The following is a 274829-nucleotide window of genomic DNA, read 5'->3' as shown; positions in this document are numbered from 1 at the left end:
ATTAGCCTCCAAGCTCCTCACAATCTTTACTACTCATCTCTACACTCTTCCCAATTCCTAAGCATCTTTCTTGTACTCTAGACAATTTTACAGCTGCTCAATAGGAATATTATACCCCATGACCTTCAAGTTATACCACTATAAATCAAGTTTGCATTGGCTCTTTGACAGTTGCAGCACAATGCCAGGTCACACTTAATCTGAAGATCCCAGGTCTTCATACTTCCAGACAGGCAATATCTGGCTTGGCAGTAGTACTATCTATGCATCTGTTTTTTCCTGTTTAAATGAAGAATCTTACTTTTCTCACCAATGAAGAGCCATTTTATTGGATGGGACCCACTATTCAAATCCATTAATATCTTTTCAAACTTTGAGTTTGTGTTCCAAGATGTTAGCAATCCTCCCAGCCATGTATCCTCTGCATATTTCATGAGCATATGTTCTATCGTCTTCTTTAAGAATTTATAATAAATGTTGAGGACTGTGGGCAGGATAGACCCTTTAGATGTCCCTGCACATAGATACATTAAGGAACACAATCTTTGTATAGTTCAACAACTATAAATCAATCTTGCAATGGGGCCATCCCTTGTATTTTATCAAGAAGGAGAGTATATAGTCTACTTTATAAAATATATTACTAATGTAGACTATATTCCCAGCAGTCCTTTGGATCAATAAAATTTTTCTGGCATGGCCCATTTTTAACAATTAATGATGGCTTCTACCAATACCTTGTTCTTTGCAAGCTGACTGTTTGATCATCTTTGCTAGGATTTTTCCTAGATACTTATTGGTCTATGGTTTCCTAGATCTACTATTTTTAAAGATGAAAAGCCTGGTTCTCCAAATTAAGGCATCACCATCATTCTCACTATACTTGAACACATTATGAACACAAGAGGTTTCATTCTGAAATTTTCACTTTTAAAATCCCATTTAGGTAGCACTAAAAATACTGAAGAAAATATCCTGTTTCATCATTGATGAATAATTCAGAAGTATATCACGGTCAATGAAAGTGAAAACTGTTGAAAAATTCAGAAGCATTGAGAAGATATTTCCTATCTTCTCTATGAAAAAAGGAAAACACAAACAAAAAATTCAAACATAAATCAGCAGAAACCAAGCCAATAAAAGGCATCATTTAACTAACATTTAATTGCCAGTAATCTATTTAACCCCTTCATGGATTACTGCCTTGTCGTGGCGAAGGGGCTTGCGTAATTCAATGAAGCTATGAGCTATGCCGTGCAGGGCCACCCAAGACGGACAGGTCATAGCAGAGAGTTCTGACAAAACGTGATCCACTGGAGAAGGAAATGGCAAACCACTCCAGTATCTTTGCCATGAAAACCCTATGGACAGTACCAAAAGGCAAAACGATATGACGCTGGAAGATGAGCCCCTCAGGTCGGAAGGTGTCCAATATGCTACTGGGGAAGAGCAGAGGGCTAGTACTAGTAGCGCCAGAAAGAATGAAGCGACTGGGCCAAAGCCGAAAGGACGCTCAGCTGTGGATATGTCTGGTGGTGAAAGGAAAGTCCGATGCTGTAAAGATTTTTTCTCCATAGGAACCTGGAATGTAAGATCCATGAATCAAGGAAAACTGGACGTGGTCAAACAAGAGATGACAAGACTGAACATTGACATCTTAGGTATCAGCGAACTAAAATGGACAGGAATGGGTGAATTTAATTCAGATGACCATCAGGTATACTACTGTGGGCAAGAATCCTTCAGAAGAAATGGAGTAGCCTTCATAGTCAATAAAAGAGTAGGAAAAGCAATACTGGGATACAATCCTCAAAATGACAGAATGATCTCAGTTCGAATCCAAGGCAAACCATTCAATATCACAGTAGTCCAGGTCTATGCCCCAACCACCAGTGCTGAAGAGGATGAAATTGACCAGTTCTATGAAGCACTACAGCACCTTATAGAACTAACACCAAAAAATGATGTTCTTATCATCATGGGGGATTGGAATGCTAAAGTAGGAAGCCAAAAGATAACTGGAATAACAGGCAAGTTTGGCCTTGGAGTGCAAAATGAAGCAGGGCACAGGCTGATAGAATTCTGTCAAGAGAATACAATGGTCATAGCAAACACTCTTTTCCAACAACCCAAGAGACGGCTCTACACATGGACATCACCAGATGGTCAACACAGAAATCAGATTGACTATATGCTCTGCAGCCAAAGATGGAGAAGCTCTATACAGTCAGTAAAAACAAGACCAGGAGCTGACTGTGGCTCAGACCATGAGCTTCTCCTTGCAAAGTTTAGGCTTAAACTGAAGAAAGTAGGGAAAAGCACTAGGCCACTCAGGTATGAATTAAATCATATCCCTGTTGAATATACAGTAGAGGTGACAAATAGATTTAAGGAATTAGATCTGATAGACAGAGTGCCTGAAGAACTATGGACAGAGGTTCGCGACATTGTACAACAGGTAGCAACCAAAACCATCCCAAAGAAAAAGAAATGCAAGAAAGCAAAATGGCTGTCTGAGGAAGCTTTGCAAATAGCTGAGGAAAGGAGGGAAGCGAAAGGCAAGGGAGAAAAAGAAAGATACACCCAATTGAATGCAGAATTCCAGAGAATAGCTAGAAGAGATAAGAATGCCTTCTTAAATGAACAGTGCAAAGAAATAGAAGAAAATAATAGAATAGGGAGGACCAGAGATCTTTTCAAGAAAATTGGAGAAATGAAGGGAACGTTTAATGCAAAAATGGGCATGATAAAGGACCAAAATGGCAGGGACCTAACAGAGGCAGAAGAGATTAAGAAGAGGTGGCAAAATTACACAGAAGAACTATACAAGAATGAGCTTAACGTCCCTGATAATCACAATGAGGTGGTCACTGACCTCGAGCCAGACATCCTAGAATGTGAAGTGAAGTGGGCCTTAGAAAAGCTGAGCAACAACAAAGCTAGTGGAAGTGACAGTATTCCAGCTGAGCTATTCAAAATCTTAAAAGACAATGCAGTAAAAGTGCTACACTCAATTTGCCAGCAAATTTGGAAAACTCAACAATGGCCACAGGATTGGAAAAGATCAGTTTACATTCCAATTCCAAAGAAAGGCAGTGCCAAAGAATGTTCAAACTATCGCACCATTGCACTCATTTCTCATGCTAGTAAAGTCATGCTTAAAATCCTACAAGCTAGACTTCAGCAGTATGTGGATCGAGAACTACCAGAAGTGCAGGCAGGATTTCGAAGAGGCAGAGGAACTAGAGATCAAATTGCCAACATACGCTGGATCATGGAGAAAGCTAGGGAGTTCCAGAAAAACATCTACTTCTGCTTCATTGACTATGCTAAAGCCTTTGATTGTGTGGATCATAACAAACTGTGGCAAGTTCTTAAAGAGATGGGAGTACCAGACCATCTTATTTGTCTCTTGAGAAACCTATATGCGGGTCAAGAAGCAACAGTGAGAACTGGACACGGAACCACTGATTGGTTCAAAATTGGGAAAGGAGTCCGGCAAGGCTGTATACTGTCGCCCTGCCTATTTAACTTATATGCAGAGCACATCATGAGAAAGGCAGGGCTAGATGAATCAAAAGTTGGAATTAAGATTGCCAGAAGAAATATCAACAACCTAAGATACGCAGATGATACCACTCTAATGGCAGAAAGTGAAGAAGAACTAAAGAGCCTCTTGTTGCAGGTGAAGAAGGAGAGTGCAAAACTTGGGTTGAAACTTAACATTAAGAAAACCAAGATCATGGCATCTGGCCCTCTCAATTCCTGGCAAATAGATGGGGAAGAAATGGAGGTAGTGACAGATTTTATTTTCCTGGGCTCCAAGATCACTGCAGATGGGGACTGTAGCCAAGAAATTAAAAGACGCTTGCTCCTGGGGAGGAAAGCCATGGCAAATCTAGACAGCACACTAAAAAGCAGAGACATCACCCTGTCAACAAAAGTGCGTATAGTCAAGGCTATGGTCTTCCCAGTTGCAACGTATGGCAGTGAAAGTTGGACCATAAGAAAGGCTGAGCGCCAAAGAATTGAGGCCTTTGAACTGTGGTGCTGGAGAAGACTCCTGCGAGTCCCTTGGACCGCAAGGCGATCAAACCGGTCAGTCCTAGAGGAGATCAATCCTGACTGCTCTTTAGAAGGCCAGATCCTGAAGCTAAAACTCAAGTACTTTGGCCACCTAATGAGAAGGAAGGACTCACTGGAGAAGAGCCTAATGCTGGGAAAGATCGAGGGCAATAGAAGAAGGGGACGACAGAGAATGAGGTGGCTGGATGGAGTCACTGAAGCAGTAGGCGTGAGCTTAAATGGACTCCAGAAGATGGTAGAGGACAGGAAGGCCTGGAGGAATGTTGTCCATAGGGTCGCGATGGGTCGGACACGACTTCGCAGCTAACAACAACAACAACAACAAATCTATTTAAGCTAGTGAACAGGATGTAAACATATCCTGCCAATTCAGTGACAGTGTCTTCTATTCAATTCTCTGAAAGCAAATCAAGAACTATGAATACAGAATTACCCTGCTAAATTCCAGAAAACCTAGAACAGATTGACATAAATTGCCAAATCATATCACTTACTCATTTGTACCAGAAAGTCTGAATAATTAAAAAAAAAAACAGCAGAGGGGAATTGGGTCACTGCTCTATTTATAGAAGCCTATCTATGTTTGAAAGAGTGGTCTTATCATTAAACTATTTGGCCAAAGAATTACCTTCTAAGAACTGAAATCTCCAACACCGAAGACTGATATATATACCAGACTTCTTTAGTATAGTGCTCTCCATGTATTACAATTGATGCTATTGCAGTATTGATTGGATATTGTGAGAATTGAAATTCAACACATCCAGAAAGAGTAAAACCAATAAAATAGCCTTGCTGGTTGAGGCCAAGCATGCATTACTTATGTTAGTAGTTTGTTTTTCAGTGTGGCCAGCCAGATATTTCTGGAGTCAATATTTGAAATATATTTCAAATATTTGAGAGCCAGTATTATATACCAGTCAAGATGTCAGGCTAGGAGCAAACCAGATTTTAATTACTTTTGGCTATGAAAAGTTCAGTGGTTCAATCTCTCTGCTATGCTAACCATTGCTAACCATCAGAGCATTGTTGTTGTGGGAAAAAATAGGAAGCAAGAGAACTTATATGTTGAGTTTTTCTCCTGACTGAAAGGCAAAATATATATCTTATAAATAAATGACATTTGGAGGATGCTGCCCAATCTGGAAGAACACTGAATCTTTACAAGAAATAGTTCACTGGACAGACAGGAAATTCCTGGAAATTCCTCTTTACCAGGAGTTAGTACCAGCATTCCTTGGGAGGGACTTCCTGTTAAAAAGATCCTGCTTCCTCCCCCCCCCCTGAAGATGCCCCAAATCTTACGCTTTTCCTGAAGCTATTAAAAGCTTGTTTTTTTTTCCAGAAAACTTTTTGGTATTAATTGTGAAGGCATCAGTGCATATATTACGTAATGTATTAATGAAATGTGTAACATATGATCATCATTAAAATTTATTTCTATTATTGTCATTATTATGCTTTGATCAAGTGTCCCTTTGAATTAAAGTGGGGATAGATGAAATGACTAGCCCTCATTCCATATGAATTTATCTAACCCTCCCCTCCCCTTTAAAAGCCATTTAAGTTAGTGATCATCAACTTGTATTTTATACCACAGGTGAATTATATACTGTGTAAAGATGTGCTTTCTTTATAAATCTCCATTCAATCAGTTAGTTTCACTGGATGACTTTGTTACAGTATTTTAACCTTTTCCCTGCTGGCTTTTTCCATGCCATGGATAAATCTATGTATTTTAATCATGTCTCTCACAAATCCAAGTTACTTTTTTCTAGCCTAAAACACTCCAATGTTATAGTTTTTTCTTGTAAGGCAAGTCTTTGAACCTACTATATATTTTATCAAATGTGGCATTTAGGATAGTGCAAAGTATTCTAGATGCATCTGTACCAAACAATTGCAATGTCCTTCTACTGTACCAGAACAGTAGAAGAACATTGCAATGTTGGCTATTTTATTTTCAGTCCCTTTTCAAATGATCCATAAATGAGTTCTGTCTTTTTTTCCCCAGCTGCCACATGCTTCAGTTGACAATTGATTAAGTTATGCAATATAATCCTAATACAATATCTTTTTCCTGGGTAGCTACAGATACATCTATTCCCAATAGTACGTATATGTGTGAATTTTGTACCAGTATATTTCACTTTGCATTTACTTACATTGAATCATTCAGTTTGTTTCAAATGAACCAATTTACAGTTTGATTGACTATTCACTTAGCTTAAAGAGAGCATTCTGGACCATTTCATATTTCGATTTTTATCACCCAAGTTATTTGCAAAGTTGATCATTTCACTGCTTCCTTTTAAGTCAAAATAATTTATGGACAAGTTTAAGAGTGCCAATTTCCAGCAGAATCTATATTTATACAATCAATGATGGTATCTAATCACCGTCTAGTCACCTTATCTTCTGACAGCCTCTTTTTTGGTTGCCTATGCAGCCAATTTGCTGGGGCCAATTGTTCTGTAGTGAGCTGCAGCCAGCTCACTACAGGACAACTCACCATGGCCAATTTGCTGCGAGACAACTCATTGCAGGACAAGAGTTTCACTAATATCAAAGAAATAGAGGAAAAGAATCATTTTAAAAAGGATACCAAAGGAGAGGCAAAAGGAAATGTGAATGTAAAAATTAAAATATTTTTAAAATTATTTTAAATAGTTAAATTGAATTGTTGAATTTTCCTGCAAGTTGTCCTGTGGCAAGTTGACATGGCAAATTGTTCTGTAGCTAGTTGGCAGTGGAAAGCTGGCCATGGTGAGTTGGCTGTGATGAGTTCTCTGTGGTGAGTTGTTCCATTCCGTCAGAGGGAATCTTAGACAGAATTGGACCTATTTGACCTTTTTGGCCCATCACTTTTGTTACTCCCTGTGGTTTATGGAGGAGTTATGAAACTGAAAAGGGTCAAGAGATGCCTAGAGCGCCACTGGAGGAAAATGAGGAATGAACTTAATCAAATATGAGTTAAGGCTACTATTGAGGTTTTGCTTGGGGTGGTAAGAGTGGTGAAGCATCAGTTCTTCACTGCTCTTACTGCATCCATAGAATGCCACTCAGTGGCCCAATTTAATATATCTGAATTTCTTTCTGGAAACAAATATCAGAATTAAATAGAACTTTTGATTATCATACTTCCAGAATATTATTGGTAGCCTAATCAAAGCAATCTTAAATTTTGTCATCCCCAATATGCATTGGTTAATTGGACAATTAACTCAGATAAAATTGAGTTCGTTCTACTTTGTATCTATTTTTATATTAAGAACACTCATGATACAGTTGCATGGCGCAAACTAAAATTTGTAAAATGCTATTGATGTGGTCTTAATTTATAATTCATAAGCTTAACTCCCTTAATGATAATGATTTGAACTCTTGAAAACTGCATTAATTAGTAGTACTTGTTTAAACATTATTTAAAGCATTATTTTTTTGAACTTAAACTATTTGAAAATTATTTTTCTTTGGAAATAAACCTTTGGACATAATATAAAGATATTAAAACTGTAACCATGCTTAGTATAGTCTCTTTGAAACCGCAAGTAACTTTTATGGATTTCAATAGATCTTTTAGAAGAAAAATTATGTGTGAATCAACCCACCAAATATGATTTTTTTGAGAGAAGAAACTTCCCAATTACGGAAGCACTAATTCACATGGCTAACCAGAGCTGATACTGCATTTTATTCCAAGCAGATAGAGTTCCACTTCACATGGTATTAGAGCATATTATTTGTCATTTAATATATAACAAATTAAAATTGTGTTTGTCAAGAACCCTGCATGAATATCTACATCAGTATGGGATTTATCCTACTAAAAATAGGATTGGAGTGTTTTGTTATTATAGAGAAATTACCACTTTCCAGACATAAAATCCCAAACTGAAGAAATGTATTCATTCAACTTTCTCTACTGATAGAATGAAAAGACTGCTCAGTATGAGTCCATATAGGCACTTCTATCTATGTAGGATAATATTAGTTGTAACTTACTTTACTTGAGATGAACAGAAAAGCAGATTGTCAGCTTGCTCATTGTGCAAAGCAAAGCACCATGTTTATAACACTACTAACGTATCTGTGGCAGGAGATTCTGATCTCCTAATTCCAGAATTAATGACTCATCTACAGTATTAAGCAAAAGGAACTCTTGCGTCATGAGACCAACATTCCTCTTAAGCAAAATTATGAAAACTAGAAAAACTCAGCGAACTATTTTTAATACTCGTATTTCAGAAGGCTTGAAAGATCATTTGTAGCTTGAATGATTGTATAGAAAAGGTACTTTTAGTTACTATTTAAAAATATATGTTTCTTTTTTTCAGATTTACCACTATTAAACACTTCCTAAAAATATGAATATTTTTTTATTACATTTATATCCCACCCTTCTCCGAAGACTCAGGGCGGCTTACAAGCTTAGCAGTAGCCTTCATTCTATGTATATGCTTGCTTATTGGGGCTTTCACACACACCCCAAGCGGCATTATTACAAAGTCAGCTTATTGCCCCCAACAATCTGTGTCCTCATTTTACCTACCTCGGAAGGATGGAAGGCTGAGTCAACCTTGAGCCTGGTGGGATGCGAACCTGCACTAATTGCAGGCAGCTGGTGTTACTTAAGGAGGCATCAGCCCACTGCTCCACCAAGGCTTTGAACATATGAATATATGATTATGTGACTTTTTTACTTTAGAAAGATCTTCAAAGATATTTGAGATGGAGATTGACTTAAAGCAATATCACTGAATAAATCTTTGTAATTAGATGTAAACAATTTATTCCACTGACTTATATATATTTTTTGAAGCTACAAGCAGTAATACATTTTTTGCACCTCTTAAAGGATTAATTGCATTTGACCCTGGGAAGCTGCAGCAAAACCACAAAGACTCTTATAGTGCCTTAAAGATTAACTAGATTAACCAAACCATTACAGAAGAAATGTGTGTAGGAGAGTCTGCCTTGCTATGAATGGAATGTCATGTTGACCAATATATTTATCTGGTTGAAGAGAGGGGAAATTCTTAGCAACTGATGATATAAATATTAAATACAAGACAGGAAATTCATGATAATTGCCTTAAAGGCCCAAATACAGCACTTGTAAAATAATAACAGTGGTCATGCATGAAACAATGTGATAATTTAAACATCCTGGCTTAGTGTGCTACAGGTATTAATTAGCTTCCACACACCAAGATATTTATGTTATTTTCAACAATGCTTCTGAATTATTATTATTATATTTAGTTTTTTAGTTAAGTCTTTCATGTGCCACAATATTTTTTGTCTTTTTTTGCTATTTCAAATTACTATGTAACATACAAATAAACTCTTCAACTTTGGGATTCCTTTATTATGTGAAAACTGAACAGGGATGTCAAAAAAATAAACAAAAATAATAGACCATAAACAAGTAATGTCCTAAGTACTGTGTAAATACTTCCACATGCCAAATAGCATGTACTTTTGGAGATAATGTTTGAAAAAAGAGAAGTTCCAAAAGCATTTTGTAAGCTGGTACAGAAGTCAGTTCAGAAGGAACAGGGGGAAAAATTCCCACAGGGTTGCATAACTCTTGGGTGTGCCCCAACTATTTCTATCCATGACAGTACTTCATTCTATTTATATATTATTTTTCTAGATGTATACTTAGGTATATTTTAAGTAATGGAACTCAGGTATGGTATGTTTAGTGTCATAGCTTCTATTTTCTAATCATGTCTTAAAACTGAGTGGGTTCAGTGAACTACAAACTACTGTAGCTAATTATATTTTAGCCTGTTTTAATTTCTTCATTATCCTTATTTTATGGCTTTGCAATCCATCAAATCAGTTGCTTTTCCCATAACTTCAGTGTCTTTGATGTACACAATACACTCTGCTACTGTCAACAGTATTTGTAGCTGTAATTGCTACAACTGTGCTTTAAAAGGTATTCTATTATTCTAACAACAATAAAAAACACTGTCAGCTATACTACTGTGGATTAAAAGGTAAATGAGCTAGGATTTTTAATTCTAAAAATACTAAAAGTAATGTGAGAAAGAAAGTATAAGAGGTCCCAAAGAGAAACCTGTCAGAGTTTTTTTGTTACATGATTCATATGTATTGATAGAACAAACCTCTGAAGTGTTTTATATCCATGACACAGCACACTGTCCCACAATCTAGGTGATTGCATTTTAGCCTAGGTTATTGTGCCAATCCAGCCCACATGTCTAGTTTCTGACCCTATTGTCTGAGCCCAGAAAACTGATTGCATTAGATAAAACATAATGATTAATAATTATGGTATTAATCATAACTAGGTATCTAAAGCAAAAATAGCCATAAAATATTATATTGGTTGCCCACAGATGACATCTGGGCATAACTAGGGAATGAAATCATCTTAAATGTTTGCAGACATCATATGTTGCTCAATTATCTATGCAATCTAAATACATATGTTTAGTTACTAAATTTCATATCAGAGAAATCTGGCAAAAATAGATTTATGAGTTTTTGTTTTAGAGTATATAAAAATGCATTTTTGTATACAACAGTATCCAAAAATGCAAACAAAAAAACAAATATAAGTTTATTAGTTTATTAGTTTGATAGATATATTTGCATTGATGGGCCTCATGTAATTGCTAATGAATAAACTTATACCAACTGAAAACAGATGGATATGAATTGTATAAGGATTACTGAGGGTATATATAAATGAAATGAATATTTTAACTTACCATTTTACAAGAACCACTTCTGAAAATATGCTTCCAGCAATACAAATACATGGTTTCTCTACAGCTATGTTTATCTTGTTCTCTTTCCTCCGTTGTTAAAGAATTTGATTTTGTTTATACAACACACCTACCTAGTTTACTCATAGTGTACTCAGTTCAATTTTTTCAGTTCGTAATATATTAATTAGAGCCACCAAGTCAAGATTGCAAAAATCCAGCAACCACTAGATGGCAATAAAGTGTTCACTTTTTAAAGTTTGCAGTTGGGATTTAATAATTCTACAAGCATCAGTGTATCTGAAACAAAGCACCTGTGCTGAATTTGTACACTGTGTTTTGCTAAAGTGTTATGTGGGTTGTTTCAAAATGTTGTGCAAACACACCTCTCCCCTCCTCCAACACCCTTTTCTTTTTCTTGTTGGACTCTGTACCATAATTGCTTCCACCTCTGCTTCCAAGAAATTGCTAAGATAAATGAACAGGTAAGTAAGCAAGCTTTGTTTTCATGAGGAATGTGAAGCAATAAAAGTTTTTAAAGAAGTATGTTCCATTTAATTCCCTAAGATTTACTACTATATCTGCAAACTAAGATCACTGAAATCTGGTTCATTCATTATGCTAACCCTGATTTGTTTATCATTTACTGAATATACCACATTTGATCAGATTCACAAAACTTGCTAAGCAGGAAATAAGCAGTAGTTAACCAATCACAAGTACTGGGTTCATCCATCCCACTGAACCAAATCAAAGAAACTACATTATGGTGTAGTGCGGTGATTCTCAAAGCATAGTTCGAGGATTCCAGAGCATCTCCCAAAACTCTCTTAGGAATGAATATTGAAAATAATACAATATTAAAATTTCATCAAACAATCATGGGAACTGGTAGTGGCAATTTTTTGATATGGTATATATTGATAAATATAAACCATGGAAACAGGTTTATAAACAAGCAGGAGCCTTGGTGGAGCAGTGGGCTAATGCCTCCTTAAGTAACACCAGCTGCCTGCAATTACTGCAGGTTCGAGTCCCACCAGGCTCAAGGTTGACTCAGCCTTCCATCCTTCCGAGGTAGGTAAAATGAGGACCCAGATTGTTGGGGGCAATAAGCTGACTTTGTAATAATGCCGCTTGGGGGGGGCGAAAGCCCTAATAAGCAGGCATATACATAGAATGAAGGCTATTGCTAAGCACATTGATTTGTGCTTTAAATTGTAAGCCGCCCTGAGTCTTCGGAGAAGGGCGGGATATAAATGGGATTTTTTTAAAAAGCTCTTTTGTAGTGAAAAAAGAGTCCTGAGAGGGGGGAAAAACATCGAGAAACACTGTTGTAATGCAATGTATGATCACAGCCTAAATAAATTACTAACCCTAGAGTAGTATAAATTATCAGGTAAACTGCTTCAGAAAGCCTGCATGACTTCTTGATGTTACCTGTAATACACCTAGATGTTATCCTGTTTACCATCAATAAAGCCACTGAGGAATTCATGGGGGAAATCAAGAATGAAACTGTCTCAGGAGGCAAGCTTACTTCTCTCAACCATGAAGTTCTTGGTTCTGCTGCTGTCCCATGTAACAGGTTTCTGCTTGCCACCTTCATTAGCTGCTTTTCTGCTCCCACAGAGCAGAGCCTGTTCTACATTCATTTTAATCAGATTCCCTGAAGGAAGGGTGGTGATTTCTTTTACTTACTTCTTCTAAGTAAGGTTATGGGGTAGGATGTTATTAGAATATCTGCATTTGAAGTGATTCCTGCATGGCTTCCCTGTTGCGCAAAATGGGAGGAAATAACTCCCAGAGCAAATCATCTGGTTTTGTTTGTTTGTAATATAGGTTGTTCGGGCAAAATCAAAAACATGTGGATATTTGGAAACAACAGGCATTTTGTGATGATGGAAAAAATGGACAGTAGACTCTTCCTAATTCAATTAGAATTTATTTTTATCAAATGAAATATTTACTAATATGAAACTGTTCATTATTATAGGTATTATTACAAATAGTTACAACTAGATACTTTGCCACAAGATGGGGAAAAAGTAGCAATGAATTTACCTATTTAAACTGGTAATCTACTAGTGCAACCAAGACTAGAACTATCTGCTATTCAGTAAGCAGGAAAGAGAGAGGAAAAGAAAAAGAAAAAAAGACTTGCCGCCCCCTCCCCAGTTAGAAACTAATTGGCAGCAAATTCTGCTTTCTATTGCAAAGATTTAAGCTGCAGTAAAAGGTTATGTTTTTGGTTCAACAAAAGATTGTGTACATAAAATTCATCCAATTGTTTTTTGAAAAAAAATGATTAAAGGCGTTGTTTTGTAAGCCTCAGTAGTAAATACTGTGTAAAAATACGTACAAGTGATTAATCTATTCCATCTATTCCAAAAGCAGACCTTTTATGGCTGAGAGAGTCTTCTTAAATCTGCCCCTGAGAATTGCTGAGGATAAATATATAATTAGTGTCCTGGATGTCCTTTGGACTTTTTCAGAAATCTTCTTAAGAATATTAACAAAATGTAGCTAGATTCTCACACAGCTACCTGAAAATCAAATAAATCTTATTGGTTGGGTTCATACAATATCTACACTAAAAAGTACTTGGTTAACTTATACCTCAATATTCTATGCAAATCAACCATTTATGGTTCAATATATTGCATGAAATCAGGCAGATTAGTTCAGTAAAACATAATAAACTTAACTATGAGAACACAGATCCTTGATTTATGACCAGAATTGAGCCTGAATTTTTTGTTGCTAAGCAAAACAGTTAAGTGAATTTTGCTTCATTTGATGACCTTTCTAACTAGAGTTGTTAAGTGAATCACTACAGTTGTTAATAACACGATTGTTAAGTGAATCTGCTTCCTCATTGACTTTGCTTGTTGGTCACAAAAGGTGATTACATGACCCCATGACGCTGCCACCATCATAAATACATGCCAGTTGCCAAGCATCCAAATTCTGATCACATGACTGTGGGAGTGTTGCAAAGGTTGTTTTGGCAATATCACTTTTCTCTTAGATATGACAAATTCTTTTGATGCATCTTCTTTAAGATCCATGGAAACCACATTAAATCAAATTAGATTCCAGTTCAGCCTGCTCAGCATTATCTACACTAGCAACAGATGGAGCTTTCACAACTGAAGAATGTAAGAACTCAGTCTAGGATTTTTTGCAGGCAAAACAGAGGCTTGGCCAATGATTTATGTTCTTGTTTCCTTTTGGAAATACTGGAGAGCGTTCTACAAAAGCCTCAGTGGAGTCTGTGGAAAGCATCTTTTTCAGTGAGGGTGGGGAGAAATGGATATACAGATAGTCCTCAACTTACAACCACATTTGGGACTGGAACTTCTGTTACTATGTGATGTAGTTGTTAAGTGAGTTGCATCCAATTTTACAACCTTTTTGCCACAATTGTTAACTGAATCGCTCTGGTTGTTTACCAAATCTACCTTTCTCCATTATCTTTGCTTGCCAGAATTCCCCCTTGAACAGTCACAAATGGTGAATTTGTGAACCAAGAATGCTGCAATGCTGTCATAAATATATACCAGTTGTAAAGTGCCTGAAGTTTTAGCACATGACAATGGACATACTACAATTGTTGCAAGTATGAGCAACCAGTTGTAAGTCACCTTTTTAGTGCCATCATTTTGAACAATTTTTAAAAGAACAATCATAAGTTGAGGACTACTTGTATTTGGCTAGAGCAGTGATGGCAAACCTTTTAGAGACTGAGTGCCCAAACTGCAACCCAAAACCCACTTATGTATCATCAGTGATGGGTTGGCGTGGCCCATTGGGTGGGCGTGGCTGCGGTGGTAATGGCAGATAGGGTGGGACTAAAAAGTTCAATCAATCAATTCCAACTTTGCGAGATCCTTTTTTCCCCCACATGAAGTTGAAATTGATTGATTGAACCTTTTTTTTTGCACACGGTGGCAGAGGCCTAAAGCAAAAAGGTTTTATAAAACCCAGCTGAAGGCCTAGGATTGGGGCGATGGTGCATGTGCCCACAGAGAAGGCTCTGCGTGCCACCTGTGGTACCCATGCCATAGGTTCGCCACCACGGGGCTAGAGTCTGGGTATTTTTAGAGTCTGCTTTATTTTTTTGCTAATTTTCCATTATAAAGAATATCTGCCATATCTAGTGTATAGTACTGTATCACATCAAACATTGTCTAGACAGGTCAGACTTTAATAAATTGTTATTAAGGTTGATTCTTGTATCTCAGTCAATTAATCTGGAGTTCAAAATATTTCTTTGTACTGATGACTCCAATCCAGACAAGACCTTTCTATAGGTGGCTAAAATCCTCTGGTCTGGAATCCAAGAAGATTCATATTCTGAAATGGTGCTTGATGATTCTTTCAGGCTGACTGTTGTACACAGACTGATCCCTAATACAGATTAGACAGTGGTGTTTTGGTAGGAAATAAATGTAATATGTGCTTATTACAAGCTTTCTTAACTATGTAATACAGTCTGGCATCCTCTGTCTTGGTAACACACAAAAACACTTGAGCACATTAATCAGGAAAAAAAGGTCTGTAGTGTTTCATTTGTTGGTTGGTGTGATAATGGGCTCTTCATAAAGTACTATTTGTTACTCTGAAACTACTTGAGTTGAAGGCTGAAATAAAATTGGAAAGTCAGCAATAATTTCCTCAAGGGACTCTATTCCTGGAACAGCTGAACACAAGGCAAATATCACCAGGCATAGCTATTTGTTAATCAAAAGAGTCGGTTTATCTAAAGTAGACACTTACCAGGAGCATGTTTAAGTTCCAATATTATTTATGAATGTATTGAAGCTAAAGAATGAGAAGGATTTTCCTCCTATTGCATGCCCAATACACAATCTTCTGAAAGTTTGCTTCCTACCCACCATGGTTATCTTTTCAGCACCAAACCAGAATATTTCTTTATTTCTTTTAATCAGTTTAGACTTTAATTGTTTAAAGTATAATTTGGTGGAAATCTAAACTGCTTTCGCTGTATTGTGATGGATGCTCTGGGGTTCAGTTTTTATATATTGTTTTATTTTCTTATGCCAAATGTTGTATTTTATTGTTTTATATTTTATATCCATTTTTATTCTTTTAGACAACTTTTGTAATGGGATATTTATTAATATAAGAAACCTATCATGATACTTACCACCTTTCAAGTTCCATCCTGCCATAGTCTGGCCTTAACTGTAGATTTATGTTTTACTCCAGATCAATTAACTCAGCTCTATTGGGAGTAGGAGAAGGAAACAAGGACAAATAAAAGAAAATTTGAAAACAGCCTGCAGAGCCTGCAGAGATAGAAGATCCCGACTAATCGACTAACTAGCCTAATCTCAAGTTAACTCTCTGTTCCAAATCCAAATGACATAGGTAAATGAAGTCAGTGTTTCTCAACATTGGTAACTTTAAGATGTGATGATTTCAGTTCCTAGAATTCCCTAATTAGCATTCTAGGGATGTCAAGTAGTGGTTGTTTTCTTATTATCTTGGAATCATTGTCTATCCACTTTTTCTTTTTCTTTAGCCTAACAAAACAAATTACCCAGTTAGTACACCGCATTTAGTGCCTATCCTAAAATTGCTATTGTATGCTGTGTGACTACTGTTTCATGGCAAATGACAGGGTTTCTTTGCCCTCACTTGTTATTATTGTTTTCCATATTTTCAAACTAGCATTGGCCATTTGAACTGCCAGTCCCAGAAAGAAGCAAAATGAAAGGTTCCATTTGAACATTGTTTTCATTTCCTGGCAACAAGGCTGACAATAATGGTCTGTCATTTTTTTGATAAAAGTACTAGTTCCAGTATTTATAAAAAACACACAAACCAGAAAGTTCAGTCAGAGAGGGATTTCATAGGCTGAATTTTTCAGAATGTCCATCTATAACACAGTGATAGAGCAGGTACTTGAAATAATGAATTTTATTTTAGTTCCTGCTGTCTGGGGTTTAAACTTTTTTTTTTAAGATTACAATATAAATTTGTAAAGAGGCTGCCTTCCACATTGCCACTCCAAAAATAAAACCATACAAGTCAATAAAGGTAAAGGTAAAGGTTCCCCCGCACATGCATGCTAGACATTTCTGACTCTAGGGGCCGGTGCTCATCTCCGTTTCAAAGCCAAAGAGCCAGCACTTGTCCGAGGACGTCTCCGTGGTCATGTGGCCGGCATGACAAGACACCAAAGGTGCACAGAACACGGTTACCTTCCCACCATGGAGGTCCCTATTTTTCTACTTGCATTTTTACGTGCTTTTGAACTGCTAGGTTGGCAGAAGCTGGGACGAGTAACAGGCGCTCACTCTGTTACACGGCACTCGGGATTCGACCCGCCAAACTGCCGACCTTCTGATCGACAAGCTCAGCGTCCTAACCCACTGAGCCACGGCGTCCCTTAGACAAGTCAATAAAGGTACTTAAAAAAATCCTTTTAAAATTAACTTTCTACATTTCTGAAATTATATTGAAACAAAGTTCTATAAAATGCATTGTTTTGTAACCTGTTGAACAATTCCAATTAATATATTATCCTAGCAGGGTTCTAATTATAAAAAAAACACCAATGGTGCCACAAAAGTATATATAGAAACCCAGTTAATAGAAAACTTCCAGTCCATTTCATTAAAACATAATAATTTCTTAATTTTGGTCTTAATATAGATTAAATCAATAGGCAAAATCTGTAATTTTGTTTTTCTAAAGGTCCTTTTAAAAATATCCTGATTATTTACAGCCAAAGATGACAACAACATTCACTTCTGTGTCCAGTCTAGATGTCTGCTAGGGCTGTGCAAATGCCTCAAAAAGATTTCAATCTTTAAGGACATTAGAGCCAGACTGGTCTACCAGTTAAGGCACCAGGCTAAAAACCAGGGCTTTTTTTCTCATAGAACGCTCAGAACGGAGTTCCGGCACCTTTTTTTGGATGGAACCTTGTAGGGTAGGCAAGGCGGGTTGTATGACATGTGTGAGTTCCGGCACCTTTTTCTTTTACAAAAAAAGCACTGCTAAAAACTAAGAGACTCTGAGTTTTAGTCCAGCCTTAGCCATGAAAGCTAGTTGGGTGAACTTGGGCCAGTCATTTTCTCTCAGACAAACTCTCTTCACAGGGCTGTGGGGAAAATAGGAGACGGAAAGTGTGTTGCCTATGTCTGCCATCTTGAGTTGTTTGTAAAAAATAATCAAGGCAGGAAAACAAGTAAAACAAACAAATAAAGCCCCTTCTTCTTTTCATAGGCAACTTTGACTCTACATGCATGTACATGTCCAGTGCCTGTGCAGACAGCCAGGAGCAGTTACAAAGCAGACGTATGAACAGATGCAACCAGTCTAATGGTTCAGAGTGGGGTTCTTTATGCACTTGCCAATGCATTGTAAAAGGACTTGTATAGTCCAAATACCTATTTTGAGCTCATCCACATACAGTAGCTTCTTTGGCTGAAAGCCCATCCCACTGCCTCAGCTGCTCTCTTGGTGGTACTATGTATAGAGTGCTTTGGTTGTGTTTGGGCTCTTCTGTGTAAGAGAGAAAGATGTTCCCTTCTACCTAGATTTTCAGAGAATGAGACTTTGCTCAGGAGACAGCAATTCTCTTCACATTGTTAATTTCGCCCTTTTCAGTTCTTCCTGAGAGAAAGGTACTCCCTGTTGCCTCGTCAAATTTCATTTTTCCCCTCTCACCAATTTGAGCTTCTGTCCATTCCAAAGAGCTATGGGAGGAAGAGGAAAGGCAAGAGGGAACAGAGGCACCCTCTGCCTTCCAGCTGAGCTAGTGGGGTGTTTTTTAAGCCAAGGCAAGGAAGACGAGCTCTTTGATGGCTTTCTGCAGTGTGGTAGAGATAAAAAAGGATCTCTATAGTTTTCCAGAATATAAAACGCCTTTCAGAATTAAAAACAAAAAGAAAAGAATGGAAAGCTACCAGAAGACTTGCATTGCCAGCCTTCCCTTTCATATTCTGGGGAGTAATTGATGGTGATGCAGGGAGAAGTAGAAAGGACGGCAAAGAATGTACCTAGTGCTGACCTTAAATTATCTCAGTTACCCCAAGGCATCATTGACTGGCCTTATAACTGAAGTTTGGTAAGTATAGGTTGTAGAGACAGCACTTTTAAAATAACTGCTTGTTTTCCCATCTCAAAGGAGGAAGCACTTTGGCTTTGCTATGCAGACGAGTCTCAGAGAAGAGTACTGGTTCCCACTAGTGCTGGGATAAAGTTATCAGGATGCTCTGTACCTCCTGTTAGCTGACCTTCTGCTTTAAATAGTACATTTATGCTATTGTCCATAAGATCTCCATATTTATAGAATGGATGATTCTGCGGAACATGATGATAAGATGCAAGTTTTTGCTTCCATATGTTATTTTCAGAATGCGTTTCCCTGCTATATCTGGATAGTGGTGATTTATAATTCCAAATACTTTGGAAAAACAAAAGTTTTAATTTGGAGAAGTGGGTTTATTGATACTGCTAATTTATCATATGGCTTAGATTTTGCTGCTGTTGAAAAATCTAATTTGTATTTTATATGGAGCCTCTTTATTTAGGTACATAATTCTATATTATCTGATCCACATCTTCCAGTACGGTGCTTAACCAATGTGTCATAGACGGAAATCAATTTAAACTTCTTCCAGACAGCTGGCACAAAGCTGCAGAATAAGTCTCTCCTCCCTCCACTTTTTTTTTGGCTCTCATCATACTTATCATGCTAGCAATGCAGAGAAAGAGAGAAAGGGAGGATGTGGCATAAGAGCTATTTTAGACTTGCAATTCATTCCATGGGAACTGTGGTGGTTTGACATGAATTACAACAGTTGGAAAACTGTGTACTTGGAGCCAAAGAAATGTAATGCCTGTAAGGATTGTACAGGAATAGGGTAAACTACATGATATGATTGGAAAATTATGCTGGTAATCTTGAAAGGATATTGTTCTAAACATTTCCACCATCAAGGAAGTTATGACTTTGAAAATAAATTACTTTCTTATTTGGAAAATCTCATTATAGGGAGAAAAATATATCTCTTCCCATCTGACTTTCTCATGGCTACTCTGGTTCTGTTTTCATATAAATAAATGCATTTATTAACTGCTTTCATGCAGTTAACTGCACATCCAATTCAGCTCTGGTTTTTGCTGTCTTGACTGTTCAGAGTGTGTGTGTATTTTAAGCAAGAACTACCATAATAGTATTTCTCCACCTCCATTCCCTGCTGCATGTTTTTAATTGCTGCTGCAAAGAGAGGGTTTTCATGGTCAGGGAGGAGGGAAAGAATAGCATGAAAATCACTTGAAAATGAATTTGGACATGATTACTAATGTATACTTGCACAGATTACTAATATTATTGTGTCTCTGTGTGTGCCTTCTAGCTAGTATGGATTCCTGGTGACTTCCTGGACATGTCCCTGCAGTTTTCTTGGCAGGTTTTTGGAAGTGGGTTTGCTTTTGCCTTCCTTTTCCTAGAACTGAGAGTGACTGGCCCAAGGTCACCCAGCTGGCTCAGTTGACAGTGGGACTAGAGCTTACTGCTATATAAAATTCAGCCTCTAAAGTTCTTCTCTGGGTTAAATTTCTGGAATGGTTGCTTTATAAATACTGGAAATAAAAAGCTTATAATGGAAAAAGCACCATTATTGTCAGTTCTACTGCTAGGAAATGAAAGCAATGTTCAAATGGAACATTTCAGTTTCTTTCTATCTGAGGCTGGCAGTTCAAATTGCCAATGCTACTTTTAAGTGGTACTAAACAGTGGGAGTAAAGAAAACCTGTCATGCTAGCATCCAATGTAGAGATAGTAGGCTAGTATGATCTCTCAGAAATTGGATTCCTCTGTATGCTGTTTTCAATCTTTTGTTTATTCTTGTTTTAATTCCCCTACTCCCAATATAACTGAGTTTAATATAACCTTGGAGTCCTAGTGGATGATCACTTAAATATGAGTTAGCAGTGTGTGGCATCAGCCAAAAAAGCTAATACAATCTTTGGTTGTATAGACAGAGGCATAGAATCAAAATCACGTGAAGTATTAGTACCACTTTATAAAGGCTTACTAAGGCCACACCTGGAATACTGCATCCAGTTTTGGTCACCACATTAAAAAAAGATGTTGAGACTTTGGAAAAAGTGCAAAGAAGAGCAACTAAGATGATCAAGGGCCTGGAGACTAAAACATATGAAGAACTAAAACATATGCAGGATTTGGGTATGGCCAGTCTAGAGAAAAGAAGGTCTAGGGGTGACATGATAGCAGTATTCCAATATTTGACAGGATGACACGAGGAGGGGGTCAATTTATTTTCCAAAGCACCAGAAGGCAAGACAAGAAACAATGGATGGAAACTAATCAAGGAGAGAAGCAAACTGGAATTAAGAAGAAACTTCCTAAGAGTGAGGACAATTAACCAGTGGAACAGTTTGCCTTTAGACATTGTGACTGCTTCATCACTGGAGATTTTTAAGAAGAGACTGGACAGCCATTTGTCTGAACTGGTATAGGGTCTCCAGCTTGAGCAGAAGGCTGGACAAGAAGACCTCCAAGGTCCCTTCCAACTCTATTCTGATTCTAATTCTTGATTCTCTTGTGCACCAGGTTTGGAGTAAGACATGAACCTATAATTAAAGCCAGAAGAGGGCTAGGCTAAGCTTGGAAGGGATATCTACCATGACAGATTTTCTATAACTATAAATAATACATATATATATATTATAACAACTATTACAACAACTTTATATATTAAGTTGTCTCATAATTTCTACACCAGCTTTAACCACTATCTTGTTTAATAAATGAAGACAACCAAATTGCTTGCTGCCCTGGACTTCTTAGGTTTTCCCCAACTCATAATAGATTACATCCAAGGATCCTTTCACCTCTTCTATGAACTTAAATACACTTTTCTTGTTTTCTAAGTCTGGTGCCTTAACCACTATACCAAAACTAGCTCTCTTACTAATGTTTTAGCATTTTAAATATCCTGTATTTTTCCTGATAGACAAAAGGAAAATACTACAGCTCACACATTTCGTAACTAGTTTTAGAATACTTTGTTCTGGCTCAGTTTAATGGATTGAATGGAGAGAAATGAGAAAGAACACACTCCAGAATTAGTAGTTTAGTTTAGTTTTTAGTTTAGTTTTATTAAATTTTTATACCGCCCTTCTCCCGAAGGACTCAGGGCGGTGAACAGGGCATATAATAAAAATACAAAAATACAAAAGTTAAAATAGAATTAAATTAATGCCCAAAATAAAACAATAAAATATACAAATATTTAAAACCCTAAATTAACTCCCCATCAGGCCAGGCCAGCTTGTTCGAATAAGTGGGTCTTTAACCTGCGCCGGAAGGAGCGGAGATCCGGTGCCATCCGGAGCTCAACCGGCAGTTGATTCCACAGAGCCGGGGCGCCCACAGAGAAGGCCCTCCCCCTGGGGGCCACCAGCCGGCATTCTCTGACCGGAGGCACCCTGAGGAGGCCCTCTCTGTGGGAACGCACAGGGCGGAGGGGAGTTGACGCCGGCAGCAGGTGGTCCCCGAGGTATTCCGGACCCATGCCATGTAAGGACTTAAAAACCATCACTAAGACCTTGAACCTCACCCGGAAGACAACTGGTAACCAATGCAGCTCGCGGAGCAAAGGTGTAACATGGGAGTACCGGGAAACTCCCAAGACAACTCTCGCGGCCGCATTCTGTACCAGTTGAAGCCTCCGAGTGGTCTTCAAGGGAAGCCCCATGTAGAGAGCATTGCAGTAGTCAAGACGAGAGGCCACGAGCGCATGAGTGACCGTACACAAGGCCTCCCGGTCTAGATAGGGCCGCAACTGACGCACCAGGCGAACCCGAGCGAAAGCCCCCCTAGTCACGGCTACTATATGATCTTCTAAGGTAAGCCGCGAATCTAGGAGGACTCCCAAGTTGCGCGCCCTATCCACGGGGGGTAAAGACTCACCCCCCATAAAAAGAGATGGAACATTTTGAATGTCCCGGGATGCCGGAATGTACAGCCACTCAGTCTTGTCAGGGTTGAGTTGAAGTCTGTTCCTCCCCATCCAGACCCGAACCGCCTCCAGGCAACGGGACATCACAGCGAGGGCATCACTGGGGTGGTTTGGGGTCGAAATAAAAAGTTGGGTATCATCAGCATATTGATGATACCCAACTCCAAAACCACGAATGATCTCACCCAGCGGTTTCATGTAGATGTTGAACAGGAGAGGCGAGAGAACCGACCCCTGAGGAACTCCACAAACGAGAGACCTAGGGGCCGATCTCTGCCCCCCTGCCACCACCGACTGCGAACGTCCCAGGAGATAGGAGGAGAACCACCGAAGAACCGTGCCTCCCACTCCCAATCCCCTGAGACGCCGCAGCAGGATACCATGGTCGATGGTATCGAAAGCCGCTGAGAGGTCTAATAGGACTAGGACAGAGGAACATCCCCTATCCCGAGCCCTCCAGAGATCATTCACCAGAGCGACCAATGCCGTCTCCGTGCTGTACCCGGGCCTGAAACCCGATTGGTACGGATCCAGATAATCCGCTTCATCCAGGACCAGAGGGAGCTGATGCGCCACCACACTCTCAACAACCTTCGCAAGAAAGCGAAGGTTGGAGACTGGACGAAAGTTGTTCAACACAGCTGGGTCCAAGGCTGGCTTCTTGAGGAGGGGTCTCACCACCGCCTCTGTTGTGACTCAGGGCCAGCCGGTGGGTCCGACAGCCGGGTCCGATGTATCGGAGGACTCAGATGTGGGGGAGGAGGGAAACGAACCGGCTGATGATGATTTGGAGGCTTTGCAGAGTCCTCAGCCGGGGACCTCTTCTCAGCTGTGTGAGCCCGAGAGTGCGGAGGATGATGACCCACAGCTGGCCCTGTTCAAGGACGCCCGACGTAGGAGGCAGACGAGCAGGGACAAACAAAGAAAGACTATGGGACTCCTCGGGAGGAGGCACAGGGAGACCACGCCCTGAGCTCTCTATAAAAGAAGTGTTTGGGGAGGGGCTAGTTGCTGAAAGCAACTTTTTCGTTTGAGAAGACAAGCTCTTGTGTTTTGTTATCTGCGTAATTAAACCTTGGCAGAAGCCTTTTAGCCTTGGACGCTTTCCAGACTCGTCTCTTAATTAGGGGTTGGGAGAAGAGGGCTGGTTCAGAACAGCCTCCTTCAAGACGGTGGGGAAATTACCCTCACTCAAAGAAGCAGATATCACCGCCTGGAACCAGCCTCGTGTCCTCTCCCTAGCTGCATAAACCAGCCAGGAAGGGCACGGGTCCAATAAACATGTGGTGGAGCTCAGCCTCCCCATAATCCTGTCCACTTCATCAGGGGTCACAGAATCAAACTCCTCCCAGATAACATTGACAAGACCGCCCGTGTCCTGATCGTCAGACTCTGCCCAGCTGGAGTCCAGACCGGTCCGAATCCGAGCGATTTTATCCAACAGATGCTGACCAAACTCCTCGGCACGACCCTGCAAGGGATCCCCCCTCACCTCCTGATTAAGAAGTGAGCGAGTCACCCTAAACAGGGCGGCCGGGCGATTATCTGCGGACGCGATGAGGGCGGAGAAGTAATTACACCTCGCCGCCCTCATCGCTGCGAGATAAGACCTAATATAGGTTCTTAACCGCAACCGGTCGGATTCGGGTCGGCTGGACCTCCAGCAGCTCTCTAGGCCCCGTTTCCGACGCTTCATCTCCCGGAGCTCCGCGGAAAACCATGGAGCTCGTTGGGATCTGCACCGGATAAGGGGCCGCAAGGGTACAACTCGGTCCAGTGCCTCAGTGGCTGCCCTTTCCCAGGCTTCCACTAAGGCATCCGCCGAGTTGTGAGCGACGGAGGCAGGTGGGGATCCCAGCGCTGCCTGGAACCCGTCAGGGTCCATTAAGCGCCTGGGGCGGTACCATCTAATTGGTTCCGCATCCCCACGGCGGGGGGTGGTAAAACGGAAGACCAGCCGCAGGAGGTGATGATCGGTCCATGACAGGGGCATAATAAATGGAGAGCCCCCACCAAGATCATCCAACCATCGTCCAGATAAAAAAACTAGGTCCAGGGTGTGGCCTCCCTCATGAGTTGGTTCAGAAATTACCTGCGTCAGGTCCATGGCCGTCATGGAAGCCATGAACTCCCGAGCTAACTCAGATGACCCTCCCAGGGATGGTAGATTGAAGTCACCCAAAACTAAAAGTTTGGGGAACTCAATCACCAAACCGGAGAGGACATCGAGTAGCTCAGGCAGGGCTGCCGCTGTGTGACTAGGCGAAACGTACACCAGCAGCAAGCCCAACTGCGCCCCCGAACCAAACCTCAAAAAGAGAGACTCACACCCGACTATCTGAGGGACGGTGGTCTCCCGTGGACATAAGGTCTCCCTGATAACTACCGCCACTCCCCCGCCCCTACCTTGAGCCCGAGGCCGGTGTAACGCTCGGAAACCTGGTGGGCAAAGATCAACCAAAGGGACCCCACCCTCTGGGCCCAACCAGGTTTCGGTGATAGTAAATTGCACTTGCTTCATGCAGGGTTTGCTAAACATTTGCTGAAGGCACTTGGGCAATGAGGTTCTAAAGGATTACCTCACTTGTATTCTCAGAGAAGTTTATTCTTGAAAGAGTGCAAGACAAAACAGGTTGTTAGTAAAACCCCACCTAGTATGTTTCTGCTCTATATCTGTCTCTTCAGTGGAAAGAGAGAAGCAGCCTAGAGCTGTGACTCACCCCAAAAGAGAAGTTCTACCTTTTGTCTTGCATTAGAAACTGTTGAATCACTAGTTGCATTTTTTTTATCCCATTTATATCCCGCCCTTCTCCGAAGACTCAGGGCGGCTTACAATCTAAGAAGCACAAATCAATGTGCTTAGCAATAGCATTTATCATCAAAAGTTTATAAAACCTGCACAGATATCTCCGTGGGTGGTTTGAGCAGCAGTTATGTCTGAAATACAAGCAGTATATGCTTTTTGATAATTTCAATATTACAGACTATAGCATTATCCTATCTAATAAAGCCTGTTTTCACAGTTGATACTATCACCAGAAGGGATGGATGACAGATCACTAATGTGGAAATTAACTTGATAAATAGCTTTGAGCTCTGAGCTGACTCAGTTTCTGCCCCACCCCCACCCCTCCAAATTTAGCTGTTGAGTTATTCTAGACAAGAAGTAGAGTAAGATTACATTCTCACCATAGGTAAAATTACGTTTAGGGGTTAATGTGCAGATTTACAGCCTCATCACTTAAAACTTACTAATCGCAAATAGAGGGTTTCCAGGGTTTTGGTTGTTTTCCAGGTTCTGAAAAAGCTTTACTGTTAGGTTATAGAAACTAATAATATCAACCATGTGTCCACTATTATTAGCATCAGTGAAGAATCTTTAGTGACCTGCACAGGAGGAAGGATATAAGTGTTGTGTGCATGCATGTTCATTAACCAAGTGTGAAGTAATGGTTAGAGTGATGGACTGGAGTTGTATTCCAAAGAATTTACTTAAAGAAGATGTCATTATATGGAGGCTAACCACCCAAACTCTGCTGCTGTGGCAAAATACAGGCTTCTTGCTTATATAGGTAGAAGACAGTATAGAGGGAATTTATTTATTTAGAAATGTAACAACCCTGAAGGAATTTTGCATAGCTTTGTGTGATGCACCATTTCAGTCCCTACCTGAAACAGGATGTACTGAAGACAGTCATGCCCTTGTCAGCTGTTACAGTAACTTCTTGAACAATAACTTCTGCCCTTGGAGACCATGCAGAAATTTCAGTGAGTCCAGAGCACAGCAGCTGAGTATACCACATGCTGAGTATGTGGTATAATACCACTATATCTCTGTTACTGGTTACTAATAAATTTACAAGTGCAATTCAACATGCTGGTTACTACCGAAAAAGCCCTAATGAGTCAGGGCCTGAATATAAATTTCTGCCTATCCCATGAGACTCCCAAAAAGTTAGGTGGGAGGGGCCCCAATCATGAGTGTTCTCTGTGGCAGCTCCCTTCCTTGGGAATAGTCTGCTGTTGAACCTCCAGGGTACACCAGACCAAGAAGCCAACTTCACAGGAAAGTTAAAATGACTTTTATTGAGATTGGCTACAGTAACAGAATCTGGCAAATCTGGTTGCACTGTACCTTTTTCTCCTTATTGTTCAGTAAATTAGGGAGGCACCTGCCTGAGCTACCTCTGAAAGTGGTCTGTTGATTGTGCTTTACAAAATGTTTCATTTCCTTTTGTGCATGTAAAATTTCTGCATATTTCCATCAAAGTTCTTTCCTTTAATCTCTACACCTGTCCTCTGAAGTATGGATGATTTTCCAAAGAGAGGTGGAAGCATGGCTTCCTTCCTTCCTTCCTTCCTTCCTTCCTTCCTTCCTTCCCTCCCTCCCTCCCTCCCTCCCTCCCTCCCTCCCTCCCTTCCTTCCTTCCTTCCTTCCTTCCTTCCTTGGATTTTTTTTTATAATATTGATGCTACATTCAATTTGTTTAACTTATTGCTTTTAGGATTAATTTAAATAAAAATAATTGGTTTAATATATTAAATATTATACTGACTTGTTTTGATTTTAAGTATAAGGATTATAAGCTATCTAGATTCCTTCTTTTAGGCAGTGCACAAACCCCATAAATAAGTAACATGCAATTGATGTAATTTTTTCACATTCACTTAGTAACATTTTGAAAAGTTTGCAAAAACCCACATATAGGAAATATAGGAAACATTGTTCAGAAAACCATGGAAAACTGAAATAAAAATTTGGTTTTAATTAATTGTACTTCTCTATAATTATTTCTGTATATAGCTATTGTGTTGCTGATATGCCTTTAGTTACATTTCTTTGGTGGTTCTTTTAAGTGTGGAATATTGTAATTGTGCCAATATGTTGTAAATGATTTAAATATCTACAGTGCTTATGCCATTAGCAAAACCTGATGATTAAAAGATGTGTAATGCAACCTCCCTATTTCTCCATGATCGGCTATCCTTTTTCCCACAGCAAAGTATAGGGTCAGCCTGACATCTCTCATATATCAAAGATACTAAATTACATTTCAAAGAACAACTTTACATTTTGAAAAACATCTGTCTCTTCCTTTCTGCTATTTTACAAAATTATGAGTTGTGAAGACATTTTCTTTTAATTTAAATTTGCAAATTATAATTAGTCTACATCAGACATGTCAAACACAAGGCCCGGGGGCCGGATCCGGCCCGCAAAGTGGTTTCATGCGGCCCGCAAAGCCATCCTGGAAACAGTGAGGGAACGGCCCCCACTGCCTTGGCCCTGGCCCAGAGACCCTCCTTCCGCCAGAGACCCTCAGATCTGTCCCACTCCTGCCCAGGCCCCCATAGGCACCCTTGATGCGAACAATGTAGAGCTGGCCACGCCCACCCAGTAGGCCACGCCCACCCAGGCCACGCCCACCCAGGCCCCCCTGAGGGCAACCGCAATGCTGATGCGGCCCTCAATGAAATTGAGTTTGACACCCCTGGTCTACATGCATGCCAAATTATATTTAATCAATACAGAAGGCCTTAATGCTCTCGCCCTTGGCTTATTTGGGTGCAGGAGACAATCTGCTAATCTTCAGAAAATAACACGATTGTTAGATCTTTCCAGTTATTATACTTTGGGTGAATTTTCTATCGTACAAATTAAAATGAGCAGTCTGATAAAATAATACTCTAAAATCTTAAACATCAAGGAGCAGTAGAGTCCATCTGTAGCAGCAGAACAAATAACAAAGCAAAGTCAATGATTCCTGTTATCCAATGAAAGGTTAGGTAAAATTAAAACAAATCTTTCAAAATGTTTTTAGTTAGGATGACAAAGATTACATATTCTTATATTGCATGTAAAGTGCAAAATTATTATATAAAATCATTGGGGGAAGCCATCTGAAAAAATGGAGAGCCAAGCTGAGCCAAAAAGGAAGTGGTATGCTGAAAGATAAAGTGAAGAATTGTCCTGCAAGCTTGCTTGAAACTTTATCACTGAATTATTTTCCCCTGAAGTACAGCTTGTTATATTCCAGTTAGCAAGACAGTAGTGACTAATGAAAACTAAAATTAGAAGGACGCCTGAGGCATGTACAAACTCAATATTTTCCATTATGCTATACTACCAGGATGAATCATCTTGACTGTGGATAGGTCATGGGCAGTTTCTGAAACTCAGCCTTGCCCCCAAGGAGTTTCCTTCTGACCTTCATATCAAAGAATCTGTGCCCTACTATTATTGGATGCCTTCCTCAACTATTTTGAGTCAATATTCCTTGACTCCTTCACACTCACATGGAGTTTTGCCATTTCTTTATGAATTAATTTAATTTATTTTAATTAATAAATCCAAATTATTTTATAATTTATAAAATTATAAATTTTATAAAATATAAATATAAAAGCTGACTTTTGGGGGTATTCCATGGAGCTTGATCACATAGCAGTAAGTCATGTGGAAAAAGAGCATCTAAGATTTGCAGCACTGTAGAACACTGATGGTATGGCAATTGTTTAGAAATAAATCACTGATGTAAGTAAGAGCAATACTGAATAAGGGCTCTACATTAGTGATAGTAAGCCTTTTTGTGTCAAAGGCCTGTGAGCTCAAAATGCCTGGAATCTGATACCCCACTCCCTGTTTTCTTCAAAATATCCTTAAAAAAATATTAACAGTTGTGAATGTTGCAAACTGTAAACTTAACACTTCCAGACCATTCAGTATAGAAAAACAAATGCCTGAATGCATAGTACTACATTTCAGTGAAAGAATTTGGGTGAATATGAGGTCATCATGATGTAATTTGAAAGCCATCATATGTCCTGTCCTGTTATATATTACACTCAAAAGTATCTGAGATTTATTCCCAGGTAAGTGAATAGGTTTGCAACAATGTGACAGTAATATACTTTGAGATCCAATGTAGCCAGGGTTAGGTCATGGTGCCCTGATGTGTTCATTGTTCAATAATATTCTTAATAAAATGATTCTGTGTGATATATTTTCTTCCCTTATAATGGCTCACTTTTGCAAGCCACAAGAGGGAAAATAGGATGGCCACCTATATTGTTTCTTGTCCCTTTAATTACCAAAGATAGCTCAGTATGCCATATGAACCAGGTCATAGATATCCTGTCTTTGTTGAAATAATATATACCAGGGGTGTCAAACTCAATTTCATTGAGGGCCGCATCAGCATTGCGGTTGCCCTCAAGGGGCCAGGTGGGTATGGACAGGGTGGGTGTGGCCTACTGGGTGGGCGTGGCTAGAGTGCGTATGGCCTACTGGGTGGGCGTGGCCAGCTCTACATCGTTCGCATCAAGGGTGCCTATGGGGGCCTGGGCAGGAGTGGGACAGATCTGAGGGTCTCTGGCAGAAGGAGGGTCTCTGGGCCAGCGCCAAGGCAGTGGGGGCCGTTCCCTCACTTTTTCCAGGATGGCTTCGCGGGCCACATGAAACCACTTTGCGGGCCGGATCCGGCCCCCGGGCCTTGTGTTTGACATGTCTGATATATACTATATGATTTTCTTCACTCCTATAATACTCTACATAATCTGGGGGGTAGAGACAGAAAAATGCAGAAGTTTTGAAATCTAAAACCTAAAAGTTTCAGTCCTGAAATTTCCTACTCTAATTATTCATCTCTGCTGTACTTTAGCATCAGATCCAGATGTTCCAACCTTCCTGGAGGTGGTCCAGATTTGGAACACACTGCTCTGACTGTGTGAGATAGTTTGGAATTTTGGCCAGACAATCAATATACCACGCAATAGGAAACTCTAAATTTTACAGAGCTCACTTACTCATCTGAAATTTTTACCCCATACTGTAAAACAAATAAGTCTAGAGTCTAAAATTACCTAAGTTGTTTAAAGTGTTTACAGTACAATTTTGAAATCCAACCTTGTTACAACTCACTAACGTTCTAAATCAGTAACACATTTTGTTTTAATAGTGTTTCTTCTCATTCTTTTATGATTTAATTTAATATCATTTGCATCCTTTATACTCCTTCCCCTGTATTAGAACTATCTCATTACAACATTATTATAATATATAATATAATAATATATTAAGTATAATATTAGATGGTTAAAATGTGTTAATTTGAACCTCTGTTATTTTTATCAAAATTTACTTAATTGTATTGTAACTGGCCTTGATTCTCAGGAGAGTTTTCAGCAGGTAGTGTGAATTCAAAACTTTAAAAAAGGCATACAAAGTACATTGATGGCTTTGGTGGTTCATTTGATAGAATAGGCAGTTGAAACCAAGTATTTTGCTAGCAGTTATCTATGATTCCTATTAGTCCCTGGTCCTTGTCTGAGGATGGAAGTGTCATCTGTTCTTCAGGCCCTATCTATCTATCTATCTATCTATCTATCTATCTATCTATCTATCTATCTATGTCTATATATCTATTCATTCATTTATTTATTTATTTAAGTTTTTTAGTTAGTTAGTTAACTAACCATGCTACTAATTTAACAACTGCAGTGACTCACTTAACAATTGTGGCAAGAAAGTCATAAAATGGGACAAAACTCACTTGACATCAGTCACACCTAGCAACAGAAATTTTGGGCTCAATTGCAGTTGTACATTGATCCATTCAACATCTACATTTACAGGCAATCTATTTATAAATAGCAAGTAAAAGCAAGTCTTCAATCTATTGAGTAAATGGGGCCTTACGTTTGACTTTCCCTTGTTGCAACTATAACCTGCAGTATAGGCATGAAGAATCATTTACATTGGTCAGTTGTCAACTTCCATGTCCTAGATATGTAATTGAAGAGAATATTCTCTGAAAATTCTAGCTTCTTGTTGCACAATCATATTTATATAGTCCACTACTTTCTTCCAAAACTATATAGGATATTGTAAAAACATTTATTTTAAAGAAACACTGTCCTTCTTACATCTTCAACAAAATGATATCCTAAACAATCATTTTTGATACAGGTATCACACAATAAATTCTAAATATTTTTGTTATATGGATCATAATATGAGGCCCTTTAACATTCTTGCTATAGAGGTTTTCTTGGATGAGTTAATTATCTGGATTTCCCTCAATTTGATTCAAGCCCAGAAAAGTGGGAACATTGCTGGATTTCTCAGAATTACATTATGCCCTTAACTATACATCATAGTACTCTTTGGAACTATCTGGCTGGAATGAGATTTGAAGCATCATCTTATGATGACACTTTTAGGCAAGTACATGATTTCTTATGTAATCTATTTAATGTCTATGTGCTTTAAAGTATTTATTACGTAGACTGCTGAGGGAGAACTTTCAGAGTTTTAGAATTGGGTGCATTAATAATGCTAATTACATTAAGTTCTGTCTCACCTTTTCAATAAATGAAAGAGAGTTCAGGGAGTCCTAAACTTGCTGCCAGGATGCAGTGTGAGATGGGTATGAATGTATCATATCTCATTAAGATTTACGGTATTCTGACACGATGTAATTCCTGGGGATGAGCCAGCAATCTAAGTAGGGCTAGATATACAACTCATTCTGGATTAGATTGCACTTCCTTTGAAATATCTGATATAGGTGCTCTTGGATATATCATTGCTGCATTGCTGGCAGCAGTCGCTAAGAATACTTTTGTCCCATGCCAGTTGTTCATATTCTGGGAAGAGAAGATTGGGCTGTGTTGATTCATACCTTAATAATCTCGTTTAGATCAGTGCATCTTGATCACTGCATTTTGAGTATATTTGGTAAGAAGTGACATATTTTTTCTAGATTTCTTTAGGGGATAAATGTTCGCTAAAATATGACTACCACTGTAAAATGATAACCTCAACTATCTCCTCTTTGATTATTTTTGCCCTTTTGTCTTAGGTGTGTTATTAATATTTTGTGATTGAATATGAAAAAAACAAGACTCTATTAATGCAGTGTTAATACAGGATATAAATAATTTTATACATCAAGATAACTCCTTTTTCTTCTGTGCAGAATTCTAGTCTACTTTGCCACAAGGCCACCAGTATTACCCTTTTCTTTTTCTTTTCTTCCTTCAGTTCTGTCTGATTCTCTGCTACTATTCTTCTCTTTTAATCTTCTCCTATTTTCTTCTATCTGCCTGCTGCTTGAAAAGGAATTGTCCAGTGACCTTTTTGTTATTTAGTAGAACGGAAATAAACTACAGTTGATTGCACATTGTTCACACAATATTGTAGATTATATTTCACTGGATTGGTTGGTTGGTTGATTCACTGATTGATTTTGTTTACTGTCCATTTTGCCATGAGGACCGCCATGAATCTGCAAAGACAAAGTCAGGAAAGCAAAGAATGAATAAAGACTTGCAGCAAAAGTCAAAGATAATAAAAAAAGTTTCTTTCAATGTATAAATAACAGGAAAAAAATCAAGGAAAGAGTCGGTCCACCAAAGAAAGAAGATGGAAGTAAGAGGCAGCAGAGAGAAAAGCAGAGCTACTTAAGTCATTCTTTGCATCGGTCTTCATGCAAAAAGAATTTAAACCAACCTACCAAAAATATGATTGAAAAAGACAAACTAGAAATAAAAGTTAAAATAAACAAAAAAATGGTAAGAGAACACCTGTCTGATCTTGATGAATATACGTAAATCATCAGAGCCTGACAGATTACACCCCAGAATTCTGAAGAAGGTGGCAGATGTCATCTCAGAGCCACTGTACCATACCTTTCAAAAATCCTGAAACACTGAGGAACTATCAGAGGATTGGAAAAGAGCTGATGTGGTTCCCGTCTTCAAAAAAAACAAACAAAAAACCAACCAAAAAAACCAGACACCAATACCTTGGAAGATACTGGAAAAGATTATCAAAAAACAGATCTGCAAACATGCAGAAACACATAAAGTTATAACTAGAAGCCAGCATGGGTTTGTTAAAAACAGATTATGCCAAACCAATCTTATTTCATTCTTTGACCAAGTGACTAAAATAGTAGACCAGTGAAATGCTGTGGACAAAGTAAGGCATTCGACAAAGTAGACCACAACCTACTTCTTGGAAAGCTAGAAAAAAGTGGAATAGAGAGCATCACCATCAGATGGATTTGTAACTTGCTGACAAACCATACTCAACGTGTAGTCCTTAATAGTACTACATTTACAGGGTGGGAAGTAAGCAGAGGGGTACCACAAGGTTCTGTCTTAGGCCCAGTACTCTTCAATATCTTCATAAATGACTTAGATGAGGAAATAGAAGGGGAACTTATCAAATTTGCAGGCGATACTAGGCTGGCAGGAATAGCCAACACCCTAGATGATAGGCTCAAGATCCACATGGATCTTGACAGACTTGAATACTAACAAAATAAAATTCAGTGTAGAGAAAAGTAGTCTTTCACTTAGACAATAAAAACCAAAAGTACAGAAATAGATTGGGTGAAACCAGGCTTAATAGCAGTAACTGTGAGAGGGATCTTGGAGTCTTAGTGGACAATCAATTAAATACAATATGAGTGCAGGGTGTGGTATGCTGGTGCAGTAAAAACTTGGCCAAGCATTGTTTCCAGTCCCCTTGGATGATGCGCTTCAATGCGTCCTTTGTGGTGCTCACCATGCATTCAGCCAAGCCATTAGTCAAAGGATGGAAAGGAGCAGAGGTGATGTGTCTAATCCCATTGGTCTTCAGAAACGCCTGGAATTCCGAGGAGGTAAATTGTGGGCCGTTATCAGAGACCAATACATCAGGAAGGCCATGAGTGGCAAAGCGTCCCATGAGCACTTGGACAGTCCCTGTTGTGGTCATGCTACTCACAGGTACCACCTCCAACCATTTGGAGTGGCTGTCCACCACTACCAAGAATGATTGGTTGTGCAAAGCCCCTGCATAGTCAATGTGTATCCGGGACTGGGGTGTGTGTGTTTCCTCCCACTTGTGGACTGGGGCGTGCAGCTGTGGTGGCCGAGATCTTTGGCAGGTGTAGCAACCAGCTACTTGTTCCTCAATGTCCTTGTCAAGGCCTGGCCACCACAGATAACCTCTTGCCAATGCCTTCATCCGTACCACCCCGGGGTGACCCTCATGTAGTGAGTGAATGACCCTGTCTCTCAATGTTTGTGGTATGATGACCCGGCATCCCCACAATAGGCAGCCCTTGTGTGAGGACAACTTGTGCCTCCTGGTGAAGAATGCCGTGAATTCAGGCCCTGGGGATTTGTCTTGCCACCCCGTGTTCACCCACATCTGTACCCTACTCAAAATCTTGTCTGTAGGTGTTTCAGCTGCAATGTCCCTGGCACTGAGAGGACATTCTGGCAGATCTTGAATGGCCAATATTTGGGCTGCAGGTGCTGGATCTGGTTCAGCATTGTTTAAAGGAAGTCTGCTTAGGCCATCAGCATGGCCCATTTCCTTGCCTGGCTTGTGCACTAATTTACATGAGTAAGCCAAAAGGAAAATGGACCACCGGAGCATTCTGGGTGACATAATCTGTGGGGTCTGCTTGTCTGTGGTAAACAGACCTAGTAAGGGTTTATGATCTGTAAAAATAGTGAAATCCCTACCATACAAATAGTCATGGAATTTCTTTACTCCAGCAACTATTGCCAGGGGTTCCTTATCTATCTGTGCATAGTTCCGCTCAGCTGCTGACAATGTCCTGGAATAATATGCAATAGGGACTTGTCTGCCATCATCCTCTAGGTGGCTCAACACAGCCCCCACTCCATAAGGGGATGCATCACAAGCAATGCAAATTGGTTTGTTTTCTATAAAATGGGTGGCCCCCAGGGGGAGGGCCTTCTCTGTGCGCGCTCCGGCGCTATGGAACCAACTGCCGGTTGAGCTCCGGATGGCACCGGACCTTCGCTCCTTCCGGCACGGTCTGAAGACCCACTTATTTGAATTATCTGGTCTGGCCTGATGGGGAACGTTAGGGTTTTTTAATGGGTCTTTTATTGCTATTGTAATTTTTAATTGGGCATTTGTTTAATTCCTTTTTAATTTTTGTATTGTTATTTATATATGCCCTGTTAACCGCCCTGAGTCCTTCGGGAGAAGGGCGGTATACAAATTTAATAAAAGTAAAAGTAAAGAAAAGTAATTGTGGCATTGCTTGCCAAAAGATTTTTTAGAGACTGGAAATTGGTGTCATGTGTCTTGGTCCAGTTCCATGTGGAGTGCTTGTCCAATAATCTGTGCAAGGGTTCAGCAATAGATGCCTTGTGGGGTAAAAAAGCGTGATAAAAGTTAAGTAACCCCAGGAAAGCTTGCAGCTCCGCCTTGTTTTTGGGTGTGGGAGCCTCTTTGATTGCTTGCACCTTGAATGCTGTAGGATGAACCCCCTGAGCATCAATTCTAAACCACAAAAATTCTGTTTCTGGCACCCCAATGCTGCACTTATCTCTTTTAAGCTTAAGGCCAGCAGCACGAAATCTTCCCAAAACAGCCTGCAGTTGTTCTGCCAAAATCTCCTGTGTCCCCTGCGATGAGAACATCATCAAAGTATGGGCAGACTCCCGGTATACCCTTTAGCGTTCGCTCCATTACCTCCTGGAAGATGCCTGGAGCTACGCTAACTCCGAACTGCATCCGGTCTACCCAGAACGCCCCCTTGTGGGTGACTATTGTTTGTGCAGTGGCGGTCTCTGGGTTGATTGGGAGTTGCAGATAAGCCTGAGCAAGATTCAGTTTGGCGAAGATCGCGCCTCCCTGGAGTGATGCAAGGATGCTGCTGACTGTGGGCACTGGGTACGCGTGTGAGTTTAACGCTTTATTGATTGTGTATTTATAATCAGCGCAGATTCTTACATCACCATTTGACTTGAGTGGGGTAACGATGGGGGTTTCCCACTCAGCTCCCTTGACCAGGTGCAGCACCCCCTGCGCAACTAGCTTGTCGAGTTCCCGCTCGATTTTGTGTTTTAATGCGAACGGTACCCTCCGGGGCTTGATTTTGATGGGCTGTATGTTGGGGTTCAATTTGAACGCAATTGGTGGTCCTGTGTATTTCCCCAGCATTTCATCAAACACGTCTGCAAACGCCTTGCACACGAATTCGATGCTGAGCGTCTGAGTCTGGTGAATTCCAGTAATGCAAATTCCCAGCGCTTGGAACCTGTTTAACCCTAACAGGCTAGTCCTCTGTCCCTTGACCACTAGGATGTCCAAGGGCCCCTGGAACTGTCTGTACCACACAGAGAAAGTAGCTTCCCCCTGGACTTGTATTGGGGTATTCTGAAAATCGGTAAAGGTGATGCTAGATGGCCTCAAGGGAACCCGCTGGCCGCTCCTGTTGCAGATTAACTTATAGGTCTCATGTGAAATGACAGAGACGGCGGAGCTGGAGTCCAGCTCCATTTTACAGGGAACCCCTTCGAGCTGCACACCTAGCTTGATTTTGGGGGTGAGCAATTGATGAGCCCCTGTGTTACAAACGGCCCATCTGCTCTCGGTGTAGCTGATAGACACAATGCGTTTCGGAGCCCCAGTACCTGATGGCAGGTGAACTTCAGCATCCACCTCATGCAGAGTGTTTCGGCTCCGGCTCCGGCAAACGGACGCAATGTGTCCCGTCTTGCCACAGGCTTGGCATTTGGCTGTTCTGAATTTGCAGGTGGATCGGTGATGACTCCCACCGAAACCCAGCGCATTTCTGTTTAGCCACGCAGCACTTGTATCCGGAGCATTTCTTGTCCTGGCTGTTGGCTGCGGTTGTTGGCCATTGACCCCTCGGGCTATCACGCTGCCCCGACGGATGGGTTGCTCTGCGATGTAGCGCATCCACCTCTGCCGCAAGTCCGTCCTTGCTGCTTTCTCCGGCCCTGCGCATCTGATGAACGGTGCTTCCCTGGCTGCTATGGCTGGATTCACTCAGCTCTGGTTTCTCCGCTAACTCCCAGGCCAGTACCTCCTCCTGTACTTCCTTGAGGGTCAGTCCTGGTTTGGCAAACAATTTCTGCCTCAATTTTCGGTCCCTGAGACTGAAGATGATTCTGTCTCGCAGCCTATTTTCTAAGTTCTCGAAATTACGAAGGTGAGCCGCCTGCCGAACTGTGGCCATGAACGCCGATACCGATTCACCTGGCAGCTGGTCTCTCTTTACAGACTGGTACCTCCACGCCAGTTCAGACATGTGTGGGTTGAAGTGCTGATTCAGCTTGTCGATGAGATCGTCGTACTTCACCTCGCCAATGGCCGTGGGTGAACACAGACCCACAGCCAGCTTGTAAATGTCCTTTCCGCATGTACTGAGCAGGGCAGCAACTTTCATTCTGTCTTTCATAATGCGGTTCACCTTTAAATAAAATTCCAGCTGCCCCATGAATGCTTACCATTCCTCTGGTTGGGCGCTATTGAAAACGGGAGTCTGACCAACCTGAGCCATTGCATCTCATCCAACCGTTCCTGCTCCGACTTCAGACGGGTTCAGATGGGTTCCCGGCAGATGCTACCTCTGTGGGGTGTCCTACAGCCCCTCGAAGCAGAATCCCATCCTCGTCACCAATTGTTAAGTCGGGTTCACGGATCGATGAAATACAGACGTCAGGTGTGCAAGAGCCTTTATTAGGAGATAGCGTGGTCCGAACTGGGGAACAAAGGTTACCTGCCTTATTTTATACCTGACCAGGTGAATGCCTGGCCAATAGGTTTAAACTCAGGTTTCCCGCCAGCTGGGCAGCCAATCACTTTAATCCGGCTTTCCTGCCGAATGCTGTTCCTGCATGGAGCTGTCCAGCTCCGCGCCTCCTATTCAGCTTTCACAAGTGCATGCTATGCAAGCATACACTCCAAATAGGCAGTGCTTTTTTTGTAAAAGAAAAAGGTGCTGGAACTCACACATGTCATACAACCTGCCTTGCCTACCCTACAAGGTTCCATCCAAAAAAGGTGCCGGAACTCCATTCTGAGTGTTCTATGACAAAAAAAACCTGCTAATAGGAAAACTGATTCTCTCTGCTTGTAACTAACTGCCTGTATATCACTGTCAGGTTGGTAGATGGCAAGAAAATATTGGCTTTCTTTTGGCAGCAGCAGCCCAATTCAGAAATTCTTTCCATGAAGAAACAAGAATAGTTATTATTTTACTCTGTTTTTGGCGGGTAAGCAAGGCTATCCTACACTACAATATCAGGATTCTAATACTACATATTTTTTTCTTTTCTTCCTCATATTTTATTGCATCTTAAATTATCTTAAATTCTACATTTTGATAAAATCACCCAGGTATTTTTGTTGTTGTTACCTGCGAAGTCATGTCTGACCCATTGCGACCCTATGGACAATGTTCCTCCAGGCCTTCCTGTCCTCTACCATCTTCTGGAGTCCATTTAAGCTCACGCCTACTGCCTCAGTGACTCCATCCAGCCACCTCATTCTCTGTCATCCCCTTCTTTTATTGCCCTCAATCTTTCCCAGCATTAGACTCTTCTCCAGTGAATCTTTCCTTCTCATTAGGTGGCCAAAGTATTTGAGTTTTAGCTTCAGGATCTGGCCTTCTAAAGAGCAGTCAGGGTTGATCTCCTCTAGGACTGACCGGTTTGATCGCCTTGCAGTCCAAGGGACTTGCAGGAGTCTTCTCCAGCACCATAGTTCATAGGCCTCAATTCTTTGGTACTCAGCCTTTTTTATGGTCCAGCCTTCACTGCCATATATTGCAACTAGGAAGATCATAGCCTTGACTATACGCACTTTTGTTGACAGGGTGATGTCTCTGCTTTTTAGTGTGCTGTCTAGATTTGCCATGGCTTTCCTCCCCAGGAGCAAGCGTCTTTTAATTTCTTGGCTACAATCCCCATCTGCAGTGATCTTGGAGCCCAGGAAAATAAAATCTGTCACTACCTCCATTTCTTGCCGATCTAATTGCCAGGAATTGAGAGGGCCGGATGCCATGATCTTGGTTTTCTTAATGTTAAGTTTCAACCCAGGTTTTGCACTCTCCTTCTTCACTTGCAACAAGAGGCTCTTTAGTTCTTCTTCACTTTCTGCCATTAGAGTGGTATCATCTGCATAGCTTAGGTTATTGATATTTCTTCCGGCAATCTTAATTCCAACTTTTGATTCATCTGCCTTTCTCATGATGTGCTCTGCATATAAGTTAAAGGCCAAGGCCAAACTTGCCTGTTATTCCGGTTATCTTTTGGCTTCCTACTTTAGCATTCCAGTCCCCCATGATGATAAGGACATCATTTTTTGGTGTTAGTTCTATAAGGTGCTGTAGGGCTTCATAGAACCAGTCAATTTCATCCTCTTCAGCCCTGGTGGTTGGGGCATAGACTTGGACTACTGTGATATTGAATGGTTTGCCTTGGATTCAAACTGAGATCATTCTGTCATTTTGAGGATTGTATCCCAGTATTGCTTTTCCTACTCTTTTATTGACTATGAAGGCTACTCCATTTCTTCTGAGGGATTCTTGCCCGCAGTAGTATACCTGATGGTCATCTGAATTAAATTCACCTATTCCTGTCCATTTTAGTTCGCTGATACCTAAGATGTCGATGTTCAGTCTTGTCATCTCTTGTTTGACCATGTCCAGCTTTCCTTGATTCATGGATCTTACATTCCAGGTTCCTATGGAGAAATTTTTTTTACAGCATTGGACTTTCCTTTCACCACCAGACACATCCACAGCTGAGCGTCCTTTCGGCTTTGGCCCAGTCACTTCATTCTTTCTGGTGCTACTAGTACTAGCCCTCTGCTCTTCCCCAGTAGCATATTGGACGCCTTCCGACCTGAGGGGCTCATCTTCCAGCATCATATCGTTTTGCCTTTTGGTACTGTCCATAGGGTTTTCATGGCAAAAATACTGGAGTGGGTTGCCATTTCCTTCTCCAGTGGATCACGTTTTGTCAGAACTCTCGGCTATGACCTGTCCGTCTTGGGTGGCCCTGCACGGCATAGCTCATAGCTTCATTGAATTACGCAAGCCCCTTCGCCATGACAAGGCAGTAATCCATGAAGGGGACCAGGTATTTAGTAAGCTGAAAATGCTGTTGATTAAAATGATAAAATACTATATATATTTATATTTATATATTTATTAAACTTATATACCGCCCTTCTCCCGTAGGACCCAGGGCGGTTCACAAGGCAATTAAAACAACATTACAATACAAAAATTAATAGCAATTAAAATAAATTAAATTTTCCTTAATTAAAATCTAAAACCCCTATAACTCTGATTAAAAACCAAATTACAATAAGTTAAAAAATTAAAAAATCCTCAGTCCTGGCTGGAAAGCTCAAAGAGCCAGGTCTTCAGGTCCCGGCGGAACGAACGAAAATCAGGGGCAATCCTAAGCTCTATGGGTTACTGGTTCCAGAGGGCAGGCGCGCCCACAGAGAAGGCCCTCCCCCTGGGTGCTGCCCACCAGCAATCCTTTGCCGGCGGCACCCTGACAAGGCCCTCCCTGTGGGAGCACACAGGACGAAGGGAACTTGATGCCGGCAGCAGGTGTTCCCTCAGATATCCCGGACCCAAGCCATTTAGGGCTTTATAGGTCATCACCAGCACCTTGAATCTCACCCGGAGGGCAACCGGAAGCCAATGCAGCTCGCGGAGCAGAGGTGTTATATGCCATTAAGGGAATTGTTTCAGACAATTCAAAGGGGAGGAAGGGTGCCTCCGTCTTGGAGAACTGCTTTTATTTCCCTGATTCCGAAGGAAGACCAGGATGTTACTCAAGTAAGAAATTACAGACCAATATCACTTTTGAATACGGACTACAAGATATTTGCTAAGGTTTTAGCTAACAGATTGATGAGGGTTTTGCAACAGATGATTCATGGGGACCAAACTGGGTTCATTAGTGGCAGACAAATGAAAAATAATGTGAGGCATATAGTAGACTTGGTGGAATTTTTGGAAAGGAACAACCAGATCCCTGCGGCATTGATCTTTTTATATGCTGAAAAAGCTTTTGATCAACTGGATTGGCAATTTTTGATGAAAGTTTTAGATAAAATGAATTTTGGGGATAAATTTTTACAACCAATTAGGGCATTATATCAAAAACAAACTGCCCGAATAATAGTAAATAATAGCTTGACTGAAGTATGCAATATTGAGAAGGGCACAAGACAAGGGTGTCCGTTATCACCTTTACTATTTGTTTTAACATTGGAGATATTATTGATAAAAATACGGAACTCGGAAAAAATTAAGGGTATTCAAATTAGAGATCAGGATTATAGACTGAGGGCGTTTGCAGATGATCTGGTTGTTACGGTGACTCAGCCAGAAAACTCTGTTGTGGACCTGATGGAGATAATAATGCAATATGGGAAGGTTTCTGGATTTAAGGTTAATGTACAAAAAACTAAAATATTAGCCAAAAATATGACAGTATCGCAAAAGGCCCTTTTAGAAGGGTTAACTGGATTTGAGATTGTTAAGAGGGTTAAATACTTGGGGGTGTATTTGTCACCCTCAAATGCAAAGTTATATAAAAATAATTATGAAAAGCTATGGGGTAAAATTCAAAAAGAATTGGAGAGTTGGGAAAAATTGCAATTGTCTTTACTGGGAAGAATTGCAGCAGTGAAAATGAATGTTTTGCCTAAATTTCTATTTTTATTTCAAATGATACCTATTCTTAAAAAAGATTCAAATTTGGAGGAATGGCAACGGGGTATCAATAAATTCGTATGGGCAGGGAAAAGGCCACGAGTTAAACTTAAGATTATGCAGGATACGCGTGAAAGAGGTGGTCTTAAAATGCCCAACTTTAAATTATATTATGAAGCTGCTGCGTTGTCAGTGATAAGTGATTGGATTAATTTGACACAAGGGAGATTATTAAATCTTGAGGGCCACGACTTGTTATTTGGCTGGCATGCATATTTATTGTATGATAAGAAGGTAGATAATGTGTTTAAAGTGCATATTTTAAGACAGGCATTGCTGAGAGTTTGGAAAAAGTATAGACATAAGCTCAACTACAAGATACCTTTGTGGGCAATTCCGAAACATGCAATAGAAAACATAAATGTTGGCTTCAAACATGATGTGACTACGTACAAGGAGATCTTAAGTTTGGAGAGGAACGTATGGTGTTTGAAGCCGTATAATCTTTTACGAGATGAGAAGATTGTTCAAACTTGGTTTCAATATGGTCAATTACGGGCCAGGTGGAAAGAAGACCAGAAAATTGGTTTCTCAATGACTGATGAAAATTTGGTAAAGCAAATTAGAAATCAGGGTCCAGCACATATCAAACGGATATATCTTGCATTGATAGAAATTGACTCAGAAACAGAACTTGTTAAAGATTGTATGATAAAGTGGGCTCAGAATATTCAAGAAGTTATCACAATGGACACTTGGGAAAAGATCTGGGTGAGGAACGTAAAATTTACACAAGCTCAAAACTTAAGAGAGAACTTTTATAAAATGTTTTATAGGTGGCATTTAGATCCTAAAAAGCTTGCAAGTATGTATCCGAACTACCAACCTAAATGTTTGAGATGTGGTGGCGAAGATGCAACGTATTTTCATATATGGTGGACCTGTAAAAAGGTTAAAGCTTTTTGGATTAAAATCTGGTGGAATATGCAGAAGATATTTAAGCAAAGGATAAAGTTTTGTCCGCAATTGTTCTTATTGGGCATAATTACAGATACTACTGTTGTGGACACCAAGTTGATGTTGAACTTAATTACAGCAGCAAGACTTTTAGTAGGTCAATATTGGAAGAAGGAGGAACTGCCGACTATAGAAGAATGGACTCTAAAAGTTTCTGACCTGGCGGAAATGGCAAAGATTTCGGCTTACTTGAAAGATCATCCGCAACAACGTTATATTATGGAGTGGAAAAAGTGGATTGATTATATCCAGAACAAATATGGGACCAAAAAGTTTCACTTAGCATTTGAATAAGTTTTTTTTCTTTTTTTTATGTCATATTAGTATTGCTTGTAGTCATTTCATATGAGCTAGAGTGTGATAGACTTAATAGTTTATTGTTGTTAACATATGGTTGTTTATTATTTTTTTTTGCTTTTATACCTTGTATTTAGCTCTGGGAACTCGGGGAGGGGGGAGGGGGGAAGGGGGGAGGGTTAGGGAGGGTTAGGAAGGGTTGGGCGGAGGGAGGGGGGAGGGATTGTTAAAGATAAAATGTATTGTAAAACTTTTCAATAAAAAAAAACTGGCGCACCAGGCGAACCTAACAATATAACATAACATAACATAACATAACATAACATAACATAACATAACATAACATAACATAACATAACATAACATAACATAACATAACATAACATAACATAACATAACATAACATAACATAACATAACATAACAATGTTATAACATAACATTGGCAATAGCAATTATGGAATTCCTTCCCAGGAAAAAATAGGATTGGATATTATACAAGCAAATTTAGAAATTATTGTTATAAATTAAATTTCCCTGGTAGCAAGCTACCGGTAATTAATTAATCCAGTCTCTTATCCAATTATCCTAAATAGGTAATTTCTGTTCCACATCAAATCAACTTACAATGTCTTATCACTTTCATCTTAAGCAAATAAAAACCACTTAGGCTTAATCAGGGGAAAAAAGGGGATGTATTTTAAGTGTGGCTTTGGGGTGCATCAATGTGATCAGAGATACATCCTTTGGCATCTGTAAACTCCTTGCCTCAACTTATTTTTTTACAAGTCAAACAATTATTTTAATTAAAAAGGAAATGGGAAAGTGGCATGAAGAGCAGCAAAGCAGCAGCCTTTGGCATCTTTATTTCCAAGAAGGGCTCTAGAACTTAAACAGGCCCTATGATTATTTTTTTAATGAAATACAAATAATGAATTACTATACCTTAGTATGATACTATGTCTATCTGCCCAGAAAGTGAAAGAAGATAATGACTGATTTACAGAAGTGGGAAATGGAATAGGTGGCAAGTAGAGAAAGAATAAATTACTTTGCAGGTGTTTCTAAGATAAATGGTTTTTCTAAAATTTCATTCATATCAAATGTATCAACAAATTTATTTATCAGGTTGACTGATTATTCAGCTAGAGGCTCCATCATCATGAAAAATATATAATTTTTGATAGATCGCTCCTCAATGAATGGATCTAATATTCTGCCAAGTCATGGTGGCTTATTAAAAAAAACATGATTGTTTGGATTTGCATAACATCATGCTTTTTTTTGTCATAGAACGCACCAGAACGATGTTCCGGCACCTTTTTTTAATAGATGGCATAACATGTTACATGTTACATTCCCCAGGTGGTTCCTTATAGATGCTTCCCATGATGGGACACTAAAGTAGCAGTCTCCAGCAGGTTGTAGAACTCCAGCGGGAGTCGGAAGAGACAGCTTTACCCAATCTGCAGCCAGAGCTTTCATAAAGACGTTGAATTTACCCACCTCCCTCTTTAATCACTTTTATTAGAAATGGCTTATGAACTGCTTTATGGGCAGTTGTTGCATTGTTTGCAGCAAACAATGTTTAATGCAAGTTTTTAAAAAAACTCTTTTATTTGGAAATAACAGCAAAAAGGTGAATAGAATGTTGATTTTGGAAAGATTTTAAATGGAATAAAGGGCCAGATTGACTGGAAATGAGACTTTGAAAAAGTTATTAGAATGCTCTTATTTTTTGTTTAAAATCTTATTAAAATATATGAAGAGTTTAAGTGTAAGAAATCTCTTCCTGGGAAATGTTTTGTACGTATGAGAGAAAAACATGATAAGGGAAGACTGAAGACTGAGGTAACTAGAAAGAATTAAAGATTATAATTAAAAAGTTAATACAGAATGAAAAAATGTATTTTAATTCTGGAATAATTTAGGAATATTTAGCAACAATGTGACCAGAACTTTTTGTTTAGACTGTCTGATATTATAAAAGTGGGATTAAAAAACAAAAGAAGATAGAAGAGGCTAGCGCTCAAAGTCAGGCTGTTCTGGATATGGATTTAAAACTAATAAGCTATTAAAATTTGACAAAAATGTTATATAAATCCAATAAATGAAACTGGCTGAGGTTTCAATAGCTAGTTAAAAGGGACACATTAAGAATAAACCAGAAGAATACTTAAATCTTAACTAAAAAGTGACTTAGACAGTTTTGATATTTTACATTTATAAAGAGAGATGTGTTATACCTATGAGGGAATTCTTCAGAAAAGCAAAACAGATAGGAAATCAATTTGGGGGGCAATAATTAAAAGGAAAATCAAGAGCCTTAAAATTAAAAGTATGGTTTATAAAGTAGACCTGTTTTTATCAAGGTTAAATTGTATATGATTCTCTTTTCTAACAGCTTTTAATGAGTTTTATCTGACTAAGACTGAATGATGAGACTTTAAATATTTATTTATTTATTTTTATCCCACCTTTATTATTTTTACAAATCACCCATGTTATTTTTTTAAAAAAATTGTCAAGATGGAAAGAAGAGAGAAAGTAGGGAGAAATAAAAGTTTGCATTAAGAGAAGCAAAATCCTTTTTATTCTAGAGCCCTAGCCCTGACTAATGTTTGAGTAGAGTCATGTGTATAACAAAAATTGCTCTCTCATCTAGTCACATCTCTTCGTCACTCACTCACATGAAAAAAGAGATTAGCAGAATTTTGTATTATAGAAATTAATTTTGTTTATAGACCTGATATAATACATATTGCAATGTTTAAAAGTTCATTTCCTATTTCCCCATTCCCTTAACACCATTTCCATTTTATATTATGTATTGTTTAAAATATATCTCTATGGAAATTAAGCACATGAGTCTTTGCTTTGACAGGTCTTTTCTAAACCAATGAAACATTGGGGAATGATACTGTTTATATCAAAAAGATATTGATTGGTAAAATCATAATACAGGGCATTGTAAATACATATATTCCTATACTCTGCCATCTAGTGGTTACTTCTGCATTGGTTATGTAAGGGTAAAGTGTTAATACCACTTTACAATGCCTTGGTAAGGCCACACTTGGAATACTTCATCCAGTTTTGGTCACCACAATGTAAAAAAGATGTTGAGACTTTAGAAAGAGCACAGAGGAGAACAACAAAGATGATCAGGGGACTGGAGGCTAAAACATACAAGGAACAGTTGCTGGAATTGGGTATGTCTAGTTTAGTGAAGAGAAGGATGAGGGGTGACATGATAGCAATGTTCCAATATCTCAGGAGTTGCCACAAAGAAGAGAGAGTCAAGCTATTCTCCAAAGGGCCTGAAGGCAGGACAAGAAGCAACAGATGGAAACTAATCAAGGAGAGAAGCAACCTAGAACTAAGTTCCTGACAGTTAGAACAATTAACCGGTGGAACAACCCGCCTCCAGAAGCTGTGAATGCTCCAACACTGGAAGTTTTAAAGAAGAGACTGGGCAATCATTTGTTTGAAATGGTATAGGGTTTCCTGCCTGAGCAGGGGGTTTGACTAGATGATCTCCAAGGTCCCTTACAACTATTGTTGTTGTTGTTGATCATCACACAGTCAGCCAGATGTTCAGCTTGGATTTGGCATTTTTGTCTATCTATCGAGTCCTTACCAAGGATCTGGATAGGCAGATATCGTTGCAGGATGGAAGCAGTTCCTAGTAAGGCCACCTTTGCAATTGACTAATGGCAAATTTGTCGATGCCAATGGTGTTCAAGTGGTGCTCCACTTTAATAATAATAATAATAATAATAATAATAATAATAATAATAATAATAATAATAATAATAAGAAGAAGAAGAAGAAGAAGAAGAAGAAGAAGTTGGAAGGGACCCTTGGAGGTCATCTAGTCCAACCCTCTGCTCAGGCAGGAAACCCTATACCATTTCAGACAAATGGCTGTCCAGTCTCTTCTTAAAAACTTCCAGTGTTGGAGCATTCACAGCTTCTATTTATTATTTATTTATTTTATTAATTTAATTTGTATACCGCCCTTCTCCCGAAGGACTCAGGGCGGTGAACAGGGCAATACATAAAAACAAGATACAAAAATTAAAAATTATTAAAAAGTAATTAAACAGTGCCCATAATAAATTAATACAGATTAATAGTTAAAATCATTTATAAAATCCAACCCCGTCCCATCAGGCCAGGCCAGCTTGTTCAAAGAGATGGGTTTTAAGATCGCGCCGGAAGGAGCGGAGATCGGGCGCCATCCGGAGCTCGACTGGAAGATGGTTCCAAAGATCCGGTGCACCCACAGAGAACGCCCTCCCCCTGGGGGCCACCAGTCGGCATTCTTTGACCGGTGGCACCCTGAGGAGGCCCTCTCTGTGGGAGCGTACTGGGTGGAGGGATGTTGACGCCGGACGCAGGTGCTCCCCAAGGTATTCCGGACCCATGCCATGTAGGGCTTTGTAGGTCATTACTAACACCTTGAACCTCACCCGGAAGACAACTGGTAGCCAATGCAGCTCGCGGAGCAAAGGTGTGACATGGGAGTGTCGGGAAAATCCCAACACAACTCTCGCGGCTGCATTCTGTACCAGTTGGAGGCTCCGAGTGGTCTTCAAGGGTAGCCCCATGTAGAGAGCGTTGCAGTAGTCAAGACGAGAGGTCACGAGCGCATGAGTGACCGTACGTAAGGCACCCCGGTCTAGATAGGGCCGCAACTGGCGCACCAGGCGAACCTAGGCGAAGGCCCCCCTAGTCACAGCTACTATATGGTCTTCTAAGGAAATCTGTGAATCTAGGAGGACTCCCAAGTTGCGAGCCCTATCTACAGGGGGTAATAACTCACCCCCCATAGTGAGGGGTGGGATATCCTGAATATCCCGAGATGCCGGTACGCACAGCCACTCCGTCTTGTCAGGGTTGACTCGAAGCCTGTTCCTCCCCATCCAGAGCCGGACCACCTCCAGGCACCGGGACATCTCGTCGAGGGCATCACTGGGGTGGTTTGGGGTCGAAATGAAAAGCTGGGTATCATCAGCATACTGATGATACCCAACTCCAAAACCACGAATGATCTCACCCAGCGGTTTCATGTAGATGTTGAACAGAAGAGGCGAGAGGACCGACCCCTGAGGAACTCCACAAACGAGAGGCCTCGCGGTCGACCTCTGCCCCCCTGCCAACACCGACTGCGAGCGTCCCAGGAGATAGGAGGAGAACCACTGAAGAACCGTGCCTCCCACTCCCAATCCCCTGAGGCGCCACAGCAGGATACCATGGTTGATGGTATCGAAAGCCGCTGAGAGGTCTAATAGGACTAGGACAGAGGAATATCCCCTGTCCCGAGCCCTCCAGAGATCATTCACCAGCGCGACCAATGCCGTCTCCGTGCTGTACCCGGGCCTGAAGCCCAATTGGTACAGGTCTAGATAATCCGCTTCATCCAGGGCCAGAGGGAGCTGATGCGCCACCACACTCTCAACAACCTTCGCAAGGAAGCGAAGGTTGGAGACCGGACGAAAGTTATTTAGCACAGCCGGGTCCAAGGCAGGCTTCTTGAGGAGAGGTCTTACCACCGCCTCTTTCAAGGCGGCGGGAAAACTACCCTCACTCAAAAAGGCAGATATAACCGCCTGGAACCAGCCTCGTGTCCCCTCCCGGGCTGCATAAACCAGCCAGGAAGGGCACGGGTCCAATAAACATGTGGTGGAGCTCAGCCTCCCCATAATCCTGTCCACTTCCTCCGGAGTTACAGGATCGAACTCCTCCCAGATAACATTGACAAGACCGCTCGTGTCCTGATCGTCCGACGCTGCCCAGTCGGAGTCCAAACCGGTCCGAATCCGAGTGATTTTGTCCGACAGATGTTGACTAAACTCCTCGGCACGCCCCTGCAAGGGTTCCTCACTCACCTCCTGATTAAGGAGGGAGCGGGTCACCCTAAACAGGGCAGCCGGGCGATTATCTGCGGACGCGATGAGGGCAGCGAAGTAGTTAGACCTCTCCACCCTCATCGCTGCAAGATAAGACCTAATATGGGTTCTTAGTCGCAATCGGTCGGATTCAGATCGGCTGGACCTCCAACCGCTCTCTAGGCCCCGTCTCCGAAGCTTCATCTCCCGGAGCTCCGCGGAGAACCATGGAGCCCATTGGGATCTGCGCCGGGTCAGGGGCCGCAAGGGTACAACTCGGTCAAGTGCCTCCGTGGCCGTCCTTTCCCAGGCTTCCACTAAGGCATCTGCCGAGCTGTGAGCAGAGGAGGCAGGTGGGGACCCCAGTGCTGCCTGGAACCTCTCAGGTTCCATTAAGCGCCTGGGGCAGAACCATCTAGTTGGCTCAACACCCCCACGGTGGGGAGTGGCAAAACGGAAGACCAGCCGCAGGAGATGATGATCGGTCCATGACAGGGGCATAACAATTGGGGAGCCCCCACCAAGATCATCTAACCACCATCCAGATAAGAAAACCAAGTCAAGGGTGTGGCATCCCTCATGAGTCGGTCCATGAATTACTTGCGTCAGGTCCATGGCTGTCATGGAAGCCATGAACTCCCGAGCTAACTCAGATGCTCCTCCCAGGGATGGTAGATTGAAGTCTCCCAAAACCATAAGTTTGGGGAACTCAATCACCAGCCCTGAGAGGATATCGAGAAGCTCAGGCAGGGCTGCTACTGCGCGACTAGGCGAAAGGTACACCAGCAGCAAGCCCAACTGCGCCCTAGGACCAAACCTCAATAAGAGAGATTCGCACCCGACTATCTGAAGAATGGTGGCCTCCTGCGGACATAAGGTCTCCCTCATAACCACAGCCACTCCCCCACCCCTACCCTGAGTCCGAGGCCGGTGTAGCACCCGGAAGCCTGGTGGGCAAAGATCAACCAGGGGGATACCGCCCTCTGGGCCCAACCAGGTCTCCGTGATGCAGGCCAGGTCCGCATGCTCACCCTCAACCAGATCCCGGACGAGAGGAGCCTTATTAACGACGGACCTGGCATTCAGGTACACCAGCCGGAGCTCAGGTGGCTGCACGTCCCCGCTCCCGGGACCTTGAGTCGAAGACAGAGGGTCGGAGCGCCTCACCGCTTGTAAATAGCGGAGATGCCCTCCCGGAGGTCGGTACGGCCCTCTGATCTTACACCTGCTGCCATTCCCTATCATCGTGGGAATAGGCAATCCCACGACCCGCTCCGGAGCTCCGGAGGTGGCCGACCCCGGCTCCCTCTCTACGCGATCTGGCCTGAACAACAGTTGGTGGATTACCCCCCATCTCCAACCAACCACAACCCTCCCCCCTCCCTAACCCTACAAAAAAATTGGCTAAAAAAGTAACCAGGGGCCTCTTGTTAAATTTATATCTGAGGCCCCTGTTCCTGCCCAGCCATCTCTCAGGGTCCCGACAGTCGGGCCCGTCATCAAGAGGCAGAGTAGAAGGTAAGGCGGGTCGCACCCAGGATGGGGGGGCACCCCTGAGGGCGAACAAAACCGTGCTGGGGTAACTCAGGCCCATGATAATAATTAGAAATCCAGCAAAAAACAGACCCAGATCAGAATGGGAGGATCTTAAAGTGGAAGGAAAATATCCAGACTGCAAACCCAGCTCCGCTGTCACTAGAGCTGGGTAACCCCGGAACAATCCCCGTCCTCTCACAACGGTCAGGACCGGGGAGCAGCCTGGAATATACAGCCGGGGAAAGAGATACCGCCTAGAGCTCTCACCTCTAGGATGGTAACAGGTGAAAAATCTAACTCTTAACCACTCTCCCACAGTGGTTATACACCCGGAACCTTCCAGAACCCAAGGGGAAAGGAAAAAAGGGGGACAATAGGGCAAACAAGTCAGCGAGATAAATTAGGGCTAAAAACCCATAAAGCCACAGAGTGGTAAGAGAAGCTCCGGTTTCAAGTTCCTTTTCGCATCATGGAAGGGACCAGATGATAGTCGACCGATAGGGAGGAAACCAGGGCCCCATAGTACTTCAGTAGGGCCCGAAAGACATGGTCCAGTCGATTAAAGTAGTTTATGCCTCCAGATGTCCAGGCATAGACGTCGACACTCCACCACCCGGCCATAGTCACCATACCAAAGCGGCCGCGGCGCTCCAACTCCCACACCGCCAACCGTCCCAGACGCCAACCAGAACCATCTCCACCACTCCACCACTTCAAATGCTGACGCTGCTCCAAGCCATGGTTCATAGTAACAGTCATAAATTGACCAGCATCCGGCTCCTCAAGCAGCTGGAAAGTTCTCCCCAGAGCCGCCAAGCTCCGTCGAGTTATCCCGGGCTCCGCGAGACTCCACCAGACTCCCGCAACAGCATAACAGCAACCACAGTCAGCCAGTTGGTGGGGCGCAGGGCGCAGGGCACGGGGCGCGGGTCTCCCAAGATCTTCCAAGACCTCCACCAAACTCCTCCAGACTTCACTGGGTTCCCGCAGCTCCGACAGCCAGCCGGTTGGTGCTGCACAAAGCAAGGCTCTGCCGGGTTCTTCCGGGTTCTTCCAGAGCCTCCGGAGGACTCCATCAGGCTTCGCTGTGCTCCCGCGGCCCGACAATCAGCTGGTTGGCGCGGCAGAGCACAGCACGGGGCTCAGCCAATTCGTCCTGGCCTGCACGACCCTCCCAAACTCCTCCGAACAGCCGAGGGTCTTACAGAGCCAACGACAGGCAGCACAGCCGCTCCATCAGGCTTCGCTGAGCTCCCGCGGCCCCGACAGTCAGCTGGTCGGTGCGGCAGAGCACAGCACGGGGCTCAGCCAATTCTTCCGGGCCTGCACGGCCCTCCCAAACTCCTCGAACAGCCGAGGGTCCTCAGAAGATCCGGGCTTACAGAGCCAACGACAGGCAGCACAGCCGCTCCAGAAATAACTGCCAGAAGCTTTTCCTCGACCCTAATCCGAACCCCCGGTATAGAGAGAATGATATTCCTGTGGGGCTCCCAGGGTCGCTAAAATTGCCAGAGCTCCTCGCGGAGCTCAACCAAGCACGTCCGCCATCTTGGGCATGCGCATATCGAAATTCATATTCTAGAAGCAGGTTGTTCTACTGGTTAATTGTTCTAACTGTCAGGAAGTTTCTCCTTAGTTCTAGGTTGCTTCTCTCCTTGACTAGTTTCCATCCGTTGCTTCTTGTCCTGCTTTCAGGTGCTTTGGAGAATAGCTTGACTCCCTCTTCTTTGTGGCAGCCCCTGAGATATTGGAACACTTGTTTTGGGATTGCATCCAAGGTGCCTATTACTATTAGTACTACCCTTGCTTGCTTTTGCCACAGTCTTTCTATTTCTATTTGTAGGTCTTTGTATTTTGTTATCTTCTCCAGTTCTTTCTCATCTATTCTGCTGTCTCCAGACACTACCGTGTCCTCTTTCCAGACTTTTTTGTCTTTCTTATATTGACAATTGTTAAATCTGGGGTGTTATATTGCAGGTGCTTGTCTGTTTGATTTCTGAAGTCCCAGAGCAGTTTAATTTTATCATTTTATCATTTTCTATGACTTTCTCTATTTTATGATCCCACCAGTTCTTGCTTACAGGCAAATGATATTTCTTGCAGATCTTCCAATGCACCATTCTTGCTACTTTGTCATGCCACTGCTTGTAGTCAGTCTGTGCGATCTTCTTGCAGCAGCTTACCAGATGGTCCACTGTTTCTTCAGCTGCTTTGCATAGGCGGCACTTACTGTCTGTTGCTGTCTTCTCAATGTTGACTTTGTCCTTAAGGCTTGGTCTTGTGCAGCTGGAATTAGTCCCTCGGTTTCTTTCTTTAATTTTCCTGCTCTTAACTATTGCCAGGTCTTGTTATTATCTGCTTTCCCAGCTATTTTTTTTAATGTACTGGCCATGTAGTGCTTTGTCTTCCCATGCCTCTATTCAGTTCTTCATTTGGTCTTTCTTGTAGGACACTTTAGTCTCTCCACTAGCCAGTAATATACTAATTTCAGTGCATCTTCATCATTGTCCTTCAGATATTCTTCCAAAGCCATTTTTTCTTCTTCAACCATCTCATATACTTGCAGCATTCCATGCCCACCTATTTGACTTGGTAGATAGAGTCTGTCAATGTCACTGTGTGGATGAAGGGCATGATTCATTGTCATTATTTTTCTGGTCTTCCTATTCATTGCTTTTAGTTCTACTTGAGGCCAGTCCACAATTCCACCTGGAATTACCCAGGTGTTGATTGCCATCATGGTATTTCCTCCATTGAGTTTGTACTTTAAGATCTTCTTCGCTCTCTTGATGTATTCACCTCTAATCTTTTTCTTGACTTCAGTGTGTTTGATGTTGTCAGCTTGAAGGATACCCGAGTATTTGTAGTAATTTTCCTCATCCTCATCTTAATGTTATTTTCGTGGGGCATCTTGATTCCTTCAGTTTTCACTATTTTTCCTTGTTTGATGGTAATTGTGGCACATTTGTCCAAGCCAAACTCCATTGCAATATCTTGGCTATATATACGTACAGCGTTGAGCAGCGATTCTATTTCAGATGATGTTTTCTCATGCAGCTTTGGATCATCCATGTAAAGGAGGTGGGATAGTCTGGCAGATGTTTTTCATGTTTGATAGCCATGTCCTGAATTACTCAATATTGTTGACAGTGCAATAACAATAGTAGTGGTGATAATGAATCGCCTTGAAATATTCCTCTCTTGATATCAACCTCTCCCAGTGTCTCACCATTTACCTGCAACTGTGTCTTCCATTGTGCCATCAATCTTTGCACAAATTTTCTGATGTTTCTACTGATTCCTGTTATTTCCAGGCACTTGATTATCCAGTCATGTGGCAGAGAGTCAAATGCCTTTTTGTAGTCAATCCATACCACATTCAGGTTGGTCTTCCTTTTCTTGCAGTTTTCCAAGTTCACTTTGTCTATTAGGAGTTGATCTTTTGTTCCTCTGCTATTGGGGTAGTTTTCTTTCTCCTCAGGTGGAAAGAGATTATTTTCAACTAGATGCTGTTACACTGCATCAGCTACCACATCAGTTAGCAATAAGAAAGTTCTTGTTACGTAGGTAATTGGTCTGTAGTTGCCTGCAGGCTAAATAATAATAATAATAATAATAATAATAATAATAATAATAATAATAATAATAATAATAATAATAATAATAATAAACAACTTTTATTCTGCGCTTTTGTTCCAGTTGCTTTACAGTTGTACACTCTGGTTTCGCAGCAGTAGCAACTGAGCCATGTGGCCCATTTTTCGACTGATGTCCAGGAGCCATAGCATCTGACGCTATCCTTGTTGACCCAGACGATGACCGATCTGGTATGGATTTTTTTTTATTTCTTCTCATCATTGGTGATGGGAGGTGCCTGGGTTGGTTCATGGTGGCTAAGCCACTACCAATCAGAAGACCGGTAATCCCATAACCATAGGGACTACACCCAATAGCTGTCGAGGCCCAGCCACAGGTTGTTGTTGTTGTTATTGTTGTTGTATTATTATTATTATTATTATTATTATTATTATTATTATTATTATTATTATTATATTTGTTGTTGTTGTTAAAAAACTGAGAATGTATAGGCTGCAGTTTTATTACCTTGCAAGCCAGAACAAGCATGTCAAGTTCTGGGGAGGTGCAAAACTCACTATTCTAGAAATAGTAATTTCAGGAAAACAGTGCTAGGCTGTTTGTTTTGGAAGATATTGTTGAAGGAAAAGTCTTCATCATGGTTCAGTCCAAGCCGGGAATAAACAACATGACAACTGCTTTAGAAAGAAGATTGCAGTTCATTGAAGAGGAGAGCCAGACAGAAAGATGGCTGTGGAAGAAAAAAAAGAGCACATGTAGGGAGTGGGTTTTTATACCCTCTGGAGCAGGGGTGTCAAACTTAATTTCATTGAGGGCCACATCAGCATTGCGGTTGCCCTCGGGGGGCTGGCTGGGTGTGGCTAGGGTGGGTGTGGCCTACTGGGTGGGTGTGGCTGGAGTGCGTATGGCCAGCTCTACATCATTTGTGTCAGGGGTGCCTACGGGGGCCTGGGCAGGAGTGGGACAGATCTGAGGGTCTCTGGCAGAAGGAGATGGGACCAGGGAAGTGCCAAGGCATGGTCCACCAGAAGAGCCTCACTGTTCCTCTCGGGACATGGGGAGGGGGGACTGGATGGTGGCACGGAGGTAGAATGCCTAGCCCAGCCCTCAAGCACCCACGGCACTAAGCCCAGCCTCACTTCCCCAAGGGGGTGCCCAGCTGTATTTACCTCCTCCTCAAGGCTGCTGCTGCTATGCTTGGTCTCCTCAGCCAGGTTGCTCATGATGGGTATGAGGGCAAAATCAAGAGGGAGGCCCATTCCCTCTCCACGTGAGGAGACCTGGCTTTGTATCCAAAGCTTCCTTAGCAATAGGGAGACCCCCCCAGCATAGGCCAGGAGGAGGGGGCAAGGGGATGGTGAAAGGGCAGCAGGGCAGGACTAAAGTAGGACTTCCCTCAGACCTTCCCTCTCCTTCCTTCCTTCCTTCCAAAGAACAGACTGGTGGGAAAATATTTGAGGTGAGGAAGGGAGAAAAACAGGCAAGAAACACAGCTGGGGAAGTGTCATCCTTCGTGAGGAATGAAGAAATGCACCATTGCCTGGAAATGGCCACCACATGCCCCTCGCCTACTTCACATATCCGGCATGGTGGGCTCTATGGGAGGGGATGCCATGAGCAGCATGAGAGTTGATGTTACCTGTGCAGTGCTGCCCAGCCCCTAGCCTGCCCGGTTTTGGCAGGTAGCGGGGTGCTCTACTCACAGTGCCAAGAGGCTGAGCTGGGCGGCATGAATCTGAAGAGAAGCACAACGCTGCCCAACCCCTAGCCTGGCCGAACTAGGCAGGGCCATGTGCTGGACACTTCCAAGCGATGGTGCATTTCTTCATTCCTCACAAAGGGTGATACCTCCCCAGCATGTGCCGAGGGGGCAGTGCCGACATGGCACGGGCTGGTCCCTCACTGTTTCCAGACGGCCTTGTGGAGCTAAGACTGGATGTATTTCAGCATAGATGACCACCACGAAATTGTACAGTGGCTCCTGGCCAGCCTGGGCTGGGGCCAAGACAGCGGAGGCCGTTCCCTTACTGTTTCCAGAATGGCTTCGCGGGCCGCATGAAACCACTTCGTGGGCCACATCCGGCCCCTGGGCCTTGTGTTTGACACGTCTGCTCTGGAGCCTTTGGTTTGGAGTTGTTCCTGTGGCAGGAACTTTGATCTGAGTCAGTGTGTGGCCTTTCACATCTGTGAGTTAATCCTATTATGTCTTGTTTGGGTGGGGTATGTAGATTTAGGTGTCTTTGTCTTCCTAAGCTTCTAGCTGGGGCCCTCCAACCTTCCTAGATTATTTATATCTCCATTTCTACAGAGCTGGTTTCTGCTTGGGTGGGGGAGACTTGGAGCTATTAAGAAAAGCTGGGCATGCTTTTCTGCCTTTTAAAGATCCTCTGTAAACATACTATATACAACATATGTAGACCCACACCCCTACATATACATAACAGATAAATGTTAAATACTGTTCATCTTGAATATATAACGGAAGGAGGAAGCTTGAGAGTTCACAAACTGGCCCAAGGTCACCCAGCTGGCTATGTTTCTAAGACAGGATTAAAATTCATTTTCTCCCTTTCTCTAGCCCGTTGGGGGCTCTGGGCAAGTACAATGGGGTGAGGGCTGGTGTAATAGAATGGGGGCAAGTGGGCCAGCCGAGCAGTGTGAATCATTGTGGAGTGAGGGCAGATGGGGGTGGAATGCTGGGATCTCTGTGATCTTGTACTCCATAATGGGACTCATCAGGAAAATAACCGGCAGAATCAACTTGTGAGTTTTTCTGCTAACTTCCTCGTTGACTTTGTTTGTGGGAAGCCGGCAGGGAAAGTCACAAATGACTGCAACTTGCTGCACTATCATATTCTTTTCTCATAAGAGAAAAGAGGAACTAGCAGAGACAGAGTTAGTGAAAATAGGAGGGATGAAAAGAAAAGGGCCAGGAAGATGCTAGCAAGCAACTAAAGGTACTACCAGTATATTAGCTTGAATAAAGAGAGAAAAAGAAGGAAGCGATCTTCAAAGCAGATTGGGTAATTATTGTGCTGCTGAAGGTTCCTCTATGTGGGGAAAATTTCCCGAAATGTTCAAGAATAAAACCTAGAGTAAGAGAGACCAAGGAAGAAAAGACCTAACACATTAATACAGAAAGCATAGGGGCTATGCCAGAAAATAAACGGAAGAAGGAAAATTTGAGTGATTTACTATGAAAAATTCATCAGCTAATTCATCAGATTGAGAAGAACATGGCGAACTACACCTATAAACACTTTTTTAAAAAAATGTAGAATTCTCTAGTATTTAGCATCATAGAAAATGCACATATCTTAAGTTCTTATTATAATTTGGTAAGCAATTTGTGTTTAGAATGGCTTTTGACCCAAAACAGTGCAGGAAAAGTATCACTTTGATTTTTTAAAAGGCTTTTTAAGACTAAGCAGCATGAAGTTAAAGTACTTGAACTTGAACAACTATATTGTCCTGTCTCTTTTAGACAGGTTCCTTGTGTTCATGTAGGTACAGACTCATTCCTATAAGACAGTTTAAAACTTCCTTTACTGAGTTATTAAAATTCAGACATAAGTTATTAACATTCATTTAATCATTTTAGCAAGCCTATTAGATCTGGGCTGCAGAAATATGAATGACCATTAGACAGCAACAGAGTTAGAAATTCTTGTGGTTGCCTGAATTTCTGCAACCCAAATCTAACATAGTAAATCTAACTTTGACATGTGTTGGTTAAGCTATCCTACTTTTAAGTAAAGTGCAATGGGTAACAATCTATTTGACAATAGTTAAGGTTTGTTGTTGTTTCTCTACTGTTTTATTGTCAATGGGAGATGCTTACGTGATCGTTTTTACTTCAACTGACAAATATCTTGTTTGGCTTTGCATCTTGATGAGCCAGGTGTCAGGGTACGTTATTTAGGGGAAAGCGCACTGTCAGGTCGAGGAATGAGTTTGTTTTTAGTAGGATTTGCTTCAGAGTTAAACATCTAGAGTTAGGTGAAGTCATAAAGCTATTATCAGAATAACTGTTTGTGGACCAATCCGATATCAGCATGGTGATTCGCTGGAATCTGGAACAGCGACATGGGTGGTGAAACAGACGAACTTAAATCTGGCTAATTCTGGAGGAAGTTTGGCCTTCGTCCTTTGCCGTAGCAGCTACGGCGTAGCTGCTCCGTCTTGAAGGCTTGTTAAAAAAAAACCTGGTCCACGTTGCGCACGCATGCGTTGTAATCATTGTTTGATCACCTGAAGCTTATAAAAGGGGTAAAGAGGTAACGCGGATGTGGGGGGAATAGGGAGAGAAGGAGATTGTGGTAGCCCGCTTTTCGCAGCGCTTCCGTGAATCTTCGAAGAAGATTCGGGACCGTTTGATGATCTGAGGCTTGCAAACGAGAAGGATTTCCTCTGGCCGTACCTTCCTTTCGTTTGCTTCAGCCGGCCGCCGTCATGTTCAAAAAGCTGAAGCAGAAGATCAGCGAGGAACAAACTTCGGGCCGCGGAAGTCCAGCCCGTGGCACTTCGGCGTTTACTCAGGTAGGCGGTAGAAAATCCGGACCTGGCGCTCCTGCTTGGCATAGTAGACGGAGACTGGTTCTCTTTCTCGGGAAATGCCCGGTGGTTTAAAACGGAGTAATTATACGCTTCAGAGGGGCAGACTCCAGAATGTGTGCGAATCCTGACGCAGTTTCCTTCCTCTCGACCTCCCTCTGCGGGATGGGAGGGACCGCTGAAAGGGCTCAGGTGCCGGCCTCCTCCGAGCCACTTGTGTAAAAAGCGCCATTCTTTCAGTTTATCGCTTTAGGACACTTGGCGCTAGCCACCTAGGCAGCCTTCTACTCACGTTAAGTTAATTTTGGTTGTCTAGTTTAGTAGGACTTGTTCAAGCCTGTTCCAATAATTGAACAAGACAAGCTGAACCCACCAAAGTTCATTGCATTTTAGCCTAGTGTTGTGAGAACCAGACTTTGCATGGTTCAGTGTGCTTGTTAACAGAAATTGTGTTAACTGAGTCTTTAAGAACTTGGGCAAGCTAAAAATATAAAACTGATATTGCAGTTCTAGTGGACAATCACTTAAATATGAGCCAGCAGTGTGCTGCAGCTGCCAAAAAAGCCAACACAGTGCTAGGCTGCATTAACAGAGGGATAGAATCAAGATCACGTGAAGTATTAATACCACTTTACAATGCCTTGGTAAGGCCACACTTGGAATACTGCATCCAGTTTTGGTCACCACGAAGTAAAAAAGATGTTCAGACTAGAAAGCGTACAGAAAAGAGCAACAAAGATGATTAGGGGACTGGAGGCTAAAACATATAAGGAACGGTTGCTGGAATTGGGTATGTCTAGTCTAATGAAGAGAAGGGTGAGGGGTGACATGATAGCAGTGTTCCAATATCTCAGGGGCTGCCACAAAGAAGAGGGAGTCAAGCTATTCTCCAAAGTGCCTGAAGGCAGGACAAGAAGCAACAGATGGAAACTAATCAAGGAGAGAAGCAACCTAGAACTAAGGAGAAACTTCCTGACAGTTAGAACAATTAGCCAGTAGAACAACCTGCTTCCAGAAGCTGTGAATGCTCCAACACTGGAAGTTTTTAAGAAGAGACTGGACAGCCATTTGTCTGAAATGCTATAGGACAGTGGTAGGCAACCTTGGCTCTTTTATGCCTCATAGACTTCAACTCCCAGAATTCCTGACCCAACATGGCTGGGTCAGGAATTCTGGGAGTTGAAGTCCATGAGTCATAAAAGAGCCAAGGTTGCCTACCCCTGGTATAGGGTTTCCTGCCTGAGCAGGGGGTTGCACTAGATCAGGTGTGTCAAACTCAATTTCATTGAGGGCCTCATCAGTATTGCGGTTACCCTCAGGGGGCCGGGTGGGTATGGCCCGGGTGGGCATGGCCTACTGGGTGGGCGTGGCTAGAGTACATATGGCCTACTGGGTGGGCATGGCCAGCTCTACATCATTCGCATCAAGGGTGCCTATGGGGGCCTGGGCAGGAGTGGGACAGATCTGAGGGTCTCTGGGCCAAGGCAGTGGGGGCCGTTCCCTCACTGTTTCCAGGATGTCTTCGCGGGCCACATGAAACCACTTCGCGGGCCGGATCCGGCCCCCGGGTCTTGTGTTTGACATGTCTGCACTAGATGACCTCCAAGGTTCCTTCCAACATCATCATCATCATCATCATCATCATCATCATTATCATCATCATCATCATCATCATCATCATCATCAAATTACATATTTTGATATGTATTTTCTATCATGTCTTCTAAAATGGATCTTGATGTAAACAAATGACTACACACTTATCTTGAGATAACATATTTTTCATTATTCTTAGTGGTGACAGGATTGAAAAGTAAGAGCTAATTTCAAACCTTTGCTACCAAAACTGCAAATTTTAGTCAAATTATAGGAGTTTCAAGAGAGTGTCCAAGCACTTGTAAGAAAATACAATGATCAGTTCTTCCCCACTTAAAATCTGAAATGTTTTATTTCATGCAGCTACACAAGTCATGTTGTTATAAGGATTTTTTGCACTCTGAAGTGGCATATGATCAGGTTCCAAAAAAAATGTTATGAAAACACAATGTATTTTTAAAAAATTATCTTTAAGAAATGGAAACACCAAGCATCAGATATTCAAAATCCCTTCAGTTCAGAATATAGAATGTTGTATTTGAGAATCAGCTATAAATTAAAAATGTTAAAAGGAGCCTGAACACAAATGTCATATTTTGTATGTATTTGTGACTCAACCATAGCAAGACAGAATGACTGTAGGTATTTGGCCCCTTCCTCCGACAAAGTTCTTCCATCTCTGGTTCTGGATGGGGTTGCAATGCTCCAAACAGACCTGGTGCGCAGGGTGAGGGTCCTCCTGGACTCATGTTTTCCTGTTTGAAGAGCAGATGATAGCCAAGGCTATGAGGGATTTTGCATATCTTCAGATGGTGCATCAGTTGCAGCCATACTTAAACTACGAGGTCCTTCTCATGTAACTCTGTTGTAACCTCCAGGATAGACTACTGTAATACACTCCACATGGGCATGCCCTTGAAGATCATTTGAAAACTGGAGCAGAATGTGGCTGTGTGGGTAGTAAATGGTGTGAGATATACATCACATGTAACACCACTCTTGTTTGATTACGGGTGCATTTCTGGGTGCAGTTCAAAGTGCTGGTGATTACCTATATGGTTTGGAAGTGGGGTACCTGAAGGATTGCTTTTTTTCAACAGTGTCTACCCATCCACGTAGGTCAATCAGAATGGGCATGTTGCAGATCTTGCCAGCCAAAGAGTGTCGGCTGGCAGGGACAAGAAGGTGAACTCTTTCTGCAGTAGCCCTTGTTCTATAGGGATCATTCTCACTTTGGAGATCAGAATGGCCCCAAACCCATTAGCCCTTTGTAAGGGTTTAAAAACCTGACTACGTTCCTGGGCCTGGGGTGCTGAATGTACCAATGTCTCCATTTCCTGCCTATATTATTAACTGGCCAAAATTGTTAACTGCTCTTGTGTATGCTAAATTAGCTGTTTTAATGTTTTTGCTGGTTTTACTGTTTTTATTGTTTTAAAATAGGATAATGCATGACGCATCTTACAATTTCATAACTTCGTAAGTTCCAATATTTAGTGAATGTATAACGTAGTACACTTAAAAGAGACACAGGGTTTGGTGAGCTGAATGTGGACCTGTTTAGTCCATTTAGTCTTTCTAAACTAGTACTGACCTGCCAACTATACCTGGGAGCTCTGGTTTTATGGCTCCTTTACCATGACGGGGCATGCTGGACTCGAAGCTGTTGGTGCTCAGCCAGCCGATTTTGGTTCCACTTATCGCCTAACCCTCTCCTGATATGGAAAAGAATATGTGCAGCCGCAGACCTTTCCATTTTATTATTCAGCTGGCTGTTATGTCTTTGACCAATAGCTGCTTAATTCCTCTGTCTGACATACCCCTAAAGGACTCAGAAAGACCCGGGTATAAAGTCACTGTGAGAGAGTGGCTTAGACTTTCCATCTGCTACCCCCCTAGAGGTGAGAGACCTATGGGGGTATGCCTTACCCTGGGCGTATATTCCAAGCCGCTTCCCGGATCAGGCCTATGACCGTCGTGAGAGGACGGTGGCTGACCTGCTCCAGAGATTTAACCAGCTTGAGTGGCAGTGGAGCTGGTTTGACGGTCTGGATATCTGCCCACTTTCTGACTTTAAATCCTCAATGTTAGGCATATGGTGTTAGCCTACAATGTTGGGTTGAAAATATATTAACCATAATGCTATGTCTTTAAGAAGTTAATTGGCCAATGGGTGTGTAAGTGTTCTCATGGCCATAAGAGGAAGCTAGGAACGTAGCTTCTTTCTCTCTCCGAATTCACTGATCTCTACTATTACTGTTTTTGCTCTGCTGTTGGTTTACTACTGTTGTAAACCTGAACTGTGTATTGACCTCTGGACCGGTAAGAAGACTTTGTAGTTTGGATTACTCCTTGGACTGTTGCTATTGTGTATGACTTGGACTGTTTATTTTTGACTGTGCATTTTTGTTCTTACACCACCTCAAAGTAAAATACTTTTTGCTTTTAGAACTCAGTGTATTTCTGTGTGTGACTTTTACTGCTCTCAGTGCCCTTCCTTGTCTGTGCAACTCTTTGGTAGCACAAGGAGACCTCTGCACAATAAATTCCATAACACTGGTTATGGGCCCAGGCCTGTACTGAGAGTAAGTACACACAGTTTTCCTAGCTGAGTTTGTGTTAGCTTTTTGGTGTAAAATGGCACAAGAACAGTTGTCAGGCATCTCCTGGATAACCCGGTTGGATGGGACAAACTATGTTTCCTGGTCCACGAAATGCTGCTTGCTTTTGCGCAAGGAAGGACTATGGACTGTTGTAAATAACCCACCAGATACTACTGCTTGGGATCCAGATGACGAAGAGGATGCAAAGAAGTTAGACAACTTTAAACGAAGCAATGAGAAAGCTCTTTGCATTATTGGACTAACACTGAATGACCAGCAGCTTGTCCATATTCGTGGTGAGGAGTCTGCTGCTAGGTGTTGGGATGTTTTGCGAAGGCTTTATGTTCGTGACAGTGTGGGTGCACATATACACCTTACGCGTAAGCTGTTTAGGGCTCGTCTGCAGAAGAATGGAGATATGCTGACCCATTTAAATTACATGAAGGCAACTTTTCAAGAGCTTCATGAAAAGGAGCTGATTTTTTCAGAGTTGCATCAGGTCTACATTATTCTGTCATCTTTGGATGAGAGTTATGATGAGTATGTTTCTTCTTTGGAAGTCCTGACCAGAGAGGAACTGACATTGACCAACATTACTGGGAGACTGCTGGAAGAGTCCAGAAGGAGGCGTGACAGAGACCAGCTGAGAGAAACACAGCCACGAGAGAAGCAGCAATTCACCACTGCTTACAACGTCAAGAAATGTTATTCTTGTGGGGCTAGAGGGCATATAGCCAAATTCTGTAGAAAGGGTAAAAAACAGAATGTGAATAGCAGTGGGAAGGCTAAGAAGTGCATTGGTTTGGCTATTTCTGGTGAACCAACATCCAGAAATAATGAATTGTGGGTTGTTGATAGTGGGGCTTCACAATGCATTACTAAAGTGAAAAAGAGGTTTGTTAATATGAAAAACAGCAACCAATATGTTTCACTAGCAAACGGTTGGAGGATGAAGGCCTCTGGTGAAGGTAATTCCTATTGTCCATGCATTGATGAACAGTTACCTATGTTATATATACCTAAACTAAGATTCAACCTGTTATCTGTAAGGGAATTGGTTAAAGTTGGGTTTGTGGTAATATTCAGAGGGGAGCAATGCACTATTAGGAGGAATGGAACCTGTGTAACTGCTAATTTGAAAAATGGTTTATTCGTTCTCACAAGTAACCAGGTTAGTACAGTTAGAGCTAACTCAATATGTGAGAACAAGAAGCCACATGATGAGTGTATACATTTATTGCATAGGCGGTTAGGGCATGTGAACTTTAACTCACTACGTAAAACAGTTGAGTTAGTAGAGGGAATTACACTGAAGCCATGTAGTAAGTATTTGAATTGCAATGCCTGTAATCAGGAAAAGAGCAAGGCAACTCCTGCAAACAGGATAAACGGCTTCAAAACAACTGTACCTTTGGAAGTTGTGTTTGCTGATTTAATTGGACCCATGAAACCAAGTTTAGGAGGGTCATGTTATGTTTTAAGTATATTGGACCACTACTCTAGATATGGTTTTTGTTATCTGCTTAAGTCAAAGGCAGACACTTTCCAACAATTTGCAAACTGGCTGAAGTTCGTGGAGAGAAAAACAAAGAGAAAGGTTCAGTGCATAATTACTGATAATGGTACTGAATTTACAAATAAGCGTTTTGTTGATATGCTAGAATCAGCTGGCATTGAGCATAAATGTTCAGTGCCTTATAGGCCTCAACATAATGCTTTTGTTGAGAGACGTGGGCAAACGTTACAAGCCATGATGAGAACTATGTTAAGAGATTCTGGCTTAACAGATAGACTGTGGGGGGAGGCAGCAAAATGTGCAAACCATGTTCTGAATATAGTTGCTAATACTTCTACTGGTAAAATACCATATACTATATGGCATGGTAGAAGACCAAACCTTGATTACCTGCACACGTTTGGCACCCCAGCTTGGGTCCACATTCCTGCACAACTCAGGAGTAAAGGCCAACATAGGGCTAGGCAATTATACTTCGTAGGTTATGAAGCTAACCATAGATCCTATCGTTTCTGGGAACGAGGCACAACTAATGTATATAACAGTGCTATTGAAAAATTCCTTGAGCACGTTGGTTGGGATAGGTTAGAGCAAGTAACTGTTAATACTGATCCTCTAGTGTTTGAGGACTCCTCTGATAACGTAACTAGTAATGATAATACATCTCCTGTAAATATAAAAGATGAAGAGGAGATAGGGGAGATAATAGATGAATCAGAGGAAGGAAAGGAGACAGAAATTCAAAGCCCTGTAATTCCTTGGCGTTCAATGCGTATCAGACATCCACCTGATCGCTATGAAGCTAGTATAGTATGTCAAGTTAGTGTAGAGCCATCTAACTATGATGAGATCAGGATGTATCCTGAAAAGGAACAGGCATCATGGAAAGCTGCAATGAACAGGGAGTTGAAGTCTTTGCAGAATCTTAAGGTTTATCAGAAAACAAAACTGCCACCTGGTGAGCAAGCTATAGGTTGTAAATGGATATATAAGATAAAGAAAGGAGTAGATGGAACTATAACCCATAAGGCACGTTTGGTTGCACAAGGTTTTGCCCAAACTACTGAGGATTATGACGAAGTGTTTGCACCCAGTCTAAGGGCAACTACTTTAAGAGCAGCTTTAGTATGGGCGGCTAAAAACCAATATATGGTTAATCATGTAGATGTTGAAACTGCATATCTACATGCTCCATTGCAACATACTATTTATTTAAGAATACCACCAGGATTGACCAGTGATAGAGACCATGATTGTTGGGAATTAAAGAAAAGCCTCTATGGATTGAAACAATCAGGCTATGAGTGTAATACATGTTTAGTTAATGAGTTAAGTGCAATAGGTTTTGTAGCCAGTAATGCTGATCCTTGTTTGTTTAGAAGAGAACACAACGGAGCATTATCTTTTATTTTATTATTCACAGATGATATTGCAATAATAACAAAAACTGAGTTAGAAGCACAAACTATCATTTCAAGATTGCAAAATAAATTCACAATTAGAAATCTTGGAGAAATTAGCCACTATTTGGGGTTAGATATTGTGAAAACAAATAGGGGTTTTAAGGTGTCGCAAGCCAGTAAAATATCTCAGTTATTAAAGAGATACAACATGGAAATGTGTAAACCAGCAAAAACTCCGATGGCTATGGATTTTAAGGACACTAATGTTGAGAGTCCTGTATTTGATAAGACTATGTACCAATCTTTGATAGGAAGTCTTATGTATCTGAGTAATTGGTCTAGACCTGATATTTCTTACTGTGTAAATCAATTAGCTAGGTACAACAATAATCCAACTGTTAGACACTGGCAATCAGCTAAACGAGTATTAAGGTATTTGAAACAGACTATTCACTACTCGTTATATCTAGAGCCAAATCGTGAGTTAATCCTTACTGCATATGCAGATGCGAGTTTTGCCTCTGATTCAAACAGTCGTAAATCTACCTCAGGGTTGGCTGTAATGTTGGGTGATTCTTTGATTGGATGGAAGTCTATTAGACAAAAACACATAAGCTTATCTACAATGGAGGCTGAATTTTCATGTCTATCAGTGTTATGTACAGAACTGCTAGTGTACAAACAATTATTGTTAGATATGGGTTTAAATGTAAATGATCCATTCATTGTGTATGAGGACAATCAAGCTGCAATAAAGATGGCTAATAATGCTGCAGTAAGAACAAGATCTAAACATACTGATCTTCGTTATTTAAATGTCAGACAATGTGTCAAAGATAAATTAATACAGTTAGAGTATTGTCCATCTGATGTAAATATTGCAGACCATTTTACGAAGGTACAAAGTGCTGTGAAACACAATGCTAATTGTGAAAGAATGTGCATAAGATTGTAAGAGTTATATATTATTCTACCCAAAGGGGAGAATGTTAGGCATATGGTGTTAGCCTACAATGTTGGGTTGAAAATATATTAACCATAATGCTATGTCTTTAAGAAGTTAATTGGCCAATGGGTGTGTAAGTGTTCTCATGGCCATAAGAGGAAGCTAGGAACGTAGCTTCTTTCTCTCTCCGAATTCACTGATCTCTACTATTACTGTTTTTGCTCTGCTGTTGGTTTACTACTGTTGTAAACCTGAACTGTGTATTGACCTCTGGACCGGTAAGAAGACTTTGTAGTTTGGATTACTCCTTGGACTGTTGCTATTGTGTATGACTTGGACTGTTTATTTTTGACTGTGCATTTTTGTTCTTACACCACCTCAAAGTAAAATACTTTTTGCTTTTAGAACTCAGTGTATTTCTGTGTGTGACTTTTACTGCTCTCAGTGCCCTTCCTTGTCTGTGCAACTCTTTGGTAGCACAAGGAGACCTCTGCACAATAAATTCCATAACACTCCTGATCAATCATGGAATCGCCTATTGCTGGACCTTATGAACAATTATGGCTCGCCTTTGTTACGCTAGCACAGACTTATTCGCTCTCAGGGGTGCCCCCTCTTCCTGGGTGTGACCCGCCTCTTCCTCTACTTCTCCTCTTGATGACGGACCCAATTATTGGGACCCCGAGAGATGGTTGGGCAGGGACAGGGACCTCCGATATAAATCCAATAAGAGATCCCTGGTTTATTATTTAGCTAAATTTTTTGTGGGGTTAGGGAGAGGGGAGGGATTACAGGTTCGGCTGGATACTGAGGGGTGTCCACCAACCGCTATTCAGGCCAGGCCTGAGATTGATCATGCTGAGATGGAGCTTGGACTGGCTACCCCCGGGGCCCCGAAGCGGGGTGTGGGATTACCTATTCCCACGACGTTAGGGAATGGCAGTAGGGGTACGAACAGAGGGCCGCATCAACATCCGGGAGTGCGTCCCCGCTATCTTCAAGCGGTGATGTGCTCCGACCCTCTGGTTTCGGCCCGTGGTTCCGGGAGCGAAGATAAGCAACCACCTGAGCTCAGGCTTGTATATCTTAACGCCAGGTCCATAGTTAATAAAGCTCCTCTCATCCGGGATTTGGTTGAGGGAGAATATGCGGATCTGGCTTGCATTACGGAGACCTGGTTAGGACCAGAGGGTGGTGTCCCTTTGGTGGATCTTTGCCCACCAGGTTTCCGGGTGCTACACAGGCCTCGGGCTCAGGGAAGAGGCGGGGGAGTGGCGGTAGCAGTGAGGGAGAACCTATATCCGCGGGAGGCCACTGTTGTCCAAATAGCCGGGTGTGAGTCTCTCCTCCTAAGATGTGGCCCTAAGGCTCAGTTGGGCTTGCTGCTGGTGTACCTTTCACCTAGTCACGTAGCGGCAGCCCTGCCTGAGTTTCTTCTCATCCTCTCGGGACTGTGGTTGAGTTCCCCAAATTTATGATCTTGGGTGACTTCAACCTACCATCCCTGGGGGGATCATCTGAGTTAGCTCGGGAGTTCATGGCTTCCATGACGTCCATGGACCTGACGCAGGTAATCCAGGGCCCAACTCATGTGGGGGGGTCACATGCTCGATTTGATTTTCCTATCTGGACAGTGGTTAGATGATCTGGGTGGGGGTTCCCCAATTGTTACGCCCCTGTCATGGACTGATCATCATCTCCTGCGGCTGACCTTCCGTTTTGCCACTCCCCGTCGTGGGGTTACTGAACCAACGAGATGGTACCGCCCCAGACACCTAATGGACCCTGAGCGGTTCCAAACAGCGCTTGGGTCCCCACCTGCCTCCTTTGCTCATAGCTCGGCCGATGCCATGGTGGAAGCCTGGGAAAAGGCAGCCACGGGAGCACTCGACCGAGTTGTACCCATGTGGCCCCTGACCCGGTGCAGATCCCAGTGGGCTCCATGGTTTTCTACGGAGCTCCGGGAGATGAAACGTTGGAGACGGGGCCTAGAGAGCTGTTGGAGATCCAGCCGATCCGAATCCGACCGATCGCGACTAAGGTCCTTTACGAGGTCTTATCTCGCGGTGTTGAGGAGGGCAAGGTCTAATTACTTTGCTACCCTTATCGCGTCCGCAGATAATCGCCCGACCGCCCTGTTTAGGGTGACCTGCTTGTCACTGCACGTTTTTTTTTTGTTCGTCAGAAAGTTCATTTCTAACTGTACATTTCCCCTGCTCTCTGCACCTGTTGTGATAACTTATCTGGTAACCATAGTGAATCCCATATGACTAGTTATGTTATGGTTTCAGTCTGTTTAGTGCGCATGTCTAGAAAAGGTTCCCACAGTTATTCCTTTATTAAATAAATAAATAAAATAAAACCTTTATTGTCAAAGTACAACATGTGTACATTGAGATTAGCTGAGCCTCCCCCCGTGCTCTCTCCCCCCAACACACAGTGACAACAAACCCTTCATCCCACCACACTATGTGAACCAACTATACCACACACCGGCCTCCCAAGTCAATTCTGCATAAGATTATGTCCCATTTAAAAGCCTAACAGCCCATGGATAAAAGCTATTTTTCAGCCTGTTGGTACGGCTGGCTATATTCCTATATCTCCTACCGGATGGTAGGAGAGTAAAGAGATACCGTCCAGGGTGTGAGTCATCCCTGAGAATCTTCCTCACTCTTCCAAGGCACTTTGCTGTTACTGTCTGTTACGTTAGGATGTAGTTAGCTAGCTCTCTTTATAATATATATTTAGTTTTTATATATATTTAGTTTTTATATTTTTGTAAGTAAAATGGTATTTAGTAAGATTATGCGTCGTGTTTTTATTGCCTTCCTGCATGCACATCATGCATTCTCTGAAGCACGGTCCTTCGCCCTCTACAAAGGTGATTCTTACCTTGACACTGCTCCCTCCTTAATCAAGAGGTGAGAGAGGATCCCTTACAGGGTCGTGCCGAGGAATTTAGCCAACATCTGCTGGACAAAATCGCTCGGATCTCGACCGGTTTGGATTCCGACTGGGCAGAATCTGACGATGAGAACATGGACAGTCTTGTTGATGTTATCTGGGAAGAGTTCGATCCTGTGACTCTGGACGAGGTAGACAAGATCATGGGGAAACTGAGCTCCACTACGTCCTTATTGGACCCGTGCCCCTCCTGGCTGGTTTATGCGGCTCGGGATGGGACACGAGGCTGGATCCATGCAGTGATAACTGCTTCATTGAAAGAGGGCAGTTTTCCCGCCGCCTTGAAAGAAGCGGTGGTGAGACCCCTCCTTAAAAAGCCTGTCCTGGACCCAGCTGTTTTAAACAACTTTCGCCCGGTCTCCAACCTTCGCTTTCTTGCGAAGGTTGTTGAGAGCGTAGTGGCGCATCAACGTCCTCTGTTCCTGGAAGATGCTGATTATCTAGACCCGTACCAATCGGGTTTCAGGCCCGGACACAGCACGGAGAAGGCATTGGTCGCTCTGATGAATGATCTCTGTCGAGCTCGGGACGGGTTGTTCCTCTGTCCTAGTCCTATTAGACCTCTCAGCGGCTTTTGATACCATCGACCATGGTATCTTACTGCGGCGTCTCAGGAGGTTGGGAGTGGGAGGCACTGTTTTTCAGTGGTTTTCCTCCTACCTTCTGGAACGTTCACAGTCGGTGTTGGCGGGTGGGCAAAGATCGACCCCGAGACCTCTCGTTTATGGAGTTCCACAGGGGTCGGTCCTCTCACCTCTCCTGTTTAACATCTATATGAAGCCGCTAGGTGAGATCATCCGTGGTTTTGGAGTGGGGTATCATCAGTATGCTGATGATACCCAGCTTTTCATCTTGACCCCAAACCACCCCAGTGATGCCCTCGATGTGATGTCCCGTTGCCTGGAAACGGTCTGGATCTGGATGGGGAGGAACAGGCTTCAACTCAACCCTGACAAGACTGAGTGGCTGTACATACCGGCATCTCAGGAAATTCAGATTATTCCATCTCTTACTATTGGGGGTGAGTTACTACCCCCCGTAGATAAGGCTCGCAATTTGGGTGTCCTCTTAGATTCACAGCTCTCCTTAGAAGATCATATAGGAGCTGTGACTAGAGGGGCCTTCGCCCAGGTTCGTCTGGTGCGCCAGTTGCGACCCTATCTGGACCTGGATGCCTTGCGTACAGTCACTCATGCACTTGTGACCTCTCGTTTAGACTACTGCAATGCTCTCTACATGGGGCTGCCCTTGAGGACCACTCAGAAGCTTCAGCTGGTACAGAATGCAGCCGCACGAGTTCTTTTGGGGGTCTTCCGATACTCCCATGTTACACCTCTGTTCCGTGAGCTGCATTGGCTTCCAGTTGCCTTCCGGGTGAGATTCAAGGTGCTGGTGATGACATATAAAGCCCTACATGGCATGGGTCCAGATTACCTACGGGAGCACCTACTGCCGGCGTCAACTTCCCTCCGTCCTGTACGCTCCCACAGAGAGGGCCTCCTCAGGGTACCACCGGTCAAAGAATGTCGACTGGTGACCCCCAGGGGGAGAGCATTCTCGGTGGGCGCACCAGTCCTTTGGAACCACTTACCGGCTGAACTACGGATGGCCCCCAACCTTCGCTCCTTCCGGCGTGATCTAAAAACTTATCTATTCGAACAAGCCAGCCTGGTCTGATGGGTTTGGGGTTTTAACATTATTTTTAACTAACTTACTACATTGGGCACAATTGTTTAACTTTAAATCTTGTATCCTGTATTCTTATTTTTATTGCCCTGTACACCGCCCTGAGTCCTTCGGGAGAAGGGCGGTATATAAATCAAATAAATAAATAAATAAATAAATAAATAAAATGTAAGATTAGGAGCAATCAGGATAAATTGATCAACTTTATGATTGAAATGTATTAATGGAAGAGAAAAACTTTCTTAACCAAAGTTAATGCAAGTAGCGTTCAAACAACTTTGTTTGTTAAATTTATTTGCTATCTTTCTTTCCATGGAGCTACTCTAGGCAGTTAATTTATTTCTGAGCTGGTGGAATACTATCAGATTCAGAAAAAAGGCCAGCTACAAAGCTTTCAACACACAATCAGATGTACATTATATATTTCATTAGTGGTCAGTTGCAGATTAGAACAAATCAGTCATTTAGATTTGCAACTTTTTTCTGTCTCTAGGTAAACAAATTAGCATAGTGTGAAGATTAGATAGTAAAAAACCATATGCATTCTTATCAAATATATAAAAATAGGGCTGCATGGTTGGAAGAACCAATATTGGCTTTGCTTAATGGTATTGATATTATTTTTAACTCAGTTTAAAATAATTTTAGTACAATGTGCATTTTTGTACAGCTAGCTGTGCTCTGTATTGCATATAATGAAATTATCTATTGGGAGGAAGACATTCATTCTTGATATTTCTTTACAGAGATCTTCTGAATCTTCTGCACTGTCACCATCAATACACAGGAACAGAACATCGTCTCTTACAGAGCAAAATGATGACAGTACTTCAACTCCTAATAGAGAGGTGGGTTAAGATCTATATCATAATGGGGGGAGAGCATCAACAAAGTTAAGAGTTTTATGATTTTTGTTACACTTGATTAAATTAATTTTAATCTGTTGTCTATTGTTTAAAGTATAAATTAATTGCTGTATACATGAATAGCACAAAAGTAACTTCCCTGAAAGACAGAATTCAGTACAGACATTTGAGTTCTATGATCTACAGTACCAACAGATATTTCTGAGTTTTTAAAATCTATAGATATATTTGTCCATGATTCATCCTGTTTTATTGTCATTTATTGTTAATGTGATGTAATGATTAAAGTTATGGACTAGGATTTTGATAGTAGAAACCTATTTCAGTCTATTCTCAGCCACAGAAGTTTGTCATTGCTTTTTCTCTCTCAGCCCAATTCAACAGTTGTCTTACAACTGTTCATGTAAAAAAGATCTGGAATTATGACAACCTTTGAAAAGTTTTATAGCCTGTAAAGCCCTTCCAACTGTTGCAAAATGTTGCACTATCATTTCTGCAATCATGTGATTATGATCAGGGTACTTGGTAACCTATTCACACAGTTGCAAACTACCCGACAATCGTGATCACTATTTACAACTTTCTTTGCTAGCTCCCCAGAAAATTAAAGGGAAAGCCAGCAGGACAGTTGTAAGCTGCCTTGGGGGCTGCCTTTGGCAGTGCAGAAACAAAGCCAAAATCATGAAAATTTGAACTTCATCCCTGCAACCTTCCAGAGGAGATCCTTTGTACGCACAGAACTGAATTCTCTTAGCAAGGCAGTTCTTTCAGTCAAGCCAAAGGTGAATGTCTCTCTGCTCAGAGGCTGAAAATCCTACATGGACTTTGGCAGGGTAGACTTTCAGCTCCCCAAAAGATCCTCTCATGATTTCCCCTATTTGTTCCCTTTGCATTGTATGATGTAGGATTCTGTCTGCTTAATGCCCTGTAATCTTACCCAGGAATCCAGTTGTATGAAGCAATAATTAATGTCTTGTTTGATGGCCACTTTGCTCAATGGCTGTGATTTCACTCCGATTGTGGTTTTAAACAAGAACTTCCTGTAGTAGAGAAACATTGGAGGAACATATTAAGTACATTTCCTTGAGTTCCTGGAGGAAAGGTGGGATATAAATTAATCATTAAATGAACCATCATTCTAGTCATTGTCTATCTACTGCAGGAAGAAGGCCTTTCCTCATGTTCCCAACCAATACAGTCTTGAGCTTTCTTCTGCCAATTGAGCTTGCAATACTTGCTGATGTCATCAATCCATCTTGTTTTAGGTCTCTTTTGTGGACACTTCTTTTCAAAAGGAATCCATTCTATAAATGCCTTAGTCCACTGCCATTAGTTCTTCTTATGTGACCAGCCCATTTCCATTTCAATTCTTTTACACTCTTGATATTATATACTTTCGTTTGTTCTCTGATCCAACTGCAGGTCTTTCTATCTTGTCTTGTGATGCCAAGCACGTATCTTTCTATGGCTCCTTTTACTACTTGTAGCTTTTGTATTGATTGTCAGGTTAGTGTCCATGTTTTGCTGGCATATGTTAGAACAGGTAGCACATACTGATTGAAAACTTTTCTCTTTATTTTTATTTATTTATTTTTAAATCCCATTTATATCCCGCCCTTCTCCGAAGACTCAGGGCGGCTTGCAATCTAAGAAGCACAAATCAGTGTGCTTAGCAATAGCCTTCATTTAGGCATAGAGAGAGATTATTCTTGAAAATTACACTTAATTTGCCCAATGCCCGCCAACAACATTTAACACACAGTTCAATTTACTTTATTGTATCACCTTCCACTGAGATCAGTTGGTCAAGTTATATATAATGGTCTACTTAGTTCTTCACCAGATATACAGTTGCAAGAAAAAGTATGTGAACCCTTTGGGATTACGTGGAGTTTTGCATGAATTGGCCATAAAATGCGCTCTAAACGTCATGTAAGTCACAATAGAAAAACACAGTCTGCTTAAAATAATACTACACAAACATTAGCTGTTGTCATGTTTTAATTGAATATAAGATGGAAACATTCACAGTGCAGGGTGGAAAAAGTATGTGAACCCCTAGCCTAATGACTTCTCCAAGAGCTAATTGGAGCCAGGAGTGAGCCAACCTTGACTCCAATCAGTGTGATGATATTGGATGTGTTGCTGACAGCTGTCCTGCCCTTTAAAAACACACACCTGTTTTGGGTTTACTGGTCTCAAGAAGCACTGTCTGATGTGAACCATGCCTCGCAGAAAAGAGCTCTCAGAAGACCTACGATCAAGAATTGTTGACTTGCATGAAGCAGGAAAGGGTTACAAAAGTATCTCCAAAAGCCTTGATGTTCATGTGTCCACGGTAAGACAGACTGTCTACAAATGGAGAAAGTTTAGCACTGTTGCTACTCTCCCTAGGCGTGGTCGTCGTGTAAAAATGACTGCAAGAGCACAGCGCATAATGCTTAATGAGGTAAAGAAGAATCCTAGAGTGTCAGCTAAAGACCTACAGAAATCTCTGGCACATGCTAACATTTGTGTTGACACATCTACAATAAGGAAAACATTAAACAAGAATGGAGTACATGGGAGGACACCACGGAGGAAGCCATTGCTGTCCAAAAAAAAATATTGCAGCACATTTGAAGTTTGCAAAAGAGCACCTGGATGTTCCACAGCACTGCTGGCAAAATATACTGTGGACAGATGAAACCAAAATTGAGTTGTTTGGGAAAAACACACAACACTGTGTGGAGAAAAAAAGGCACAGCACACCAACATCAAAACCTCATCCCCACTGTAAAACATGGCGGAGGGAGCATCATGGTTTGGGGCTGCTTTGCTGCCTCAGGGCCTGGACGGATTGTTGTCATTGATGGGAAAATGAATTCCAGAGTTTATCAGGACATTTTGCAGGAAAACGTACGACCATCTGTCCGCCAACTGAAGCTCCGCAGAGGATGGGTGATGCAACAGGACAATGACCCAAAGCATACAAGTAATTTAACAAAACAATGGCTTCAACAGAACAGAATACGCCTTCTGGAGTGGCCCAGTCAGAGTCCTGACCTCAACCCGATTGAAATGCTGTGGCATGACCTTAAGAGAGCAATTCACACCAGACATCCCAAGAATATTGCTACACTGAAACAGTTTTGTGAAGAGGAGTGGTCCAAAATTACTCCAGATCGTTGTGCAGGTCTGAACTGCAACTACAGGAAACGTTTGGTTGAGGTTATTGCTGCCAAAGGAGGGTCAACCAGTTATTAAGTCCAAAGGTTCACATACTTTTTCCACCCTGCACTGTGAATGTTTCCATCTTATGTTCAATTAAAACATGACAACAGCTAATGTTTGTGTAGTATTATTTTAAGCAGACTGTGTTTTTCTATTGTTGTGACTTACATGACGTTTAGAGCGCATTTTATGGCCAATTCATGCAAAACTCCACATAATCCCAAAGGGTTCACATACTTTTTCTTGCAACTGTAAAAAAATTGCTTTTGTGAAGTTATTAAATAAAACCTAGCTATTTTTCAGATTTATTTTTAAGTCCAGTCTAGTTTGCTAAATAGTTCTTCAAGGCAGGTTGAGAAAAGGATAGGTAATATTGTCTTGTCTTGTACACCTCGTTCTATGATGATTTCCACTTTAAGATCATTAGGACAAATGGTTGCCATTGTTTTTTCCTATATTGATTGTAGTAAGTTTATGTAAGCAGTATCTATGCCTTGGTTCAGCAGTGCATTGATTATTGCTTGCTGGAATACTGAGTCAAACGCTTTTTCATAGTCAATGAAAGCCATGCACAGAGACATGGTGTATTTATTGTGCCTTTCAATGACTTGCTAGATATCTGGGTGTGTGATCCATTGTGCTGTAACTAGTTCTGGACCCAGCATGTTCTTTTGGCTGTGCATCATTTAATGTTCTTAATATTTTTTTTGCTATTATCTTGGTGAAAACCTTGTAAATGCCTGAAGGAAGGTTTATTGGGCAATAGTTCTTTTAAATCATCTTGGGCCCCTTTCTTGTGTATAAAAATCACTTCAGCATTTTTCTATGAACCTGGTATTTTTTCTTCTCTGAAGTATCTCAAGGATAGTTTTGTTAGTATCTTGTGTTAACTATTTTTTCATTAATAGTTTCATCAGAGATTTTTGACTGTGCAAAGTGTTTTTCCAGTGGTGCTATAAATATAACAGATTCAAGGCCGTTTTTTACTATTTGTTCGTTTTGGTCTGTAATGTTCATCTCTTTCAAATGGAAGACTGGATGAAAGTTGCAGAAGAGAACAAATCAAGGCTTCCTTAAAAGGTCCTTGTAATGTACCACCTTGCAATGAGGGATTTATCACTGCATGAATCCAAAATACTAATTGGGTGACTTTAGTGCAAGAATATGAAGAACAATAACTGGAAATCTTGTAATAGAGCAAAGCAATTTGATAAATTAATCTCAAAATCACTGCTCTTCTCTAACAACTTATTGCTCTTTATTTTCCTTTTTTTGTCACGTCTTTATCATTTTCATAGGCTCTTTTCAACAATCATCACTTTAGCTCATACCATTCTATGGTTACATCCAACGTTAAAGTGATTGATGACAGTACAATTGCAAAATAAGGTTTTATGATTTTATCACTTGACATGATATGGTCAATTTCACTTGTATATCCAGATGGACTCTTCCAGGTCCCTTTTCTGCTAACCCTTTTCTCAAAAAATGAGTTCATAATATAAAATTCCTGTCCTTCAGCAAATCTACTAGTCTGCTGCCTCTATTATCTCATTCACCACGTCCATCAGGGCCAGCTGCTTTTTTCCAGTTATTGTTCTTCATATTCTTGCACTAAAGTCACCCATTAGTATTTTGGATTCATGCAGTGATAAATCCCTCAATGCAAGGTGGTACATTACAAGGGCCTTTTAAGGAAGCCTTGATTTGTCCTCTTCTACAACTTTCATCCAGTCTTCCATCTTCCCTTTTTTGGAGAAGGTGATAGAAAAGGTGGTTGCTCTGCAGCTACTAGGTGAAATGGATTTCCTGGACCGATCTTGGTCAGAATTCAGGCCCGGCTCTTGGATAGAGACAGCCTTACTTGCATGATCTTTGGTGGGAAGTGGAATGGGGATAATACAATCATTCCTGCTTTCCTTGACCTTTCAGTGACCTTCAATACCATTGACTAGGGTATCCTTTTGGGCTGGCTATGCAAGTTAGGATTGGGCAATACAGTTTTGCACTGGTTCAGCTCCTTTCTCCAAGGTTGGTCCCTTTCGGTGTTGATAGGAAATGAAAGATACAACCCCTGACTGCTCACTTGCAATGTCCCACATGGCTCAATATTCTCCCTCCTGTTTAACATCTACATGAAACCATTGAATAAGATTATCTGCCACCATGGGTTGAGATGTCATCAATATATTGATGATACTCAGCTCTACCTCTCTATGCCTGGTGACACAAGTGATACTGTCTCTGCCCTGTCACAATGCATGGAGACTGTAAGGACCTGGATGGGGAGGACAACACACTTCGACTGAACCCTTGCAAAACTGAGTGGCATTGGATACACGGAGCCTCAGAATCCGAATTTTTGTCATCCTTCATTTTGGATGGAGTTGTATTACCCTGTTCAAACCTAGTCAACTTAAGGGGGTCTCAACCTTTTGTTCTCTCCATCTCTTGCTTGAAGAGCAGGTGGTGGTCATGATTAGGAGAGTTTTTGCCTAATTCCAATATATGTGCTGAGTTACTCAAGTTCCAATCATTTTTCATCTAGACCACTGCACTACATGGCACTATCCTTGAAATCCTTTCAGAAGCTTGATGCAAAAGCATCAGTGAGAGCAGTCTTTGGTGCCTCTAGAATCACCCACGTTACACATCTGTTATGCAAATTTTATTGGCTACCAGTCTGCTTCTGAATGAGTTCAAGCTGTTGGTTATGATTTTTAAGGCTTTCAATGGCATAGGTCCAGGCTACCTGTCTCATCCCACATCCTATCATGCCAGCATAAAAGGCCTTCTATGGATCCCATTGTTTAAAGAACTCTGACTATTGGAATCCAGAAGAGGAGCTTTCTTGCACCTGTCCTTCAGAACATCCTGTCCTCTAGGATAGGATCTGCCCTACCCCCTTATCCTTCTACAGGAGCCTGAAACCTGGCTCTGCCAGTTGACCTGGGGACTAAATAAGGAGTTCCACAATGGAAGTGGCTACTGGATTGATGACAGATTCCATCTTCCCCCTTGCTTTCTGCTTTTTACCTGTCCATCTTTTTGTTATCATATTGATATATTTCATTTTCTTTTTTATTATTTATTTTATTCTGTTATTTTATTTTTATTGTTCTATTGTTTTACCTCTGTTTTTCTTCCTTTCTATTGTAGTAAGCTGACTAGAGTAGCTTCATAGCGATAGGCAGCAAATAAATTTAACCAATAAAATAAAATGTTGGGGGATACTAAGCATGTTCAGATCTATCTTCATTTGAGCTTCAATATTGTGACAGATGCAATTCAGTACTGTATTGGTAACTGTTGTTTTAGATTCATTTCAGCTGCAAATGTAAGATGTGAATAGTATATTTGAAGTTATGAGGTTTGCTCCTTACTTGATCCTTGACCTTATAGGCTGAATGATTAAATTAGTCTTGCTGAGAGGTGGCTGATGATTAAGTAGTCATTTGATTTAAAGAAGCCATTATGTGACATGTATTGAAAATACTTCGTGACTCAGTAGATGTGAATAAATACAAATTTGTCTTGGATACATTGCTTCTATTCAAGACTAATCTGTGGCTTCAGATTAGTTACCTAGACCCATTTCAGTTGGGTTGAGTTAAGCAACTAAAATTTGCTTAGTTGACAATCTTGCTGGGTGACCTTATGGGCTCAATTGTATGAACCGTACTTAGTATATTTTAACCTTTTGGCAGCTTTATTCTCATTGATTGGAGTATTCTTTTGGGCCACTAGGTGAACGTTGGCCACAACAGAACTGTTGTGCAGTGGTTCATTATCAGGCTGTATCCAGAAGCTGTGAGCAGTTGCCTACTATTGATGTGTCAGTGATCTTTATTGTTCTGTAAGGTTCTCTTTTGTCTAATTCAGGGATCCCCAACCCCCAGGCCCGGCACTGGGGGTTGGACTGGCACTGGGTCGCAGCATGCCAGAAACAGGTTCGTGGAAACAAACGAAACCGATCTTTGGGATGCAGGAAGCACACAAAACCACGTCCCCTCCGATCCATGGAAAAACCTCTCTCCATGGAACTGGTCCCTGGTGCCCCAAAGGGTGGGGACTACTGACATAGGAAATTTTTTTACTAAATTGTAAAATGATCTTCCTTGGATATGGTATTTGTGTACCATTCTCTGCTTTTTTAGAAAAGCAGTGAAAGCTCTCCAAATGACTGGTTTTATTTTATTTTTTGTGTGAAAGTTTTTATTGGTTTTTTTGTACACATTTAGTAATAATTTTTCAACAAACGTGCTGTCTGAGTTTACATTTGCTAATACATATTTAATTCCTAATCCTTTATTCTTTCCTCTAGCCATCAATAAAATAAGTCCCAAGTTTGATAATATTCCGTTTCTTCTTTTTCTTTCAGTCTCATAGTCAGTCTATCCATCTCTGTGCATTCATTTTAAATTATTTCTTCATCTGATGTATTCCTTCATTTTTCCAGTATTGCACAAATATAATTCTTGCCGCTGTTGTGACATGCAAAATCAAATATATGCTTTGTTAGTCTTTTCTGGCATGATACCTAATAAAAAAAGTTCAGGTTTAAAATCTAAATGTTCTCCCAATATCTTTTCTAGCCAGGCATGTATCTTTTTCCAATAACTCTTAACTTTTTCACAAGTCCACCAAATATGATAATAAGTGCCTGACTTATGTCTACATTTCCAACATCTATCTGACATGACTGATTTTAATATTTGCACATGCTTAGATGTTCAATTACTCTTTTAAAACTTTTCCCCACATTCTGATGTTCAGGGAGCTTTTTTAATATTAAGTATTTAGAATACTCTGGTTATAAAACTGGGCTATACATTAAATGTAGTGTTTGATTTATAACTGTTCATTTAATGGTTCAAAGTTATGATGGCCTCAGAAAAAAGTCACAACCTATTCTCAAACTTAAGAACCATCACATGACCTCTATAGTCACATGATCTCAATTCAACGACATAAAGGGCTCACATTTATGATTGTTGCTGCCTCTTGTGATCATGTGATGATGTTTTGCAACCTTCCTAGCCAGCTTCCAACAAGCATAGCCAATTGGGGAAGCCAGATTTGTTTAACAACCATATGATTCTCTTAATGACTACAGTAAAAATGGTTCTAAACTTGGATCTGGAATATGATGACTTGCTTAACTTGTTGCTTAGTGAGCAAAATTCTGGTCTCAATTGCAGTTATAAGTTGAAGACTACTTGTAAATAGATCCTAGAAACTGTTATAGTTTCAGGAATTCTTATAGTGTTTACAGTTACAATTTTTTTCTGCTGTTTTATGCATTTATGCTCATATATAAATCTTGGTTGATTTGAACATCTGTTAAAAAATCTGAGTGTTGTAGTTATGTATGAATTCTTATACATATTTGCAGTTTTATGACCTGAAAGTGAAAATCTATTGTGATAAAAAGTAAAATGTGCTTTACTGTTATCTCCTTTTACTTCTTTATTATTATTTTTTGACTTTATTGCTTTATTCATTGAATGTCACAGCTGCTAGCTGAGATGATATCTGAGCCTGCTTTTCTTTCTGAATATACTGTTTTTGCTTTGGATCCTACCAAACGACCTAAGCCAAAGAGTGAGTGTGTGGTGAGTCCCCACTGCTCTATTTTTCACAGTGATGGCTTGGCAGATTCAAGAGGATACTATAATACTAGAAGCCAAAAATAATTCTGCTTTTTGTTTACATTTTTAAAGCATACTAAATACTATGTTGCTAACCTGTACTACAGAATGCTTACACTCAGTTAACTCACCTTAATTAGCAATGGGCAACTTTTGAGAAACTGGGGTTTGTAACTCAATATCTCAACTTTCTGAAAGATCCAAGGAGGCCATTTGATGATATGATTTCTTTGAAAAGGGTGTAGTTTAAATTTGTCAGCCTCTTTTGTTATAGTGGTTACTGCCTTTGGAAGGGTGTATAAGAATAAATATGAGCAAAGAATCAGATGAACTGTTTCAATTTCTACTCTTAAAATCATATCTAACCTAAAATAAATGATTTGAAAAGTTGATGCCCAAATCTAGCTATTTCATTTTTAAATATTACATGGTGTGAATTCAGGATGTTGAGAGACTGTGGATAGGGTGTTGGGAGCCACATGCTGGCCATTAGTTCCTCTCCCCCTTTTTACTTTAACATTGCAATGAAAATTAACATCACTAAGCTAGACATATTATAAACATTCATGCAAAATATTTTTGTAATATAGTTGACTATATATGATAGTTTAGATTTTTAAAAATCAAATATTCTTTTTTTCTACTACTATTTCCTGTAAAAAGTAAGTTCTTGAAAGAGAGCTATTTGACATAGTTGAGGTTATTGAAGAATAAGAATTGGTCTTCATTGTAGACCAATTTTATAGAAAGTAATGTTTTGTGGATCTTATTAGATGGAGATTTAAGAATTAAGACAAGGAATGAGGGGAAAAATAAAAGGAATTTATTTGGAATTAGAAGATGTACTTTCTTGTGTTTCTTTGTATAGTGTATATTTATAATGTATAGATTATACATTTTTGCAATTAAAAGATGTTTATATTTAATTATGGATTATTTCTAAAAGTCTTTCTAAAATTCATTTGGATCTGAGAATACTAATACTTGATTAATATACATTTTAAGCCTTGAATATAAGTACTGCAAACGTGGGTATTATGACAGTAATAGAAGTATTGAATATTGCAAGCAATTGGTTCAGTTTAGATTTTTCCTGAAACCATGGATAGAGAATTTACATGTCTGGTTTTTCTTCTGGGGTAAAATACTTACCGGTATTCAGGAAATATATCCTCTTAGTAGAGAATTAGACCTGTATTTTTTAATCTTTCTTTTTATGGAGTGCAGTTTTGATAATAAATGATACATAATATACATATTATATATGTTTAGTTGTATTCATTAGCATTTTCAATTTAATTGTATTTAATCATGTTGCATATAATCTGTTCCATATTTTTGCATATTATAGGAGGTTGATTAACCTTTCCACTAAATATCATCCTTTCAGTTTGCTTCATTAGTAGCTACATAGTACAGATACTAATAATTAATAACTGCAATCAAACGAAATTGCAATGTTATTTTCTTATAATTGTTTCGTATTATATTTTCTATAAAATATTTCTATTTTAGAAATAAAATAAAAGAACACCTTATTATATTTTAGGGGAATATGATCTCTGATATATATTTTCCCTTTTTTCTAGATAATACATAAACAAAATTCTAGCAATAATGAAAACGAACCATCTTCTCCAGTGGTATGTAGTATAAAGCTTTATATTTAGTTATAATGTCCTAGGACAGGGGTGTCAAACTCAAATTTCATTGAGGGTTGCATCAGCATTGCGGTTGCCCTCAGGGGGCTGGGTGGGTATGGCCAGGGTGGGCATGGCTTACTGGGTGGGCGTGGCTAGAGTGCGTATGGCCTACTGGGTGGGCATGGCCAGCTCTACATCGTTCGCATCAAGGGTGCCTATGAGGGCCTGGGCAGGAGTGGGACAGATCTGAGGGTCTCTGGCAGAAGGAGGGTCTCTGGGCCAAGGCAGTGGGGGCCGTTCCCTCACTGTTTCCAGGATAGCTTCGCGGGCCGGCTCCGGCTCCCGGGCCTTGTGTTTGACATGTCTGTCCTAGGATATGTAATTTTTATAGTTAAAAATTCCAGAATTTACATTAGTCTAAATATACATCCCTCCCTCCATCCAGCCATGTGAACATATTTTTTGTTGTTAGCTGCGAAGTCGTGTCCGACCCATCACGACCCTATGGACAGTGTTCCTCCAGGCCTTCCTGTCCTCTACCATCTTCTGGAGTCCATTTAAGCTCACGCCTACTGGTTCAGTGACTCCATCCACCCACCTCATTCTCTGTTGTCCCCTTCTTCTCTTGCCCTCAATCTTTCCCAGCATTAGGCTTTTCTCCAGTGAGTCCTTCCTTCTCATTAGGTGGCCAAAGTATTTGAGTTTTAGCTTCAGGATCTGGCCTTCTAAAGAGCAGTCAGGGTTGATCTCCTCTAGGACTGACATGTGAACATATATGTAGTTCTTAATCATTATAATATTTAATTTCAGAAGTAAATTGATGTTGATAATTAAATATTTAGTATGTATTAAAATACATTAATTCTATGATATTCAGAGAAAAACAGCATAAATTTCAGTTATTATTTGCAGCTTAGTAATGATCTTTTACTCAGAAGCTTCAATTTTGGGTTTCTTCAATGGAATCATTTCTTCAAAATCCCTTAAAAGAATCTCTATTTTGGTTCCCTTCTAAAGAATACTTAGTTCAGACATCTTCAAAATACTCCCTGAATAAACAGGATTTTTATTTTCCTTACCTGACAATTGGCCCACATTCTGATGTTGAAATTGAAGCATAAGAGTTACCTTGAAAAGTGGACAGACTTCGCAAGGAATGGTTATTGCATCTGTTATGTGGAATGGAACAAAGTTTAGGGTGCTGGAGAGGGAAATGCTGACAGTTAAGAATGTGTACTAAAATAACTTGGTGAATTAGGTACTTAAGGTTTCCTGGATTACACCTAACAAAAGGATAAATATTGATTTTGAGGAAAGCATTTTAAATAGTTTAATAATTAATTATTGTTCTGGTTGTTGTGCCACTTTTATCAAAAATTTGTTAGATAAGAAATACAAATTAAAAATTAGGGTTCAGCAGATATGGTATCAGTGCCTCATACATAATTTTATACAGAAAAACAGGTACTTATCAACATGATCAATTTGATTAAAGATGGTTTGAAGTTAGAACAGTGCTGAAAAAGTGATTTATGACCTGTCCTCAAAGTTCCAACTTTGCATCACTCATATGGTTATGTAATTGTGATTTGGGCACTTAGCAACTGGCTCACTTCACAGTAGTGCAACATTCTGTGATCATGTGATTGTGATTTGCAACCTTCAAGTTGACAAGCAAAGTCAATGAGGAATGCTGGTGAATCACTTAACGAACTGGTAAAAATGATCATATGATGTGGTCATGATGAGTTGATTAATGACTATATTGTTTGATGACTGGAATTCCAATTCCAACTGTGATAAAAATTTGAGGACTGCTTGTAAGGATTCTTCAATCTGAGATCCTATAAAGAAAAGAAAATTTTCTCCTTTATTCTAGAGCAGAATTTGTGCAGTTATAGACCACTAAATAGATGGTTAAAAAATACAGTTCTGCTGTTTAACAATGCTCTCTGTTTTCACCCTTAAGACCATGAGAATTAGTCTCTTTTTTCGGAAAGGAGGAAAATTGGATAATGATTACAGTAGTCCTTGACTTACAGTAGTTCATTTAGTGACCATTTGAAGTTACAATGGCACTGTAAAAGTAACTTATGACTGTTTTTACACTTATGACCTGTTGCTGCATCCCTGTGGTCATGTGATCAAAATTCAGATGCTTGGCATTTGATTCATATTTATGACGGTTGCAGTGTCCTGGAGTCACGTGATCATGTTTTGTGATTTTCTGACAAGCAAAGTCAGTGGGGATACCAGATTCACTTAAAAAGTGTGTTATTAACAACTACAGTTATTCACTTAAAAATTCTAGCAAGAAAGGTTGTAAAATGGGACAAAATTCACTTAACTGTTTCACTTAATAACAGAAATTTTGGGCTCAGTTGTGGTCATATGTCTTACATTGTGCCTTCTATATGGGACACATGAGTTTGCACATGTCTGGGTTTTGCTAGGGTGGTACCTTGGCTTCCTCAAGTAGGAATCCCTAAGCCCATTTCCATGACCCCTTTCACACTCATAATACCCAGTCATTTTATTTTGGGAGAAAAATCCTTCTTTAGTTAGCTTATTCAGTAAAATGGCAAACCTCCTGCCTTCACATTTGATAGTTAGCATGTGATAAAGGCTAAATTTCCTGTCTGATTCTCTTACAAAGTGTATATATATAAAATGTATAAAAGTATGATATAAATAAATTCAAATATAAAGTATAAATAAATAATAATAAATAAGGAATTATTATGTATTATCTCTAAAGAGCAATGAAAAAGGAGATAAAGATGTAAGAAAGGCAAAACAACATTAAAAAAGGTACCACAATTCAAATTACTTTCTATAAAAAAAAATCAAAATCTAATTCTGAAATAGTTTTTATGTTAGATGTGCAGCTATAATAAATTCAAATAAATAAATTCTGTTTATCCAGTTCTGTATTTATTAATGCTTCAATTTTGGTCTGGGTTGGGACATACTTAGTTTGGCTTTGAGATAGCTGAGGAAAAGATGCTCTTGTCTATAGAGATTCTCAGTCATCCAGTTCATGGTTGTCCCAAAGGTGCTTTTTCAAGAGGCAACTGGGCTTTCTTGTTTTTCTTTGAAGAAGCTTCTTGGATGAGAAGCAAAATGTTTTCAAAGAAAAATAAGAAAGTCCAGTTGCCTCTTGAAAAGGCACTTTGGGGACCACCATGACCTGGATGATTTAAGAATCTCCATAGACATTTAGCTATGCAAAAGATGCTCTTCTTTCTCTCTTGAAAAAGGATAAGAAAATGGAGCCTCTTCTACTTATCTTTTAAAAGCGCAAATAAAAGAAACTTTCCATTTCTATTTCATTGCTCATGTTTTGATTTTCCCAGGCTTTGGTGATTTCTATCTATCATCTAGATTGATAAGTTAGATTTTATTGATAGATCAAGTTTAGGTTTTCCTTCACATTTTATTCTCTTGGGACGGATTTTCTCACATTTCCCACCCCTATATTTATTTTAAAAAATAAACTCTGCCAAAAATAATTCAGAATATATTTACCAATTGACTTATTTTATATATCTCTTGCATAATTAGAACTCTTAGCATAAAGTTGTTGGTCAGGAATATTCTTCAGTAGAAATCTCTGAGTAATAAGGGCAAGTAGAATTCTGTTTTATAAGTCATAATTCTATTTTTTGTTTGCACTTTCTTGGAGAGGTTTCTTATGCAAGATTGACTAAGCTAAATAAAGCTCAATAATGATTTTACTAGGATCAAAGGAAATAATGCATATTCAGTTTATTGGTTTTACTTTTGTATTGCTGGATGGTTATAGTCATTCATCATGAGAAGTAATGGGCTAATCTTTACCATGATAGCATGCTGAACTGAAAACTGTTTATTTTAAAAATTATTGTTAAGCACCTATTTGACATGTTACAGTACTGTGAAAAATGTGCTGTATATTTTTATGCAAAAATTGATAAGAGAAACATCATAACAAAAACAAACGACCCAATAATATTTAGTATTGTTTCCATATTAATTTCATAATCAATTACCGTATATACTTGAGTATAAGCCGACTCGAGTATAAGCCGAGACCCCCAATTTCACCCCCAAAAACTGGGAAAAGTTGTTGACTCGAGTATAAGCCGATCCGCCGTTCTGCAAGCCTCCGCCACCGGCGGAGGCTGGATCCGCGCTCTGCAAGCCTCTGCCGCCAGCAGAGGCTCGATCCGCCATTTTGCAAGCCTGAATACACAGGAATACCCTGTGTGGCCGGGGCTCTCGGGGAAGCCCTGGCTGTCCGCTTCCTCGCTCCACGCTGCCATTCGGGGCCCGCGCGTTCCCCGGGCAAATCGCGGCGCCCAGCAGGCGAGGAAACACGCCCGCTCCAGTCGCCCCCCCTTCCCTCAGGAGACGCGAAGCAAGTGACCGCCCGGAGCTTACCGAGGACTTGTGCGCGGCCGAGGCTTCGGTGCTTCCAGGATCGCGCGCACCTCTCCCAAGCCACCGCCGTCCGGAGACCTGCCGACGTTTGGGGAGGTTTGGGGAGGTGCGCGCGCACCTCCCCAAACCTCCCCAAACGTCGGCAGGTCTCCGTTCCTCCGCGCAGACCTGCCGACGTTTGGGGAGGTTTGGGCGCCTCCCCAAACCTCCCCAAACGTCGGCAGGTCTCCGTTCCTCCTGCCGACGTTTGGGGAGGTTTGGGCACCTCCCCAAACCTCCCCAGGTCTCCGTTCCTCCGCGCAGACCTGCCGACGTTTGGGGAGGTTTGGGCGCCTCCCCAAACCTCCCCAGGTCTCCGTTCCTCCTGCCGACGTTTGGGGAGGTTTGGGCGCCTCCCCAAACCTCCCCAGGTCTCCGTTCCTCCGCGCAGACCTGCCGACGTTTGGGGAGGTTTGGGCGCCTCCCCAAACCTCCCCAGGTCTCCGTTCCTCCGCGCAGACCTGCCGACGTTTGGGGAGGTTTGGGCGCCTCCCCAAACCTCCCCAGGTCTCCGTTCCTCCTGCCGACATTTGGGGAGGTTTGGGCGCCTCCCTAAACCTCCCCAAACGTGGGCAGGTCTGCGCGGAGGAACGGAGACCTGGGGAGGTTTGGGGAGGCGTCCAAACCTCCCCAAATGTCGGCAGGAGGAACGGAGACCTGGGGAGGTTTGGGGAGGCGCCCAAACCTCCCCAAACGTTGGCAGGTCTGCGCGGAGGAACGGAGACCTGCCGAGGTTTGGGGAGGCGCCCAAACCTCCCCAAACGTCGGCAGGTCTGCGCGGAGGAACGGAGACCTGGGGAGGTGCCCAAACCTCCCCAAACGTCGGCAGGAGGAACGGAGACCTGCCGACGTTTGGGGAGGTTTGGGGAGGCGCCCAAACCTCCCCAAACGTCAGCAGGTCTGCGCGGAGGAACGGAGACCTGGGGAGGTTTGGGGAGGCGCCCAAACCTCCCCAAACGTCGGCAGGAGGAACGGAGACCTGGGGAGGTTTGGGGAGGCGCCCAAACCTCCCCAAACGTCGGCAGGTCTGCGCGGAGGAACGGAGACCTGGGGAGGTTTGGGGAGGCGCCCAAACCTCCCCAAATGTCGGCAGGTCTGCGCGGAGGAACGGAGACCTGAGGAGGTTTGGGGAGGTGCCCAAACCTCCCCAAACGTCGGCAGGAGGAACGGAGACCTGCCGACGTTTGGGGAGGCGCCCAAACCTCCCCAAACGTCGGCAGGTCTGCGCGGAGGAACGGAGACCTGGGGAGGTTTGGGGAGACGCCCAAACCTCCCCAAACGTCGGCAGGAGGAACGGAGACCTGCCGACGTTTGGGGAGGTTTGGGGAGGCGCCCAAACCTCCCCAAACGTCGGCAGGTCTCCGTTCCTTCGCGCCCTGCCTGCCTGCTTCTTTCCGCTGCGGAAAGAAGCAGGCAGGCAGGGCGCGGAGGAACGGAGACCTGCCGACGTTTGGGGAGGTTTGGGGAGGTGCGCGCGCACCTCCCCAAACCTCCCCAAACTTCGGCAGGTCTCGGACGGCGGTGGCTTGGGAGAGGTGCGCGCGATCCCGGAAGCACCAAAGCCTCGGCCGCGCACAAGTCCTCGGTAAGTTTTTTTGTTGACTGGAATATAAGCCGAAGTGGAATTTTTCAGCCCAAAAAGTGGGCTGAAAAATTCGGCTTATACACAAGTATATACGGTAGTTAGTAAAAAAAATAAAAACTGGTATCTAGATGAGGTTATTTTGCTATTTGAATCACTATTGTTAAACAATTCATTAAATCTGCTATAAGTCAGAATGAGATTATAAAAAAAAGTCACATGAAAGCTGTGCTTTTAGAAAGCAAGTGAATATTCTTTTTTTTATTTTACAAGATTTAAATACTGGAATATCTAATGATACAAAGAAGATTGATCAAAGTGTTTGTGTTGTAAAAAGCAGAACCATGGGTTTGATTATATAATTCCTTTCAAAAATATCCAAGCATAGACAACTGGATAATGTATTAACCAATGAAACAAAAATAATTTTTCATCCTGTTGCTGTTTGCTGGAGGTAGGAAGGGTTATGAAGGGAATGAGAGAGAGTCAGTTAAATACATGTTGAGAAACTAATAGTATTTTAAATAGCTTAGTTTGAAATTAATCCTTTATTACAGGTAGTCCTTAACTTACATCTGTCTGTTTAGCATCTGTTCAAAGTTACATCAGCAGTGGAAAAAGTTACAATCAGACTCACACTTACAACTCACATGGTTAAAAATTGGGTGTTTGGCAGCCAACATGTATTTACAAAGATTGCAACATTCAGGGGTCATATGATTATTATTTGAGACCTTCCAGCCAGCTTTCAACAATCTGAGTCAATGAGGGAACCTGGATTTGCTTAAGGACTTCCTGATTTACTCAACAATTGCTGTGTTAAGTGCTTAACAGCTGTGTCAAAAAAAATTGTAAAATTGAGCGGTTTATCTAGACCCGTACCAATCGGGTTTCAGGCCGGGCTACAGCACGGAGACGGCATTGGTCGCTCTGATGAATGATCTCTGGAGAGCCCGGGACAGGGGCCATTCCTCTGTCCTAGTCTTATTAGACCTCTCGGCGGCTTTCGATACCATCGACCATGGTATCTTGCTGCGACGCCTCAGGGGACTGGGAGTGGGAGGCACGGTTCTGCGTTGGTTCTCCTCCTTTCTCCAGGGTCGCTCGCAGTCGGTGCTGACAGGGGGACAGAGGTCGACCCCGAGGCCTCTCGCTTGCGGAGTCCCTCAGGGGTCGGTCCTCTCGCCTCTCCTGTTCAACATCTACATGAAACCGCTGGGTGAGATCATTCGCAGTTTTGGAGTAGGGTACCATCAGTATGCTGATGACACCCAGCTTTTTATCTCAACTCCAAACAATATCAGTGATGCCCTAGACGTGATGTCCCGCTGCCTGAAAGCGGTCCGGGAATGGATGGGGAGAAACAGGCTTCAACTGAACCCGGACAAGACTGAATGGCTGTACGTACCGGGAAACCAGGAGATTCAGAACGTCCCACTGCTTAACATTGGGGACAAGTTACTTCCCCCTGTTGATAGGGCCCGCAACCTGGGTGTCCTCCTAGACTCGCAGCTCTCCCTGGAAGACCACATTGGAGCTGTGACCAAGGGGGCCTTCTCCCGGGTTCGACTAATTCGCCAACTACGGCCTTATCTGGACCTGGATTCCTTACGTACAGTCACCCATGCCCTTGTGACATCTCGCCTAGACTATTGTAACGCTCTCTACATGGGGCTGCCCTTGAGATCCACTCGGAAGCTTCAACTGGTGCAAAGTGCGGCGGCACGGACACTCTTGGGAGCCTCCCGATACTCCCATATCACACCTCTCCTCCGTGCGCTGCACTGGCTTCCGGCTGCCTTCCGTGTGAAGTTCAAGGTGCTAACGATGACTTACAAAGCCCTACATGGCATGGGTCCGGACTACCTTCGGGAGCACCTTCTGCCGATGTCAGCACCCCACCGTCCTGTGCGCTCCCACAGAGAGGGCCTCCTCAGGGTGCCACCGCTCAAGGAATGTCGGCTGGTGGCCCCCAGGGGGAGGGCATTCTCAGTGGGTGCGCCAGCCCTCTGGAACACCTTACCAACAGAAATCCGGATGGCCCCTGACCTCCGTACCTTCCGTCGCGACTTAAAAACTTTCCTGTTTCAGCAGGCTGGCCTGGCATGATAGCGTTAATTGGGGTCCCAGTTTGTGTTCATTAGTGTTTCTTATTATTTTTATTGTTCGATCTGTATACCTTCCTTCCTCTGTACACCGCCCCGAGTCCCTCGGGAGAAGGGCGGTTTATAAAAACTAATAAATAAATAAATAAATAAATAAATGACTTAATCACCACCTTGCTCAACAATGGGAATTCTTATCCCAGTTGTGGTTATAAACTGAGGACTACCTATATTGCTTCTTTGCTGGGCCCAGGTTTTTCAGTCAAGCTGCAAAATATTACTAACTTTTTGCTTCCACTGATTTATATCAAAATGTTTAAAATATTTTTTAAAAAATATCCTAATAAGTACAGACTAACAAGTAACATTTTTTTACACTTCGGGTAAAAAATGATAGAAAAATAAACTTGTTTTAAAGTCCCAATTTTTATTCTGTGAGACAGATCATTAGGGTCTAGTTTTAAGGATGCAGAATATTCTAATAGAATATTCCAAATGGTCTTGTGTTTGTCCTCTCTGTCTCCCGCCCTCTCCCTCCTTCTCTCTCTGTTGGGGTGGAGGGTGCCTGGGTGAGAAAATATATAATTTCACTCATTGATTTGAATTTTACAATGAACTAAGTTGTTCTCTAGTAAAAATATCTGAAGTTAGAGTGTGATCTGCAAATCATTGTTCTTTTTAATTTTCCTAAATCGAGTGAAAGATTTTCACAGGAAATTCTGTTTCATATGTTGTGGGATGTGGGGCTTCAGTAAACAGCAGAAATAAGTGTTAGGTTTTTAAAATATCAATTTACTTTGTTTCAGAGAGTATTGCACCAGTCAGGATAGGGCATTTTGCAGAATTGTTGAGCTGTGGGAGGTAACTCTTAATTCTAGTTATGCATGTAGATTTTTCCAGAAAATAACCGAGAATTAATAGGCTCTATTCACATTCTTTTTAAAGCCATTATATGGCCTAATCCTAACCCCACAATTTTCTTGGCAAGGATTTTCAGAAGCGGGTTGCCTTTGCCTCTGTAAGTCTAAGGCAGGATTAAAATTCATATTCTTACATTCTCTAGCTCAGAGGTCTCCAACCTTTTGGGCACCAGGGACTGATTACATGGAGAGAAGCTTTTCCACAGACTGGAGGGGCATGGTTTTATATGCTGTCTACAACTGCAGATGGGGCTTTGCTTGTTTGTATGGCCCAGTTGCTGGCATGCTGCGGCCTGGTACTGGTCCCTGGACTGGGGGTTGGGGATCCTTGCTCTAGCTTGTTGGGGGCTCTGGGCAAGTACAATGGGGTGAGATCTGGAGTAATAGAATGGGGGCAAGTGGGCCAGCAGAGTAGTGTGGATCATTATGGAGTGTGGGCAGATGGGGAGAGTGCTGGGATCTCTATGATCTTGTACTTCATAATGGGACTCATCAGGAAAATAAGCAGCAGAATGAACTTGCGAGTTTTTCTGTTGACTTCCTCGTTGACTTTGTTTGTGGAAAGTCACAAATGACTGCAACTTGCTGCAGTATTATATTCCCAATCCAGGCACCTGACTACCTGTATTATAATCATATAACTGTGGGGATGCTGCAATGACCACATGTTTATGTCCGATTATAAGTCCCCCTTATTTAGTGCTGTCATAACTTTGAACAGTTGCAGAATGAGTGTCCTAATACAATGCTTATCCCGTATTTATATATTTATTTATTATGAAATTTGCTGCCCAACTCATGTCCAGTGTAAAACATTAAAAACATTAACATCATCAATTATAAAATAACAAAGCAAATAAAAGCAAATAAAATTAAGAATTATTACAAAAGACATTTTAGATACATAGTTTTAGATAATATCCTCATAGGATGACTGTGTAATTAAGTTGCTTCTAAAGATCTAAGGTAGATTAAGAGAATAATACTGAAAACACAATAAAATGTAACACATTTTTACCCTTGGTATTTTCAGAATTGGATCAAAAGATTTGATTGAAGTTTACAATATGAATGTGGGATAATATATGGCCAGGATTTTATAATGATGAGACTAGATTTAAAATAGTTTGTACAAAGGAAGATGATTGGATAATGGAAGGCTGATTGCTGTTCCTTAACTAAGCCTACTTTCTAGTTCCTCAATTCTATATTTGCTAACATTTTTATTTTTAAGCCAATTTTCTTTAATATGTCATCATTGTTTAAGAAATTGCTGCATGTTTCAGATATTGTGATATCTATTTACTTACCTACCCTCCTGTGACATAGATGAGAGATTATTTCAGGTTTCTTGAAATGAAATGCTTTATTCTCTCCTTAACTTTGGTATTACAAGTTTTTCATAATTTGACACAAACCCTGGAAATCAGGCAGCGTATATATTTCATACATCATAATTCCTGACAGTCAGCCAAATATTTAGACTGGATTTGGCATTTTCTTCACCTATCAAGGACCTGAGATGGACAGATGTTATTTAATAACATTAAAGGTATTGTTGCTGGATGTAAGCTGTTTCAAGTAAGCCTGCCTTTTGCAATTGACAGATGATTTTTATCAATGCTGATGATATTCAAGTTGTGCTGCAAATATTTTGGAACTGCACCCAAGGTGCCTATTACTATTTGCTTTTTTTGCCACAGTCATTCTACTTCTATCTGCATATTTTGTAATTTCTCTCCAAGTCTTTCTCTTCTGTTCTGCTGTCTCAAGATCCTGCAATGTCCACTATTCAGACTTTTTTGTCTGTCTTATTTACAACGATTAAGTATGGGATGTTGTATGGTAGATGGTTGTGTTTGAATTCTAAAGTCCCAGAGCATGTTAGATTACTTTGTCTATGACTCTGTGTTGTGGTCCCACTAGTTCTTGCTTGCAGACAATTGTTTTTTCTTGAAATATTCCAATGCACCATTATTATGTCATTGTTTGTAGTCAGTTTGTGCAAACTTTTACAGCAGCTAAGTAGGTGGTCTACTGCTTCTTCAGCTTCTTTGTAGATATGGCATTACTGTCTATTGCTCTCTTCCCAATTATTATTATTAAACTGTTATATTTTATTTGAAGCAATGTTTTTGTTGGTATGGTTAACTATAAGTTTTGGTGGTTATGAAAATTGAGGTAGATGAGGGCACTAATACTTTTATGTGAATTTTCAATTTGTACTCTGAAACATGCACTACACAATTTGTCTATTGTTATTAGTCTTCTAATTAGGATACTTCTGATAAGCTTCTGAAGAAGCTAGGATTATAGACACTACATGCAGGGGTGTCAAACTGCTGGCCCGTGGGCCGGATGCGTCATCCAGAAGCCGCACCCACCCCATTGCCGGCATTAGCAAAACCATCCGGATACGTTGCATGACATCGCGAGTTTTACATGTCTGCACTACAGATTCATTGTGTATTTTTTCCTGTTTTTCTAACTATATTTTCTTTATGTTTCCATTAAAAAACTTTGGGTGATTGCCTTTTTTAAACTTGTACCCTTCTGTAAGCTTTTCATCTTGATAAATCTCTGATTGGCTTTGCTCTTTGAAATGTAATAATATACTGAGAAAGACTGAAAGTGTAGTCTCTTACTTCCTTAATATCGTAAGGTTGTTAAGATGGTGTGATGTAAAATAGAATAAGATCCACGCAGGAAAGGGGAAAAATTAAAAGAATAGTACTATACCTTAACTGTTGTAGAAAAGGATTTAAAGATATAAGAGTAAGAAAAGGAATATTGGTAGCATGAAAATTAGCTAATTTTAGCTTAATAGCTAAATTTGGATTTCTATAGAATATGCACACAAACACATGCTTTAAAGCTAATTCAGTTGTTTTATATTTCTGACAAAATATTATGATAGGAAGTTAAAATGGATAAGAAAACAAAGAGGCATCTTGAAGAAGAATTTGCTGCATCCTTAGAGGAAAAGGACCAAATTATCAGCGTCCTGCAGACACAGGTAACTGTTTGATTTAAAAGAGAAGTTTCCAAAACATCTTTGAAGAATATCAACTATTTTTTCTACTAAATGCTGTGCTTATCATTAAGATATTTATAGAGAATCCTTGTTTAATGAGCATTCAATTGCAATATTGCAGAACAAGAAGAATTATTGACAATCCTTGAATTTACAACTGTTGCAGCATCCCCATGGTGATTTGTTCCCAATTTCGGCAACTGGCTTGCTTTTATGATGGTTGCAACATCCTATGGTCACATGGTCATTATTTGCAAACTTCATTGAGAATTTCTGACAAGAAACATTAATGAAGTAATTATGTAATATCTTCCCTAACAATTTCGTATGATTTGTTTACCACAGTGACCAGAACTGTTATACTTGCTGTTTTAAATTAAACTTAAGTTTTAAGTTAAAGCTGTCATGTGACATCACATATCTCTATCTCTATCTCTATCTCTATCTCTCTATATATCTATGTGTATATGTATGTGTGTTTATGTACACACACACACATATACAGTCTCCCTTTAATTCTTTGTTAGCAATCCAAATTTAATATATGTATATATGTATATGTATACATACACATATACATACATATACACATACACATATACTTCTTCCATTAAATTATGTCTTGATTTTTAAGACTGTGTGGACAAATCTGTTGAATGGATCATCATTTGACTCATCTAGGTATCATTACTGAAGCAACGATTACATAGTAATGAGACAAACATTGAACTACCGAATCCAAATGTTCAAACTCAGTCACAAGTTCAGAGTCCGGTAAAAGATCAGAATACGGAAAATACTTTGCAGTCAGTGGGTCCTGGTAAGTTCTTACCTTAAAAAAGAAAACAAACTAAATGTTAAAGAAATAGTGGGAAATTTTCAGAGTTCTGATACATAGGGCTGCCTGATTACAATTTTCAAATTATTTTAGCAGTATTAGTTAAGTTTTTTTAAAAGTATTTCATAGTATATCAGCAAGAATTTTCACTTCCCAGTTCCCATGGATGCTGTTGGCTTGAGAAAAATTCTACTTGGGGAGGGTGAATTTGTTGCGCACAAACTAGAGAACTGATTATTGGAAGAAATTAATAATATAAGTTTGAAATTATAGTAGAGTATATTACCACATTTTCTTTTTTCATTTTTTTGCTTTTGTTACTCCTTTGTTTGCCTTTTGAACTTTCTTGGGTTTTTTTACTCCTGCTTTTATATTTTGTTTGCTAGAAAAGGAAAAAAATAGAAGGCAAGAAGCAATAAAATGGGGAAAGAAATTGGAAAATGTGGTAAAATGTTACATTTATTTAGAAATCCTAAGAAATTAACTTGGTGATTCTTTTTGGAATATCTGGGCTAAGATAAATATAAAAATGAAAACAATGATGTCAACTGCTTTTCACTCAGGCTGTCCCCCTTCTATGATAAATTTAATTAAGGTTCTTAGAAGTTATGCATCATTTAAAAGTAAAATACTTAAAAATCCTTTTTAATCCTCAGGTCAATATATAAAGAGTAGAATATGTCCAATTCTGATAATGCTGGGGGACAATTAAATAATATTTTCATTCAAAAATTATAAGTTTTTAAGATGCTTGTCTCAAAGAAATTTAACAGGCCCAATTATAATTATTTTCTTGTTGAATAATATAATCATGAAAACTGTTTCAGGCACTGCCATAGTTTTAAACAATGATTTTGTGGATGCTCCTAACTTTTATTAACTGCTTTTAATTGTTTTATATTGTGTTACGTAATGAGACACAAAATGAGTTTTCAAGATTACAGATTGGCATAGATAATAAGGTAAATGTAAAGGAGTCCTTGTGGATTTTATTCCATTAAGCATTATTGCCAGTAGGGGGCAATGCTCATATCCATTTCAAGGCCATTGAGCCAGCGCTGTCCAAAAACATTTCCGCAGTCATGTAGCCAGCATCCTTCCCAATGAATTGTACCTCTTTACGCACATTTCCATGCTTTCAAATTGGTAGGTGGGCAGGAGCTGTGGCAAGAATGGGAGCTCACCCTGTTGCATGGAGCTTAGGTCTCGAACCTAGGCTGCCAATTTTACAGCTGACAAACCCAGCGTTTTAACCACTGAGTCACCATGCCATCCTTGGCATAAATAATACAGTAAATAAATAAATTAATGATAATGAGACTGATAAATATTAATCCAGAATTTCATGCTATGAATTTAATTTACTGATTTACAAAAACCCAGAAGTGAAGCAAAGCAACAGTAATTTTAAAAATAGTAATAATAAAAATAGTAATACAAATAAAACCAAAATGTAACGGACATTAAATAATAATGAAGGAACATTGGATAAAAGTTCTAACATAGTTAATATTATGCGTAAGACTCTAAAACAGACCTGGGCATTTTATGGCCCCTGGGCCATATTTGGCCTTTTGGATATATCTAACTTTGTGAGCACCTGTTACTCGTCCCAGCTTCTGCCCACCTAGCAGTTCGAAAGCATGTAAAAATGCAAGTAGAAAAATAGGGACCACTACGTTGGGAAGGTAACAGTGTTCCGTGCGCCTTTGGCGTCTAGTCATGCCAGCCACATGACCACGGAGACGTCCTCGGACAACCGCTGGCTCTTCGGCTTTGAAACAGAGATGAGCACCGGCCCCTAGAGTCGGAAACGACTAGCACGCATGTGCGGGGGAACCTTTACCTTTACCTTTTTAACTTTGTGAGGTAAATTGGAAATTAGAAATCCACTATAAATAAGCATGCTGCAGGGGGCAAGAGAAGAAGCAGAGTTAGGTATGGCTCTAGGCAGTCACCATGCTTCCTTCAGTCAGCTGATGACTGGGAGGGTGAGGAAAGAGAGCATTTTTCTGTTCTTATGCAGTACTTGCTCCTTGCCTGGAGCAGCCTGAGTTGAGGTGATGGAATTTGAGGATATTGGTTCAGTCCAGCTTCTCATATAGCCCCTTGAGAGAATTAATTGCCTACCCTTGCACTAAAGTAAAAGCTAAACTCCAAATGTCAGTAGTGATTGAGCAGAGCTTGGAAACGTTATTGGAAATTTTCAATAGAAAATATGAAAGTAAGATATGAATAATTTCAATTTCTGTTCAGCCAGTGCTGTCAATAAGAAGCATTTATCATAAAGCAGAGAATAAAGTGGCTGACTCTAGTGAATCCTGATTAGATGCAAGATTGTCCTGAGTATAGGATATTGTTAAACCTTCCCTCTTGTCGGGTTAATGGTAATGAATTAAAACTTCGTAGGATCAGTGTTCTTCTGTATATAATAGAAGTGATGTTTGGAAGTATGTGGGATTCCAACAGGGCTGTGAAAGAGTTCCTGGAAATGAGATTTGCCCTATCATTCTGAAGATCTAAATCAAAAATGATTTAACTAATTGAGCAACTGTATTGGAGCCAAGTAACTTTAAATATGGAACAGATGTTGAATAGAAGGACAACCTTAAATCCATAAGTAGCAGGAACTATGGGAAGAGTTCCCATATAGAGTAGCAGTGGCAGCTCTGTGCAGACTTCCAGATTACGGTACCTGTGAAATGTCAAATGAAAACCGAGCATAATTTTTTTGCTGTTCATAGTTGGTAATGAGAATGCTGATAAAACAATAGAAACACTAACTCAGCGAGTAAAACATCAAGAAAACTTGCTTCATCAATGTAAAGAAAGAATTAATACTCAGAAGGAGCGCTTAGCACAGCTGACCAATGAGAAAGAAGTGCTGCAGGAACAACTATATGAGAGGCTTCAGGAGCTAGAGAAAATAAAGGTACTGGTAAAATAAAGGCTTCTCATGATATTAATTTTTACCACTAATTACATAGTTTATATAGCAAAAGATGTTAGACATTATAGTCCATTTTGATTAAACATCAAGACAAAACAAATTCTAAATAATAAAAATGCAATATGCTAAAAGATATAAATTCTATTATACTTGATAATGCTTACAGTTGCAAGAAAAAGTATGTGAACCCTTTGGGATTACGTGGAGTTTTGCATGAATTGGCCATAAAATGCGCTCTAAACGTCATGTAAGTCACAACAATAGAAAAACACAGTCTGCTTAAAATAATACTACACAAACATTGGCTGTTGTCATGTTTTAATTGAACATAAGATGGAAACATTCACAGTGCAGGGTGGAAAAAGTATGTCAACCCCTAGCCTAATGACTTCTCCAAGAGCTAATTGGAGCCAGGAGTGAGCCAACCTTGACTCCAATCAGTGTGATGATATTGGATGTGTTGCTGACAGCTGTCCTGCCCTTTAAAAACACACAACTGTTTTGGGTTTATTGGTCTCAAGAAGCAATGTCTGATGTGAACCATGCCTCGCAGAAAAGAGCTCTCAGAAGACCTACGATCAAGAATTGTTGACTTGCATGAAGCTGGAAAGGGTTACAAAAGTATCTCCAAAAAGCCTTGATGTTCATGTGTCCACGGTAAGACAGACTGTCTACAAATGGAGAAAGTTTAGCACTGTTGCTACTCTCCCTAGGCGTGGTCGTCCTGTAAAATTGACTGCAAGAGCACAGCGCATAATGCTTAATGAGGTAAAGAAGAATCCTAGAGTGTCAGCTAAAGACCTACAGAAATCTGTAACTAACATTTTTGTTGACACATCTACAACATTTTTGCTAACATTTTTGTTGACACATCTACAACAAGGAAAACATTAAACAAGAATGGAGTACATGGGAAGACACCACGGAGGAAGCCATTGCTGTCCAAAAAAAATATTGCAGCACGTTTGAAGTTTGCAAAAGAGCACCTGGATGTTCCACAGCACTACTGGCAAAATATACAGATGAAACCAAAATTGAGTTGTTTGGGAAAAACACACAACACTATGTGTGGAGAAAAAAAGGCACAGCACACCAACATCAAAACCTCATCCCCACTGTAAAACATGGCGGAGGGAGCATCATGGTTTGGGGCTGCTTTGCTGCCTCAGGGCCTGGACGGATTGTTGTCATTGATGGGAAAATGAATTCCAGAGTTTAGTAGGACATTTTGCAGGAAAACGTACGACCATCTGTCCGCCAACTGAAGCTCCGCAGCGGATGGGTGATGCAACAGGACAATGACCCAAAGCATACAAGTAATTTAACAAAACAGTGGCTTCAACAGAACAGAATACGCCTTCTGGAGTGGCCCAGTCAGAGTTCTGACCTCAATCTGATTGAAATGCTGTGGCATGACCTTAAGAGAGCGATTCACACCAGACATCCCAAGAATATTGCTACACTGAAACAGTTTTGTGAAGAGGAGTGGTCCAAAATTACTCCAGATCGTTGTGCAGGTCTGATCTGCAACTACAGGAAACGTTTGGTTGAGGTTATTGCTGCCAAAGGAGGGTCAACCAGTTATTAAGTCCAAAGGTTCACATACTTTTTCCACCCTGCACTGTGAATGTTTCCATCTTATGTTCAATTAAAACATGACAACAGCTAATGTTTGTGTAGTATTATTTTAAGCAGACTGTGTTTTTCTATTGTTTTGACTTACATGACGTTTAGAGCGCATTTTATGGCCAATTCATGCAAAGCCACGTAATCCCAAAGGGTTCACATATTTTTTCTGGCAACTGTATAAGGAAACTAGATGTTAATATCAGAGTAAGCTTACAAGTAGATTTTAGTAATGCTGTTTTTTAAAAAATTAGGATAAACAAATCCTACCAAGTCATTTACAGAGTCTATTTTAATTGGTTTATTATTTATGTTATATGCATATGTATGTATAAAGGGGAAAAGAACACAAAAAGTTTGGACATATTTCATTTATTATTTCAGTTTCAAGACTGATTCCCTAAGGACTCTATTTAGCTTGCAGATAAAATTAAACAAAAATAGAACATCCAGTAGAAGAGAATATTTGTAGGTCAGGGTTTTGCTGTGGAGTTCTTAGGTGTTTTCTGAGTGTGGTATTTTCCTTGCAGATATTTCAACTAGGCAACAGCATTAGTGCTAGTGAGTGTAGGGTTTGTTTGCATTCAGTTCCTACTTCCATTGTTGCTCTGTTTTAAATTATCAATATATATTTCAAAGGAACATCAGTATTTGAAAAAATGTCTTTCAGTACAAAGTTAAAATACTGAAAAAACCTCTGTACAAGAGAGCCTATAATATATAATGATATTACTATATCGTATGAATCAGTGTTGCCATATGTCTTGGGTTTAGCCGAAGTTACAAATTTATTTTTTCATCCATCATATGCTAAAAGATATATAGGTATGCAGTTCATGTTAAATGATATTTTTCTTGGGTTAATTATAATTTTAAATCCATTAAATTATAAAATATAGTATTTTTTTTCACAACAACTTTATTGATTAGCCCTTGGGCCATATCAAAGTGCAAAGTTCCAGCAACAACCCATCACCAAAACTTGATAAAAGCAATCCAAAATGGAATTTGATAAAATACAATTTAAAATGGAATTAAATAAGATACAATTTAAGATGAAATAGTAATAAAATACAAATTTAAGATATAGATAAAATATAACATTATATTTCGGAGTCGCCCTTACAATCTACCCCAATCAGTCCCACATATGCAGATCTTAACTGGATCATTTTGTTTAAATACTGTGCTACGTTAAATGTTATTTTCAAGTTCTGACCGGACATAAGATAAGTTATTTTGATATGGGGATCCCAATGGGTCATTCGTTTGGTATATAGACCAAGATACCTGTCTCTCACCCTCTTATACAGACAACAGTCAAATAGGATGTGAGCCAGGTCCTCTACCTCTGCCGCTCCGCAAATGCAGAGACGCTCATTGTACGGTATAGCATGAAATCTCCCATATCTGACCATTGTGTCAAGCTGTTCGAATCTCACTCTCGTAAATATCTCCCTAAGATGTTTTGGGAGTTGTAACTTCAAATAACTGTCCACTTGAAAAGTACATTTGTATTTACTCAGCCATTTCAAGTTACCCACCTTACTAAGGATAGCTATATCAGTTTGTGCTTCTATATCCTTAATTCTTTGGGCAACTCTTTTTTTAGATTGTTCTCCTGTTACGCAAGAAACAGGAAGGCCACAGCTTCTTACAAAATTTGTTAGTTTAGTGATCCAAGAGATTTGTGATTGTAGTTTTATTTGCTCTAGTAGGCATAATTTGGGGAGTCTATCAGTCTCCATTTTTTTTTCACCAATAACATGCCAAACACTTTTATTCCATGCATCAACTTTTTAACTGAACATTTAATGTGGTATATTTCAATGACTGTTAATCAATATTTATTATGTAAGTTGGAAAGTTCATCCTAATCTTCTAATGCTAGAGGAAATTTGAAGCACTTAGAAGATAAATTTTAAGGAAGAAGTGGACTCTACATTTTAAAAAAATAGTCAAATAGAAGAATGCAAGAAAATTACTTGTTTTGAGTTTTCTAAAGCTTATTTTGTTTCTGTGTCTTAGGATTGTCACATGGCTGAAAAGACCAAGTTCATTACTCAGCTACGTGAAAGCAAAAACTTGATAGAACAGTTAGAGCAAGATAAAGTAAGCAATATAAAATTTTTGAAGTGCCATGATTTCTTAGTGATGCCAATTCTAGTAATAAAAATGAAAATTTATATAATTATCATAACTATTATTGAAACAATATTTCTCTTTTTCATTCTCTCTGACCTCTTTTGGGTTAGCATAGACTTAGCAATGTTTGTTCATATTTCTTTCAGTAACTTCAGTTTCCTTTCCTTGGCTTTTTGTTTCTTTAGATTTTATTTGTGTAATAAATGCTAATTTTTTTCTCAGCACTTCATTTTGATGCAACCATAAAAGTTGGTGATTTAAGCAGCAAAGTAGTACCGTATATACTTGAGTATAAGCCGACTCGAGTATAAGCCGAGACCCCCATTTTCACCCCCAAAAACTGGAAAAAGTTCGTGACTCGAATATAAGCCGATCCGCCGTTCTGCAAGCCTCCGCCGCCAGCAGAGGCTCGATCCGCCATTTTGCAAGCCTGAATACACAGGAATACCCTGTGTGGCCGCGGCTCTCGGGGAAGCCCTGGCTGTCCGCTTCCTCGCTCCACGCTGCCATTCGGGGCCCGCGCGTTCCCCGGGCAAATCGCGGCGCCCAGCAGGCGAGGAAACACGCCCGCTCCAGTCGCCCCCCCTTCCCTCAGGAGACGGAAGCAAGTGACCGCCCGGAGCTTACCGAGGACTTGCGCGCGGCCGAGGCTTCGGTGCTTCCAGGATCGCGCGCACCTCTCCCAAGCCGCCGCCGTCCGGAGACCTGCCGAAGTTTGGGGAGATTTGGGGAGGTGCGCGCGCACCTCCCCAAACCTCCCCAAACGTCAGCACGTCTCCGGATCTCCGTGCCTTGCCTGCCTGCTAATTTCCGCTGCAGAAAGAAGCAGGCAGGCAAGGCACGGAGATCCGGAGACCTGCTGATGATTGGGGAGGTTTGGGCACCTCTCCAAACCTCCCCAAACGTCGGCAGGTCTCCGGATCTCCGTGCCTTGCCTGCCTGCTTCTTTCCGCTGCAGAAAGAAGCAGGCAGGCAAGGCACGGAGATCCGGAGACCTGCTGATGATTGGGGAGGTTTGGGCACCTCCCCAAACCTCCCCAAACGTCGGCAGGTCTCCGGATCTCCGTGCCTTGCCTGCCTGCTAATTTCCGCTGCAGAAAGAAGCAGGCAGGCAAGGCACGGAGATCCGGAGACCTGCTGATGATTGGGGAGGTTTGGGCACCTCCCCAAACCTCCCCAAACGTCGGCAGGTCTCCGGATCTCCGTGCCTTGCCTGCCTGCTAATTTCCGCTGCAAAAAGAAGCAGGCAGGCAAGGCACGGAGATCCGGAGACCTGCTGATGATTGGGGAGGTTTGGGCACCTCCCCAAACCTCCCCAAACGTCGGCAGGTCTCCGGATCTCCGTGCCTTGCCTGCCTGCTAATTTCCGCTGCAGAAAGAAGCAGGCAGGCAAGGCACGGAGATCCGGAGACCTGCTGATGATTGGGGAGGTTTGGGCACCTCCCCAAACCTCCCCAAACGTCGGCAGGTCTCCGGATCTCCGTGCCTTGCCTGCCTGCTTCTTTCCGCTGCAGAAAGGAGCGCGGATCCAGTGGGGGGGGGAAAGCCCTTTAGCAGGATTTGCCTGCATGCCGGCGGAGGCTGGATCCGTGCTCCACAAGCCTCTGCCGCCGGCTGGATCCGCGCCCTGCCGCTGCGGAGCGCGGATCCAGCCTCCGCCGGCGGCGGAGGTCTAGGGGTAGTGGGGGGGGGGCCCGCGGACATAGATGGGCTCAAGTGGAAGCCAAGCAGCCCTCCCGAATCTGGGCTTCTGGACGGAGCAGCCGGTGGTGCGTTTCAAAAAGCCAGATAAGGCAGACAGGGAGATGAAGAGTTCAACCGAGTTTCCTCTTTTGTTCAGGCTCCCCCGATCAGACAAAGAACTAGCCAGCGGCAGGTTTCTCCCCTTTTCCCTCCCATCTCTCTTCCCCCAACCCTTGGGTCCCACAGCAACTCACGAACTCCAGCCGCCACTTCTCCTTCGAAAGGTCTAGATCCCGAGATAAGATATATACAGAAATATACATAAAGAGAGACGGACGCAGGCTGTTGGTTTCTCGCCTCATCCCACGCACGCACGAGGGGGAGAAACAACGCTCTGGGCGGCAGAGTCTTGGAGAAAGAAAAATCGGCTGCAGCCTCGGGGTAGGCTTCTCCGGGGGCGCCGCCGCGATTCTGCAGGGGCCAGGTAGGGAAAACTCGCCGGGGAAAACGGGTGCCGTTGCAGCGCCCGGCGAGTTTAAAAGCAGCGGGTGCAGATGCCTGAACAAAAGAGGAAACTCGGTTGAACTCTTCATCTCCCTGTCTGCCTTATCTGGTCTTTCAAGAGGAGGGTATTCCTTTCACTTCTTGAACTTTCCCAAAGACTTGCAAACTTTTCCAACCATTACTTCCAAGGATCTTTGATGGGGAGAGAAAGCACGGGTGAGCGATGGGGAGAGAAAGCACGGGTGAGCAATGGGGAGAGAAAGCACGGGTGAGCGATGGGGAGAGAAAGCACGGGTGAGCGATGGGGAGAGAAAGCACGGGTGAGCGATGGGGGGGGAAAGCACGGGTGAGCGACTCCGCTCCCTCACCTCACCTCCGGGCCGGGCTTCTCGCCGGCGGGCTGGCTGGCTGGTGCTGGTCCCCGGGCGAGGAAGTGAGCAAGCGGGCGAGCGGCAGCGGCATTTTCGGGGCGGCACGGGTGAGCGATGGGGAGAGAAAGCACGGGTGAGCGATGGGGAGAGAAAGCACGGGTGAGCGATGGGGGGGGAAAGCACGGGTGAGCGATGGGGAGAGAAAGCACGGGTGAGCGATGGGGGGGGAAAGCACGGGTGAGCGATGGGGAGAGAAAGCACGGGTGAGCGATGGGGGGGGAAAGCACGGGTGAGCGATGGGGAGAGAAAGCACGGGTGAGCGATGGGGAGAGAAAGCACGGGTGAGCGATGGGGGGGGGAAGCACGGGTGAGCGATGGGGAGAGAAAGCACGGGTGAGCGATTGGGGGGAAAGCACGGGTGAGCAATGGGGAGAGAAAGCACGGGTGAGCGATGGGGGGGGAAAGCACGGGTGAGCGATGGGGAGAGAAAGCACGGGTGAGCGATGGGGGGGGAAAGCACGGGTGAGCGATGGGGAGAGAAAGCACGGGTGAGCGATGGGGGGGAAAGCACGGGTGAGCGATGGGGAGAGAAAGCACGGGTGAGCGATGGGGGGGGAAAGCACGGGTGAGCGATGGGGAGAGAAAGCACGGGTGAGCGATGGGGAGAGAAAGCACGGGTGAGCGATGGGGGGGGAAAGCACGGGTGAGCGATGGGGAGAGAAAGCACGGGTGAGCGATGGGGGGGGAAAGCACGGGTGAGCGATGGGGAGAGAAAGCACGGGTGAGCGATGGGGGGGGAAAGCACGGGTGAGCGATGGGGAGAGAAAGCACGGGTGAGCGATGGGGAGAGAAAGCACGGGTGAGCGATGGGGGGGGAAAGCACGGGTGAGCGACTCCGCTCCCTCACCTCACCTCCGGGCCGGGCTTCTCGCCGGCGGGCTGGCTGGCTGGTGCTGGTCCCCGGGCGAGGAAGCGAGCAAGCGGGCGAGCGGCAGCGGCATTTTCGGGGCGGCACGGGTGAGCGATGGGGAGAGAAAGCACGGGTGAGCGATTGGGGGGGAAAGCACGGGTGAGCGATGGGGGGGAAAGCACGGGTGAGCGATGGGGAGAGAAAGCACGGGTGAGCGATGGGGGGGAAAGCACGGGTGAGCGATGGGGAGAGAAAGCACGGGTGAGCGATGGGGAGAGAAAGCACGGGTGAGCAATGGGGGGGGAAAGCACGGGTGAGCGATGGGGAGAGAAAGCACGGGTGAGCGATTGGGGGGGAAAGCACGGGTGAGCGATGGGGAGGGAAAGCACGGGTGAGCGATGGGGGGGAAAGCACGGGTGAGCGATGGGGAGAGAAAGCACGGGTGAGCGATGGGGGGGGAAAGCACGGGTGAGCGATGGGGAGAGAAAGCACGGGTGAGCGATGGGGGGGGAAAGCACGGGTGAGCGATGGGGAGAGAAAGCACGGGTGAGCGATGGGGGGGAAAGCACGGGTGAGCGATGGGGAGAGAAAGCACGGGTGAGCGATGGGGAGAGAAAGCACGGGTGAGCGATGGGGGGGGAAAGCACGGGTGAGCGATGGGGAGAGAAAGCACGGGTGAGCGATGGGGGGGGAAAGCACGGGTGAGCGATGGGGAGAGAAAGCACGGGTGAGCGATGGGGAGAGAAAGCACGGGTGAGCGATGGGGGGGGAAAGCACGGGTGAGCGATGGGGAGAGAAAGCACGGGTGAGCGATGGGGAGAGAAAGCACGGGTGAGCGATGGGGGGGGAAAGCACGGGTGAGCGATGGGGGGGAAAGCACGGGTGAGCGATGGGGGGGGAAAGCACGGGTGAGCGATGGGGAGAGAAAGCACGGGTGAGCGATGGGGGGGAAAGCACGGGTGAGCGATGGGGGGGAAAGCACGGGTGAGCGATGGGGGGGGAAAAGCGGCAGCGGCATTTTCGGGAGCAGCGGGTGAGCGATGGGGGGGAAAAGCGGCAGCGGCATTTTCGGGAGCAGCGGGTGAGCGATGGGGGGGGAAAAGCGGCAGCAGCATTTTTGGGGGCAGCGGGTGAGCGATGGGGGGGGAAAGCGGCAGCAGCATTTTCGGGGGCAGCGGGTGAGCGATGGGGGGGGGAAAGCGGCAGCGGCATTTTCGGGGGCAGCGGGTGAGCGATGGGGGGGGAAAGCGGCAGCGGCGGTTGTTGGGGGCGCAGCAGGCGAGGCAGCTTCTCTCAGCAGCCTGTTCCGAACGAAGGGACAGTTCTTTTTTTTTTTGTTGACTGGAGTATAAGCCGAAGTGGAGTTTTTCAGCCCAAAAAGTGGGCTGAAAAATTCGGCTTATACTCAAGTATATACGGTAATTGTATTCTGCTTTTGAGCTTAAGTTTTATATTTATATGTTCTCACAGACTACATCTTTTGCCTGCGTTCACCTTTTTTTATAGGGTATGGTTATAGCAGAAACAAAACGGCAAATGCATGAAACTCTGGAATTGAAGGAGGAAGAAATTGCCCAGTTGCATATTCATATCAAGCAGGTGGTTTTGCAGAGTGAAGAACTAAAAAAACAGAAAGAAAAATCTGAAAAATCTGGTAAGAATTTTGATTGCTTAGCTGAGCAAGTGAATCTTTTTTGCATCACTTATTTACATTTATGCTGATAGTCATGACTTTCATTTTCCTAATCATTTAACCTAACACCACTATTTAAAAAGTTGTAAGGTATTTGTCTTTCAGAACATTGTAGAGATAGTTCTTTGTGATATGTACTCAAAAATGCAAAAACAACATGTGAAGTTTTTAGGTGAAAGAACTAGTTTTCCTCATTTTATACATTTCTACTAAGCATTTTTAAGAAGACCCAAATACTTTATACATTTACATTTAAATCAACTAATTTTTATCTGATCTTCAAGGAGATCAGATTATGAACTGTCAAGTCTTTGGCAGAGGTCATCTTCTAAATTCCATCAACTAATTAATAGTTAGTTTGTAGTGACATCAGTCACTTGCCAAGAGGGGGTGTCTCCTTCTGGTTCCTGGAACACTTCCCTTGCTCCTCGGCCAGCCAAGTGCCTCTCAGCTGCATGAGGTCATTTATCTTGACTAGTTTGATGTCGATAATTATCAAATCTAATTCCACATTGGTAGCCAACTGGTACCAATCTGAGAAGATTGGGCACCCCTCTGGGTAGACGATTGCAATACAGTTCTTTGTTTAATCTGTCTTGGAAGTGGTAACATATGTTCAGACCACCCTTTTACACAAGCCAACAAGCCAATCAAGCATGTCAAACTGCCGGCCCACAGGCCAGATGCATCACAATGAAACCGCGCCCTCACCATTGCCGGCAAAAAGTTGCGATAAGTCACCTGACGTCACGAGTTTGACATGCCTGGTATACATCATCGGTTTAGAAAACAGCCCCTGGGATTCTCTTTATAGCACAGTCCATTGGTTGATGAGGTAGGAGTACATCACATTCTGAAAAAAGTTATTTCACATCAGCTGTCTATTTTTCCTTAAATAAAAAGATGAGATCATCTGTATTTGTATTAGAAAATCTACATAATAAAACTCTGGTACAGACTTTCTTCAAATTTGGAGCAAGATTCATCAATGTGCATTATAACTTAAGTCCTCCGCTTTGTTTCTATCCTTTTTCATTCTCTCTCACTGTTAACACTTGTTTTGTATCATAACTTTAACTTGTAAGCTGTGTTTTGTTTGCTGTGTTTTGTTTACATAAGGACTATTCCCTTTAAATACTATTTGATTGAAAGATACACAATGAGAAATAGAAAATACTGAATGAGAAATTGTTTGAGGAAGGAGTATTTAATAATTTGCAAAGGAACTTTGTAATAACTGCATAGGGTCTGTTTTGAGCCTGATCAGTCCTTCCACTAATTGCCTCTTTTCAGTTATGTGCAAAAAATGCAATTCTTGACACATTTGAAAGCCAAATGAAATGCCAAACAATAAAAGCATATAATTACTTTTTAAGAACATGATAATTACTTTTTAAAAAGACTTAATTTTTTATCTATATTGTTCTAATTATACAGTTTATTAAGGATGTGCAAAATGTTTCATATTCAAATGTTTTTGAATTTTTGAATTTAAATTGTCCCTTTTTGAGTATAGCTGCTTGGATCATTTTTGAAAATTTTTTAAACTCAAACAGCAAATGTTTTCAATGTGAGATGGGACATTTTGTATTTGACACAGGACATCTTAAAATGAAAACTTCAAATTAAAAAACTACATGCAGATCCATACAGTGCACTTGTGGGACTTTGTATGAATATAATGGACAAATCCATACAATAAAGCAGTTATAAGGCAATCCATAAAAATGCACATGTAAGATAGTTACTACATTTGGTTCTGTTCCAATGAGTATATTGCATTAAAATCTCACTAAGCATTTATTTAATCTTTTGCATCCACACATGCCAATAAGTGAATCATGGTGCCTTTCCCAAGCCTTGTATGAACAGGATTGGGGTAAGGGATTTCTTTATTCTCATAATTAAACTGTTGCTTGCATAACTTTATAAAGTAAATTATATGTTTCTCAGGCAAAATCCAAAGTGGGGTCCTTTAATTCATTGCAATTAAACCTATCAATACATTGAAATATTTGGCTTTTTGTTATAGAAATTGCTTGGAGGTAATGTATTGCATATTAATTTTGTGCTATATTTTAATTTCAACATCAACTATTTTTATTAAGAAAAACTGAATACTCTGAATAAAAAAAGATGCAATTGGTATTCAGTTATTTTCTTTGCATTTGAAATGTATATTTCCTAAAACAGCACAAAATAGTGATCAATTTTCTTTTCTTTTCTATATCTAGACAGGGTAAGTTCCCTGAAGGTAGAACATTATTTATTTTTATCATTTATTAATTGATATGTTTGCCCATATTATTATCAAAACAACTCTGGGTGGGTTTTAGCAGAATAAAAGCTTGATTATAAAAGCATGAACCATTAAGAACAATAAAATTATATTAAAATTAACAAGACTGGATAAAACTAGGAAGTAGAATGTAAGCAGAATGGAGTTGGGTCTTTTTGCTTAGCTCACTTGTCACCTCCAATGTGGTGCACTTCTTTTGGGGCCCAAGCCAAATGGCAGATCCACTTTTGAGGCCCTTTCAAGGCTAAGAGGGTGGGCAAGGATCACCTCCAGTGGCTTGATGTTCTACAGGTGAGAGCCATGGCCACAAAAGCTCTTCTCTGGACCCCGCCAGCCCAAATTCCTTGACCAACAGGGTCTGCAGGTGGCCCCTTCTGCCAGAGTGTGCGGGATGGGCCAATCTCTTTGGGGTGAGAGGTTCCCCAGCTAGGCTGGTGCCATGGCATGGCTTTAACCAACATCCCCAGTGGCTTAACAGAAAGAAAAACTTTGGAAGGACTTGCCATAAGGTATCAAGCAGTTAAATATGGTGTTGAGAAGTTTGTGCTTTAAGACTTGTGAGATTCAATTAATGTAGCCTTACCATGAAGTAGCATTAGTTCATGCAGTCATATTTCCTGTCCGTCTGATTTACGCGGGAGGGCCGACATCCATCTTGCAAGTCTGAAATCATACATTTCCCGCCTCTGTTCTCAACTTCTTGATCCACTAGGGCAAGTTTTTCCTAAGTTCCTTTCTCTGACTGCCAAGCCACTGGGGATTTCTGCCTCGTAAATGATTTGTTTTCCTAGGCAGCATCTCTTCCCCTATTCCCAAAGGCCATCGAGGCATTCTGTTACAATAACTTAAGCACTGAAGTGAACATATTTCATGTATGATGTGGCAGTTACATAGACATAATATTATTTGTATACACTAGACCTAATGTTTGGCTGAATTGCAATTTAAATTTTGGGAGTTAAAAAAAATGCCTGGAGAGTACTAGCTTGAAGAAAAAGATTTAGATAAAAACAATGGCCATGTCTTGTCAAAATAATGAAAATGTAAAAATTTAAAACCTTTTCTGCAAAACACACCCTCCACTTAAAACCCTCCACATACATCAGAACTACTTTTATAGTTTTGTATTCAGATAAACATTAAATGAATAAAAATTAATTTGGTTACTGTAAATTTGTGTATGTGAATTTATGAGATGCTTTTTTGTTTGGAATTGAATAGAAAATATAATGTAACCTCCTAATAACATAATGTTAGAATGCCTGAGATGCATATGATTATACTTTTTCAGACAAATATGTTTCTTTGATGTGTTATGTCTTTTTTCATGTTTTCCTAATTCAGCTATTTGTCTTTTTGCGTGCCTAGCTTTTTTTTCTTGGTGTTGTGTGCTTGCAATTGTATTAAACCAGAATTGCATGTTGCTGGATTATTGCATTTCAATAGTAAATCCTAATTTGTATTGGAAATGTTTTGGCTATTCTATCTATAGATTTAAAAATGTATTTCCTTTTAATTGGGTCCTCACATATTTATTTAAAACTGCTTAATAGCTAAAGTTCTTTGGTCAGTGTATAGTAAAACACATAGACATGAGGAATAACAAAATGCAAAAATAAAAACACCGTAGAAATCAGGGAGCAGCCAAGAGAACATTTCAAAAACTAAATGAACAAAAATTAACATATAATTAAAAAGAAATTAACAATCATAGGATAATAGCAAGGTTTCACCTGGCATTTAAATGAAGCTAATTTGCACATCACTTGAACATCTCGGAAGAAAAAATTCCATAAATAGAGTATACTACAAAAAAAAAACCCTGAAAGAAAGCCACTTCCCATCCTTTGACAAGGAATCTGGAGGAGGACCTCATTAGACAATTACTTCTTCAGGTAATTTGGTCATAAACCATTTAAATTGTAAATAATTGAAACAAGCAATTTAATGGGGGCCAGACCTAGACAGGAACTCAGTGTAAATAGAAAATTATTGATGTAATATGACCACATTGACCAGTCCCAGTGAGCAGTCTAGCTTCTCTGTTTTGAACTTAGAGAAGTTTCTGGACCATTTTCAAAGGCATATAATACTGCACATTGTACACTAAACTGTAAATCTATTTTGTTAGGTTGAGTGTTGACCCCCTGCAAAACGGGCTCACAAAATTTCTCTATTTTATCTGAACTGAATCTCATTTTATTGGCCTGCATCCAATCTACTACCCTGCCTAGACATTGGTTCACAAATGCCTGCCCTATATTACTATGGGCCTTAATGAAATTAATTAATAACCACCACCTCAGCTATCATTAGGCTGTGTTATCTCAACATGTTTCTTTTTTCCTTTCTAAGATGTGACAAATGTTAGTGTATGACATTGTTGGTATATAGAAAGTACAATATTATGCAGTAAGAGTACAGATTTAAATTAGAAGAGTAGATTTATTTGTGTACTAATTTTGGCTATGCCATACTTAAAATGCAATTACTGATTTTCCTTTATAAAATACAAGTTATATATGATAGTACTTTAGTGAACAAAGAAGTGGACAAAAGCCTAGGGTATACAGTAATAGTAAACTGCAACTATACTAGCATTAAATATAAAAAGCTAGCATTAAATTAAATCAAATTAAATCTAGCATATATGCCAGTTGTGCCCTTTCGTGGTTGAGGGATGCTTTTCAAACAGGTATTGTCTAATCACTTCATGGCTTGACTTCTGCAATTTGCTGTATATCGGGCTGCCTATTAACCCCTGTATGTAGAGCAGAACAGGTAATCAACTCAAAAACAAAATTTAACACTACTTTATTTAAGATTGTCTATAGTGGTGATCCCAACCTTTTTGGCACCAGGGAATGGTTTCATGGAAAAAAATTTCGGGGTAGGGGGATGGGTTTCCTCTGGAACCTAGAACTTGCAAATGCGTAAATGAAGCTTCACTCCCTCGCCCATTACTTATGTAGCCTGATTCCTAACAGGGTGTGGCCTGGTACCAGTCCACAGCCCGGAATTTGGGGACCTCTGGTCTCTAGTAACAGAATCTTTTACATCTGATTGTGCTCCACACCATTCTACTTTGCCTCCTTCTTACGCTTCAGTAATTCAGGGAAGTATCTTCTTGAGCTGCTTCCAAATATTATTCATTTGTCTGGATTCAAAATATATTTCAGACCCTTTTTCCAAGTAATGGTTTATTCATATTTCCATCAGGATCATCTTCCTGGCTTCTTTCACTTCATAATTATACCCAACATTTTTTCATACTACTTACTAGCATAACACCATACTTTCATTGCAATTTATCATTTTAAAAAAAAAAAAATGTCCTGTACCAGAAAAAGCTTTGTAGGTTTATATTTATGCTTAAAACACATGCTGCATTCAAAACAAAATACATTTTAAGGAGATAACAGTAATCATATTCTTATTAATTTTGATGTACAAATGGCCCAGTCACCTGTCTCATTCCCATCCATTCATTTCATGTCTGTTAGCAGAATAATTTTTCCTATTCTAACTTATTCAGTTGGAATGTTGCAATTTATCCCCAAACTCAGTGGATTCCTCCATTAAATTTATTGGGGTGTAACCTATATCAATTTATAAGTTCCTATTCTATACCTGTGATGATAAATGATACTAATGTGTACTAGATTTGAGTCTTTTGTTCATCATTTGTTCATAATTCAATTTATTCCTTTACTCAGTCCATAAGATTAGTCTACCTTCATTTAGATGTAGTATCTTTCTCTTTTCTCTTAGTTTCAGATACACACAATTTGTTTCTTTTTCTTTTATTCATTTCATTTATTAATTTTTGTTGTTTGCCATTTTCTTCTCTTATGTTCCAAATCACAATCAGCCACATGTTGTCCTCCACTTCTCTTTTTGACTTTAGTAAAATGGATATCTACATTCTAAAGACTAGTATTGTTTTAACAAGATGGAGAAGGCATAGATTAACTTATCAGATTGATATGTGTGCCACTTATAGAATTCCTTCCTAATGATATAAGATTGTTTTTGTGCACAGTTTGGCTAGTATACTACAAGCATAACCAAAGCCCAATTATGTCCAAGCATGCTTACTTGGTTTCTAATATAGAGACCATCGTATAAACTAACATACTGTTCCCATAACATTGAATGTTATTGTCTTTCATTTCAAAGACTAAAAAAATGGATACTAAGTATAATGGAGAAACTGGAGCTTTTTTTAAAAAAATCAGTAATTATGAAAACATAATCTATGTGAGAATTTTAATTTTAGCCTGAATTTTCATAATTACTTTTATATTTGTTGTATGCTTTTTATAGCATTTGAACAGCTTGAGAAGGCTTTAAGTGCAGCTCAGATGGCTGAAGAAGCCCACAGGAAATTGCAAGCAGAAATGGATGAAAAAATCAAAGCTATTGAAAAGGCAAATAAAGAAGAATGTGTGATCCTTCAACAGGAATTAACAAGGATGAAGCAGGAAGTGGTTAGTATTAATAAAATATGAAAATAATATAGATTCAGAGTTAATCATGATAATATTACATAATCTTTGACTTATCATAGCAATTGGGAACCAATTATGACCTACAAAGCCCTACATGGCATGGGTCCGGATTACCTACGGCAGCACCTGCTGCTGGCATCAACTTCCCTCCGTCCAGTGCGCTCCCACAGAGAGGGCCTCCTCAGGGTGCCTCCGATCAAAGAATGTCGATTGGTGGCCCCCAAGGGGAGGGCGTTCTCTGTGGGCGCGCCAGACCTGTGGAATCGCCTTCCGGTTGAGCTCCGGATGGCCCCCGACCTGCGCTCCTTCCGGCGTGATTTAAAAACTTATCTATTTGAACAATCTGGCCTGGTCTGATGGGTTTGGGGTTGGTTTTAAATACGTTTTAACACATTTTTAGTATTGTATTCTTAGCCATAATTATTTAATTCTTTTTAATCTCTTTTTTAACTTTTGTATTTACATTTTGATATTTATTGCCCTGTACACCGCCCTGAGTCCTTCGCGAGAAGGGCGGTATAAAAATTAAATAAATAAATAAATAAATAAATAAATAAATAAATAAATAAATAAATAAATAAATAAATAAATAAATTTCTGTTTCTAAGTGATGTGATGATAAAGTGTGATCACATTGCTCCCTGTAGTTTCAGTTGCTATTGTAGGGCTGAATTCTCTGATTGTTAGGTGAGGTAGCTTCCTACACCAAAATCAATTGAGAAGCCATCAGGAAGTTGTAAGTCCCAAATCCTCAGAGAGGTAAGTAACTGCTAGTGGACGGGGGAGGATGTGAGTGAGTGGGTGAGGGTCATTGTGCAGGTTGGGGGTGATGTGTGAGAGGCATCTCTTGGGCTAGGGAAGACATTTGGATGCAAGGGATGTGAGGGGTATTCCACAGGTTGTGGAGTGGATTGCGGGCATGAGTGGGTTTGTGAAGGGATACTCAGATAAGTAAGCATATGTAGAAAGCTCTATGCAGATCAAAGAAAGGGCATGAGGTACTCAATAAGGATAAGTGCATGGGGGTGCATGAGTGGTTGGTATGCATGAGTGCAGGAGGGCTAAGGGAAGGTGTGCAGGTGGTGGAGACTTGTGACCGGCTTTCTAGGGAAGCTCAGCAGGGAAGGTTGTGTCAGCCTTTTCAGGTATACCAGGTATACCAGAGAGAAAACAGACAAGATGAACTACAGGTAGTCCTCGACTTTACAATCATTCATTCAATGACTGTTTAATATTACAGTGGTGCTGAATAAAGGGACTTATGACCCTGCCCAAACATATGGCAGTTGCAGCATCCCCGTAGTCATGTGATTATGATCTTGGTGTTTGGCAACCCATTTACACTTAACAATGGGTTGCCAAGTGTCCCACAATCATGTGATTGTCATTTGCAATTTTCTCTGCTGCTCCTCCAGAAAGTTAACAGTGAAACCAGCAGGAAGGTTGAAGTTGCTGCCACCTGTTTAGTTCCTGGGAGCTTGCAGAAAAAGCTCCTTCATGAAATCAGATGAGATTCTGAAACAGAATCAGCTAGCCTAAAGTTTGGTTTTCTTTTTCTGGCACGTCTCTGGGAAGTAGTCATAATGATTGTAGCCAGCCTCTCCATCTGCTTTGGTGTGATGCTGTTCTAACTGTTCCTTGATGTTTATCATGCTATGCTGATATTTGTTGATAGCAGTCAGAAGATATGATTAAAACTCTTTAATTTTACAACATATGGACAGATTTAACCTTAGTTTCAACTGGGAACCCGTGACCATCCTAGACCAGGGCTTTTCAGCCTTTTCACCCATTGTACCAGTTTTAGGATATGGCAACATCCGAGTACCACCAGTCGCCTAGCAAAAACTTGATGACCAAAAAAAGTAATAAAGTACAGGTAGTCCTTGACTTAGAACAGTTTGCTTAGTGACTGAATGGCACTGAAAAAATGCCCCCCAAGCCATAGCCGAGCAAGACACCCGCCTGCCTGCCCAGCAGCACTCTTCCTCCTTTCTGAAGTTTTCATTGTTGTGAGCATTTCCGCTGAGGATTGGCAGCAGGGGTGGGGTGGGGGTGTTTGATTTTTATTCGTCCCTCTGTCTGCTGGGTGGTTGCAGCAGGTTTTGCTCACTTCACATGACCCTGGGACACTGTGGCTGTCATAAATATAAATCAGTTGCCAAGCACCTGAATGTAAATCACAAGACCCTGGAGATAAATAAAAAAATGAATAAATAAACCTTTATTGTCAAAGTACAACATGTGTACATTGAGATTAACTGAGCCTCCCCCCGTGCTCTCTCCCCCCAACACACAGTGACAACAAACCCTCCATCCTACCACACCATGTGAACCAACTACACCACACACCGGTCTCCCAAGTCAATTCTGCATAAGATTATGTCCCATTTAAAAGCCTAACAGCCCACGGATAAAAGCTATTTTTCAGCCTGTTGGTACGGCTGGCTATATTCCTGTATCTCCTGGTAGTAGAGTAAAGAGATACCGTCCAGGGTGTGAGTCATCCCTGAGAATCTTCCTCACTCTTCCAAGGCAACGAGCCCTGGCGATGTCATCCAGTGGTGTCAGGGAACAGCCCACAATGTCTTGTGCTGTGCTCACTACCCTCTGTAATACTTTCCTGTCCGCGGCTGTCAGACTAGGTATACCAGGCTGCAACATTCCAGCTGATCAGCGCTTCTTCTGGGCTCAGAAGCACCAGGATCAGCGCCGAGCTGCAGCTGGATCCTGGCGCTGATCCTGGCGCATCCACTGAGCCCTGACAGCCCTGCAGCTCCAGCCATCTATCGCTCAGGCTTGTGTGGTGCTGCCACCAGTTCAGCTCATTCCTCTCCCCTGCTACTACTTTTCTAGGATGGTCACGTACCACCTGCCAGGTGGTACCTGTACCACTGGTTGAAAAGCCCTGTCCTAGACCAATCCAAGTCTAAAAATGCTAGGGATTTCCTGAAAGTGTGGCTTTCTGACAAATTGGCTATCAATAGACATATAGACATAAACAACATCTACATACTGTGCAGAAAAGTCAATGAAGAATCCAAAAAGGAAGGGGGGGAAAAGGAAACAAAAAAAACCCAAAGTATCTTCCCACCAGCAATCAACACCCAGATGACCATTAACATCAAACCATCAATCAAGAAACTGCCAAACAAGGGAACAGCCAAACCAAAGAACCTGTAAGACCACTCCCACTGACACTGATAGGGCAAGTCATAAGAATATAAAGTGAAAGCAAACCTCAGTCTTTATTAGCACTGATGAAGTTACCTGTTTAGATAATGAAACATCTACAAGAAACCAAGCAAGGTCAGAGGGCAACAAGGAGCCCGTAATTTAACCCTAAATATTCTTCTTTATGTTTACACAACATACTAAGCTAAAAAGTATGAAAATTTCCCCATCTCTAGTTGCTTGCACTACATTTTGTGAATTACTCTAAGCAGTGCTTTTTTTGTAAAAGAAAAAGGTGCCGGAACTCACACATGTCATACAACCCGCCTTGCCTACTCTACAAGGGTCCATCCAAAAAAGGTGCTGGAACTCCGTTCTGAGCGTTCTAGGAGAAAAAAAGCCCTGACTCTAAGCTTCTATAGATTGGGATGTGTGATTTGTGATAAACCTTGAAAAGAAATCTAGTTCTTAGAAACCAAAATAGCAGTTTTGGATTTGGATTATTTAATAATTTACAGTGCTCAGTTGTTGTTTTTTTAAAAAAAAGGTTTTGTTGACCTTGTATGTTCATCTGCATGTAATAAAATTGAATATATTCTTGAACTAAGTGTTTTAGTTTAGCACATTCTACAAGCAATCTTTTTATTAATACTGTTCTTACCTTACATGCTTTTGAATAGTTTGGGGAAGAGCATCTAACTGCCAGGATTACAGGTAGTCTTCAGTTTACAACCATTTGATCAGCCATTCAAAATTATGATAACGCTGAACAAAATGACTTGACCTGTACCTAAATTATGGCTGCTGCAGTGTCCCTATGGTCACATTCCCAAAATTCGGATATTTTCCAATCTGTCCACCCTTACAACTGACCCCAGGGATCTTTCAGCTGTCCCCATCCACCTATCTCCCCCCCCAACACACACACACACACACATCCTGCTTCACTGTGTCCCTTGGGCCAATCTCACACCATAGGCCTGGAGTTTGCTTCCTATTCCACTGGGTCTGATACTTCTTCCCCTTCCCCATCACACCTCAGTTCATTTATCTTTTCTGAAGATCAGTTTTGGGAAGGAGTACCAGCCTTTCCTATACAGAGACTGCATGGTGCTGCCCAGAAGTGGGCATCATTTTGGGAGTGGTCACAGTTGTCACTATCCCAGAATTGTATTTGCTTCCAAAATGGTGCCCACTTCTGGGATAACACTGTGCAGCCACTGTATAGGAAGGCGATCTTCAGAAAAAGTTACTAGGCCAATGTTTGATGGGTTGAGGAGGCCCAATAGTTTGGGTCCCAGCTGGGCAGGAAGAAGAGCACTGTGTGTCTAAGGGAGTGGGGGAGGCCCTGAGAGTTACCGTATGCATCTTCCCCCCCCCCCAAAGGCCTACCCGATCCCCTGAGGCACCCTATCTGACTCGTTCCTTTAACAATTGTCACAATGTACAACCATAATTCTGGGTTGAATTGAAGTCTTAGGTTGAGGACTACCTGTACTGCCAAGTAACTTGGTTTCGAGCTGAATAGCATTGTAAAGATAAGCATAATAAACTGAGCTTGTATTTAAACTAATGGCTTTGAGTACTAGTTATGTATATGATTCCATTGTCATATTAAGTAATCTTGTTGTGAAAGTTTCTGGACCATCTGGAAAGATAGCATCATTGTGACATACTATAATCAGTCTTAGAAGTATGTGATACAGTTTCCATGTAAATTGGAATTCAACATCATGTGCTACATATTACAGAATTCTGAAAATTCTATTTTGCTTTAAATTTTAGTTTTTATTTAGCTAATAAATTATTTTTTAAAAAAACTTGATGTTTGTGGGGGGGAGGTAATCTATGGCTTCCAGTATGAAGCTATTCATCTTTTGTTTTGTGAAGTGGAATAGCCAGTCCTTTTTATGAGGGCAAATTGTAATTAATATGGTTAAAATTAAACATTTTAAAGAAAAAAGGTCAAAGAAAAAAGAGGCCCATCCAAAAGAAAAATAATATAAAATACATGACAAATAAACAAGAAATTTACAAATTTCATAAAATTGAATATGTTAAGAAGTTACAGAATTTATATAGCTAAGTCTCATTTATCATTTTGTTTTTAAAATCAGTATATAAACATCAACAATAATCAAAATAGTATAGTAAAAATAGTAATCCGGACCCACGCCATGTAGGGCTTTGTATGTCATCACTAGCACCTTGAATTTCACCCGGAAGGAAACTGGAAGCCAGTGCAGCTCACGGAGCAGAGGTGTAATATGGGAGTATCGGGAGACCCCCAAAAGCATTCGTGCAGCTGCACTCTGCACCAGCTGAAGCTTCCGAGTGGTTCTCAAGGGCAGCCCCATGTAAAGAGCGTTGCAGTAGTCAAGACGAGAGGTCACAAGTGCATGGGTGACTGTACGCAAGGCATCCAGATCCAGATAGGGTCGCAGCTGGCGCACCAGACGAACCTGAGCGAAGGTCCCTCTAGTCACAGCTCCTATATGATCTTCTAAGGAGAGCTGTGAATCCAAGAGGACACCCAGATTGCGAGCCTTATCTACGGGGGGTAATAACTCGCCCCCGATATTAAGAGATGGAATACTCTGAATATCCTGACATGCCGGTATGTACAGCCATTCAGTCTTGTCCGGGTTGAGTTGAAGCCTGTTCCTCCCCATCCACTCCCGGACCGCTTCCAGGCAACGGGACATCACGTCGAGGGCATCACTGATGTGGTTTGGGGTCGAGATGAAAAGCTGGGTGTCATCAGCATACTGATGATAACCCACTCCAAAACCACGAATGATCTCGCCCAGCGGTTTCATGTAGATGTTGAACAGGAGAGGCGAGAGGACCGACCCCTGAGGAACTCCACAAACGAGAGACCTCGGGGTCGACCTCTGCCCCCCCGCCAACACCGACTGTGAACGTCCCAGGAGATAGGAGGAGAACCACCGAAGGACTGTGCCTCCCACTCCCAATCCCCTGAGACGCCGCAGCAGGATGCCATGGTCGATGGTATCGAAAGCCGCCGAGAGGTCTAATAGGACTAGGACAGAGGAATATCCCCTGTCCCGGGCCCTCCAGAGATCATTCACCAGAGCGACCAATGCCGTCTCCGTGCTGTGCCCGGGCCTGAAACCCGATTGGCACGGGTCTAGATAATCTGCTTCATCCAGGACCAGCGGGAGCTGATGCGCCATCACACTCTCAACAACCTTCGCAAGAAAGCGAAGGTTGGAGACCGGACGAAAGTTATTTAACACAGCTGGGTCCAAGGCGGGCTTCTTGAGGAGAGGTCTCACCACCGCCTCCTTCAAGGCGGCAGGGAAATTACCCTCACTCAAAGAAGCAGATATAACCGCCTGGAACCAGCCTCGTGTCCCCTCCCGAGCTGCATAAACCAGCCAGGAAGGGCATGGGTCCAATAAACATGTGGTGGAGCTCAATCTCCCCATAATCCTGTCCACTTCCTTCAGAGTCACAGGATCAAACTCCTCCCAGATAACATCGACAAGACCGTCTGTGTCCTGTTTGTCAGACTCTGCCCAGTTGGAGTCCAGGCCGGTCCGAATCCGAGCGATTTTATCCAACAGATATTGACCAAATTCCTCGGCACGACCCTGCAAGGGCTCCTCCCTCACCTCCTGATTGAGGAGGGAGCGGGTCACCCTAAACAGGGCGGCCGGGCGATTATCTGCGGACGCGATGAGGGTAGCAAAGTAATTAGACCTTGCCGCTCTTATCGGTGCGAGATAAGACCTAATATGGGTTCTTAGTCGCAACCGGTCGGATTCGGATTGGGTGGACCTCCAACGGCTCTCTAGGCCCCGTCTCCGACGCTTCATCTATCGGAGCTCCGCAGAGAACCATGGAGCTCGCTGGGTTCTGTACCGGGTCAGGGGCCGCAAGGGTACAACTCGGTCAAGTGCCTCCGTGGCCGCCCTTGCCCAGGCTTCCACTAAGGCATCCGCCGAGTTGTGAGCAGAGGAGGCAGGTGGGGCCTTAAACGCTGCCTGGAACTTGTCAGGATCCATTAAGCGCCTGGGGCGGTACCATCTAGTTGGCTCCGTACACCCACGGCGGGGGGTGGCAAAACGGAAAACCAGCCGCAGGAGGTGATGATCGGTCCATGACAGGGGCATAACAGTTGGAGAGCCCCCACCAAGATCATCAAACCACCGTCCAGATAAGACAACCAAGTCAAGGGTGTGGCCTCCCTCATGAGTCAGTCCAAGAATTACTTGTGTCAGGTCCATGGCCGTCATGGAAGCCATGAACTCCCGAGCCAACTCAGATGATCCTCCTAGGGATGGTAGATTGAAGTCACCCAAAACTATGAGTTTGGGGAATTCAATCACCAACCCTGAGAGGACATCGAGTAGCTCAGGCAGGGCTGCCGCTGCGCGACTAGGCGAAAGGTACACCAGCAGCAAGCCCAACTGCGCCCCAGGACCACATCTCAAAAAGAGAGACTCACACCCGACTATCTGAGGAACGGTGGTCTCCCGCGGACATAGGGTCTCCCTAATAACTACCGCCACTCCCCCGCCCCTACCATGAGCCCGGGGCTGGTGTAGCACCCGGAAACCTGGTGGGCAAAGATCAACCAAAGGAACACCGCCCTCTGGGCCCAACCAAGTCTCCGTGATGCAAGCCAGGTCCGCATGCTCACCCTCAACTAGATCCCGAACAAGGGGAGCCTTATTAGCAACGGACCTGGCATTCAGGTAGACCAGCCGGAGCTCAGGAGGCTGTACATCCTCGCTCCCGGGGCCTCGGGGAAGAGACAGAGGGTCGGAGAGCCTCACCGTTTGTAGATAGCGGAGATGACCCTCCCGGTATCGATACGGCCCTCTGTTCATACACCTGCTGCCGTTCCCCAGCTTTCTGGGAATCGCTAGTCCCACGACCCGCTCGTGAGCCCCGTAGGCAACCGCACCCCGCTCTCCCCCTTCGCGATCAATCCCAGGCCTCGCCTGAGCAACGGTTGTTGGACCACCCCCCTTAGCCATACAACCACCGCCCGCTCCCACCCCCCTCCCTAACCCCACAAAAAAATTTACTAAAAAATTAACCAGGGGCCTCTTATTAAATTTATGCTGGAGGCCCCTGCCCCTGCCCGGCCATCTCTCAGGGTCCCAATAGTCAGGCCCTTCATCAAGATTGGGGGTAGTAAAAAAGGCGGGTCGCACCCAGGAGAGGGGGGCACCCCTGAGGGCGAACAGGTCTGTGCTAGAGTAACGTAGGTGCATAAAAGTCCAGGAAGATCCAGGAAAGGCAGTCCCATAGATGGTAGTTCGGTAGGAGGGTCGAGTCAGAGGGTAGGTGAGTATCTGGACCATCACCCAGCTTCACTGCCACTCAGCCGGGTGAACCCCAGGAACAGGCCACCCCCCATCCTCTCACGACGGGTTGCGACTGTGTTCCCGGGGATGGTCCAGAAAACGCACTCTGGGCGAAGCACACCCCATAGAGCTCCCACCTCTATGGGGCTGCAGATGTAAGACCAAGCCACTCTCCCACCGTGGCTTGCACCCAGGCCCATCTGGTCCTATGGGGAAAGGAGGGCAGGCAAGAGAGATTATGTGCAGGTAGAAATATGTGCGGGCAGGAAGTCTAGCTAGGCCGCAAGATGGTGAGTTCCCGTCTGGTACCGGCTGGTCAGTCCAGTCACTCCCATAGTTCCCTCGCCGCACCATCATTCTGGGCATCGTTCCCGGCCGCAACTCCATAGGCCCCCAGTCCACTAGTTGGGGGTGTCCAGAGCGCGGCCTCCCAGAGGTACGGGAGTCCCAGGTCTTCAAAGGGGGGGATGAGGAGTTGGGAAGCGAAGGGCCACATCGTCGCAGGAACGAGGAGTTGGGAAGCGGAGGGCCTCGCTGTCTGCTGCAACGTCGCTGCCACCGTCGCTGAAGATGCCGCCGCCGCCACTCGGTCCAAAAACGGGTCAGAGGAACGCTGTCGGCGAAACGGGCCAAAGGCCCGGAAAACACCGACGCCGACCACCGAAGCGGGCCGAGCAGGGCCCGAAGACGCTGCCATCGCCGCCACTACAAGCGGTCCGAAAACGGCCTGAGAGCGGCCCGAAGACATCGCCGCTGCCGCCGCCGTCTCCTCCTCCGCCCAGATGATCCGCGGACGTCTCCTCCGCCAAAAACAGCTCGAAGACGACGACGACGCCAGGAGCGGCCCGAGACGGCCCAAAGCAGCGAGAGAATGTCGGCATCGGCTGCAAACGGTCGAAAACGGCCCGAGAACGGCCCGGAGACGCCACGGCGATGCCACGGACGGCCCGGAGACGCCACGGACGGCACATTGCCTGCTTCATTGCCTGTCCACCCTGAACCCCAACACAGAGGGCTCAAAGGCACCCCTGAGGGGCTCCTGGGGGACGCCTAACCATTGGAGTTCACAGAGCTCACCTCGGCACATCCGCCATCTTGGGAGCAGGGAAAAAACAGGCTTATAGATATTAATATTCCATAGATATTATGTAAGATTACTTAATGAGATCTGTGAAATATATGGGATATGCTGCCCTTTCTTCACTCTAAATACTGTGCTTGGCATGTTCACATGGTTATATGAAAATCTTAAAATTAAAGGCTTTAATTATACCTCCGTTTAAAAAATCAGATTTTTTTTTCTAATACCGCTTATGTGCTAATGATGAGATGGTACTGAGTTGTTGTTTTTTTAAAAAAAATATTTTTGCATACAGAAAAAATGCCAGAAGAATCACCTATGGGCAATGAAAGAGAAAGAACAACAAGATTTATTAGCTTTAGAAGAAATAGAATTGCAGAAAAAAGCTTTACAGTCAGAATGCAACAAAAAACTTGAAGATATGCAACTGGAAGTAGAAACTTTCCAAACAGTAAGTAAAAAACATGAAATGTTTTTGAACATTTTCAACATTTTGCTTGAAAGTAAAATAAAAATTATCAGTTCTCTTAAGGGAATTAAGTCACATAGAAATGTTAAAACTTATTCTGTGGCTATTTGGATATTTATCTGGAAATATAATGCAAGAAACTTAGAGAAATCATTGGAGGTAGATAATGGTTAGGGAATTTCTTTGATTCAGTTATATATCTGTATAACTATGTTTATTTTATATAACACCAATGCTTTTTGAGTTACTGTTAAGGAATTTGTTGTGCAGAGGTCTCCTTGTGCTACCAAAGAGTTGCACAGACAAGGAAGGGTACTGAGAGCAGCAAGAGTCACACAAGAGTACACTGAGTTGTAAAAGCAAAAAGTAGTTTACTTATGAGGTGGTGTAAAAACAAAAATGCACAGTCAAAAATAAACAGTCCAGGTCATAAACAATAGCAACAGTCCAAGGAGTAATCCAAACTACAAAGTCTTCTTACCGGTCCAGAGGTCAATACACAGTTCAGGTTTACAACAGTAGTAAACCAACAGCAGAGCAAAAACAGTAATAGTAGAGATCAGTGAATTCAGAGAGAGAAAGAAGCTACATTCCTAGCTCCCTCTTATGGCCATGAGAACACTTACACACCCATTGGCCAATTAACAACTTAAAGACATAGCATTATGGTTAATATATTTTCAACCCAACATTGTAGGCTAACACCATATGCCTAACAGTTACTTTTGTTTCATTTTTACTTCATTGTATTCTGCTCTGAGGGATGTGGCTCAGTGGGTTAGGACGCTGAGCCTGTCGATCAGAAGGTCGGCAGTTTGGCGGGTCGAATCCCGAGTGCCACGTAACAGAGTGAGCGCCTGTTACTCGTCCCAGCTTCTGCCAACCTAGCAGTTTGAAAGCATGTAAAAATGCAAGTAGAAAAATAGGGACCACTATGGTGGGAAGGTAACAGCGTTCCGTGCGCCTTTGGCGTCTAGTCATGTCAGCCACATGACCACGGAGACATCCTTGGACAAGCGCCGGCTTTTCAGCTTTGAAACGGAGATGAGCAGTGGCCCCTAGAGTCGGAAACAACTAGCACACATGTGCGGGGGAACCTTTACCTTTATTCTGCTCTGAATGTTTTAATTAGGGAGTTAATCAATATAGTATATGAATATAACATTTGATCTGTCTACAGCACCTAAAACAGTGAAAGAGAACAAGTGAATACAATGCACAGAGAACAATCTCATGTGAAATTCCTGTTGTAATTATAGTGACTGTATTTTCTTGGAGAAAATAAAGGACAAATCTGAGAAAAGGGGCAACTCTGAAAGAGATGCATGGTAAACAAATAATAATTGTTTATAGCTTTGCTTGACAGAAAAATTCACAAACATCACAAAAACTTTACAATATATATATTTTAATAAAAATATCTAAAATCAGGTAGTGTATGTAAATTTATTTTTAAAAGATAATTTGATTTTCCATAAATGTGAAAAACTGCATTAAATGGTACCATTTTTACAATAAATGTTACATACCAAAATAAATGACAAAGGTGTTTTTGAAAAATAAATCAATCTAAAGACACCTTTCTGGAAAAAACTCCTTTATAAAAAAAGGACATGTGGTCACTGTAGTTATCTTTTTTATCTTACTCTTTCCTTTCTTTAATTAGCTTGGCAGCATGCTACAGAAAGTTTTGTGACTTTTCTCCTTGAATTAACTATCAGTATCACTGTTAAAAGTTTTTCTATTTTTGACAAATATTTTGTTTCTTATGATTCTTCTTCTTTCAGTAATTCAGTGGGTGAAAATGATTTTAGTGAATGTGAAATTTTTAACCAGATACAGGAAATTGTATGCCAAAGAGCTAGACATTTCTGAGCCAGTTCACAATGAAGTTATGGTACACATGGAGAAAAACAATGTGTGCATTTGTTGAGAGAGTTCTAATCTGAGAGGCTTCCTAGTAACATATAGTAACACTCTGAATATGCCTGTTAGGTCCTGGTGATAAACAGTAGCTTGAAGGTGCATTAAGCTAGGAAAGATAACCTTTCTTGTACATGTTTGGAGTTCTGTTGAGAAGTGGGGAGAGAATCAACTACAGTTGCAAGAAAAAGTATGTGAACCCTTTGGGATTACGTGGAGTTTTGCATGAATTGGCCATAAAATGCGCTCTAAACGTCATGTAAGTCACAACAAGAGAAAAACACAGTCTGCTTAAAATAATACTACACAAACATTAGCTGTTGTCATGTTTTAATTGAACATAAGATGGAAACATTCACAGTGCAAGGTGGAAAAAGTATGTGAACCTTTGGACTTAATAACTGGTTGACCCTCCTTTGGCAGCAATAACCTCAACCAAACGTTTCCTGTAGTTGCAGTTCAGACCTGCACAACGATCTGGAGTAATTTTGGACCACTCCTCTTCACAAAACTGTTTCAGTGTAGTAATATTCTTGGGATGTCTGGTGTGAATCGCTCTCTTAAGGTCATGCCACAGCATTTCAATCAGGTTGAGGTCAGGACTCTGACTGGGCCACTCCAGAAGGCGTATTCTGTTCTGTTGAAGCCACTGTTTTGTTGAATTACTTGTATGCTTTGGGTCATTGTCCTGTTGCATCACCCATCCTCTGCGGAGCTTCAGTTGGCGGACAGATGGTCGTACGTTTTCCTGCAAAATGTCCTGATAAACTCTGGAATTCATTTTCCCATCAATGACAACAATCCATCCAGGCCCTGAAGCAGCAAAGCAGCCCCAAACCATGATGCTCCCTCCGCCATGTTTTACAGTGGGGATGAGGTTTTGATGTTGGTGTGCTGTGCCTTTTTTTCTCCACACATAGTGTTGTGTGTTTTTCCCAAACAACTCAATTTTGGTTTCATCTGTCCACAGTATATTTTGCCAGTAGTGCTGTGGAACATCCAGGTGCTCTTTTGCAAACTTCAGACGTGCTGCAATATTTTTTTTTGGACAGCAATGGCTTCCTCCGTGGTGTCTTCCCATGTACTCCATTCTTGTTTAATGTTTTCCTTGTTGTAGATGTGTCAACAAAAATGTTAGCAAAAATGTTGTAGATGTGTCAACAAAAATGTTAGTTACAGATTTCTGTAGGTCTTTAGCTGACACTCTAGGATTCTTCTTTACCTCATTAAGCATTATGCGCTGTGCTCTTGCAGTCAATTTTACAGGACGACCACGCCTAGGGAGAGTAGCAACAGTGCTAAACATTCTCCATTTGTAGACTGTCTTACCGTGGACACATGAACATCAAGGCTTTTTGGAGATACTTTTGTAACCCTTTCCAGCTTCATGCAAGTCAACAATTCTTGATCGTAGGTCTTCTGAGAGCTCTTTTCTGCGAGGCATGGTTCACATCAGACATTGCTTCTTGAGACCAATAAACCCAAAACAGGTGTGTGTTTTTAAAGGGCAGGACAGCTGTCAGCAACACATCCAATATCATCACACTGATTGGAGTCAAGGTTGGCTCACTCCTGGCTCCAATTAGCTCTTGGAGAAGTCATTAGGCTAGGGATTCACATACTTTTTCCACCCTGCACTGTGAATGTTTCCATCTTATGTTCAATTAAAACATGACAACAGCCAATGTTTGTGTAGTATTATTTTAAGCAGACTGTGTTTTTCTCTTGTTGTGACTTACATGACGTTTAGAGCGCATTTTATGGCCAATTCATGCAAAACTCCACGTAATCCCAAAGGGTTCACATACTTTTTCTTGCAACTGTATATGAAAAGAGCTGGTGCACACATGTGGATGATTTCATCTCTCATATGGAAAATTCTTTTGGCTTTTTTCCTTCATATTTCTGAGTTTTCCTTGCAGTCATTACTATGATAGAGTTTGTGAATTTTACAGTAATCTTCTGCAGAAAATAATTAGTTCATAATAACTTTATACAAAGTGCAATAATTCTAGGTACTTTCCTAGGTTTTGAGTCCAGAAATATTAATTTTATAAAGATCAAACCTACGTAGAACTATCATTTTAACAAGCTAAATGATTTTAGATTTAATTCCATTTCTCAGAATAAACAACATAGTTTATATTTAATTTTTTCATTTAAATTGTTAGAATCTTGTTATGCATAACAGTTAAGTAGATAATATTTTAAACATTTTTTAAAAGTCTATTTTATTCATTATATTTTCCACTGATCTTCTTAACAGAGAATTCTTGAGCTGGAAAGTTCCCTTATGAAGTGTCCTCAAAATGATAAAAGCCGGTTGGAAGAACTGGCTGCTCAAATAGATTCAGACAAAAATGAGCACAGTAAAAAAATAGCTACTATGACTGAAAAACATAAAAAAGAAATTGAATACGTGAAGCAGCAAGAACAGCAACATTGGGAAGAACAATTTAACCTATTAACCCAGCAGCAGCAATCAGAAATGGAGAAACTGAGGAAACATTGCGAAGAAGAAACGGCTAAGCTGTTAAAAGAAAAAGAGGCTATATTTCATGCTCATATAGAAGAAATGAATGAAAAAACTTTAGAAAAGCTTGATGTGAAACAAACAGAGCTAGAAGCACTTTCATCTGAGTTATCAGATGCTCTGAATAGCCGTCAAAATCTTGAACAATATATTTCTAAGTTAAAAGAGGATGCAAATAAAGCAAAGGTGGAGTTTGAAGCCAAACTTGATCAGCAAAGGAATAATCATAAGGAACAAGTTGAAGCTATTTTTAAAGACCAGGAAATAATTGAGAAATCACTTAAAGAAGAAATTATTCAACTCAAACAATTCTTGGAAGCAAAAGAGAAGGGTGAAGAAGAATCAGAGCAGAAAAAAATGAAAGAAACTTTAGGAAAAGCTGACTCACAATGTAAAAGCATGTTTACAGAATTAGATGTTTTATGTCAGTCCAGGGAAGATAATGCAAGTATTTATGACAACAAGTTTAAAAATTTGCAAGAGAAATTGGAAGTTATAAAGGATAAAAAGTCAAAACGTGAAGAACAGGTTGTAAAAACTGAAACCCAGCTACAGGAAGTCAAAACTGAGTTAGATTTTCAGACATCCCAGGTAAATGATCTTAAATGTGAATTAGAAGACGAAAAGAGAAAAAATATAGAAAACATCTTATCTCTGACAGAAAAGTATGAATCACAGTTAAGAAACCTTGGAGGAGAGATCAGTCAGTTAAAAAGTCGTTGTACTGGCAAGGAAAGTGAAATTGGACAAATAAAGCATCTCCTGAATCAACAAACTGAAAAGTATAACCAGCAGTTATCAATCACAGATGAAGCAATTAGTGCTTTAAGGGATGCATATGAGCTCAAGTTAAAGCAGCAAGAGACAGAAACAGAGGAAGCTATAGAAAAAGTAAAAAATGTGCAGGAAGCATTTAAGCAAAAACTTTCAGAACGAGAAACAAAACTAAAAAGTGAGATTGAGAGCAACCAGTTGGAGTTTAGTCAGAAAGAGAAGCAGCTCACTTCAAAAATGCTGGAAATGGCTCACGCCAGTTCACTTGGAATAAATGATGCTGTTTCAAAACTGGAGATGAATCAGGAGGAACGACTGAAAAGCATGGCTGAAGCTCACAAACAAGAAGTGGATGAAGTTGTACTTCTTTGGGGAAAGAAACTAAAACAACAGGTTGAAGAACTTCAGGAAAAACATGAAATGGAATTGCAAGAAAAAGAACAGAAAATAAGAGACCTGAAAGAAAGATTGGCCACCTTTGATGCTGAAAGAGAAGGGAATAATGCAGAGATTACCTGTATAAAGGACGAACATATAAAGAAAGACAAAATTATACATGAACTTCAAGAACAACTGCAACAGACATTAGCACAAGTGAATCTTTTGACACAAAAAGAAAGTGATTTAAAGAAACAACTTGTAAAATTAGAGGATGATCTTAGTTTTTCTTTGAAAGAGAAAATAACAGTACAGGAACAGCTCAATGAGATAAAGATAATAGAAGAAAAAAAGAAATATGACATTGTGGAACTGGCAGATAAATTGAAACTGTCTGATGCTGAATACCAAGCCTTGAAGCTGTCACATCTTAAAGAACAGGAGAATTATGAGACAAATTTAGAAGGGTGGCAAAATGAGTTTCGACAAAAACATGCTGAATTTGAAAATTTCAGGAGAGATACAATTACACAACTGGCTGATTACCAGCAAAAAGCAGAAGCTTTATTGAAAATAAAAATTGGTGAACTGATTAAACAATGCAATGAAAAAATTTCTTCAATAACAGTTAAAATTGCTCACTGTCAGCAACAGACAATAAAAATTAAAGAAGGCATATTAATTAAAATTGATCAAGTTCCAGACCTAAAAGTTCAACTTGAACAATTAACAGAGAATAATGTAACTTTAAACAGTAGTTTACAGGAGTCAAAAAAGCATTTGGAGGAAAAGGAACACTTAATAATGTCTATGAAAGCAGATATAGATAAACTTCTAACAGAAAAAGAACTATTGGAAAAAGAAAGTTATCTCCAGCAGCAAACGGCAAAAGAGAAGGAATCTTGTATCACAGAGCTGAAGAAAGAATTATCTGAGTATAGTAATATTGTTACTTCAATGAGGGAGGAGCTAAATGAGAAAAAAGCAGAAATCACAGATCTCAGCAAGCTTATTAGTGAATTGAACCTCAGACTTGAAAAGAGCATATCAGAAAAAGAAGCTGCTACAATGATGTTAAACAAGCAACACAGAGAAAACCAACTGCAGTTACTGAATGAGATGGAAGTACTATCTTCCAAAGTTGAATCATTGAGTGAAGAAAAAGCTACTGCCCTGAAACAGGCAGACCACTGGATGAACAAAATGTCAGAATGGAAGAAGAAAGCTCAGTTGAGATTTACACAAAATTACAATATTATTAAGGAATTACAAAGCAAGATTGAACTGAGTAATAACCAAGCTAGTGAAAAAGAAGAAGAACTGAATAGAATAAAGGAAGAGCATGATAAACAAACCAAACAGGTAGAACATTTAAAAAGTTTAATGGAACAAAAGCAGGTCAGAAAAGAAAAACAGGAATCTGATTTGGTTGCTGAGATAAAAATTCATACAGCGAGAATTGCTGAATTAGAAGAGTATATTGCTCGGAAAACAAAGGAAAATGATTATTTAATGGAAGAATGTAAAGCGTACCATGAACAAGACAGTGAGCAAAAAGAAATGGCACAACAACTTCAACAGGCTCAGGAGGCACTAGTAGACAAGGATGACAAGCTGAAGGAGATGGAACAAAATGTCCTCACTTTTGAGGAGAAAATGCAGGCTATGGAAATTGTCCTGGAAGAAAAATCAAAAGAATTTGAAGGAATAAAACTGGCTCTATTGAAAACCAAAGAAGAAGAATTAAAGGCTTTAGAAGAAAGACTTGCTTCAGAAGCAACTTCTAAAATAGCAGATCTGAAAAAAAAGGCTGAACACAAAATTGCTTCTATTAAAAGGCAGTTGACTACTCAGATGGAAGAGAAAGAGCAGCAAAATAAGCTACAGAAAAAATTGCAAGAAAAAGAAAAGAAAATTATGTCTTTAGAAGAAAAGATTAAATCAATAGACTCAGATTTAGAAAAAGAATTGATACAGAAAGTAGAAACAATAAAGGTTTCTGCAGAGCAAGATAAAGTCATTGCTTTAGAGAATATGCAACAGATGTATGATTTAAAAATTGATATTTTAAAAAAGGATTTATTGGATAAGGAAATATTACTTGAGAAGTATAGTGAGGAAGCAAATATGTGTAATATTTCAAAGATGAAGGCTCAGGAGCAACAAGAGGAACTTCTTAAAAGTGCTCAAGAAGATAAAAATAGAATTAAAAATCTTCAACAAGAACTTGAGGAACAAATCAAGAAACAGGCTTTATTACATGAACAACATACCAAGTATGAGAGTGAATTAAGAAATATCAAAGTCGAATTGAAAAACAAGGAAGAAAAAGAACAAAATATGGAGATTGCAATTAAAGACTTAGAAAAAAAGCTTCAAAAAAGGGAGGAAGAAGGACAGTCTTTACAACAAAAGACAGACCATTTTGGTGAGGATTTTATGAAAGAGAGAGAACAACAGAGGATTGAGATGGAAAATAGGATTACAGAATATAATGAGAAATTAAACAGTCTGCAAGAGCAGTTAGATGAACGAAGTGGCCTTATAAAAACTCTGGAAGAAAATATAGAAGAAAAGACTAAATCAGTGTTTGAACTTCAGAAGATGGTTAATGAGATGCAGATGCAACAGAAAGATTTGCAAGCTACACTGAAACAGACAGAGCAAGAGAAACAGGAACAGCACAGAGATTTGATTAAGCTTCAGAAGGATTTGCGAACCCTGCGAAAAGAACATCAGCAAGAGCTGGAAATTATGAAGAAAGAATCTAGAGAAGAAATGGAACAAAAAATAAAGTAAGTTATCATTAAGTAACTGCTAACTAATGAAATGTATGTAGAGTAAAACTGAATGAAATAAAGTTTATGATCAACATTATTTTCAATATATATATTCCCATTTCCTGCAAATTAGAACTGTCTATTTGCTTTAGATCAAGTCAAAAATTTGAACTTCACAAGTTCAGATAAAAACCAGAAATTATGGTTACTTAAAAACTTATATTTCTAATTCATATTATATAAAGAAGCACATAAGGAAGTAAAAGACTAATTCAACCTTCAGCTTATGAGGTAAGATATAATAGTAGGAATGTAATGAGTGCATATATAGTCTGTTTTCAGTAATTAATCATTTAAGATGTATGTATAAGATGCTATATTTAAGATTGTTGGATATCAATTTATAGTTCACACCTAAATATATTTACCTACAAGTTATAATCTAATTACATTGTTCCTAGATTGTTCCTACATACATATGAATATAATACGTTTTTACATTCATTATTCAAATATTTTCCTAAATTTTCATTGTGGTAAAAATCTAAAGGATCAGATGTCATTTTTATAAGTACTGTATGGAAAAATAATAAAATTAATTACTTTAACTACTTTGTTACCCAATATAATCCAGTTTGTTACCCAATATAATCCAGGTTACTTGAGCTAAAAAATCTTATTTTCTTATATCTTAATAGATATGAACAGGAAGACATTGAACTAAAGCACAATTCCACATTAAAGCAGCTAATGAGGGAATTCAATACCCAACTGGCACAAAAGGACCAGGAATTAGAAGTGGCTGTAAAAGAAACTATCAGTAAGTTACAATGATATACTTTGTACATCTGAAATGCCACAAATATCAGATACCGTATATACTTGAGTATAAGCCGAATTTTTCAGCCCACTTTTTGGGCTGAAAAACTCCACTTCGGCTTATACTCCAGTCAACAAAAAAAAGAACTGTCCCTTCGTTCGGAACAGGCTGCTGAGAGAAGGGAGCGGCAGAGCCTTGCAGAGCTGGCGGCAGTCCAGCGTTGTTTCTCCCCCTCGTGCGTGCATGTGTGTGTCAGACCCACGGGAATGGCTGGTAGGGAAGCGGCATTCCGGCATTCCCCCCCTTCCTGTGTGTCGAGCCCACGGGGCTTGACACACAGAGAAACGCAAATGCCGGACTGCCGCCACCTTTACTAGCCATTCCTGCGGGTCTGACACACACACACACACACACACACACACACATGCCGCCGGGCTCGGCTCCTCGGCAGGAGGGGCAGCCCCCGCTGCGCCCCGTCCCCTCCCGGCCCGCAGCGCCGCGCCGCCGCCACTTCCTCCGGGCAAGTCGGGGGGGCTTGCGGGGCGAAGGCCAGGGGGCAGGCAGGGCGGGAGGGCAGCCGCGCAGCTCAGCGCCGCCCCGAAGCCACAGCCAGCCGCCGCTTCCCCCCCATCGCTCGCTCGCCCGCGCAGCCCCGAACGCCCCAACTCACCGCCAGCCGCCGCTCGCCCCCATTGCTCGCTCGCCCGCGCAGCCCCGAACTCGCCCCAACTCACCGCCAGCCGCCGCTCGCCCCCCATCGCTCGCTCGCCCGCGCAGCCCCAAACTCGCCCCAACTCACCGCCAGCCACCGCTCGCCCCCCATTGCTCGCTCGCCCGCGCAGCCCCGAACTCGCCCCAACTCACCGCCAGGCGCCGCTCGCCCCCCATTGCTCGCTCGCCCGCGCAGCCCCGAACTCGCCCCAACTCACCGCCAGGCGCCGCTTCCGCCCCATCGCTCGCTCGCCCGCGCAGCCCCGAACTCGCCCCAACTCACCGCCAGCCGCCGCTCGCCCCCCATTGCTCGCTCGCCCGCGCAGCCCCGAACTCGCCCCAACTCACCGCCAGCCGCCGCTTGCCCCCCGCTCGCCCGCTGCCTCGCCCGCGCCGCCCCAACACCACAGCCAGCCGCCGCTCGCAGGCCTTTCCGCCTCCCTCCCCTTTGGGCAGCGCTCCGCCCGGCGCCTTCCCTCCCCCGCTCTCCGCCGCCTGGCGACGCGCACACTGGCGCAGCGGGGCTGAAAGGAAGCCGGTCCCTTCCCTTCGCTCCCCACTTAGTGCCCGAGTCATGGCTGCTGACGGGGTGGATGAACGCTGCTGTCAGCGCCCAGTTCGGGCAATGTGACTCCGATGGCCCCGCCGTATTTCTCGGACAGCAGCCCGAGAGGTAAAAAAAACCCTCATCTCTCTCCCCAGCCTCGTCTCCCGGCACGTTGGCCCCAAACTCCCCATCGGGTTTCCCGGCGTCGCTGCCAAGTTCGAGGGGAGAAGAAGAAGAAGAGCGGGGCGCAGGGGTGGGGGTGGGGGCTGACGGAGCAGACGAGCTTGGGCGGCGGGGCAGAATTCCGCGGGTCGCTTTTGAGGCCGCGGGAGCGAACCGTCTCCAGTTCTTCCGTTTACTCCCGGCTTTAGGCAGCTCCAGGCGCGCTGGGGAGTGAATTTGGGGGCGGAAGGGGTGCATCTCTTTGCGCCCCCCAGGCCTCCCTAGCTGCTTTGTTGATGGCAAGGGAGAATTGGGGATCGGAGTGGGGGGCATCGGCTTGGAAGGGGGCGGGGACGCGGCTGCTGCGGAGAGGACTCCGCTGTCCTTGAGGCAAGGCTGAAGCTCCTGAGCCTTCTTCCCATTTGCCTGGCTCTCTGCGTTTCCCTCCTTTCCCTCCCCCCCCCCACAATTTTGCTGAATCAGGGGGCTTCTCTTGAGAAACGGGCACGAGGAGGGAAACAACGCTTGACTGCCCCCCCCCACACACACACACACAAGCGGCAAAAGCGGGGGGGGAGAGAGAAACGCCTTGTTCTCTCGTCTCAGCGGAGACTTGTTTCGGGGGATCCAGCCTCTGTCACACACACACACACACACACACAAGCGGCAAAAGCGGGGGGGGAGAGAGAAACGCCTTGTTCTCTCGTCTCAGCGGAGACTTGTTTCGGGGGATCCAGCCTCTGTCACACACACACACACAAGCGGCAAAAGCGGGGGGGGGAGAGAGAAACGCCTTGTTCTCTCGTCTCAGCGGAGACTTGTTTCGGGGGATCCTGCCTCTGTCACACACACACACACACACACAAGCGGCAAAAGCTGGGGGGGGAGAGAGAAACGCCTTGTTCTCTCGTCTCAGCGGAGACTTGTTTCGGGGGATCCAGCCTCTGTCACACACACACACACAAGTGGCAAAAGCGGGGGGGGGGGAGAGAGAAACGCCTTGTTCTCTCGTCTCAGCGGAGACTTGTTTCGGGGGATCCAGCCTCTGTCACACACACACACACACACACACACACACACACACAAGCGGCAAAAGCGGGGGGGGAAGAGAGAAACGCCTTGTTCTCTCGTCTCAGCGGAGACTTGTTTCGAGGGATCCAGCCTCTGTCACTGGGCAGCTGACAGAAAGGGGCGGCAGAAGCTGCATCCCCCGAAAGAAGTCTTCGCCGAGAAAATGGGCGCTGAGATTTTCTCGGCGAAGACTCACCTTCTCCCATTCACCTTCAGCAGCTCCGCCAGGCCCGTCCAGTGCCCTGCTAGCAGAGCTTGACAAATGCAAAAGCTGCTTTGGTTAAACACTGGAAGGTTTAGTGATTAACCCACCCCACCCCACCCGGTCTTCTTGCTGTTTCTCCCCATCCTCACTCCTACCCACAGGGGCTCTCTGCCTCTTCTACTACTTTTTCTTTCTTTCTTTTTTGCTGAGGTGTGCCTCTCTCTCTCTCTCTCTCTCTCTCTCTCTCTCTCTCTCTCTCTCTCTCTCTCTCTCTCTCTCGTGTGTTATCTCGAACCAGATGGGATGGCAAAGTCAAATGCAAATGGGGATCTTGCAGATCTTGCCCTGCCATAGGGCTGGGCAGAGCCGGCAGTTAAAAATAGGATGCAGATAAAAGGAAAGGTAAGGAGGGGTTCAGGTTGAGAGGAGAGGCTGCGTAGCCTTAGTGTAACTCCTGTGTGGGCTGACTGGGTTGCCTCCGATGGGCTCGGACAGTGGAACAGAATGGAATAGAAAATATGGAATGGATTGGAACAGAACGTAGAACAGAACAGAACAGAACAGAACAGAACAGAATAGAATAGAAATATAGAAAGTGAATGGAATAGAATAGAATAGAATAGAAATATAGAAAGTTAATAGAATAGAATAGAATAGAATAGAATAGAATAGAATAGAATAGAATAGAATAGAAAATGGTAATAAGAATAGAATAGAATAGAATAGAATAGAATAGAATAGAATAGAATAGAATAGAATAGAAATATAGAAAGTGAATGGAATAGAATAGAATAGAATAGAATAGAATAGAATAGAATAGAATAGAATAGAATAGAATAGAAATATAGAAAGTGAATAGAATAGAATAGAATAGAATAGAATAGAATAGAATAGAGAATGGTAATAAGAATAGAATAGAATAGAATAGAATAGAATAGAATAGAATAGAATAGAATAGAATAGAACAGAATAGAAATATAGAAAGTGAATGGAATAGAATAGAATAGAATAGAAACATAGAAAGTGAATAGAATAGAATAGAATAGAATAGAATAGAATAGAATAGAATAGAATAGAATAGAGCTGGAAGGGACCTTGGAGGTCTTCTAGTCCAGCCCCTTGCTCAAGCAGGAGGACCTATACCAGTGGTGGTGAACCTATGGCACGCCTGCCAGAGGTGGCACTCAGAGCCCTCTCTGTTGGCACATGCGCCACCACCGCTGCCAGCAGCAGGTCCTTGTCGGTTGGTGGACTGGAAGAAAAGGGAGGGGGAAGCATTTTACATGCGTGCATGCGTGCACGGGGCCACGAGCAAGCACATGCTGCAAAGGGGGCGGGGCTAGTGCCTGCGTGATACTCACTAGCCCAGCCCCGTTCTCACGTGGTGCGGTGCCTTGTATCTGCACCCTACGGCGCGGCGGTTGGCGTTTTTGTGCCTTGCGGTACGGTGGCCCATTTTTTGCTCCCCCTTTTTTTTCGTGCCAGAGGCGGCACTCAGAGGCGCCTCCCTGTCCCCTCCCCCGAGGGCACCAGAATGCCGATGCTGCCTTGGCACTTTGTGATAAACAAGTGGGTTTTGGCTTGCGGTTTGGGCACTCGGTCTCTAAAAGTTTTGCCACCACTGACCGATACCATCTCAGACAGGTGAATGTCCAGTCTCTTCTTAAAAACCTCCAGTGATGGAGCACTCTTGATTTCTGGTGGCAAGCTGTTCCACTGGGCAGCTGAGAGAAAGGGGCGGCAGAAGCTGCATCCCCCGAAAGAAGTCTTCGCCGAGAAAATGGGCGCTGAGACGCCTCATTCTCTCGCTCAGCGGAGACTTCTTTCGCGAGATCCAGCCTCTGCCGTGCTGCACCGAGAGAACAGCAAGCCGCCCCATTCTCTCGGCGGAGCACTCCACCGCCCCATTCTCTCGGCGGCTTGCCACCCCGTTCTCTCATCTCAGCAGAGACGTCTTTCGGGGGATCCAGCCTCCAGCTGCTGCATTTCCCAGCCTCGGCTTATACTCGAGTCAATAACTTTTTCCAGTTTTGGGGGGTAAAATTGGGGGTCTCGGCTTATACTCGAGTCGGCTTATACTCAAGTATATACGGTACATTTTTTCTGAGAATTTTGGGTAGCATTTTTGACATGATGCTCTGCAAATGACATGATGGACTGCAAATGGCATCACCCACCACCAGTTTATTCCTCACTTGACAACTGAGGAAGAAAAGGAAAAAGAGAAGTAGAATTCAAAGAAAGTAAGCACCTAAAAGATGAGGAGAAATCCATAAGAGAGAAGATGAGATGAGGAGATGTCTCTAGTGCAGAGAAGGAAAGTTGGTGGGAAACTGGGAGAAGTAGGAAAGAAAAGTGTGTGGCGCTCTCTGTGTGTGTGTATGTAAATCATTAATGCAAAAAAGTTCCATAGCAAACAAGCAGACTGAGTAAGGCTATGTGAGGCAAGACTTGAACAGTATCGTCAGCAACATCTTGCCTCCCTTTGAATCAGAGTTCAAAATGGTTGCAGCTATCAGGAAACTAGAGAATGAAGAAGGAATGGAGGAGTAGCTGAAAAATGCCTAGTTCACGGGTCGGCAACCCGCGGCTCCGGAGCCGCATGCGGCTCTTTGAGCCGTCTCCTGTAGCTCCCAGCCGCCCGGTGCACGCGCACCTCTTCGAACGGGCAGTGGTGCGCGCGCACCTCTCCAAATGGAGAGTGGCACTGCCCGTTTGGAGAGGTGCGCGCGCACCTCTCTGAATGGGCGGAGGTGCGCGCGCACCTCCCCAAACCTTTGGAGAGGTGCGTGTGGACCTCCGCGCGAACGGGCAGCGGTGCCGCTCGTTGGGAAAGCTGCCGCGGCCCGTTTGCAGGCTGCCAAAAGCGGCAGCTCTGCAAACGGGCCGTGGCAGCTTTCCCAACAAGCAGCGCCGCTGCCCTTTCCAAGAGGTGCGCGCGCACCTCTCCGAATGGGCGGAGGTGCGCGTGCACCTCCCCAAACCTTTGGAGAGCTGCGCACGGACCTCCGCGCGAACAGGCAGCAGTGCCGCTCGTTGGGAAAGCTGCCGCGGCCCGTTTGCAGGCTGCCGAAAGCGGCAGCTCTGCAAACGGGCCGTGGCAGCTTTCCCAACAAGCAGCGCCGCTGCCCTTTCCAAGAGGTGCGCGCGCACCTCTCCGAATGGCCGGAGGTGCGCGCGCACCTCCCCAAACCTTTGGAGAGGTGCGCGCGGACCTCCGCGTGAACTGGCAGCAGTGCCGCTCGTTGGGAAAGCTGCCGCGGCCCGTTTGCAGGCTGCCGAAAGCGGCAGCTCTGCAAACAGGCCGTGGCAGCTTTCCCAACAAGCAGCGCCGCTGCCCTTTCCAAGAGGTGCGCGCGCACCTCTCCGAATGGGCGGAGGTGCGCGCGCACCTCCCCAAACCTTTGGAGAGGTGCGCGCGGACCTCCGCGCGAACGGGCAGCGGTGCCGCTCATTGGGAAAGCTGCCGCAGCCCGTTTGCAGGCTACCGAAAGCGGCAACTCTGCAAACGGGCCGTGGCAGCTTTCCCAACAAGCGGCACTGCTGCCCATTCCGAGAGGTGCGCGCGCACCTCTCCGAACGAGCGGAGGTGCGCGCGGACCTCCCCAAACCTTTGGAGAGGTGCGCGCGGACCTCCGCGCGAACGGGCAGCGGCGCCGCTGTTAAGCGGTGAGAGGGCAGACGAAAGAAAGCATGCTGTATTCTCATCTTCGCCGTTTCGAAATCCCTGAATCTCTCTTCTTCCACCGACCCCCCCCCCGCCCCCGGGCACGCCAAAGAAACCAAACAGAGCCAAATCAGAACCTCGTCAAAACGGGATAGAAAACCAAAAAAGTCCCAAAAAGTTGAAACGATTCGCCTTTTAAAAGACACGCGTTCCTCAAGCCCAGCTTTAAAGCGGTCTCAGCCTCACCGAGTATATCGGGGGACGCTCTCTCCCCTCCCTCTTGCGTGAATCCTTTATCATCAGGACGCGATTACACACGAGTCGTTCGAGGCGGGCAAAAAAAAACAAACAAACCCGATGCGGCCTCGGGACGGTGAGGCCGGTCCAAAGCTGACAGGTCGGCTCCCTCAACCCCGTAACGCAATCAAGGGGAAGCAGGAGATCATAAAGGCTGCGGTCCTACATTGCTCAGTCGACCCAAAGCCCTATCAACCATTTTATGGCTGGCGACGAGCGGGAACGCAGCTGGAGCTTGGAAAGCAGCTTTGCAACTGACAAAAATATTCCCCAGTAACCAAAGCGCCGTGAACTGCAGTCCCCGACACTATTAACATGCAACCAGTGTGGGTGCAACTACTGCCCTTCCCCCTCTCCCCACCCCGTATCGCGGATCTCTTTTCCTTGGCGGAGTTATCTTGGGAGTCGCTGCAAGCAGCAAATCTTTTTAAGATGTTTCTGACAGAGGCTTGAGAGTGGGGATGGGGAGAGGAACTACACCTGGGGTGTTGGGAATTATTTTCTCCTTTATTCAGAATTACGGATCCATTTACTTCCAGCACCGGATCAGTGGTGCCACCGCCGTTGCCATGACAGCAGGAGGGGCAGGGCCCCCGCGATTTACAACCCCCCCCTTCCCCACCCAAACGAGCAGCCCCGGGAAAGTGGCTTCGGGACTTCTTTTTCTTGCTTCTAAGCGTAGGCACCAATCTGGGAAAAGTAACGCGCGTGTCTTTCTCGTCTCCCGCCACGCCTCCCATTGGCGTCTGCTACGGCATACATAGGAAAAGCGAAGTTAGCTGGGGCGGTTCCCCGCGGCGGAGAGATTCTTGAACGGGATTCTTGAACCCGCAGTCCATCTTGGCTCCTCTCGGGGAGGGGGGAGGCGGCTGTGTAGCCGGCACCATGGACGAGGCCTACGACGTGATCGTGCTGGGCACCGGCTTGACCGTGAGTCCTTCGGAGCCACTCACCCTGCCTCTTCCTCTCCCCATCCCGGCATCTTCCACCCCTTGCGCCCCTCCGTGCAATTTTGCATTCCTTTCCCTCCGGCTCTTGCATCCATGTCCGTCATCAGCAAACCATCACACATTAAAAAAAATGGCAACCGCGCGCGTCCTCGCATGCGCAAGAAAAACCCGTTTTGCACATGCGCAAAATGTTTTTTTGCGCATGCGCATGCATGGACGCACGCATGCGGCTCCCACTTTCTTTTATGTGTCATGGAACCGGTTCCCAGTGGCTCTTTACCTTTTTTAGGTTGCCGACCCCTGGCCTAGTTCAAATAGTATTGCTTCAAAATGAGAAGACTGTCAATATCTGTCCTGGAGAAACTCCAAACAAAGAAGACAGGAGTTAATGGCTGTGAACTCAGTCAAAATAATAAACCTTTATTGTCAAAGTAAGAAAAAGGCACCAAAAAAGCCAATGACTGGAGAAGAAGGGTTAGGATGAGAAAGAGAGATTAAATAATAAAACCTAGGAGTACAATAATAATACAGTTAAGAAGTAAAAATCAGCAGTCTTTCTAAGATAGGAAGAGCAATAAAGTAAAATTATAGAGGTTCAAGCAGAAAAATATATTAATGAAACCACAAAAAGAGAGAATTTCAATATTAAAAGTGAAATGTTAATATAAATTAAAGCAATAATAGAATAGAGATTAACAAAACCTTAGCAATTGAGAAAATAACCATCCTTTTTTCACTTCAAAGTAAAAACTAACCCTTCTTTCAGTCATTCATTCCCTGGCCATCTCCCACATGGCCTACTGCAATATACATTACTTGGGGCTACTCTTGAAAAGTGTGTGAAAAAAGCAGCAAGTGCACAATGTGGTGGTGCAAATGAGGGTTGCACATGTAACACCTCTGCTATATGAGCTGCATTTGGTACCAGATTGCTTCTACTACCAATCAAAAGTGTTATCACCTTCAAAGTCTTTACATGGCATGGGATCTGGTTGCCTGAGGAATTCTCATCCTTATATCATTGATTCATCCCACCCAATCCTGCAAGGATAATGTAGAGTAGAGTAGAGTAGAGTAGAGTAGAGTAGAGTAGAGTAGAGTAGAGTAGAGTAGAATAAGAATAGAAGAATAGTATAGTACAGTATAGTATAGTATAGTATAGAATAGAATAGAATAGAATAGAATAGAATAGAATAGAATAGAATAGAATAGAATAGAATAGAATAGAATAGAATACTTTATTGGCCAAGTGTGATTGGACACACAAGGAATTGGTCTCCAGTGCATAAGCTCTCAGTGTACATACAACCAACAAGTTTTTCCATTAAATTTAAATCATGATTACAATCAAATACATTAATTATAAATCATAAGATAAAACACTCAGTGATAGTCATAGGATACTAAATAAGCAACATAAATCATACTAGGATATTAAGTAAAACAATATAAATTATAAAATACAAGCAACAAAGTTATAGTCATAAGAAGATAAGGAATAGGTAATAAAAAGATGAGAAGGATAATAGTAATATACAGTAGCTCTATTAGATAGTTTGACAGTGTTGTGAAAATTAGTTGTTCAGCAGAGTGATGGCATGTGGTAAAAAAACCTCCCTGTATCTAGTTGTTTTGGCGTGCAATGCCTTTAGTCTTGAGGAAAGAAGTTGTTTATGTGCAGGTTTATGTTTATGTCCAGAATGTGAGGGGGTCTGTAGATATTTTCACAGCCCTCTTTCTGGCTCGTGCAGTGTATAGAGCCTCAGAAATCAGCTGCTTTAAATCTTCTTTACAATTCTCCTTTAAACCCCTGATTCTAATAGCATACTGCATCTGATGATACTGAACAAGGCTCAATTCTCCGTCCATTTTATCCCTTATATTTTCATTTTCTAATACCTTTGCTTCTAATATAGAGTTCTTTTGACTGAGATCCTTCACTTTTACATCCAGCTGTTGCACACATTCAGCTACAGATTCAATCATAGACAACATGTCCACCTTCATTGCTCTAAACTTCTCTTCCATCTTCTTCTCCAATTTCTCCATTTTCTCCTCCATTTTCTCCTCCAGCTTTTTCAACTTTTCATCCATCATGTCAGACATCAATTGTGAATGCTTTCCAAGAGCATCTTGTAAATCCTTAAGCGTCAATGCCGGAGGAGGTGCAGGAGGAAGCAAAGCTTGCAATGAGGTCTGTTGCACCAGGGAAGACCCCGCACTCCGAAGAGCTTTAGAAGTTTTAGCCGCCATCTTCCCCCACTTTCACTTATTGCGCACTTTCACTTTAAAGCTATAAAATCCATTGAGCTAGAGAGTAAAGATAAGAGTCCACATCACCTTGACCTCCTGTACCGCTCTGCCTGCATCTTGACAATCAAAAGTATTTCCTTTTGGCAGGGGTGGTTGCTAACGCCTGGCTCTGCTCCATAAATCCCGGAGCAGGGGCGCTGCGCAGCTCGGAGCAACCCAGGCTTCGGGGGGGCTCAATCCTTCAGCCGCCCAAACTCTCAGCTCAGGCGGCCCCGGAGAGCTCAACCCCTACCTGGGGCCTCACCCCCTCCTCTTCTCCCGAGGAGGGGGCTTCAAATCCATCTAAACAGCTGATCGGCGCTGTTTACGATGGAAAAACACAGCTGCGGAGCGGGCAGCCCGAAAATGGCTGTCTTCGGCGTCGCGTCGCCACCGGAAGTCTAAATTTTCTTTTTTAAATTTCTTCAGGTTGAGTAGTTGCTATTTACTTTTTAGTCATTGCTGATAGATAAAAGTTTAAAATAGAAAGCTAGTTGTATTAACCTAGTCATAGTAATATTGTTATATATTTTTTAAATAGGTAAAGCCCAGGAAGTGGAATCTGAATTGATAGAAAGTCACCATACAGAGACAGTTCAACTGCATAAAAAGATTTCGGAAAAGGATGATGATCTACAAAGAACAGTGAAAAAGTATGAAGAAATACTTGAGGTATATATTTGAATTGAATAATGTTTGTGTTCTTAAAATCTAAATATAATGGAAACTTGTTACACATTTGAGATTTGTACACAACTATAGACTGGTACACACAATTGTGATATTCATACATAAACTATATTTAATATGGTAATTCAGTTCCTGCATATGAATGAAATCATCATGACGAACCAATATGAATAAAATGCAAAGTCTAGTTTATGAACAGATATCAGTGCTATTGCATTGCTTTCCTTTTCTGTTGCTTAATTCTTCTGTTTTATATGCAAAAAAACTTATTGAGAAAGCTTATTCTTTCCAAAAGCCATTCCAGAATTGCAGTCACCTGCAAAAACCCTTCTCTTAGCATTGATCTTATCTCATTCCATTTGGCAAGAGCACCAGGTCAAAGTCCTCTGAAGACTATCTTTTTGTATATTTTTATTAAAACTTTTAAACTAGAAGATAAAGGTAATACAAACTAACACAAAATGAAGAAGATAAAAAAGAATAAAACCAAAGGAAAAGTAAAAGGTCCTAAACAGGAAAAAACCTAAAGGAAAAACAGAAAAATGGGAAAAATACGAAGTGGTTTCCAATATTCTTCACAGCGGTACAAATCTCTCTCTCTCTCTCTCTCTCTCTCTCTCTCTCTCTCTCTCTCTCTCTCTCTCTCTCTCCCTCTCTCTCTCTCTCTCTCATTATATTACTCTTAATTTTGTAATTATTCCATCTAATCGTCAAAACTGAAAATCATCAGTTGATTTTTAAAACATTTTTTAAAAATTATTCCAGTCAGGAATAAATGTAGATAATGCCTTCTAATGAAAGAAAATAATTTGTCCATTTCAGCAAAAATCTTTTAATTCTCTATGGTTGAATTTTTCATCTCTATATATATGCAATAAACTCATGTGATCATAAGTTGAAATAATCTTCCAGGAATGCTTTCAAACTGTTTATTCATTAATCCTAAAATGAAAAGTTCTGAGTATTGATCTTTTAAGATCCTCTGTATCCTCTGTACTTTAGCTTTTTTACATGTTCACCAAAAATGTGTTCGCATGTCCAACTTACATTTCAAGTGCCTTAATACAGTGTAGATAATTTCATTTTATAAAATTCTCTCTGAGATCATAACACATTATAAATTTCAACCTCTTTAACCATATATTTTCCCACTGATCCATATGTTTATTATCTTCAAATTCTTAGCCCATTTTATCATACTTTCTTTAATCTGTTCTTCTGTCTCAGATTTCAACATTTTGTACATTTTAGCAATTGCATGTTCATCATCAATATACAATTGTACTTAAAGTTCTAACTCATTTGCTCTGAGTCTTTTTATTCATTTTACATAATGTAAATATGGAAATTGTTTATTATATCCTTCTGCTATTAATTTTCTTTTTTTATTTTAAATTCCCCTCGCTAATTTTCCAGTAGATCCCTGTACGTCAACAATTTATCTTTATTTGCCATTTCTTTTCTATAATATGCTTCTTGAGCTAAGATCCATAAAGGTATTTATGGGAAACACTCTGGATATGTATTCCATATTCTCAATGTGGCACATCTAATAAAATGTCTTTTAAAGTCCACATTGACTTTAACTTTATCATACCATAAATGCCCATGCAATCCAAACCTCAAACCTGTGGAAGTTTTTTTGTTTCTCAGTAACATCCATTTTTCCAACCTGACAAAACAACAAGCAGCAAAATGCAATTTTAAATCAAATAAAACTAATCCTTGTTTTTTTCTTTCTGCTATATGATTTTAGATATATCTTTTTGCCATTGTTTAAAAAGTATGTCCATTGTCAAGATAGGTATGATGTCTGAAATAAAAACATCATTCTTGGCAAAATATTCATTTTCATCATAGAAATTTTTCCCAACAATCATAGTTTTAAATTCATGTCTTTCTTAAGTTTGGCCCACTTTTTAACATAATCATTTTCAAATAAAATACAGTTCATATTTGTGATAGTAATACCAAATTATTTTATTTTTTTCAGTCTTAAAACCACTTTTTCCACCAATTCTCTTTGATGTTTTGTTTGCATATTTTTTAACATCTTTGTCTTTTGTTTATTTATCTTTAAATCTGATAACATACTGTATATAAATTTCCCATTAATGCTCCTGCTCCCTCTAGTGCCTCTTCCAAAATTAACATCAATCATCTGCAATTGCTTTTTAAGATTCTTGTTCAGTCTTACCTTCTTTGCTTTTCTGATCTTGATTTATATCTTTATTTCAATATCTCAATAACCAAAATAAATAAATATGAGACAATATTGGGGACAATCCTTACCTTATCTCTTTTTGAATCTCACAAGGTTGTAATTAATTCTTCATTAACAATTTGTTCTCTCTGAGAATAAAAATAGATTTTACACATTTAATAAACTTAACTCAAAGTTTCATATGTTCCAGAACTCTAAAAAAAATAATCCAGTTCAAATTGTCAAAGGGCTTCTCTGCATTTAAGAATACCAACACAGCTTAGTGTTCATTATTTGGCTCCAAACATTCCAAAATATTCAAACCCCACATAGATCTTCATGAGTAAAATCCTGAATATTATTTTCAACCTTTGTGACAAAATTGTAGAAAGCAGTTTTTAAATTAAATATTCAGTAAAGATATTGGACAATAATTTTTATGAAAGTAAAATCATGCCCCTGATTAGATATACTATTTTTTGAAGGAGAAAGATGATTTTGGTATCTGCAGATTTAGAGAGGGGGAAATGACTTGGCAACCAAGTCCAAATGCTTTAAGGCTTTAAAAGTTGTTACTGGAGTTTTGAGTGGAATTGGGAAGACAGTGTGGCTCACAAATAGCAGTGTTGCTCAGAAACAATAGGCCTATAGTGGAAGTTTGGTTCAGTGAACTTTAAAATCCAACTATGGCATCACATGAGATATATAGACAGCACTTGGTTTGCAAAAAAGCAAAATGTTTTCTTTTGGATATAGTTTTGAGGTATAGCTGTGAATTCACTTAGTACTGAATCAGTTATATCAAGAGAAATAACAGATTATATCCAATAAAGACTGAAAAATAAATTCCTACCTCCTTAGAGAAATTAAGGCCATATCTTCTGGAAAAGGAACAAGAACTTAAATAGTGTTCTCTTAAATAGAGAGACAATATATTTCTGTACTGCTACTTGTGTGCATAACTAAGAATGCAGTATATATTTGTAGCTTAGTTGCATATTTGCAAAGTGATTGCCAAAATTCATTACCTGTGACTACACAATTTATTGGAATCACTGCTACATTGGATTTAGTAATGTAAAGTTGAGAGAATATGGTATGTTCTATATAGTTTTGCAAATGTTTTTGCTTTTAGCCTTACTAATCACATACATGAAATCAGTTTATTGAATATAAATTAGATAATACCATAACCAAGTACTATTCTTTCCAATAAGCCTTCATTTTGTATGTTTGACAAAACATTTTTGTTTTAACACATTATGTGTGTTTTGAAACCAAAATACCTTTAAAGTATCTCTTGTTTTTATGAAATTATTTAAACTTTGATTAGTTTTTTAATCCTGCCTTTATTATTTTTATAAATAACTCGAGACAGCAAACATATTCAACATATTTTCCTCCTTCTATTTTGCACACAACAAATACCTTGGGAGGTGAGTTGGGTTGAGAGAGAGTATTTTTGTTATACTTTATGCTGTACTGTACTGCACTGCACTGCACTATATTACAGTACCTTCCAAGAATCATGCTTTGGATTAATGTGAAATGGAAGTTTTCCCATTAAACTTCATAGGAAAGACAAATGAATTTTTTTATCCCTCTGTGTGTATTTGTATAAATTTGTATCTGTATGTGTGTAATATGTTTGTACTTCTGCCTTTCTTTTATAGCTCATAACTTTCTGCACTATGAAATTCTTGACATAATGGCATTTCACTAGAATGAAAAATGTTGTATCTGAAAAGCCGCTGCAGTGTGTATTCTTTCATTCACACTAACATTTAGCTCTAGTGATATTCAACAATATTGCTAAATTGTGGATGCATAAATAAGATAAATAAATAAGAACACATTTCATTGATTTAAGCTAATGACATAGTAATTCAAATCATAGTATGCCTAGCATTCATTTTAATAAATGATAAATGAAAGTTGGTTCTGGTGTAGAATATGAATTCATGGTGTAGAATATGGATTTTTTTAAATGGCCTTTTAAATGTGTTCATCAAAGATTTTCTAAAATTTGAAATAGTATTTAAATGATAAGATATTAAAAATACAATAAACCTGTTAAACAATAACAAATCAATAGAACATTTAATATTGAAGCTGATTGGAAGCCAAATTTTACTATACTGTATTGTAACATGATTGATTCATTAATATTTATTCTGAAGGCCAGAGAAGAAGAAATGACCAAAAAAGTAAATAAATTGGAGGAACAGCTGGTGCAGTTAAAAGAGGACTACAAAAAAAGATTGGCATATGAAGAAAGTTGGAATGGTGATGAAGTAAGTTGGTAAACATATTGGTGTTCCTAATTTTGCTTTATGTTTTTATGTTTGGTTTTATTGCAGCCTTGTTCATCACAGTTCGCTCATTATAATTGGTTGGTTGGTTGGTTGGTTTGATTGCTATATTTGCCCATACCAGCAAGTGACTCTGGGTGTCATAAAAATGCAAAAACAAATTGAAAAGAATTAAAAGAATACAAAATAAATATATATAGTTGCTGAGTAGAACTATTACCATGGATATTAATATAACCAAGAAATGGGGCGCTTAGCACACTCAGGTGTCCGTGTCTGGGCACACAACCAAATTCATAGCCTTATGAAAGACCAGGTCATCCTGACGTCTGAAGGAGAATGTTCCAGAAAGCAGATGCTACAGAGAAGGCACATCTCCTAGTTGCTGCCAGCCAATATTTTTTGGCTGAGGGACCTGTAACACACCCAATCTGCCAGATTGAGTTGGATGGGTAGAAAAAACTGGAAAGAGATGCTCCCTTGGGCATTCTAGCCCTAGTCCATGAAGGACTTTAAAGGTGATAACCAGCACCTTGAATTGCATATAGAAGTACACTGGCAGCCAATGCTGACGTAGCAGTTATATTACATGTATTGAAACCAAACAATATTGACACTGCCTCATTTAACTCTAGTCATACCTATTTGTCATCCTTGGCACAGTGATAGTAAAACAGGTCAGGAGCTTCACTTCTATTTTGAATCAGTGTAAGTTACAGGATTCTTTTTTCTGTTCAATCATTATTGTTAACTAATTTGTTAAATTAATTTAATTGTCATTTTTTAGCAAAATAGTTTTTGTTTCTTGTTTCAATATCTCAGAAACAGAACTATCTTTAGTTGCCTAGTGTTATATGCAGGAAGTGCTAGAGTTTGAAAAAGATTAAGTTATTTAATTTAGTTTCCCTTTATATTAATGGGAACAGTTACTCAAATCTTAAATCCAATTGATTTTTATGGGTACTAACTTTAAATATGGATATTAACACTCCCTCATTCTTGTTCGTCCAAGTAATAATAAACAGCTTCATCCATTAAACTACAGCTTCATCTAATACAAAATAAATTTATGCTAAGAAGAAGTATAAAAAAGCAGTATCTATTCCTCCATCATTATAGCATTGGTTTTTTTTTCCTGACAATAGGGAAGTCAGATTTTGCATCCTGACCACTTATATCATTACAAGAAAATCTTGCAAGTTTTTAACAGGTTTAAGTATATATTTTATAGATATGAGAGAAAGTTAATTTTCAGATGTGCCACAAATATTTTTTAGATTTTAGCATGAAATTGCAGATGAAATATTAAATTATATTTCATATAAATATGACATTACAGTTCATTTATATTATAGAATTTGGAATTGGGTATGCAGTGGAACTGCAATTTGTACAATGAAAAAGCATCAACGTATTGGTCTCCGCTATATGCTGGGTTCATAATTTCACATAAATGATTTTTCAGAAGTATAACTGCTAAAAGCATACAATATTAGTATTGCTTTTCTATATGTTCTTGACATAAGATATCAAATACTAACCACGTTATGAAAGAAATGGCATAAAGGTGGGTGCAAGATATTTGTGAAATATTTTCTGTTGTATTAAACAGAAAAAATGTTTAATAAATTTTGTCTTTTGGTCCTCCCTAGGAAAAAATAGCAGAACTTCAGGTAAGAATGACTTCATAAATACATTCATTTTTAATGTAGCGAGTCAGTTAAGCATTTTCCTCTAATGCTTACAATAGTAATAAATAACAAAAAGATGTTAAAATTTTCATGTGCATGTTTTCCTGAAGAGTGTGTCTGTATTGTATTTCAGGCTCAGCTAGCCCAAAAGACAACACTTGTTAATGATTCAAAATTGAAAGAACAGGAGTTCAGAGAACAGGTAAGAAACTACTTTTGGGAGAAAAGGGATAAATTTAGTTTTAGCTCTAAAATTCATACACATTTGTAACAATAATTTGAAAGTTTGATCAGATGCTACATAACGCTGATGATTTTCTTACCCCTTCCCCTTTCTGTTGCTTTCCTCTGCAGCTTTCAAATTTTAGTTAACTCCATTAAAATCAGTTCAGATCACAAATTTTCATGTTTCAAATATGAATTCTACTTGTGAAGAAAGAATACTATTCTTCCTAATTTTTTTTTCAAAATTACAGTTCACTGCTTTTAATTAAATATGTGCAACCAACTTTGATGAAGTAATGCTTCTACCTTTGCTAGTACAAATTAGCACAAGTAATGCACATTGGCATGATAGCAGATTTGAAAGGCATGGATATGTATATTTTTAATATCCACTATTTTAACATTAAGGAATACTGCTGTGGTTGTTTTTAAGGTTTCCAGCATTCCATAACTTATCATTCTTATTCTAAACCAAGATCATTAATCTTGGTTAATGATTATTGTACTTCCTGACTCACTCTATTTTTAGATTCACACACTACAAGATAAGTTGAAAAATTATGAGAAGGCTGTATATGTCACAACAGTTAAAACACCTTATAGAGGTGAGTAATTGTCTTGACATTGAAAAATAGAATATAAAATTTAAGGAAATATTTGGAAATGTAATTTAGATTGAAATTTTATGCACGATTATCTGGGAATTAAACTGAGAATAAATGATTGGAATATTAATTGCTAAAATATTAGATTGTTTATGAAACAGGTAATTTATATGTAGATTTTCTGTTTCAATATTAGAAAGCCATTTAAGCATTTGTAGTAATAATAAGAATACACTTTTTTGCCCTTTTGGCCAGTAATTTTACAGTAGGTTTTTTTATAGAATCCCCAAAATATGTATATACCAAAACATACTAAAGAAATTTAATAACTTATATTGTAGTTTAAAAAATTTGTAGAAATATTGCAAATAGTTATGTTGTCATAGATTTCTGAGGTCTGAAATCTGATCTCTTTCATTGATATTTTTTATGCAGTTAATGTATGTACATTCCTTGTTTGAGAAAATACTGGGATTGTTACTAACACATTTATGTTAACATACTATTAAAAACTACACTAAACCCACACCTTCAAGAACCAAAAGACGGATGGGACGTCCAATGGAAAGTGCCCTCATCTGGGTCCAGGCCAACCAGCAAAGTCATGTTTTTATACCCTTCGAGAAGGCCAAATGAATTTTCTGCAGGAATAGGGCCACAGCAGAAAAGGCTCTTTTCTTTGATCCATCTGCTTCAATTCCTTAGCAGATGAGTTCTGTAGTAGGCCTCTTCTGCTACATGAGTGAGGCAGACTTGTCCCATCAGGGAGAGATCTCAGATACCCTGGATCTATGCCATGTATGGCTTTAAAGGTAATGTCCAACATTTTGAATTGGATCCAGAAGCAAACTGGCAAGTAGTGCAGGTCGCGCAGTAATGGTGTTACATGTGCAGACCTAGGAGCTCCCAGGTCTGTGTGCACTGCTGCATTCTGCACCAGCTGCAGCTTTCATATATTCTTCCAAGATAGCCCCATGTAGAGCATGTTGCAGTAATCCCGTAATAACTGGGGCATGAGTGACATGCAGGGTCTCAGGATCCAAGGTAAGAGCATTGGTGCATAACGTGAAGTTCCACAAAGGCCCTCTTAGCCATGACTACCATCTGCTCTTCAAGAAGGCCCCAAGATCTGTCTGGGGTAGTGCAACCTCATTCTGAAATAATGATGATAAACCACCAAATCCAGAGGTCCTTTGCACCCACAGCCATTCCATCTTATCAGGGTTCAACTGAAGCCTGTTATCCCCCATCCAGACCTTTACAACCTCCAGGTACTAAGAAAGGGCAGTCACAGCATCGCTTGGATCACCAGGGATGAAGATGTAAAGCTGTATGTCATCAGAATACAGATCATAAATCATCCCAGGGTGTCAGATAATCTTACCCAGCAGTTTCATGTATATGTTAAAAAGGAGCAGAGAAAGTACTGTGCCCTTTGGCACCCACAAAGGAGTAGTCAAAGGCTGGACGTCTTGCTCCCTACTAACACTGATTGGGTTACATAAGGGAATGTTTTCTGCTATTTAAATTTTATGCACTCAAATAAGGGAAATTAATACAAATTTTAATATTACAGATCTCATGGTATTAAATGTGTACTTGTGCTTTAATATTAAATTATGACTTCAATTTTATCCTTCTTGAAAAATTAACATATTAATTTAAAATTAATGTAATTAATTTTAAAATTAATGTAATATGAACATGCCTGATAAAGTGAGAGCCTAGTTATATAAAATCATTAGGGCGGTATCAGAAATAATATATTTCCTTAACTACTAGACAACATTTCATAATATAATTCTTACAGTTACGAGATTAGATAAAATTGAAATGTGGCTGTTTTCAAACAATCTCTGTTAAAAAGCATGAATTATTTTGTTTCTGTGGTAGCATGGCAAAGAATAGACATAATAGAAAGCTTGTATGGGGAGTCTGCCTGCTCCCCCAATTTTATACAGCAGAAGTTAGCAGTTAATTTATGAAGAACCTGTTTCGTTTGCTGTCCCCCAAACTTTTAGGCCTGATATAGACCTTATATCTTAGGAAGATGTTTTATTTTAATGTTCCACAAATATTTAAAGTAAGCTCTTCTATTGATTACTTGAAATGTGTGCTAAGTGCAAAGAGTATATAGGTATAAATGGTTAGAATCTACCTGTTAATAAAGTAAAACAAGTGCTTTATGCCAAGATTGAACTATTCTGAGGATGCTTATGATGGATAAAGGTAGTAAATAAGAGCCTTCCTGGATTCAAAAGTACAAATTCAAAATATTTTGTAAAAAAATTACTAAAGTAATTTCTATAATTTTTAATAAGCTTTCAATAACAGAGATTGGTATAAAATCCCACTTTTCTTCTATGCAGATGGGAATCTTTGTCATTCAGATGTTTCTCTTTTTGGTGAACCAACTGAGTTTGAATACTTGAGGAAGGTGGTTTTCGAATATATGATGGGCCGTGAAACAAAGGTATTCTTCATATTTAAGAGTGATGATGCCAATACTTCTGAGAATGTATCTGGTCATCAGAAGAGGAGGCCAGAAATGACATACTTGAATAGAGGAAGAATGATGGGCAGATTGAACTTTCAAACAAGCCTTAGGAAGAAGATAAATGATCTACCCAATGGTTTCTAGGAGCTTTTGACAAAATTATTTAAGCAGTCTGCAACATTATATAATGTATTAATTACTATATAAAACTTATAAAAGCTATAAAACTAAGCAGTTAAGATAGCAGAATCTTAAACCTGGCCTAGTAGCAAATTAGTAGTCATGGCAATTCCATCAAGTGAGGCTGTAGTTTCAGTGCAGTGGCATTTGCAAGAAACTACAGTGATATCAAACTGACATAGGGGGTTGACATCGCACAAATGCAATAATTACATACTTATACGTAAATTATTTATACAAAATAAACCATGGCATCTGCATGAGGTAAGAGGTATACAAGTTACTGTATTTGTGCAATATCATGAGATATGTGTGATCATTCCTCACCCCAGCCTCTATGCAGATACCCTGGATGGACGCTATAAACCATGGCTTCATTGCTATAGTAGCCATAACTTTGAATCAGTGCTTAAGGGCAGCCCCAGGAACAACATACCCTAATAATCAAGGGATATTTTTATTACTATGTTTAAAGTAAAACTGTCCTCATTTAAGAACAGCTTAAAAAGATGTGCCAATTGAAGAGGAAGAGATATAAGTGGACAGGATTATGGGGAGACTGAGCTCCACCACATGTTTATTGGACCCGTGCCCTTCCTGGCTGGTTTATGCAGCCCGGGAGGGGACACGAGGCTGGTTCCAGGCGGTTATATCTGCCTCTTTGAGTGAGGGTAGTTTTCCCGCCGCCTTGAAAGAGGCGGTGGTAAGACCTCTCCTCAAGAAGCCTGCCTTGGACCCGGCTGTGCTAAATAACTTTCGTCCGGTCTCCAACCTTCGCTTCCTTGCGAAGGTTGTTGAGAGTGTGGTGGCGCATCAGCTCCCTTTGGTCCTGGATGAAGCGGATTATCTAGACCCGTACCAATCGGGTTTCAGGCCCGGGCACAGCACGGAGACGGCATTGGTCGCGCTGGTGAATGATCTCTGGAGGGCTCGGGACAGGGGTCGTTCCTCTGTTCTAGTCCTATTAGACCTCTCAGCGGCTTTCGATACCATCGACCATGGTATCCTGCTGCGGCGTCTCAGGGGATTGGGAGTGGGAGGCACGGTTTTACAGTGGTTCTCCTCCTATCTCCAGGGACGCTCGCAGTCGGTGTTGACAGGAGGGCAGAGGTCGACCGCGAGGTCTCTCGTTTGTGGAGTTCCTCAGGGGTCGGTCCTCTCGCCTCTCCTGTTCAACATCTATATGAAACCGCTGGGTGAGATCATTCGTGGCTTTGGAGTTGGGTATCATCAGTACGCTGATGATACCCAGCTTTTTCTTTCTACCCCAAACCACCCCAGTGATGCCCTCAACGTGATGTCCCGTTGCCTGGAGGCGGTTCGGGTCTGGATGGGGAGGAACAGACTTCAACTCAACCCCGACAAGACCGAGTGGCTTTGCATACCTTCATCATTTGACAAATATACAAAGATCCATGCAGTGTCATTTACTTAGTCATGTCATCCATTATTTGACCTATATGTTCAGGAACACACTTGATTTTATCAAGTCCACTCCACATCAGATTACCTTAAGCTTAAAAGTTTGTGAATTTTTAATATTTCTGTATAATAATGATCTGTTCTCTACATAAAGGCCTAAAACCAAATAGCAATGTGTCAAAACACTATACTTGTTTTATTCTTATATCCTTTCTCTTACATTCCAAATTACATTTTTTTATTTGCCAGATTCATTACTAAGTGGATCCTTAGACTTTCCTTCACCCAACATGGTTTTGATTACTTAAGGCTTTCACACAATACTTTTAATAGACAAAAAGCCTTAGATGTGCTTGTATCATATGCTATAACCCTGCTGTCTTTGACAATATTTATTTGTTTATTTGATTTACTTGCTGCCATCTCTTCTGTTAAAAAAGAATGGAGAAGGTACCAAGCCCTGCAGCATGCTAGAAAGGAGCAATCATGGCTGGAACACTCATTCCCTCTCAAGATCATTTGGAGAAAGGACCCAAAACAGCACAATTGCACCAGCTAGCCCCAGATTCTGTAGCCGGTCTAAAAGGATATCATGATCAATAATATCAAAAGCCCCTGATGGGGCAAAGTGGGCAAGGATAGTTGCACTATTTCTATCCTGCTCTCAGCATCAACAAATAAACCTAATGCTGTTCCTGTCCCATAACTAGTTCTGAATCCTGACTGGAAGGGTTCAATATAATCTGTTTTATCCAGGACCCACTAGAGCTGCCTTGGGATCGAGTAATGGTTTTTGGAGGATGGGGCAAATCAGGACCTCTTTAAAAGATTCCAGGAATGCCTCATCCTGCAGTGAAGAATTTATCACTCCCTGAGCCCACCTGGCAGGTACCATCCTAGCAGCTTTTACAAACCAAAATGGGGAAAGGATCTAATTGACAGGTGGTTGCACTGACAGCATTGAGGGTCATGTCCAGTTCCCCAAGCATCTCACATGGCCCTGCACCACAGACAGGTTCCAGCTGGGAATGAATCTGAGTGATTTTGTTTATCAGGTGTTGAACAAATTTGTTTGCATATATTTTAACCAGTATACTGTAAGCTGGGTTTTATCCCAAACATGTTTATACTAATTTATGCAAACTAGATTCTCTAATCTTGATACAATCTTCCAAAACAACCTACTTTGATTTCTCCAATCTAAGGCCTTCATACCGTATATTGTCAGGCAACACTGAATCAGTACAACCGATAAAATAACAGATCATATTTACCACTATAAATATGAACGTTTATAGAACAATATTACTGAACATAATCCAGCAAAATGAGAAGTAATTCCAGGATTATGGAATGGAATATTTTGAACGATATATGCATAAATTTAGGCTGAACAACCTCTCTTAAGTGATTAAATTTTGTATTGTTTTTAATTTAGTAGAAGAGAAGATGCATTGTCTATAAATTATTGTCTTCTTGACCCCCAACAATTCTTTTCACTGAGTTTCAGTATGGAATGTGTTAATTGTTTAGTCTTAATAAGTAAATATCGTTCCTTTGATTCATGTACCCACAAAAATTAGATTACAAATTATCATGGAATAAGAAACAAATATATGCTTCTATTTTTTTTTACCTTGCTTCCATTAGTATTACTAAGACTAATGTATAACATTTCATACAGAAATAGACTTGGGTGTTTGAACACTATTTCCTTTGTTCACATTTTAGACAATGGCAAAGGTTATAACTTCAGTGCTGAAATTTCCTCCTGATCAAACTCAGAAGATCTTAGAACGAGAAAATGCTCAGACATTGGTAAGGATTGATAAGAGGATTTAGAGCACAGGTAGTTCTCAACTTACTACCATAGTGGACCCAGAATTTTGATCTTAAGTTATTATGAACAAGCAGCCGATCTAAGTAACTGCCCATGAATTTATGACAATTTTTGCAACAGTTGTAAAGTGAGTCACCACAGTTATTAAGCAAATCAGATGATGTCAAGTGAATCCAGCATATCCAACAGGAATTTTTTGCTAGGAAACAAGAAAAAAATGCCAGAAACAGGCAAAAAAGGGTTGCAAATCATGGTCATATGAGAACCAACATATTATCACTTGACGGGCAAAAAGATGCAGTTAATTGTAACTTCATGGACGGGCCATAAGTAGCTTTTAAAAGTATTGTAACTTCAAATGGTCATTAAGTAACTGGTCATAAATAGAGGAGTACATTAACAATTTGGACAGTATTGGAATTTTCCTGTTATAGAAGTGACAAATATAACAGACATTAACATATAATATTTTAGTGAATATAATGATAAAAATGTGATGTCTGTGTCAGCATATATGTATTTGATATGCCTGTCTCACAGTTAAACAGGGAGTCTGAGGAAGTCTACACAACTTAAATGTGAAGAAATCCGGTAAAATTGGGGGAAAAATTTTTATGAAAATGTTTAACTTGTGCTAGATGAACAACTTATATTTAATTCCATGTCTTCCATATTTTCTTATTTTTTTATACTGAACAAACTGAAATGAATGATGTAGTTTTTTTATTTTGCACAAAAGTATAGGTATTTGTCAACTGCAGAGGTGAAATCAGATCTTGACATATTGATGTCTATTTAAAAAAGTATTCTATGAGTTGTATTCTCTGTAACTTTATTCATTTATTTATTACATTTCCCTATCTCACCATCAAGCAACTCTGGGTGGCTTACAGAATCATAAAATAAAAATACAAAACAGTTAGACCATTAAAAACATTGACTGTTAAAACATTTGTGGACATAGCTATTAAGTTATCTGGCAATTGTATAGAAGTCATTTGCCACTGTTTCTTTGTAGATACGTTTCAACTTCCCAATCTATTCTACAGCCCGTTTTCCCACTTCCACACTAATAATCTTGGGATTTCCTTTCTATTCCAAACATTTGTGAACCATTTGGGTCTTCATTATTTTTAATTTTCCATTTGAATGTTAGATGAGTTAGTAAGAGTACAGCATTGGATGCAACATTTCATTTTGAAATAATCCAAAATGGGATAATTTATTTGGAAAAAGCAAAACGTTTATTTTATAATCTCATTTGTATATTAGCACACGTTGTTGAGTACAACGGAGAGATCAAAATCACTGTAAGGTATTCTTATCTAGAAAGATTGTGCAGATTTAAATGCAACACTAGTGTGTTACACAAAATGGCCTTTGAAATTAAGTATCTTTGATTGCCTGGAATTAACTTCAGCAGTATGCTGGATGTTATGCAGAACGTAGTCATACTGCGCTTAATGTCAAGAATAGTATTTGTCTTGACCAAGAGCCATAGCTAGAAATAAATATGCTCTTTCTGTAGTCACATCTGCTTTGATTAACACACTAACCCAATAAGCTGTTCTTCTGGCTTTATAGTTCACTTCACCTCCAGTGGTATCTGCTGAATAAATCATCAATCAGTGCTTTAGTTAGTACGTAGGTGAGTGTTACATAATATTTGTCTTTCCTTTTCTTTCACTAAAACAGTAGTAATTTCTTCATGCCTCAGTGATCATGCTTCATTCTTACAATTTTTGTTTTCTAAAATAACTTTCCTAACAAACTTTAACTCCTTTATACCAGTGGAATTTGTACATACCTGCAGCATAAGATCAAAAGAAAGCATGCTCTGATAAATGAAAATGGCACTAATTAGCTACCATGTTTCCCCAAAAATAAGCCTGGGTCCTATAGTTATTTTTGGTTCAAAAGACCCATTAGGGCTTATTTTTGGAGGTTGTTTTATTTTTTTCACCACAAGGCCCAGCCTGGCCAGAGCCCTGCCCCATTAGGTGACTCAGGTTTCCCTCGATGGGGGAGGACACCTTTGGAAACTGCCTTTTCATTTACATTCATCATCAATATTGTAATCTGTTCCTTTATTTTTTTAAAAAAAATGATTTGTATTTATCACGATTAGCTCCTTGATTGCCAATGGGAAGGTTCGGTGTGAATTCTGTGCATGAGCTGGGGAAATACAGACACAAGCACTCTCAAAGCTCACTCCGCTTCCTTGCTCGGGGCACACGACTGCTTTACGTGAGCATTGAACTTTGTGGCTTAGCTAAATTCTTAAGCTGTGGCAGGCCACAGTTCCCATCAGCTTCAGGAAGACTGGACGATGGAAACCTTAGGCCAGGCTCCTTGCAGCTGAAGCAAACTGGCTTGCCCGGGGTCAGGTTGGCCATTGCCAAAGGCGTGGCCCATCCCCATCCTCCAGCTCTGCTGCACATGTGGGACGAGCCTTCCACAACGGCCAACCTGATCTTGGGTGAGCTTACAGGAAGAAGCTGTGCGTTGCAGCAGGACGACTGGAAAGGGTGTGCACGGATCCCTGCAGTTCCTGGAGGCTCCAAGTGCTGTTTTTGGGGCCAATCAGTTCCCCACCCCCACCAGGCTGATCTAGTGGAGGGGGATTGCCTTCTGCCTTCCCCACCACTGCATTGGAAGCTGACACTGCCCTTCTGAATGGCGGCATGGCGATTGGAAGGTGACCACACTATGAATGGGACTAGACCATCCCACAAACTTCAGCCATCCTCTCCATGGCACGCTGCAGCTGATCTGAAGTGGTGCCTAAAACAGTAAGGCAGACGCGCACATAGACATGGCACCAAAAACAGCACTCAGAGCCTCCAGGAGCTGCAGGGATCTGCACGTGCCCTTTGCAGTTGTCATCCTGCAATGCACAGCCTCTCCCTGAAGGGTTAGGTTAGCCATCATAGGAGGCTCGTTCCACATGTGCGGCGGAGCTGGAGAAAGGGGATGGGCCACGCTTCTGGCGACAGCCAACCTGACCCCAGGCAAGCCAGCTTGCTTCAGCTGCGAGGAGCCTGGCCTAAGGTTTCCATTGTACAGGCTTCCTGAAGCTGATGGGAACTGTGGTCTGCTGCAGCTGAAGAGTTTAGGTGAGCCACAAAGTTGAATGTTCACCTAAAGCAGTGATGCGCCCCGAGCAAGGAAGCAGTGTGAGCTTTGAGGGTGCGAGTGTCTGTATTTCTGTGGCTCATGTGGAGAATTCACACCGTGCCTTCCCATTGGCGATCAAGGAGGCTAATTATGGTAAATACAAATCATTTTTTGGAAAAATAAAGGGATGGATTACAACAGACATGTCAAACTCGTGACATCATGTGACGTGTGACATATCGGGACTGCTGGCAATGGGGTGGGTGCGGCTTCCGCCTGATGTGTCCGGCCCATAGGCCGGCAGTTTGACACCCCTAGATTACAATATCGATGATGAATGTAAATGAAAAAGCAGTTTTCAAAGGCATCCTCCCCTACCGAGGAAAACCTGAGTCGCCTCCCAGAATGGGACGTGTCAGGATGCCCAGCTTTCTTTCCCGCCCTTGCGCAGAGGAAGAGAAATCCAGCAAAGCCCACAGAGCAATGCAGGCTGCCTCCAGAGGCTGCTTCAGGGTGAGGGTGAAAGAGAGAAGCTGCTGGTTGATGCCCCGGCCAATCCCCACCCCCGCCTGCCTGCTGGATTCCCCAATGCAGGGCAGGGATAGAAAGGAGGCAGCCTCTGCTTTCCTCAGGCCCCAGCTCTCTCAATGTTCAGTCCAGCGGCGGCACCAGCAGCAGGCGGTGTGGGGGGGAGGTATGCGATCTGGCTTGCCAAAAAACCTACAGTGGGACAGTGGGCGGAATCTTAAGCAGGGCTTACTTTTGGGGGTAGGGCTTATATTAGGCTCAACCTCAAAAATTAAGCTAGGTCTTAATTTCTGGGTAGGTTGTATTTTGGGGAAAACACGGTAGAAGCCATTGCAATTTACAGTCGCAATTTAAAAAGCAGAAGGGCAGTGATAACATATTATACTTGTAGGAAAAATACATGGAATTATTTTATAACATGAAAGCTATTATTTTAAAATTATTAATAACTTTAAGTTAATAGAGATCCAGTTTGCTGTAATGATTAAGGCACCAGATTAAAACTGGGAGACTTGAGTAATAGTCCTTCCCTAGCTATAAAGCCAACTGGGTAACCTGCCAGTTATTTTCTCTCAGCTCTGTGAAGGACACAGTGACAAGCCATTTACGAAATCTTGCCAAGAAAACTGCAGGAACTTGTCCACGCCGTCAAGAATCAACACTGACTTGAAGCCGATACCAGCACTATCACATTCACACACACAAAAACTATTAAAGCAAAAGCCGCTATTAAGCTTCAGAAGGGCATAAAGTACAAAAAGAAAATATAGGCTGCATGTCACTTACAGCCCTGATAATAGACGCCTCTCTTGTAATGTGTTGTGTGTTGCCAAACCAAGATGTCTGCTGCCTTTTCACTGTGTTATTGTGACTTTTCCTTTCATATGCTGTCTCCCTTAACTTCCACTGCCACTATGAAAAATAATTGTTTGCCAAAGTATTATTGGCACTGATGATTAAGGTTAATTAATTAAGATTAATTAATTATAATTAGTTATCTGTATATTTACAAATAGGGACGCGGTGGCTCAGTGGGTTAGGATGCTGAGCTTGTCGATCAGAAGGTCGGCAGTTTGGCGGGTTGAATCCCGAGTGCCGCGTAACAGAGTGAGCACCTGTTACTCGTCCCAGCTTCTGCCAACCTAGCAGTTCGAAAGCACGTAAAAATGCAAGTAGAAAAATAGGGACCGCTACGGTGGGAAGGTAACAGCGTTCTGTGCGCCTTTGGCGTCTAGTCATGCCGGCCACATGACCACGGAGACGTCCTCGGACAAGCGCTGGCTCTTCGGCTTTGAAACGGAGATGAGCACCGGCCCCTAGAGTCGGAAACGACTAGCACGCATGTGCGGGGGAACCTTTACCTTTTACCTTTACTATATTTACAAATATTTGCATGCTATGCATTCTCACAATTTATAACATTTCTTATCTGTCTCTTTCCCCTTCCCCCTTTTCTCTCCAATTCTTTTCTAGCTCTGGTTTTGATCCTCATGTTGAAGAACTTGCAATGTATGCACTTTGTAACAGATTACCCAACTTGGAAATCAGATCATATCCTCAAATTAACTCTTTGAAGTATGAAGTAGACAGAATAGCTGTTCAGGTTTCATTTGAAAGGAACACAGCAAGGAAGGAAAGATTGACAATTGGGACTGAATATGGTTAGCTTTTTGTCTTTAAGAAAGATTGTTCATCAAGTGCTGTGTGCTTCACTTGGATACAATTTTCAGTTTAGCTTTATAATTTTTTTTAAAGGCATCAAAATATTTTCCTTCAATAGAGCTTTCACAAAAATGAATGATTCTATTTATTTGATTGTGGGTTTTGTTTCATATATTACATATTGGCTGAAATAATTTTGCAATACATTCTGAATGGGGAGTTGGCTAGCTATTTTCCTTCTATTGTCTATTAAAAGCCACTATTTTTAAGCTTTTGCTTATAATGAATCCAGATTGTAAGACTTCATTTATTAATATATAACTTTTGTACTATATTTTGTGAGAAATAAATTTACAGTCCTATAATTTGTAAATAGATACTATTTACTTGTATTATAACTTGATCTCTGATTGTTGGCAACACTAATCTTGCAGAGCTGGAAGAAAATAAAACTTTATTTACTGTACAGTGCTGCAGCTGATGTCTTTTTCAAAAGTCAGGACTTGATTGCTAATTGCTTTGATTGTGTGCAAAGGGATAAGATTTTGCTTTTAAATGTGTATAATGGGAATGATGCTTTTATAGATATAGATATGAATAAAACAGTTCCTTGGCTGACCCACAATATAATACATTAAAGCAGGATATCGGTTAGGTTGAGGCAATTATTTGATCATTGGGCATTTACTGAACTGAATATCAGTCATTGATATTTGTAATGAGTAATTCTTAGAACATACAGGGAATGTTTCTCAGATCATAGGAAATAAAACGAGCCATACCTCAATTCCTCTTCAGAATTGTAATTCTGAAGTTGGATGTTAAATTGCACAGAACAAAAATGTTTCATCTGATATTTTAAATGCATTTTAAGTTTAGCTTTTAACTTGTTGCTTTAATTGGATTTCTCCTTTTCCCATCCTCTCCACCTTAGTGGACCAAAATAATAATAATATTAAATTATTTTAATAATAATTACAGGCAAGCTGTATGCAAGCTATCAAATAGTGATGCAATATAAAAAATAATGCAAAAAATTTAAAACTTTGATATATATGCTGACAGCATCAAGAATACTCTATACACAAAAATGACAGGATACTTTGATTCCCACAATAGACATATGGCTGCAAAAGTTGATGAATTTAGCAGAGGTGGCTAAATTGACTGCTTTGATTAAAAGAAAAGAATACAATTAGTTTTGTTTCTACTTGGAAACCACTTCTGGACTTTGTGATTGAGATGAAAAAAACATGAAACTTTGATTTTGTGATTAAATAGGTTTGTGTTATGGCTAATACATATTATAATGCAACAGTAAAAAAAATAAGGCTATGTTACTACCTTATTCTACTGCACCAAAAGGAATCAGAACTCAATATTTTTTCAAAAACAGTATTTGTATTTGACTTGTGTAAAGCACTTTCCCACATTTTTATGATTGTCTTTAACATGTCTAGGCAGTTTCTCTTGTGTCATAGAATACCTCTTTTGAAGATGTCCTAAAGATTGGGACAAAAAAATGAATGAAAGGAGAAGACTGAAAAATAAGCCCAGATGCATGTGTGATAGACATCACTTCTCTATTAATTGAGCCACTTTTCAAACCATTTGTAGTACTTCAGAAACAGGTCCATAAGCTGAAATATGGCATTCCAAAGGTAACAGCCTTTTATTATTAAATTCAGCATGATCAATTTATATCCCACAGCTAAACTTGAATACTTATTTGGATTTGAAACATTATGGCTATCTACAATGCAAATCATTACTATTTATGAATACTTCACACAAGTAATGAATTACCGTATATACTTGAGTATAAGCCGAATTTTTCAGCCCACTTTTTGGGCTGAAAAATCCACTTCGGCTTATACTCCAGTGAACAAAAAAAAAGAACTTCCACCCCCCAGTTTGGAGAGCTGCTGCTTTCATCAAACATGGACGAAGGCAGCAGCTCTCCAAACAGGCTGCGGTGGGTTTGGAGAGCTGCGCGCGCAGCTCCGCCGCCACCTCTGCAAGCCTCCGCTGAGAGAATGGGGCGGTGGAAGCTTGCCACCCATTTTCTCGGCGAAGACTTCTTTCGGGGGATGCAGCCTCTGTCACCCCCTTCTCTCAGCTGGGCAGCTGAGAGAAGGGGGCGACAGAGGCTGGATCCCCCGAAAGAAGTCTTCGTCGCTGAGAGAATGGGCGGCAAGCTTCCCCGCCCCATACTTCGCGGAGCGCTCCAACGCCTTGTTCTCTCGTCTCAGCGGAGACTTGTTTTGGGGGATCCAGCCTCTGTCACCCCCTTCTCTCAGCTGGGCAGCTGAGAAAAGGGGGCGACAGAGGCTGGATCCCCCGAAAGAAGTCTTCGTCGCTGAGAGAATGGGCGGCAAGCTTCCCCGCCCCATACTTCGCGGAGCGCTCCAACGCCTTGTTCTCTCGTCTCAGCGGAGACTTGTTTCGGGGGATCCAGCCTCTGTCACCCCCTTCTCTCAGCTGCCCAGCTGAGAGAAGGGGGCGACAGAGGCTGGATCCCCCGAAAGAAGTCTTCGTCGCTGAGAGAATGGGCGGCAAGCTTCCCCGCCCCATACTTCGCGGAGCGCTCCAACGCCTTGTTCTCTCGTCTCAGCGGAGACATGTTTCGGGGGATCCAGCCTCTGTCACCCCCTTGTCACCCCCTTCTCTCAGCTGGGCAGCTGAGAGAAGGGGGCGACAGAGGCTGGATCCCCCGAAAGAAGTCTTCGTCGCTGAGAGAATGGGCGGCAAGCTTCCCCGCCCCATACTTCGCGGAGCGCTCCAACGCCTTGTTCTCTCGTCTCAGCGGAGACTTGTTTCGGGGGATCCAACCTCTGTCACCCCCTTCTCTCAGCTGGGCAGCTGAGAGAAGGGGGCGACAGAGGCTGGATCCCCCGAAAGAAGTCTTCGTCGCTGAGAGAATGGGCGGCAAGCTTCCCCACCCCATACTTTGCGGAGCGCTCCAACGCCTTGTTCTCTCGTCTCAGCGGAGACTTGTTTCGGGGGATCCAGCCTCTGTCACCCCCTTCTCTCAGCTGGGCAGCTGAGAGAAGGGGGCGACAGAGGCTGGATCCCCCGAAAGAAGTCTTCGTCGCTGAGAGAATGGGCGGCAAGCTTCCCCGCCCCATACTTCGCGGAGCGCTCCAACGCCTTGTTCTCTCGTCTCAGCGGAGACTTGTTTCAGGGGATCCAGCCTCTGTCACCCCCTTCTCTCAGCTGCCCAGCTGAGAGAAGGGGGCGACAGAGGCTGGATCCCCCGAAAGAAGTCTTCGTCACTGAGAGAATGGGCGGCAAGCTTCCCCGCCCCATACTTCGCGGAGCGCTCCAACGCCTTGTTCTCTCGTCTCAGCGGAGACTTGTTTCAGGGGATCCAGCCTCTGTCACCCCCTTCTCTCAGCTGGGCAGCTGAGAGAAGGGGGCGACAGAGGCTGGATCCCCCGAAAGAAGTCTTCGTCGCTGAGAGAATGGGCGGCAAGCTTCCCCGCCCCATACTTCGCGGAGCGCTCCAACGCCTTGTTCTCTCGTCTCAGCGGAGACTTGTTTCGGGGGATCCAGCCTCTGTCACCCCCTTCTCTCAGCTGGGCAGCTGAGAGAAGGGGGCGACAGAGGCTGGATCCCCCGAAAGAAGTCTTCGTCGCTGAGAGAATGGGCGGCAAGCTTCCCCGCCCCATACTTCGCGGAGCGCTCCAACGCCTTGTTCTCTCGTCTCAGCGGAGACTTGTTTCAGGGGATCCAGCCTCTGTCACCCCCTTCTCTCAGCTGGGCAGCTGAGAGAAAGGGGCGGCAGAAGCTGCATCCCCCGAAAGAAGTCTTTGCCGAGAAAATGGGCGCTGAGATTTTCTCGGCGAAGACTCACCTTCTCCCGTTCACCTTCAGCAGCTCCGCCAGGCCCGTCCAGTGCCCTGCTAGCAGAGCTTGACAAATGCAAAAGCTGCTTTGGTTAAACACTGGAAGGTTTAGTGATTAACCCACCCCACCCCACCCGGTCTTCTTGCTGTTTCTCCCCATCCTCACTCCTACCCACAGGGGCTCTCTGCCTCTTCTACTACTTCTTTTTCTTTCTTTCTTTTTTGCTGAGGTGTCTGTCTGTCTGTCTGTCTGTCTGTCTCTCTCTCTCTCTCTCTCTCTCTCTCTCTCTGTGTGGTGTGTTATCTCGAACCAGATGGGATGGCAAAGTCAAATGCAAATGGGGATCTTGCAGATCTTGCCCTGCCTTTCCCCCCACGGTTACCTTCTGTTCTTGATGAGCTCACGAGTGCTCAAGGACAAAATAGGGCAGGGCAGAGCCAGCAGTTAAAAATAGGATGCAGATAAAAGGAAAGGTAAGGAGGGGTTCAGGTTGAGAGGAGAGGCTGCGTAGCCTTAGTGTAACTCCTGTTTGGGCTGACTGGGTTACCTCCGATGGGCTCTGACAGTGGAACAGAATAGAAAATATGGAATGGAATAGAAAATATAGAAAATATGGAATAGAAAATAGAAAATAGAAATAGAAAATATGGAATAGAAAATAGAAAATATGGAATGGAATAGAAAATATGGAATGGAATGGAACAGAACGTAGAACAGAATAGAATAGAATAGAATAGAATAGAATAGAATAGAAATATAGAAAGTGAATAGAATAGAATAGAATAGAATAGAATAGAATAGAATAGAATAGAATAGAATAGAATAGAATAGAAATATAGAAAGTGAATGGAATAGAATAGAATAGAAATATAGAAAGTGAATAGAATAGAATAGAATAGAATAGAATAGAATAGAATAGAATAGAATAGAATAGAATAGAATAGAATAGAGAATGGTAATAAGAATAGAATAGAATAGAGAATGGTAATAAGAATAGAATAGAATTAGAATAGAATAGAATAGAATAGAATAGAATAGAATAGAATAGAATAGAATAGAATAGAATAGAATAGAATAGAATAGAATAGAATAGAAATATAGAAAGTGAATAGAATAGAATAGAATAGAAATATAGAAAGTGAATGGAATAGAATAGAATAGAATAGAAATACAGAAAGTGAATAGAATAGAATAGAATAGAATAGAATAGAGAATGGTAATAAGAATAGAATAGAATAGAATAGAATAGAATAGAATAGAATAGAATAGAATAGAATAGAATAGAAATATAGAAAGTGAATAGAATAGAATAGAATAGAATAGAATAGAATAGAATAGAATAGAAATATAGAAAGTGAATGGAATAGAATAGAATAGAATAGAATAGAATAGAATAGAATAGAATAGAGAATGGTAATAAGAATAGAATAGAATAGAATAGAAATATAGAAAGTGAATAGAATAGAATAGAATAGAAATATAGAAAGTGAATGGAATAGAATAGAATAGAATAGAATAGAATAGAATAGAATAGAATAGAATAGAAATATAGAAAGTGAATAGAATAGAATAGAATAGAATAGAATAGAATAGAATAGAATAGAATAGAATAGAATAGAGCTGGAAGGGACCTTGGAGGTCTTCTAGTCCATCCCCTTGCTCAAGCAGGAGGACCTATACCAGTGGTGGTGAACCTATGGCACGCCTGCCAGAGGTGGCACTCAGAGCCCTCTCTGTTGGCACATGCGCCACCACCGCTGCCAGCAGCAGGTCCTTGTCGGTTGGTGGACTGGAAGAAAAGGGAGGGGGAAGCATTTTACATGCGTGCATGCGCGCACGGGGCCACGAGCAGGCACATGCTGCAAAGGGGGCAGGGCTAGTGCCTGCGTGATACTCACTAGCCCAGCCCCGTTCTCACGTGGTGCGGTGCCTTGTATCTGCACCCTGCGGCGCGGCGGTTGGCGTTTTTGTGCCTTGCGGTACGGTGGCCCATTTTTTGCTCCCCCTTTTTTTTCGTGCCAGAGGCGGCACTCAGAGGCGCCTCCCTGTCCCCTCCCCCGAGGGTACCAGAATGCCGATGCTGCCTTGGCACTTTGTGATAAACAAGTGGGTTTTGGCTTGCGGTTTGGGCACTCGGTCTCTAAAAGTTTCGCCACCACTGACCGATACCATCTCAGACAGGTGAATGTCCAGTCTTTTCTTAAAAACCTCCAGTGATGGAGCACTCTTGATTTCTGATGGCAAGCTGTTCCACTGGGCAGCTGAGAGAAAGGGGCGGCAGAAGCTGCATCCCCCGAAAGAAGTCTTCGCCGAGAAAATGGGCGCTGAGACGCCTCATTCTCTCGCTCAGCGGAGACTTCTTTCGCGAGATCCAGCCTCTGCCGTGCTGCACCGAGAGAACAGCAAGCCGCCCCATTCTCTCGGCGGAGCATTCCACCGCCCCATTCTCTCGGCGGCTTGCCACCCCGTTCTCTCATCTCAGCAGAGACGTCTTTCGGGGGATCCAGCCTCCAGCTGCTGCATTTCCCAGCCTCGGCTTATACTCGAGTCAATAACTTTTTCCAGTTTTGGGGGGTAAAATTGGGGGTCTCGGCTTATACTCGAGTCGGCTTATACTCAAGTATATGCGGTATTTGAAAATAAAAAAAAAAATAAAAAAACACCAATGGGCTAGTTAATCAGAAGTAAATGATAAATTCCTTGCTGTGGTGTTCAAAACTCTATTGTACAGTGGCTCTTTTTATATTTATAGTGTCATCATCACAGTTGCTGAATAATCATATTAAAATAGCAGAATGAGCTAGATAATCATATTAAAATAGAAGACTAAACAAAATTCTAGTGGTGTCTATATTGCTAATGGAATTTATTCATCAGCACTTGCAAAATGATGCTTTGAACTGAATCATATTGAATAAAAATTGGGGGGGGGGAAATCCCATGAGCCAGTAATATAGAGGAAAGATCTTCAGGTAAGTTCAGAAAATAATTGACTACCAGAAAAAAGTTTGGCTGCTAAAAAAATAGACCCTAATATCTAAAGAGAATGCGAGGGTTTCACCATGGCCAGCCAATAGGTTCTGGGATTTGAAGAGAATAGGGCTAAACTAGGATGAACATGAAAGAGGTTTTATTAAATATAAATTAAGATAGTTTCATAGGAATTTTTTAAAAAAAATATTCCTGATCTCTATAGGTGGTATGTCTTTCTCAATTTTGAGTCCTCTACCAGAGGCCTGGCAGTTTGAGGGTTCTATACGGTTTCTTAACTTTTCCTAGCACTTCTGGACAGAGAGCTCTGATGTTGCTTCTGAGATCTATTGAGCCACTCTCCCAGCTTAGGAATCACAGCCCCATGTCCTCCTCCAATCATAGGGACCATTTTGGTTATTGTTTTCCATACCCTGTTTCCAGATTCTATTTTTAACAGTACTCTTTGGTAATGTGTTTATATTGTTCCACTATGTTGTAAACCACTCAGTCACATAGATGAGAAATTTAGCAAACCTCTCTAGTTCTGGAATTAGCTGCCTGCTTGTGTAGCACTTCACCAGGTCTATATCAAGATTTAAAATATCTGGGACTTTTGATAAAACTTCATCAAATTTGTGGGCAGAGAAAATTGGTTGAAGAATCTTTCTGAATTTCTCAAGGGAAGAAAGACTTCTCCAGCCATTTCTTCAAGAAAAAGAAAAGTTTTTAACAATAGTTCTGTTTTACTCAAAAAGACTAGCAGAAAGATTTTCCTCATCATATCTTCTTTTGAATGTTGATTCAGGGCAAGAAGGCTGAAGTTGATGGGAGAAAGGATTGCATGATGACAGGCAAGAAAGTCACACAAATCATGGTTTTCCTGTAACTGAGAGAATCCTACATGTCAGCATGAGCATTTCTCTCTTCTCTTTTGATAGGATTTCTAAAGCAAATACATCTTTATATGAATAAGTAGTAGTAGTAGGAAAATATTCAGGAGAATGATCTTTCCAGGACATTGTTACTATTATAAAATCTGTTAAGTTTACAGAACCATGAGAAACTTTATAAAACAATAATTACAATAAACTATAAAACTATACAAATAAGACAAATCCTAAGAATCCCTGTCAGTTCATTAAAAAAATATATAAACCATATAATCTCTGGGGGAATACCAAACTTTTCTCTTGAGGGATGTCAGTATTACTCTAGTTTTATGATTAAGGATATATGGTTGGCTTCTGCAGAACCATGTACACACGTGCTATTTTTTTCCCAGACAGCAGGAAGAACCTCTTCTCTCAAACTGGTCATAAGTACCGTATTTTCCGGCGTATAAGACGACTGGGCGTATAAGACGACCCCCTACATTTCCTGTTAAATTATAGGGTTTGGGCTATACTCGCCGTATAAGATTACCCCTCTTCCAACGCACACCAAATAAAAATTAAAAAACATCAGATTTGATTTTAATATGGTAATTTTAATTCAAATGCTTATGACATGCAGGTGCTTAGTAGGAAAACTGTCACTTATAAACATAAGGCTGTTTGTCATCAAACATGTAAACATAAAACAGTGCAAGTGGATTAAACTATAATATAATAATAATAATAATAATAATAATAATAATAATAATAATAATAATAATAATAATAATAATAAGAAGAAGAAGAAGAAGAAGAAGAAGAAGAAGAAGAAGAAGAAGAAGAAGAAGTTGGAGGGGACCTTGGAGGTCATCTAGTCCAACCCCCTGCTAAGGCAGGAAACCCTATACCATTTCAGACAAATGGCTGTCCAGTCTCTTCTTAAAAACTTCCAGTGTTGGAGCATTCACTTCTGGAGGCAGGTTGTTCCACTGGTTAATTGTTCTAGCTGTCAGGAAGTTTCTCCTTAGTTCTAGGTTGCTTCTGTCCTTGACTAGTTTCCATCCATTGCTTCTTGTCCTGCTTTCAGGCGCTTTGGAGAATAGCTTGGCTCCCTCTGCTTTGTGGCAGCCCCTGAGATATTGGATCACTGCTATTAGGTCACCCCTCACCCTTCTCTTCGTTAAACTACACATACCCAATTCCAGCAACCGTTCCCTATTTTCCTAATTCACTTTTTCACTTTTCCTAATTCACTCTAAAGCTTTCCCTGCGCAGAGCCTTAAGTAACACCAGCTGCCTGCAATTAGTGCAGGTTCGCATCCCACCAGGCTCAAGGTTGACTCAGCTTTCCATCCTTCCAAGGTAGGTAAAATGAGGACCCAGATTGTTGGGGGCAATAAGCTGACTTTGTAATAATGCTGCTTGGGGGGAGGTGTGAAAGCCCTAATAAACAGGCATATACACAGAATGAAGGCTATTGCTAAGCACATTGATTTGTGCTTTAAATTGTAAGCCACCCTGAGTCTTCGGAGAAGGGCAGGATATAAATGGGATTTTTTTTTTAAAAAAGACCAAATGGGAGATCCGCTCCAGGTTTTCCAGCCAGCCCGCCCAGTTCCTGAGTCAAATGTGTCCTTAGAGCTAAGCTGCTGCTCTGGCTACACATTCCCCACCTGCCTTTCAAGTTGCTCTTGCATTCCCCACCTGCCTACAGCTGCTCTTCAACTTTAGAAGGAAAGAAGCCCAGACCCCAGCCTGTAAAAAATCACAGACTGCAGCTTCTACTCCAATTGGTCCCGCTTTCCCTGCGCAGACTAAATGGGAGATCCGCTCCAGGTTTTCCAGCCAGTCCTGTCCCTAAATTTTCAGCACCCGGCGTATAAGATGACCCCTGACTTTTGAGAAGATTTTCATGGGTTAAAAAGTAGTCTTATACGCCGGAAAATATGGTACTAGTTTAAACTAAGAATAGACACATTGACATCACACAACTGAAGAAACTACCATAGATATGTAGTGTTCTGCATAGCTCTGGACATAAGGAACTTCTGGAATTTCCTTCTAATCTTGTTGGAGCTGAGCTACAGCCAAATATTGGGAAAGTTCTGGCAGGAGTCCAGAACAAATAAGAATAAGGACTGTTAGTAAAAATGTGACAGTTAAGAAAGTAAAGTATTAGATAGCAAGAGTGGTCAAAAACAAATCCTTCAACACCCCGGACAGTTGTTGGGACACTACTTATCCTGGTAAGAGGGGAACTAGGTGAGCTCTTCTATTAATAGTCTTCAATCTTTGGGGTCCATGTAGAATTTTGAGAATATGTTGTATTTTCAAACAGTGGTTGCCATAGTGAATGCTTGTCTGTGTATGAAATTGTTTATACAGACTCCCATTTCCTCAGCAGAAAAGAATTCCAAAGCTGATTTGCCATGACTGTCTAGTGACCAGGCACTAAACATCCATTTTTTGAAAGGCAAAGAAAATGAACTTGGGCAGAAAGTAAATTTGATGATGTTCAGTGAAATCCGCCCCCCATCCATTCATTTTCCTTCCCAGAAAAATATTTAGTAAAGCACATTTATAAACAATTGAGTATACAGTATGTGTCTTCAAAATAAGTCCTTCAGGGGTTTCTTCACGGGCCTTACTTTTCATTTGTCTTTTTTTTTTACTGGATGGGTGTTCAAACAATTAAAAATATTGATGAAGGTGTGTTTTTTTTAAAAAATGTGAATGCTAAGAACATTGATACCTGCAGTTGCTGTGTAGAAACACTGTGTTAGGCAGCTCCTTGAGCTACCTTTTCTATATTCCTAAAATTAAAAACTTCTGTACTAGAATATACCATTCTGTTGCTTTTCTGTACTTTCATATTGAATTTGTAATAAGAAGCAAGTTATGTGATTACCTACAGTCTAGGAAACTTCAGGATCTTGTATTCCAATAATTCCTATGATAGTTTTCCTTCTTTAAATTAAATTCAGGTTCTATTACCTTAGTATTATTTAAATAATATACAATACTCCAATTTTGTATGGGTTTCTACTGTGGTTTGGGACACAGTGCACATTTGTGTAGTAAATAAAACCCTAAATGAATGTATTGATAAATGAGATGAAATAAAATTTACATTATTTAGTCTTGGTATAAGGATCTATGTCTGGTATTTCAATACATTCTGCTGTGGCTCCTGATTCAGCTGGTTCTTCTATGAATCAGTATTTGAACAATTCTGTGGCTGGCTATATGCATATTTGGCTGAAGAGAAGAAAAAGAAAATAAATCAGGAGTAAATTTATCCCCAATCTATGAACAAGGACATCTGCATTTCCATAGCCCTTCTTAAACTGTGCTGAATGTGAGGCTGCAAATCCTTAAATGTTGTTAGTTATGAAGTCGTGTCCGACCCCTCGCGATCCCATGGACAAAGTTCCTCCAGGCCTTAAATAGAATACATTAAAAAAGCAGGTGTGATTTATGGTTGGGTTGGAATATAGAGAAATGCTTCTGAAAGCATTAGAAAAATTTAAAGGGAAAAGAAGATATCCTTTAAATGTGTACCTCTGTTTTATTTTACATTTGACTTGCTTTGAACTTGAGAAGAAAAATATTTGGATATTGTAATTAATTGAAACCTAATAAGGGAGCAACTACTCAAAGACATAACTGAAGTTCCAATATTTAAATACAATATGATCTGTTCAATCAAAGAAGCTGATTCTGCTAAATGAATTGAAAGGTTGACTCAGCCTTCCATCCTTCCGAGGTAGGTAAAATGAGGACCCAGATTGTTGGGGGCAATTAAGCTGACTTTGTAATAATGCCGCTTGGGGGGTGTGTGAAAGCCCTAATAAGCAGGCATATACAGGGAGTGCAGAATTATTAGGCACGTTGTATTTTTGAGGATTAATTTTATTATTGAACAACAACCATGTTCTCAATGAACCCAAAAAACTCATTAATATCAAAGCTGAATATTTTTGGAAGTAGTTTTTAGTTTGTTTTTAGTTATAGCTATTTTAGGGGGATATCTGTGTGTGCAGGTGACTATTACTGTGCATAATTATTAGGCAACTTAACAAAAAACAAATATATACCCATTTCAATTATTTATTTGTACCAGTGAAACCAATATAACATCTCAACATTCACAAATATACATTTCTGACATTCAAAAACATAACAAAAACAAATCAGTGACCAATATAGCCACCTCTCTTTGCAAGGACACTCAAAAGCCTGCCATCCATGGATTCTGTCAGTGTTTTGATCTGTTCACCATCAACATTGCGTGCAGCAGCAACCACAGCCTCCCAGACACTGTTCAGAGAGGTGTACTGTTTTCCCTCCTTGTAAATCTCACATTTGATGATGGACCACAGGTTCTCAATGGGGTTCAGATCAGGTGAACAAGGAGGCCATGTCATTAGATTTCCTTCTTTTATACCCTTTCTTGCCAGCCACGCTGTGGAGTACTTGGACGCGTGTGATGGAGCATTGTCCTGCATGAAAATCATGTTTTTTTTGAAGGATGCAGACTTCTTCCTGTACCACTGCTTGAAGAAGGTGTCTTCCAGAAACTGGCAGTAGGACTGGGAGTTGAGCTTGACTCCATCCTCAACCCGAAAAGGCCCCACAAGCTCATCTTTGATGATACCAGCCCAAACCAGTACTCCACCTCCACCTTGCTGGCGTCTGAGTCGGACTGGAGCTCTCTGCCCTTTACCAATCCAGCCACGGGCCCATCCATCTGGCCCATCAAGACTCACTCTCATTTCATCAGTCCATAAAACCTTAGAAAAATCAGTCTTGAGATATTTCTTGGCCCAGTCTTGACGTTTCAGCTTGTGTGTCTTGTTCAGTGGTGGTCGTCTTTCAGCCTTTCTTACCTTGGCCATGTCTCTGAGTATTGCACACCTTGTGCTTTTGGGCACTCCAGTGATGTTGCAGCTCTGAAATATGGCCAAACTGGTGGCAAGTGGCATCTTGGCAGCTGCACGCTTGACTTTTCTCAGTTCATGGGCAGTTATTTTGCGCCTTGGTTTCTCCACACGCTTCTTGCGACCCTGTTGACTATTTTGAATGAAACGCTTGATTGTTCGATGATCACGCTTCAGAAGCTTTGCAATTTTAAGAGTGCTGCATCCCTCTGCAAGATATCTCACTATTTTTGACTTTTCTGAGCCTGTCAAGTCCTTCTTTTGACCCATTTTGCCAAAGGAAAGGAAGTTGCCTAATAATTATGCACACCTGATACAGGGTGTTGATGTCATTAGACCACACCCCTTCTCATTACAGAGATGCACATCACCTAATATGCTTAATTGGTAGTAGGCTTTCGAGCCTATACAGCTTGGAGTAAGACAACATGCATAAAGAGGATGATGTGGTCAAAATACTCATTTGCCTAATAATTCTGCACTCCCTGTACATAGAATGAAGGCTACTGCTAAGCTTGTAAGCCGCCCTGAGTCTTCGGAGAAGGGCGGGATATAAATGGAATTTAAAAAACCCCACATATTGCAGTATACTAATTAGGTTGATGGCATTAAATACCGGTATTATATGTTTGTTTTATACCCATAGTATATCACAGTGTTGTCAACTCTAGAAATGAGCATGGCTGCATCCATTTTTCTTCTCATTCTAGGTTGCCACATAGAACGGAGGGAGGGGGATTGCCCAAGTGCTTTGCTAGTCAAAATAAACTTTTGTCCCATGGGAACCAAGGTCATTGGCTGCTCCCGAGACTAGGGACTGGGCGTTGCATAAAAAGCCCACCAAATAATCATATTGGGGAACATAGTTGCTTGCATAGCTTTTGTGGGTGGGACATTTAACTTTGTATTGTATTGTATCCAGACTTGGTTACACTCTTGACCCTGCCAATACTTTGTAACTAATAAACATGTTTTTTGAGGAACTTGCAAGCCTTGAGAGTTCAGCTTTATTCATCTCTGTCTGTCAGAACCTTGACATTAAATTAAGTGCTCTGTTGTGCAGGTTCTGAGGTTTTGCTTGATAAAAAAATACAGGAAACGAGAAGTTGCCTTTATGTTTTTATTCAGCTGAACAAAGACGAGCTCCACTAAAAGAATGACAAGAAATCCTTGTATTTATTCTTTCTGATTACATAAGCAATCCACCCAGCAAAGCTGACACACATAAGATAAAGATTTCACCCAGTAAGTCTGTCACACTGTAAATAAGAATGGAGAAAGCAGAAGTAGCTAAAAATGTTCCCTTTTGGGTGTTTCCCTAAAGACATTGTACGTTGCTGGGTGAGTTAGGACATTGGGTGTTTTACTTGCTGTCCTTTCATGACCCTGCATCCATGACTCTGCAAGTGCCCAAAGACAGCAGGGCCGTTTGCACACATTCACAATTGATATTTCCTATGCTGTCTCCTAATTCCGGATCAACATAATCCCCCCTTTCATACTTTGAGCAGTGTGCAGAAGTATGTTCATCAAACTGAAGAGACACAGAATTAGCTTCTGCGGTATGTGGGACACATTGTTGAGGACAGACAGAGGTGAGTATTTATTTATTTATTTATTTATTTAATTAAATTTCTATACCGCCCTATTCCCGAAGGACTCAGGGTGGTTTACAGGGCAGCATAAAATACAATATAAAAGATAATATAAAATTAAAATACATTAAATTAATTAAGCCCAATTAAAACAATATTTAAAAAGCTAAAACCCCTTCAGTCCAGGCCTGATAGATCGAAAAACCAGGTTTTCAGGTCCCGGCGAAATGAACGCAGATCGGGGGCGGTCCTGAGTTCCACAGGTAAATCATTCCAGAGGGCAGGCGCGCCCACAGAGAACGCTCTTCCCCTAGGAATAACCCACCGGCATTCCTTAACCGGCGGTATCCTGAGAAGGCCCTCCCTGTGGGAGCGCACGGGATGAAGGGAGCTTGATGCCGGCAGCAGGTGTTCCCTCAGATAACCCAGACCCAAGCCATTAAGGGCTTTATAGGTCATCACCAGCACCTTGAATCTCACCCAAAGGGCAACCGGAAGCCAATGCAGCTCACGGAGTAGAGGTGTTACATGGGAGTATTGGGAAGCCCCCATCACAACTCGCACGGCCGCATTCTGCACCAGTTGAAGCCTCCGCGTGGTCCTCAAGGGCAGCCCCATGTAGAGAGCATTGTAGTTGTCTAAACGGGAGGTCACGAGCGCATGAGTGACTGTGTAGGGCATCTCGATCCAGATAGGGTCGCAACTGGTGCACCAGGCGAACCTGGGCAAAAGCCCTCCTGGTCACGGCTCCTATATGATCTTCTAAACTGAGCCTTGAATCCAGGAGGACGCCCAAGTTGCGAGCCCTATCAATGGGGGGTAACACCTCACCCCCCCCATAGTTAACAATGGACAAAACTGGTTTTCCTGAGATGTCGGTATGCACAGCCACTCAGTCTTGGCAGGATTGAGTCAGAGCCTGTTTCTCCCCATCCAGACCCGAACCGCCTCCAGGCAATGGGACATCACGTCGAGGGCATCACTGAGTTAGTTCGGGGTGGAAAGAAAAAGTTGGGTATCATCAGCGTACTGATGATACCCCACCCCGAAGCCACAAAGGGGCAAATAGTGAAAGATATAACAGGAAAAAGATAATGCCACAAAGTGAAGACCAATAAATAGTTCTCTAAACCATCCCCATCCTGGGAGTCAGCCGGTAAGGAATGAGAATTTACTATTTCACAGCATCAGTGAAAATCTTCAGATCCTCAGGGCGATTCTTGATTCTTCCTTCTATGAGATGGGTGGTGTGACTAATATTAACGATAATCGGTGAAAAAAATGTGAGTGGATCAAAGCACACATTGCTCCTCTGCTCCTAGTACCATATCTAATGTTTGGCAATTCTGCAACACTACTTCCCTTATTTCTCCCTGTTCCTTGTTGAATTGTGTAAATGCCTATATGGTGTGGTTAAACATTTCCTGGTATGGTGTTCAATATGTTCTTTATGCTCAAGGTGGTCCTCAATTGTGGATGCAGCAGTTCCATTCATTATATCAGATGATACAAAGTGAGGAAAAGATCATTCCTACAGTTCCATGTATCTGACCAGTAAGCTGGCAAAGATTTGTAGGCAAACAGACCACAAAGGACTACCAGTCCGGGTGGTTAGCCAGATAAATGCCTTGTTTGCCTTTTAACCTCTCAGGCAAAGAAGCTCGAACACCAAACATATAAGTCCCATTGCTGCAAACAGGCTACAAACAGCAGAGGGGTCCTTTTTGTAGTCAAGACTAAAGGTCTGATGACATTTATGCCATCCATCCCACAAGCTAGTACTCACCTTCCATGTGACCATGCAAGATGCATAAATCCCTAACTTATCTGGAAGAAGAATTAAAATGACTAAGACAAGCTGCTGCAGGGTGCTGTATAGTTGAGCAATTTGCAGCTTTCCTGTCCCAAAACCCAGAGAGTGCCCAGCCCCTTGTGACAATGATCATGCTGAACATAGAGGCTCCCAGAGGCGTAGCTTCCATAACCAATCCATGGGTCCGTTTGGGGGTATGTGGATGGAAATCCACATTCAAGAATTTAACCCAAGCTGGTGCATTCTGCATATGGGTGTTGGAACCCTAAATTCCTAAAGAGGGGCTGGGAATGGGGAACTATTCTGCCCCTGCATGATAGTAGGAAAGATAGAGAAGGATGTCTATAGTAAATCTCATCCTAAAAGGGGCATAGGGCAGTCTGGAAGGTAAAGAAATTGATGAGTAATGCAAATACCACCCATAGAGCATTCCAAAGGTTTGAGTATTGCAGCTGACACAGAATGGCCATTGGCCCCAAAGACTTGGAATGTTTATGAGGAAGGGTTTCCAAGGGGCTTATTTAATACTGAATGTGATGCTCCTGTATCAATCAAAAAGGGTATTGTTTTCCTCTGACTTAGAACTTTACCTGGATTGAAGAGGAAGAATCATCCATAAGGGCAGGGAGACAAAGGCCCCCAGCCCCTCACCTCCTTATATCTGGAGCATGGTTGTGGAACAGCACCCTATAGGACAGTTAGGAAGGGAACATAAAATACATTCCCTGCTCCAATGGCCAAATGTCATGCCTATACAACACTGGTCATCTCTTAGGGCAAAAGACTGCAGTGGGTGGTCTAGGGGTGTGTGTGCCTGGAATCTCGGTGACATTGTCCCATTTCTCTCTTGAGGGGGCCCTATCACTCCTCGCCAAGTCCCACTTCTTCCCCCTTCCGTTAGGGGCACCTGTTGCAGAGCTCAAGCCAGCAAGACAATACTTCATTTTTCATTCTTTTTAGCCCCCCTGGTTATCACTTCTGGTCATGTCATGTAAGCTTTATAAGCATCTTCCAACAATTTTTCTATTGTCAGCTGAAGTCCCCTCCATCTTCTGTAATTCACACTTAACATCTGGGGCACTCAAGGTAATCACTGGGACTTTCAGCTGGCAACTGATGAACATCATAAATTTTGCCCAAATTTTTTCTGTTTAGGGAAGACAATCTGCAATGCAGTGACAATAATGTCTTGGAAACCTTTTAATTTGTAGGACAAAGGGCCTTTCTTTCTTTTTGGCAGCATTTCCTACCAGATGTCTTTCCTCTGTTGTTAAAAAGACATCCAGAATAGGTTGGAGGTCTGCCCAGTTAGTGGTATAAGTTTGAATAATGGACAGAACCAATTCAGAATATTTGTGTGGGGTTTCAGTGTAAGAACACAATCAGTCCTCCCATGCATAAAGGATAGATGGAGAAGGGGGTATGAACCAGGACCTTATTAGTGTCCCTCCTTCCAATGGTTACCTGCCCTGTGAGGGAGTAGATCTCCTTATAGGGTGGTGGAGCAGAAGCTAAAGCAGGAAAAGGTGGTGCCGTAGAAGGTCACCACAACCCACAGTCTTTAAGCATCTGCTTATTCTTGTGTGAGATCCAAAAAAGTGCATATTAAGCTTGCTGATCATGATTCATGGCTCTTTAAGCATAGTCTCCCATGGTTTCAAAAACTCCCAAATCTATGAATACCCCTGTGGGCCAAACAGTGGGATGTCCTGGTGACAGAGGGCATTGTACTTAATTAGTTTCAATTTCATATCCTGATGGATATGGGTTTTAAGCTTACCAAAGTTCCTTATGACACACTCAAGGGGGCTGAGGGCACATTCCTTATTTTTATTCATTCTAACAGGTCTTCCTGGGGCTGAGCCCATGTGTTCAAATCACTCACACAACTTGCACAGCCTGTTGAGCCACAAGAGATCCAATGACCTTTGGCTAAGATCAGTAACACACCTAGGCCTGGTCAACAGTGGGAAATATATATCAGAAGCAACCACAAACCTCAGAGCAACCACATGTTCAACACTCACAACCCGAAAGGAGGCGGGGCCAACACCGCAGCAGGACGACACATCCCTTGCGGGCTCCTGAAGGATTGTCGCTTTTCAGCTGTTTGGGGGGGTCTGTCTGAGTTCCAGATAGACCAGAGCTGTCCTGTAGGGACGGTGAAGAAGGGAAGCACAGTTTGGCAGCACAGGAGGGATCGCAACCTCCTGGAGAACTGACAGAAGCTTCCCAGACCAGCAGCTGTCAGACAGCCATTGTGAGCTGTCACAAGCCGGGGCGGCCACTTGGAAGATTTTGAAAGTAAATTTGGAGGACTGCCTGGGTGAGATGATTGAGACACCTTAAATGCTGGAAATTGTCTGGGGCGGTGGGGAATAAGAAGAATTTGAAGCCGTGGAGAAGTGGGGGGGAGAGCGGACTTTTAAGCTGCTCCTCTTCCGGAATTGTAGTGGTGGAAAACAATGGAAGGCAAAAGAAGGCAATGAATCAAGTATCTCGGCTGAGAATACTTTTGAAGCTGCAGTGCTACTTAGAGGCACCTGGGTGTTAGTAGACTTGGTAGGCTTATTATAAAAAATAAATAAGGGAGAGTGAGTGACCTTGAATGACAACTGCTGGACTTATTGATAAGAAAGTTACAGAGTCTGTTTTTTGGTTTGGTGAATGGTGGATTGTTACTTACTTTGGAGACCTTATTTTTGATCTTCTCTTCTTTTGGATAAAGGCACGGAGAGCCTGAAACAAACATAGAAGTGTAACCCGTATGGATTATTATTATTTTTTTCTTATTCAGATATAAGTATATTTGGCTTTTTCCTTTTCCTTTTTTTCTTCCTCTTTCCTTTGTTCTCCCCTTTTTCTGTCATTGAAATTTTTCACATTTTTTCTTTCTTTTCCTTTCTTTTTTGGAGCACATTCAGATTGTAATATCCCATTGACATTTGGCTTATAAATACTGGAGAAGATGAAGAAGACTACAACACACTTAGCAACAGCTGCCCCAATAGCACAGAGTCCTGTGGCACAGAAAACACTGGACACTACAACGCAGCAAGATAGATCTAACATGGAATTGGAAAACATGATACTGGCACTACACACAGACTTCAAGGAAGGGATAGGCAAACTAGAAGAGGACCTAAAAGAGGTCAAAGAACTGATGGAGAAAAATGAACAAAGACTGCAACAAGCTGAAGAAACAATTGAATCAACAGATAAGGGACTAGAGGAGATTGATAACCGACTTACATCAACAGACAGGAACCAGGAAAAAATTATTATTTCTTTAGAGATGGATAGAGCTGATTATTACTTAAGATTCCAAAACGTTGAAGAAGAAAAGGGAGAGAACCTAGCAGATGTAATGGCGGGAATATTAGCAGAAGCATTGGAGGAAAGCAAGGAAAAGATAATTAATGATATAGATGAGATATTTAGAATACATACTAGATATGCAACAAGAAATACTCTCCCCAGAGAGGTGCATATAACATTTACTAAAAAAGCATAATACAGATATATTACAGAAGCTGAGAAATGCTATAATAAAATACAAAGGAAAAGAGATAGTGATATTAAAACAGATCCCAAGAAGAGTGAGAGACCTGAGAAAGGAGTATCAATTTTTGACAAAATGCTTAATTAAAAAAGGGATAAATTTTAGATGGTTAATACCAGAAGGAGTAATGATAAATTGGCAAGAACAGAGACATAGATTGGACACATTAGAGAAAGCAGAACTTTTCTATGATCAATACTTTGGGCAGCAAGAAGAAGAAAGGCTGAGAGGAGAAACAGTAATCAGACATCAGGGAGACAAGACAGAGAAGCAACCGAGTAAGCATAGCATTAAACAGGTGGAAAGGGTGTTGAGAGAAGGGACAAGAGCAAAAGAGGCAAAAGGGCAAAGAGATGAGAGTGACGAGAGCAGCTAAAACTTCAAATAAATAGTCATGGAAGAAGAGATAAAAGCAATTTCGATAAATGTAAATGGACTAAATTCGGCTATGAAAAGGAAAAGAACACTAAATAAACTGGGGAAATTAAAAACAGACATAATTTGTTTGCAAGATGCTCATATTAGGAAACAAAAATCTATTAGAATATCCAAAATTGGGAGAATTATACACTTCACTTGCAGATCAGAGTAAAAGAGGTGTGGCATTATATATTCAGAAAGCAATACAAACTCCTTTGCGGGGGGGGGAGGAGGGAGAGAAGGCTTCCGTCCAGCGCCGGAGCGAAGGCGGAGTGGCCCGAAGGAGGAGTCACGCTGTGTGGTTGTGTGTTTGTGTGTGTGTGTGTGTGGCGCGCCGTGGGGCGTCAGGCCCTTCCCGGCTGGGGCTCCGGTGCCTCCGCCCTGCCGGATCCCGGCGCCGTCGAGCGCGCCCCCCCCAGATGTTGCGCCCGGTGCGGCCGGCCCCCCCTGCACCCCCCACACTACGCCACTGAGAGGACTTGCTATGACTTATTTAGGGGAAAAAATAAACAGAAAAGACAAAATAGGGAAAAACTGGAAGAAGAATATAAGACACTTGAGAAAGAATTACAGAAAGATACACAAAACAAAAAGATTAAAAATTTAATGGAGTCGAACAAGCATAAAATGAACTTAATAGAAAATGAAGAAGTGGCAATGAAAATAAAGGCAGCTAAACAAACCTTTTTTGAACATGCAAACATGCCAGGGAGATGGTTGACATATAAAATTAAAAAGGAGAAAGAGAAGAGATGGATTAAACAACTGGAAGATGCTGAGGGGACTTTACAACACCGGAATGAAGAAAAGAAAAAAATAGCTTGGGAATATTATGAGAATTTATATAAGCAACAAACAGTTTTAGATGATAGAATAAAACAATTCTTGGAAAAAACAGAGATATCTAAAGTACCGGAGAAATTTAAAAAGCTATTAGAAGGGAAAATAACAATGATGGAATTAACAGAAGCAATTAAAAAACAAAAGAATGGCAAAACACCAGGACCAGATGGGCTACCAGCAGAACTATACAAGACATTGCAGGAACTGTTAGGCAATGTAATGCTGGAACTCTATAATGAACTTCTCTGTGAAGCTAAGACACCAGATTCGTGGTCGGAAGCACTTATTACCCTGATACCAAAGGAAAAAATGGAAACACAGAAAATAAAGAACTATAGACTGATTTCCTTGCTGAATGTGGACTACAAAATATTCACATCAATCATGGCTGAAAAACTTAAAAAGTTCTTAAACAAATTTATACATTTGGATCAAAATGGTTTTCTGCCTAAAAGACAGATTAGAGACAATATACAAATTATATTAAACACATTAGAATACTATGAAACACATCCTGAAAAACAAATGGCATTGATGTTTTTGGATGTGCAGAAAGCATTCGATAACGTGAAGTGGCAATTCATGATAAGACAACTACAGACTATGGATTTTGGGAAGAAATTTATAAATGTAATTAAAACAATTTACAATAAGCAAATAGTCAAAGTAATGATTAATGGAGATATGACTGAAAAGATTAATATTATGAAGGGAAAAAGGCAGGGATGTCCTCTATCTCCATTATTGTTTGTCTTGACACTAGAGATACCAAATAGAGGTATAAGACAGAATAAGGGTATAAAAAGTATGAAAGTTAAGAAGGAAGATTATAAGCCACAAGCTTTCACAGATGATCTAGTATTTATCTTGGAGGAGCCACTAGAGACAGGACCTGTATTAATAGAACAAACAGAAAAATAAGGTGAGGTAGCAGGTTTGAAGATTAATAAAGATAAAACAAAAATGTTAGTGAAAATTATTACTGAAAAACAAAAAAAAATAATTGATGGGAAAGTTAGATATACAGATTGTAAAGAAGGTAAAATATCTGGGGATTCACCTGACAGCAAGATGCATAACAATTAAAGAAGATAACTATCACAAATTGAAAAGAAAAATTGAAGTAGATTTGGATAAATGGGAAAAGGTACAACTATCATTAATGGGTAGGATCAGGGCTTTTTTCTCATAGAACGCTCAGAATGGTGTTCCGGCACCTTTTTTTGCAAAAAAAAAAAAGAAAAAAGCTCCCTCTATTGGCTCTCGAAAGCCTATTGCAGGAGTAGGCAATCTTGCCTTTTTTATGACTTGTGGACTTCAACTCCCAGAAATCCTGAGACAGCCACGCTGAGGGGAAAGAAAGAGGTTTCCAAGCTGAGCCATGCTGGCTCAGGAATTCTGGGAGTTGAAGTCCTTGAGTCATGAAAGAGCCAAGGTTGCCTACCCTGCACTACAGGGGGATATTAAAATTATTTACAAGGTTATTTCTTTAGGAATTAAACTTCTGGAATCTAAAACAGCTAATTCAAAAAAGCCAACAGGAAAGAACCTCACATTTTTCATCTGCTTCTGTCTTTTGGAAGGTAAAATTAGATAACAAAATAATCTATTTCCTATGTTATCATCTCTGCAATGAAATCAATAAAGGTAACAGGAAAGAAATGAGAAACATTTTTCTCAATGTAATATGTCTAATTTAGCTGATGCTAGAAAAAAAATAGTATCTTTTGTACACTCTTGAAAACTATTTTGAATCTCTAACCATCTATTACAACTAAACCACTTTAAATTAAACAATTCTTAAGAATGAAATATTCTTAATTTGGACTTTACTTTTACTGTTTGGACTGTTGTGTGTTTTGAAAAATAGATTATTTAGAATCTAGTTATGTTGCACTTCAGTCTTAAATAATTAACCTAGTACAGGGGTGTCAAACTCAATTTCATTGAGGGCCGCATCAGCATTGTGGTTGCCTTCAGGGGGCCGGGTGGGTATGGCCAGGGTGGGCGTGGCCTACTGGATGGGCGTGGCTAGAGTGTGTATGGCCTACTGGGTAGGTGTGGCCAGCTCTACATCGTTCGCATCAAGGGTGCCTATGGGGGCCTGGGCAGGAGTGGGACAGATCTGAGGGTCTCTGGCAGAAGGAGGGTCTCTGGGCCAGGGCCAAGGCAGTGGGGCCGTTCCCTCACTGTTTCCAGGATGGCTTCGCGGGCCACATGATACCACTTCACGGGCCGGATCCGGCCTCTGGGCCTTGTGTTTGACATGTCTGACCTAGTATATACATAACAATATATGATGTTTTCCATGGTGAGCTTAACATCAATAACAACATTTATTAAAAAGGCTAAAATAATTTCTGGTGGTATTATCTGTACATTAAAATTTTGTTTAGTCACAATCTTTCACTTTTCACATTCCGGACAAGCAGTGGTCATGTATCCTAGCAAAAGGTGTTACATATATGCATAAGTGTAGTCAGTAGCATATGCCTTTTTAAAAATATCAAACATGCAAAGAAACAAAAATAAGTCCAAAATATCTGTATTACATCCAGAAATGCAAACTTTGCAATCAAAATTTCTCATCCATAACTATGGCACCCTAAGGATACCTGCATACATGCAAATGCTTTTCTGGGATCAGTAACGCAGCAGGGATTGCTTTTTCCTTCCGGTAACAGATTGCTGGGAAATACCAAACATGGCCTTGAGAATTCCAATGTTTGTTACAAATTTTTCTGGATGTGGTTGGAAAGAGGCCTAAAAATGCCAGCACAAATACATCACATTTGCTGAACGTGCACACGCAACTAATTACAATCTTCAATTATATGTGATATATGTAAAATGAGATGGGCTGTCTCAACTGCAACTTGCAAACCATTCCGTTTTGCGGCAAAACAATCCAGGACAAGCTGATTAGCAGAGCTTAGAGAAGACTCATTAACACAATTTTTGGGAAGGAAAGAAACAGAAGGACAGCTTAACATCTTCCAGTTGATGTTATGTTATGTAACATCTTCTGGGTGTTGAAGTCCACGAGTCACAAAAGAGCCAAGGTTGCCTACGCCTGGCCTATTGGCTTTTGAAAGCCAATAGGAATTGTTGCTGAGCGCGCCAAAAGATCCGGCCGGCAAATGTTGCACAGGCAAGTTGTCTGCAGCAAAGGCAGGAACTTTGCATCTCTCCCTGCTGCCCAACTACACCATCTCAACAAGGTAAGTAAGATATTATTTGCAAATAGGATGGCAATAAACAATTTAGGCTGCATTTACATCAGGGCTTTTCAACCTTTTCAGAAATTGTACCACTTTTATGATCTGACAATATTCAAGCACCACCAGTGCTTAACAAGGTCTCAAAAACTTGATGATTAAAAAAAGGGGGGGTATTTTGGGTTTCATTGGTTAGATTCATTTATTGTTATAGAAATGGCTAGTTTATGATATTATAGAAAAGCAAAAAGTTGAGGTTCAATGTTAATGCTTCCTTCTACTCCTGTAACAGAGGAAGTCAGAAGTCAGTGCCTTTTCTTTTTTCCCTTCTCCCCCTCACTTTTCCCTTTTTCTCTCTCACCCTTCATTCACAAAATCCCCCCCACTCACTCACACTTTGCTCACAAAAGCCTCCAGTCGCTCTGACTCACTCCTCTGCCTATTTCAAAGGCACCTCATTCAGTCTCTCCCCCACTCATTCCATCTCTTTCAAAGGCCTCTTGCTTGCTCGCTCACTTACTGCCCCATCGCTTCCAAACACCATTTGCAATTCACTCACTCACTTACTGCCCCATCGCTTCCAAACACCACTTACTCACTCACTCACTGCATTTGGAAGTGACGGGGTAGTAAGTGAACGCATGCCGGTGCTGGAGGCCATCAGCTGTTTGGCACCGGAGACCACTGCCATGAGGAACACAGCTCTTGGTCAGGGTTTGGAGCAGCTCTGGGTGGGGGCTCAGCACGAGCCGCGGCATGGCAACTGCGGGGAGGGGAATCCCCACAGCGGCTGTGGGGAGGTGAATCCCTGCGGCATGTGGCTCTGAGCTGCAGGGGCGGGGTTGCAAAGGATGGGTGGCAACGCCGTAGCAAGACACCAGCATCACTCCCAGTGACAGCTCCTCTGAGTTCTGGCACTTTTTTTTTTAGGTAGGATTGCAATAATCAAAAAAAATATGTTACCACGATTGTTGTTTTTGTTTTCAACAATACCAATAAGATTGGAAAAGAAATATTTTGAGGGGCTAAATAAAATAATTTTGAAATATATTTGGCAGGGAAAAAAGGCAAGGATTAATTTAAAAATGTTACAGGATGCAAGACTCAGAGGTGGGTTTGGTTTACCTAATTGGGAATTATATTATCAGGCTGCAGCATTATCATGGATGAAAGAATGGATTTTACTGAGGAATACTAGATTACTGACATTAGAGGGACATGATTTACAGTTGGGATGGAATGCTTTCATATGGTATGGGAAAAATAGAATACATAGCTATTTCCAGAGACATCATATAAGGAATTCTTTTTTGATGGTTTGGGAAAAAATAAAGAGAAAGCATTACTTGAGGATTCCAGATTGGCTCTCAACTATGGAAGCGTTAATACACCCCAATATGTTTAACATGGGAAACATTATAAGATATAAAGACCTACTAACAGACACAGGGGAGCTGAAAACCAAACAACAATTAGAGGAACAAGGAATAAAGATGGATTGGTACATGAGAACGCAAATACAATCTAGATATGAAAAAGATGCTAAAACAGATGGTTTTAGTTTGGGGACAACAGAGTTAGATGAAATACTTATGGAAACTGAAGAAAAATGGATCAAAATGTATAGTTACTTACTATATAGGGAATTAGAGGAGGAGCAAGTAAAGGAGTCAATGTTAAAATGGACAAGAAACTTGGATATACGATTGAATTAGATAGATGGCAACAATTATGGGAAAGAAACTATAAACTGACAATGGCGACAGCGTATAAAGAAAATATGTACAAGATGTTCTATAGATGGCATATGTCTCCAGAAATACTAGCTAAAATGTTTAAGGACAGATCTATGAAATGTTGGAAATGTCATCAAATACCAGGCTCTTTCTATCATATGTGGTGGATGTGTGTAGAAGCTAAAACCTATTGGAATATAATCAGAACATGGATAGAAAAGATGATACAACAACGTATAAAACTAAGACCAGAAATATTCCTGTTGGGTATTTTACCAGAGAAATATAGTAAAGAGAAAACATATTTGATTATTCATATAACTACTGCAGCTAGGATTGTGTTTGCACAAAATTGGAAGGCACTGAAAGCTCCCCGAGAAGAAGAAGTGATCGGGAAAATAATGGAATGTGCGGAAATTAATAGATTAACAATGATAATTAAAGATAAGACAGAGTCAGAGTATTATGAAATCTGGGGAAAATTTTATGAGTGGGTGAAAAAGAGAATATGCCTAAAAGATAGCTAACACAAATTTAGATGGAAGAAAAAGGAGGAAATAAGGAGGGAGACCCAGGCGACACAGTATAGTATAAAAATTTAGAGAAGTATATACTGAGAAGGCCAGATTTATATAAATATTGACGTAATAGAAAATTAATCTTATTATATCTAATATAGATATTGAAAATCTAAGGAGAGGAGCTGCTCGGACATTACCCCTGAATTTTATCAGAAAAGGAATGGGAGGGAAGAAAGGAGAGGAGAGAGGGAAGAGAGTAGAGGAGGGGGAAGGAAGTGGGAAGGTTGGAGGAAAAGAGGAGAAGTGGGAAGAAATGGGAGGGGAGTGGTGAAGGAAAGAGGAGAGAAGAGGAGGGAAGTAGGAAAGAAAGGAGAAAGGGAGAAAGAAGGTAGAGAAGAGGAAAGAGACAGGAATGTGGATACAGTGAAAGGGGAAATGGACGAGCAGCACCCAAACTTACGAGTATGTATTTATGTACAGGTGAAACTCGAAAAATTAGAATATCATGCAAAAGTTCATTTATTTCAGTAATGCAACTTAAAAGGGGAAACTAATATATGAGATAGACTCATTACATGCAAAGCAAGATAGTTCAAGCTGTGATTTGTCATAATTGTGATGATTATGGCTTACAGCTCATGAAAACCCCAAATCCACAATCTCAGAAAATTAGAATATTGTGAAAAGGTGCAATATTCTAGGCTCAAAGTGTCCCACTCTAATTAGCTAATTAAGTCATAACACCTGCAAAGGGTTCCTGAGCCTTTAAATGGTCTCTCAGTCTGTTTCAGTAGGAATCACAATCATGGGGAAGACTGTTGACCTGACAGTTGTGCAGAAAACCATCATTGACACCCTCCATAAGGAGGGAAAGCCTCAAAAGGTAATTGCAAAAGAAGTTGGATGTTCCTCAAGTGCTGTATCAAAGCACATTAATAGAAAGTTATGTGGAAGGGGAAAGTGTGGAAGAAAAAGGTGCACAAGCAGCAGCACCAAAACCTGGTTCAATGACCATGGGATTACTGTGCTTGATTGGCCAGCAAACTCGCCTGACCTGAACCCCATAGAGAATCTATGGGGCATTGCCAAGAGAAAGATGAGAGACATGAGACCGAACAATGCAGAAGAGCTGAAGGCCGCTATTGAAGCATCCTGGTCTTCCATAACACCTCAGCAGTGCCACAGGCTGATAGCTTCCATGCCACGCCGCATTGAGGCAGTAATTGCTGCAAAAGGGGCCCAAACCAAGTACTGAGTACATATGCATGCTTATACTTTTCAGAGGTCCGATAGTGTTCTATGTACACTCCTTGTTTTATTGATTGCATGTAATATTCTAATTTTCTGAGATTGTGGATTTGGGGTTTTCATGAGCTGTACTCCATAATCACAATTATGACAAATCACGGCTTAAACTGTCTTGCTTTGCATGTAATGAGTCTATCTCATATATTAGTTTCCCCTTTTAAGTTGCATTCTGAAATAAATGAACTTTTGCACGATATTCTAATTTTTCGAGTTCCACCTGTATTGTGGTATATTTGTTGATTTGTTTGTGGGAGAAATGGAAAAATAAAAATTATATATGTGTGTGTGTGTGTGTGTGTGTGTGTTTTCTGAGGTTTTTGCGGGTGTTTGTATGTAGATCTTTGGTCATTCGGGTTTTCCCCCACATAGAATTGGAGGTATCAGGGCAACGTTTCGACGAAATCTCATCCATCATCCTCAGGCTGGTGACTTCAACTTCCTTCTTCTCCCAGAAGGTTGCAGCAGGTTTTGGTCACTTCACATGACCCTGGGACACTGTGACTGTCATAAATATGAATCAGTTGCCAAGCATCTGAATGTAAATCACAAGACCCTGGAGATGCTGCAACATTTCAGTTGATTGGCACTTCTTCTGGGCTCAGCAGAAGTGCCAGGATCAGCACCGAGCTCCAGCTGGAGCCTGGCACTGATCTGGGTGTTTCCACTGAGCCCTGACAGCCCCAAAGAAGTGCTGATCCTGGTGCTTCTGCTGAGCTCTGACAGCCCTGCAGCTCCATCCATCTCTCACTCAGGCTTGTGCAGTGCTGCCACCAGTTCAGCTCATTCCCCTCCCCCCCTACTTTTCTAGGATGGTCGCGTACCACCTGCCAGGTGCCAATGTACCACAGGTGGTACTTGTTACCGCTGGTTGAAAAGCCCTGATCTAATTCTCCTCTTCCTCTAGACCAGTGATGGCGAACCTTTTAGAGACCAAGTGCCCAAACTGCAACCCAAAACGCACTTATGTATTGATGGGTGCTGGATGGGCGTGGCCCATTGAGTGGGTGTGGCCAATTGGGTGGGCATAGCTGCAGTGGTAATGGCAGACTCGGTGGGACTAAAATGTTCAATCCATCAATTCCAACTTTGCGAGATCTTTTTTTTTCCATGAGAAGTTGAAATTGATTGATTGAAACTTTTTTTTTTGCACATGGCAGCAAAGGCCTAAAGCGAAAAGGTTTTATAAAAGCCAGCTGAAGGCCTAGGAATGAGGCAACAGGGTGCATACCCACAGAGAGGGCTCTGCATGCCATCTGTGGCATGCATGCCATAGGTTTGCCACCACGGCTCTAGGCAGAATCTCTGCATCATCCTTAGCTAGCCTGGGAAGGTGATGTTAAATTGAGTATTATCAGAGTATTGATGGTAGGTCATCTGAAATTGACAGATATCTTCTCCCAGCAATTTGCTATAGATGTTGAACACAGTGTGAGAAAGTCCTGAGTGCCCTGAGAAGTGAGAAGTTCTAGCTTTCTCCTATGTATACTGATTGGAAACATCTGCCTAGGAAGGAATAAAACTACTATAAAATGGTGCCTGCCACCTCAAACCTTTCAGAAAAATACCATAATTAGTGGTACTGAATCTACAGAAAGATTTACTAGTGGGACATTCTTGTTCAATCAGGTACTGACAATGGTTATCAACGAGAGTAATGAGTATTTGTTTTCATCTCTTTTGCATTCCTAGATCTGAATCCTAACTAAAAAATACTTTAGATAATCTGTTATACTAGGATCCTCTGTAGCTGAAGCAATAGCCCCTTTTTCATTTCCCCCCCTCAAAAAGAGAATATTGAAGATTGGAAAGAAGGTTTCTAATATCGTTGGGTTGAGAGATGCTCCATTCAGAAGCATCTCCTCCAAGACAGATTATATATCTCTGTCCCTCAAAGAGGTATATTGATCACTTCTTGGATCCAGAAACCAGAAAGGGCGTGAATCAAATCTATATATCGTGGAGTTTATACTCTAGAGAGCCATATTTATTTCTCCAGCCTCTAAAAGCTCAGAAGAATCCCTTAATACATAGAAACATATGTAGAAATTCAATATACACTGAAAATAAAGTACAATAATTTATGTTTTGTTAAGATCTAAGGAAGCTCCCATTAATTTTTATTCTGTGAATGTGCAATACATGTGCCTGTATGGTCTGGATATACGATATTTTATGTTCTTGATATATGGTATGATATTTTTAAAAGGTTTGTCTAATAGCACTACTACAACACATGGCTAAGAAATCCCAGTCTCACACCATAAAGGACTTTATGATCATCAGTCTTAACTGGATCCGGAAACAAACTAGCAACCAATGCAGCTTAGAGAGGAGAGGTGTGACATGTCAGGAGAACAGTGTGTCCTACCTAACTCAAGCCAAAATTGTGCAGGAACAAATTAGAATGAAATCCAGACACATTGTGTAGAAAGGAAACTGATGGTAATTAGTAATCAGTACATACCTGCCATTAGTTAAAGTGATCAAGCCCATATATGATTCAGTTGTTCTAAATAGGATTTTTCTGATATTTACTCAGTTGTCTCTTATAGCAAAAATCCAAGAGTTTACAAAGCATTGTTTACAAACTCATTGTTGGAAAGTATCAGTCAAGAAAAGGATACAATTTTTTTCCAGAGCATTGGATATATCATGGAACAAAGTGAAGATAGTCATCAAGAAGTGGAGAAAATATGGCAAAACAATGATATTACCAAGAACTGGATATCCCTCCAAAATTGATGAAAAAACAAGAAGAAAAACTGATCCGAGAGGCTGCCAAGATGCCTACAAGCAACCTTAAAGGAGCTGCAGGAATTTCTGGTTGTGTACTACACGTACAACAATCTTTTTTCTTCATGCGTCTGGGTTGTGGGGTAGGGTAAAAATGAAGCCTTTTCTTACCAATAAATAAATAAATAAATAAATCCAAGTGTGGCTAGATTTTGCATAAACTTACATCCAATCTGAAAAAAGCTTATGGGAAAATGTGTTATGCTCTGGTGAAATCAAGTTTGAAATTTTTGACCATTATTCCAAAATGTTTATATGGCACAAAAACAAACGCAGTGCACACCAAAAGTACACAATATGCACACTGAAACAGAATAGAATAGAATAGAATAGAATAGAATAGAATAGAATAGAATAGAATAGAATAGAATAGAATAGAATAGAATAGAATAGAATAGAATAGAATAGAATAGAATAGAATAGAATAGAATAGAACAGAACTGGAAGGGACCTTGGAGATCTTCTAGTCCAGCCCCTGTTCAAGCAGGAAAGCCTATACCATCTCAGACAAATGACTGTCTAGTCTCTTCTTAAAAATCTCCAGTGATGGAGCGCCCCGATTTCTGGAGGCAAGTTGTTCCAGTGGTTAATTGTCGTCACTGTCAGGAAGTTTCTCCTTAATTCCAGGTTGCTTTTCTCTTTGATCAGTTTCCAAACATTGTTTCTTGTCCTTCCCTCTAGTGCTCTGGTGAATAACGTGACCCCCTCTTCTTTGTGGCAGCCCCTCAAATACTGGAATAGTGCTATCATGTCTCCCCTATTTCTTCTTTTCTTTAGATTAGCCAAACCCAAGTCCCACAGCGGTTCCTCCTATGTTTTACTCTCCAGGCCTTTGATCATCTTAGTTGCTCTTCTCTGAATTTTTTCCAAACTCTCATCATCTTTTTTGTGATATGGTGACCAAAATTGGCAGCAGTATTCCAGGTGTGGTCTTACTAGGGTTTTATAAAGTGGTACTAATACTTCACATGATCTTGATTCAATACCTCTGTTTATACAACCCAGGATTGTATTAGCTTTTTTGGCTGCTGCTGCACACTGATGGCTCATAGTTCAAGTGATTGTCCACTAGGACTCCAAGGCCCCTCTCACAGTTACTGTTTTTAAGCTAAATCTCACCCTATCTGTACTTGTACCTTTGATTTTTCCTGCCTAAATGTAAAACTTTGCTTTTCTCCATACTGAAACTCATTTTGTTGGATAGGACCCATTGTTCACATTTGTCAAGATCTTTTTGGATCCTGAATTTGTCTTCTGGGGTTTTGGCTACTCCTGTCAATTTGGTGTCATCTGCAAAACTGATGAGTTCTCCTTCAATTCCCTCATCTAAATCATTGATGAAGATATTGAAGAGTACTGGGCCTAAGAAGGAACTTTATGGTAACTCACTGCTTACTTCTCTCCATGTGGATGTAGTGCCATTGAGGACTATTTGTTGAGTATGGTTTACCAGCCAGTTTCAGATCCATCTGGTGGTGATGTTGTCTATTCCACCGTTTTTAGTTTACCACGGAGTAGGTTGTGGTCTACTTTATCAAATGTCTTACTGAAATCTATACTACGTCCACAGCATTTTGCTGGTCTACTAGTTTAGTCACTTTATCAAAGAATGAAATAAGATTGGTTTGGCATGATCTGTTTTTAACAAACCTGTATTGGGACGTGGTGGCTCAGTGGGTTAGGACGCTGAGCTTGTCGATCAAAAGGTCGGCAGTTTGGCAGGTCGAATCCCAAGTGCCGCGTAGCAGAGTGAGAGCCTGTTACTCGTCCCAGCTTCTGCCAACCTAGCAGTTCGAAAGCACATAAAAATGCAAGTAGAAAAATAGGGACCACTACGATGGGAAGGTAACAGCGTTCCGTGCGCCTTTGGCATCTAGTCATGCTGGCCACATGACCACAGAGACGTCCTCGGACAAGCGCTGGCTCTTCGGCTTTGAAATGGAGATGAGCAGTGGCCCCTAGAGTCAGAAACGACTAGCACGCATGTGCGGGGGAACCTTTACCTTTACCTATTGGCTACTAGTTATAATTTTGTTTGCTTCTAGTTGTTCGCAGATCTGTTTTTTGATTATCTTTTCTAGGCTCTTTCCAAGTATGGATGTTAAACTGATTGGTCTGTAGTTTCCAAGGTCCGTTTCTTTCCCTTTCTTAAAGATGGGAACCACATTAGCCCTTTTCCAGTCCTCAGGTACTTCCCCGGTGCTCTAGAATTTATGAAAGATATGGTGCAATGGTTCTGAAATAACATCTGCCAGCTCCTTCAGAACTGTGAGATGTAATCTGTCGGGTCCCAGTGATTTATACTCATCAAAGTTGGATAGGTGTTCTCCTCCCATTTTCTTGCTTATTTTAATTTTTGTTTCTAGTTTGTCTTTTGCAGTGGTTTTTTTTTGTATGTTGGGCTATAGTTTCTTTTTGTGTGAAGACTGATGCAAAGTATGAGTTAAGCAGCTCTGCTTTCTCCCTGTTGCCTGTTATTTCCTTGCCATCTTCTCTCTTTAGTGGGCCTACAATTTCCTTGACTTTTTTCTTCTTGTTAATATGTTGGAAGAAACTTTTTTTTTATTATCCTTGATTTCTGTTGCAAGTCTTTGTTTGTTCTGAGCCTTTGCTTTCCTGACTTCAATTTTGCATGTTCTGGCTGTCTGCTGATAATTGGCCCTAGTTGTGTGCCCCTCTTTCCATTTTTTGTATTTGTCCTTTTTGTCTTTCAGTTTGTCATAGAGAACTTTGTGCAGCCATGCTGGTTTCTTCTTGAATTTCTTGTTTTCCTTTTTCAATGGTACTGTGTTGGTCTGACCTTTTATGATCACATTTTTCAGGATTTCCCATGCTTCTTCGATTGTTTTTCCCTTTAGGGTTTTCATCCATGGGATCTTTGCTAGGTTCTCTCTGAGTTTGTTAAAATCACTCTTTTGAAGTTTAAGACACTGGTTGGATTGTTTTCTATTGCTGCTGTTTGCATTATATTAAATTCCAGTATGACATGATCACTTTCACCCAAGGTTCTGGCAATTTCAATTCCCTCTATCACTTCTTCTCTATTAGTAAGGATAGTATACCAGTATATACCTTAATGTCTAGTTCCCTCCTCCACCTTTTGGGTGACAAAGTTGTCAGCTAGATTGGTTAGGAATCTGTTTGATCTCTCGCTCACTGCAGAGTTTGTCTCCCAGTTGATATCTGGATAGTTGAAGTCTCCTATTACTTCTGTGGTATGCTTCCTACACACGTTTGTTAATTGGTTGCCAAACAGTTCCTCTATCTCTTCTGACTGGTGGGGTGGCCTATAAAATACCATCAGAGCATGCTCAGTCTTATTGCATGAGATAACCCAGGAGTAAACACAGTAAACAGTGGTCTGTAGTAAATGAAGGTTTATCTTACACTATCTATAATATAATACACCAGGAACAATATACATACACATGCTAATACAGCAGGATCCAACAAACCACAGTTACAGCAGAAAACAGAAGAGAGAGAACACATTAGCAGAGCCTTCCCTTTATACAAAGGCTCTTAAAGAGTCATAGACCCTGCTGAGTCATTCCCATCATTACATCATACATCTTATATTACATAAGCTGGTTAGCTATTAAATCAATACCTTGACACTCCTCCCATTTAAAGCTAAACAGCTGTTAATGCAAATGATTTTACATACTCTTGATGCTTGCCTGCATTTAAAGGCTTTGTTAAATAGTGGGTTCTTTGTTGCAGGAATGAAGATGCGTAACTGAGTACAGGGTAACTCATAGTTTATTTCGTAAAGAAACTGTACTGGGGAAACAGCTGCAACTAGCCACAATATATAGTCTAGCCCCTAGGCGGCAGCCAATAGGTTTGAATCAACCATTGACGCCTGGAGATAGCCAATTGCAGCACAGGAGACTTGTAATCTGGGTTGCTGGAGAGCCGATAGCTGCTCCAGCAACCCATGTGGTAATCCTCAAGAGCCCAGTACATAACAGGCTTAGTCAACATATCAGCTATATTGTTGTCAGTGGAACAATGCTGTAACTTTATCAGTTTATCCTCTATAGCCTCCCTGACATTACAATATTTTATGTCTACATGTTTGCTTCTGCTTCCGATACGTTCTCCCATTGCCATCTTTATACATGCAACATTGTCCTCAAGTATTGGTGCAGCCTCTTTTACATCAATATGTACATCTCTTAGTAATTGTATACATCAGGTTAATTCAGAACATGCTTCAGACAATGCTATAAATTCAGCTTCAGCAGTTGACATTGCTACTGAAGGTTGTTTTCTGGTTTCCATCCAATTACGATGCCAGAAAACAATATCACAAATCCTGAGTTTGACTTTCTGTCATGCATATCATTTGCCCAGTCATTGTCTACATAGCATTGTAATGATAAGTCATCAGATGGCCTTATCCTTAGTCCTAGGTCCATTGTGCCTTTTAAATATCTGAATATTATTTTTATCCCTAACTAATGTTGTTGTTTGGGTGCTGAAGTATGCTGACTCAAAATGCTAACACACTGGCTATATCTGGTCTTGACCATTGAGATATATACAATAAGCCACCTATAGCTGATTGGTACACTTTTTGATCACATTCTGTGTTGTCTGCTATATCATTCTGGAAGCTTGGTGTCATAGGAGTTAATACACTGTTACAGCCCAGCATATCATTCTTTAATAACAGCTGTTTTATTTTCCTTGTTTGGTTTAACACATATCCTCTGTTTTGGTTTTCTTATCTCCACATCTAGATAATTCTTTATTTCCCCTAGGCTTTTTAATTGGAACTACCTTTCAAGTTGCTTGACAAAGGAGTCAACCTGGGAGCGATTCTTAGTAATAAAACACAAGTCATCAACATTAGCTAACAGGAAACACTCTGCACCCTTATACTGTGCAGTGTACAAACTTGGATCTGCCTTGCTGTTTCTTAAACCTAACTCTTTGAGAGCAGCATCTAAACATTGATTCCAGTTTCTTGTTGACTGTTTTAACCCATATATGGCTTTATTCAATTTATATACATATCCAAGGTGCTTAGTTTGATAAACTGGTGCTTGTACCATATACATGTCTTCCTCTAATTCAGCGTTTAAATATGCAGTGATCATATTGAAATGATGTATAACTGCATGCAGCTGCTAAAACCAATGCTAGCCTTATGGTCTCACCTCTTACTGTTGGTGCAAACACTTCATCATAATGAACATTTTTTTCTCCGTGTAAATCCTTGCGCAACTAACCGTGCCTTATTCTGCAGTTAATTATTATGTAAAGCCTTCTTTTTATATACCCATTTACACCCTACAGCCTTTTGTCCTTCTGTTAATCTCATAAGCACCATACACACCTTGTGTACCTCAGTAAAAGTCATTCCTCTTTCTTCTAACTCTAGGAATGTCTTTCTCATGGACTGCAAATGAGTAGACATGCTCTCTCCCAGTTTCAGCTGGGCTTTACATAGCTTTCTTTTCACCATTACTTTGCTGCTCACAGTCTCTCTCACATACACATTGTGCAAAGTTTCCCAGCACTCTTTAGCAGACTGGAGACCCCTCACGTGTATCAGCTGGCTATCCTCCAAACTCAGCATTATGCTGGCCAATGCTTTCTTATTCTTTCTCTGGTCCCCAACATTCAGGGCTGCAGGTGGATCAGCAACTATCATCCACAACTCCTCCCTTCGCAGGTACATCTCCATTTTTAGACACCAGGAGAGGTAATTTCTCTCATTCAGATGAGATACTACAAAACTTCCTTCCATTACACTGACGGAGTCCATGTTGCCTGCTACCCCCACAAACCCCCACAAACCACAAGCCTTAACTCCTCTGGCTCTGGGTCAAGCTCTCACTGGGTTTCTCCTCTCTCTGGGCCCATAACCTATCAGAGTATGCACAGTCTTATTGTGCGAGATGATCCAGGAGTAAACACAGTAAACAGTGATCTATAGTAAATGGTGGATTATGTTACACTATCTACAATAGGTGTGTCAAACTCAATTTCATTAAGGGCCGCATCAGCATTGTGGTTGCCCTTGGAGGGTTGGATGGGAATGGCCTACTGGGTGGGTATGGCTGGCATGGGCATGGCCTATTGGGTGGACGTGGCCAGCTCAATGTCACTTGCATCAGGGGCACCTGTGTGGGCCTGGGAAGGACCGGGGTGGATTCGAGGGTCTTTGGCAGGGTGGGGATAGGACCAGGGCAAGCGCTGGGGCATGGTCCACTGGAGGAGCCTCACTGAGCCTCATGGCATGTAGGGAGCCCCTGGATGGTGGCATGGACTTTCCGGAACCCTGGGCAGTGGAGATTAAGCCCCCAGCCTGGCCCTTGAGCTCCCATGGCACCAGGACCCCACAGCCCTGCCTAGCCTAGCCGCACTTTCCCGAGGGGCACCCAGCTGCTCTTATCTCCTCAAGGCTGCTGCTGCTGTGCTCACCCTCCTTGGCCAGGTTACTCATGGTGGGTGCAGAAGGGCAAAGTGTGTGGGTCAGAGGGAGGCCCACTCCCTCTCCATGCAACAAGACCTGGCTTTGTAACCAAAGCATCCTCAGCAATAGGATGGGAGACAACCAGGGGATGGCGAAATGGCAGCAGGGCTGCTGGTGGCCAAGTGCTAAGGAAGGACTTCCTTCAGACCCACCCTCCCTCCCTCCCTCCCTCTTCCTTCCTTCCTTCCTTCCTTCCTTTCTTCCTTCCTTCCTTCCTTCCTCCCCCTCCTCCTTCCCTGCCTCCCTCCTTTTCATTCCCATTTCCTTCCTTCCTTCCCTTTCTTTCTTCCTGTTTTCCTTCCTTCCTTCCTTCCCTCCCTCCCTCTCTCTGTGCCCAGGAAGGGATGAGGGGAGGGGGAGACGTTGACAGCGCTTCTCTCAAAGAATAAGAGAGTTGGAAGAGACCTTTGAGATCTTTTCTCCAAGCCCCTGCTCAAGCAGGGAATGTATACCATTCCAGATAATGGAATATCCAATATGTACTTAAAAGCCTCCAGTGATGGAGCATCCACAACTTCTGAAGGCAAGCCTTTTCACTGGTTAGTTGTTTTCACAAGTCCTTAGTTCTAGGCTGGTTTTCTTCTTGATTAGTTTCCATTTATTATTGCCTTCTGATGCTTTGGAAAATAGATTGATCTCTTCTTCTCTGTGGCAGCACATCAAATATTGGAACATTGCTATCATGTCACCACCCCTAGTCCTTTTCACTAAGCTAGACACACCCAATTCCCACAAACATTTGTCATATGTTTTAGCCTTCAGCCCCCTAATCATCTATGTTTACCATCCATTTAGACCAGATGGTCCCCCTGGTTTGATTTATAGAACAGTGGCCACAAGCAGAGCCTTCTCAGAGACAGCACCCCAATTACAGAACTTTCTCCGAAGGAAAATATGAACAACACATTCATCATCTGTTTAGAGGCAACTCCAAACACATGGTTCAGCCAGGCATATGTAGAACAACACCACATTTTATGGTCAAACAGCACTAAGTAAATTACTACTAATATTTTTCTTTCTTAAAATGCACACTTTTAATATTGTTTTAAGCAGTGCTAGTGATGCTTTACAATAGCTGTCTTTGAGAGTTTTCTTGTAAAGAACCCTGGATTTCTCAGAAATGTTTAATTTTGAATTAGATGTTGATTTAATAAATTAGGCAGAAGAAACAGATGTTTAAATACATCTAAATCCCACAGATCTACTACCTGCTAGGCGCATACCACAGAGAAAATAAGACATTGCATTTCTAGCCAGCAAAGCCACATTATGATGGCAATTGTGGTCCATGACACCCAACAGACATTAGTTTGGGTAAGGCTGGATTAAATTATAAAAGAGCAGATGAGGGGAAGTAGGAGCAAGAAACACTTTCCAAGTCTCTGACAAAATAATTGGGGGGGGGAGGGAGTTGACTCAGCCTTTTAATTTTAACTCACACCAGTTCCTCTTAACTTCTCTTTCAATCCAAAGAGTTATATTATTGCCTGGATTTTAGGGAGGGAAGGCAGCAAGAATAGACCACAATCTGCGAGTTTGCGCTCTCACCTGTCTGCACAACACCTCCCTGATGCAGCACATTTGTGTGCGAGAGAGACAGAGAGAGAGATCCCCTTTTTGTAAGTTTGCTTATTTTGCAACGCTCCCGATTCTCCTCTCTCTCTCTCTCTCTCTCTCTCTCTCTCTCTCACACACACACACACACACACACACACACACACGAAAACTTTCCCTGTTTTCTCCCCCTTCTTGTCCTTTTTCTCCAGCTGCACCTGAATGGAGTGGAGGAAGGTTAAAAAAAAGAGAAGGTGCGGAGAAAGGGGAAAGCTCCCCTTTTTTTGTAATATCTCAGCCTCCTCCTCCTCTTCCTCTCCTCTCTCTCTCTCTCTCTTTCACACACACACACACAAACACACACAGAGAAACGCTTTCTCCTCCTTCTCACCCTTTCTCTCCAGCCAGCACAGAGGTTCACACATTGCCAGCCCCTGGCAGTTCCAGGCTGCAGCTCTGCATCTGGCTTGAGTCCTGTGTTCCCCTCTCCGGTCCTACCACATGGTGGAGTGGGCAATTGGGTGCTGTCCGGCAGTACCAGGCTGTGGCTCTGCATGACTGCTGCATTCCCCTCTATAGCCCTACCACGTGGTGGAGAGGGCGACTGAGAGCCGGCCAATGCTCAGCTTGTGCGACCGCACACTCCCATCTTTGCACCTTTCACCCCATAGACTGGGAATGCCCTGGGGCACTAGGCTTACAGAATGCCATGTCCCAAGTGAGGAAAGGCACGGAGCAGCACAGCAAAGCAGAGCCGGACAAGGAGAAGCCTGGCAAAGCGGAGCATGATGGGGTTAGGCTGGGAGGAACGGGGCAGGCTGAGGCAAATGAACTGCAGCTACTGCTGCACACTACAAGCCCATTAGTGCTCGCTGTTTCCTGTGCATGCGCCGGGAGGGCGCCCAGACAGGTTGGGGTGGGCCAGGGCTGGGGCAGCAGGGGCCGGTCCCTTGCCATTTCTGGGACAGCCCTGGAGGGCCAAATCTGGGCCTCTCCAGGCCGGATCCGGCCCATGGGCCTTGTGGTTGACATGTATCATCTACAATATCGTACACCAGGAACAATATACATGTATATGCTAATACAGTAGGATCCAACAAACCACAGTTATATCAAGAAACAGAAGAGAGAGAACATATTAGCAGAGCCTTCCCTTTATAAAAAGGCTCTTAAAGAGACACAGACCCTGCTGAGTAATTCCCATCATTACATCTTACATCTTAGATTACATAAGCTGGTTAGCTGTTAAATCAATACCTTGACATATACACCTGTGGCAATGTCACTTTTTTCTCTTTTACATTTACCCATATATATTATGGAGAGAAGTCCCCTTCCTCTTTTTGTAGACCTGTTTCTTTTGAACAATTTGTATCCGTCTATCAGTCCATTCCATTCATGAGTTTCGTCCCACCAGGTTTCAGTAATGCCAACTATGTCATATCCTCCCTCGTGTACTATTGCTTCTTGTTTGCCCTGTTTGTTCCCCAAGCTTTGAGCATTTGTATATAAGCATTTAAGACTTTTATGTCTGTCTGTGGGTATGTTTCCTTCATCTCCTGATTGTTGTTTGAGTTTTCTTTTTTCTCATCACTGCCTACCTCATTGTTTTATTAGTTTCTTGGGATTTGTGATTGGTTTTGGGTTCTAGAATTCTAGAAATTGGTCACCCTTCCCCTTCAATTTTAGTTTAAAGCCCTCCTGATGAGTTGGGCCAGTCTTTTTCCGAGTACATTTTTGCCTGTTTTCGTAAGATGTAGCCATCCCTTGCTAAGAGTCCTTCGCATAGGAAATGTAGTCCATGATTCAGGAAACCAGTTTTCTTGGCAACACCAATCCTTTAGCCAATGGTTTATTTCTAAAATTCTTTTTTCCCTCAGTGGGTATTGGCCTTTCATTGGGAGTACTGATGAGAACACTACTTGTGCTCCTAGCCTCTTAACTTTATTGCCTAGTTGTTTGTAATCTCTCACTATTGTAGTCAGGTTCTTTGTTATGTCTTTTGTCCCAATGTGGAGGAGAAGGAAGGGGTAAGTAAGTAAATAATCTGTAGGCCTAATTATTTTGGTTAGGTTTTCAGCCAAATTTTTGCTCCAAGGAGACAACATACCTCCCTGGATTATAATTGTATGCCATTACCAACACTCACCTTCATTTTTGGGGGGCTGCAGGTTGGGGTGCTTTTCTGTTTATCTCAGGTGTGTTTGTTGATGTGACTTTTTAAGGGATATTTAAAGTTGTTTCTTTGCTAGGTGTCTGCATGTTTTCTTTGAGGGGGAGGCTGTGGGTCTGCGTGTTTCCATCTAAGGCAGACATGTCAAACACAAGGCCCAGGGGCCGGATCCGGCCCGCGAAGTGGTTTCATGTGGCCCGCGAAGCCATCCTGGAAACAGTGAGGGAACGGCCCCCACTGCCTAGGCCCTGGCCCAGAGATCCTCCTTTTGCCAGAGACCCTCAGATCTGTCCCACTCCTGCCCAGGTCCCCATAGGCACCCTTGATGCGAACGATGTAGAGCTGGCCATGCCCACACCCAGTAGGCCATACGCACTCTAGCCACGCCCACCCAGTAGGCCACACCCACCCAGCCCCTTGAGGGCAACCGCAATGCTGATGCGGCCCTCAATGAAATTGAGTTTGACACCCCTGATCTAAGGGGAGAAATCAATTGTTCAGTTTTAATGGGGCTGCTTCTGGTTGGGTTGGGTTGGGTAGAAGGGGTTTGTTTGTTGTATGCTGCTTCTTTCTGTGAGTATTGTGTTTCCTTCTGTGTGTGACATACCTCCATTTGTCTTCTTCTAAGGGTTTACCAGTAGGGCCAAATCCTCTGGGAGTTATTTGTTCATTATTTGGTTTGGTTTCAGTGGAGCTTTCTTTTGTATGTTGGGGTTTGGCTAGAGTTGCCTCTAAGTTCCTTACTTTTCCTGTAGTAGTTCACATGTTGTTGTTAGTTGCGAAATCGTGTCCAACCCATTGCGACCCCATGGACAACGTTCCTCCAGGCCTTCCTGTCCTCTTCCATCTTCTGGAGTCCATTTAGGCTCATGCCTACTGCTTCAGTGACTCCATCCAGCCACCTCATTCTCTGTCATCCCCTTCTTCTCTTGCCCTCAACCTTTCCCAGCATTAGGCTCTTCTCCAGTGAGTCCTTCCTTCTCATTAGGTGGCCAAAGTATTTGAGTTTCAACTTCAGGATCTGGCCTTCTAAAGAGCAGTCAGGGTTGATCTCTAGGACTGACTGGTTTGATTGCCTTGCAGTCCAAGGGACTCACAGGAGTCTTCTCCAGCACCATAGTTCAAAGGCCTCAATTCTTTGGCGCTCAGTCTTTCTTATGGTCCAACTTTCACAGCCATACATTGCAACTGGGAAGACCATACCCTTGACTATACGCACTTTTGCTGGCAGGGTGATGTCTCTGCTTTTTAGTGTGCTGTCTAGATTTGCCATGGGTTTCCTCCCCAGGAGCAAGGATCTTTTAATTTCTTGGCTGCAGTCCCCATCTGCGGTGATCTTGGAACACAGGACAATAAAATCTGTCACTACCTCCATTTCTTCCCCATCTATTTGCCAGGAATTGAGAGAGCCGGTTGCAGTTCCAGCAGACAGCTGCGATGTGCCCTGTCTTGCTGCAGGAGCGACATTTCGCAGATCTGAATCTGCAGGTCGCTCTCGGATGGTTTCCTCTGCAGGTGGCACATTTTTGGCTGGCGTAGTTGGTTGCTCTTGGTTCTTTGCAGCTGCAGCTGACTGATGTGTATTTACGATGGCTTCCGTCATTGTCCCGCCGCATTGGCTGTTTTCCGGGCCTTTGCTGGACCATATCTATCTCTGCCTCTCTGTCCTTTTATCCGTATCTGCTGTTCATGGCACATTCATGATGAATTGTCCCTCCTGGGCTGCTGCCAGGATGGTGTGTGGGCTTGCTGGCGCCATTGGCTGCCTCATGAGCCATTACCTTGTCTAGGACTTCACGCAGATTCATCGGCGATTTTGCGAGGATTTTTTGTCGGCACTGATGGTCTCTAAGCCCGAACACCACCTGGTCTTGGATTCTATCTTTGAGATTAGGGAACTTACACAAACCAGCAGCCTGTCTCAGAGCCACAACGTAGTGTGATGTTGTCTCGCCCGGGAGCTGGATGCGCTGGGAAAATTGGAAATGCCAAAAAATTGGAGCCCTGGACAGCATGAAATGTTCTGCTAGCTTATCTGTGAGTTCATCATATGGGATGGATGCGATGGGCGTCGGTGCACACAATCCGACGGCCACATCATATACATCCTGGCCACTGAGGCACAGCAGGGCTGCTGCTTTCATCCGGTCTTCCGTGATCTTGTTGATCAGCAGGAACCCTTCGATCCATCCCAGGTGCTCTTCCCACCGCTCGGGTTCATTGATGTTAAAACGGAATTCGCTGGTGTGTCTGAACTTCACCACGGTGCACCCAGTCTGTGGATATTGCTTCGCTTGGAAGGTTTCTTGGGAAAGATTTGCCTTTCCTTCTTTCCAAGTGACTTCAGATCTGCATAAAGCAGAATCCCACCTTCGTCGCCACTATTATATAGTGGGTTCTGGACCGCATTGACGACTCCAGACAACAGGGCTCAGCATAATAGACCTTTATTGAAGTTAACACATGGCTGGAGACAAAGTGCTATTAACCCCACTTATATACCTAGCCAGGTATACCTAGGACCAATCCCCTTATCTGGATTTCCCGCCAAGGACTACCCTGCCAATCCCGACAGGGTACCATGCCACCTGGTGGTTTCAGTGGCTCACTACTGCGGAAACACCCCCTATATACATAACAAAGGTGCTTCAAGAAAGTGTTAGTTTGAGAGAGTATACACTTTTTAAAAATAGTTTATTCAATTTATTTTGTAAACTGAATCTAAGAACCTTCATTTCTGATAATCTCACAAACATAAATGCAAGATGTGCATTTTTTTACACATAACAGTAATTAATTCCTATTAATGAAAAAATATTAATCCGCTGTTCATGAATCAAGTTTTTATATCACTAGAAAAGAGAAAATCAATTAAAGAAAAATCTGTACTGCTTTAAAAGTGGTATATTCAATTCCAAAAAGGAGGTGAGGAAAACTGATTAAATTTGAATGAAACAAGTCTAAACTGATTAGCTGAAGCTGTAAGCTACACCAGTCACTGGGTTAAAAGACATGAATAGATACTTTGTTTTCTTTTTGCCACAGCCTTTTAAAGTATATTTCCACACATCTAAAGCAACCAGTCCTGCAAAGTCCCAGCGATCAGCATTCTGCTCATATGATTTCACTTCACAATTGCTATGGAGAGGTATAACGAAGATAATTCTTGCCCGATGGAAGTTGCTTAGTGCAAATCCCTCCTGGAAACAGCTTTTTGGCTTCTTCATTTGATAAGCTTGGAATAACCATGACCTGGTCTCCAGGCTTCCAGCCAACAGGTGTAGCAACTTTCTTAGCAGCTGTTAATTTTAAGGAATCAACAACTCTTAGAATCTCATCAAAGTTTCTGCCAGTGGTTGCTGGGTAGAGTATAGAGAGTTGCAGCTTCTTATCCGGGCCAAAAATAAATATCACACGAGCAGTCAAAGGCATTCCATCTTTGTCTATCTCATCTGGATCCAGCATGCCAAGTTGGACTGAAAGCTCCCTTTTTGCATCAGCAATTATTGGAAAAGGGAGTTTGTCAATAGGCTTGTCGCTGTTGTAAGCACTGATGTCCTTGCACCAAGCGAGATGGTCACTGACGTCATCCATAGAGAGGGCTATTAACTTAACATTACGCTTGGCAAATTCTGGTGCTAGTTTTGCTGCTCGACCAAGTTCTGTGGTACATACTGGAGTAAAGTCCCTTGGGTGAGAAAAGAGGATGCCCCATGAGTCCCCCAGAAATTCGTGGAAGCGGATGGGACCGCGCATAGTGTCAGCCTGGAAATTAGGCACCTCATCTCCTAACAGCAGGCCCGGCATGGTCATAGACTGTTTCTGCAAGAACGGGGAAAGTTACTCAGCAGTGTCCGAACACCTGAAAGGCAGGGTGGAAGGAGTGAAGTAATAGCCGGACGCATAGAGCCTAGCGAGGGGGTGGTGGTTGAGAGAGCATACACTTATTTAGCCACGTTATTCTAGTTTTTTATTATTTTCTCCCTAAAAGTTTCAGTTTGTTTTTCAGTTGAATTATACAGCTTATATGATATATTAAGGGTGAAATGACTTATCTTGGTGTGATTATTTTACATCTCAAAACCTGGGGTTTTAACAAGGGTATGTAGATTCTGTATCCACTGGAGATGTCTTTTCATATTGGTTGTTTTATTTATACTGTGCATATATCAGTTCCCATTTTCTTTAATTTGTTTGAAAAGCTTTGTTTGTTTTAGTCAGTGTTTGGGGATTTAATTTGAAAACCTCAATCCTTCCTGATGCAAAGTCTTTGGCATAGGCACATTCTTAATGGATTGTATTGTTGTCTATGGAATTTGTCAAATCACTTTATATTGATTTTTCTTCTAAATGGAATTATTTCATAGCTTGGGGAGTAGTGAATTCATTCACTTTTGTCAAACTGCAGATACACTATGCATGGCAATAAAAATTCTTAATCTTAGGAGAGCCTCAAAAGTGTGTGATTTTTTTTCTTTTAGCAACATTTGTTTTGTATATTTAATTTTTTAAAAAAATATTTGGGCAGGATGAAAATTTTAACTTTATCAAGAGTTGCTAAATGACTGTGAAAGCAATAGGGTAGAATAGCAGAATAGAAATAAAGAAATGTACAGTGTTCCTGGCCATGACTACAGACTTTGTGTACAGGAGACTATAGCCTTGGTTCTCGATCTCTGTCATTTAAAAGATCTCAGGATCCAAAGTAGCTTTAGTTGCTCCATTACTGTTTATTTTATAGAAGCTGACAAGTGATGACATGATCTGAAGAATAAAATAAAAATTGTTGCAAAGATTATGACTTAAGAAGCCTTATATAATAATAATAATAATAATAATAATAATAATAATAATAATAATAATAATTATTATTATTATTATTATTATTATTATTATTATTATTATTATTATTATTATTATTATTATTATTATTATTATTATTATTATTTAATTTTTATACCGCCCTCAGGGCGGTGTACAGGGCAATATGTCCTGTTCCTGTGTGGTCTGCTCAGTAGCTGAAATTTGGCAACAATTTTTCAGAATCTAAAACAGAGATCTTTCCTCTCAGTAGATGCCTAACTGGATGTTTGGAGATATCTACTATATTTAGTTGCTCTGTAAGCCATATGAAGTTTTCCCAAAGTCTGTAACTTGAAATCTAATGAGTTCCACTCTGAATTGTCAACAGGAAAAAAATGTGGGAGTGAGACTCCAAAACGTCTCAACGAATTAGCAACTGGTTAGCTAACTTTCCACTCATTGTTGATACAGCAATGGATATTTTATCATAATAACATCAGACCAATTGATGACAAACATATAACAGGTTGACTACAGAATATGTTTTTAAAATAAAGCTTTTTAAATTCAATTGTAATTATCTGAGAGCCCTATAGCAAAAGTGGAAGAAGATAAATAATGTTTTGTCCCTGGTTCTGTATTAAAAGACAAAGAGCCTATACTAGAGGTCCCCAACCTTTTGGGCACCAGGGACCAGTTCCGTGGAGAAAGGTTTTTCTGCAGACCAGAGTGCGTGTGGTTTTGTGTGCTGCCTGCATCCCACGGATGGGCTTGCTTGTTTGTGTGGACCAGTTGCTGGTATGCCGTGGCCTGGTACCGGTCCATGGACCAGGGGTTGGAGACCCCTGGCCAATACAAATTAATTTTAAACTGGCTTTTGCATAATGTAAATTATAAATTGCCAATACAAAATTTAGTATAGAAAATAGATGACCAACTAATTTTATCAAAGGCTTTTGCAAGGTATAATATAATGATTGCAAACTGTTTTTCAGAGATCTTATTTCAGTGTAATGCGTTAATGAGTTTCTGTATTGGTTCCATTATATGGTTCCCTTTAATGAAACTGGCTGGATCTTCATTAATATATTTAGGAGTCAATGTTTCTGATCTATTTGCTAAAATACTTATAAAGATTACAGTCTTGATAATTAGAGAAGTAGGACTGTACGAGTCTATTGATTCTTTATTTTTATTTGGTTTGAGTAATAAATTACTGATACTAGGATTTGGAAGGAAGGGACCTGGTTTTTAAAAACACTCTGTTTCTCTAGCTCTTTTTTCTTATTTGATGTGGAGAAACATAGATATGCAAATTCACTTAACTGAATGGGATTATGTTTTCCCACAGCATAAATATATGGAGTTAATTTAATCAATTCTATCTGGGTCTGTTAGTTTAACCCAGTGCATGACTGAATTTGTTTTACATTAAATTTAAACCTTTGGTTGTTAGTTTACTGGATCAATTAATCTCTTATTCATGGTGTCATAATATAGTAATACAAACATACACATTCATCCAATTCAGAAATTGGACCAGTGTATTCACTGTTTTGCTACTGAGCTTTGTTTTCATCAGCAGAAACTCAATGAATAGTTTGTTTATTGTTGTCCTTAATTTTTTTACTTTAGCATGTTTAATAAAATTACAAGTATTGTCAAAGAAATAAAGTTGATAGATTTTTCTTGGGCTCAAGAAATTAATAACAATGCACAGTGACTGCAGAAAGAAATTAATCCTAGTGAAGAAGATGATGGCAAACTTAGACAAGATGAAGGATACCAGTATTTAAGTGAAACTATAGATTAGATCAGGTTTGTTAAAATAATGGTCTTTCCAGAAAACGCTCAGGAAGAGTGCATATCACTTTCTTCCACAGTGTAATGCAACGTTGTTTGCTTCAACTTTAGGAGCACTTTTTCCCATAATAAAAGAAAGAGGATTCATGGTTGAAATTAAATATGACCATGGAGAACCTTCCCAATCTGCATAGTAGAATTTCATAGATTATAAATGTCAAAGACAGAAGGGAAAATGAGTGAAAATCACCTACACTGTGTACCGAATTATTAGGCAAGTATTTTGACCATATCATTTTCCTGCATATTTTCCACCTCCAAGTTGTAGAAACCTGAATGCTTAGCAGATATAAGCATATCAGGTGATCTGTATTTGTGTAATGAGGGAGGGTGTGGCCTAAGGAGATCAGCACCCTATATCAAGATGTGCATAATTATTAGCTTCTTTTCCTCAGGCAAAATGGGCAATAAAAGAGATTTAACTGATTCTGAAAAGTCAAAAACTGTAAAAAGTCTTTCAGAGAGATGCAGCACTTTTGAAATTGCTAAGATATTGGGTCATGATCACAGAACATCAAATGTTTTGTTGCAAATAGTCAGTGGAATCGCAAGAAACGTGTTGAGAAAAAAAGATGCACATTAACTGCCAAAGAATCAAACGCGAAGTTCCCAGGAACCCATTAACCTCCACAGTGGTCATATACCAGAACTGCAACCTACCTCGAATATCCAGAAACAGTGCTCAGAGACATGGCCAAGGTAAGGAAGGCTGAAACCAGACCACCACTGAACAAGACACATAAGTTTAAACAGCAAGACTGGGCCAAGAAATATTTGAAGAAGATGGTTTTATGGACTGATGAGATGAGAGCGACTCTTGATGGATCAGATGGATGGGCCGATGGCTGGACCAGTAATGGGCACAGAGCACCACTTCGATTCAGACACCAACAACAAACAAGATATTGGCATGGGCTGGTATTATTAAAGATGAGCTAGCTGGACGTTTTTGGATTGAAGATGGACTCAAAAATCAACTTCCAGGACTTCCGGTGGCGACACGACGCGGAAGACAGCCGTCTCCGGGCTGTCCGCTCCGCAGCTGTGTTGTTTCATCGAAAACAGCGCTGATCAGCTGTTTAGGTGGATCTGAAGCCCCCTCCTCGGGAGAAGATGAGGGGGTGAGGCCCCAGGTAGGGGTTGAGCTCTCCGGGGCCGCCTGAGCTGAAAGTTTGGGCGGCTGAAGGATCGAGCCCCCCCGAAGCCTGGGTTAGCTCCGAGCTGCGCAGTCAATAAAAGAATAGGAAAAGCAATACTGGGATACAATCCTCAAAATGACAGAATGATCTCAGTTCGAATCCAAGGCAAACCATTCAATATCACAGTAGTCCAAGTCTATGCCCCAACCACCGGTGCTGAAGAGGATGAAATTGACCGGTTCTAAGAAGCCCTACAGCACCTTATAGAACTAACACCAAAAAATGATGTCCTTATCATCATGGGGGATTGGAATGCTAAAGTAGGAAGCCAAAAGATAACTGGAATAACAGGCAAGTTTGGCCTTGGAGTACAAAATGAAGCAGGGCACAGGCTGATAGAATTTTGTCAAGAGAATACGATGGTCATAGCAAACACTCTTTTCCAACAACCCAAGAGACGGCTTTACACATGGACATCACCAGACGGTCAACACAGAAATCAGATTGACTATATCCTCTGCGGCCAAAGATGGAGAAGCTCTATACAGTCAGTAAAAACAAGACCAGGAGCTGACTGTGGCTCAGACCATGAGCTTCTTGTTGCAAAGTTTAGGCTTAAGTTAAAGAAAGTAGGGAAAAGCGCTAGGCCAGTCAGGTATGAATTAAATCATATCCCTGTTGAATATACAGTAGAGGTGACAAATAGATTTAAGGAATTAGATCTGATAGACAGAGTGCCTGAAGAACTATGGACAGAGGTTCGCAACATTGTACAACAGGTAGCAACCAAAACCATCCCAAAGAAAAAGAAATGCAAGAAAGCAAAATGGCTGTCTGAGGAAGCTTTGCAAATAGCTGAGGAAAGGAGGGAAGCGAAAGGCAAGGGAGAAAAAGAAAGATATGCCCAATTAAATGCAGAATTCCAAAGAATAGCTAGAAGAGATAAGAATGCCTTCTTAAATGAACAATGCAAAGAAATAGAAGAAAACAATAGAATAGGGAGGACCAGAGATCTTTTCAAGAAAATTGGAGAGATTAAAGGAACGTTTCATGCAAAAATGGGCATGATAAAGGACCAAAATGGCAGGGACCTAACAGAGGCAGAAGAGATTAAGAAGAGGTGGCAAAATTACACAGAAGAACTATACAAGAATGAGCTTAACGTCCCTGATAATCACAATGAGGTGGTCACTGACCTCGAGCCAGACATCCTAGAATGTGAAGTGAAGTGGGCCTTAGAAAAGCTGAGCAACAACAAAGCTAGTGGAGGTGACAGTATTCCAGCTGAGCTATTCAAAATCTTAAAAGACAATGCAGTAAAAGTGCTACACTCAATTTGCCAGCAAATTTGGAAAACTCAACAGTGGCCACAGGATTGGAAAAGATCAGTTTACATTCCAATTCCAAAGAAAGGCAGTGCCAAAGAATGTTCAAACTATTGCACCATTGCACTCATTTCTCATGCTAGTAAAGTTATGCTTAAAATTCTACAAGCTAGACTCCAGCAGTATGTGGATCGAGAACTACCAGAAGTACAGGCAGGATTTCGAAGAGGCAGAGGAACTAGAGATCAAATTGCTAACATACGCTGGATCATGGAGAAAGCTAGAGAGTTCCAGAAAAACATCTACTTCTGCTTCATTGACTATGCTAAAGCCTTTGATTGTGTGGATCATAACAAACTCTGGCAAGTCCTTAAAGAGATGGGCATACCAGACCATCTTATTTGTCTCTTGAGAAATCTATATGCGGGCCAAGAAGCAACAGTGAGAACTGGACACGGAACCACTGATTGGTTCAAAATTGGGAAAGGAGTCCGGCAAGGCTGTATACTGTCGCCTTGCCTATTTAACTTATATGCAGAGCACATCATGAGAAAGGCAGGGCTAGATGAATCAAAAGTTGGAATTAAGATTGACGGAAGAAACATCAACAACCTAAGATATGCAGATGATACCACTCTAATGGCAGAAAGTGAAGAAGAACTAAAGAGCCTCTTGTTGCGGGTGAAGAAGGAGAGTGCAAAACTTGGGTTGAAACTAAACATTAAGAAAACCAAGATCATGGCATCTGGCCCTCTCAATTCCTGGCAAATAGATGGGGAAGAAATGGAGGTAGTGACAGATTTTATTTTCCTGGGCTCCAAGATCACTGCAGATGGGGACTGTAGCCAAGAAATTAAAAGACACTTGCTCCTCGGGAGGAAAGCCATGACAAATCTAGACAGCACACTAAAAAGCAGAGACATCACCCTGTCAACAAAAGTGCGTATAGTCAAGGCTATGGTCTTCCCAGTTGCAATGTATGGCAGTGAAAGCTGGACCATAAGAAAGGCTGAGCGCCAAAGAATTGAGGCCTTTGAACTATGGTGCTGGAGAAGACTCCTGAGAGTCCCTTGGACTGCAAGGCGATCAAACCGGTCAGTCCTAGAGGAGATCAACCCTGACTGCTCTTTAGAAGGCCAGATCCTGAAGCTAAAACTCAAATACTTTGGCCACCTAATGAGAAGGAAGGACTCACTGGAGAAGAGCCTAATGCTGGGAAAGATTGAGGGCAATAGAAGAAAGGGACGACAGAGAATGAGGTGGCTGGATGGAGTCACTGAAGCAGTAGGCGTGAGCTTAGATGGACTCCAGAAGATGGTAGAGGACAGGAAGGCCTGGAGGAACATTGTCCATAGGGTCGCGATGGGTCGGACACGACTTCGCAACTAACAACAACAACAACAGCGGAACTAATTGAAGTAGATAAACAAGGAAGATATGTTATGATAGATTTGCTGTTAGAAGGTAAAAAAACGCTTTAATTTGGATTTTATGCTCCTAATCAACAACAAGCTGACTTTTTAAACTTACTACATACAAAGGTTACCCAATTGGATTATAAATCTTTTATTTTTATGGGAGATTGGAATAGTGTCCTCGACGTACAGATGGACAAAGCTGGTTTTTTTAAGCGTGCCCCGAGTCATGCTAGATTGCCTAAATCTTTTTTTGAAATGAAGGATGATTTGGAATTGCGAGACATTTGGCGTGATACACACCTACATGAAAAGGATTATACTTTTTTTTCTGATAGACATCAATCTTTTTCTAGGATTGACTTTATATTACTGACTAATGACTTTTTTTCTAGGATCAAGAAGGTAAAGATCTGTGCAAGAACTATTTCTGACCATAGTCCAGTTTGGTTAGAGATCAACAAGGACAATAGAGATAGGCGCTCTTGGCGCGTAAATGAGAATTTGTTTAGAAATCAGAGAAATGTGGAAGAATGTAAACGGCAGATGAAGGATTTTTTTGAAATTAATATGAATAAGGATACCTCTATGGACATGGTTTGGGATGCTAGCAAGGCCTATATGAGAGGGGTGTTGATATATATGAACAATAAATACAGACGTACTTTGGAAGCCAGAAGGAAAGAACTGGAGAATGAAATTAGGGAAAAAGAAAAGGCCTTAATTTTGAACCCAGTGGATGTGAAGATTAAGGAGGCCATTAACCTATTAAGAGGACAATTTGATAAGTTGATGGCTGATCAAGTGGCAACTAATTTACGGTTTGCTAGGCATAATACTTTTTGCAATGCTAATAAGCCAGGCAGATGGCTAGCCTACAGGTTAAGGAAAAAGCAAAGGGCTTCTAATATAGATAAAATTGAATATAAGGGAAAGGTTGTGTTTCAACAGGATCTTATTAAGGAAGCCTTTGTGGATTTTTATTCTAAACTATATGCTAAGGAGAAGATTAATGAAACAGACATTGATGTATATTTGAAGAATGCTAGCATCCCGGTTCTTATGCAAGAACAAAAGGAGGAGATTAATCAATTGATAACAGAAGAAGAAATTCTTATAGCAATTAAGGAATTGAAGGTGGATAAAGTGCCAGGCACGGATGGTCTGACTGCGGCTTACTATAAAAATTTACAACTGGAGCTGATAAAGCCGTTAAAGGAATTGTTTCAGACAATTCAGAGGGGGGGAAGGGTGCCTCCGTCTTGGAGAACTGCTTTTATTTCCTTGATTCCGAAGGAAGATCAAGATGCTACTCAAGTTAAAAACTACAGACCAATATCACTTTTAAATACAGACTACAAGATATTTGCTAAGGTGTTAGCTAATAGATTGATGAGGGTTTTGCAACAGATGCTTCATGGGGATCAAACTGGGTTTATTAGTGGTAGACAAATGAAAAATAATGTGAGGCATATAGTTGATGTGGTGGAGTTTTTGGAAAGGAACAACCAGATCCCTGCGGCGCTAATCTTTCTAGATGCTGAAAAAGCTTTTGATCAACTGGATTGGCAATTTCTGATGAAAGTCTTAGATAAAATGAATTTTGGGGATAAATTTTTACAACCAATTAGGGCATTATATCAAAAACAAACTGCCCGAATAATAGTTAATAATAGTTTGACTGAAGTATGTAATATTGAAAAGGGCACAAGACAAGGGTGTCCGTTATCACCTTTACTATTTGTTTTAACATTGGAGATATTATTGATAAAAATACGGAGTTCGGAAAAAATTAAGGGTATTCAAATTAGAGATCAGGATTATAGACTGAGGGCGTTTGCAGATGATCTGGTTGTTACGGTGACTCAGCCAGAAAACTCTGTTGTGGACCTGATGGAGATAATAATGCAATATGGGAAGGTTTCTAGATTTAAGGTTAATGCACAAAAAACCAAAATTTTGGCCAAAAATATGACAGCATCGCAAAAGGCCCTTTTAGAAGGACTAACTGGATTTGAGATTGTTAAAAGGGTCAAATATTTGGGGGTGTATTTGTCACCCTCTAATACAAAGTTATATAAAAATAACTATGAAAAGTTATGGGGAAAAATTCAAAATGAATTGGAGAGCTGGGAAAAACTGCAATTGTCTTTGTTGGGAAGAATTGCAGCAGTGAAAATGAACGTCCTGCGTAAATTTTTATTTTTGTTTCAAATGATACCGGTCCTTAAAAAAGATTCTAATTTGGAAGAATGGCAACGGGATATCAATAAATTTGTCTGGGCAGGGAAAAGGCCACGAGTTAAACTTAACATTATGCAGGATACTCGTGAAAGAGGTGGTCTTAAAATGCCTAATCTTAAATTATATTATGAAGCTGCTGCGTTATCAGGAATAAGTGATTGGATTTATTTGACACAAGAGAGATTATTAAATCTTGAGGGCCATGACTTGTTATTTGGCTGGCATGCATATTTGTTGTATGATAAGAAGGTAGATAATGTGTTTAAAGTGCATATTTTAAGACAGGCATTCTTGAGAGTTTGGAAGAAGTATAGACATAAGTTAGATTGCAAGATGCCGTTGTGGGCAATCCCAAAACACGCAATAGAAAATATAAATGTTGGCTTCAAACATGATGTGACTACGTATAAGGAGATTTTAAGCTTGGAAAGAAATGTCTGGTGTTTGAAGCCGTACAATCTCTTGCGAGATGAGAAGATCGTTCAAACTTGGTTTCAATATACTCAGTTACGGGCCAGGTGGAAAGAAGACCAGAAAATTGGTTTTGCAGTGACCGATGAAAATCTGATAAAGCAAATTAGAAACCAGGGTCCAGCACATATCAAACGGATATATCTTGCATTGATAGAAATTGACTCAGAAACAGAACTTGTTAAAGACTGTATGATAAAATGGGCTCAGAATATTCAAGAAGTTATTACAATGGACACGTGGGAAAAGATCTGGGTGAGGAACGTAAAATTCACGCAAGCCCAAAACCTAAGAGAGAACTTTTATAAAATGTTTTATAGATGGCATTTAGACCCTAAAAAGCTTGCAAGTATGTATCCGAATTATCAGCCTAAATGTTGGAGGTGTGGAGGCGAAGATGCAACGTATTTTCATATATGGTGGACCTGCAAAAAGGTTAAGGCTTTTTGGATAAAAATTTGGTGGAATATGCAGAAGATCTTTAAGCGAAGGATAAAGTTTTGTCCGCAACTGTTTTTGTTGGGCATAATTACAGAAGCTACTGTGGTGGACGTTAAGTTGATGCTGAACTTAATCACAGCAGCAAGACTTTTAATAGGTCAATATTGGAAAAAGGAGGAACTGCCGACTATAGAAGAATGGACTCTAAAAGTTTCTGGCCTGGCAGAAATGGCAAAGATTTCGGCTTACCTGAAAGATCATTCGCAAGAACGTTATATTATGGAGTGGAAAAAGTGGATTGATTATATTCAGAACAAATATGGGATTAAGAAATTTCATTTAGCATTTGAGTAAGTTTCCTTTTCTGTTTTCTTTTTTTTATATGTAATATTAATATTGCTTGTAATCATTTTATATGAGCTAGAGGGTGATAGAATTAATAGTTTATTGTTGTTAGCATATGGATGCTTATGATTGTTCTTTGTTTTTATACCCTGTATTTAGCTCTGGGAAGTCGGGGGGGAGGGGGGAATGGGTGGGAGGGATAGGGAGGGTTAGGTAGGGGTGGGGGGAGGGGGGATTGTTAAAGTTAAAATGTACTGTAAAACTTTTCAATAAAAAAAAATCAACTTCCAAACCTACTGCCAGTTTTTAGAAGACACTTTCTTCAAGCTGTGGTACAGGAAATAGTGCATCTTTCAAGAAGACCATGACTTTTATACAGGACAATGCTCAATCGCAGTACTCTGCTGTGTGGCTAGCCAGTAAAGACCTTAAAGATGAAAGAATAATGACATGGCCCTCTTCCTCATCTGACCTAAACCCTATTGAGAACTTGTGGGTCCTTCTTGAAGGAAAACAGTACACCTCTCTAAACAGTGTCAGGGAGGCTGTGGTTGTTGCTGCACAAAACACTGATTGTATCAAGAAACTGACAAACTCTGCAATGTCACGTGGTTGCACAGAGAGACGGACACTTGAGCTGGGTATTACTTCTTTATTTGGATCGTGAATGAAGCTGGGGCAAAGGGGGGACTTCCGGTGGCGACGCGGCGCCGAAGACAGCCGCCTCCGGGCTGTCCGCTCCGCAGCTGTGTTTTTCCATCGTAAACAGCGCCGATCAGCTGTTTAGATGGATTTGAAGCCCCCTCCTCGGGAGAAGAGGAGGGGGTGAGGTCCCAGGTAGGGGTTGAGCTCTCCGGGGCCACCTGAACTGAGAGTTTGGGCAGCTGAAGGATTGAGCCCCCCCGAAGCCTGGGTTGCTCCGAGCTGCGCAGTGTCTCTGCTCCGTGATTTTTGGAGCAGAGCCAGGCGTTAGCAACCACCCCTGCCAGAAGGAATACTTTTGAGTATAAAGATGCAGGCAGAGCGGTACAGGAGGTCAAGGTGATGTGGACTTTTATTTTTACTCTCTAGCTCAACGGATTTTATAACTTTAAAGTGAAAGTGCGCAATAAGTGAAAGTGACGAAAGATGGTGGCCAAAACTTCTAAAGCTCTTCGGAATGCGGGGTTTTCCCCGGTGCAACAGACCTCGTTGCAAGCTTTGCTTCCTCCTGTACCTCCTCCGGCGTTGACACCTAAGGATTTACAAGATGCCCTTGAAAAGCATTCACAATTAATATCTGATATGATGGATGAAAAGTTGAAAAAGCTGGAGGAGAAGTTGGAGAAGAAGATGGAAGAGAAGTTTAGAGCAATGAGGGTAGACATGTTGTCTATGATTGAAAGTGTAGCTGAATGTGTGCAACAGCTGGATGCAAAAGTGGAGGATCTCAGTCAAAAGAACTCTATATTAGAAGCAAAGGTATTAGAGAATGAAAATATAAGGGATAAAGTGGACGGAGAATTGAGCCTCGCTCAGTATCATCAGATGCAGTATGCTATTAGAATTAGGGGCTTAAAGGAGAATTCTAAAGAAGATTTAAAGCAGCTGATCTCTGAAGCTTTGGAAACGGTATTGGGCCAGCCAGCATCTGAAATTGAGGGAAGTATGGATAAAATTTTTCGTGTTAACTCATGGATTGCAAGACAGAGGAAGTTACCCAGAGATGTGGTGGTCTATTTTACAAAGAGAGTAATTAGAGATGAAGTCATTCAAGCTGCTTATGATACTAAATTGGTAGTTGCTGAGCAAGAAGTCTTGGTTTTAAAAGAGATTCCTCCAAAGATTTTAAAGAGAAGGAAAGATTTTGCATTTCTTGTACAGGAACTTAAGAAGTGTGATATTAAGTTCAGATGGGAGATTCCAGTTGGACTGGTGGTGATGCATGAAGGTAAAAGACATCGTTTGGTTACTGTGGCCCAGGCACGTGATTTTTATAGCAATGTGTTAAAAGCAATCCCCCTACCACTTCTGGAAGCTGCAAAGGGATATGGTGAGGGAAAGCTTCAAGAAGTTGCAGATAAACAGACAGAGGAGAATGGTGCTGGAGGGGATCAAGTTACAGTCTCATCGGTTGCTGTAGGAGAGCAGAGGATGACGTGTGCCGCCCTAAGACGAGCGAGACGAGAGCAAGAGCAAGACCAGCAGAAAGTTATGGAACCTCCAAAGCGTACTTACAGTGAAGCTGTGGGAGGGGCGCGGTCTAAAGAAGTTGAAGGGGTCATTTCAGATATGCTCCAAAAGCTTTGGAGTGTCAAGATTGGTGACTAAATTTCTAATTAGAATGTCAATGGATTGAATTCATCATAGAGGAGAAAGAAAGCTCTTTAATATTTAAAACAATTTAAGACTGATGTTATCTGTTTGCAAGAAACGTATATTAGGGTTGTGGACTAAAAGTATTTGTACGCAAGCTTCTAATCAACAACAAGTTGATTTTACTTAACTTACTATAAACAAAGGTTACCTAATTGGATTATAAATTTTTTTAAATTTTTTATTTTATTCTTATTGGAGATTGGAATGGTGTCCTAGACGTATAGATGGATGATCTGGAACTGCGAGATATTTGGCGTGATATATGCAAGAACTATTTTTGATTATAGTTCAGTTTGGTTGGAGATTAATAAGGTTAATAGAGATAGGCGCTTTTGGTGCGTAATTGAGAATTTGTCTAGAGATTAGAGAAATGTGGGAGAATGTAAATAGTAGATGAAAGTTTTTTCTTTGAAATTAATATGAATAAGGATTGGGATTAAGAAATTTTATTTAGCATTTGAGTAAAATTCCTTTTCTGTTTTCTTCCTTTTTTTTCTTATCTGTAATATTATTACTGTTTGTAATCATTTTACATGAGCCAGAGGGTGATAGAATTAATAGTTTATTGTTGATAGCATATGGATGCTTATGTTTGTTTTTCGTTTTTATACCCTGTATTTAGCTCTGGGAAGTCGGGGGGGGGAGGTGGGAATAGGGGAGAGGGATAGGGAGGGTTAGATGGGGGTGGGGGAGGGGGGATTAAAGTTAAAATGTATTGTAAAACTTTTTAAATAAAAAAAAGAAGCTGGGGCAAAGGGGTTTACCTGGCGTCTCTTATACCTGCCATTTCCGTGTGTGCTTAACAGCATACACTACAAACTCCATGAATGGAAGGCTTATGGCTGTTATTGAAAAGAAGGGTGGCTATATTGGTCACTGATTTTTTGTTGAAATGTCAGAAATGTTTATTTGTACATTTTGAGTTGCTTATTCTCACTTTAACAGAGGCAAATAAACAAGCGAGATGGGTGAATTTTTGTTTTTCATTTAGTTGCATACTAATTTTGCACACTAATAATTGCCCAATAATTGTGCACATATAGATATTTTCCTAAGAATGCCAAAACCTCACTTTTATTTTCTTAAATATTTGAGTTTGAATTTGGGGTTTATTAATATTTTGGATTGACCGAGAGCACTGTAGTTGTTCAATAAGAAAATTAATCCTCCAAAATACAACGTGGCTAATAATTGTGCCCACACTGTAGTTCGTTCAACAGGATTCATCTGATCTAGATTAAAGGCCTTCTGAAAACATTCTATTTTGAAATATCTCCTTTATCTTCAAGTATTTATTGTTTTTCTTTATTAAAATATAAATTGCAAATGTGTGTGTAAACTTCCAGTTAAATTTCAAATGCTAAAGGGAGATGAGAGGAGAGAGTGCTTTTCCTGCATTATATAATCTTTTGTTCTGACTAAGACTACTAATATTACTAACCAGTCCATAAAATAAGGCTGGATCTTATTTTATTTTTAAGGATGTCAATACATTCTGGACTCTGCCAAATCTGTATGAACTTCCACGTATGGGTTTCATTGAAAGATTTCTAGGATTCTTGAGTGGTTTTAGGATAATAAGCAAAGTAGTCACAAATAAAGAACCCTTAGAGCAGCTTGACAGATTTAAGAGAACTTATGGTCCAGAATGCAATCACTAAATACAAAACAATGGCAAAACCCCCAATAATTTTGCTGCTTAATGTTGGCTAGCCTATGAATTCCAGTGCTGTTTTTTCATTACTATCTGGGACCCTTCCAACTGTGTATAACCAAACTCTATAAAATCAAACAGTTTAAAAGGTTAAGACAAAATAGTCTAGAGCTTCTTTATCTACGCTTTTGTAATTCTCACTTAACTACAGTAATTGGTACTGGAATTTCCATCATTAAGCAACGTGGTTGTAAAATATGTTATCATACAATTTTTCTGCATAACAATGGCAGACCCTGTCATTGTCATTGAGGACATGGTTTGTTAAGTGAGGATTTCATGTGACTCACTACTGACTTCCTGCTGGTTTCCAATTTGCTTATGGGGAGCCAGCAGGAAAAGTATCAAATCATGATCACATGACCATGAGATACTGCAACAGCAAAAAAGAAATATAATTTTATTGGACATTTTTTGCTTCATTCTTGTAGCAGCAAGGGAATATTTGGCAACACCATGGATAATTGAAGGCTACTGCTACGCTTGTAAGCCGCCCTGAGTCTTCGGAGAAGGGCGAGATATAAATGGAATTAAATTAAATGGAATTAAATAATAGTGGTTTTATAGTCTGCTAAAAAATAGGAAATATACATTCCTCCCATTATTCAGTCCTATCGTAGTTAACTAAGTTATGGTTGTTAAACCCAACTGCCTTCATCCACACAACCGAGTGCCTTTGTATAACGCATTGCGCTGTATATTCTCCAAAACCATTTTACACCGCCGTGTGGTTGCGCGAGTACAGCCACGCAGTGTGGAATTTAAAACTTTATCCGCAGCCGGCCAAAAAAAGCGGAATGCCGATGCTCCGGGAGGAGTTACCTTACTCAGCCTCTTAGGCTGGGCGCTAGAGGACGCCACGGCTACGGCAATTTGTTAGACGGCAGCGTCTCAGAGAAGGAGGACGGTGGCCCCACGCGACCTGGGCTGGGGTTGGCGTGAAGTAGCGCTCCGGATTCGGAAGGAGACTAAACTCTCGCTAGCTGCGCTTTTCGCTGCTACTCGAGACGACGCGGACTCGGAGACTTTGGCTTAATCGCTCCCCCTCCCTTTTTTACTGTTTGTGACGAAGGAGCTGCTTGAATGCTACAAGCTGCTGCTGCTGCGGCGGCGTTTTGTTCTCTGCTGCCTATCCTGCCTCAAAGCCGAAGAGAGGGCGGCAGGCAGGCGGCTACGCAAACTTTCCGCTTCCCCGAAGCCAACAAGCGCCCGAAAGGGCTTTTCTTAGTCGGCGTTGGAAGAGGCGCACTTCGAAAAATAGAGAATGGCTGGATTTCCCTGGGAGGGCAAGCGGGGTGGATTTAAAGTCCTAGTCGCGACGCTCTCCGTGGCCTTGGTTTATTCCTATAACATCGATCTGGATCATCCCGTAATTTATCAAGGACCCAATAACTCTTTCTTCGGATATTCGGTGCTAGAGCATTACTACGACAATACCCGATGGTGAGTATTAAATCATTTCCAAGAGATAAGAAAATGCCTTTTCCTTATTCAGCCTTTCTGTGAATTTGCCCAATTTATATACCTCAACCCTTCCTTCCCCCCCTTCTTGTAAAAGAAAAAAGGATAAGCTCGTTTTAAATATAATCTTCCGATGAGCCAACTCCACTTTTACGAACCAGTTGCTTCCATGAAAGCTCTGGTTAGAACCGCTCTAGACATGCGCAGAGGCGAACCGGTGTTTCACTTACAAACTATCCAACTTCGTTTTTATCTGAATGCATAATATGAACTGTGCGGTTGATTACTTTTTGATAGTCCAGGATTCTATGCAATGCCAATAAGTAAATAAAGGGCTAGTTAAGCACAGCTGTCTAAGAATATTGTGTTTGAATCGAGGCTTATGCTGAAAAGTTGCCTGCCAATCCAGCACCCTGAGCTAAAGGCAATTTTGGGGATAGCAACTGGACAGAAGGTGTGGTAGAAAATATGGAGAATTACAAGGAAAGCCAGCAAAGTCTGGTGTCTTTGGGAAATCTCGGGAATAAGATGAAGGAATTGTGCAATAAAAGCCTGTGAATATGATTGCACAATAAAAAGCTACCTTATGGTCTTGTGGGCCGTTAAACTTTACTCTCAGAAATGAGAGACTGAGCATCTCCAATAGATGGTTCTTATGCAGCTTCACTCTGAAAACTTCCAGGGAAGAACCCACAATTCCTTGGAGACATGAGTTCCTTTATCATACTCTTGTTTCTCAATTTGCCATCCTGTGCTTTAAATCTGTGGAATGAAGTCCAATCCTACGGGACAGGGAAGATCTATACTTTGGGCTAGTGTTATGATTTACAATATATATATTTAAGGAATGCTTTTAAACCAATTCCCTGTTTTACTCAGTCAAATGAGTTTCTGCCCTATGCCCTGAAGAAGCATGTTTCAAATTAAATTTGGGACATCTTGAGTGCTATTGATTGCATGAAGGAGAAAAAATGGTTAATGTAAGAATTCTGCAGCCAGGTGGTCCTTCTTCCTCTGATAGGCATGAGGGAATAATGTTTTTTGTCTGCCTTTTAGCATCTGGAGGGGAAATGGATTGTTAGCTTCCTCTAAACATTTTTGCCTCAGTACATGCATATATGTATAAGACAGTATTCGTATATTAAAGATGATGCAATTTCCTAATGAAATGACCACTGGTAGTGTTAACTTTACTTTATCTGAATGTCTATGTGCATGTGTGTGCGTGCTAAGAATTGAGTGTTGGGGACAGCGTATGTAATGTGTGAACTTCATGAGAGAGAAGATCCTTAAATTAGTTCAGGTAGACTGTGGGAATAGATAACAATCTAATAATAAGGAACCATTTTGTGTTCTGTATTTGTGCTTTAGATGGTGTTGTGGTTCACTAAGCTCATTGAGTTACAGATTAGAGTAGATAGCCATGTTTTAGTTGAAATGCTACATGAATTTTGCCCATGTAGTTTGTTTATAATTTGTTATGTTGTGCCAATCCAGAAAACTGGGTTAATGGAGTTGATAATGGATAAATATGTCAACCAAAGAGATCATTTTGTGAGAAGTCTTAGCAAAAGTGAATTGAGTAAAGAAATGGGTTAGTCTCCTTGTCTGTGAGTTTTTAGAAAGTATACAGGAAATTGTTTTGATGGGAGGTTAGCAGCTAGGAGCAAACATGCTAGTAACTGAATCTGTTTGAGTCTTGCAAATATCTGGGGTTAAGAGCTAGGATATCTCTTAAAAACCGAAAATAACATTTGGCAACTCAGTGTAATGTAAGAATTGAAGAGCTACTACCCTGAACCAGCCCACTAAGTTTACCATCAGTTTCCAATCTTAATTTTTTTTGAAGAAATATGATCAAAGTTTGCACCCCAAACAACTATCTAGATTTATATTTAAAGTTAGTGATATATTTATTTGTTGCTTAATAAAATTGTTTTATTCACAGGAGGCAGGGAGCAGTTTTCATAAAGACATTTACAATTTGAGAATCCTTGCCTTAGATTAGTTTTCCCTAACTAGGCACTCTCAGATAAATTGGGACTACAGCTCCCAGAATTTCCTTGCCTGCAACACTGAAATCTGGCTGAAAATTCTGAGATTTACAGTTCATACTTGGAGGTTCCTTGGCTGGCAGAGGCCAGTTTATGAATTAAGTAGTATTAGTCATATTATTATATGAATGAGTGAATATTTTCAGTTCAAGAAATGTATATCTATTGTACAACTACAACTTATATTTGTATTTGAGCAAAAATGCAACCTTTCACAACTATAGTACTATGAATTTGTTTTTAAGTCTTTGTGTATTTGCTCCTGAGAAGATCCACAGGAAGAGGCCATAGTTGTGCTAAATTAGACTAGTACTACCAAGGCCATTTGTTTCCAACTGTTAAAGTAATCTTCTTCCATTCTGGGTATAGTGAAATTGAACAAGTATGGACTGTTCCTAGAAACTGCAAATTAAACATTTAAAAACAGTGTTTACTTAAAAAAAACAAACCAGCACAATACATACTATAGTCATTTATTACCTAGCCATTGACTAAAAATAATACTGTGCTGTATCTCAGTTGATTCGAGAAGCTATTGCTGAATTTTAATTTATCAGCTTCCTCAGTGCAACTGAACAATTCTTTTTTTCTTTGCTGTTGAAAGTGGTGGATGGATATAAATAGCATTATAAAGTGCCAGCTTTTCCCTTTTTTGTATGTGAAAGTATTCTTTCTTGTTATTGATAGGAATAGGGATGATGAACTGGACGTGTATGGTGAGCCACAGTTCTCACACTTTTTTTTCCCCTGTGGCCCCCAAGAACCTTTTAAAATTTCCCCAAAAAACCCCCCAACACCCCAAAAACAAAACCCAGCCATTTTGGAGTAAAAATAACTGTAATGCAAGATCTAAAAAAAAGTCTTAAAGATAAAAATAAGACCATTCTCTCACAATGAATCACAGTGAGTGTCCCTGTCCATTATGCATCAGTGCATCAACTGCTGTGGCTCTTCCCACTCCCCTGGAACAGTATGTGTGGAGTTAAACCACCAAAATCTCCACCTAATTTCTGCTAAGCCCTAAAATCCAGAGAATCTTAAGTTGTATCCTTCCATGAATATACCCTTCAAAAATAAGTTGGTCCCATGGATTGACTTAGTGAACCCAGATTCTCAGCGTTCCTATGATTGATTCCATATGTTGAATTAATGAATGAATGACTACCACTGGCCGTCACATTTAGAGTCTAGACTTAGCTAGTGGAGCAATTGTATCTTAGGACTCATCAGGTGGTGCTTCTGTGTCATTTGATCATCTTCATTCTCAGCTGTGTCTTGGGAATCACTCAAGAGCCCATAATCTGAGCAGTAGATAGTTTGAGTATTTGACTTAATCACTCTAGCTGTGTTGAAGAAGAATAATTGTAGATCATCACAACTTTCATTAGGCTTGGCAAGGGTACATTCTTTTCATGCTGCTTGCAGTTTCAACAGTTAAAGAGCTGAATACAGCATTCTGTAAACAACTATAGGCATACAAGACCATGACAGAACAAAGAGAGAAAAACTTTAAGCAATGATTAAAAATTATGCCACCCACAGCAGCTTTCTCCCTATTTTGGTATTTACTGGGGAGATGTTTATTATATGTAAATCCAAAGAGCTGTGGGGGAAAGAATGTATATGCATTTTTCTTCTTCTTGTAGGGATTCTCTGTAATTTAACTCTCTAGGCGCCCACCCCATTGCCGGCAATGGCAAAACTGTCCCGATATGTTGCGTGACGTCACAAGTTTGACATGTCTGCTCTAGATCAAATGAAGCTAAATTCACCTGGAAACCTTTGAATGAAGGTAGGACTCATTTGCCTGCCTTCCTGCAAATGTTCACAATGCTTGCCTGTATTTCTTTCTGATAGATGGTGCTCTATTTCTTAAACCAGTAGCCTTGGAACTGTAGCACATTGTGATATCAATAGATGCATTCAACTTTAGAGTCAGCCCCTAAAATGAATGGCTGTCATGTCTTTGATACACAGGGACATTTGGACTTTGCTTGTCAACTTCCTTTGGAGTGTTTACTGATATGGATGGAGCTGTTCAAATAATATTGGGCAAGAAATTGAAAGAGATTGAAAGACCTCTTTCTTACTGTTTCATGGTATATATGCGGCTCTTGTTTTTAAAAGTGGGACAGCCACAAGAGACAGGAACCATGAAGCTAAAAATGATTCACTAACAGCCATTGATTGAAGAAACTTAGTGTTTTATATGCCAGTCAAAGATGCCATTAGTGAAGATTTTCATAGCATAAATTGTGCTGATAGGAATTGCATGTATGAGTGTGTATGCACACAGACTACACTATTCATGTTCTTTTAGAAAAAAAACTATTTAGGAATCTGGTATCATATGTGAAATGGTATGCAGGAATGACCTTGGGAGACAGAAGGAAGTGCTGAACACTAGACAAACATCATGTAAAAGATATCTTGGTCCACAGAAGAAAGGTTGTGTGTGAGAAGCCTTTCAGAAGGGGTCTTCTCTAGTTTTCTGGAGACTAAAAGGAGATGAGGAGAGACGTATTTTCAGACTTTTAATATTCTGTTAATATAATCCTGTACCTAATAAAGGTAACTTTAATATTCATAGTTATGCTTCTTGTCTGGACTATCTCAAAGGGCTAACATATGTGAGGTTGGTTAGGAGGTTGCCTTACTAAATGTGTGTAAAAGTTTAACCTTTATACTGCAGACTCTACTTCTTATGTTCTAAAGAAGTTTCTGGTGATTCTGTTGGGTCCAACTGTTTCTTGATTAGCATTTCGTTGTCCTCCATTGCCATCTAGATGCCTCTTAGTCTAGAAATCCCATCAACAAATTATCAGTTGCAGAATTCTCTCATTATTACTTTCTTACAAGTTGATATTTGGTGACTCACTGCCTACTGTACTGAAAATAATACAGTAATAATAAATAGTCATCATGATTATTATTAACTAAATAACCTATGACCCATTCCTTTTTTCAGCATTTACTTACCTAAAGAATAAACACAATCACCAGGTGTGGGTAAAAGAGCAGTGGGAATGGAATGATGTATGACTTCCTGCTAGCTTCCCTATTGACTTTGCTTGTGGGGAAATGATGGGGAGCATTGGAAATCATAATTGACTGACAGCAGTGGTGCTGCTGCAACCACAACTTTGTGAATACAACTGGTGTAAGATCTTTGACACTTCCAATCACATGGTAATAATAGGTCCCAAATTTTCCATGCATTCTTTAAGTTAGAAGATTCAAGGTACTTTGATTCAAAAACTGTTGCCCTGAAATGCACTGTTTCAAGTATTTTATGCTTATGAACAGATAGACTGGACACTATCTGTTTGTCTGGGTGTCTTAGTTTTAAGGAATTCATCTAGTTAAGCCAGGGGTGTCAAACTGCCAGCCCGCGGGCGGGACGTGTCACGAGGAAACCACGCCCACCCCACTGCCAGCAATGAGGAAAATGTTCTGATATGTCGCACGACGTCACGTGACATTGCAAATTTGACATGTCTGAGTTAAGCAAATAACCCTTATTACATGCTTTCAGAGCACTCCTCAACTTCAGCAGACTGACATTTTTGTCTGCTCTCTGACATTAGTCACACTAATTATTTTAGAAGTGTGCTAAATGTTTTCAAAAGATTACTTGTGCTAGACCAGGGGTCGGCAACCTAAAAAAGCAAAAGAGCCACCGGGAACCGGTTCCATCACAAATTAAAAAAACTGGGAGCCGCGTGCGCGTGTCCATGCACGCGCATGCGCAGACGCACGCGGTTGCCATTTTTTTAAAAAGTGAGATGGAACCGGTTCCCGGTTGCCCGACGGCGACGGCCCGTCTGCAAAGCTGCCGCTTTCGGCAGCTTTGCAGACGGGCCGCGGCAGCTTCCTCAAAGAGCGACGCCGCGGCCCGTTCGCACGGAGGTACACGCGCACCTCCGCCCATTCGGGGAGGTGCGCGCGCACCTCTCGGAACGGGCCGCGTCGTCGCTCTTTCAGGAAGCTGCCTTGGCCCATCTCGGCAGCTTTGCAGACGGGCCGCGGCAGCGTCCTCAAAGAACGACGCCGCGGCCCGTTCGCTCGGAGGTACGCGCGCACCTCTCCAAAGGTTTGGGGAGGTGCGCGCGCAGCTCCGCCCATTCGGGGATGTGCGTGCGCACCTCTCGGAACGGGCCGCGGCGTCGCTCTTTCAGGAAGCTGCCTTGGCCCATCTGCAAAGCTGCCGCTTTCGGCAGCTTTGCAGACGGGCCGCGGCAGCGTCCTCAAAGAACGACGCCGCGGCCCGTTCGCTCGGAGGTACGCGCGCACCTCTCCAAAGGTTTGGGGAGGTGCGCGCGCAGCTCCGCCCATTCGGGGAGGTGCGTGCGCACCTCTCGGAATGGGCCGCGGCGTCGCTCTTTCAGGAAGCTGCCTTGGCCCATCTGCAAAGCTGCCGCTTTCGGCAGCTTTGCAGACGGGCCGTGGCAGCTTCCTCAAAGAACGACGCCGCGGCCCGTTCGCGCGGAGGTACGCGTGCACCTCTCCAAAGGTTTGGGGAGGTGCGCGCGCAGCTCCGCCCATTCGGGGAGGTGCGTGCGCACCTCTCGGAACGGGCCGCGGCGTCGCTCTTTCAGGAAGCTGCCTTGGCCCATCTGCAAAGCTGCCGCTTTCGGCAGCTTTGCAGACGGGCCGCGGCAGCGTCCTCAAAGAACGACGCCGCGGCCCGTTCGCTCGGAGGTACGCGCGCACCTCTCCAAAGGTTTGGGGAGGTGCGCGCGCAGCTCCGCCCATTCGGGGAGGTGCGTGCGCACCTCTCGGAACGGGCCGCGGCGTCGCTCTTTCAGGAAGCTGCCTTGGCCCATCTGCAAAGCTGCCGCTTTCGGCAGCTTTGCAGACGGGCCGCGGCAGCTTCCTCAAAGAACGACGCCGCGGCCCGTTCGCGCGGAGGTACGCGCGCACCTCTCCAAAGGTTTGGGGAGGTGCGCGCGCACCTCCGCCCATTCGGGGAGGTGCGCGCGCACCTCTCCAAACGGGCGGTGCCACTCTCCATTTGGAGAGGTGCGCGCGCACCACTGCCCGTTCGAAGAGGTGCGCGCGCACCGGGCGGCTGGGAGCCGCAGGAGACGGCTCAAAGAGCCGCATGCGGCTCCGGAGCCGCGGGTTGCCGACCTGTGTGCTAGACCAATTGTTTTAGCGCTTAAAAGTAAAGTGATCAGTTGATTTCTTTTCCTACACTATAGATTTCTTTCCCACTAGCTAGAACTGGGCCATTTTAAGAAGGCTTCTTGTCTCCACATCATCTTTAAATTGGATTCTCTCACTAAATCAAGATACATTAAACTTTATGCCAGAAATTCTCATATTTTAGATACTATGCCCCCTTGAAATGATAAAATGAATTTGTGTGATCAATCCTGTGACTAAAATTAATACTGTGTTTGGTAAGAAACATACATGGTTCTTTAAATAATTATATTCAATCTTTATGTTCAATAATAAAACAATAATAGAACTTTTCAACTTCGTTAAACCAAACTATTTCATTCAATAAACAAAAAGTAACACCAGAAATCTGATTTTTTTTTTGGGGGGGGGCATGATGCCTGTGGAGATTCTCAATGATCCTAGTCATGGAGATCCCAAAAGTGCTTTTCCCAAAAGGCAAATGGACTTCTTGGGTTGTTTTTTTTAAATGTTTCACTTCACATCCAAGAAAATGTCTTCTGTTCTATTCTATTGAAGAAGCTTCTTGGATGAGAAGCAAAACATTTTCAAGGAAAAAGCCAAGAAAGGCCAGTTGTCTTCTGGAAAAAGCACTTTCGTGATATTTTGCTATAATGAAACGTGGAAAAGAATTCATAAAAAGCTAAAATATAACTGCATGTGCCAGTTAGTTCCAGCTCGTAATTTCTGCATTTTTTCTTACCAGTTGCTTATAATTTAGATTTGGGTGCTGCAAATTTATATATATATATTTATGAATGGCTGTTCATGACTGTTTCTGAGTTCTGAGAATCAGTCAGTTAAAAGAATGAAATATAGTCATACAGATGTACAGGTGAGCTATTTGGCATTTTAGTCAGATGGAAGCAGCAAAGATTGTTGACTTTGTAATTTGCTGTAATTTACGAATTTGGATCATTAGTTATTCTCATTTGTAAAAAGATTGTTAGTTAGAAGATAGCCTTTGTTAGAATCATACAATTTAATAGTTTAGCCTCCGAAACTCAGGAGAAATTAAACTGTTAATATAGTCACCACCACCTCTAATGTTTGTTTAAGGTTAAGTATGTAGTTTTCTGGGTTTTGGTGAAGCCAGTTATAGCCAAAAAAAAACATTCTTGTCTTATTTTTCTAAGTGTATATTTTTGTTTGTCTATCTATCCTCCCCGTTTTATTAATGTACAAAACTAGTAAAGAGGAGGTAATTAGCGCTGTAAATTAATTATATGTTGTACCCTTAAGATAGGAGTGAATTATTTTTAGTCCCCAGCAGTCCCAAATTGTGACAGCAAAATTATATAATTTGGGGGGCATTCAGATACCTTAGAGATTTTAAGTGTGGGAGTGAGAGGCCACTTGTACCCATTCCAACATATATCTCTGAAAACAAATAGTTAAAAAACACCCCGGCCCTTTTAGTGTTATCATGGTGTCAATGGATAGTGTCCCATAGCTTTTAGGAATGTGTGGAGTCTGTATTCCAAGTGTTGCCCAGTCCTGTTTAAGGGCAATTCTTTTCTTTTAGCAACTATGCTACAGACCTGAGAAGAACCGTGTGGGAAGGGTTGGGGTGGATGGGAGAAAGGGAATATAAATTTATAGTAGAACTTGTGTTTTAGTGGGTTTATTCCAGAAATCAGTTTTGGATAAATGGAAGACGCATGGACTTTTCTGAATGTTAGAATTCTTGTGTTTGTTGGTAATTCATACACTTTATGACATATGCATAATTCATATTGTCTCCTTTATTTATTGAATGAACAGTCGGTTGAGTTAATGGATTATACTAATTTATAAACTTAGAACTACAATGACAGGGTTTATATGTTGCAGTAGGCTGAAATCAAATGTGTCTTTATTCAAACCAACTTTTCCGTTCATTTCAGGCTGGAATGATTGTTTCTTGATTAGTTCTTGTTTAATAGCAATGAAATCTCTTAGGTGATAAGTAAGGTCAGATTTTACTGCCTACAGTCTTCTGGATCTAGGGGCAAATGACAGATTTTCCTGCTTTAAGTAATAAATTATGGCTTTCCCATCATATCACTATATCAAAAGGCCAAGCTATAACTTTTGTTCTTGTTCTTTCCTAGCAGTTTATTTTGGGGGATGAGAACATATTACTTAGAAACATTTTCAGTTTGCCATTATTTTGGGGTTTTCTACTCCTTCAAATATTTCATGGATTTATTGAAGGAAAGGCTTTGTCTTATCTTACTGCTTTGGGGGATTGTTGATTCACATGGCTGGAGGGAAAATAGGAGATGAAAAAGAGAGTTGCCACTGTAAAACTTGTGTATTTGCTTCTCCTGATGTTAAACATTTATTTGCTCTTGATTTTCAGGGTCTTGGTTGGTGCCCCAAAGGCAGATTCTAAGTACAGTGCTTCTCTTAAGTCCCCAGGAGCTGTATTCAAATGTCGGGTTCACACTAACCCTGATAAGAGGTGCACAGAGCTGGATATGGGTCGAGGTATGCATGAGTGTACAACCCTTTCACTTTCACTTTATTTGTTTTGAATACATTTTTTTTCTTCCAAAGAAACATAGAACCTTCTACATAAAATCTGACTATGCTTCATCTACAAGTTTATGTACAGGAAACGGCCTTCTTAAAATAGAAAGTATAGTATGGGAGGGCATTGGAATTAGAATCATTGGGCGGAATATGGTCCTTCTTACCTGCTTTTATTTTCTGTTAGCTTGAAGAACCAAAGTAATATGGAAATAGGCATTTCTGCCTCAGATGTCGGTATTTTCCCAGTTCTTCCCCCTTTGTCCTCTTTTTTATGACCCCAAAGAGCTCTTAGTGCTTTGATCTAATAGTTTTCTGAAGTTGATGATAGGAAAAAAACAGTAGAACTGCCATTTCTGGAATGATTTGCTCTCCATGTTTCCTGCCACCCTCTGTGATAGTACAACCTGAGTGTCTATGAATGACAGCTGGTGGGAATTTGCAAAAAAACAACTCAGTTGGCTAAGAAAGATTAGATCCTTCCTTTCTTGATATAATTCCTACTGTAACATTTTAGAAAGTAACTCTTCTTAGCCAATATTTTAATAATGATTTCATGTAGGTTTTCAATGGAATGTCTAATACCAGGATTGACCAAGAATTTCCAGTCTCTGATGAACTTGGTAAACATTTTTAAAGAAGTATTTCCTTTATTGATAAGTGTACTATGCTAAGATTAATAATTCTGAATCCACCAGATGGAAAAAATAATGGTTAGTTATCTGTAGTGCCATTCCCAGTAGAGATACTTTATTGCCATCCTCATCCTTTCTAAATTCTCACCCTTCCTGCATTTGTTTTAGCTAATGTTCGAGGAACATTCTGTGGAAAGACATGTAAAGAAGATAGAGATGATGAATGGATGGGTGTCAGTCTGGCAAGACAGCCAACGGTTGGAGGAAGTATATTGGTAAGTTGTTTTCCCTTGATCTCATTGAAGTGGGAAATGTCATATTGACATTGATATAAAACGTGTGGGAACAATTATGCTGTGCCAGAGACTGATGAGAATTTAGTTAATTCTCTGCTTCCTTTGGGAGGAAGGTAAATTGCATCCTGAGGACAAAGCTTGCATCTAGAAAGGCAGCTTCAAAGCAATTACACCTGCTACTGTCATCCCCAGGGCTTCCTTTTCAAATTGTAGATTTAGCACTTGGAACAGAATGAATGTCACCTTGTGTTTCTGTGAATAAGCCTGTTCTTTTTATTTCCTTTTAAAAAATGCATGTGTGAAGACTTAATAATCTTTTAGGCCATGTTTCATAATTTTATATTTCCTGCTTTATGTTTAAGCTAAAAATGAAATAAGTGAATATTGATATTCCTACACATTTTAACGGATAGTCTTTTTGTAATTAGTAACCAAGAAGTTAGTGGAAGGTAAATTTTTCAATGATGAAAAACGTCAGTGGAAGGTGACATTTTACAACAATGAAGTGTGCTGTTCTTGATGGCAAATGGCTCAGAATTACAGTTCTGCAGAATAGTCAAGGTTGGATTGTGAATGGTTTGTCTCATCTGGATTCACTTCCAGTTTACTGTACCAATTGATTTTACTCCTGCCTCCAAAGAATACTATGGTTTATTGCACAAGAAGTTCTTCAGAGGTTCATCAGAACCAAAAGAAGTTCATCAGAACCTGCTGGGAGGTCCAAGGCCATTTGCATCCCCAAATACACTCTAAATTCATTTAATCTCAACCAGAAAAATCTCAGCTGAAGACTCTTTATACACAGCTAGGTACTTTGATTAAGATCATTTATTGGAAACCTGATGAACATTCTCTGATTAAAAGTTTTTCCTCTTTCAGTACCCTTGTGTAGCCTCTTTCAAACATGCATAGACATATTGTAGTAATGAGGATTTTTCTATTACCAGAATACACATATTCTGATGAATTGCAGCCTTTTTCAACATGCTTTGTTACACGTATAACTTAGTATGATCTAGGAAAGCTGAGTTGCAATTATTTGAAATAAAACTTTGGAATACCTTTGATATTCCAAAAAAATACTTTAAAGAATGTCTCAACAGCTCTTTAAACCTACTTACTTACTTTCTCTCTCTCTCTCTCTCTCTCTCTCTCTCTCTCTCTCTCTCTCTCTCTCTCTCTCTCTCTCCCTCCCTCCCTCCAGTAACTACCTATGTGTATTACCACAAAATGTTAATATGGAGACATTATACAAAGGATGTTTCCGCCTTAATGGAACTTAATGCAGAGTATGTTGTTTTAATGTAGAAAGAGGTAACTTCACATAGTTCTCCACCTGATGAAAACCATTGTTAGCATTGATATGTATGAATCAAGACTAAATTAGAATTAGACAGCAAATGGTGTGATTTTAGTGCTGTTTTTAAATAAATTATTTTTTTCATGATGAAATGTTGGTTTTTTTCTTTGACATGTTTTATCTGAAACATGACTGGCTATGCCATATTAAATCATGTATCTGTTAAATATCAGCTTGGAATAGAAGACTAAATGGAAGGCCAGTGATTGATAAATCGCTGACAACATATATTTCAAATATAATTTTGGTAAGTGATTTGGATTTTGAAGTATCAACCTGAGGATTGGTGTTTGCTTTAACTTAAATGTTTAAAAAAAGAGAGGAAAACTTCATCCAGTGCTAATGTTGGAAAAGTGCTAATTGGGGACAGTCATTAGAACTTGGAGAAGAACCACCAGGCTTCCGGTTCGCACACGGGGTGCTTCCGGATGCGCAGGAACAGTCCGCTTCCTGCCATCCGTTTCTTTTTTGGAGGACCCTGAAAAGGGTAAAAAATCACCCTGGAGGGACGATTACCAAGAGGAGACCTTCCCTGCGATTGCGGAAGGGCGGCAGCCCTCCGCTTGAATCCGGGACAATCTCCTTTGCCTCGAAGAAGAAGAGACCGGCCATAAAGATGGCCAATCACTAAGCCGCTCCCTGCTGAAAGCCAAAAGCACTACCCAGCACTAAGAAGCAATCTGGAGGACCTGAGTGAGCCTTTACCTTTCCTATTCCCTTAACCATCTTCCTGTGGGACTTTCCTGAAAATTTCTTTCCCCAGTTTTTAAAAAAACTGAATATCTACTCTGGGAACAAATCTTAAAACCTTAAAGCTTTAAAAGAAATTTAATTAATTCAGCAAAGAATTTAAGCAATTTCATCTGTATTTACCAAAAAGCTCCTATTTTTTGCTGGGGATCCACTATCCTATTTTCTCTCTAAGCTGCGAATTAAGGTAAAAAATTGGACTAATGCTACAAAAGTTCTATATTAATTTGGAAAAAAAGGAAGTTTTTGCATTGCATTTTATATGTCATTGATGACATCTTGTGGCAAAAGTTGGTACAGCAAGTAAACTTTTTTCTGTTGTGAGAGCTGACTGAATAACAGAGCTGTCCTTGACATTATCTCTTTCAGAGGTGGATAATCCTTGATTCTTATTAAAATAGCCTCCATGGAAGATTTAGCTGCAAACAATAACAAAATGGGTGAATATATCCCACCACTTGACTATAAACTGATACTGGACACGATTTTGGCAATGACAGAGCATATTAAAGCCAAACTGCAAGAAAAATCTGACAACTCAAAGCCACCAAATTCTGACTTTAAATGAGGAAAAGATAACCCAAAACCAAATAGAAGAAGTGGAAACTAAAATAGGAGATTTCAAAGAACAGCAAAAGCAACATACAGAAAACCTTAAAGTCCAAACTTTAATGGCAGCTACAAAACTTACAACTCAAAAAGCAACAGCGCCTGAAGAAAGCAATACTAAGAGTGAAGACACTAAAGGCCTTCAAATGCACTATATTGAGAATTCAACTAATCAAATGACAACCATAACACCAGTTACTACTTTCTACCTAACCCAGATGGAATTGGAAGAACAAAAAGACTTGACTGATCTAATGACAACTATATTACATCAATCATCGAAAACTGAACTATCAAAGCAAAACTACAATGGCTACAAAGGGGACATTTTCCTTGCAAAATTGACATTTGGATACGTTCCCTGGATTCAAATAAGGGGTATAGGAAGAAAGGAAGATACATTTGAGAATTTAAAGATGCCAAGAGGGAAGCCTGATTGGTACAAAAGGAAAGCAAGAGTTAGATTTAAAAAACTGAACTTGTTTCTTTTTTGGGATTCCTAAAGATAATAAAAATACCTTTCAATGGATTAAGGGGAATCTCTAAAAATATAACTGATTCTACATTTAGCTTTTAGATCTGTAAGGGAAAACAAAAGTAAGCTCTTAGAATATAATTCTGAACTATATTATAGAGTTTGGAATGATATATCAAATGGTAGTATTTTAACAATTGTTGTACGGTTAAAATGACGTATAGAATATATTAGTTGTTACTTTTAAACTATATTATAGAATCTAGAATTTTATATATAAAAGATAGTATTTTAATAATTGAACGGTTAAGATAAAAATATATTTCTAATAATTGGTGATTTGTTAAGATGAAAGCTAGACTTTAATGGTAAAACATAACAATGTTTTGTAATGAACAATGTAAGTTTTGTAGACAAGAGAATTATTCTTTATTGAAATAGGGAATTGTGAGTTACCCAAAAATTAAACTTTCTTTTGTATACTATAGGCTATTCTAGAATATTCTATTGCAATTAGATAAAATTTAAAAACAGGATATTGATATGTATTAGTGAAAATATATTGAAAATTTTGTTAATTGACTAGGTTACAACTAGAAGTGTATTAACTTGACTATTTTGACTACATGATAACTAAGGGAATCAGAGAGGGAATCCTTGTTGATGTAACCTGAACTATTTACAACTTGTTATTTGTTATTTTGACTACCCAACCACCATATTGCTTCACAAATACATGTATATGTAAATATTAAAAAATCAATAAAACTTGTATAAAAAAAGAACTTGGAGAAGAACCACCTGTCTTAATTTTGCTATACCATGTATTTATTATATTTATTGTGAAATATGTTTCTTCCCTGTGCTGCTACCCTCTTCTGAAACAATTAAAGAATGAGTAAAAGCACAAACCCATTTGTCTCTGTCCTCAAGAACATTGAAGTAGGATTACAGACCTGAGCATTTGCTGAAGGCAGGGAGCAAATGATGACATCTCTGATTTGCAGATCATAGTGGCTGGGCTTAGTATATTAAGCCAAAATCAAATAAACCAATTTATGGCATGTTGTATTGCATGAGGAAAACATAATGAATGAATTGACTTGAAATCTATGAAGCCCTGTTGTTGAGATCAGATGTACCCTTGCTTGTTAAATATTAGCCATGTGTCCTCTTATTCTGTAATCTGAAATATATTTCATTAGAGAACTGATTCATTAGTAGCATTCACATATTCTTCTGGTACTATATGTGGTTTTGGCTTAATGTGCTGAATCAACTTATCCAAATGGTTTGTATGCCATAAATGTCCTCCTTCATCTGTATTTAAGTTAGGTTATTGGTAGAGGTGAGTGGCATTTTCTCCAGATATAGAAACAAGTAAACATTTTAGAAATTGTAGCATTGGGAAGCTTCATTTACTTTATTTTGTTTTAAAAGAACTTTTTATTGCTATGGTTTATGCTAGCTATATTTTTCTTGTATTAAATATTCCTTTTTTCCCCTTGAAATATGTTTGCTTGTCCAGTTTCCTCTGGAGATTTGTAGAAATTTGACCTTAATGTTGTATGTTGCCTATGGAATGCCATCTTCCAGGATGTTTGTATTTTGCATTTATAGTGGCAATACTTAAGAAAAAGAGCTACTTCCTGAACATTAAAATATATTTTTTTATGATTTTTTAAAAATATATATAAAAATATAGCAAATATATGGAATTAAAAATGAAATAAAAAACCATAACTGGGTTAGACAGAACCCAGAGCAAAAACCAAGTTCAGATTCTTATAAGGTTGCTTACGTACATCTATCTATCAAAGGAGAGAGCTGTATAAAGAGGCATTTTAGTATTCCATATTCTGCCATAAAAGTTCTTTATATAGGACTAAGGGTATCAGGAGGATTGTGGGACTAATCTCAGATTAGTAAATAAAATTAGATTTTTGAACAGAGCAACAAATTGAGCCTGAAATTCATGGTCTGTTGTTGGAATGAGCAAATTGTGGATCAAGGATTGTAGTTTCTGATAGAGTTTCATTCATCTTTTTTTTTGCTTTGTAGGGGTAGGATTACAAGATTAGAAAGAGAAGGAAAGTTTGGATCCACTTTTAACTATGGACCTACTCATAATCCTGCTATTCAGCCCACATCTGAAAAAAAGTTTACCCAATCATGGTATAAAGGAAGCATATGTAAATTTTCTTCAGAGACTAGTTAAAATCCCGCTGGCTTTATGAGCACATCTGTGTAGGGTTCTTTTGGCAGCAATATACAAATAGTTTGTTATTGCCTTGTCTCCAATTTATAATTTATCTTTGGGATTTCTTGGTGGTTTACATCCAAGAAATAATCAGGTCTACCTTTGCAATTTAAGATTGACATAATTAATGTAGGTGTTGCCAGTTAGCTAGATATTTATCCTACTACTTTCTTGAAAAAAATTTCCAACCACTAACAAAATTTTTAAAGTGTTTTCTCTTTTTCTTTAGGCCTGTGCCCATCGTTGGAAAAATGTCTACTATGAAACTGAGTATATCCTTCCTCATGGTTTTTGCAACATCATCCCTCCAAACCTTGGATTGAATGGCAAAAAGTTAATTCCTTGTTATGAAGGTAAAGTGGCATATTTATTTTTCATTATCTGTGCTAATACTTGTGATGGATTTTATAATTACATTCCCCCTATTAATTACAGTTGTGGCAATCAGTACTTTTAGAATGCTCTAATTATCCTGTAAATTAAATTATGACTTAACTGTAGTACTACTGTCCTGTTACAATATAAAAATAGAGGACAATTTTAGTTTTCTTGTGCTTTCCAGATACGTTGGGATTGTAATTCCAAGAACATCTGGAGGCACTGGGATGGGGAAGGACAATACTGAGAGTTAACCTTTGGTAATTGCTGTCTAACTGTTCCAGTGTGTTAAAGGCTGGGCTTGAAGTTCCTTGGAAGGCAATATCAGTATTTGACTTTTGAATGATTGTGTTTAAAAAAAGGCTCTACATGTTCAGATTTTAAAGGGTATATTTTTCTCCATTCTTTCCATTTTGTGTAAATGTATGGAGTGTTGCACCCCCTGTTAAATAGAGCCAGTTGTTTGACTTGAATCAGTGATTTTCTTAGTGTGGCGTGGACACTGCTTTTTTGAATTCCACAGGCTGTGAAGCGAGTCCCTGTGCCCACCGAATGAAGAACTGTGTACTAAACAGCTGCAGACTTTTTCAGTTGTGTCTGAAATCCTTCCCATTCAACTCTGTATACAAAACCAGCTTGTGCTTTATCACCAGAGAACTGCAGTCTAACTGCTAAACCAAGCAGTCCTTGCTTTGGTTCTGTTCATCCTCTTCTCCTTCATTTTATCAGGACCCTTCCCTTTTGATTTTTGAATATTACTGTCTAATCACTGTCACGTACCTTGCTCATTATGTATTAACAAAGGAATAATTCATTTGTACTTCATCTTATCAATTATTTATTTATTTTATGAAATTTATAAGCAGCCTATCTTATGGTTCTAGGTGACTCTTGACTTGCATTATGTACTTCATAATGCAAGATATTTGATAGGTCAGTTAAGGAAGATGGGTGTCTGTCTAGAGACTAACAAATTAGAAAAAAAATTCTGGAATGTACTTTCTGGGATATTTGGGGTTTTTTTTAAAGTACTTTTTATTGCCTTCCTCTGGATGAATTAGAAGTTGAAGAGAAGAACATTGAAATGAAGTGATTTCCCCCCAGTCTCTTGAGTATCAAGACACAAGACTAGTTGACTAGTTTGAAAAAAAAAGGTATCCATTGTGGACTGGATTGCATTAACTCAAACTGTGGTTTGCTTGGATTTAGCTTAGCTTGTTGTATATATCCAGTCGTGCTCACGTAATTTATGGCCTCGTGTGATTTATAACTCCTTTTGTAGAGTATTTAACGATTCATGATTTATTGCAGCAAGAAAAATCCCTCCCCACGCCCCCAATGTCTTGATCAATTCTTCTTTTCCTATGTAGTCAGAGCTGGAGATCCTTTGAAAAATCTCTCATTCCTTATGACAGGAAATGAAACTGACTAGATTTATTTTGGATAGAGGTTAGGAATGACTATATCCTTAATGCACTGTGATTTTCCAGTGATTGCTTCTTCTCCAAATCCATAATGTGACCTGAGACAGTGGTGAAATAAAAAGCTTCAGAAATTTTTTTGGCAAGAACTGAGCTATATTGGATTTTGCAATTGGTAATTGATGTTACACATTATAAGTTAACTTTTCTTTCTTTACACATGCCAGTTAGTTAAGCTAGAAAAATAGAAGGGAAACTATATGCCTGGAATTAGTAACCATTTATATTTTTGATGATTAGCAAACTGTTTGCAGACAACATTTTGGAATATAATTGTCTGCTTCTAGTTCCACGTTTGCAGCAATGAATTCAGCTCATCTTTAATAAAAGTAAAGAAAGCTATAAAATTCTCCCACTTGGAAGACTCTCCTTCTTTTGGATGGATGTGCTTTAAAGGGTTATATAGTATAAATTTGCATTACAAATGCAATATCAGAGATAGAGGTGAACACAAATATGTGTTGATGAGCCCATGATTAGTATGCAGGGGTTTGTTTGTTTGAGAAAAATAACCCAGTAATTTAATTTGAAAAGGTATCAGCCAGAAATATCTATAAAAATAGTAGTGCATTGACTCAACTGCTTTAAAGCAGTGAGTGGAAAATTGACAGATTTGGCATGGCTAGCATGCAATTGTGCTGGAATCTGGACAGAAAATTGGGGACTAGGCATGTGTCTCAGTTGCCAAACTGTCCCATCACAGAGAATGACCAAGTATGCTTTGGGAGAATACAGTAACATTCAGGTTTATTAGCTGTATCTTCTAGAGACATGGATGTAATAAATTGCTTAGAAGGAGTTGTGTTTTAAATTCAATAGATCCTGTCTTTCTATGATAATCCTTTTTCATTTACTTTGAGAAACTAACTGAGTTCCTTGGCCTAGAGACTGCAATTAAAGAAATTTAGAAATTGAGAGTGGGATGGAAACTGAAAAATACCATGAGCATTGATATTCAGTGTTTGTTGAACATTATTTTCTTAACAAGGCAAGTTTGTATGAATTACTTTCAGCAAAAACAAAATCATACATTAGCATAAAGCCCCCCAATCAACACTGCAGCATTCCTCATGGTACTTTCTTCTGTACTGATAATATTTCGAAATGGGGAACTCACTATAGAAATTTCTCAGGGAAATTTTCTGTTTTTTCCATCAGAGTTAACCATGTCACAGTATTAGATAATGTTAACCCTAGAAAGGATTAAATTAGAATGACCAAGCATTGATATAGATGTAGTCATACATCTGTATCATAGATAATCCCAATGTAAGAGATTTGATTCAATTTGCATCCAGACATGGCAAAAGATAGGGAAAGAAGAATGTTAACTGATAGATAATTCTTAACCCTGGTTAAAATTGGGCTTTCAGTGGAAAACATTCCTATCTTTTAAACTCAGACACATATCTGGAGGAGAAGCATAAATGTGGACATTGTATTTTGTAAATCATAACTAATGGTTTTGTATGTTATGTGAGCTACTAGTTGTGGTTCATTCAACAAACCAAGTTTTGGCTTAATGCAATGTACAAGACCAGCTATAGTCTTTTTTTTAATCATTGAACTTTCTAAAATAGCATCAGAATTAATTTAAATGTTGCATAAAAAGATGAGAATAATCAGGTGAGCTAGCACTACTCCCATATTCAACACCTTCCTTCTGTTGGAAGGAAATAGTTGCAGAATTTCGAATCTTAATTTTACAGTTTTTTAAAATAGCTTTTTAAGAGGACAGGAAGGTGTGTGGGTGTTTGTTCCCACTCTCCATAATTGTAAATATCATTTATTTATATCTTGATTGCATGCATATCAGTGGCATGTTTAACATTCCCTTTTTCTTATTTTGCTCTTCCTGCAAACAACCTTAAATGATAGGTTGGCATGGGAGCAAGTGAATTATGACTGAGGGTAGACTAGAACTTGGTTCTCTGGTTCAATACCTTATCCATTACAACATGCTGGCATTCTCATTTGAATGCCTAAATACGCTCTGTAGTTTATTTAGTATGGCTAGTCTTAACTGTAATTAAAATGTGTATGCTTTACATACAGTGATAGGAGACAGAAACCTTTTAAAAGTTACCAGCAGGGGCCGGAGCAGGTTGCCGCCTCCCTCCTGCACCATCTCATCCCAGAAGAGCTGCCGCCACCGCGACAGTAGACACTGAGGTTGCCAGGGTTCTCAGCGACTCAGGGCTCACCAGTGGAATCCTCTCACCGGTCAAGGCTGGTGGAGGATGGGGCCAGCTGCCGCCTCCTTTTCTGCATCTTCTTCTTGGTTGATGTCAGCAGAGGCTGGGGCTGGTTCCAAGGGGCTGCTGGCTGTTGGGCGACGCAACGACGGGTGGAATGGTGACTGTGGAGAGGAGTTCCCACAGGATGCGGAGGGCAGGGAGGCGGTTTGATGCATTGCGGGACATGGTGGCTGGCTAGAGTCTGAACTGCTGGGGGGGAGGAACAACAGGTCTCTGACCTGTCGTTTATGTAGTGTTACTTCTGGATGCTGGCTTGTGGGCTGGGGGCGGAGCTACGTTCCTATGCGGCTATGTAAAGCACTGGGAGCAGTTCACTCCCAGCACTGACTTTTTCTTTGCACAGAATAAAGGTATCTGTTACTCGTCCCTGTTTGCTGATAACTGGTTTCATCCCACGGAGGACGTTTGTGACGCATTTACATTTAGGTTTGGTAATCACATTAAGATTATTTAATGTTTATGATAAATGTAACCATAAATCAATATCTATTAATTGTATTTTTGTGATGCAGCACATCTTGAGAGCATTTCTTCCAACTAAATGTTGTGATTATAATGTGAGAGAGAGAGTGAGAAAAATAATTGAAAAGATTATATGCAGTTTTCTGCCTTGACAAACTTACATAATTTCTGGGATATTTTGGTTTATTGTGTTCCAGCTTATGGAGAGTTGGCTTATGCACATTAAACTGATTTTTAGTTTGTAGATTTTATTAGAATGAATAGGTCTTTCTTTTTTAAAGATATTTTATCCAATTTAAGGAAGCACTGACAGTCCATTTACCATTTTTTTCCTTTTGAACAGAGAGTTTCTGAACTGAGATTTATTATTCTTATGGTCTGTCCTGCCTAAGGAATAGATTGTGTTCCCCATAGGACAATTTGCCAAGTAATTCCCTGTTCATTCCTCGAAATTTAGCAGTGGGTTGGTGGTTAGCAGTTTCAGAGAGTTACTAGGTTACATGGTGGCTATTTTCAGAAACCAAAGCACTGACATTTCTCTGAATTCATAGATATCCTTGGGAGCATATTGCAAGAAGCAGGAAGTGGGCTTTCCTCCCCTCCCAAAAAAGCACATTATTTGGGGGATTTGAAAATGAAGTCCAGAAGCTTCTCAGACCAATTTAAATCTCTGGTTGAGACTGTGAGCAATAAAGCATGAGGTTGTTATGGTGCATCTAAGATACACAGTAAAACTGGTTTTATATTGTTTGACATATTTTCATTTTCTTCAAATAACTGTTGTGATTATAATACTGTGAGAGTAGGAGAAACAACTGAAAAGATTATTTGCAGTTTTCTGCCTTTGAAGAAATACAATTCCTGGATTATCTTGGTGTATTGTGTTCTCTATTATGGTAAAAAGTAGCTTTGGGAACCATTATTGTGCTGAAGCAACAGATATGAGAATTAGCTTACTGTCACTTCTGAATAGTGCTATAAGGTACAAATGGCAAGTAGCCCTAGTTAAAAAAACAATGGTCAGCCAAGGTTTCTTGGCTGTGATTTGCTCAGTAAGCCCCAAAGGCTGTAATCAACTCTTATGTTAACCATAGTTGTCCAGCCAGTATAATTGCATAGATCTCACTGGGCCGAAGTAAGCAAACATGGATTGCTTTGGACAATTGGTAAATCCAGTCATAAGCTTATTGCATTTGAGTCTAGTTCCATGTACTAGGCATATTATAGTTATCCTGAGTTTCACTTTCCTTGGTGAAAGTGTTGTACACTGGAAGAGTTGGTTGAAGTTTGTCTTCTCCCCAGGCCTGATAAATCCCAGGACTTGCTTATATCTTTCTTTGTTCAATGGACTGTTGTTTAATAATATGGTTATAGAAGTATTAATATTATAAGATGTAAAAATGGTAGCAATAATTTTGGTCATTCACAGCACAGGCAATATTCATGACATTGGAGGGTTTAAGATAAGTCCACAAATGGATTTTTTTTATGCCTAAAAGCTTACAGTCTAAAATGTTACAGTAGAGAGAGATAAGTAGAAGCTGAGGGAAGCAGGAGTGGTAGAGTTTTAACTTTAGACAATAAAGTTGTGGTTATTTTAGCCTTCTCATTAAGAATTCGTAGAGGAGTATTTTTGCCAGCCTCCAATTATCCTTGTAATTTTCAGTAAACAAATAATCAAGATCCCCACCAGTTGTATTTCTGCATTTTTAGAGCTTTTTTACTTCCTCCTATCATATTTATATTTATATATTTATATTTATTAAATTTTTATACCGCCCTTCTCCCGAAGGACTCAGGGCGGTGTACAGGGCAATAAATATTAAAAAACAAAGTACAAAAGTTAAAAAACAATTAAATAATTATGCCCAATATATACAATAATAAAACCATGTTAAAAACCCAACCCCAAGCCCATCAAACCAGGCCGGATTGCTCAAATAAGTAAGTTTTTAGATCATGAAAAATCCAAAACATGTTTTCCTCTGTGAATAAAGTTATTTGGTTTGACAATAGCCAAAGAAGCCAGAATTTGCTCCATGGTGAACCTCACTGTCTTAGTTTATGACAGCACATATGGATTAAAGAGAAGGGGAAGAGACCATTGAGTTGGGAATAAGACATTTCTGGTGGGGACTGACATGACTGCATTTATTTCTTCTCTTCTCATTTCTTTTTTTCTACCTTAGAATATAAGAAAAAATATGGTGAAGAGCATGGTTCATGTCAGGCTGGAATAGCAGGTTTCTTCACAGAGGTGAGTGTGAATTGTGAGAAGGCTTCAGTATGAAATAAAAAGTTTGTTTCCCTTTTAAACTTTGATTTAATTAATTAATTATATACACACGTTATTATATGCACATGTACCATCCCATAGTTCCCTTTCAGGGTAAACAACGCAATGTACAGAGAAGAAAGAACTCCATACTCTTCCAAGTAGCTTCTACATTTGCTTTCTTCATCCTCTTTCCTAGATTAATCTATCCCCTTTTCTTAGGACTTGTTCTTGCTGCTGTCATTCTGCTTTCAGTCTTGTTTTTTTATTTCTTTTAATTTCTATAATGCTCATATTTCTCCCAATGTCCATCTTGAGGTGTCAAAAAATGGCCTGTCCCCATTCAGTATCTAAAATAATCCTTGGTTCTTCACTAATTCTCTCAACCTTGCATTATAAAATCTCATTTCACTCATGTTTTTAGATTTATGTTAATTCCTTTCCAATGCAGATGTATGAAAAGAACACTTATGTTCAACCATGTAGCTGAAACAGATCTTTCTCTAGACAAATATTCAGCAATCTCGATTCATTGTTGAGTCTCCAAATGATCCAATAGCTTTTTCTGTATTCTCATCTCATCCCTACCAATCCATTCCTGTCAGACAACAGTTTAATTATTTCCCCAGATTTCATTAATTTAGAAAGTTGCACAATTTTTCTAAAGCAAAACATATGTGTTTTTTGCACTAACACCATTCTCCAGCAAGCCAAAAACATACTATTGCCAGTCTATGGATTCACACTGAATAAAAAACTATAGCAACCTATATAATTCCAAATATTGTTCTGATATATACTTTAGCCCTATCATTCATAATTTTTATAATATCTTTATTAAATTTCAGAATCAAATATTAAAATACAATTTTTTTGTTAAAGGAACAGGGAATAACAAAACAAATTAAAAGTGACAAAAAATCAAATTTATAACAAAAATAACTTCTGACATTCTTTTATTCCAAAGATAATATCAATACAACAATCTCTATCTTTAAATAATACTACTCTTTAAAATCAACATTCTTTAAAAAAAACACTATTCCTAACATATTCTTCTCTTAATTCTAGTCTCACACATAATAAATTGTCAAATGTAAATAACCTTACATTTAAAAAACTACAATATTTCTATTGTCAAATTCAATCTAATCCTCAAATCACAAAGTCAAAAGTTGATTTGTCTTGTAAGAAATCTTACAGTGGTCTCCAAGTCACAAAAAATGAAAATAAGTCATTCATGAAAAAAATGAAGTCAAATTATTTTGCCATCATAGCTAGCTACATTACTTTGAAACTCCATTCTTTCAAGGTGGATTCTTTCCAACTATGGGAATATAGCAACATTGCTGCTGATATCATATACAGTCCCATCTTTCCAACTGTTTTTTGCCATTCCTAAAAGGTCCATTATTCACAATATTCTCAACCATCATAAATATCTGATTCCAAAACATTTTAGCTTTCCTACAGGTCCACCCAATATGATAAAAGCATCTTCAGATTGATTTCATTGCCAATATTTGTTGACATTCTCCTATACACCTTGTACAATTTAACTGGAGTTGAATATCATTGATACATCATTTCTAATATATATATTCATATACTCCCTCTCTGTAGGGTCAGGCCACCTTCATTTAGATTTAGATTTATCTTTCTCTTAGTTGCGCACTCACATATCTGCTTTTATTCCTCCATTTCCTCCATTAATTCACACTTTCCCCCCCATTTATTCCTTTTGTGTAGCTTCCACTGTGTACAGGGATTGGTGCCTACAGTATAGCTCAGAACTGTTTATTCTGAGTGACAGTGGCATTTTAGGGATGAGAAAAGGATGCTTCCTAAATGTATCTGGCACTTTTACATTTAAACAATGATGATTAAATTTCTTTTGGCCAAGCCTCCTTTAATCCTAACATTCACCAGCTGGAGGGCTATAGATGAATTCACTAGAAGTATGGTTAAACATTGAAAGGGATGTGTTTTTTTGGTCCTTTTTCTCTTTTGGGTGTAAGGGGTTGAGCATGGCAATAGGGTTCAGAAGCTTCTAGGAGGTAAATTGCTCCCATTCCTACCCTTCCACCTTCTCTCCTGAAAATCATGCCATCAAAGTCTGATAATAAAATAACTTGGACCATTGTGGGGAGTGGGGATTTCTTTTCCCCATTTCTGTATTTAGTTAGTACTATAGTTCTGTGAAACTCTGCCCATTTTACATGTAAAGGTAAAGGTTCCCTCGCACATGCGTGCTAGTCGTTTCCAACTCTAGAGGCCGGTGCTCATCTCCGTTTCAAAGCCGAAGAGCCAGCGCTTGTCCGAGGACGTCTCTGTGGTCATGTGGCCGGCATGACTAATTTAATTTATTTAATTTATTGAATTTATATACCACCCTTTCCCGAAGGACTCAGGGCGGTTTACAGGGTATAATTTTAAAACATTAATACAAAAATTAAGACCAATTTAAAAAAGATTAAACTAAGTCCCTGCCAAAGGCGCACGCAACGCTGTTACCTTCCCACCGTAGTGGTCCCTATTTTTCTACTTGCATTTTTACGTGCTTTTGAACTGCTAGGTTGGCAGAAGCTGGGACGAGTAACAGGCGCTCACTCTGTTACGTGGCACTCGGGATTTGACCCGCCAAACTGCCGATCTTCTGATTGACAAGCTCAGCGTCCTGAGCCACCGCATCCCTTTTATTTTACATGTAGAACAACCTAAATTCAATTATTTTTTTTTAAAATAAAAACCTCTGTTGGATTGATGGATAAGTCTTTTGAATTGCAATTAAGATACTGGGCTGTTGAAATTTTTTTATGACAGCCAAATGGTTTTAGTAATGTCTGACTATATCTAATTTTCAAAGCAACTTTGAATTTGGCCTGATGGGTATAATTTCTCTGGATCTGGTAAACAAAACTTAAGCCATAGTGTTCAAAAACAGTCTGGTGGGATTCTTTCTAAGTTAATCTGAAATGGGTGGCAATCTTTGTGATGAATTGTTTGATCATCAGTGCAATGTCAGCAGCAGCTGTTTCCTGGCTTGTTAGCAGTATCACGCTTACTTCTTTTCCCATGCTCTGAACTCCCCCTCCCCCCCTCCCCCCTGTTCCTCATTCAGAAGGTGGCTTTGAACTTTCAGTGCACAGCCTCAAGCATTAGCCAGTTGAACAATAAGCAGGAAATGTAGATAAATGGTCTCTGGGTCAATCAGGCAAGTGTCTAATATAGGAGCACTTAGTCCTGCTTATTCTGTTTTCTTCTGAGAGAAAGGTTGTACCTGATAGCCACTCACCAAAAATTGCACATTTAATTGCTTCTGTGTTTACATATATTAAAACAGCAAGCCTGTTGGCCTGCAGCTACTCCCTTTGTCAGCCAGAGGAGATATAGACAGCTTAGAGGATTTAGAAATGTGAACTCTTGTCAGGGCTTGTGACAACTGGGGAATATAGAAAAAGGTGGCTTAAAAAGTTCTTTTTTCTCACTACTAGGCCTTAGTATTTATGATGCATAAATAAATCAGTATTCCTTCTAAAACTTGCTACCTTCGAGCACAGACTTCATATATCCCTTTAATTATATGCAGAGAATTAACATGCCCAGAGTTTTTCAATAGTGAAATGGTTGGCATGTAAATTTAATATAAATAAGTCAACATGAATTGAGAGTAATTGTGGAAGGAGAATTGACTGGTCTAATACAAAGTGAATTTTCATTGACAAATTTAAAGACAAGAAATTGCATTTTAGTTTTTTAAAAATTGTTTATTTCTGGTTTATGTATAAGATTTTTTTTGAATCAGTGCATTAATTTTGAAGATGAGTAACTGTCCACTTCCCCTGTGGTTCAAACCTGGTGATTGGCTTAGGGATTGGTGACTCCATCCTTCCTTTGTTCACATCTGGATCGGGATCTGGGCAGTTCATGTCCTGACATCACCTATCCTGAGCAGACAAGCAGATTTTCCTGATCCTGAAGAAACTTTGGCCCATTATGGTGGTTCCTATGTTGCTGCAGTTTTAGAGCTGATAGGAGGTGGAAAGTGGTGGTGGGGAGGAATCTAGTACCTGACATGGAGACTGTACCAGCATGTAACAAAGGGAATCATTGGCAGAATTTCCCAATTCTGTTACGATTCTGGACAAAAGTAAAGTAGATTTCCTGTAATGCTTGAAGAAACAAAGAAAATGTCAAAACCAACAGATACAGAAGTAGCACGTATAACTAAAACCAAGTAGATGATAAAGAGTGAAAATGATCAAAGTACACAACATCTCATGCGGATTCTGTTCATTCTGGCCCAAAGTCCTGAGTGAAGAGCCAGGTCTTAAATGCCTTCCAAAATTCCTGTAGGATAAGGTTGTTTCTTAGGATGGAGTAGAATAGGAAAGAAGCAGATTATTCTCTTTTCACTCTTTTTCTACATTTTCAGAGCTTTCATTCCTATGACTTCAGTATATTTTCTATTTTTGGATTTAATTTTGCATGCAGAATCTCAAATATTAATTTCCATTGACTGTGGAAATTTAACAGATAAAACTCTTCTTTTGACAGGAGTTGGTTATCATGGGAGCTCCAGGGTCTTACTATTGGACAGGAACGATCAAAGTATTGAATCTCACTGATAATACATATTTCAAACTGAAAGATGAATCTGTGATAGGCAAGCGCTACATATATCTAGGTAAGCAAAGCAAAACAGTTATTGGTCTGGAATTCTCAGAGGTGAAAAACTCCAGGAACTGCAACTCTGGAAAGTTTGGATTCAGGAATTCTTCCACTCCCAGCCTTGACTATAATATTGCATGTGCACATTAAAAAAAAAATCTAGTAACTCCTCCTGGACTGAAGGATTTGTAGTTGCTTTAACAGTCTCTGTCAGGAAAATCTTAGCACCCCTAGACAACTGCAAATCTCAAAGGGAAGCTAAGATTGATGGTAACTCATTTAGTTTGTAATATATATTTGGTCTTGGTCTTAACCTGTGGCCTTTCTTAAAATCATTATATCATGTTTGGAAAATGAATAAATGATCCTGACTTAGAGAAGTCCTTTTTCATTGATTTATTGTTTCATGAAAATATGCCAGGGTACTAGGGAAAGGTAGCCATTATTCATTAGTAAGCCTTAGAAACGTCTATTTAAAAATGCAGTCAGTTTCACAGGAGAAATGTTAATTTTTCTAATAGCTTATGTCCGGTTCTCAGTTGTGCTCATTCTGGCAAACCTCTGCTTTCCTTAACTATTTGTGTGTTAAGTCTTCATCTGTATTTTTAAGAAAGGTTGGTGGACCTCTTTTCTTCAGTTGACTATTGCTTGCTTGTTTCTTTGATTAGAAAAAGATATAGGTGTTAAACATTTATAATACAGGTAAATTGCCTGTAATTCACAATGTGAAGAGAGCAAGGGGCCTTTCAAGTATGACATAATGGTTTTACCAGGAAAAGGAGTTGAACATTAAAGAATGTTCAAGTCTCATAATGTGTCATTTTAGAGTGGCAAATAAAATCATATTATTGACCTTTCAAATGAATCGTTTGCCTCTTTCAGGTTTATTTTGTTTTATTTTGTTTATAATCCAAACTGACTTGTTGGATTCCTCCCCTTTTTCCACATACTATTATATTTTATATAATAGTTCTTAAAAAGTTTAAAATCCTGTACGTCTGTTACAATTTAAGCTGTAGCTCCATGGATTCCCATGTAGCTTTTGTTTTGTGAATCAGGTCACAATATTAACCACTATGAACTTGTTTAATGACTCAGTAAAGTCAACCAAATTTCTAACTCACTATATTTAGTGGTGAGTTATGTGAATAATTTCTTTTTAACTTTAATCGCTCATAATCCATTTTCATTTGAGGAGCATGGGTTATAGTATTTTGGGAAGTAGAGAAAAACTTTAATTATCCATTTACTCCACATGTTGCTTGTTTTTCTAACATCTGCTATTTACAATACTCTGTTGATTCAACAAATTAATATTGTAGTAGAAACTATTTTACACCTTGTGTCTGCTTTTCAGCTTTAGTACTCTTCTTCCCTTTTTTGTCCTTGGTTTTAATTTTTTTTAATAATAACTGTCATCTGTTCTGTTATCTTTTCTGACTTAAATTATTGTTCTTCTATGTCTCCTGCTTATATTTTCACTACCTTATTGTTAGGTAAAACTTGCTTGTCATTTCAAACCTTGGAACAGTGAGTTCCTTTTCCAAAAAAGTTAAGGCTCCTATAGAATTTGAAGGTGTTTTGCTTGAGTCTAACTTCCACTCTGAGAGAAGGGGAAGAAATGCTTTATCCAGATAGATGACCTAAACCTAGGACCCATTTCCTTTTTTTTTTTTGCTGATATTTTTGGTCATTTTTTTTTCTTTGCTTGTCCACCCTAAAAATGCCCCGCTCAGGATATGCGGTGGCAGCAGGTCACTTCTCTCAGCTGATGACCACGGACGTCGTTGGAGGAGCTCCCCAGGACGGAGGCGTTGGAAAGGTTTGGTTGTTGATCAAACTTCAGTTCATAGTTTGTCCAGGAGAAAATGGACAAGAAGTGTGGGGCTGCAGCAGCTTGAAGAACGCTCCTGAAAAGAATTTACTGCCAGTAACAGAAGGAAGATAATTAATAATTTCTAGTTTGTCCAAGTCTTTCCTTCTGTTGTGGTCAACTCTCATTGTTCTGAGAATCTCGTCACCCATTTTCTAGCAGCAGTAGCAGAGAAACCTCCCTTTTTAAAAATCACATAATTCATTTTAAATTCAAGCTGTTGCTATTATATATATATAGTCATTTTTGAAGAACACTTGGTTTGCGGTAAAAGAGACCAAAGGTTTAGAGAATCTTTGTACTACCCAATTCAATATTGCTTATTCAAATTAATAATGGTTTTTCATAGCAGAATTTATTTTTTAATCAGGAACTTCCACATTTCTGATAAGGATGTCCTAATAAGCCATAGATTTCCATCCTTTAGAATGAATCAAAGTATAAAAAATTGCTACTATATGCATTCCATATATCTGTGCAAAGACTGCATTTAACCTCTGATTTATTTTAATCATTTTTAACAAGCCTGAAACGAATCAGAATCACTTTTGCAGATAAGCAAAGCATGAAAGCAAAGTGTTTCCTTTGGTCAGATCTTGTTTTTTCCCCCTCCCTTTTTTGACTGCCATTGCCTAATGCTCTCATGAATTAGATAGATAGGGCAGAAAAATAATATAGAACTAAACTGGAAAACCACAAACAAGCCCATGTTTTTACATCTCATTAAATACACAGTTGAAATCAGGAAGCTAACCACAAACCTTGCTTTCTAATGGATTTTACTGCTGTACTGTGGCATATTCATGGATCTCCATTTCTACATCATCCAGAGCCAAAAACAAACTATGCTGTGGGTTTGTCAGTCACATGTTCCCCCAAGTCTAGGAAGGAATTTGATCTTTAATATAGTGCACTATAATATATGATGCAGAATATGAATGCTGTTTATCAGCCAGGTATGGAGGCCTAACTGTATAATTGCTACTCTACCACATTAAGCAAGATAGTTGTGAGGATCTAGTAGCATATCTTGTAGGTCAAGAGCAAGTGCTGATTTGCAGGCCAGTATATGAAGTTCTGGCTTTCTTAAAGAGCAAATAGCTCAACTGCTGCTGAGTGGACGTCTCTCAAATATGCCTTGCATAAGATCATTACTTCTTGAATACAGTCTACCCAGCAACCTTGTAAAGTAGATTGCTGTTACTATCCTCAAATATGATTGCTATCTAAATCCACCTAATTTGACTTCAAAGAAATGTGAATCACAGTTTTTTAAATTGTAATTTTTAGTTTTTACTTTTAACGATTAGAGCTATAAACCAGCGGGATATTTCAGGGGCTAAAGCTTTCTGGAGAAAAATATTTTATATATGGAAATAATTATTACCAACATTATACCAGAAAGACAGTCTCCTTATGTATAGACTTAGTCATGCAATGTGTTTAGTATATTCTTAGTATTTAAATACACCTCACTTTTGTAATTAGTATCCTGAGTGAGTATCAGTGCTCTGCAGGTACCTCCTTGTTGGTGGGATGTGAAAAAGAGTATCCTGGCTTGGAAGATAGTCTCTTAATTAGAATTCCAGCTTGCATAATATAATGTGATTGTGATAAAACTTGACTGTGTTTACTGTTAACAGGGAATGCTGCATGGCGCATGGAAATGACTAAGCCCAATAACTTAATCTAAACCTTCTCCATCTTACTAAAATACATTTTGTGAAAGTTTTAATTAACCAGTGTCATGATGGGTGTTAGAGATTAATATATGTAGGCTTATCTGCTAGTCGTAATTTGGAAGACTGTGACTTGGTATGTAAGAGGAGTAAATAATAAAAAAAAATACAAATTAATGAATGAAATGAGTTAAGGAAAAGTGGACGGCATATAACTATGAAACTAAATATGACAATGATGTAATAAATCTGAATGAAAGCGGTCAAACCTTTGGAATTGAGGAATACATGTATAGAAATAAAATTATATGTTTATGAATAAAAGCGCTAAAATGTTTGACAAACTATGATTTTATATCTTCTAGGTTGTGGATATATATATGAAATAAGAATCCTTCACATAGCAATGGCTGCATATTGTTCTTGAGTGAATGGTTATTAAAAAAGAGCCAGAGTTTGAGAGAAAATTGTGTAACATTCTAAATGCATCAGATCTAGGGGAAAAAAATTCTGTTGGTTTCATAGATATACAGTATGCATAAGGAAAAGAGCAGAGCATACTTTAGTGAGTGGTCCACTAAGGTCTCAAGAATTAACAATATATAGTGTGCATTCTGTTAAAAAATGTTTATTGAAAAAAATGCGAGCATGATACTATTCATGCATATACTTTTCCAAGTATATATGCATGAACAAAAATTGGCTTGTTTGTGATGAAAGATTAAGCAAATTTGTGAAGGAGACAAGGGTAATGAGAAATTGTAATTATTTGGTAGTTTCAAGGATAGATTTGAGGAGAAGTGAATGTGGAAGAAATGAAAAACAAAAAGAATGGAGGTAAAATGGCTGCAAGGGGAAAAAGTTCATAACGAGTGTGGGGAAAACGATTAGAAAATAGATTTTCCAAAAGACTGAATGGAAAGTGACAGAGGCTGTAGAAACTGTTGGGAACAGATTGGAAAGAATGATGGTGCAGAAAACTAAAAAGAAGTGATTGAGGAATTATATAAGAGAAAGATTGCTGTAAAAATGAAAGGTATTTTATAAAGTGTATAGAGTGAAAAATTGAATTATAGTGAATACTCAATGAAAGGAAGGTACACTTAAAAGAGGAGGAAATATGCAAAGCAAGTGTGATGAACATTTTAAAAAATGGTTGTGGATGAAAAGGACTAAACAAAGAGCCTCTGGGAGAGGAGACAAAATTAAAAATAAAAAGTGCTGAAATGATTTTTAAAAAAACATCAACCAAGAAGCAACGGATGGAGACTAATCAAGGAGCGATACAACCTAGAACTAAGGAGAAATTTCTGGTAGCGAGAACAATAGATCAACCAGTGGAATGGGTTATCTTCAAAAGTTGTGGATACTCAATCACAGAAGAGACTGGACATTTGTCTGAAATGATATAGGCCTCCTGCTTGGGCCGGGGGTTGGCTAGAAAACCTCTAAGGTCCCTTCAACTCTGATGTTCTTCAATTTAAGATGAGGAAATATTTATAGAAAGGAGTATAAAAATAATAGTGATATGTTAAAGAATGGAATTGAAATATATATTGTATTAGTATCCAGTAAAAAATAAATGAAAGAGAAATCATAAATTTTGAGAAATGTAAGTGCAACTGAAACAGCAGACTATATGGATATAATTTGCTTATAGCATTTGGTAGCATCTTTCATGACTAACAAATTTTATGAAAAGACATAAACTTTTGTGATATTTTGTGCTTTATTATCTGAATGCATCTGATAAAGTGAGCTGCAATTCACAAAAATGTATGGTTTTAACAAAATTTGTTAATTGGAAAATATGCTACCAGACTGTTTCTGATCTTGAATCAGAATTAATTACTTGGATTGCCATAATTGCTTTTCAAGAGGCTGAGTGACTTGTTTAATGCGTGCATGATGAGTTCATTTGTATGTGATGGTTGGAATAATGCCATCACTTTTCCCTTACAGAAAAGGGAAACTAACGAGTAAATGTAAAACCACATGACATAGTTTGTTAAATGTACCTGGGAATGAGTTTGGCAAAATTCAAATTAAAGGATGCAGGAAGTGACAGGAATTAAAACTGTATGGCAGGAGTGATCCGTGCAAACCAATTTTTCATCTCTACAGACTATGGAATAATAATTGGAAGGAACCTTGGAGGTCTTCTAGTCCAATCCCCTGCTTATGCGATTCTGAACGAATGGCTGCCCAGTCTGTTCTTAAAAAACTCCAGTGATGAAGTACCTACAACTTTTGGAAGGAAGCCTTTCCACTAATTAATTTTTCTCACTAAGTAATTTTTCTCCTTACTTCTAGGTTGGATTACTCCTTGATAAGTTTCCATTTCTTTCTCTGATATACGTATATAAATTTATAAATAAATTATAAAAATATATATTGTAAATATATAAATATAATTATATATAAATAAATACATATATAATTATATATATATATAAATAAATACATTATATCTATAACTATAAAAATAGGTATTTTCTCTGAGAAATTAATGATAAAAATATTTTGGGAGTATGAAATGTTTTATTCAAACACAATAATTAAAATAGATTGCTTAATAAGAGCAATATATGATGGAAAAGACAGCTATGAAAATAAATATAACAGTGAATGATTCAGCTATTAAGGCATGTTTAGCACTGTAGAGAACTTCAGATTCCATTCAGCTGGACATTCCTGTATTATCAGTTAAGATAATATCATCTTCATTTCTCACAGGAACCATGAATAAAAAACATCCAGTATAGGACATCTCTACCTTAGAAAGCTGGGAGATAAATTGAATTATAAATGGGAAAATAATCTGATTGAGATTTCAGCAATTTTATCCTATCCTCTTTGAATAAATTTTGATAAGGAAACTTAAAAGAATCCTTTCTTTGTTTGCAGGGCAGCCAAGAAGTCATCTGTTCTATATTGAACACATAGTGCAGCAAACATGAAATCTTCTTTGGCTGCTCAAAATATTTATGGATAAACGTGTTAGGCATGATTGTGATGACAGAGCTCTATCAGATTGGGTCATGATGCCTTGTTTTAACCATAATCCTGAATGATATGCAACAAATATTAGACTCTATAACGCAGAGAGGAAAATCATATGAAAAGTAAGGTACTTGTGGTTGTCAGGAAAAACTGAGCAAATGAATGAAAACTGTACATCAATATTAAACTAGTGGAAATAAAAGAATTTATGTTGGAAATGAGAAACTGGAGGGAGGGATTTTAAGAATTTAAATCTGGTGAAATGATAGTATATAGTAGGTTGTGGATGGACTATAGCAAAGAATGAATGGTGAGATAGACAAAAATGGCTGCAAATAAAATGGTGTCGTTTTCATGTATGAAAGTTAAATATATCAGGAAAAACAAAATCAAATGAATATAGTCAGAACAATGTATTTAAACAGGATAATACAGGGTAAAAAATGAATGAAGACTGAATGAATGTGCATTGAATAGTAAAGTGAGTGACCAGCAAAAAAAAAGTTCATTGAGATAAAAGATTGAATTCCCAAAAATTATATGAAAAAAGTGAATGGAAAAGAGGATGCCTGAGACAGTTGTGGATGATTCATCAAAGAAGAAGCCACTTAAGAACAAAAGGCAGTGTATGAAGCAATGAAGCAGTGGTGCGGGCATGGTGAAAAGAGTGATGGTTTATAAAGATAAAATAGTATGGAGTACAATATGAATGTTTTGGTATAATCTTGCTTTATTGCTTCTCTCTCTTCCTCTCTCTCTTAATCTCATGCTTTAATTCTTTCGGCTTCCTATATTTTATGCCTTTTTTGCACTATATAACACTGCTTATTTCAAAAGAGTGTTGCATGATAGGCACATTGATATGCATGAATTGTGTGGGTTGATCTAATTATATTGGAGATAAAACAATTACTTTGTTGTTTTTTAACTTTGTAGGTGTATATATTCCGCGCTGATAGGAATTCTGGCTCTTTGATAAAAATCTTTCAGGCTTCTGGTAAAAAGGTGAGTAACCCTGAAGCAAAAATACATTTCCATACAATCAGCTTTTACAGCTAATAGTGTTTGGGGTGTTGGGCTTTAGGATTTGGTGACCATGGTCTGGAGAACAGATTTCCCAATATTTTACCAGTAACTTGGCTGGCTTCTTCAGAGGCAATATAGCATGCTACTTTGTTCTGAAAATGCCAGCCACAGTTCCTGACAACAACAACGTCTGAAAATTTGTTCTCCAGACAACAGTCACTAAACCCTGAAACTCAGAGATGATAAAGAATACATGTGTCACTTTTGTATAAATGTAATAAAAGGAACCCCACAATGTTCTTGTCTAATCATTATATTTAGGTTGCTCATTAGCACAGTGTTCTCGGGGCAAGAGTTTTCTCATTTGATTCCATTTCTTTCTTCATGCTGCAATTTTCTGAGTTGAGAACATTTTACGAAGCAGATGTCTTGGATCATCCATCCGTATAATCATTCATTATAGGTTTAGTGCTGGATTTTTATCAGCTTGATAGGAACCATTTTTGCAAATTCTATTAAACTGTTAATATGAACATATGAACATATCTCTCTATTTGTAGAGCCTATGGTATCAAGTAAAGCAAAATTATGCAAAAACATCTGCAAGTTTCCTGTGCTGTTATGTGACATCCAGATGAGACTTTTAGTAAGATGACCTCTGATGGATTTGTACACTACTAAACCGTTCTCTGGCTACTTACAGGGTGCTACAAAAATAACACAAGGAGTTTCCTTTTAATGAAGTGCTGTTATGATGGCACAAGGTCTGAACTAGTTGACTTTTGAAAATTGGAAATAAATTGTAAATTAAAGTTGTCAGATGTAAATGGCAAAAATTTAAAGTTTTCACAATGACAATAGGCTTTCTCCTGGGGCAATTCTATGACAGATAGCCGAGATCTTTTCCTTCATGAAATTATTCTAATCCATAGTGGCATAATATTCAGTTACTTCATTCACAGTCTAGGAAATTAAAATAACACTGCTATATGCAATTGCAAAGAAAAAAAATCGACATAGGGGATAAGATGCTGATTGACCAGCAACCCAGAAAAGCAAACAGAACTAAGAGTTCTCAGACTGATCCTTGCCTTTCAAGTTTCTTTCTACAGTGGTTTGTAAAACAGTGTCTACAACTTTTTAGTACTGAAAAGTCAATTTTAATTCAACTATGAAAGGCAGGATTGCTGCTTCATGACTGACCTGATCCATTGGTGGAAGTATGGGCTCAGCTTAGTTGAAGAAAAGTTGGTGGCTAAATTAAGGAGGAGGTGGAATCGCTGTTCTTTTTAACAGTAAGCAACAAATAGTAAATAGTTTTTGAAAGCCCAGTTTGATGATCTTGCATTTCATCATCTTCCTCTTTCATGCATGATCTAAGATGGCGGCGCCTGGAATGGCTGCGGCTGCATTGGCTCTTGAAGGCAGATAGTTTTGGGAGGGATAGTGTTCTGAACCAGCCCTCTTCTCGCACCCCTAATCAAAAGAAGAGTCTGGAAAGCGTCCAAGGCTAAAAGGCTTCTGCCAAGATTTAATTACGCAGTTAACAAAAACACAAGAGCTTGTCTTCTCAAGCGGAAAAGGTTGCTTTCAGCAACCAGCCCCTCCCCAAACACTTCTTTTATAGAGAGCTCAGGGCGTGGTCTCCCTGTGCCTCCTCCCGAGGAGTCCCATAGTCTTTCTTTGTTTGTCCCTGCTCGTCTGCCTCCTGCGTCGGGCGTCCTTGAACAGGGCCAGCTGTGGGTCATCATCCTCCGCACTCTCGGGCTCACACAGCTGAGAAGAGGTCCCCGGCTGAGGGCTCTGCAAAGCCTCCAAATCATCATCATCAGCCGGTTCGTTTCCCTCCTCCCCCACATCTGAGTCCTCCGATACATCGGAGCCGGCTGTCGGACCCACAGGCTGGCCCTGAGTCACAACACTATCCCGCACCGCAGGGCCCTTCCCCCGGGTCTGCCGATCCGGATGCGGTCGGGATGGGAACTGTTCGTGAAAAGCAGTCACCAACGCAGGGGCATGAACGGCGGTCGCGTCTTCCCATGTGAAGTCCTCCGGCCCGTACCCTTTCCACTCGATCAGGTACTGGAAGCGACCTTTCAGCCAGCGGGAATCCCTGATGCTGGCGACCTCGTACTCGGGGGTGCTGTCTCCATCACGAGTTCCTGATGGTGGAGGTTCCGCCTGGCGAAGTGGACAGGCCGGTCGTTCGGGGACCAGCAAGGACCGATGGAAGACGGGGTGCACGCGCAGGGAACGTGGCAGAGTTAAACGATAGGCGACCGGGTTGATGACGGCCTCGACTGGGAACGGTCCAAGGTAACGGTGGTCCAGCTTCCTCGCCGGCCGAGTGGATGGCAGGTTCCTGGTGGACAGCCAGACCCGATCCCCCACCGATAGTGGAGGCGTATCCCTTCTCGACCGATCGGCGAACCTCTTGTAGTCGGCCTTGGCCTTCTCCAGCTGCCGTCGCACCAACCGATGGATTGCCTGTAACTCCGCCATGAATTCGTTCGCTGCCGGCTCCGGTGAGTCCACGGGAGAAAGGGGGAAAAACCGGGGGTGATAACCCACGTTGGCCAAGAACGGTGTCATCTGCGTGGAGGTGTGCTGCGAGTTGTTAAAGGCAAACTCGGCTATGGCCAAGTAGTCCACCCAATTGTCCTGCTGCAGGTTAACGTAGCAGCGCAGATACTGCTCTAAAATGCCGATGACCTTCTCGGTACCCCCGTCGGTCTGAGGATGATGCGCGGACGAGAGGCAAACCTTAATGTCCAACGCCCGCATCAACTCCTGCCAGAAGCGGGCTGTAAACTGGGCCCCCCTATCGGAGACGACTCTATCGGGAAGGCCGTGCAGCCGGAACACCTGTTGGATGAACATGCGACTAGTGGCGCGAGCTGACGGTAAGCCGCGACAGGGGATGAAGTGCGCCATCTTGGTCAACATGTCCACCACCACAAACACTGTCGTGAAGCCGGAGGATGGGGGTAGATCCGTCAGAAAGTCCATGGACACAGCCCCCCAGGGTCTCTTGGGCGTTGGCAAAGGCTGCAGTAAACCAGGCGGGGCCCCTGTCGCTGACTTGGCCTGCCTGCATGGGACGCAGGAGGTGACATAAGACTGGACATCGTGTCGGACTCGGGGCCACCAGAAGGTACGGGAGACCAGGTTCAGAGTCTTGAACAGGCCAAAATGCCCCGCAGCCGGGTTATCATGACATTGGCTGAGGACGAGTCCCCTGAGTGGCCCTCCTGGAACATAGAGCCGGTCACGATAATACAGGAGTCCATCCGTGACCGACCAAGGCGAATCTGGCCCCACCTCTTCCTTCCGCTGAGCCACCCACGCCTCCTGCTGCTGCGCCTCCCGGATCCGAGCCCGTATATCCACCGGCTCCCGCACCGCAGCAAAAGACTCGACGGGGATCACGGTCCTGGGCGGAAGCTTGTCTTCCACTCGGGTGTACTCGGGCTTCCTGGACAGAGCATCCGCTCTCTGGTTGTGCCCGCTTGGTATGTACCGCACCCGGAAGTCAAACCTCGCAAAGAAGAGGGACCACCGGATCTGGCGTTGGTTCAAATTCCGAGCGGTCTGCAGGCTTTCCAGATTCTTGTGGTCCGTCCGGACCTCGATCTGATGCCGCGCCCCCTCCAGATGATGCCTCCAAGCCTCGAACGCTGCCTTGATGGCCAGCAGCTCCTTCTCCCAGATGGTATAGTTGCGCTCCGAGGGGTTCAATTTCCGAGAGTGATACGCGCAAGGGAAAAGGGTACCGTTGGGCGTCGCTGCCTGGAGTAACACGGCCCCAATGGCAATGTCGGAGGCGTCCGCCTCCACGACAAACGGCCGTTGCGGGTCAGGATGCTTCAAGATGGGCTCCTTCATGAAGGCGTCCTTCAAAGCTTGGAACGCCTGTTGTTCGGGGGCGTTCCACTGGAACCGAGTCTTCTTCTGCAGGAGCCGGGTGAGGGGGGCTGTCAAGGCAGCAAAGCCAGGGATGAATGTCCGATAGTAGTTGGCAAATCCAAGAAGTCGCTGAACATCCTTCACGCGACGCGGGGGTTGCCAACTCTGCAACGACTCAACTTTACTTGGATCCATGGCGATGCCCTCAGGAGAAATGCGGTGGCCCAAGAAATCAATGGTCACCTGGTAGAACTGGCACTTCTCCAACTTGGCAAACAGCCGATGTTTCCGGAGGCGCTGCAGGACCTGACGGAGATGCTGTTGATTCACTTCACGCGACGGGGAGTAAATCAGGATGTCGTCCAGGTAAATCACAACAAACTGGTCCAACAGATCCCGAAAGATGTCGTTCATAAAATGCTGAAACACAGCGGGGGCGTTGGTCAGGCCAAACGGCATCACCGTGTACTCGAAATGTCCATAGCGAGTACCAAACGCCGTCTTCCACTCATCACCCGGCCGAACCCTGACGAGGTTGTAAGCTCCACGCAGGTCCAGTTTCGTGAAGATCTTAGCCTCCCGGAGTCGGTCCAAGAGCTCGGGGATGAGGGGCAGCGGGTAGCGGTTACGCACCGTGATGGCATTGAGTTTCCGGTAGTCACAGCAAAGCCGTAACTCGCCCGACTTCTTTTTGACGAAGAGCACGGGCGCAGACACTGGCGAGGACGAGGGCCGGATGAATCCACGAGCCAAGTTCTTTGTCAGGAAGTCCCGCAATGCAGCCAACTCGGGCTCCGACATGGAGTACAAACGCCCCACTGGGAGAGGCGCATCAGGGACTAGGTCAATGGAGCAGTCGTAGGGCCTGTGCGGGGGTAATTGGTCCGCCTCTGACTCGCTGAACACGTCAGCAAAGTCGGACAGTTCGGGAGGCAAGGAAACCCCTGGGGAACCCTCCACCTGGCCGGCACAGATATGGCGGGTGTGGTCCACGCACTGCAAACTTGGGAAGGTGACCAAGTTCTGAGACCAATAGATCTGTGGATCATGCGCCCGGAGCCACGCCAGTCCCAAGACCACGGGGAAGTGCAGATCCGAAGTGACGTAGAACTGAATGGCCTCCACATGGGTACTGATGGCCATACACACGGGTTGCGTGGCGGCCGTGATAGGCCCGGACAGGAGCACTCGACCATCGATGGTCTCCACAAGCATGGGCGGATCCACTGAACACTGGGGAACAGCCCATTTGGCCACAAAGGCCGAATCCATAAAGTTAGTGGTAGCCCCAGAGTCAATTAAGGCATGGACCGGAATCCCCTCTGGCTTGCCAGGGAGGATCAGTCGTGCCTCCAAAATCAAATGCCGTGGAGGTTCACAGGCACCGTCGGAACGGCGTCGCTCGGCGTGATCGTTGTGGGTCGCCCGATCTTTCACACCGTCTAGATCGGGCTCGGGCCGTTTCCCGATAGCAAAGCAGGGGACTTTCTCGGGGCAGGCTTGGTCACTGACGCCCGCTGACGCTTCTTCGGGCAAGAAGCAGCCAAATGTCCAGGGTCCCCACAGTAAAAACACAACCCCTCCGATCGTCGTCTGTCCATTTCCGTCACCGATAGACGGGACCTGGCGGCACCCAGCTCCATTGGCTCCTCCCTCTGGACTGGGGGCTCACGCACAACAGGGGCGGCAGGGGTCTGTGGGGTGGCACGGCGACTCTTACGCTGCTGCAGCCGGGCATCGATCCGCAGACAAAGATGGATCAGCCCATTCAGGTCTGAGGGAATGTCCACGCGGGCCAGCTCATCCAACATCTCCTCTGACAAGCCATCCTGAAAGGCATCCACGAGCGCAGCCTCATTCCAGGCGGAATCCTGGCTAAGCAGCCGGAAATCGCTGATATAGGCCTGTAGAGGGCGCTGACCCTGCCTCAAAGCTTTCAGGCGTCGGGTGGCAGTCTGCGCCTTAATCGGGTCCTCGTACATGAGGCGCATATGGTCACAAAACCCCCCAAAGTTATCCAACAAAGGGCTAGGCTGTGCCAACAGAGGCGTGCCCCAACGAGCTGCATCTCCCGACAGAAGGCTCAACACGAATCCCACCTTATCTCGGTCAGTGGGGAAATCAGCTGCTCTCACGCTGATATAAAGCTGGCATTGTCCCAGGAAGGCAGGAAACAGTTCTGGATTACCAGCAAATTTATCCGGCATAGCTATCTGACATTTCCTCCTGGGTGGGGGGGCAGCATGTACCTGAGCCTGCAGTTGTGCCACCTGAGTGGCCAGCAAGGTGAGTTGCTGGTTGAGCTGGGCATTCTCGGCAAGAAGCTGCTCCATCGTAGTATTAAGGGGTGGGTGGCTGAAAGCAAACTGTTCTGAACCAGCCCTCTTCTCGCACCCCTAATCAAAAGAAGAGTCTGGAAAGCGTCCAAGGCTAAAAGGCTTCTGCCAAGATTTAATTACGCAGTTAACAAAAACACAAGAGCTTGTCTTCTCAAGCGGAAAAGGTTGCTTTCAGCAACCAGCCCCTCCCCAAACACTTCTTTTATAGAGAGCTCAGGGCGTGGTCTCCCTGTGCCTCCTCCCGAGGAGTCCCATAGTCTTTCTTTGTTTGTCCCTGCTCGTCTGCCTCCTGCGTCGGGCGTCCTTGAACAGGGCCAGCTGTGGGTCATCATCCTCCGCACTCTCGGGCTCACACAGCTGAGAAGAGGTCCCCGGCTGAGGGCTCTGCAAAGCCTCCAAATCATCATCATCAGCCGGTTCGTTTCCCTCCTCCCCCACATCTGAGTCCTCCGATACATCGGAGCCGGCTGTCGGACCCACAGGCTGGCCCTGAGTCACAACAGATAGTAAGGGCTATAGGCCACATGATCAGGAAGATTTTAATGTGTTTGAGCAACATGGTGGAACTAAGGTAACATACGACATACGACCGACAATCTTTGCTGGCATGGCAAGTTTCTAGTTGTTTTGGAACTGTTGGTGAGACCGTTAAAAGTCGTTGGCACTGTTTGAATTTGTTCTACCAGCAGCAAGATCTGACTGCTGGCCCAGTGATGGATTCTATTGCAAATCAGGGCTGTTTCCAGAGGAGGCAGAGGAGGAGAGGACCTGGAGCTTATGGAGTGAAGGAACTGGATGAGGCTGTCGGCAGGCCCAGAGGAAGGGAGTGGGGCTTTTGGCGGAGTTGGTGGAGGCGGCAGCAGCGTGTTCCAGGGGCGAAAAGAAGCAAGGCCTCTTTAAGGAAAAGGTGGAAGAGTCAGGATCAGAAAAAGGAAAGAAGGCGAGGTTGTCAGAATACAAGCGAATTTGAGGGCTAATCCACATGGAGCCCCATTTTCTGTGTGCCATCATTCACTCCCTAGAGACTAAAATGGACAGTGTGAAATTTGAGTGGGCCACGAACAAGAAGTATATATCGGAGGTGGTGACCCTTTGAGAGCTATATGGAACGAAATTTCATTTTGATGTATGCCAATTGGTGTACATTCAAAGTGACAATAAAGTTATCATTATCATTTAGATCAAACAGAACTTGTATTGTATAGCACAGTAACACATGATAACCTAATCAATGGTCTAAGGAAGTAACCAGCTCTGAGATTTCTCTAACACACTGGACTATTAACTAAGCACGATAAGTGGATTTGCACAGCCCATTTAGAAATAAACAGTGCAATTATATTTTGGTCCAGTGAATTCTATTTTCACAATGAATGAAGGATACTTAGCATTTCTTGGCAAAAATCCAAAGCATATTCACAATTCAGGGCAGCTTCTTAAGTCAGGGTTTCCTTCTGAAAACTGCATAAAATGTTTCCATCCTGGGTACCTCCAATACACAGCATATTATTTCATAATGCAGAGAGTCTGTTTGATGCCACTACCATAGATATATGATGCTGTCATAGTAATTTTGAAATCAAGCCATGTTGTGTGTGTCTCTTCAGTCTTAAATCTGCTGAATAGAATCTTCAGTCCAATCACTTCAATCCAAATAACAATTGTCTATTATAACAATTAGGTTTTCAAAAATAAATCAGTAAAATAAAGCGCCCAGGGAAAAAGGAGATTCAGGCAGCTCAAATGAGTATAAAGATTTATTGCAAGCTTAAGTTCTCTATACAATTATGGCCAATTGACCATTAAGGGAAATATGGGAAAGATAAGCGAGACAGTCAAGGTGGACTGGACTTAGATCTCTTGGGTGTGAAGGGATTAGTGACCTATGACGCATTTGACTCCTCCCTTGGGCTCAGCTTGGTCGTCTCCTACACTGTCCTCTCCACTAACAACATTATATTTCCATTCCACCCTGAAAAGCTGCATGGAAAAGAAAGGCAACCTATTGACAGACTTCTGAATAACCAATAGGAACAAAGCAATCTTTGTCTCTAGAGGTTGGTTATTTCAGAGAAGAACACATGGCAAAGTGGGCTTTCTCTAGGACCCTTCTTGCTTATATTTCCAGGTGAGACAATTTTAGTATGCCCTCTCCATTGGTTCTTATTAGATGTGCAATTCCATTTGGAGCAGACTGTATCTTGGAGCCAATACTTACAGGGCTGTATAGGTTAGGGTTATAGGTAATTAGCATCTTAAATTGAATCTGAACATTTGCAAGGAGTCAGTGCAGTTCCTGGAAAAAATGATATCTTGTGAGTAAATCAAGTATACCTGTGGGTAAATCACTATACCTGGCCACTATAACAACAGCTGTATTTCAAACCATTTTATCTTTGGAATGGTCCTCAAGTTGAGCTCATTTTAAATAGGCTTAATCAGTAACCATTCAAAAATCCTTTAAATTTCAGTATTTAAATTATTAGATGGAATGAATCTTTTACTGCGGGGCAGTAAAACTAATTATCTATGCTTGCACAGTGTTTTGAGTTTTCCATACCCCCCCATTTGAAGGGCCAGTGACTTGAAAAGGACTGGAGAAAAAATTATTACATTGACACAGGATGCAATGAGAAGAAGGTTGAGTTCACACAAGCATTCTGTCCTTGGGCTTTTAGGTTCCCATGAAGGCCCTTATTCTATAATAACCTGAAACCTCTTCATTAAGTAATTTGCCATGGATTCAATTTTTGAATGAATTTTTGAGCTGATAATAGTTTCCAGTATTATTGATATATATATCAGTGCAGTTTTAGGCATAATTTGCCTGCCATAGGTCTATCTTTTTGTTCCTTCTGTCAATATTCGTGACCTGATCTTATTTAAAAACCTGAACTTTTCAGTTGCTGAGGCCCCATCTACTTCCTGATCCATAGGTGCTTTTTTCAACTGGACTTCATTGTTTTTCTATGAAGATGTTTCTCTTCTCACCCAAGAAGCTTTTTCAGTTCAAAACAAAACATCTTAGAAGAAAAACAAGAAAATCCAGTTGCCTTTTGAAAAAGCATCTTTGGGACAACCATGATCTGGATGACTGAGAATCTCCACAGACATCTGCTTCCTGACTTAATTCTCTCTGTTAACTCTATTGAGGTTATCATATGTTGTTTGGAATCTGCAAGAAAATGGTGAAAAAAGTATCCAGATAATATTTTTTACACTGCATTTGTTTGATTCTTTTTTTAAAAGATGTCCTACATGTACCCTGAAATGTTTACAGATATAGGTGAATCATCGTAATCAGTTCATTAGTCCAGAGATGTTTAAAGCAAGACTTAGGAAAGCTTTATGAAGAAGCAGAATAACAATTCCCAATACCCAAGCTAGTATGACCAATACTGGGGGACCCACATCAGTATTCTCTGAAATGCCAGAGATCCAGTAATTAAAGTAATTACTTTTGCTGCATAGCAGTACTTCAAGGGTGGTTCTTGTGGGGAAATGGAAGGGGGAGGGTGCTACCTCTATTGCTTTGTGCTGTAAAAGAAAGATGGGGTAGAAGACAAAATAAGCTAGAAATTAAAGATGTGATGCTTTTAAAAATAACTATGATGATAATTGTTGTTGTTGTTAGCTGCAAAGTCGCGACCCCATGGACAATGTTCCTCCAGGCCTTCCTGTCCTCTACCATCTTCTGGAGTCCATTTAAGCTCACACCTACTGCTTCAGTGACTCCATCCAACCACCTCATTCTCTGTCGTCCCATTCTTCTATTGCCCTCAATCTTTCCCAGCATTAGGCTCTTCTCCAGTGAGTCCTTCCTTCTCATTAGGTGGCCAAAGTATTTGAGTTTCAACTTCAGGATCTGGCCTTCTAAAGAGCAGTCAGGGTTGATCTCCTCTAGGACTGACCGGTTTAATCACCTTGCAGTCCAAGGGACTCGCAGGAGTCTTCTCCAGCACCATAGTTCAAAGGCCTCAATTCTTTGGCGCTCAGCCTTTCTTATGGTCCAACTTTCACAGCCATACATTGCAACTGGGAAGACCATAGCCATTTGTTGACAGGGTGATGTCTCTGCTTTTTAGTGTGCTGTCTAGATTTGCCATTGCTTTCCTCCCCAGGAGCAAGCGTCTTTTAATTTCTTGGCTACAGTCCCCATCTGCAGCGATCTTGGAGCCCAGGAAAATAAAATCTGTCACTACGTCCATTTCTTCCCCATCTATTTGCCAGGAATTGAGAGGGCTGGATGCCATGATCTTGGTTTTCTTAATGTTAAGTTTCAACCCAACTTTTGCACTCTCCTTCTTCACCCGCAACAAGAGGCTCTTTAGTTCTTCTTCACTTTCTGCCATTAGAGTGGTATCATCTGCATATCTTAGGTTGTTAATATTTCTCCCAGCAATCTTAATTCCAACTTTTGATTCATCTAGCCCTGGCTTTCTCATGATGTGCTCTGCATATAAGTTAAATAGGCAGGGCGACAGTATACAGCCTTGCCGAACTCCTTTTCCAATTTTGAACCAATCAGTGGTTCCATGTCCAGTTCTCACTGTTGCTTCTTGACCCGCATATAGCTTTCTCAAGAGACAAATAAGACGGTCTGGTACTCCTATCTCTTTAAGAACTTGCCATGTTTGTTGTGATCCACACAATCAAAGCCTTTAGCATAGTCAATGAAGCAGAAGTAGATGTTTTTCTGGAACTCCCTAGCTTTCTCCATGATCCAGCGTATGTTGGTAATTTGATCTGTAGTTCCTCTGCCTCTTCGAAATCCTGCCTGTACTTCTGGTAGTTCTCGATCCACATACTGCTGGAGTCTAGCTTGTAGGATTTTAAGCATAACTTTACTAGCATGTGAAATGAGTGCAATAATGCGATAGTTTGAACATTCTTTGGCACTGCCTTTCTTTGGAATTGGAATGTAAACTGATCTTTTCCAATCCTGTGGCCACTGTTTAATTTTCCAAATTTGCTGGCAAATTGAGTGTAGCACTTTTCCTGCATCGTCTTTTAAGATTTTGAATAGCTCAGCTGGACTACTGTCACCTCCACTAGCTTTGTTGTTGCTCAGTTTTTCTAAGGCCCACTTCACTTCACATTCTAGGATGTCTGGCTCGAGGTCAGTGACCACCTCATTGTGGTTATCAGGGACATTAAGCTCATTCTTGTATAGTTCTTCTGTGTAATTTTGCCACCTCTTTGTAATCTCTTCTGCCTCTGTTAGGTCCCTGCCATCTTGGTCCTTTATCATGCCCATTTTTGCATGAAACGTTCCCTTCATCTCTCCAATTTTCTTGAAGAGATCTCTGATCTTCCCTATTCTATTGTTTTCTTCTATTTCTTTGCACTGTTCATTTAAGAAGGCATTCTTATCTCTTCTAGCTATTCTCTGGAATTCTACATTCAATTGGGCGTATCTTTCTTTTTCTCCCTGGCCTTTCGCTTCCCTCAGCTATTTGCAAAGCTTCCTCAGACAGCCATTTTGCTTTCTTGCATTTCTTTTTCTTTGGGATGGTTTTAGTTGCTACCTCTTGTACAATGTTGCAAACCTATGTCCATAGTTTTTCAGGCACTCTGTCTATCAGATCTAATTCCTTAAATATATTTGTCACCTCTACTGTATATTCAACAGGGATATGATTTATTTCATACCTGAGTGGCCTAGTGCTTTTCCCTACTTTCTTCAGTTTAAGCCTAAACTCTGCAACAAGAAGCTCATGGTCTGAGCCACAGTCAGGTCCTGGTCTTGTTTTTACTACTGTATAGAGCTTCTCCATCTTTGGCTGCAAAGCACATAGTCAATCTGATTTCTGTGTTGACCGTCTGGTGATGTCCATGTGTAGAGCTGTCTCTTGGGTTGTTGGAAAAGAGTGTTTGCTATGACCATTGTATTCTCTTGACAAAATTTTATCAGCCTGTCCCCTGCTTCATTTTGTACTCCAAGGCCAAACATGCCTGTTATTCCGGTTATCTTTTGGCTTCCTACTTTAGCATTCCAATCCCCCATGATGATAAGAACATAATTTTTTGGTGTTAGTTCTATAAGGTGCTGTAGGGTTTCATAGAACCAGTCAATTTCATCCTCTTCAGCACCAGTGGTTGGGGCATAGACTTGGACTACTGTGATATTGAATGGTTTGCCTTGGATTCGAACTGAGATCATTCTGCCATTTGGGGGATTGTATCCCAGTATTGCTTTTCCTACTCTTTTATTGACTATGAAGGCTACTCCATTTCTTCTGAGGGATTCTTGCCCGCAGTAGTATACCTGATGGTCATCTGAATTAAATTCACCAATTCCTGTCCATTTTAGTTCACTGATTCCTAAGATGTCGATGTTCAGTCTTGTCATCTCTTTTTTGACCATGTCCAGCTTGCCTTGATTCATGGATCTTACATTACAGGTTCCTATGGAGAAAAAATCTTTACAGCATCGGACATTCCTTTCACCACCAGATATATCCCCAGCTGAGCGTCCTTTCGGCTTTGGCCCAGTCGCTTCATTCTTTCTGGCGCTACTAGTACTAGCCCTCTGCTCTTCCCTAGTAGCATATTGGACACCTTCCGACCTGAAGGGCTCATCTTCTAGCGTCATATCGTTTTGCCTTTTGGTACTGTCCATAGGGTTTTCATGGCAAAGATATTGGAGTGGGTTGCCATTTCCTTCTCCAGTGGATCACGTTTTGTCAGAACTCTCTGCTATGACCTTTCCGTCTTGGGTGGCCCTGCACGGCATAGCTCATAGCTTCATTGAATTACGCAAGCCCCTTCGCCACGACAAGGCAGTAGTCCATGAAGGGGATCATGATAATAATATAGACTTAACAATTGTTGATAAGAATGTCTGGATAATAGACAAAGCAATACCTGGAGATAGGAGAAGAGAAAGAACTGGAGAAAAATACAAAGGCCTGCAAATAACAGTAGAACGATTGTGGCAAAAAATAAAATAAAAGTAGTAACAATAGTAGTACCAAAACAACTGGAGCACCACTTGAACAGCATTGGTGTTGAAAAATAATCACAATCAGTCAATTGCAAAAGGCAGCTTTACTTGGAACAGCTGACATCTTGCAACAATACTTTTAACACCATCAAACAACAACTGCCTATTCCCAGTCTTGATAAAAATGGTGGATAAAAATGTCAAATCCAGTCTATAACAAAAACAGCAGCTGCCCTATTCAGCTGATTTTAGAAAACTATTGCAACCGTTATTTACAGCTACTGGGTGTGAGATGGATCAGTAAATTGTTTTTTCACTTGGAAAAAAAAAATTGTATGATTTCCTCTTGTGTGTGGGCAATATACTGAATGCTTTGTTGTGACTCGGCTTGGTTGCAGATGGGCTCTTACTTTGGCTCCTCCTTATGTGCAGTTGATCTGAATTCTGATGGACTTTCAGACCTCCTGGTGGGAGCACCCATGTTCTCTGAGATTCGAGATGAAGGTCAAGTCACTGTCTTCCTCAGCAGAGGAAATGTAAGTATATGAACGAACCTAATCTAACAGCTTGGAGAAGTCTTGGTAATACTGATCCCAATTGTACTGTATTATGTGAATTTGGTTTTAGGGCATTAAGCAAATGTGGGATTGCAGTTTTCCAATTTCAGTTTTAATAAAACAAGGAGATGCATGTGTTTTTATTATCTCTTGGAATATTATAAAGTCTGTTTGCATTCCTTCTTGTGCAAGAGTGGACAAATCTGTTAAAACACAAACGAGAATGCTGGGATATCTCTGATTTATTATAGAAACATGTTTCACAAAAAAGTTTCATTTCTTCATATCTACAGCCTAGATTATTCTTATTTTTAGTACATTTGACCCTTCATTACTACACTTTTCATTAAAAAAAAACAAGCAGCTTCTAAAACGCTATAAACCTGTATAGAAAAGCAAAACAATACATTCTGTCTTCATGAAGGTATCGCTAAAAAGCACTGAAAAGTTTAGAACACCCTGAAAAACAAAGCAGACTTACTGTGAGAGGAAATAATAAGAATGTTTTTAGAGGGATTGTGTGTGTGTCTCTCTGTGTGTGTGTGTGTTTGTGTGTGTGTAGTATATACACACAAACATATATGCAGAGAGAGAGAGAAAGTCTCTGAAGGCTTAAAGATTATTGACGTGCTCCATCTTTGGCTGCATAGTCCAGTTTCATTCTTGTTATCAAGGATTCTGATGTTTGAACTGGGACATGAGGTTTAGAACAAATGCAGGAACATTAGAAGATATGTAGCAAAATATAGCAAATTACAGAATTAGGAACTGAGCCAGTGTTATGTAGAAGCCTAGATTTGTCTTGGCCAGATGAGCAAAGTCAGCTCTTTGCTGTACTTCAGCCTTTCCAGGTGAATTTATTAGTTCCAGAAACTTTGGATCTACAGTAGATCATGGCCTTAGTAGGCCTAGACTTTCATTACAGCCAGTATTTGCTATGATTAAGAAAGCTGTAGAAAGTATATTTGACAAACTGCAGAGTTAATAAATGGGTATTGGTAGCCTATTAGTAACTTGTTTGTTTTGCCATTCATAGGAAGTAAGTCATTCAGAGATAACTGTATAAGATAGATGGATGAGATCAAAGAAATTATTAAGATGTTTCTGGGAGAATTGCAAGTTATTAAGATGCATTGTGATAGCAAACATTTGACTTGAGAGTATATAAGTTAAGCTTGTATGGCATTTGATTCCAAAATTGATGCAAAGTATGCTCCCGAAAGCCAGAATTTAAAACTATTTTGCTGTTCATATTTTGGCTTGTATTATGTGCTAACATGCCAGTACTGTTCACATAGGGAGTTATTTTCAAGACATGCTCAGCAGGATCATTCTACTTAATGACTCAGATTCAGTACTTTTCTTTTTGTTTAAATATGGCAACGCTATGACCAGCCATAGTATGTCTTGGGAGACTGAATTAGTACCGTTTTATCTTCATGCCAAATTTTGAGAAGCCAGACGACAGGAAATGGCTTTTATTTTGACTCTGTTGAAACACCCTTCTCCCCAACAGTTAGTTCTCAGGAGAAGGTTTTTCATTGCAGATGAGTACATTGCACAACTGTGTGGCCCAGAGGTTGCCTAGGGAAATAATCAGCATCAGTTTCCTGTCTTCTGAGATGACCACAGATTGTTTGGAAGAAGGATGAGCCATATGGGCTTTCTCAGAGTTGCTTCTGTTTGCAAAAAACGTCTTCCATCCCAAATAATGCTTTCTGTGTTTTGGTTTTAAAACAAATGGGTCATAAGTCATGACATTTGGGGTCATTTGAGGTCAAATGGGCACAGTAGCTTTCCATAAGCTTGAGTCTTTCCTGGAAAGTTTTCTGCTATCATGTCACCTCTAATCCTTCTTTTCACTAGACTAGCCATACCCAATTCCTGTAACCATTCTTCGTATGTTTTAGTCTATAGGCCCTGAATCATCTTAGTTGCTCTTCTCTGCATTCTTTTCAAAGTCTCAATATTTTTTTTTATAATGTGGCGACAAAAACTGGATGCAGTATTCCAGGTGTGGTCTTACTAAGGTTTTATAAAGCAGTACTAAAACTTCACGTGATCTTGATTCTATCCCTCTGTTTATGCAACCAAAGATTGGATTGGTTTTGTTGGCTGTTGCTGTACACTGCTGGCTGACATTTAAGTGATTGTCCACTAGGACTCCAAGATTCACAGTTCTGCTTTTGAGCCAGGTTTCACCTAATCTGTACCTGTACTTTCGTTTTTTCTTGTCTAAGTGTAAACCTTACTTTTCTCTATGTTAAATTTTATTTTGTTGGGTAGGGCCCAATGTTCAAGTTTGTCAAGATCCATCTGGATCTTGAGCCTATCATTGAGTTTCAAGCTGAGCCTTCAGTATGGAATATTGTAGAGGTACATCCAGACATGGTTTAGATTGCAGAATTATTTGTCTCCAGTTAGTTATATTGTCTG

The 274829-nt window shown here is 41.1% G+C and overlaps 4 protein-coding genes across 5 annotated transcripts in view; 2 read left to right on the top strand and 2 right to left on the bottom strand.

The window, feature by feature from the left end:
- Nucleotides 1–58968: 58968 nt before the first annotated feature.
- Nucleotides 58969–163623, top strand: GOLGA4 (golgin A4). 2 transcript variants are annotated; one of them, XM_081344434.1, is made up of 21 exons: nt 58969–59272; nt 72751–72852; nt 83324–83377; nt 95363–95461; nt 96161–96299; nt 99062–99249; nt 102922–103005; nt 108013–108160; nt 110058–110078; nt 114825–114988; nt 124902–125057; nt 129265–133478; nt 134162–134283; nt 144727–144857; nt 149259–149372; nt 151043–151063; nt 151215–151283; nt 151836–151911; nt 154281–154384; nt 157742–157828; nt 162969–163623. In XM_081344434.1, the coding sequence occupies exons 1-21, from the start codon at nt 59186–59188 to the stop codon at nt 162978–162980; spliced, it is 6192 nt and encodes a 2063-aa protein (XP_081200560.1). In that variant the 5' UTR covers nt 58969–59185; the 3' UTR covers nt 162981–163623. The 2 variants fall into 2 exon arrangements, with proteins under 2 accessions (XP_081200560.1, XP_081200559.1); XM_081344433.1 differs by lacking the exon at nt 110058–110078 and adding an exon at nt 159435–159498 and having other exon boundaries at nt 58970–59272.
- A 3717-nt stretch (nt 163624–167340) lies between these two features.
- On the bottom strand, nt 167341–199379 carry LOC308678999 (uncharacterized protein; the record flags this gene model as incomplete). The annotated part of the gene is made up of 4 exons (XM_081346235.1): nt 167341–167990; nt 168085–168150; nt 168205–168680; nt 198957–199379. The coding sequence occupies 4 exons, from the start codon at nt 199377–199379 to the stop codon at nt 167492–167494; spliced, it is 1464 nt and encodes a 487-aa protein (XP_081202361.1). The 3' UTR covers nt 167341–167491.
- Nucleotides 199380–206514: 7135 nt separating this feature from the next.
- Nucleotides 206515–207630, bottom strand: LOC308677091 (peroxiredoxin-6-like). Its single transcript, XM_081343254.1, has one exon. The coding sequence runs from the start codon at nt 207625–207627 to the stop codon at nt 206959–206961; it is 669 nt and encodes a 222-aa protein (XP_081199380.1). The 5' UTR covers nt 207628–207630; the 3' UTR covers nt 206515–206958.
- A 15484-nt stretch (nt 207631–223114) lies between these two features.
- ITGA9 (integrin subunit alpha 9) overlaps nt 223115–274829 on the top strand; it is a gene marked incomplete at its 3' end in the record, with an annotated part of 248178 nt that continues 196463 nt past the window's right edge. Inside the window, exons 1-9 of the mRNA XM_081345406.1 lie at nt 223115–223381; nt 232985–233112; nt 233958–234064; nt 239769–239892; nt 246308–246375; nt 250951–251080; nt 252801–252886; nt 258556–258624; nt 272235–272372. Coding sequence (XP_081201532.1) covers nt 223203–223381; nt 232985–233112; nt 233958–234064; nt 239769–239892; nt 246308–246375; nt 250951–251080; nt 252801–252886; nt 258556–258624; nt 272235–272372 — 1029 coding nt within the window. The 5' untranslated portion in view covers nt 223115–223202. The remainder of the gene's footprint in view (nt 223382–232984; nt 233113–233957; nt 234065–239768; nt 239893–246307; nt 246376–250950; nt 251081–252800; nt 252887–258555; nt 258625–272234; nt 272373–274829) is intronic.

Source organism: Vipera berus, assembly GCF_964194415.1.
Source record: "Vipera berus genome assembly, chromosome: Z".
Lineage (NCBI taxonomy): Eukaryota > Metazoa > Chordata > Lepidosauria > Squamata > Viperidae > Vipera > Vipera berus.
This window is presented reverse-complemented; position numbering and strand designations above follow the sequence as displayed.

Coding starts and splice junctions, on each gene's coding strand:
- GOLGA4 (XM_081344434.1), top strand. CDS start 59,186: ATGTTCAAAAAGCTGAAGCAGAAGATCAGCGAGGAACAAACTTCGGGC. Junction 134,284..144,726: donor GGCTGTAAAAGAAACTATCA/GTAAGTTACAAT, acceptor TTTTTTAAATAG/GTAAAGCCCAGGAAGTGGAA. Junction 151,912..154,280: donor AGTTAAAACACCTTATAGAG/GTGAGTAATTGT, acceptor TCTTCTATGCAG/ATGGGAATCTTTGTCATTCA.
- LOC308677091 (XM_081343254.1), bottom strand. CDS start 207,627: ATGCCGGGCCTGCTGTTAGGAGATGAGGTGCCTAATTTCCAGGCTGAC.